General features: G+C 35.6%; 18 protein-coding genes, 2 long non-coding RNA genes and 4 other non-coding genes across 24 annotated transcripts in view; 15 read left to right on the top strand and 9 right to left on the bottom strand.

Annotated features, from left to right (window-relative positions):
- Nucleotides 1-16: 16 nt before the first annotated feature.
- On the bottom strand, nt 17-9,041 carry LOC136817477 (regulation of nuclear pre-mRNA domain-containing protein 1A-like). The gene is made up of 9 exons (XM_067073806.1): nt 8,840-9,041; nt 6,556-6,682; nt 5,842-5,951; nt 5,166-5,293; nt 4,602-4,728; nt 3,848-4,023; nt 3,225-3,390; nt 2,462-2,656; nt 17-2,072 (listed from the first exon to the last, which is right to left on the bottom strand). Exons 1-9 carry the CDS (start codon nt 8,985-8,987, stop codon nt 1,972-1,974), a joined length of 1,278 nt encoding a protein of 425 aa, XP_066929907.1. The 5' UTR covers nt 8,988-9,041; the 3' UTR covers nt 17-1,971.
- Nucleotides 273-1,288, bottom strand: LOC136817492 (uncharacterized; the record flags this gene model as incomplete). Its single annotated transcript, XM_067073816.1, has 1 exon — nt 273-1,288. A coding segment is annotated over exon 1 (1,016 nt), but the record flags the coding sequence as incomplete, so codon positions are not given.
- On the bottom strand, nt 1,290-1,868 carry LOC136817469 (serine/arginine-rich splicing factor 11-like). The gene has a single exon (XM_067073798.1). It carries the CDS (start codon nt 1,866-1,868, stop codon nt 1,290-1,292), a length of 579 nt encoding a protein of 192 aa, XP_066929899.1.
- A 5,355-nt stretch (nt 9,042-14,396) lies between the features above and the next one.
- Nucleotides 14,397-19,453, top strand: LOC136817471 (chitinase-3-like protein 1). Its single transcript, XM_067073799.1, has 8 exons — nt 14,397-14,405; nt 14,936-15,113; nt 15,531-15,662; nt 16,675-16,885; nt 17,296-17,474; nt 17,909-18,112; nt 18,507-18,659; nt 19,057-19,453. The coding sequence occupies exons 1-8, from the start codon at nt 14,397-14,399 to the stop codon at nt 19,395-19,397; spliced, it is 1,407 nt and encodes a 468-aa protein (XP_066929900.1). The 3' UTR covers nt 19,398-19,453.
- A 7,295-nt stretch (nt 19,454-26,748) lies between these two features.
- On the top strand, nt 26,749-32,363 carry LOC136817478 (RNA demethylase ALKBH5-like). The gene is made up of 3 exons (XM_067073807.1): nt 26,749-27,870; nt 30,857-30,937; nt 31,677-32,363. Exons 1-3 carry the CDS (start codon nt 26,810-26,812, stop codon nt 31,864-31,866), a joined length of 1,332 nt encoding a protein of 443 aa, XP_066929908.1. The 5' UTR covers nt 26,749-26,809; the 3' UTR covers nt 31,867-32,363.
- Nucleotides 32,364-35,585: 3,222 nt separating this feature from the next.
- Nucleotides 35,586-37,051, top strand: LOC136817472 (otolith matrix protein OMM-64-like). Its single transcript, XM_067073800.1, has 2 exons — nt 35,586-35,589; nt 35,841-37,051. The coding sequence occupies exons 1-2, from the start codon at nt 35,586-35,588 to the stop codon at nt 37,049-37,051; spliced, it is 1,215 nt and encodes a 404-aa protein (XP_066929901.1).
- Nucleotides 37,052-37,691: 640 nt separating this feature from the next.
- Nucleotides 37,692-97,278, top strand: LOC136817487 (uncharacterized). The gene is made up of 3 exons (XR_010848102.1): nt 37,692-38,301; nt 72,120-72,203; nt 97,245-97,278. It is a non-coding gene; the product is annotated as an uncharacterized lncRNA (long non-coding RNA).
- On the top strand, nt 41,721-48,533 carry LOC136817480 (uncharacterized). Its single transcript, XM_067073808.1, has 7 exons — nt 41,721-41,779; nt 42,558-42,587; nt 43,674-43,783; nt 44,379-44,584; nt 45,271-45,389; nt 46,094-46,170; nt 47,988-48,533. The coding sequence occupies exons 2-7, from the start codon at nt 42,585-42,587 to the stop codon at nt 48,169-48,171; spliced, it is 699 nt and encodes a 232-aa protein (XP_066929909.1). The 5' UTR covers nt 41,721-41,779; nt 42,558-42,584; the 3' UTR covers nt 48,172-48,533.
- Nucleotides 50,729-65,748, top strand: LOC136817481 (uncharacterized). Its single transcript, XM_067073809.1, has 7 exons — nt 50,729-50,826; nt 51,472-51,507; nt 59,671-59,780; nt 61,324-61,535; nt 61,846-61,935; nt 64,775-64,803; nt 65,390-65,748. Exons 2-7 carry the CDS (start codon nt 51,505-51,507, stop codon nt 65,663-65,665), a joined length of 720 nt encoding a protein of 239 aa, XP_066929910.1. The 5' UTR covers nt 50,729-50,826; nt 51,472-51,504; the 3' UTR covers nt 65,666-65,748.
- On the bottom strand, nt 67,664-70,329 carry LOC136817483 (fibropellin-1-like). Its single transcript, XM_067073811.1, has 3 exons — nt 70,249-70,329; nt 69,692-69,758; nt 67,664-69,015 (listed from the first exon to the last, which is right to left on the bottom strand). Exons 2-3 carry the CDS (start codon nt 69,744-69,746, stop codon nt 67,835-67,837), a joined length of 1,236 nt encoding a protein of 411 aa, XP_066929912.1. The 5' UTR covers nt 69,747-69,758; nt 70,249-70,329; the 3' UTR covers nt 67,664-67,834.
- On the top strand, nt 76,096-80,488 carry LOC136817485 (neurogenic locus notch homolog protein 1-like). The gene is given in 5 exon segments (XM_067073812.1): nt 76,096-76,175; nt 76,828-76,894; nt 77,344-79,019; nt 79,022-79,613; nt 79,616-80,488. Coding segments are annotated over 4 exon segments (3,054 nt in total). The 5' UTR covers nt 76,096-76,175; nt 76,828-76,839; the 3' UTR covers nt 80,347-80,488.
- LOC136817482 (fibropellin-1-like) lies at nt 84,620-91,005 on the bottom strand. The gene is made up of 5 exons (XM_067073810.1): nt 90,784-91,005; nt 90,030-90,164; nt 86,569-88,383; nt 85,679-85,798; nt 84,620-84,988 (listed from the first exon to the last, which is right to left on the bottom strand). The coding sequence occupies exons 1-5, from the start codon at nt 90,836-90,838 to the stop codon at nt 84,840-84,842; spliced, it is 2,274 nt and encodes a 757-aa protein (XP_066929911.1). The 5' UTR covers nt 90,839-91,005; the 3' UTR covers nt 84,620-84,839.
- Nucleotides 96,620-99,419, bottom strand: LOC136817486 (uncharacterized). The gene is made up of 3 exons (XR_010848101.1): nt 99,375-99,419; nt 97,789-98,024; nt 96,620-96,764 (listed from the first exon to the last, which is right to left on the bottom strand). It is a non-coding gene; the product is annotated as an uncharacterized lncRNA (long non-coding RNA).
- An 11,926-nt stretch (nt 99,420-111,345) lies between these two features.
- On the top strand, nt 111,346-114,451 carry LOC136817476 (uncharacterized). Its single transcript, XM_067073805.1, has 4 exons — nt 111,346-111,516; nt 112,422-112,546; nt 113,148-113,276; nt 114,267-114,451. The coding sequence occupies exons 1-4, from the start codon at nt 111,429-111,431 to the stop codon at nt 114,426-114,428; spliced, it is 504 nt and encodes a 167-aa protein (XP_066929906.1). The 5' UTR covers nt 111,346-111,428; the 3' UTR covers nt 114,429-114,451.
- Nucleotides 114,452-124,992: 10,541 nt separating this feature from the next.
- Nucleotides 124,993-137,825, top strand: LOC136817488 (uncharacterized). The gene is made up of 16 exons (XM_067073813.1): nt 124,993-125,163; nt 125,528-125,619; nt 126,196-126,446; nt 127,425-127,617; nt 128,314-128,340; nt 130,522-130,686; nt 130,937-131,125; nt 132,356-132,522; nt 133,171-133,255; nt 133,435-133,569; nt 134,207-134,359; nt 134,837-134,986; nt 135,359-135,547; nt 136,424-136,597; nt 136,754-137,032; nt 137,292-137,825. Exons 2-16 carry the CDS (start codon nt 125,529-125,531, stop codon nt 137,333-137,335), a joined length of 2,292 nt encoding a protein of 763 aa, XP_066929914.1. The 5' UTR covers nt 124,993-125,163; nt 125,528; the 3' UTR covers nt 137,336-137,825.
- Nucleotides 137,826-142,974: 5,149 nt separating this feature from the next.
- LOC136817490 (mucin-2-like) lies at nt 142,975-154,795 on the top strand. The gene is made up of 6 exons (XM_067073814.1): nt 142,975-143,679; nt 148,483-148,676; nt 150,943-151,054; nt 151,416-152,631; nt 153,498-153,687; nt 154,023-154,795. Exons 1-6 carry the CDS (start codon nt 143,370-143,372, stop codon nt 154,398-154,400), a joined length of 2,400 nt encoding a protein of 799 aa, XP_066929915.1. The 5' UTR covers nt 142,975-143,369; the 3' UTR covers nt 154,401-154,795.
- A 2,188-nt stretch (nt 154,796-156,983) lies between these two features.
- On the bottom strand, nt 156,984-173,639 carry LOC136817491 (uncharacterized). The gene is made up of 11 exons (XM_067073815.1): nt 173,472-173,639; nt 172,368-172,573; nt 171,434-171,623; nt 171,190-171,246; nt 167,155-167,366; nt 165,324-165,480; nt 161,941-162,379; nt 161,296-161,383; nt 160,455-160,593; nt 158,769-158,911; nt 156,984-157,699 (listed from the first exon to the last, which is right to left on the bottom strand). The coding sequence occupies exons 1-11, from the start codon at nt 173,515-173,517 to the stop codon at nt 157,442-157,444; spliced, it is 1,935 nt and encodes a 644-aa protein (XP_066929916.1). The 5' UTR covers nt 173,518-173,639; the 3' UTR covers nt 156,984-157,441.
- LOC136817493 (U8 small nucleolar RNA) lies at nt 162,583-162,729 on the bottom strand. Its single transcript, XR_010848104.1, has one exon. It is a non-coding gene; the product is annotated as a U8 small nucleolar RNA (small nucleolar RNA).
- LOC136817494 (U8 small nucleolar RNA) lies at nt 164,167-164,314 on the top strand. The gene has a single exon (XR_010848105.1). It is a non-coding gene; the product is annotated as a U8 small nucleolar RNA (small nucleolar RNA).
- A 3,867-nt stretch (nt 173,640-177,506) lies between the features above and the next one.
- LOC136817473 (transmembrane protease serine 9-like) lies at nt 177,507-189,931 on the top strand. The gene is made up of 11 exons (XM_067073801.1): nt 177,507-177,597; nt 178,923-179,026; nt 179,573-179,708; nt 180,269-180,528; nt 181,370-181,656; nt 182,127-182,131; nt 185,908-186,033; nt 186,271-186,368; nt 186,760-186,895; nt 187,568-187,836; nt 189,201-189,931. Exons 1-11 carry the CDS (start codon nt 177,543-177,545, stop codon nt 189,489-189,491), a joined length of 1,767 nt encoding a protein of 588 aa, XP_066929902.1. The 5' UTR covers nt 177,507-177,542; the 3' UTR covers nt 189,492-189,931.
- Nucleotides 189,932-192,457: 2,526 nt separating this feature from the next.
- On the bottom strand, nt 192,458-195,961 carry LOC136817474 (chymotrypsin-like protease CTRL-1). Its single transcript, XM_067073803.1, has 5 exons — nt 195,850-195,961; nt 195,342-195,463; nt 194,878-195,001; nt 193,810-194,075; nt 192,458-192,769 (listed from the first exon to the last, which is right to left on the bottom strand). The coding sequence occupies exons 1-5, from the start codon at nt 195,911-195,913 to the stop codon at nt 192,458-192,460; spliced, it is 888 nt and encodes a 295-aa protein (XP_066929904.1). The 5' UTR covers nt 195,914-195,961.
- Nucleotides 195,962-199,265: 3,304 nt separating this feature from the next.
- Nucleotides 199,266-199,337, top strand: Trnaa-cgc (transfer RNA alanine (anticodon CGC)). Its single transcript has one exon. It is a non-coding gene; the product is annotated as a tRNA-Ala (tRNA).
- Nucleotides 199,338-199,591: 254 nt separating this feature from the next.
- On the top strand, nt 199,592-199,663 carry Trnaa-ugc (transfer RNA alanine (anticodon UGC)). The gene has a single exon. It is a non-coding gene; the product is annotated as a tRNA-Ala (tRNA).
- A 2,398-nt stretch (nt 199,664-202,061) lies between these two features.
- The window catches only part of LOC136817475 (chymotrypsinogen A-like), a 13,278-nt gene continuing 2,666 nt past the window's right edge, over nt 202,062-212,673 (top strand). Inside the window, exons 1-4 of the mRNA XM_067073804.1 lie at nt 202,062-202,095; nt 202,446-202,693; nt 203,178-203,420; nt 203,680-203,705. Of these exons, the coding sequence (XP_066929905.1) occupies nt 202,062-202,095; nt 202,446-202,693; nt 203,178-203,420; nt 203,680-203,705 (551 nt within the window). The remainder of the gene's footprint in view (nt 202,096-202,445; nt 202,694-203,177; nt 203,421-203,679; nt 203,706-212,673) is intronic.

Below are 212,673 nucleotides of genomic sequence, written 5' to 3' on the forward strand. Positions count from 1 at the left end.
TTCGAAACAAAAGTAATACATTAGAAGATATCTACTAAATATTTCTACCAATTAAAAATTTTACATGACTATAATTACTAGATGTAACATCTTTAAGACCAAAAAATATAATACATTAAACATCTAATACTATGACGTGATAAAAATTTTCTCTAAAAAGCGTTTATTATTATAATACAGGTCTTGGATGTCTTGGACGAAAGTGTCTAGGTCCGTTATTAAAATTTCCGCCGCGTGGGCGAAAGTTTCTCCTCGGAGAGTTATTTTGAAACCTCGGTCTAAACGGAGGTCTGTTATCGTTAAATGGAGGTCTATTTTGATTTTGGTTAAATTGCTGAGGAGGCGCAAAATCATTTTCTGGCATGTTATCAAAGTTTTGCGGAGGTCTAAAGTTCATTCCATTGCCGGGTCCGTCCGGGCGAATAGGTGGAAAACTTTCCGGATTCATCCCGGGTGGCGGTGGCCGGAATTCCGGCCTCTGTGGAAAGCCACGAGGATTAAAATCTTGTGGCTGTTGCATAAACTGTGGCGGTACGGGCGGCGGGCCTGGAAATGAGGGCGCTTGATGGTCCTCTTGCATGTTATTTGGAGGATTAAAAATGTTTTGTTGAGGATTGAAAGGAAGGTTGTTTTGTTCATTCGTAGGTAAGTTCATATCTGGTTGCATGGGCGGGACTGGTAACTGCTGTGGCGGCGCAAAGAAGGGTGGTGGAACAAAGGGTGGTGGTTGTGGCATGTTTTCTGTATCCTGCTGGAGAAGTTGTAATGGGTTTTGGACACGCACCAGGTTCATTGCCGCCTGTTGCATTGGCGTTGGCGGGAAATTCATTGGCGGTGGTTGCATAGGATTGAGTGTTGGAACCATATTTTCGAATGGATTAGGGAAGGGAAAGGGTTGAGTTGGTGCAAGTTGTATGGTTGGTGTTGGAGTTTGAGAATCGTCGTCCGATTGTTCCATGTTGTCGTCTGTTGATTGTTGTTGTTGGTTTGTAGCGTGAAATGTTGGCGCAACAGGAGTGTTGTTGGAAGGAACTAAGTTCTGCTGAGGAGGTTCTTCAACTTGTTGTAAGCGTTGTTGAATGGAAGGCGCTGGTTGTTGAGCAACATTTGGATCAACAGGTTGAAAAGACGAAATCATCATGGGCTTGGCGTTCGGTTGTGACTGTGGCTGATCATTCGGTATAGGCTGTTGTGGGGTCTGGTTTTGGTTTTGTTGTAGAAACTGTGGCGAAGTTGTTGCTGCAACAGGGTTGTTTGTTGCACTTGTCGTGTTAGATGTTGCATCCATTTCAGGGGTTGGCGAACGACGATTGTTTATTATAGTAAGGTTTCTCTCGTTCCTCGGCTGACGAGTGTTTTCGTTTCTCGCCACGTTCACGACTTGAAGAACGACGACGACTTCCCTTACTACTTCGACGACGAGGGCTCGGGCTTCGCCGCGACGAGCGCCGTCTATCACCACGGTCCCTGTCCTTATCGCGCCTGTCGTCTCTTGAAGAGCGATGAGAAGAGCGACGCTGTGGGCTACGACTTGACGAACGACGGTGTCTGTTATCGTCACTGCGGTGCGAACGATGTCGATGTCGGCCGCTGGACGTCGATTTGCGATCGTCACGTTTACGTTCGACGTCCTCTTCATGTTTTTCCTTTTTCTCCATTTTCTCTTCGTCCACACTTTGCGCCCTCGATAAAGGCTGACAATTCGCGTCGAGTTCAGTAACACCTGCTGCAATATTTATCAATTCCGTTTGATGGTCCGATAACCCGTTCGGATTAGTGAGAGAAACCGGGGAAATGGCTTTACTAGGGTCGGCCATCGCTTCGTCTTGCTGTACCATATTGACGACATCGCCCAATGCGAAGGCCATGGCAGCGTTCACTGACGACGGTTTTTCATCGCCGACGTTTGTCTTTTCTTTGATGGTTTGCAAGCTTTTACTAAGTACAGGGAAAAGCGAGTCGATGAGTGTCTTAACTGCTGTGTTTTGTTGATCTTCGGAATCTTTGTTGTTGTTGTTGTTGGAAAACATCAGGTTGGACAGCTTGTTGTTGGGTAGCAATCGCAGCAATATCTGCGAATGAAAAGGCAACATCGTAAAGAACATGACGATTAAGATACAGTCACTGTACAACGCAACAACGAAATCAAACCAATATAGGCTAATTTCTGAGCTATTTGGAACAAAGTTATCAAATTAACAAAACAAAAGACCTGACATATCAAATGATTGGTGACATTGTGTGTTTTCGCTTTAAAATGGATCACAAAAAGATTATTTTCACTAGGCAATTCCCTCGTTACAAATAAGCGAGGATTGCGTCATTTTCATGATATACGCTACTGCAATCGCTTCAAGCGATTATGATTTCTCTAGTCCTTAACTAAACATTTGTTGTAAATGTCATGCAATATAAACTGATATAAAAAGAAATTGACGTGAAAATAATCACCAATCCTTACCTGTTGACATCATCATGGGTTGTTGCTGGAGAAGAAGTTGCGCAGATGCGGACGAATCGAGAAAGCTGGTCATACCACCGTTAGTAGGGAGAAATGAAGGTGTGCTTCCTTGCTGTGCGAGGTCTTCGTGACTAGGAGCTGTTGAAGGGTTGTATGCTTGTGATGAAGGTACATCCTCCTCCTCAGATTCACTGTCTAAAAAAGATGGATAGAAAAACAGAACTTTATAAGGTAATTTCTATAGTAAGCGTTCTACCGTTGCTTCACAACTCCTCTAATTCACTGTTTGAAAAGTGGAAATAATGCACAGTGATGGTCAAAGCAAAAATTCACGCTTCAGAGGGGGAATAGACTTTCTACAACAAGCACTAAGTCTAGGTCCGAAAAGAATTTTGATTTGAGAATGACGTCAAAATATTTAAAGCAACCCCTAACATGATAGCTAAACACCGTCTAATTGGAAGCCAACATCATTTAATTAGAAGCCGGCCTAGTAAAAAGAGGTTTGCGAGGAGTACAAAGAAGTAATTGAATAGTTAACTAAGATTCTTTCTGGTCAATTTACAAGTTAAAGCTCAATGAATATCGACTCAATGTAAAAAGGCCATTTCACGGTTGAAAAGAACTATGGGGAAAGGGACCACCGCGCTCTGATAACGACTTTCTAATGGTCTAAAATGTTGGTTTATTTCTGCTATGGGGACACAATCAGTCCTGATTACCAATGATTTGTTCCGACTGTGAAATGGCTTAAGTAACTTACCTAAGTCCATATCCTGAATACTTCCGCCGCTTGAAGATCTCATTTTGTGACCACGAGAATCCGTCTGTTCTTCAGGTGTTCGACTGGCGTCATCTTCTAGCTTTGAGATTTTGACATCAAGTTTTCTTTTCATCGAATTTAAACGATTGCCAAATGTTTTGTAAGCCTGAATAGAGAAATGGAGACATGAAATAACCGTGAATTGAACTCTCAAAGAATAGCGGGATCACTCACCCAACCTCAACCTGAAAAAGGTCACCACACACACACAAAGGGTTATCCCATCTTGAACTTATGTGTCAAAGAAAATACAAGGGATCTTGATCGAGCAATGCCAATACTATCCGTCTAGCTGAAATCAACTGGATGATTTGGTTGCAAATGAAACCAGCACTTTTGAAAGATCATCACTTCAAAAATACAACTACACCACTATCAGGAAAACAAAGGAATGGTTCTAATGCTGACGAAAATGAAAGCAATCATGTGAATGGTAAAGACAATAGAGCTTTTTCATAATCTTTGATAAACAAGGGCAAGGGTTGGCTAGTTAAAGAGATCGGGATGATATGAAAACTTTTCCGTCTTGAATAAAAAATCTCAGACAATCAGTAGAATCTTACATTGACGATGACTTTGGCTTCATCTTGAGCTAGAGCATAAAATGCTTCACTGCTGTTCAGCAAAGGTAAGATCTTTTGTTTCTCTTGGACATTGTGACGTAATGTGTTGATGTAATCTTCAAGCATGATCTTCGAATCATCAAACTCTTTATGGAAATGCCCGACACTTGAACGATCTAAACACCAAATTAAAGTTAAAGCCAGATTGACATTATGTTTTCCGAGGTCTGAATCGCTGCTTCAAAAACGCTGAGCTTCATAGAGATTGCAGTTATTCAACCAATCATCAAAACAAAAGATAGCGCGTGACGTAACTTAATTGTTCGATTCAACACTGCAATGTCTTCACTTTAATATAACATTTTAATAACCAGAGAGTTTACAATGTTTTGACTGCAAAGTGTCAAATAAGAATTGGAATGAATTGTCTGCGTTTTTAATGGAGCTGTGGAATATTTTTGCAGAATAAGCAAAAGACTCATGAATAGATACTAGCTTTAATTGAAAACAATGATCTCCTCTCTCATGCAAGACCAAGAAAGTTGTTTCGAAAATTTATTGCCTCATATCAAAGGAGAAGTGCATTCATCAAATCGAGGTCAAAAACTGGCAAAATGGGACTGAAGATATTCGAACAGGTTTAAGCTGCTTTATGGATACCATTTCTATTTAATTTTTTGTTGTTGTGAATTTTATATTAAATGAGAGGGACTTGAGATCAAAGCTATTACAGTTTTTTTCCAGTTTGGCTCACCTTTAACATTCTTAATGGAATCTACACTGGTGGCGTCTATTCTCATCCCTTCCAATTTCTTGGACTTTCTTTCTGCATCACTGTCAAGACTGACCGACTTCTTTATGGACATCAGTAGAGTTGATACCTAAAACAAACAAATTGTTCCAAAAATTAAGACCATGATCAAATGCTACGGTTCCCTTTCAAAAGAAGCCATTCAATTGGTAAAATTCACTTACGTCCCTTATAACAATATAGGCTTCATTTAGTTTCGGAGAGAATAGGAACATGAGCACGGAACATACGAGCATTGACATCAAAAGGCTAGTTTGAAAGTGTTTGCAATCGAACAAGAATATATTTGAAAAAAGCAGATCTATTGAGATAGATTTGAGATTCGTTGATGTTTGCTAAATTTTGAAACGGAATTGTAACTGAGCTTAGAGAGAAAAAAATATTGAAGGATTACAGAGGAACATATTTTTCTTAAATTTCGCTTTTGAATAAATTTATTCTTTGGATAAAGCTTTAACTAAAATCACAAAATCATACAAGATCACACAAAATAAAATTGTCAGTTACCTTGAAATTAGGAGGAACACCTTTCTTTGTGCTACTTTGCACTACATTTGAATTAGATGAGACAGAACTTCTCTTTTGTTGCACTTTCAATGGAGATGTTTTGACAGGTGAGGTAGGTTGTGGTGCCACTATCAAAATAAAAAATAGTAAGTCAAATTCAAGTGGTATGTCGATTTCAGTAATTCCAATATCAATTGATAATACAGTAGTTGTTAAATACAATAGCTGTTTAGAAGAACAAAGGAAATTTTCGTTTTTTGCTCACTTTGGGCATGATGAGTGACGCCATCAAAAAGATTTTTTGTCAAAAGTTACCTTACATATTAGGGAACTTGTGTGTCAAATTTCATCCAAAAAGACCAACTAGATCAAAAGTTAAGGAAGGGTTGGTACAGGGAAAGCCCCCATCCCCTAGTTCTGAACCACCCCTAAAACCATAATAAGAATAAGGTTAAACACTGAAAATAACGTCGTTGTAACTCTAAGGGTACACTGATTGGGTATTTTTGAAGTGTAGCCACCTTCAAAAAAAGCCTGCAATTCCCAAACCAAAATGCTTCATGATGAACAAATTCCAATCAGAAATTGCAAGCGCTTTCGACCCTTAATCAGTTTGAACGTAAACTTAATTTGCAATTATCTTATTGCATTACATGTCATGTTATTTAAATTTTACCTCCATTGTTGAGTAGTTCTTTGAGCTTGTTCACGTAACCAGCTTCGTACACATTACGCTCAACCCAGATGCTAAGCACTCTTTCAACTTGACTCTTGTTTTTACTTTCCCTATAGAAACAATGAAGAACAATGAAAAATAGTAAAACAGTTGAGTCAGATTGATCAGATTGTAGGTTTTACATTTCAATTTAATTTTATAGCAAGTAAAAGCACTCTTATGATGTTTGTGAACTGAACATGGGATCACAGAAAGATGGGGGGAATCAACTTTTTCTCTGGAGGGGAAAGTGAATATTTTCACCTTGATGGGAGGACTAATCCAAATGGGGGATATTCACAAATTTTATGGGAAGTGGGGGTAGAAAGTGCAAAGATTAGGTATAATATTTCAAATAGATAATTAAATGTGTCTATGTTTCCAGCATTTGAGCTTTCACTGCAGAAAATCGTTATTTTGTTAAGTTATTATGCAAAATATAGCGAATCGGTTGGTCACAAAATTATTCTTTCGATTGAAACCTTGGACAAAGGGTTGGTGGGGGGGGAGACCAAATGGGGGTTTTAGCCTACAGATGGGGGTCCTGAAAACCTGGAGGACACCATGCTGAACAATCATGAAGTGGCAGGGATACTAGCCAGGAAGAAGGGGTTTCTGATCCAAGATAATGAACTACCCTGGCAAGGTATGTAAATCATAAATTTGAAAACAAACCTGTAAAGATGTATGACATCCAGAAAAGCTTTACCAAATGCAGTGACCAAATCTTTTGCTTTCTTGCGTCCATTTTGAATAACGTCATTTGCCAAATAGAACAAACTGATCCGCTTTTCAACCTTAGCTGGAAAAAAGAAATATAGTGCAAATACTTAACTCTCTACATCATCATAATATTTTAGAATTAACCTACTTCAGACAGATTTTGACAAAAGTAATACCTATGTAAAAAACAGTAAAAAGAGTATTTTGGTATATCAAAGCTATGTCAATCGATGGTTTTAAAGATTGTCGACAATTGAACTTTAAGACTTTTTAAGACTACTTCTACTGCCTTCATAATTTCTGATCAAAGTGTTTCAGATGGAAGATGTTTCTATGTATGCTAAAGCGTTCCGGTTTTTACTAAATGAAAGCCTGTGATCTTAGCTTTCCAGCGATATATAACACTGTGGACATGGGCTAGACGGTAAATTGGTAAAATGCCGAACGTTTTGCAACATTTTGAAAATTGTTTGCCGACGGGAGAAAAAAAAATTGCAACTATCAATGAACAAATGTGTCTGGAAACGGAGGAAAATGTATTTGAAGGCTGAAACTTTGTATGTTTATCAGAAAAAGGGTGAGGAATTCAAAAATCACATTCGCTAATTTTAGTTCGTTCATTTTCATGTAGTTTTTTCACTTTTTTGCTTCTTTTGCATGGGAATGTCCCAAAAAAATGTTTTTATTTCTGCCGAAATGGATTTTCTTTTCATTTGGGGTTTCTACTTTCAGAAAAACTTATTCTTTACTCATAAGTTTTTGTTCCTCCATTTCCATTTTTCAAAAAAATAAATATCTTTCGTTATTTTGATAAATATACTAAATATTTTACAAATATTTTTATATAATAATATTCTAACACCATCAAAGAATTCTCCCTCCAAATTTCAGGTCTCTAGCTACACTAGAAAAAGAGATATGCAAAATTGAAGAAGCATGACTGGAAGATTTCTTTTTTTTCTTTTTTGACACATTTTTGGAATTTTTGACACTAGCAGTTAGTCACACTAGGAAATCTAGCTTTCAGAAAAAACAGTCATCTACAGGATACATTTCAACAACAAGGATGAGAGTTACCTGAATCAAGTTCGCAAGACAATATTAATTAAAACTTGAAAGTTGGAAACAAAATAAAACGCGCAGCAGCCAAAATCAACCAACCAAAATTTGTCATTCAATTCCCGAGACAGCGCTTCGATTTTTAAGGCCTTGTTTATACGCTAAAGTAAAAACAATTACGCACATGTAAATGGGTCATTGTTTGAGATCCGGCAAAATTTCCGGGAGATAGCCTATCCGGCAGTGCGCGGATCTAGGTGGGTTCCGCCTCCTCCGTAGATCTTTTTCTTGGTAAGTTGATCTTCAAATTAGTTTTCAAGGTTGGCTTGGCTAAAAATTTTTCATCTATGGCTCAAATTTTAGGCAATTTCTCAAAGTTTTTGAAAATGTTAATTTCATTAAAAAGCGCCGGGTTATTTTTTCATGAATCCCTTTAGAAGTTTTGCGGTGCATTTTTTGCTTGAGAGTCAAGTAAACGATATAGCGCTTTCGCAGCATTAATCTTTGATACGCATTTTTGCGGGACGCTAGTGTGGCTAAACTGACTAGCATTTGAATATCCTTACAACCACTTATCCTCTGGAGGCCTATGACCCCTCATTTTCTTTCTTTTTCAAAGCTCTACAAGATAGGATAGGTTTTGAAAAATCTTCTGGAGTTGCTAGCAGTGGTTGGATTTAGTTGGAAAGTAAGCAAAACATATGCAAGTTTACACAAAGATTAAAAAGACAACAAAGCATCTCATAAATAAATATTAAAATCATTAGAATAATAAAAGATGGAATTTTTTAATCCAAAAAGAAATATTTATAGAATAACAAAAGCCTTTTAGAAATCAGTTCTTAAAGACATAGCACATTTGTTTTCATGATAAAATACAATCTAATCTAATCTAATCTAATCTAAAATACCCAATCTCACGGTACGTCGCGGACGACGCGGTGGGTAGAAAAACAATCACAATCTGATTTCAGGTTAATCTCATGTAAAACATGATAATTTGACTTTTGAATTAAAAATAGTATAGGTAGTTTGTAGTTAAACTGATTTACCTATATCAACCTCAGGAATTTTAGAGTTTTGTGATCCAAAATTATATATCAGATGACAGATGATAGATTGAATACCAATAGTGCGCTAAGCTTCTTGATCATTTAAAACAAGAATAAAGATATACCTTTTTTAACACGATCTACCCAAGCATTAGTTATTATCCCACTGTGATGTCTATGATGAATAATCCACAACGACAGCGTCTGAATTCCTGTCTGGCTTGGCTCCAAACTTTTGAGCTTTGTCTCCAGCGATTCTGCAAACGTCGCCATTTTGAATTTTAGCTTCCATCTGCACGTGCTGCGCAGGCGCAAAGATTTTGATTTACCCGGTTGTGTTTTTCTTTGTCGGTCACGTAAAAATTACCAATCCTCTGACCGATTCAAGATGGCTGACGCAAGGGGAGCTTTTTTCTGAACTCGGGAAGCAAACCTTTCACTTTGTAAGTATCGGGATGCGTGTAATCTGTAAGACAGCAAGATTGTACGTCGAGTAAACGTTTTTGTTAATTTGTTAGAATATCTTGAATCGTACCTTAAGGCTTTTTATTTAAGAAAAAGTTGATATTTATTTTAAAAAGGGAGGCTGGGGAATAGCCAGACGGTGTCAATCGAGCAACTTCGAACAAAAATTGCAATCGAACCAATCGAACCATCGAACGTAATCAAACGCGATCGAATAATTGCGATTCGATTGTCGAACGTAATCGAATCTCAATCGAACGGCCGATTCCTGGGTAATATTCGATTGTGTTCGATTGCGTTTGAGTAAGGTTTAGATTGGTTCGATTGATAGTTGAACTATATTCGATTGTTGAATAATCTTCGATTTCGTCGATTAGGTTATGTTTGATGAGTTTGATTAAATTAAATTGGATCACTCCGTTAGGCTTTTAGGAGAAATTTGGCGAGAATTTATTTTGGCGAATGACCTATAAATTTTAATTTCTTTTCGCCAAAATTTATTCCCTTAAGGTATTTGGGGTTAGGAGTTCTTCTCTTAAGGTAATCAGCCTCTCAAAATTATTATCTACTGTCGCATCCAAGGATCTCTTTTGAAGAGTGGCTTCTTTTACCAATTTCAACGTTTCTTTTCATTTTCAAGTGTTATTCTTTTGTGTGGCTTGCATCGTTTTCCCTTTTGGATTTTACATTGAAGAGATCGGTGGACAAGCTTACAAGCTACCTGCGTATACACAAGTTGGATATTCTTATTATTTATTCTGTGGAGCTGTTTCATTGCTCACCGCTGCTGTAACACTATGTAACTTGGATGTCATTAGAGAAAACTTTAATCACAGAATGAACCGTTAATTCTGGAACATTCTTGTTGTTGGGTGTGAATCTGGTTATGAATTGTTAGAGGTTTGCTTCATGTCACTGATTTTTATGTATTTATTTTAAATATTGTATAGTTGTTATGGACATGTTTTTTTTTGACTGTACCAAAATGCCGATTTTCAATCAACCCGGTTCAAATCGGCACTAACAGAGACAGCTGAACCCTTTCTTATCGTTATTCAAAAATAAGAAAATAGATTAGTAGCTCTGTCCGATACTTTTTGTCCGATCTTAATAGCTTTTATGGAACTTAAGATATCGCTTGTTGAATCCGGAGTATTTCAGGATGAAAAAAATCATAGTCTATTTGGGATTTATAAAGTCGGCTCTATATTTGGCCTTTGTCGTGTCCAATTTATATATGAAACTTATATCAGGGTGTAGCTAAAGGATTGAATCTTCACATCGACCTCTTTTTTTTGGAAAAAACCGGAGGAAAATGGGATCAAATTGATCATTTTTGAAATCTAGGTGCTAATTCTAATCGTATATATTTTCCTGACAAGTCTATCTATCGGGGAAGTGATTTGAGATTTTTGTTTAGTTGAAAGAAAGGAACGAAATAAAGAAAACGGGAATTGTTAAAATGAGTGAAAAATGATTAAAAAAGTCGTGATGATTGTTTTGATCATAACTCACTCCGGCCTTTAAAAAAATTACTCCTCTGGCTATTTTATGATTTTAGGCTACCTCAGGAATGCATAGAAACCTCCTCAGGACCGAATAATGAGTCATGGAGTGAGATATGATCCAAAACACTCCATGATTAATTAATCCTGAAATACTCAGAATTTTGAAATTTCAAATAGCTCATTTTAAAGCCCTTCCCAAATTTCTATACATATCAAAATTTTGGGAAAATTCATCATGCGAATGACGAAATAATTAAAATAAAGTGATTTTCACGATTTTCGAAAACCTGATTTTGGTACAGTAAAAAAAAAACATGTCCTTATGTAATCGGGATCGAACCATCAATGGCACCGTTAATATGCCATGGAAGATTCCAAGCAAAAGTCAATATCTCTTAATCTATATGCATTGAGGTCATTGAGGAAATGTTCTGTCATTGAATCTGGATGTCATCTGAGAAAATATTTTCCATTGAAGGAGATGTTGACCCCTGATCTAAAAGCCCGTTTCCGACCAAATTTATTAATTTAAACTTTTGCTGAGGTATGTGAATTTATGGTAGAAGTTCTAACATTGGGGAAAAAATGAGATAATCTTATAAATTATGGTGACGATTTATCAAAGTCTGCAGACTAAATCCTAATGGGTATTGATCGTAAAAAATGAATTTACTAAACTTTCTTGAAATATGCTATAGAAAATGTATATGCTAGTATACTGGAGTCAGTAGCAAAAATGTGGTACTGACCACTTATGAGCTCAATGTTTATTCACGATAAGTGTTCACTCTTTTTAAATTTCATGTGGAAACCATGTCACGTGTAACTGCCTTGAGGGTGGTTTTCACATTGTATTGGGCTTTTCCAGAAAAAATTTTTACCCCCACTGTTGAGCATATTGATTTTTCAAACTATCGAACCCCCTGGATATCGTATTTTTTACTTGAAAAGACACGTTACCCCCTGGGTATCCGCTCCCTTGTAGATATTTAAACCCCGGATATCCGCTTTTGAACAAAAGTCGTTAACCCCCTGGATATCCGATATCCTCAACAGGGGGGGGGGCACCGACTATTTCTGGAAAAGCCCATTAAGAAAGAATAAAAACTTATCATGGACAAACTTAAAAAGAATTAATTGATTATTAAAGATAATTTCCGGTTAACTGTTAAAAGACCTCATCAAATTTCTGTTCTTAAATTTATTGTTGTACATAATAGAACGTTTCTCCCAAGGATCAAATTTTAGACGAGGTCTCGTGCTCTTATAAAACTGTTCTTATAATAAAAAAAAACGTTTAGACGATTTCATTCATAGTAGTCAAGATGAGCTAAATTTCCAATTCTTTTAGGTCTTTTTTGGGGAAATCTAGTTTCGACATTACCGTCGTGAATGAAAAAGTCACCACCACGACAATTTTTGTGGTTTTTACTCAAATTATTTTTAAACGCATTAATTATATGTTTTTGTGCTTTATTTGAAACTATTTACAAAATTTTTATGTATAAAGTTTTTTTGATTCAAGTTTTTTATATTTTTTGTTGAATTCTTTCTTTTGTAAAAAAACTTTTGGTTAAGATCGAGGGTTTGAAACTATGAAAGCAATTACAACAGTGGAAGACCGTAAGGACTTGAAATTTATCAAATTCATAAATTACGATTTGAAAAAGGCTGGTCAAAAGTATTTTCAAACTTTGTTCGTTTTCCTTTATATTTCTTCTTTGTTTTTCAATTTCGTTGGATATTTTTTATTCCTTTAGGAGATTATACTTTAGTTCCTAGACAATAACCACACGATTTTTAATAGCACTGTAAAAAAATGATTTGAATTTTTTAAATACGGTATGTGTATTTTTAACGCACAAAATTATTAAAAAAAGATTTTTTATGATGAATGTATTTATTATGTATAATTTTAATGGTTTGACAAATCGTATATGAATTGTGAAATTTATTCTTAAACTTGAAATCAAAATTAGCTTGACCTACAATACGCCCTAAACTGGGAAATACTTACTGTGACCCACATTCAGATACACGTTTTTTTATAAGAGCAAACTATAAAAGAACATAAGGCTGCGATGGCTAAAAGGATAAGAACAAGTTGAGAACATTTTAAGGCTTTGCGGACTCGAAAACACCCGATTCTTTGGAAAATGGGTAAAAATGGCCACAAAATGGAGAAAAAACACATTAAGAACATTTTTAGGCTTAAAACCCAAAAAGTTAAGAACACTCAAAGGCTTCAAAAACGTTGGATTTTCTTTAAAAAATGTTTAAACGTCATTTTAGTGGGTACTTTAATTAATGTTCCTTTTTTACGAGCAAAAATGTTAATATTTGTAGTTGGAATTTAATTTTATTGCAAAAAATCTTTGAAAAGTAAACATTAGAGGGTACAGGTTTTACAAATAAAACGCACTCAAAATCAATAACATTCATAGAAAATTCACGAGACAAAGTTTTCTGTTTCAAAATATTTGTTACCATTAAGTAAATCAGGATTTTTGGGCAATTCTCATTGTAGATTTGTCCCTCAAAACCAATATAATTTAGACGGTAATTTGATAATTGAACTCACACCTAAGCACACACAACATTCGCGTAATTAAATCTTAATTTAATTAAATCTAATTTCGTTTCGTTCGAGCCAGGGGGTACAGTAGCGTAGCCAAGAGGGACGCAAAATTTGTGTAGGAGAGCAGATTTTCATGCCATTGTAATGATCTTTTAATACTATGATAGATAATTACAGTGTCATAAAAATCTACTCTCATACACAAATTTTGCGTCCCTCTTGGCTACGCTACTGGGGGTAAAAAAATAATAATGACTATTATTCCAAAGTCTGAAGTCTTTTTTCCGGCTAGCTCTGTCAATTTGAAAAGTTACATTTATCAATAAAATTCGTTAAAGTAGCATTTGAATATTATTTTAATTTTGTCAAAATTTCGGCAATAAATTCCCACAAAATCGTTCTGTGAAAGATTACACATGTGTTTCAAATAATAACAATTAAATTCCCACGGGTAAAAGCAAACTGTAGTCCCAAAGGTCTAATTCATTTAATTTAAATTCATTTAATTTTCTTGAACCTGTATTAGAACTTCTCATAAAACATAACTTCAAAAACTTTTCGCTTGCTCCTCGCAATCTAAGTGCAATTGCAATATTTCCACAAAAATTATCTATAATTAGATTTATTGTCAAAATTACTTTCAGATTTCAAATAAACGCCCCCCCCCTGCTTGTTAATTTTTCGAAAATTTTCAAACCTCCCGGACCTTATTAGGACCCCCCCCCCCCGTTTATTAATTTTTAAGAATATTTTAAGCTGTCAAAGAGAAGGCCCCCTATTTTGCTCTAAATAGCCTGATTTTAGCCTATATTTACCTTATTTTTGGGTTTTCAGAAGTACAATTTCCAACCCCCCCGGTAATTAGGCCCCCCTGTTTATTAAAATCTCGAAAATTTTCCAAACCACCCCCCCCCCTTTATTTGGAACCTAACAGTACGTTGAAAAATATCATATCACAGAAATAATTTACCCCCGGCTTCAAAATTCAAATACGAAATTCCCATTGTCAAATATAATGAAAAACAAGGGACCATAAAATTCGTATAAAAGCAATGAAGTTGTTTCAAATCGAATCAATTAATTTAAAATCTTCTTCTTCTTTCTTGTGGAAAGAGAAGAATAATTTACAGAATGAGTAAGGTATGGTATTTTATGATGTAAAATTTTCTAATTTTTGTAGATTTTGATTGCTTTTGTAATAGTTCCATTAGTAACATTAAGTGGATTAAATGTCGCGTAGATTAATTTTCGCGAATTTTGTGAATTATTTGGCGAAAATACTCGCGAAAAATTTTGAATCCAGATTTTGGTGAATACCCGTAGGAAAATGAAAGAAATTTTTTAAAAAAGAGGCTGATTTGCATTTATTTGTCTACGCGAAAATTTTCCTCAGATTTTCAGTTCGTGAAAAAAAGTCCACCGCGAAAATTAATCCACTTAACTATTGCTAAATTCATTTTTACAATTTTATTTTCAAGTACCTGATTTTTCAATTAAATGATTTTTTGGTAATTTCTCACCAGACCTTTGCTAAGAAAGCTAAATTTGAAAACTTTTGTTGAAAGCAGTTTTTATTTGGACAAAGACTATTATTCAATATATCTTGTTTTTTTCACTATGTAACTGCAAGACATTCGCTCCAGTTTATCGTTTATTTTTTCACATTTAAGGTCTCGTTGCTTATTTTGGCTGCTGTTGTTGCCGTAGCAACCGCAAACAATTATGTTCGTGTGTGCTATTACACAAATTGGGCGCAATACCGCCCAGCACCCATGAAGTTTTTCCCTGAAGATATCGACCCTAACCTATGTACACATGTCATCTATGCTTTCGCTAAACTCGGACGAAGTAAGTTTTTACAATTTCATTCACTCTCTCATATAATTTTATTCTTTATTTGATGTTTTGATATATACCCAATGAAATTCAAAATGACCACCTTTTTTCATTGAGTCTCTGACACGTTTCCTATGTTACACGTTTTTCTTATAAGAACATCCAAAGTTCTTAAAGTCTTCGGATGTTCTTAACATTTTGAGTTTTGAGCCCAAATATCTTATTTTCACCTAAACACCCTAAAGCCTAAAAATATTCTTAACATGTTCCTATTTTTACCACTTTCTGAGTATTTTTCGTTCAACTTCCAAAGAAGTTTTAGAGTCCGAAAAGCCTTAAAATGCTCTTAACTTGTTCTTAATATTTTGGCTATCGAAGCCTTGTGTTCTTATATAGTTTGTTCTTATAAAAAAACGTAAATTATTTCAGACAGTGAATTGGCCATGTATGAATGGAATGACGACAAGATGTACCCACGTGTCATGGCTTTGAAAAAGAAAAATCCCGCCCTTAAAGTCCTTTTGGCGGTGGGCGGATGGAACCACGAAAACGGAGGAACAAGTATGTATTTTTTGAAGAAACACTTTGTTGTATATGAACTATAAATTGTTTGCTGGGTTTCAGTTTGTGGTTAAAGCTAAAATGCTCTTGCAATGCTCCTAGCATGTCTACTTCATTAACGCACTCATAAACCAACATCGTCACATGTCTACTTTTTTCACTAAGGTTTCTCTCGTTCCTCTTAACTGGAGCGTTTAAAGGACTACTTACACTACACAATAAATTGTCAGAATGCTGTATATTGCTGAGTGCCAGGAATATATTAAAAATGTGTCCGCAATATATTTGCCAATAATACAGGAGGATTATTTACAGCAAGAAAAATACTTTTTTATGATAGAGTACCTGTGGTTTACTTCGTACATTACGGTCCGTAAACCATATGTTCGTCAATATATTTTGTAGTCTAATTAGCTCTTTACATAAAGCAACAAGCATCATTCAATAATAATTTCTAGATTTTCCGTTTTTCTATTAACAAATTTAGGAAAATAAACAAGATATTTAATTTCAAAGGAATTGTAGTCGATGTTCTCTGTTGCGATTTTTAAGGGGAATTGGGTTTTCATCGTAAAAGGGAGATTGATAGAGTCGTTTATGAGAGCCGTTTCTTGTTGACGGCGACTTTCAATACTTTCAAATAAAACGGAGCGTGTGAAATTGTAGAACGTGGAATTAGAGAGCGTTGATACATTAGATGAGAGATGAACCATCCCATCAGGGGAACTGAAATAAACTAAAAATATTAGAATATTGTAGGAAATCACTACGCTAGAAATGATGCTAAAATAAAATAGTAGCTAAGAATTTTAATTTCAAATATTAAACACATCAGGCACCAATTACACCATTTAGCACACCATTCCAGACAATTCTATCCAGTGCCATATCATACCAATCAACAATATTAACATTAACTTTCCTTAAAGCTTTATAAAATGTCTTGGCCATATGTAAATTGCGGGGCTCCTTTTGTACCCATATTTTCTACGCCCTTATTTTCTCTCTTCAGGCAAATTCTCCGTTATGGTGAACAGTGATGCCAAACGAAGACACTTCATTGAATCCTCCATCAAATTGTTACGTGAATGGGGTTTCGATGGTCTTGATCTTGATTGGGAATATCCAGGAGGTCGAGGAAATTCACCACCAGGTGACAAAAGAAAATTCACACAATTATGTGAAGAACTCATGGCTGCTTTCAACAGAGATGCTGCACAAAGGTAGGAAATCCTTCACACTGACAATGCTGACAGTTTTGTGGTTTTCTTGTTGTATTAATTAAAGGTTAAAGGTTTTCGTTTTACATAAGTGTTCCTGTTTCATATCAGACACATATTTCATATCAGGACAGTGTCTACCTATTGTTATATTATGCTGATATAAGCACAAGAAATGTTTTTCTTTCCCTCTTTCTGACCAATCTTGCTCCACATCCGTGTCAACAAAATGTTAAAAAGCCTGTGAATTGAAATTAATGAGTAAGCAAACGATACCACTCTCATTTGAAAAGAAAACCTTCGCCAGTTGTGTGTTTCTCTTAATTCTTTTATTTATTAATTTCTTACTCCGAAGTGAAAATTTGTTCGGCTAATAGAGAGTCCTGAAAACTTTAAATCTTTAAATTTATTAGACAAGGACCAAGATTAATGTTAACTGCTGCCGTCGCTGCCGGTTTCAAGACTATCGACGCTGGTTACGAAATTGCAAAGATCGGAAAAATTTTGGATATCCTCAACTTGATGGCTTATGATTTACACGGAAAATGGGAGAAAGTCACTGGTCATCATGCTGCTATGGCTGACGATGGAGGTAAGTGTTTCCCTCTGAGGTGGAGGGCTTTTTCACTTTGTTTAATTTCATTTTAACATCTTTTGAACTCCTCCATCGAATGAAAACGGGGGAAAGTTACTGGTCACCATGCTGTTATCCAGCCGGCACACAACGTCAAAACAACGTCAAATCAACGTCAAATCAACGTCCATAACGTCCATATAACGTTGTATGAACGTTAAAATGACGTTGTGTGCCAGCTGGGTATAGCTGAAGATGGAGGTAAGAGATATACAAGAGGATATAATTAGCTTCTATTGTTGACGGACTTTTCCCTCGGAGAAAGTATGGTTCTGAGTACTGGCTGATGAAAATCTAAGAGTGAAAAATGTGTCTTTTGACGATCAACGCCGAAATATTTTTCAAAGATATTAACGATTTTATGTTTATGATGTTTATGTTTCAAATGACAGGCAACACTGACAACCGTGAAAAATTGACTGTTCCATACGCTGTTGATTACTGGATCAAGGGAGGATTCCCCGCCAACAAGATCGCTCTTGGTATGGGTACCTACGGTCGTGCTTTCCACCTTGCGGACCCAAAGAATAATGGATTGGCTGCAGCAACACCACAATGGGCCACAAGTGCACCTAAAGGACGATACACTCGTGAAGGTTCGTGAAAATTAAAATCAAAAATTGAGACGAATCTTCCCGCTACAGTAGAGTCTCCATAATACAAACCTCAATACATCGAATGTCTCCTTAACTCAACAAGTTTTCAAGTCCCTTCAATTAACAATGAGGGCAAAATGCCCTACCCTACCGACTTGAATAAGTTCTCCGTGCGTAATTCTAATGCTAATACGTTGGAAAATCTTTTGCTCCACTTGAAATTTTAATTCCATTATGAGGGTTCTTATTCCCCATGAATAAAGGTTTTTTAATTTCCTCTACTGGCAATTTTTGGATTAGGTCAGTTTTTTCGAGATTCTGGATAGGAATTTTGAGTAAGGTGCTGACTGGTTATATGATTATAATTTTGAGTTGACATGGCTTTCCTTTTTAGCTGGATTCTTGGCTTACTATGAAATCTGTACCTGGGGTTTCAACATCGTTCGTGATAACACCTGCAAAGCTCCATATGGATACAAAGGAAAAGATTGGGTTGGTTTCGATGATCCTCAATCTCTTGTTTACAAAGTTCAATCTCAAGTTAAAGGTATGATCTTACTGTTTATTTTTTCATCAACAGTTACAGCCCTCCGAAATTAATTCAATTTTGCTCATTTTTGGTTATTTTAACCTATTTTGGGGGAGTAAGCTTTTTGATCAGAGAATCAATATAAAAAATCTGTAAACGTATTTGAATTCAGGAAAGTCTTGGAAAAAGTGTAAAAGTATAAATTTATTTTCCAGTTTTCATGTTTGTTTTTCATCTTAATTTTTGAGATTTCTGAAAGGTTTTATCCGCCGCTGAAACATGGTCTTTTCACTGAGGTATTACTTGTAATTTTCAAGAGGAATGTCAATTTATCAAAATGTGCGGACTGCCAATGTTTTTGGAACAGACTCTAGTTGTACTTTGATAATGATTTGACTTTTTATCATCATTTCAGCCAAGGGATTGATGGGAGCCATGTTTTGGTGTTTGGATCTCGATGATTTCAACGGTCGCCATTGTAACCAAGGAAAATATCCACTCATCACAGCTGTTGCTAAGGCTTTAGGTGGTTACGTTCCACCAAAACCAAATACACCTGGACCAGTTCCTCCAACTACAAAACCACCACGCACTGAACGCCCACGCCCTGAAACTCCCCGCCCAACAAATGGCGGTGGTAATGGTGGTAAATGCAGAGCTATTGGTCGATGGGCTACTAGACCAAATATGCATAAATGGTGTGAGAGTAACTGCCGTATGGGAAATTGTCCATCGCTTGTTTGTAAATGTGATTAAATCTTTATTCAATTGTTGAGAAAATAAAATTAAATGAACAAATAAAAAAACTGAAATTCATCCTCAAACTCATACCTAGACCCATGTCAGCTCGCTTTTTTATGATTCTAATAGCGCTCGCACGTCCATTCAGCAAAATCAAAAAGTTATTGCAATTTTTGGCAATTAAGTAACTCATATAACTGCTTCTCCATTCGATTGTAAAATCAGATTTAAACATTTTTTTTTATCTATTTTCTATCTATTTTTCCCAAGGCTATCTGATGACGTATTCAGTAAATGTTTAAGACTTTAAACCTTCAAAAATTATGCCAAAGTTAAGCCTTTGCTTTTTAAAATGGCACTTTTGTGAAAGTTTAGATCCTTACTGGGCTCCCCAGTTAATTGGCAATTTACAGTTAAAAAAGTTTTTAAAGTAGTTTTGTTTTCACATAATGGTGATATTTTTAGCGCATTCATAATTTTTTGGTCAATTTCATCATTGATATTCTTATACTATATGAAGTACATTCTTTTGTATAGCATTATTATGGCCGGGTGTTTCGAAATAAAATGCACAAGTTCGAATTGAGTTTGAATCTGAAATTTTAACCATAGGATAGGGGAAAGTCCAACTCAAATTTTAAGTTATGTCTTTAATTTGGTTCAGCCGTTGTTAAAACACCTGGGAGAATACTCTGAGTATTAGAGGCTGAGTTTTCAAAGAACATATCAACCTCTGACGACAAAGTAAAGAAATTTTATTTTATGTGCCGATCTAATCACTGTAGATAGAATCAAAGATGAATAGCAAATATTACCATATTAATGTCTAGTAGACTGTTCCCATATTCATCTTTACTATCCCAGAAACCTGCAAGTGTAATTGAAGTGAGTTTCTTTAAAAAAAATCTTCTACGTGATTCCCAAATGTATAACAGTAATTACTAAACTATTAATTATGGTAATGTTACTTCAATGGAATCGAAATAATAGAAAAATCTTATACCATGATTCTCTATCGCTGACTCTTTTTTTAAGGACTGTCTTTACTCTTGATGTACCCTGTTTTTGGCGAAAAGTCGTAATTAAATTTATAGTATAGTATTTGTTTACAGGGTGTCCGGAAAAAAAGTATCGAGTTCGAACATGATTCTGAGTACTCTTAGGTGCCAAATAAACGGGGGGGTTCGAATAAACGGGGGGGTTGGAAAAATTTTGAAATTTCGATAAACGGGGGGGACCTAATTGCCGGGGGGGTTGGAAATTGTACTTATGAAAACCAAAAAATAAGGTAAATATAGGCTAAAATCAGGCTTTTTGGAGCAAAATAAGGGGACTTCTTTTAGCCAAGTGAAAATATTCTTTAAAATTAATAAACGGGGGGGTCCTAATAAGGTCCGGGGGGGTTGGAAAATTTTCGAAAAATTAACAAGCGGGGGGGACCGTTTATTTGGCACCTAAGAGTAGTAGGTTGTTGCGTGTGTTTAACAAAATGTAAGAAAATATATACCAACAAAATAATTGTTTTTACAACAGTCATTATGATGAAAAAGAATTAACTTTCTTTACAATTTTCATGACGTTAAAGTTATTGAGAATTGTTTTTTGTAAAAGTTATTAATAAAAGATGTCTCATGACAATTAATATGACACAGAGAGAATCTTTGATAAACATTGCAAATTTAGTGAAACACACACAAGAAATTTCTTTCTATAGAAGTGGTACGACCCGATACTTTTTTTCCGTACACCCTGTATTTCAGTATAACTTTTTTTGCCGGGACTTTTTCTACAAGTTAATTATAATTTGAACAATCATGCTCAAAGTGATAAAAATATACTAGGTCTTGAAAAAAATGTCAACTCGAGGAAATCAATGAGGTGAATTTTGCGAGTCTGTAGTTTTTTCCGTGTTTAAGTCTAAACAGAGCTTTACGCCGAAAATACATTCGAATTTTCAAATGTAAACAGCGCTTTGAAAATCGAATGTTTTTGAGTGTTCACACGAGCGCGCAAATGTTTTCGAATGTTTTGAAACAATTTATTTTAGTAAGTACGTTCAATCTGGACAGTCTGGAAAATGTTGTTTGTCACTCGATCTTTCGAAATCATTGAAATTTTTTTATCTGAGATGAAGGAAGGACTCTGATATTTTCTTTTTCTAAATGTTGCATACCGGTATTATTTTCATTTAACAGAGTCAAAATGTATTTTCTTTCAAAGAATTATGATTTATAATCAGGAAACACTGCTTAGTAATTTTAACTGTATTTTGGATGCACAAGTTTATTGGAAGGGCATTATTTTTGCCCAGAGTTTATAGCTTCAGTTTTCATTTTTATTCACTTCTTTGTTGTTTACAATTCTTTATTTTATTCTCCAAAAAGCTTTAGATTTTTTTTGGTGTTGTCAATGATGATGATGTTAGTGCAATTTAAGAACGAAGAAGATGGGAAGAAGAAAAAACCGAGCTTTCTTCAGTTTTGAGATGTTTTTGAATTTGAAATGCGTGCTGGAGTTCAACTGCAATAAAACAAAGGTTAGTTAACTTTTATTAATTGTTGATTCTTGATATTATTCAAGTCGCAGATGACAAGAGCAAGATAATTCTCTCACTGTCAACTGAAGAAGGAGTTGTGGTACCACCTCAAAATTGGTCTAAATTCATGGAGAATCCAGCCTGACTCAGCTCATTATTATTTGCTGGCAAATGCTAAACCCCCTTCACTCTCCTCACTTTAGATATTTAATTTCCCTACATAAGAGCTAAGGCTCTTTCATTTTCTAATATCCCTGTTCTGGCAGAATGTAGATTAAAATGCTATGTTATGCTATTATGGTCTTTATAAGGAGAATGGAAGTAAAAGATGGGTATTTTATGCTAACCATCCTTGTCTCACTGAAAGTTTTATCCCCGGGGGGGGGTACTACCCTTGTCGACCGACGGGGGTGCTCCGCTGAGGTTCGAAAAATGGACCCTACGTGGGACTCGAAATTTGCGAAAAAAGTGACCCTGAATGGGACTGAAATTCCAAAATTTACTACTTTTTCCCCAAATTTCCCAAAAAAGGCACCCTACGAGGGACTGATTTTTCTATTTTGGTGTTTTTGCGACCCTACCTGGGACTCGTGGAGGTTAGAAAAGGTACCCTGACCAGCGGAGCATCCCCGTAACCCATCTTACCCTAGTACCCCCCCCGGGGTTTTATCTCTAAGGTTATGGATTGATGACACAAATCTTGATTTATATTAGATTTATTTATATTCTTTCTTTTTCTTCAGGATGTAGAAAAAATGGATTTCAGATGGTTTTGGAGTCATTTTTTTCTGAATTTTTTATGTCTGAGCTACAGAAAGTTTAAAATATATTGTGCATTGTGTATCAAAAAGTCACCTTGTCTCGTTCTTCTAAATCTGATGTCTAGTCCTTCTAGTTTAGATACATCCCCGTCCTATGGATGAGCTATAAAATATTTCACAAGAAGAATACAATTCATTTCTTTCCTTTCAATTTTTGCAAGTTTCTTGATTTTTGAAGTTCATTTTGAGACATTTCGCCTCTTTTTCTTCCCCGCCTCCTTCTTAAAAAAAATTCACTTTTTTCTACGCCAATCAGATCTCACGTCTTTTTCCCGATCAGCCAATCACAATGGCTTGTAGAGGGCATTGCGTAATTTTTTGTCTGGTCTGTAATTTTGATGTTTTCTCGAATCCAATGAATTTTCTTTAGCAGAGTAATGGGGCCCACTAAACCTGCAAATGCAGCGATTGTATTGGCTATCAAAAAGCCATTTTAGATTTTCTTGAAAGCCAGATAAATTGCGGACCGAACCGTGGGTCGGGGCTATTTTTTCATGGTCCCTATCTCGAATAACAGGAGATCAAAGTCTGGACTTCGAAGATTCCTTTGACAAAATAACTTCCTGAAGAAAATATTTAAGCCATAAAATTAGCCCCGACCCTAGATCAGGTGCCCCTATGTGCAGGCCACCCTAAACAGTTGTTTTTGACCCTTAACTCTCGGCCGAGTCGTTGCTTTTTTTGATAAACAGCAATTTTGGGACCTTACTTCAGTGGTCGTTTACTCGCGGTTTTTGACAGTTTTAACAAAAGAGTTTGCCCTAAACTTCAGTTAAAAGGTTATATTTTCACAATAAATCAATTACACAATATTCTGAACTTGTTTATACGTTTAAATTTGAGCTCAATACTCTTCATTATAAAAATCGCAAAATTTGATAAATTTTACAGACCAGAAAATTCACCTCATTGACACACTCGAGAAGTGTCGACTTAAAAAAAACAATTTTTTGTCATCTTGCTTAGCAAAGATGGTTTTAAAAAGTTTGCCTCGTTTTTTATAATTAGGTCCTATACATGTATTTTTTTAAAAGCAAGTGTCTGCCCCTACATCAGGCTCGCATTATGCTTAGCATTCTATTGTTCTCAAACAATAGAGCTATTGTTTAGGTACCCAAAACTGAGCCTGCATATGCTTATAAACGTTATGCTTATAAAAGAAAAAACATGTAAATGATATAAATCCCACCTATGTAAATTTATCATTGTGATGTGCTCACTTTCATCTTCCAGTGTCCATAAAAAAATAAACAGGACCTGAATAAAAAAAATGAGGCGAAACCTTTCGTACATCAATTAAAAAAACCGCACCAAATTTGGTCAAACACAGCGGTACTGGGATATCTGGGATAATAAAGAGAAGATATAAAGCTACCTGAAAATGACGTCGGGAAAGACATTAAGGCCAGAAAAATGACAGGAGTTGATTTTGTTTGTTGTTACAATATTGAAAACTTGAGGCAAAGAGAAAATCATGGGAACGGAAATAATGATAAGAATGATGGGTTTAAAGCTTTTTGTATATAAATTTTATTAAAACCATTTTACGAAATCACTATTCTTACTTGATCTATCTATCTATACAGTGTGTTCCGCAAAAAAGTATACTGAAAAAGTATGGTGATTCTGTGAAACAATGACTAAGCCAACAACTTTAATTTTTAATAAAGCTTAAAGCTCTCTGTGCTTAAAAATTTACTTGAGAAAGTTTTTTAGTTCCAGAGACATCAAGTCTTAAGTTAACAAGGGTGAAACCTTTCAACATTGAAGATGAAGTTAGTTATTTCAACTCATAACTAACGTTAATTTGCAAAAGGTAGAAATGTCCAAGAAAGTTAATTTTATATGCAGCAGAAAGTTCCTCTTCTTTCCATTGCTGAATGATTTATCTTCAGCCAGCTTTTCATTAACGAGAAATTCGATTTGGAAGTTGCATAGGTTTGACTATGAAAGTGGAAAATTTTATCAAAATGACATAAAAAGAGAGCTGTCAATCAAAAGTCAATTAGCTTTTTTGCTTTGAAAATTTTCAATCTCGACTTTTTTTAATCTCCAACTTGGGGGCTTGGCGTGCTTGAAACTTCATATTTCTAAAACAAAGACTTTTTTCGCAATGAAATTTTCACCGTAGAACGTTGAAAAAATGCGCCTTTAGCTGATCTAAAATTTAAGTTGGTTAAGCTTAAAGTTTTTTCATGTAATTCGATTTTACTTTTTCGAGTATACTTCTTTGCGGAACACACTGTATATGTATATAAGTAGCATTAAATTAAATCAATTTATTTAATTAGTTTTCTTTGTTCATTTCTGAACTATAAGTATAAGTAGCATTAAACATGAAAGTTCATTATCACTGCATATAAAAAGCATTTACTGTACAAATAAAAATAAAGATTAAAAAATAGTGCAAATGTTTATGTTTATTCGAATATATATAATAAAAATCTTTGTAGAATAAAAAATACCTTCGTCAACAGAGAAATCTGCAAAATAATAAGTCACTGGATGTATTAGTTAGCCAGAAAAATCTGAAGTGACTCAGAAATTGGGACAAGAAACTCAGACTCAAGGACTACACAGAAAATTTAAATATTGTACCGAACATAACTAGAAATAAAATTTGATTACTTTAAATGTTTTCATGTCTCAATTAACAAAAGAGCTTTTGATTTTGAATGATGTTTTGTATATAAAAAATTTATTACACGTAAAATACATAATTTTGTTCAACATGACATTGTTTCTTGGCATGTATGCTGGATTAAAATTTTTTTCAATATCTTTCAAAGTTTTTGAGCCACATATGTAAAATCGACTGGGCATTGATCTGAGTAGGTAAGCCATTTATAAATGCATTCATAATGAAATTCATGATCACATTGCAGTTTAACCCATTGTCGTTCATAGGGTCCAAGCTTACATGAGCAAATGAAGCACGTTGGATAACCTCTTGCTGAGCTGCATTGATAGTAACAATAATCAGGATCGAAATCTGATGTTCCATGATAACATTCATCTACATGGCTTATTTTTGGATGCCAGCTTTTACGGCGCTGGTGATTCAATTTCTTGAGTACATAATCTGGCGTGGATCGTAACTCAACTTTACAGTCCAATGTCACAAAATAATGTTCATCCTCACAAAAATCAATCGGTTGGAATTTCTCAGCATGAATCATTTCTTCCCATAGTGTGTGTGGTTTTCGTGTAAACTCCCAATCTGGTGTGTGATCAACATTAGAATTGGATAACCGTTTTGTTTTTGTTTTCAACAACTTCTTCTCAATGTTGTTCTTACATTTAACATTTTGGTTTTCAACCATCAAAGATCGATTGATTTCCTTTTTCAATTGATGTGATCCTACATCACTGAATCCAGGATGTTTGGAAAACTCTTTCGTCAAATCTTGCACTGTATCATCATTTGATTTCTTGACTTCAGTTTTGATAGCCTGCTTTTGCTTTTCTGCTACATCCCGATTTTTGTTTTTGTGACGTTTTCCTGTTTTCTGTTTAACAGAAAAGTCACCTGATATTGTCTCTTGTTCATAATACTCCCATTCATTATCATACCAATATTCTTCTGAATCCACTGTTTGGTTGGTGTGAGAGCTGGTCATAAAAATTAATGATAAAAAACTTTCTTTTATAACACGCTCTTGCTGCTCTACTTTTTTGTTGTGAAGGTTTTTTTCAAGATTTAATGCATATTCCTTTTTCTCTTTTTCCATTTGATGATTGAGCTAGTTCTTTTTCTGCTTTATATACCCATATAATTGTGTAAACCAAGGACTTTATTGCATTAATATTGCAGGGTTTGATTTGCACCACCACACATCAGAATTTTTTTTTTGAAAGCGAAAGTAATCATGTCAAAGTAAACAAACGACCTGAAAAAAGTGGTCCTTAAGATTACATCATAGAAAGTTGCCCTACCAGCGCACGTCCTGCACCTGCACTCGCTGCGCTGATAGTCTGAATGAGCGAGTTAATTTCGCAACTTTGGTTCCAAAATTTGGAAAATCGAGACAGTCAAAAAAAATTTCCAGCAGAGTGTGTTCCAAAAAGAAATGGTTGAAGAAGTTTTTGAAGTTGAAGAAGTACAAACAAAAATGACAGAAAGAGTTTTAGAAATCCTTGAATCTGACGAGGAACGTAAAGAGCAACCTTTCAAGCAGAAGACCATTCACACAAGGGATGAAAAACAGGTTATTTGTATTGATTCATCTCCTGAAAAGGAGACAGGTGGTGAAGTAGAGGAAATCATAACTTTTCGAAAAATCAATGTTGTTGATAGTGAAAGTCCTAATAAGAGGAAGAATAGAGTTTATCGCCAGAGTACAACAAAAAATGAGTCAGACTCTGATTCTGAATCTGAAAAGAAAAAGAAGGACAAACGTAAAAAATCTAGCCGGTTGTCACGAAAGAAGGAATCTCCTGATGATGAGGAGAGACGTCTAATAGAGCCTCCATCTCCTGAGGAAAAGCTCAGGAGTAGGCAAAAAAGTGAGATCAGTAGAGATTCAGTTCGAAAAAGAAGATCATCTATTGAATATGGGAAAGAAAATGGCCAAGAGCAAGAAGATGAAGAGGAAAGTGAGCTTCAAAAGATTCACAAAGGAATCAAACAAATTCGTAATTTCTTTGATGATTCTATGTGTCATAAGATTGAAAAGAAAATTGATCAAATTGCTGAAAAAGCTTTATGTGGACTTTATAAACAAAAAACTTATGATCGAGCACCTTTAAGAAATAAATATTTCTTTGGTGAGGGTTATACATATGGAAAACAAATGGAGCATAAAGGTCCAGGTCAAGAACGCCTCCACGTTAAAGGAGATGTTGATGAAATTCCCAAATGGATACAAAAGCATATCGTACAAAAAGTCTATGAAGAGAAGCTGGTTCCTGATGGATGGATCAACAGTGCAGTTGTCAATGAGTATTTCCCTGGAGGTTGTATTGTTTCCCATATTGATCCAATTCACATTTTTGATCGTCCAATCATATCCATCAGTTTCAACAGCAAGTCTTATCTATCATTTGGTGTCAAATTTTCATTCAATCCAATCCGTACTTCAGAACCAACACTGGCACTCCCTTTGGATAGAGGAACACTAACAATGATCAGGTACTGAATCCTACCCAGGTTTTTTAGTCCTTTTTATCATTTTGACTCAATTAGTTAGGGGCAAGAAAACATACATGATCACATTCAGTCAGGGCCTCTTTGGTCTTTTATAACATTAGTTCGGATAGAATAAAAACATACCTGATCAACACAACCAAACCTTCTGTCTTGCGTTTACTCTTTCCTTCCCAACAACTTACGTGTTTGCTTATGTAGGTTTTAAGATCCACAAGTAATGAACCTCATAGCTTTATTTGAATAAATCTGTTTAAAAACCTTCTTTCAGGTTTCATTCCGTACGTTTTTTTATCCACGTGGTGAACCAGTTTCCCCGATTTCTCGATAATTAAAAATTGGAACTTTCCCGTGGGCGCGATTGGGCGCACCGCCATCGCAAAATATTTTTCGTGAAAATTTACCGTATTCTAACGCTTATATAATCTAGATAGGAAACAAATATTAGATTTGACTCTTTTTTGCTCGTATTTCTAAATTTTACGATAAAAAGAACTATTTACAAATTATTTTCTTTAACAGGCGTTGAATCGATATTGACATATTTTATGATGTCATAATCAATGCCGTGCATATTTTGTCAGCGCCGTGCATATTATGTCAACATCCTTTTCATTGGATAAATACCACTAAAATATACAAGAAAAGTAAACATAAATTTATCGCCCGCGAGCACGGCTTAGCTAAGCGCACCTCTCTTATTCATTATCTAAGAATTGGAGCGGGCAAAGATTACTGCGCGGGCTGATAGCGGGCAAAGGTTATTTGAAGATATTTTCAGTTATAATCCAAGGTAGAACAAACTAAACATAGAAAGAGGGTATTTTTTAGTGCTCTATACAATGATCGGTATTTTTTTTGAATTCTATGTTTAGATTTTTCTACCCAGCCCCGTTGCTATGTACGCACGCCCTGTTGCTAAGACCTTTGCTTGAAATCGAAAGTGAAACCAAAATAATTTAGCGCAAACTGCCGTTTGCGTAATATCGATAAAGTGAAATGAGGTCCTGACTGATCACATTGGTACGACCTGCTCAAGTGTAAAAATTGTGTACAAAAACAAAAACACATGAAAATTTGCATGTGTACCGTCAACTGCTCTAACTTGTATGAACCTCCTTGATTTGAGTTAATGAATGGGGTATTAAAAAATACACGATTTCTCTTTCACACTGAGTAGGCTTTTAAATCGAAATATGAAAAAAATCCGTAGTGGAACACACATAAATGTCTGGAACGAAGAGGACCAAATTAGTGGCAAAACGATGGAGCGTTTGACGTCACTCGTACAGCAAGTTACACACTCGTCATTTGTTTATCCCATTGGGCGATAGGCGGTTAGGCGGCGGGTGTTCTCTAATTCTCCAATCGGCGGCCGGTCATTTTGAATGAAAACAAAAATGTTAAAAAAGGGCGTGCTATCAGAAGTGAAAGTTATCGTGACATAAAATGACAGAAAGTATGATTGATAAACTTGGTGGAGTTATCAAAACAAATTTCTTGTCAAAGGCATTTAACATTAAGTGAAAATACAGGCCAGATATCAACAGTCCCATGTTTTGTCCATACGTCCCAAGTTAGAGCAGTTTATGGTAGTCTAGACGTCACAATTCATATTCAATTTAAATCTCAACAAAAACATTCACACATTTCAAATAGACCAGAAAAGATTTTTAGACTAAAATGAAAATTTCTTTCTCCAAAATTTTTAAATTTTACAAATTATTAGTATGCATTTTTGGTTGCCATTGAGAAAAACATCACGCCAAACCAATAAATGTTGTAATGGGAGGTTTTATTATGAAAAATGATGCAATAGAGGAAATGTCATTTTGCATACTGTAATTAGAAACTACTCCAGCATCAAAGCAATAATAAGAAAAAAATAAGTGTTTTTTTTATATTTTATCTCTCTTGTTTACCGCCTGGTCTTCCTAAAGCAATTTGCATTCTCAAATCAGAATTTAGTCCGCTTGCTTGCCCTCACTTCGCTGCTAAAGCTGTAAGACCTGATCAACATGAGACGGCTAGCTATTCTGTAACAAAAATAGGTTAATTTCCCCCTTGTTAGTGACCACCATTTCCTACTGAACATACAGCTTTCTGTTAAATGAAAACATGAAAAAGAAGAAATAGAGGCGAGTTCATTTTCTAAGAAAACATGGTTGGTCATACATGATTGGTGTTACATGCAAACTTGTTTATGGACTTTGGTGTAATCTTTGGATGTTTTATTTTAAATGGGTTTAGATCTTGTGATGCTGCTTTTCATTAATTTTCGTTTGGCTGCCCTGGGTTGGGTAGGAAAGTTTTGGAAACATTGGTTTGCACTTTCATTATATTTTTAGAAGTTTGTATATTGAGGAATTTTTGTTTTTTCTAAAATGTTGAGCTTGGATATCCGGGTGGTAATAATAACTATGCATTAAATACGTGTCAATGTATATGCTGGAGTTTTTCATTATCCAACATGACATTGTGTCTAGTGAAAGGTCTATTTCTGATGTCAGTAAAAAATTGAAAATTGTTTTTGTAAAAATATAATAGAGGACAGGCACTGAATATAAGGAATGGGAGCTAAAAATCCTTTTTGAAATTGATCCACAAGGTTATCATGCCACCTATTTATAGGATTATATACTGTAATTACACAATATGTTAGCCCCTAATTACCAGAGTTAAAACTATGGTCAAGTTTCCAAGAATTTTATAATTTCATGTCTGAGGCAAATTTTACACTTAGGAATCATACGCTAAGTAATTTACATGAAACACTTAAAGATCTAATTTTTTTGATCCCCTTTGATGATAGTGTTATATTTCTTGTGATAAATGATTTTCAAAAATCTTCATTCTAAAGCACAGCAGATATAGTAAAGAGATATATAATTCTTTGCTGTATTAATTTATCATCTAATAATCTTGAAAACATTCGACTCAAAAGTATGAATTTTTTATTTTTATTTTTTAGTGGTTACGCAGCAGACAATGTTACACACTGTATTAGACCTCAAGATGTTGTTGAAAGAAGATGTGTCATTATATTGAGAAGGTAGGTTTTTTTTTTTTGAGAATATATATTCTGTTATGGATAAACAGGTTTCTAAGAATACTTCACCCTCAGCCAAAAAAAAAACACCATTCTTATAAAAAGCCTTAAAAACCTATATTATCCATAGTGTCAGTCCCACAGAAATCTGAAGGATACCTAGACCAGGTTAGGGCCTTGGGGCTAATATTTTGCAATTCTTTGGGGTTACCTATTCATTTGGGGTACCTAGCTGTTTTGATGGATGCGTATATTTTCCTAATTGAATACTTATAATAACAAACCATCTCAAAAATCATTAAGATTTTAGGAATGACAAAAGAACAAAAAGTGTCAACTCAGAAAAATTATCGGCTAAATTGGGGTGCCTAACCTAGCAATTTCTCAAGGCGATCTAACTCGTTGGGTGCACCATGCTTCAATGTTGGCACCTGAAAAGTGGGTTGAAACCATGTTATCAGATATCGTCCCTCACATGACTAAAGGTTCAATCTCAAAATAAGTGTCTTGGAAAATTGGAAATCTTGCAATCCTGTTCTGCCTTTGAGATTGGCCTTTTTGTCATATGAAAACATCGACTATTCCTCTACATGAAAAAAGGGCAATCTCAATCTCAAAGATGACCACCACAGTAAAACTCTAAATTTCATAAGGTATTAATTTTGAGATTAAACATGACTTAAATGCGAGGGACGATATTATAACTCTGTACTCACATTAATTTGTACATTCTATTGTCCAGAGTGTTCCCTGATGCTCCGAGAGTTGGTGATCCTGAACCAGAGTATCCTTTGCGAATGATGCATCGAAGTCGAGCATTAACTTCTGGTGGTGATTTTTCATCAAGAAAACGACAATATGGTGGAAACAATAGAGACTATTATCAAAATAATAATAATAACAAGAGAAGGAAAACACGACATAGCTACTGATTGATAAGAAGTCGATTGTTGATATTGGTGAAGTCAACTGTGGAGGATTTTTTAGCAAGGGTAGTTGTGTGCATATTTTAGTATGTTGGTAACAAGGTATGGAATACCTTTACAATAGTGATAAGCTGTCACGTCACATGCTCAAAGTATAATTGACATTTTATTAAAACTGAAAATTTTATACACCATTTCTTGGCACATTACCACTGTATCAGAATTTTTAGCAATCATTGAAAACTTTATCAAACTTTTTTGGTCAAACTTATGGATTTAAGAAACTACATTGAATCTTGGTTCGTTGATTGGTTGGTTTCGTTTCAATAATTGAGGAAGAAAATGATTGGATGAATCACTTTTTTTGTAATAAAGATTGTTCTTTCTGTTTTTAACTTCTGAAAGTTTAAAGAAAGCTTTTATATTTGTATGAGTTTATAATAGTTTTATTGATTTCTCTTATGTGTAAAAAGTGAAAGCTGTGTTATTTGGGTTTTATTCAATTCATCAATTTTCTTGTTGATTGCTGCTGTCTTAAAGAAAATAGCTTTTATAATATCTTACTGCTCAAAGAAAGATTTACCCTGTTCTAAATGATATATATTGTATTAGGTTTAAAGTATGGTGGATCTTAAGTCAGTGCTTTTGGGAACTCTTAGTATTTTCATCACAAGGAACTTTCAACTTTGCTATCTTTGGACAACAAGTTTTTCCTAGTCCATGGTGTTACATCCCTGTTTTGGTTTTGCAAACCTTTTCTTAACCAATGCCTTGGTTTTGATAAAAATGCGCTTCCAAATAAGTGGGTCAGTACGTCAGTACCAAAATCTTAGAGAGGAGAATTATCTGATCGATATAAAATTTTAGTAGAATCGAATATAAAAAATAAAGATGAAATTATTAAGATGGTTAAAAAATCATGACATAACACTTTTTAGAATATTTGAATCTCATTAATTTTAATTAATTATTCATCTCATTAATTTTAAATTTCTGTTCTGATTTTCCGTATCCTCCTTAGATAAAAAGTTACAGTCCTGTGAATTAGGGCTAAAACACCCAAAGTTAACCAAGAATAGCCAACATATTCTTTATTTAGATTCTGAACCTGGAGTATCTTGGTTTCGACAAAGCTATCAAATATTTTGACCATTCGTGTCAGCCAAAAATAGACGCATGGATTAAAACAATATTACAAACAATATTCACTTATTCTATTTTTCTTCTAGAAAACTAATGAAAATCTAAAGATTCAGAAATTCATTTAAAAATCTAATGAAATGATTATTAGGAATGGAAGTGAATTGACTTTGTTCGAATGGAAAAAAGCCTTGACTTGATGTTTTGTATCTTGTGCTTGATTGTTTGGATACAAGCTTACAGATTCAGTCACCAATCATTTCACTGGCTTAGTGATTGTTGCAAGTCAATTTGAGACGTAGAATATGCAGATTAACAGGTTAACATTAAATTTTAACTTTTTGATAATTTTTGTTTCATCACATCAATCATCATTTGTCCGATCATCATCACATTTTCAAGCCATATTCGGTTGTGTTCAGATAGTAAAATAGTTCATCTAAAGTCTGTCTCAAAATAATTTGCAGCTGAGACAAAAATGGCTGTAACTTTTGATAGAATTTGAATGAAGTTGCAATTTTGTGCTCGCTGAGAAGATATTTGTGAGTGGAATATTATCAAGCAAAAAAAAATTGAAAAATAAAGAAAAATGAGAATGAAAAATGAAGAAGAAAAAAATCAACTTCTTGTAGAAATTTTCAAAAATATTCATTCAATCAAAAGATACCAAACAAAGTTTGTTATTGGTTGATTGACAAAAGGCTGTTTTTTGTCGTTTTTACTACTTTATAGAGTCAACCAGCAATAATTTTTGTTTTGCTTGATAATATTCCACTCACAAATATCTTTTCAGCGAGCACAAAATTGCAACTTCATTCAAATTCTATCAAAAGTTATAGCCATTTTTGTCTCAGCTGCAAATTATTTTGAGACAGACTTTAGATGAACTATTTTACTATCTGAACACAACCGAATACGGCTTGAAAATGTGATGATGATCCGACAAATGATGATTGATGTGATGAAAAAAAAAATATTTTGAGACAGACTTTACACGCTGAATAGTTGAGTGTTGACTTTCTACGTTTTATGGGCCAAAAAGTGAGAGAAATCTTAAAGGACGCGTTTAGTTTTTCCCTTGTCGAAAATCTATCAGCGACATTTTATAGACTGTCAGCACTAGCCTTTTCATTTACATTAATCTTGTTAAAGATCTTAACTCTCATATTTTAGTTTTCCGGGTACTAGATAGATGAAACCAAGTATTAAAAATTGAATGTCTAATCAAATATCTAACATAATGCGTTCATATCAACCCAGCCACGAAAATCACAAAATCATATACAAAGGATTGCTTTTAAGTTTTACAGGATCAATTCTTTCCATTTTAGTCTAGCAAGACCCATTCAATTCTTAACTCGTATCTTTACTACCCTGTTTAAATAGCTCCTATCTGCTCATGGCATTCACCAGCGGGAGTCTTCTGCGATTCTCGGAACTTCCCGTCTCAAACTCCATTTTTCCCTATTGTTTAGATGACAGATTGGATAGAATGTTTTGAGAATTGTGGGAGCAGACCGACACCATTTCGGATGACATCTCTAAGTGGTGGTAAGTAAAGATTTCGATTTTTCACCAAAATATTTCTTTTGAGCACATAAATGACAGAAAACCTTTGCTATGAGATTAAAAGATTAAAAGAATTGTAAGGGAAATGTTTTAATATGTAGGAAATGTAACAGTCATGCATTCCAAGTATTTTTTGATATACAAAACGGATGGAAAGTCTTTAAAAAAGATAAGGCTAATACTAAAAAGCATGCCTTTGTTTAGAAAATTCAAATGCTACAAACTGTAATCGAAAACTATCACGGAAGTCTAACTTTATGATTGAAGGTTTTAGACTTATATATAACAATCGATAAGGGATAGTTTATTTTACTTTCTAGTCGATTCTGGTAAGGGTTGGACAATTTCATAGAAAATTACGTTGGGTTAAAAGGCAATAAAGTGGATTTTCAAGCTTGATAATTTTCAGGAGATTTCTTGCAAACTTCAGTCAATATGCGACACCTCGTGTTTTATATGGCCCTTTTTTGCATGATGCTGCAATCGACGTCTGGAAAAGCGATCCCCGGACATTCAAAAGAGGATTTTTCGATTTCTGACAAACAAGGTATTTCATTCTTTGTATTTCCAAAGCACTTGACCAAGCAAAATATTTTTTTAATCTGCAATTTTGGGATATAACCTGTTAAGTGTCATAGTCTTCTTTAGTCTTCTCTAGTTGACATGATGTTTTAGTTGTTTTGTTTGGGGGACGAAGTAAAATTAAACCCCATAACTTTCTTACAATCTTCTGTGTGATTTATATTATTAATCGGTATTGATGTATATTAAAAAGCTTTTCAGGGTGGATACTAATTGACAATTACTTTCAAACCTTTTTCTTAGAATTCCCAGTACCGTCAATTACGAAAGAACAGATGGATCTGAAAAATGATTTCCTCGCTGATAAAACTGGTATGATGGAATCTTTTTTATCGAACACATCATTATATTGTCCTAGAACAAATCAGCTATATACTATTACCGGAGCCAGTCCCGGCACGGGTCTTTTGCGTAACAAAAGTTAATTATCTTTAATGAGTGAAATAAAAATATTTCTCAAATAACACACCTCTCAACCTCACTCATAGAATCTTCAAGTCTTTGGCAATCTCATAATATTTTCCTTCTCTGCCCACAGAAAAAGCTCCCAGATAAACCTTAATGTCCAAGTTAAAATTTCAATACAAATGTCGAGGCAAAAATGCTAAAAAATTAAACGTAAACTGATGTAGTCAAGTTTAACGACAGTATCGTTGGTATAATTTTTGTTTTCTCTATTTTATTCATAGGATCACCTGGTAAAAGGGAGCCTGAATTACCGAAAACATTCGGGAGTGATAATGACAACGGAAAACCTTTACAAATGAGAATCAAAAGAAAAACGAAACTGAATCATTTGGTAGTCCTGGTCAACAAAGTCTTGGCTGACACTCAAAAATTCCTCAATCGGAAGCGTCAAACAGTCAATAATGGCAATCCAACGGAAAAAGCTGAACCTGAGATGGAGCCTATCGTTGATAACCCAATACCAAGATATGGTATCGATAGTGCTGGAGAATTGAACGTTCCTGATGCTGAAAGTTCTGATGGTTTCAGTAACTACCAGGGCAATGACAACGATCCAACAGTAAACGAGCCTATCGTTGATGATCCTGTATCGAACTACGACATCGACACTACTGGAGAAATTAACGATCCTTATCCTGAAGATTACGGCCTTCCCGATGGCCAGGAGAATTCTGATGAGGGTGATACATCTGTTGACGCTACTATGAACGCTATAAGAGAAGATGACCTTAAGACCATTGACAAAAATAATCCTGGTGCTATCAACAACGTAGAGACTGAGCAAGATTCATCCATTGGTAATGATACCGCTGATGAAGAGGAAGAGGAAAGCGATCAAATTAACGAAGAAGAATCAAATGAAGTTGAAGAAGATGTGATTGAAAATGATAATTATTCTAATGATGAAGACAGCTCTGCGAATCAAGATACCGGGGAAGGTGATTATAACGATCAAATTAACGAACAAGAAACCAAAGAAGACAACGAAGACTCAGAACAAGATAAAAGAGATACTTACATCAGTGATGGAGATGAAATTGAGCAAACAGCTCAAGATATCGCCCAAGAAGGAGGAGAAGGGAATATGAATGTAATGGAAAACTCAGATCAAGAAGAAAGTGATGCTTACGCCAGTGATGAAGATGAAATCGCTCAAGCAGCTCAAGATATCGTCCAAGGAGGAGGAGTAGACGGTTTAAATGTTGTTGAAATGAAGAATGACAAATTAACGGTTGAAGATGATGCCATTGGAACCTCGGCTGCTATTGTGGGTGAATCTGATGGAATGACACAAAAATCTCAAGACATCGCCCAAGAAGGAGAAGGAGTAGACGGTTTGAGTGCTGTTGAAAAGATCAACGACAAAACGGTTGAAGATGATGTCATTGGTGACTCTGATGCTGTTGAAAAAGAGTCTAATGAAGTTGAATAAAAAGCTCAGGCTCTTTCTAAAGTAACACTACAAATTGGCTTAAGAAATATTTTGAACGAGAAAAAGTCAAATCTTAATTGTGATACAAAGTGTCAAATAAGATTTGTCTACCTGGAACTTTTTCCTGGAATTTATTTTTTATAAAAACCTAGATTTTTGTTAGTTGCTTTTTCTTAGCTTTTCAAATTCACAGTATTATTAAAAGTCAGTTTTTTTAAAATGTTGTACCAGTAATAGTTTCATTTTGTTTATGATGAAATTTTTTAGATGTTTAAAATTGGATAGAAAATGTAATTCCAGGTCTTTGAAAATTAACTGAAACAATTTTTAGATTCAGTCTCAATTTTTTTCTACACTTAACAGGAGAAATAAAATCAGCTCTCAGATTATTTGTTCTCAGACTTTTTCTCAGAATTTCATTGGTATACTTTACAAAAGTAGATGCTTCACGCCCGGGGGGGGGGGTACGTATGTGTGGACGGTAAGGGTCTTTTTTTTTCACCTTTCAAAGTCTCTCTAATTGTCGGCAAAATCAGAAAGTTTTAAATTTGGCTCTCTAAGGGTCGGAAAATTCCAAATTTCTGGGAAATTTTTTTGATTTCGAGAAAAAAAATTGTCAAAAAGGCTCTCTAAAGGTAGGACTTTTTTCAAAAGTGGAAGAAAGTTTTCCTAGAAAGTCTCTCTAAAGGTTACCTTTTCAGCAATAATCAGTCTCTCTAAGGGTTGATTTTCGGAGGTCCCGTCCGCACATACCCCTCATCTGCCATTTCTAGTCGCCCGGAGGCTTCACGCTTGTTGTGATCCTAAAGTGTACCGAGTGTAGTACTACTCAAATTTTGGAAAAAGAGCTTTGTGCCCAAAAGCTTGTAATGTTTGTATCATCTATGACTCAAAGCACATTGTTAGTTTCAATAAAATTTTTTTTCCGCCCGGCTGCATGAGAGCTTTTTTCCTTCGCCCGCATTCCGGAAACACAATATTTTTTTATTTTCGCCTAAAGTACAATTTTTCCATTTTTGCCTATCGTTGTATTTAAACTTGCGTTGTGTCAGTTAAATACTTTTCAACATGTAGACATTTGCTAGGGGTCACCTATATTCCCAGGGTTCACCTGAATTCTTAGGTATCGCCTAAAAACCTGCGCCCAAACTATTTTGCTTGTTCTTAATGTCGCACCCCGCTTATTTCAGACATGGCAAGAATGAAGCTAAGAACAAAGTAGATGGCTTATCCAATCAATCGAATTTAAGGTTAGTTTCTTCATCTATTTCTCTATATCATTGATCAATGGTCTATTCCAGAAATAGTCTGGTGACGTCCAGGGTGGTCTGGAAAATAAAAAATCCAGGGGGGGTCTGGTTTTTCGAGTGTGAAAAAAACGAAGTGGAAAGTTTAGGATGGTCCAAAAAATGAGGAAATATTTTGACGTGATGCGTGATGTGTACAGTCAACTCTCTCTAATTCGAACCTTTATTATTCGACTTAAATATTAATCCCTCAGCTGGAAAGTGGTTTAAATTACTCTCTGTATTTCGAATCTTTCTCTAATTCGAAGGCAATTTTTTTTGTCCCTTGAAGATCGAATTAGAGAGAGTCAACTGTATACATGGCTGGAACCCCCCCCCTGGCCGTAGGGGGGGGGCTAAAAGCTCGAGCAGCAATTGGTACCTGATTTTTTACTGTGGCTAGGGGGGACTAACCATGTTAGGGGTCACCTAATTTTTCAGATGGACCTGGGGGCTAGATTCTATATTTGGTGATTGAATTATAAGCAGCCTACCAGACCATAGGTTGGCACTTTCTCATCTTATATTTTAATCTAAGCAATGCTCAAAAACTGACAATTTGGTATCTAATATATTATCTGCAGTGCCATAGCAACTGGGGGGGGGGGGGCTATGCCCCCAATAATATAAAAAAAAAATGGTTATTTTGCAAAATGCAAAGTTTTTCTTTTTTAATTTGTGATAATTGTCTTATAAGTGCATGTTTTGAGTGCATTTTCAAGCAATCTAGAGCTCAAATTTTCAAAATTTCCCCCCTCGGGCCAAACCATGGTTGGCCCTCGCGGTGTCACCAATCTTCAGCCCCCCTAATATGAAAATGCTTCTTACGGCACTGATCTGTAAAAATTCTTTAATCCTGTTGCATTTACTTAGATAAAAAATCTATCTGGCTAGGGATCTGCACCCTGACTTACAAAACCTTGATAATGTAGCATGAACCTTCAGTAGTTAGCTTATCTCTTATTTCTTAGGGCATTTATTCTATTTAGCAATAAGCTAAACTAACTGTTGTATTTGTTTGATTGTTTGAAAAGGATTTTCGAAAAAATTTGACGTGTCATTGGCTTAGGGGTCACCTAAAATATTTGGCAACCAGGGGTTACCTAAATCTTAGGGGTCACCTGAATTCTTAGGGGGCACCTCAAACCTGCTGCCAAGCCATGGTATATTAATGTGTGATGCGAGATTTGCGCTGTTTTTTTTCGTTTACAAATTTGCAAATCTTGTCAAACCTCGAAGTATATGAAATTTTTCAAATTCAATATCTTTCGCTATGCGTGTTAAAAATTAGCTTAAAATTAGCAAATACGGATATTTTGAGATATCAAATATTTGCCAGTATTTTTGTTCATTGAGAAACTATTTTCAGGGGCCATGCGTTCTCTAGGCCATGCGTTCTCTAGGCAATTTTCTAATTTGATTTTAAAGCGATTGAAAATTTTTCCTAGTACAAGATGCAGTGAAAAGTCATTGTGTTATGACTTGTTTTCCTGAACACGCGCTTTTTTATATTAGAAAAATACAGAAAAGGATAGGAATAATTTTAGACTCAAAGGTCGTGTTCAGACCTGAAAGTTTAAGTTTAAGGTTTAAGTAGTATTTTGTTGATATGGGAATTCAATTATAATCACTTTTCTTTTGTTATCATCGATTGGCGATCTCGAGGAATCTCCTTTCCTAACTTGAAATCATGTCATCTTCTCTCTTGAGATACTTTGAAACAAAAAAGATTTCAGGGAATCACTCTGCAAAACACTAATTCGTGTTCGTTGAAGCCATTACTGCTAGAGATGCTCCGAGCGTCTCTAAGTCATAAATTTCACGTTCTTTATTCTTTATTTACAAAAGGAGCATGCTTTTCACTTGCGAATTCTGATTTCGTCTATTCAGAAAACTGTAACGAAATCGTAAAAACTTTTTTTTTAAACCAGAGGGTGATTTCTTTTTAAACTTTGGTTTAACTAATGAGAAGCGTGCCGTTAAATACAAAAGGAATATAAAAGAAACATGTAGACCTAATTGCTTTAAACCTTGGTCTGAACACGACCAAAGTGACAAGAAAATAAGAACAACCGTGCCATAACAAAAACTTATAAAAAAGGAATGTAGAATACAAACCAAAGGTGGCTTAAAAAACGAGTGCAATTTTCGAATTACACGAGTTTATCATCTTATTTTACGAGCTGATCGAACAATGGGGTTCGCTACCTTTTTTCCCGTTGTGAAAGTAAATTACACTGAAAGTACTGTCTTTTTCTTTTATGGTTGTTCAACAAAACGAAAGAAAAAACATTAAACTATATACACCTTTTCAACCGTAGTCGCGCGGTCAGGCGCGTGCCGTTTTATTATTTAATTTACCACCCTAAACTCGATCCAATCCTTTTTTACACTGTTTTCTATTGTCTTTCTTGGCGCGAAAAAAAGACTGGGACTGTTTTAGGGTGGTAAAAATGCCCGCGCGGCAATTGGCGGATACGGTCAAAAAAGTGAATTTTGTAAACATTGGCGTGACATTGAAGAGAGTGATTAATGATAATTAATTGCTCTCTTTCAAGGTGTGCCAAATGAGAAAAAATAACCCGCCATCCGATTATCTTTGTAACGTATACGTTATTTGTTAAAGTTGAAGTATTCTTTGAAAATAAGTTAGCAAAAGAAAGATTTGTGTACATCATAAGCGAATGGGCTACAGTACATTTAAATATTTTCAAATATTTTCCGATTTTGCTATCATATTAAGTCAATGATTTCTCGTGTTAAAGGTTTTATTTTTTCGTAAGTTTTCCCGTTTCATATTAGACATATATTTCATATCAGGACAGTGTCTTGCTATTGTTATATTGTGCTGATATAAGCAAAATGTTGTTTTTTCCTATTTCTGACCAATCTTGCTCCACATCCGTGTCAATTCAATATAAAAAAGGCTTGTACATTAAAATTGATGAGTAAGCAAACACTTTTATCACTCTTATTATAAAAACAAAACCTTTAACTGATATTAGGGAAAGGGGAAATAGATATCATTCAAAATATTTTCAAAAATTTTCCTGTTTCGTTTGCAGAAAGATTTATCAAGTTGCCTGGAACTAAGATTAATAATGAAGTTCTCAAGTCAAATTATTTTTTATTCCTAGCAACAATTTTGTTCCTTTTTTCATCTCCTGGATGAAGTGTTATTTATTTTGACCTACAATCTTAATATGGTGAACTTTGTTACTCGAGCGTAGAGGTTTTTATGATGATACTTCTTGTACTTTGGCCGAGAGGTACGGACAAAATGCAGCAATTTGTAAGCTGTGATGGAGAGCAGAATAGTTTATGGTGATTTTGGAACTCCACCGTTGAGTATCTTAAATATTGAGATAAAGAGAACGAAGAGCGAACGGATTTCATTCGTTAAAGACATCTGCAGTAGGTGCATCGTAATAAAATTTTGACGGTAAGTTGTCGATTTCATTTTATATACAGTTGACGCTCTCTAATTCGATTTTCAAGGGGAATTGGATTTTCATCGAATAAGGGAGCCTATCGAATAGTAGAACGTCAAATTAGAGAGTGTCAACTAGATTTCGCCTGGACTTTTTTCCCGCCTACCAAAAATCTAAAATTTTGGATAAAATAGACAAAATTTCGTAAATCTATTTTTCTTTTATTCTATTAGGGGTTTTGGCAACATCTCGATTTTAAGTTTTTTGCAAACACTCTCATACCCACGAAAATCGCAAAATTCACTAAAATTGCGGAAATTAAGCCATGCGAAACTTCATTTTAGACCAGCAGAAAGTCGTTATCAAACCGTGGTGGTCCTGATCACCAATGATTTCTTTCGACCATGAAATTACGAATATTCATGATATTCATGATGTAATCTTTTATACGGAAGCACACAAAATAATCCGGAACTAGTGGCAAAATTTGCCACTAGTCTTTTGTTATTTTGCCACTAGTTCCGGGTTATCTCGGGTGCTTCCGTATAAAAGATTACGTCATGAATATCATGAATCCCAATTTCTAGATTTTCCTTAAATCAGTAACAAAATCAAAAATCAGTCTATATATTTTTTACATAAGTATTTCCAAACCCGAAAGAAATCCTCCTTTTTTCTTTGGCTTAATGAAATTTTTATGGTATAACCAACCATTTGCTTTATCAAAGAATTCTTCAAAGTAAATTCATGAAAATTTTCTGACAGTTTTCTTTTCGTTTCTTTTTCTAGGTGGAAAACTTCTATAGTAGCTTCATTATGGTAAGTTTACTTCTCTACATACTGTTACATACATGCTTGAGCTTTCTAGTAATAAAATCCGGGGGGGGCACTCGATTCAAAAACGACCATACCAGCAGCCCTAAATTAGGCATTGGAAATCGGACCCTTACAGTGCAAAGAAGATTTTGCAAAATTTGAGCAAACTTTAGCTTTAACTTTAAATCGACCCTTGCGGTGCATTTTCTTGAAAATATCTGACAATTTTCTGGCAAAATATGGTCAGATTTTCAAAATTAGATTGCGATTTTTTTCATCTTTGCTTATTTCGACCCTTACAGTACACTTTGGGAAGATATATGGGAAGAAATATACTCTTAAGGGCTGCACGTATGATAGGTCATTTACCTTGAGTGCCCCCACCCCCCCTTGAAAATGAAGCAATTTATTTCCCATCCAAAACGTGTCACCCACGTGGTTTTTGCACAAACGCTAGATTGAAAGTAAAACCTATCTTCAGATTTCAGTTTTCACTCTTTCTTGCTTGAGAAAGGTCGAAGATTCCTCTCTAGCCCTGTGGGGCTTTAAATTCAATGGTTCGCCCGTCCAGACACGGAAAATTTCACATTCACTCATTAAGTGCCTACCAAATATATTCATCTCGACTAAATAAACATAAATATTTAAACAAACAATGAAAAGAACAAAATCCTTAATTAGGCATTTTGTTGATTTTTGACAACGTGGTGTTACATCCATCTTTAAAGATACCAAAAAATTTTCATTGACAGATTTTCTTACAAACCATCGATGTACAAACCTACTGAGAAATGTTGCTTATTAGCAAAAGTATTACTCCTGAAACAGGAAAAGTGAAATTTTCATCATCCGTCTGCTAATTAGGCGTTTTGTATACAATGAGTACCGAAACTTCAATTCATCAATTCCATACAAAAAATAATTCAGCCTTATTTCCTATATTTCAAAACAAAGAAAATTTCAAATTTTTATTTTTGAAAAAATAATTTGAGTGCCATCATGAAAAAAAATTGATAAAAGAAAAAATGACAGAAAATCAAATTGACAATTTAGAAAATAATCAAGATTAATTTTTCTAATTCATTATAGCATTGGCAAATTTTGGCTACCATTTTGTTTGTGGTCACTATTAGTAACCATGTTTATGGGAAAGCCGCAATGGATGATGGTCCTGTTTTCTCCGAAGCAGAAGATGAAATGTGAGTCATTGTTTTTCAATACGAGGGGATTATTTTCGCTAGCCTTTATGAACCCTGGGTTGAAACGTTTTCTAACCGAAAATTTCATTGAATTAAATATTGACCCATATAGAATAGTTGCACCGTTAGGCTAACATTTTTTTTAAACTTCAGTCAATGATGACGGACTTAAAATCTAACTTAAATCCATGGATTAAAAAGATTAGTTATTTTCTTCGAGTCTTACTGGATACCGGTCGGTTGATATCAAAAGCAATGGCCGTGAGAGTGCCTCTGTTCATGGACATGTTTTAAGCATACTGACAAATCAAATAAAGTTAAAGTGTCATTCTAAGAGTGGTCATTTTTACGAAAGTCTGTTTTCAATCTACATACATTATTCGCCTAACAATTGTTTAGCAACCTTGCACTCGGTGCAATTTTCACCACATTTTGAAAACTGTTCCTTGTACCACTTTTCCGGGAACTTTATTCCGAAATGCCAAAGCTTTCGCTATAGCTAGCTCAGAATTCTGAACACTACAAGAATTATATAAATAGGAATTAAGGGACCAGGCCACAAATTATACCTTTTGTTTTATTCACTTTATGACAGGGTCATTAAACTGTTGGACGAATTCCGTGCACCTTCACAATCAGCTGATGAATTAAACGATGAACCCAGTGGACCTTCTTTCGACGAATCTTTTCGACGCTCATTTTCGAGTCACAAAGATTTTTTACGAGCATTAAAAGATGATATCCAGAGACATGAGCGTAAACGTGGTGTTCTTAGTTGTGCGAAAGTTGACCAACCTTCAAGTATGTCCATGTTCTGTTCTCAGAGGTCTTAGTGCACCGAAAATGATTATGATAGGTTGAAGTGCTCTTCTTTCAGATGTCTTTTTAAAGGGTCTAAAGGCCGCTACCCACTCAGCATTTTATGGTCGGCGAACAAGGCGCACGGCTCGGGCGCTTTGGTCGCTGAACACTTTTCTCATTCCACTGATCCAAAATAAAGGGGAGATGTGCTTCACATTTTTCTTTTTTTCTATTGTTGATATCTTTTGCACACGGTACAAGAGAGTTAAATGTCTCTTCTGATTGGCTATTTAAAAAAGAACAATAGGGAAGCCGCACAGCCTAGCGAAAAAGTTGAAAATTTTCAACTCTTGTTGCGCTCAAGGCGACAGCCTTTGAAGGCTTGATTTATGTAATTTGTGTAATAATTAAGCCGCCCGCCTTGTTCGACGACCATAAAATACTGAGTGGGTAGCGACCTTAACAAGTTGTATAGCTGTCTCTATTGCGTTGAAAGGATATTCAGAGTAGCTATAATACACATTTATTTTGTAAGAATATACTCTATGAAAATTCATGATGAAATTGGCCGAAGAAATAAAAATTAAAAAAGAGTATCACCATGGATTTGGCAACTGACCCTATGAGAATGTAATCGAAAAATCAATCGACCTGAGCATCCCGATTTCTACTTTTTCATTTTCCAGATTGTCCGGGAAGAAAAGAAGTCAACGGCTGTGGAACAGACATGTTTTCGAAAATTCCTTTCCCCTTCCGAGATACGATGACTGCTTCATGCAATAAACACGATATTTGTTATGGATGTGTAAGTTTACCTCCCATTTGCACTTTTTAGTATTAACCTGTTTCTTTTAGTCAATTTCATATTATTCGTGCATTTGAATATTTGCTACTACCACCAAGATCTTCACTAGGGGCCGTTTCACCTAGGCTCGCGCCGAAGGCTGCGTCACGGCCCCCCACGTCCTCCTACTCGTTTGGGCTTCGTCGTTTGCTCAAACGGCCTGGTATAGGCACGACGCTTTAGCGCCATCCATTTTCGGGGCTAGTTATCTGTTATATGGAGATTACCCTTCAAGAAAAAAGTTGAAAAAATTGATTTTCGTCATCATTCAATGGACTTTGGGATTCAAGAATTATTTCCAATTGTTGTTAGCTTTGTAAAACGTACTAAAAGAGGATACACGTTTTTTTTTTAAAAAACATCCAAAATTGTTGAAGCCTTCGGATGTTCTTAACTTTTTGGGTTTCAAGGCTAAAAATATTCTTAAACATGTTCTTATTTTCACCATTTTTGAGTATTTTTGTGCAATTTCCTAAGAAATTGGGTGTTTTAAAGTCTGCAAAGCCTTATGATGTTCTTAACTTGTTCTTAACATTCTGGCCATCGAGGCTTTATGTTCTTATATAGTTTGTTCTTATTAAAAACGTGTATATGAATCTTAGAAAAAATAGTACGCTTAGATTCTACTTTTGTCTCACACATGTTTTGCTCCTGACTATATTCAGGGTTATTCACGAAAATGGACACAATCAGATTGCGATAGCCAGTTTAAAGATGACATGTACAAAAAATGTGATTGCAAGTGAGTTCATTTCATTTCTTCTCCTAAAAATTTACCACAAAATTGTAAAGTTTCTTCCATCCCAGACTGATTTCCGTCACAAAGTTTAAGAAAAATCTGTGACACTTGAAGAGACTTTGAAAATGGCTATTTTCCCTAAATATGTTTCCTTTTTTTTCCTTTTGCAGCCGAGTGTCTTTTCCGTCCTTCTAATAATCCTACTTCTCATATCCTAAATATTTGATCAACATAAGTATATTACTAAGAAGCTTGTAGAGGGTTTTTATCTTCTCCTCATAGAGTGCTTGATAAGTTAATTGAGCGTTACTATAATAAAGAGTTGACACAATATCTATGTTTCAAACTCAGAGTTTCACCAAGCATCAGTGAATTGAAACATAGATATTGTGTCAACTCTTTATTATATTATACTAGCCGGTGCCCGGCGTCGCACGCCGGTTTAGCTGTTTGCTGAACGCATTTAAAGTCCTTTGGATGTTGGGAAGGTGGCTTAAACACGATGAAATCAAAATTAAAGGGAAGAATTCTCTTCAAAGTTTGACTCTTTGATGTTTAGGAAAACTTTGATGTCAAGATAAGCGGAGTGAAATAATAGACACGAGATTCGTCGAAAAAGGCAGCCCGGGTGGGGTACTTAGGCAAGAGAAGGGTATGGGTATGTGCCTGCCTTAAGGGTGCCTTTTTTTAAACATGGCAGTTTGAAAAATCGGAAAATCAAACTTCAGTCCCACTAAGAATCGGAAAAATAGGAAAATTTCAACTTTTTGTCCCCAGAAAGATAGAGATTTGGTCAAATTAGTCCCAGAAAGTGAATTAAAATTCACACAATTTCCCTTGTTTCTTCTCTTTATTCTGCTAAGGGTCCGAAGGGTAGGGCCGAAAGTCAGCTCGCAACCATAGTCCCCCCGGAAGGCAGCTAGGACACGCAGACAAAAAAGTGTGATAGCGCAATTTTATGTTACTTTTATAAAATAACTTCGTCATAACTTTTCAAATTCAACAAAAACGTAGATTTACAACAAAATAATTATCGACATAGATGTTTATAGGTCCCTTTTTACGAAGAAAGAACTCTAGTTTTTACTGCCTTTTGAATATATTTTTAATGTTGCTGTTGTTCTAACAAACTTGTCTTGTGATTCTTATGTTTTATTTTATATTTGTTCTTTTCTTTAACATATTCTGTTTAAAAGATTTTTTTTTGTTTTGAAAAGAATTCGAATGTCTCAAATCAAATAAGGTCGTTAATTACATTCGAAAACATAAAAAAAAACAAAAGAAAGAAAAAGAAGTCTATCAATATCAATTAAAACAAACTTATCGAACAGCTCAAAGTATTTATAAAACGGCACGAATCTGATTTAACACATTTGTGGAGCAAAAAGCAAAAGTTATCTTTTAAAAGAACAAAACATTGCTTGCGAAAACGAAAGTGACACACAAAAAACAAACACACATACAGATTACAGCTATTAATATATAGATTACTAAGAAGCATCCCTTTCCTCTGTCAATAGAATTGGGCTTTTCCAGAAAAAAATTGAATATGGGATGGATGGAGGATATAACATATTTTGGAAATTTACCTCCGGATATTGTGAATTTTGACCCCCCCCCCAGACAACGGATCTCACCTCCCGGACAAGCATCAGTTGACCCTACGGTCATATTCAAAATCACCCCTAATCAGAAATCAAATTTTCCAGTTTCTTCACCACCCCCACCCCCCGGACATTTTTAATGGACTATACGATTTTAAGAAAAAACAACGTCTTTAATGGACTAATCATAACTCACTATCTTCATTGTTGCCATAGATACAAGGATGATTGGTGGTGGACAAGAACACCATCAGTTTTAGCCTGTAAGACTACTGCTTTCACCATGTATCAGGCTGTTACCTGGTTTGGTTCAGGAGCTATCTCCAAACAAGATGAACATTACTGCCACGATAGCTGTATCTTACCTTATGGTAGCCCAACTATCGCCCTTTATCCTTAGATTAATCACTATCTAATTTTGATTTTTAATGGTAATTCATGATATGCAACACTGGAGAGTCTTCTGAGAATTTTCAAAAAGTTCCACCCAATACGTCACTTTTTCTATTGTTTAAATGACGTATTGGGTTGAACTTTTTGAAAATTCTTGGAAGACTCTCCAGTGTTGCATATCATGAATACACCTTTAAAACGTTAGGGAGACTGGGTTTGAAACTACCCTGAAAGAATGACGTCAGAATGTATGAAGTCGTTGCAGCTTTGACTTTCTCATAGACAATGCATTTTGACGTCATTTTCTTGTTAATTCATCACTAGTCTCTCAAAAGCCGTTTTAAAAGTTAAAAAGTGCATTTAAGCAAATTTTACTTGTATGTAGTATTTATTTATGGAATGCAACTATATGCTTAAAATAGAATACTATAAAATACTTCACTTAATTAAAATGATATCTTTTATCCTCCACCCCCATTACAAAAATTCTCTGGAAGAGTTCAATACAAAGTCTATTTTGTGGAATCAGTCCGGATCAATTTTTCAGCGCATTGGTTTTGAGTTGTTGGGATGATGTTTGTTCGTAACGCATGCTCCTTTTTCCTTTACAGCGCGCGCGTTACAAAATGCCAGTAAATGGTCATATACTCTCGGGTACCTAATAGCCATCCCCCCCGCTAATTAATTTTTCGAAAATTTTCCACCCAGGACATTCTTATTCCAACCCCCCCCCCCGCTTATTGATTTATGGGAAAATGTTTCTGAAAGTTCCCTCTTTTGTCCTAATTCTGCTGTATTAGCCTCCTACCCAGTACCCTACAAAGTTTTCTACCCAGGACATTTTTATTCCAACCCCCCCCCCCGCTTATTAAGTTTTGAAATTTTTTCTGGCCCCCCCCCCCGCTTATTCCAAACCCCCCGGCTATTAGGTACCCGAGAGTACACCCCTATGTCACAGACCCACTTGGATCCCATAGCCCTACTTGGAAGATTTGGCAAAGAATTCGTCCCCGGTAGGAAAATGCCTGGGAATTTCTGCCCCACTGGGAAATTGACTTTAATTTCATCCATATTCGAAAATCAATGTTTAAAAACTGGACTCCAAAACCATCCCCTTTCGATTTTTTAATCTTGGAACAATAGAATTTATATCCCCATTTGAATTTCGATAGGACTTTTTATCCCCACTTTAGAAAAAAAAGTTCCACTGGGCTTTGCTTATTGCAGTCGTATCAATTCAACATTTAGAGCTCGATTGAATAGAGTCGAAAGACATTAATTAGATCGATCGAATCAATAATCCAAGTCGCATTTTTGTCTTGCTTGATAATTTTGAATTAAAGCAATCCTCTGGTGCAATTAATTCTCTTTAAACATTTTAAAACATTTCCTTGAAGTATTTTTCCACTATTTGGCGACTTCCCTTTGCCCTCTTCCTTGTTTCTTTTCATTACACAAAAAAACTTTTGTTATCTAACTTTTAGGTTGGTCACTTGATTGTGACGTCTAGATTCTCTTAGGGCCTCTGTTGTTCAAACCCCCTGTCTTGCCTTTTATACAGAGCCTCTAGTATACGCCCTCTGTCTAAGAGTATACTCTCAGGTACCTAATAGCGGGGGGGGGGGGGTGCTAATTAATTTTTTGAACATTTCCCACCCAGGACATTTTTATTCCAACCCCCCCCCCGCGCTTATCAAATTTTGAGATTTTTTCCAACCCTCCTGCTTATTCCAAACTCCCCGGCTATTAGATACCCGAGAGTACTACGCCATGCACTTAGTTCCTCTAAGAGTGACCCCAATATTTTCGCCGCCACACTTGTATATAACACTTATAGAATACTACAAAATTTATTTCATCAGAGTCAAACGACTCAACTTTGCGTCCATTTTCTTTTCTCCCAGTCATAATCCAGATACTTAACCATGCGCCTTAAACTTAAATGTCGTGTTTCTCCTTGAAACCTTTAAGACACTGGAATACTTTTCCCTTTTCCTTAAAGAAGTTGGTTCTCAACCTCGCCCCCTACCGTGCTTAATCTCTTTCTTGATTGATGAAATAAAATGTCGATGATGTCATTAGCCCCTAGGCTTGAGGGTAAAGTGGGTTTACTCAAATACTGTCTGTTAGAACTCCATCATATATTCTATCTGCACCGCTATGCTTTTCTATTAGGTGATACGGTGAATATGATGATCCAATTTGCTAGATTTTACCATATGCTTTTTTTCATTTAAATTTTTAGATTAATATTCGAATTGAGTTCTATGCCAAGTTAAGTGAAAATCCATTTTCCATAATTTTTCAAACGTTCAAATGTTCTAAATTTGGATTTTAATTTTTTTCCTCTTTACAAATTTTGTCCAGATAAAGATTGAGTTTATTTTAAAAGCGTGGCAGCGCGTGGCCAAATTATTTTGGGTTCTTTGGAGTAGCGCCATTTTGTCAAGACGGGAGAATGATATCGTTGGTCAAATCGAAGACACTGGAAATCAGCTTGAACACCGCAACGGAGGAGAGTTCTATTTGGACGAATCCAACGCTCCATTGTAATAATTTGTCAGTTAAAAAGCTAAACGAAGGAGAGTTATGTCTTGATAAAGTTGGAGAAGAATTGAGAAGACCCAAAAACATTTTTTAAACACTAGGCTGACTATTCAAGGTAAGAACTTTCTTATATTCAAATTGAAAAAAAAAATATTTCTAAGTTGAATGTCGAAGAGGACCTTAACTTTCACCACTTTCAAATGATATTGTTCCGTTTTGTTTCAAAACGAAAAGAAGCAATTCTATTGGTTAATTTGAATTCTCTTCTCACTCTAAACCAATAGAATAACTGCGAACATGGTCTTTAACTTTTATTCAAGCCAATATTTTTTTCAATATTTTAGTGCCTCTTACTTATTTTCTGGTTAAATAGAATATTGTCCTGGTGAAATAAATAAAATTCGATACTGACTAGTTCCTAATTATCATAGCTTTATTTAACCACTGTGATTCTACTAGATTTCTGTTTAAAAACAGACACGAGAGTGACTTCATTCAATGAGTACTATTTTAGTAATAAAGCTAAAGGATAAATATTACACACTCCTAAGCAATGATGGTAATTACATAAGGTGTGAAGTAGCTGATATGAATACCCTAAGGGAGATCACCTCAGCTCTAAAATGGTAAACAAAGTAATTAGCATGAATAATTCATATTTCTAGCAATTTCTTAGTAGCCAATTGACTTAGCTTTCAAGGGCTGATTTTTTGGCTTCCGCTAGGAAAGGTTTGAGACCGATTTTTATATTATTTTTTAGATTGATTTCATTCGTTTAAGATTGCAACACACAATGGTGAGTTTGTTTCTCTTTCTCACGCAATTTATGAGAAGTTTGGACTCCCAGGGTCACCCAGGGCCACCCAGGGCCGCCTACAGGGATCCTTTATCGAATCATTTTGCTTATAATTAAAAAGATAATAAATAGGACTCTACACGCTCAGGAGATTTTCACGTTTTATCGAAATTTTCCAAACAAAAGAACTTCAAAAATAAGAACACCCAAAAGCTTTTTGATGTACCCTGAGTATCAGAGGTTGAGTTTTCAAAGAATTTTGAGGTAAAATTTGAGAAATTTCAAAAAAATTCGCCCTGAAAAGGGCAAAAAATTTCGAAAACTTGCACTATAAGGGTCGATTTTCAGCCAAATTTTTCCTGCACTGTAAGGGTCCGATCTTAGAGACCTGATTTTTGGCCGAACGTAAGGTCTTTTTCAAAATCGAGTGCCCCCCCCCGGGGTTTTAGGACCTATAAAAAGCCTTAAAATGTTCTTAACATGTTCTTAATATTTTGACTATCGAAGCCTTATAATAAAAATTACGTGTAGTTTTAAAACAGTCATTTTCCAAAAAAGCTGGAAAAAAATTCTCTAAAAAAAGATCGAGGTTTTGTCGTGATATTAAAAACTCGAATTTTACTAAAATGAAGATAGACCACATACACGTGGGCTAGTTCAAATAATATCATTTGTCGTCTAGGCTGAACACAAGGAAATCTTTACATTTTTGTTTAGTCTTCAAAAAATGTGGAATTTTAAGTCGCCCTGGAAACATTTCATCCACATGTATTAACTAACTTCAGTGCAGAATTTATTAGGCGTACAAACTTTCGCGAGCAGAAACTTTCACGATTTTCGCGAATTTTGGCCCTTTTCGCGAAAGTAAATGTATTTAAAAATTCTTAATAGGGCAATTCGCGAAAGTTTATGCTCGCGAAAAATTCTCAAAAAAAGTGGAAATCTATAAAACCTCGAAATCGTAATAAATATCGAATTTTCGGCATATTTTTATCCTTTATGCCTTTTTAAAGTCGAAGAGCAGCCGCCTTTATCAGATTTAAGGAATATTTTTCACTTTTAAGGCAATTTTCATTCGAAAATTCTCATTTTTATCCAACGATTCGCGAAAGTTTATGCTCGCGAAAAACATTTTTTCATCAAATTCGCGAAAGTAAATGTCGTGCATTTTGCGATTTTTCGTCCTCGCGAAAGTTTCTGCTCGCGAAAGTTTGTACGCCTAAGTAAAATAACTCCTTTACACGTCTTTTTATAAGAACATTTTTTTTAAAAGCTTTGGGATGTTCTCAACGTTTTGAGTTTTAAGCCTGAAAATGTTTTTAAAATTTTCTTGTTCTCCCCCTTGGGTGAGTTTTTTTGTGAAATTTCCCTAATGAAATTGGATGTTTCAGAGTCTGCAAACCCTTAAAATGTTCTTAACCTGTTCTTAATATTTTGGTCTTAAAAACGTTTAATTTTAATTGCCCTTTACCGTCCTTTTTGGTAATTGGGATCAGGTAAGGTTTCCGTGGGCGCTGGTTGAATTCTTTATCAGTTTTCGAGCCAGATAAAGAATTCGCCCAACGATGATTTTACTGACCAGATTTATTGAAAAAAGGCACTTAAAACTGTTAAAGAATTCTCCCAAGACTGTTTAACAATTGACCCAAGACTGTTAAAGAATCTGCCTTTCTGATAAAGCATCTGCCCCAAACCTGATAAAGAATGTACTCCCCTCCAGATAAAGAATCTGCCCACCTGTTTAACGATCTGCCCTCCACCAGATTAAGAATTGACCCAAGACTGTTTAACAATTGACCCAAGACTGTTTAACAATTGACCCGACACTGTTCAACAATTGACCCAAGACTGTTTAACAATTGACCCAAGACTGTTAAACAATTGACCCAAGACTGTTTAACAATTGACCCAAGATTGTTTAACAATTGACCCGAAACTGTTCAACAATTGACCCAAGACTGTTTAACAATTGACCCAAGACTGTTTAACAATTGACCCAAGACTGTTTAACAATTCACCCGAAACTGTTCAACAATTGACCCAAGACTGTTTAACAATTGACCCAAAACTGTTTAACAATTCACCCAAAACTGTTCAACAATTCACCCAAGACTGTTTAACAATTGACCCGAAACTGTTTAACAATTCACCCAAGACTGTTTAACGATTCACCCGAAACTGTTTAACAATTGACCCAAGACTGTTTAACAATTCACCCGAAACTGTTCAACAATTGACCCAAGACTGTTTAACAATTGACCCAAGACTGTTTAACAATTGACCCAAGACTGTTTAACAATTGATCCAAGACTGTTTAACAATTCACCCGAAACTGTTCAACAATTGACCCAAGACTGTTTAACAATTGACCCAAGACTGTTTAACAATTCACCCAAGACTGTTTAACAATTCACCCGAAACTGTTCAACAATTGACCCAAGACTGTTTAACAATTGACCCAAGACTGTTTAACAATTCACCCAAGACTGTTTAACAATTCACCCAAAACTGTTTAACAATTCACCCAAAACTGTTCAACAATTCACCCAAGACTGTTTAACAATTGACCCAAGACTGTTTAACGATTCACCCGAAACTGTTCAACAATTGACCCAAGACTGTTCAACGATTCACCCAAGACTGTTTAACGATTCACCCAAGACTGTCTAACAATTGACCCGAAACTGTTTAACAATTCACCCAAGACTGTTTAACGATTCACCCGAAACTGTTTAACAATTGACCCAAGACTGTTTAACGATTCACCCGAAACTGTTAAACGATTCACCCGAAACTTTTTACCAATTGACCCAAGACTGTTTAACAATTGACCCAAGACTGTTTAACGATTCATCCGAAACTGTTTAACAATTGACGCAAGGTTACGATTGTTTAAAATGTTCGTTCAGACTCCTATCCAAGAAAATATTGATCCCAAATTCAATAAAGTTTTGCGAATAAGTAAAATTTCCACTGACAAAAAAGTTTTCCGATCTCTTCTAAATAAATTTTTGCTAAAGTTTCTCAAAAGCGTTATTCTTTGGAAAATTTTTGATTTTGTCAAGATTCTTGTTACCATACTGTATATGGTCCTATATGGAATAATTCTTCGAAACGGTATTTGAAGTTTGTGTTGTCTTTTCTCTTTGTTTTACAAAATGAAAAGAAAATAGTAAAATCAATCTGAAACGATATGCCATATACAAAACAATAAGCAGCAATGTACAAAACAATAAAAGAAGCTACGTTTTTTATACGAACAAACTCTGTAGGAACATTCAAAAACTTTTTAAAAACATGGGAAACAAGCGATTTTTTTTAAAACTGGTAAAAATGTTGAAAATACGAACATTTTAAGGCTTAAAACTGAAAAAGGTTAAGAACATCCGAAGGCGAAGGCTTCTTTTAAACCACGGGTATATACAAAACAATAAGAAGTTTAGTATTTATTAGTCGACTAATAAATACTAAACTGACGTTCAATCTTATAATTATCTCCCAATTATCTGTAGATTATATACTTCTTTTAAACGACGGGTATATACAAAACAACAAGAAGTTTAGTATTTATTAGTCGACTAATAAATACTAAACTGACGTTCAATCTTATAATTATCTCCCAATTATCTGTAGATTATATACTGTAGAAACAATTTTATCTGAACACTGTCAAAATACTACAATTACATAACAAGATAATTGCTGTGAAATAATGTCGGTCCTTCGCATTTTCAAAAAGCTCCAGAAGTGTGAAACTTGAATTTAGAAAGAAAGATAGAAAATTATGGAATATAATTGGTTGGAATTAGAGACACTTAGTCACCTGCCTGTCAAAGAAAAAGTTAAGCGGTTATTAATATGCTATGTAATGTGGGGGCGTACAAGGATCTGTGTCACCGAAATACCGACGATTTTTTTTGAATTCGCCGAAAAACCAACAATTATTTAGCCAAACACCGACACACCGACATAACTTTTTTCGAAACAAATGAATTCTTTTGCCGTTTTCGTGTTGTATTTTACCACCTTCTTCAACTTTCATTTGAATATTTGGCCAAAGTATTTTTTACTATATCTCTCTTCTACAGGTCTCATGACGGATATTTTCCTTTAAGTATGTATTACATCAGGCCATGCATGGGGTGATCATACGAACATGCTGACGCATGCAACTCATTAGCAAGTGCGAAAATATCCCCGGTGGTTATTTATAAAAACCCACCCTTAAAAACGTCACAACCCGTAAGTTGGATTATATGAAAATCTAATGTTTTGCAAGAGTCTTTCAAAATATCAACTGCAGTGGGAGAATTTTTCGATTAGTTCGATTGTATGTATGTGACGTTTGAGCACCCAGGCGTAATGCCAATTTTAATGAATGTCTGTACTCTCTGGTCTCTAATAGACGTCTCCCCCTGCTAATTAAATTTTCGAAAATTTTTTACCCAGGACATTCACATTCCAACCCCCCCGCTTATTATTTTTTGGGAAAATGTTTTTGAAAGTTCCTTCTTTTGCCCTAATTCTTCTGTATGTAAGTTTTACATTTTTTTCCAACCCCCCCCCCAGCAATTACAACTAATACTTTTTTTCCATTGAGTAAATTAATCTTTTTGTGATGTTTTGATGTGATTATTTTAAATTTTTATCCTGAGGTAAAATTTTCCTGGATCTTTAGAAAACATCGGTAACATAGGCAAACGGCGGCCACCCAAGGGTAATCGCGGCCACTTTTAGAGGCTAAATTTCACACGTTTTTAAGTGGAAAAAAGGAAAGATTTTTTATAGCTTTGGAAAGCTCAGGATTTCTAATTTCCAAAATTACTATACCTACATACAAAAAGTCTGAGACAAAACTCAATTATTCTCAGCCCAAAATCTTTTTAAACTTTTCAAAAAGTGAAATGCAAGGGCATCTTTCTATTTTTTCCAAGGGTGGCCGCGATTTTCCTACGAATTTTGCAACCATACATGTTGCCGTTCAATGACTTTTAAAACTTATAAATTGCTTGGTTTTTAAAAACAATTGAACTACCATTCGATTACTGATGTATTTTACTATACTCAGCCGAATTTTCTAACGAAATAAACAAAGAGTCTTGGAGAAATCCTGAAGTTTGTACAAAATCCAATGGAGGCAGTTATTTCACTTTTTTTCAAGACTCATAATGGATACATCATTGAATGTGTTTGGTTCCTTGCTTCAAACTTTATTCAAAGTCTATAGTCCATCACTTTGAAAAGTTTTTTTGCGAAGCGAATTTAAGAGCGAAGCAGTTTTGCTATATTGTGCACGTACCTTTAACTTCTATCCCAAGCGAAAATTTGCTATAAAATTTGCTATATAAATCACATCTTCAAACCGATGATTTTATCAAAATCACCTTGAATGGTTTGGCTTGAAGCCACGAAAACTTTCTCGGTTTGGTAGCTAGGACTGCGAAAAATGCCGTTTTAAAATGGTGTACCCTAGCAGTGAACAGCAACAAACTTACCGGAAGCCGAAACACGGACTTAGAATCTGAAGTTGATCAAATTGCCGCGCGGGCGGCACGCATCTAAGCAATCTAAGCAGTGGTTCTTCGGTTTTTAATGTTTATTTTGCTGTTAAATGGAAAAAAAATAGTTTGAACGGTGACAGAAAGGATCTTCATCATCCCTTGACTTTTAACAGCAAGTATCAAGTATCAAATAAGGTCAATCAATGAGAGGTTTTTGCAAGTCGCGCGGGCGGGAAGAGTGCTCTTTTAGTGAACGGAACTTACCTTGCAAAACCAAGTGGATATTCTATGATAAAGAAGTACGGAGGTAATCAAATTTGTCGAATTTGTCAAGAAATAAATCAAAACTGCTGAAGAACCAACAAGCCATCTTTGTACATTTTTGTTGTTGTTTTATTTTTATGTTTTGTGATGATTTCGACAGACGATTCGTGATTCGAATAAAAATGTTCGATCGTTCAACGAGTATCGTTCGATTTTATTAAGGCACCGTTTACACTAGAATAACTAGAAGGAAAACAAAAGAGCGATGCGCAGGGCAGCGGCGGGTGTTGTGCCGCCGTGGATTATGTAATGTGTTTGGGGCATTAAGGCTCTTACGACCCTGTCTCTATTATATAGCGGCTTTATCAGAAGGAGGAATCTTTAGAGAGTCTCTTATTTTGCTAGCAACTTGCGAATTGAGGTGGAGTCTGGATCGCTTTGCAACCCTTATACAATACGGCTAGTTCGATGTACAAGTTTTACTGTTCGAAAACATCAGTTCGCAGAATCAAATTGTTGCTTTCACTCAAAATATAGGCTTCCAAAGCTTTCCCAGATGTGAGAAATGAAATGAAACATTCAATAATATCATAATTCAGTCCAAAACAATACATAAGCTCAGTTTCCATGTCAAAAACACAGCTGACTGCCTCCAAAATGTGAATGTTTTTGAAAATACCACTTCTTCGGTTACCATCTTTAATTACATCATATTAAGAAATTCCGGGGAAAAAAGGCGGTATTGACTTAGACGCCCAAAAAGGGCGTAAAAAGAGCTTTCATTTGGTATGTCATGATGCTATGTTTAGAGCAGTCATACGGAAATGACGCCCTAGCAACAGATGCGATTTCCCGTTGCTAAGGAGAAAATTGTATATCAGGGCTCATAAGAAACCCAATATATCGGCAGATATTTATGCTACGGCCCTGAAATTTTCAGGGTATGTTCAGGAAGGATAAAGGATCCTAAAAAGCCCTAAATCCCGAAATTGATAAATTATTTTCACCAATTTTCAAAATCTCATATGACTACCCCCTTAACATTGGACATTGGGGGACATTGTTAAACTGAGTCAAGGGGGCATTGTTAAACCGAGTTAAGGGGACATTGTTAAACTGATTTAGGGGAGATTCTTGAACTCAGAGTTAGTTTCTATTGTTTAAATCCGCTAATTTCGCCATTTTTTATCCGTTGGCATGAGATTTTCAGTAACGAGATACTCTACAGTCTTGGGTCAATCGTTAAACAGTCTTGGGTGAATCGTTGAACAGTCTTGGGTCAATTGTTGAACAGTTTCGGGTGAATCGTTAAACAGTCTTGGGTCAATTGTTAAACAGTCTTGGGTAAATTGTTGAACAGTTTCGGGTGAATTGTTAAACAGTTTTGGGTGAATTGTTAAACAGTCTTGGGTGAATTGTTAAACAGTCTTGGGTCAATTGTTAAACAGTCTTGGGTCAATTGTTGAACAGTTTCGGGTGAATTGTTAAACAGTCTTGGGTCAATTGTTAAACAGTCTTGGGTCAATTGTTAAACAGTCTTGGGTCAATTGTTGAACAGTTTCGGGTGAATTGTTAAACAGTCTTGGGTCAATTGTTAAACAGTCTTGGGTCAATTGTTAAACAGTCTTGGGTCAATTGTTGAACAGTTTCGGGTGAATTGTTAAACAGTCTTGGGTGAATTGTTAAACAGTCTTGGGTCAATTGTTAAACAGTCTTGGGTCAATTGTTGAACAGTTTCGGGTGAATTGTTAAACAGTCTTGGGTCAATTGTTAAACAGTCTTGGGTCAATTGTTAAACAGTCTTGGGTCAATTGTTGAACAGTTTCGGGTGAATTGTTAAACAGTCTTGGGTCAATTGTTAAACAGTCTTGGGTCAATTGTTAAACAGTCTTGGGTCAATTGTTGAACAGTTTCGGGTGAATTGTTAAACAGTCTTGGGTCAATTGTTAAACAGTCTTGGGTCAATTGTTGAACAGTTTCGGGTGAATTGTTAAACAGTCTTGGGTCAATTGTTAAACAGTCTTGGGTCAATTCTTAATCTGGTGGAGGGCAGATCGTTAAACAGGTGGGCAGATTCTTTATCTGGAGGGGAGTACATTCTTTATCAGGTTTGGGGCAGATGCTTTATCAGAAAGGCAGATTCTTTAACAGTCTTGGGTCAATTGTTAAACAGTCTTGGGAGAATTCTTTAACAGTTTTAAGTGCCTTTTTTCAATAATCTGGTCAGTAAAATCATCGTTGGGCGAATTCTTTATCTGGCTCGAAAACTGATAAAGAATTCAACCAGCGCCCACGGAAACCTTACCTGATCCGGGGTAATTGTTTTATTTCCCGTTTAGGGTTTTTCAAATCCAAACCCCCTAATATAGGCCCCAAAAGTTTTTATTTCTTATTTCAGCATTGGCAACTTTTGGCTACCATTTTGTTTGTGGTTACTATTAGTAACCATGTTTATGGGAAAGCTGCAATGCATGATGGTCCTGTTTTCTCCGAAGCAGAAGATGAAATGTGAGTAATTGTTGTTTTTCTGACTCTCGCTTATTCGAACTTTTATCTTTCAAAACTTTCGATAATTGGAACTTGTTTCTAGTCCCCTTCAAGAAGAAACCCTACTTAAGTACTTTCTACAATTCGAATCTTCTTATTATAATTCGAACAAATAAGATTCCCTGTTCGAGTTCGAATTAACGAGAGTCCACTGAATGTTTCGTATTTTTTTTTAAAGTCAATATTTTTATCAGTTTAATGAAGCTTCGATCGTTAGATTTGAATTTCCCTTTCCTCCTGACGTTTTTGAAGAAACAGAAATATTAAAGGTTATATTTTTAAACAAGTGTTCCCGTTTCATATTGGACACATATTTCATATCAGGACAGTGTCTACCTATTGTTATATTGTGCTGATATAGGCGAAAAAATGTTTTTCTCTTCCTCTTTCTGAACAATCTTGCTCCACATCTGTGTCAATCCAATATGAAAAAGCTTGCAAATTAAAATTGATAAGTAAGCAAAGGATATCACTCTTATTTAAAACAAAACAAAATCTTTAATGACCTGCTGATAATTTTAGTATTGTATGATGTTTGTTATCCTACCCACTACTCTCGGGTACCTAATAGCCGTCCCCCCGCTAATTAATTTTTCGAAAATTTTCCACCCAGGACATTCTTATTCCAACCCCCCCCCCGCTTATTAATTTTTGGGAAAATGTTTTTGAAAGTTCCCTCTTTTGTCCTAATTCTGCTGTATAAGCCTCCTTTTCAAAAATTTCCCACCCAGGACATTTTTATTCCAATCCCCCCGCTTATTAAGTTTTGAGATTTTTTCCAACCCCCCCCCCGCTTATTCCAAACTCCCTGGCTATGAGGTACCCGAGAGTAGTCACATAGTAACGCTCAGCGTTAAATATTCCTACCAGGATCGGTAGGGATTTTTCTCCATACCTTTAAGTGAGGGTGGACGAACTAAAATCCATCTGTTACCCCCGGAAGATTTAGAATAACTTTTAACCCCTGGAAAATGAAAATTTTTCCTTAGAACCACCACCGGAAAATCATTCTCGGGTTACCCCATGGAAATGTTCGTCCACCCCCTGTATGGATATATAATAGAATGACCCTTTTATCTATCGTATTTCCATGCGAAGGGTTGAATTCTCACTCTACTATAAAAACAAAACCATTACATTTTTGATCCGGGGGGTGGGGGATACTAGGGCAAAATGGTTACGGGGATGCGCCGCTGGTCAGGGTACCTTTTTTTTACCTCTACGAGTCCCAGGTAGGGTTGCAAAAACACCAAAATAGAAAAATCAGTCCCTCGTAGGGTGCCTTTTTTGGAAAATTTGGGGAAAAAGTTGAAAATTTGAGAAAATTTTGGAATTTCAGTTCCATTCAGGGTCACTTTATTTTCGCAAATTTTGAGTCCCACGTAGGGTCCATTTTTCGAACCTCAGTGTAGCACCCCCGTCGGTCGGCAAGGATAGTACCCCCCGGGTTTTGATCCGAGCTTTCACTAATATGTTATTAAAAACATGTATCTTGATTTCATAGGCTGATAAAACTTATCGATGAATTGCGAGGACCAATCCAATCACAGGATGAATATACAGGCGAAACTCCATCCAGTGAACCGTCTTTCGATGAAGCTCTTCGACGTTCGTTCTCAAGCCACAGAGATTTCTTACGCGCTTTCAAAGAAGATTTGGAAGAACATGAACGGAAACGAGGAGCGACTAAATGTCCGTTAGTTGGACGTGAAGGAAGTATGTCCGATATTTAACACGGGTTTAGAAGGATGTGACAATTTCATTTTGAAAATATTTCACACAAGTGAATTTTCCAAAACGAAAAACCAAAAATTCCTCAGTGATTAATTTGCTAAGTGAGATTGATTTCATTAGATGTGCAGATTTTGAGGTTTCGATGATAAGTCGTGCAATCCAAGGGGTAGGAGTGGCGCCCTCAGCTATCGAACGAGGAGCCTTCGGGTCGCCTCAACTGCAGGGTGGTAGACCTGCTTATTTAAACTAGACATTAGAAAGTAAATGCTTTATGTTTTTTCTTTTCTTCCAGATTGTCCAGGTCGAAAAGATGTCAATGGTTGTGGAACAGAAATGTTCAAGAAAATTCCTTTCCCCTTCCGAGACACGATGACTCCTTCATGTAATAAACTAGACTATGTTATAGTCTAAGACGAATCACTATCTAAGAAAAAAGCCCAAAGCCGAAGAAAATTCGCAAACGGGTTTTTTTGCCGAAAAGAGTTAACAGTCGGAGAGTTGCCAGTCTTAGACTATACGATTTTGGTACAAAATACAAAAACAGCCCAAATCGCACGAATTCGAGTTTCCGTATGCGAGGCCAACTGTACTCGGTATTCGAAAAAATCAAAACAAAAAAAAAGAGGCGGGAGAGAAACTGAGATAAAAAAAGAGGGATTCCAAGAAATATTATAGTTCTCTTTGGAGACCCTCTTCCTTTTATTCCCTTTATATTTTCTTGGAACTACACTTTCTTTTCTTAGAAAACAATTTTTATAAACAGTAATTTTTTAAATAAGTTTGTAATTTCTTTGCAACAAGGATATCTATCTAAACTTTCACCTTATAAATTTCTTAAAAAACATCAAATCATGTAAGTTTGTTTGTATGTTGTTTTTTTGCCTGAGGATTATATCCTTATATTTACCCCTTTCATATATTAAAGTCCATGTAAATAAAAAGCTATAGTACATTCTCCCCACCACCATTTGCCCAAAGACAAAGGATATGTATACAAATCATTGACAGTTTTATAAATACTTGCAATTTCGAATTTGTGACTTTTCTGTTTTGTTTGATAAAAAAATTTACAGTAGTGGATGAAAAATCTTATGATAATTTGCAGGGAAAAAGTAAAAAAGCTCCAGCTTGCAAAGCTTTGCAGTATGTTGATCTTGCTTTGATTTGAGCTTGAATTTCTTTCTACCCAAAAAGAGACGTTAAAAATGAGGATGGAATAGGAGAAAAGTTAAGAAATCCCCAGAAATTAGCTTAAAATGGAAAAGTACCAATTAGTAATAAACCTTGAGGCAGATTTAAATGACATTAAATTTCTTATTTACAAAAACTGATAAATAGGTAATTCAATCATGATAAACAAATGATTCTAAACTGTCTTCCGACAATACTGTACACGTTTTTTATTTTATAAGGAACACGTTTATAAGGAACTCGAGGCTGAAAATGGTTCAAAAAATAAGGAATTGTGTTAAGGAACTGCTCAGCCTGAGAATAAGTGGATTTGAAAATAATGTACCTTATTGGGACCAATTTGACCAAATTTTGATCTTTCAAGGGGCAAAAAGTTCAAAATTTCCTATGTAGTAAGGAACTCGATAAGGAACTTTGAGACTGAAATTCTCTGTAAAAATAAGGAACTCCAGGCTCAGAGCAAAGTTAAGGTTCCTTATAAAAAAAAACAACGTGTATTACAGTCTCGACTAACTCCAGAAGGCTGATGTAAATTTTTCCAAGTCATAATCTCAAATTATATCAGGACGTCAAGTGAAATAAACGTTGGTGAAATATTCCAAGTCATAATCTCAAATTGTACCAGGACGTCAAGTGAAATATTCCAAGTTATAATCCCAAATTAAACCGTGACGTGAAGTGAAATATTCCAATAAATAATCTCAAATTGTACCAGGACGTCAAGTGAAATATTCCAAGTCATAATCTCAAATTGTACCAGAACGTCAAGTGAAATATTCCAAGTTATAATCTCAAATTGTACCAGAACGTCAAGTGAAATATTCCAAGTTATAATCCCAAATTAAAACGCGACGTGAAGTGAAATATTCCAAAAATAATCTCAAATTGTACCAGAACATCAAGTGAAATATTCCAAGTTATAATCCCAAACTAAACCACGACGTGAAGTGAAATATTCCAAGTTATAATTTCAAATTGTACCAGGACGTCAAGTGAAATATTCCAAGTCATAATCTCAAATTGCACCAGAACGTCAAGTGAAATATTCCAAGTTATAATCCCAAATTAAACCAGGACGTGAAGTGAAATATTGCAATTTATAATCTCAAATTATACCAGGACGTTGTGAAATATTGCAAGTCTTAATCTCAATAATAAACCAGGATGCTGTGCCAAATATTTCATTTCTGTATTGTGCTCTCTGCAAATTACTGCCATATTTTCCCATCATGCATCCAATTTCTGAATTTCTGATTCTTACCTAGAAAATTTAGAATAATAATCTGATAATTTTTACAGGTACGACTAGGTAACTGAATTTCTCGACAATTCAAATCAAAATGAGAAAATGTGAAAGTTTTCGAACAAGAAGTATGTTAAAAGCAGTCTTTTAAAGTCCACAATTGACAATAAGTACTTTGTTTGACATTTTTCAAAGTTGTCAAAGAACTGCTAACACAAGATGAAAATAACCTTTTAAGAGTGGAGATATGAGGGTATTCACATATCTAATGAAACACTGCCTGTGATTCATAGGATTCATAAGAAATATACAAACTGACTTACCTACTTAGTTTCTCTGTGTCTTTTTGCTGTATGTAGACTTGTTGAAAAATCATTTTAAAACAGCTTCTACAGAAGCATACTTGAGGAATAAGTACTCCCTAAAACTAAGTTATCTTGTAGTCTCAATAAAACAAATGAACCAAGAAGAAAAAATCCATAATGAGCTGGATTTTCACAGAAAAACCATAGATCCATCTTGTCCTTGTGTCTCTTCCCAGTGACCAGCGTGTTTTTGATCGTTTGAACCAAGCTCGGCCTTTAAACTTAGGCGGTTTTCACCACGGATCGACTAACCAGTCTCACTGGTTAGTCCAAGCAAAACCGCAAAATCTTTTTTATGCCAAAGAGTTATCGTCCGTTTCTTCGAAACTCTCCCGCCGATTTTTTTCCGTATACCGCCATAACGCCATACCGCCATTTTTTCCCGCCTCTACTATCACTGTAACGGACGATAACATCGTCTAGTAATAAACATGATATCTGTTATGGATGCGTAAGTTTATCATTATTTTCGATTAAACCTCTTTAATTCATTTGAAGATATTTTACTATGTCACTGCAGTGATCAGCTTTTTGTGGTGGCTAAAACACTTTTTTCTCGAATTGAGATTATAAGTTTTATAAAAGAAAAACAATGAAAAAGAGCCCTTGAATTTCCAAGTCAATGGAATGATGATAAAAAAAATCAAATTATTTCATTTTTTACCCTTTTCACCCTGAATAGAAAATAGCATGTAACAGATGCATGAATCCTATGAAATAGGCTAAATATACCAGATGATTCTTGAGGTGGACACTTCTCTATATGGTAGCACTATGGTACTTCGTTATAGTTGGCTAGTACAATCTTGGGCCCAATGTATGATCGTTTTAACGTTTCAACCTTTTTTTTGATTTGTTGACGAAGGTAAAATCTCATATACAATGAAGTCAAAATATTTCTAACCAAATATTGGGACACTTGCCTTATTAGCGTCCAAATACAGTATCTGGAACTTAGAATATTGCGAACAGGCAAAATATTTGTAAAATCCATTCATGAAAATGCTTAATCTTTCTCGATCCTTCCAAATGTTTAGGGCTACACAAGACATTGGACACAAAAATCTTGTGATAAGCAATTTAAGAATGACATGTACAAAAAATGTGACTGCAAATACCTTGACTCGTGGTGGCTGGTGAGAAAGGCTGCAACATTGGCCTGCAAAGGAACTGCATTCACCATGTACCACTTAGTTCGATTGTTCGGTGCCGGAGCTATATCCAAGACTGACAGACATTTCTGTCACGACAGATGTATTTTACCTTATGGTAGCCCAGTTATTGCTCTTTATCCTAAGATTATTAAAGGATGAGAGTATTGTTTAAGTATGTAGTAATGTTCTTAAATATATTGTAAAATTTATTGATTACAGCAAAAGGAGAAATATATACAGTACACGTTTTTTTTTTTCAAGAAACACACTTTTAAGAAACATGAGGCTCAGAATGCCTAAAAACTAAGAAACATCTAAGAAACATGCTGAGGCTGAGAATGAGAAAATAACATTTTTTAATTCGGTTTTTATAAGAACCTTCCAATCCAGCCTTTCATAAGGCTGATTATGTCAAAAAGTTTAGAAACATGTAAGAAACATTTAAGGCTCAAAAGGCCGATTTCTTAAGAAACATTGAGGCTGCTTGGTAAAACTAGTTTCTTAAAAAAAAAAAAACGTGTACGTCTATTTACATTTTCGCCGTGAACCTCGATTTTGCCGAAGTTTAGAGATTCATGATATTCATGACTTAATGTTTTCTACGGAAATACCCCGGTTTTAGCCAGTAGTGTCAAATTTAAACTAGACAAAAGTTGTATAAAAATTGCCACTACTGGCAAAAACTGAGGTCTTTCTTTAGAAAACATTACGTCATGAATATCATGAATTAAACCCTTCATGTACGATTCTATTTTAATCAAAAGTTAAAGAACCCTCCTTAGGCAATTGAAAAATAATTTTGAAGATTAAACTTCTGAAATCAGTGAATCATACTAGTTCATCCGCTTTAAGTGTGCACTCATTTTTGGAGGTTCTATAAATTAATGTCCGTCCGTCTGTTACCAGCTTTTCTCAGGATTGGCTCATTAATTTTTTCTGATTTTTTGTTCAAAATGATGTAAAATGGCAATATTCAAAATTTTATGGAGCCCAAAAACTGCCTAAAAGTAGATTTTTTCGGACGTGTGCAAAATTGCTTCTTGATTTTTTGCAGATTTTTATTACATTAGTCTTTAGGTAGTTCCATTCAGCATGTAGCTTGTTGTTTTTTAAAAGTTTTTCTTGGCAACGAATGCTTCTATTCTGATATATTATATACCGTTGGAAAGATAATTCAGAGCAATATAATTTTTGAGAAAATAATACAAAAGATTTGTTGAAAAAATGTTTTGTAATGATTATTTCATCCAAGGTGCATGCATAAGAAAGCTTGGAATAATTTCATCCGGAAAGAAATTCTATATCTGAAATCAGAAAGCTTCAAGGTACCTCTGTACCAAAAAGGGAGTTTATAGCACTAAATCACTAAAGGATAGAAGTTTCATTTTTTGCTTCTTTTTTTTTCATCTTCATTTAAAAAGAATTCTATAATAATTTTTTTCAAAGCTTATAGTGCTCTGAATTATCTTTTCAACGGTGTATAATTTGTTAGATTTAAAGCATTTGTTGAAAAATGGCAATCAAAACAATCTTTAGAGCACAAATAATAGTGGAGTCAATTAAAAAAAACAATTTTGCAATTCGTTAACAGAATCGTGAAATTTTGCACTGGGGCTCAGATTGGTCTATATACTGTATGAAGAATTTCAATGGAGACAAACTTCAAATCTCACCTGCCATACCTAACTGACTCCAATGTAAGGCTAATTGACTTTAAAACGATTTCAAATTCTTTGGTATTTAGGATACCAGAACCCTTGTAAACCACCCTATATATCTATCGGCGACTGTAGCTTGAAAGTAGAGCACCCAGCTAACTCTGGAGTTCGACCCCCAGCTGGGCCATACACAAGATTCCTAAAATGGTACTTGATGCCTCTCAGCTAGATGCTCTGCAACTATAGAGACGGATCAAGGGTAAGCGGAGAAATCCAGGAAAAGGATTGGCGTTCTCCCCTACCTTTGGGTAGACAGCTAGAGAAAAGGGAGCCTTCAGGTCACCCCCGACTACGTTCGCAAACTTACTTTATATCAATATGACTGCTGACAGAGAAAATCTGATTGTCATAAAGTGTGTGTCTGTTCATAAGACGGATGGGAAAAGCTAGAATCGTGGAGTAAATGAACCACTACAGGTGAACGACTTTAAATGCTCTGTTATATATTCATCAAAACAATAAAAAAAATTCTAAAAAATTCTAAAAATTGATTAGACTCATACAAAATTATCACATAAAATTAATCAGCAAAATAAAACAATAAAGGTTTTTAGGTTTGTTCGATAATTTCCGTGTTCAAAGGCAGCTCGAAAAAGTATCCAGTAATGTTTTACCATTCATAAGCGGGTTTATAACTCCTTCTTTGACAGAATTTTCCAGTGAATCCATTTTTGCATTGACATTTGAAACCATTGACAAGATCTTTGCATTTTCCTCCGTTCTTGCAGCTATTTCTCTTGCAATCGTTGATGTTGGTTTGACAGAATTTTCCTGTGAATCCTTTCTTGCATTGACATTTGAAACCATTGACAAGATCTTTGCATTTTCCTCCGTTCTTGCAGCTATTTCTCTTGCAATCGTTGATGTTGGTTTGACAGAATTTTCCAGTGAATCCTTTCTTGCATTGACATTTGAAACCATTGACAAGATCTTTGCATTTTCCTCCGTTCTTGCAGCTATTTCTCTTGCAATCGTTGATGTTGGTTTGACAGAACTTTCCTGTGAATCCTTTCTTGCATTGACATTTGAAACCATTGACAAGATCTTTGCATTTTCCTCCGTTCTTGCAGCTATTTTTCTTGCAATCGTTGATGTTGGTTTGGCAGAATTTTCCAGTGAATCCTTTCTTGCATTGACATTTGAAACCATTGACAAGATCTTTGCATTTTCCTCCGTCCTTGCAGCTATTTCTCTTGCAATCATTGATGTTGGTTTGACAGAATTTTCCAGTGAATCCTTTCTTGCATTGACATTTGAAACCATTGACGAGATCTTTGCATTTTCCTCCGTTCTTGCAGCTATTTCTCTTGCAATCATTGATGTTGGTTTGACAGAATTTTCCAGTGAATCCTTTCTTGCATTGGCATTTGAAACCATTGATAAGGTCTTTGCATTTTCCTCCGTTCTTGCAGCTATTTCTCTTGCAATCATTGATGTTGGTTTGACAGAATTTTCCTGTGAATCCTTTCTTGCATTGACATTTGAAACCATTGACAAGATCTTTGCATTTTCCTCCGTTCTTGCAGCTATTTCTCTTGCAATCATTGATGTTGGTTTGACAGAATTTTCCAGTGAATCCTTTCTTGCATTGACATTTGAAACCATTGACAAGATCTTTGCATTTTCCTCCGTTCTTGCAGCTATTTCTCTTGCAATCATTGATGTTGGTTTGACAGAATTTTCCAGTGAATCCTTTCTTGCATTCACATTTAAATGAGGTATAAAGGCTTTTACATTTGCCTTTGTTCTTGCAGGTCACACCTTTACAAAAGTTTGGGCGTGGATAGTAGCCTGAAAATTAAAAAGAAAACTTGTACAAGTCTAAGATCATCAAGTCTAAATCAGCCGCCAAATATAACAAAATCATATTTAGGATAGAAATTCTACCAAGAATCAGCATTTTTAAGTATAATAGTAAAAAATATTAAAATACAAAGTAATTTTTTACAACCGCTTAAAATTTCCCTATCTGCCTTATTAAATACCTGCCAAAAATCCCATTTTCGCCAACCGGCAAATTAAGTACATGCTAAAATCGATAAAATCAAAGTACCTCACCCCGGGTCAATAAAAGTCAATAACCAATTTTGTAATTCTATTATTCAAAAGTCAAACGACCCTTTTAATGTTTACAAATACGCCCCTGTGTCACAGGGAAATTAGGCAGAAATTTCGTCCCCGGTGGGAAAATACCCTGAAATTTCAGCCCTATATCCCAGATATTGATTTTGATTTTATCCCAAATAGAAATTCAAAGTTTCAAGATTGCACTCCAAAACCCTCACCACTGGATTTTTTAACCTTGGAACAATGGAATTTCTATCCCCATTGGGATTTTGATAAGAGTTTTTATCCCCACTGAGGAAAAAGTTCCACCGGGGCTGTGAGACAGGGGTGTACAAATGAAACATCTGTATTTGTTAAAAAAATGATGCCCATCATAATTGATTGTAAAATATTCACAAACCTGCATAAGTTAAGCCAATGATGGCACTGACCAAAAGTAATGTTAAACTTCTCATGGTTGATTAGCTCTAAACAAAACGAGACAATTTTGAAATTAATTTTCCAGATATAGTTTAACTACAGCCCCTTCTCACAGACCCGGTGGGATTTTTCAGCTTGTGGAGATAAAAACAACGGACCAAAACTCGATGGGGATTGTTCTTTTCATCTTATTTACGGCTGGGGATTTTAATTCCATTGTTTTCAAATCAGTAAATTCAGTGTGGATGAAAAAAGAAGCACAATATTTTACAGTGAGGATTCGCTGATCTGATTATTTTCAGTGGGGACAAAAACTAAAGTATAATTTTCCACTGGGGAAGATATTTTGGCCAATTTTTTCAGTAGAAAGGGTTCCGAGTGGGTCTGTGAGAAGGGGATGCTTAACTGTAACGTAATAACTGAAATGGAAATATGACGTATAGGTAAAATAAATTTGAAGATACGAAACATCAAAAATGTGTTTCAAACTGGTAGAAATTTAGGTCTAGAATTCAAAAGATATGTTTTTGTTCTTACCTCTAATTCAAACAAATTCTTTAGTGTTCACTTTGGTCTCGATTTATCCTCGTCCTCTTATTTGGGAGTAGGATAAAGAAGTAAAAAGTTGTGAATGATTTCTCCATTCAAACCCATCTTCTTTTATACTGAATTTCCAAGTCGCTAGAACCCAGGCTCTTCCTTGATAATGAATTATCATCAATTATCATTACTCTCAGGAAATACTTAGAAGAAGGCGTAAAAATTGAATAAGGAAGAATTTAGAAGTTTAAATTAGAAAATAATTATTTTTGAAAAATGTAAAAATGTAATTATATTTTATCAGTCACCAGACCAACTTCCTTGTTCTTCCTAATTCTCGTTCTATCATTATAACACTTTAAAGAACTTGTTATATTTTATCTGACTCAGCAAATGTTTTTTATTTAATTACAACTTGTCGTCACATTGGTCGTCACATTAGTCTTATCTTGAAAGATTTTGTAGGACTCTCTCAACAGAGATTTTCCAGGTCGAATTTTTCAAATGGAGTAGTTGTGCGTTATGCATTGTATCGAGAAGATTTAGCAAATTTTAGCAAAATTGAAGGTTGGAAAAACGACCGTTACCCTGAGTGAATTTTTAAAACATTTTTCTGGCCTTTTGTATTGATATATATGGACAAAAAATAATCTTTTCAATAACTCTAATGAAAAAGTTTCTTTTTCAAGCCTTACAGTGCGCTTTTTCCTGTCACTAAACCTTGATCTCCACGGGCGCTATGGTGTTAACACTGTTCCTTGTGTAATGCCGTCATACCATGCCTAATTCCGTCATAGCAACTATCTGGCCTTTTAATGTTTTTTACTATGAAAATAAATTAAACTTTATGAGAAGGCTGTTTAAAAAAATTACTCCAACAACCTTGCAGACCAGATAATCTCTATGACGGAAAGAGACAATATATGTCGGTATTACACAAAGTTACGGCAGTATTTTTATATTATTGGTTGGTTATCATTTTTCTGGAAAAACGTGTGGACGACTATATACCACAGATCTGTAAAGCCCGAAGGGCTAGATTTGCGGCTTTTATCGAAAAGTGAAGCCTAGGTTTGGAAGGATTTCCTACCAAAGTCACGCGACTAAAATATGTAATTTCACCGGTTTGAGAGATGTGAAATAGCGTTTGCCGCCTACTTTTTTTGATCTCGCGCTCCGAAAACAATTAAAATGCTAGATCCTATCCATCGGCACGAAATTTAAAAAGTCAAATTTTTGCTTCACTTTTTTTTGCTGGAGAAAGCTTAAAGCTGCCTATCTAGCCCTTCGGGCTTTACAGATATCTGTGCTATATACTCTTATTTTCCATAAGAACAATTTCGTAAGAACAATAAAATATGCTGAGCCTGGAATTATGCAAAATCTCAGGCACATTAGTAGGTCAAAGTATTAGAAATAGGGTCTAAACCCTAAGATACCTCAAAACTGCCCTAAAAAAATGATCAGAATAGTTTGAGGTTAGAAAACAGTCGAGTCTGAACATTACTGGAAGCGACAAACTCTCAAATCCTACCACACAAGGAATTGTAGACTGTCCGCACTAAATTACACGTTTTTCTATTAGACTACTATTCTACTATATAAGAACATAGGCTTCGATGGCCAAAATGTTAAGGACAAGTTAAGAACATTTTAAGGCCTTGGCGGCTCTAAAACACCTGATTTCTTAGAAAAACGCATAAAAGATACCCACAAAATGGCGAAAATAAGAACATGTTAAGAACATTTTTGAGGCTTGAATCTGAAAAAGTTAAGAAAATCCAAAGGCTTCAAAAATTTTGGATGCACTTATAAAAAAAAACGTGAAGTGGAAATCCGAGTACCTTAAGTTTTTATTTTTCTTATAGAGACACCACAAGAATATTTCAATTTCTTGGATGCACATTATCGAACTGTACACAACATACTAATCATGATGATCAATGCGTAAGGTAATTATATTTGACTGTTTTTGGTGACAATTGATTTCAGCGAATTTACAGTTTAGAGGGTACTGTGATGATTTTATTGCAAATTTCAGAAAATTTCTTGTTTTTTTACGAGTGACCTGAGAAATTTTGGAACATTTCCACCACACCTTAAGATGCGAATTTCTGACGCATTTCTGACGACGGATTTAATGTAGCGCTTTCGCAAAAAGCGTTATTCGTTTGACGAAATCTGGTGCTTTTGAGAAAACTACGGGATTTAGAAACTTCTCCAATGTTTTCTTATCTTCATAAGAATCAAAGATAAGAATACATCACAGTTCACAGTTCTTCGGCTCATAGTTCTTAACCTTATTATTACCAGGATAGTGGAAAATCGTGATAAAAATAGGGTTAAGATATCATAATAGCGCTTCGTCGTGCAAACGTCACGATTATTACTTCTCTTATTTGACTGAAATTCAATCCCACAATCCTTTTTTGTTTTAATTCAAAAGTCGTGAAAGTTATTACTTTTTCTTTGTAATTGAGTGTAATTTGCGTGCAAGCATAATTAACACAAAGGTTGATGGGATTGAATTTCGGTCAAACAGAAAAATCAATGTCTATTTTTAGATTCGCTATGGCATGCTATTAGTATAGGAAGTATTAATTTCTGAAAATTGGGATGTGATAATTGGGAAATTAAGTTTCTCATTTTCGCCCACTTCTTTATATATATAATGGCTATAATAGAGTTTTCATTGCTCTAATTAGTAAGCAGCAAATCTTTATAAATATCTTTCATTTATACACGATTTTATATTATAAGAACAAATTGTTAAGCTGGGAATTTTTAAGATTTTGCTATTCGTTCCTTAAAAAAAAGATCAATGAGACTTTTTTAAATAGTTAAATCACAATTGCTCCTGAAAGTTTGTAACCTGTCTCAAAATTCAAAAAGTTATATTTTCGAGATACACGCTTTTTTTTATAAGAATAGTGTAAATCCATTTCATCATGGATATTCTTAACCACCCAACCTTTGACCCTCGGACCCTTACCGGGACTAAAAAGGAGAAAACAAAGGACAATTTTGTGAATTTTACGACCCTTACCGGAACAAATTTGACCAACTTTGACCAAATTTTGATCTCTCTGGGGGTAAAAAGCTGAAATTTTCCTATTCCTCCTACCCTTAGTGGGACTGAAATTTGATTTTATGATTTTTCCGACCCTTAGCGGGACTAAAAAAGATACCCTTAAGGGCGGCACATACCATACCCTCCATTTGCCAGTACCCCCCCGGGCCTAATTCAGACTAGATTTAACATTTAGTACATACGTCTCAAGTATAAAATGGCATTTTTGTGAAGGAGTGATCCTTACTTGGGGGTAATTGGCAGTCTATAATTGAAAATTATCTAAAAATGGCATTCTTAGCTTGAGTAGCCAAATTCCATGATGGTGATATTCTTAGCATTATTCTTACTTAATGTTTTGGCCATTTTCATCATGGACATTCTTATAAAGTGTATTCTTATAAAAAAAGCGTGTAAGCCTTTTTTAAATACCCTCCACTATATAGGTCATCCCAATGAAGGTCTAAATAACCTTTGTTATAAGGTATGGTAACCTTTGATATAAAGGCGACACCAGTTACATGTTGAACATCACCTACACGTTTTTTTTTAAGAACATCCAAAATTTTGGAAGCCTTCGGATGTTCTTAACTTTTTGAGTTTCAAGCCTAAAAGTGTTCTTAAAATGTTCTTATTTTCACCATTTTGAGGGTATTCTCGTCTATTTTCTTAAGAAAGTGGGTCTTTTAGGGTCCTCAAAGCCATAAAACGTTCTTAACTTGTTCTTAACATTTTGGCCATCGAAGCCTTATGTTCTTATATAGTTTGTTCCTATATAAAAAAATGTGTACACCGTATGCTTGTAGCTAATAAGGAAAAGTCGTATGAAATATGAATGAAGTACTTCCGTGCATGATAATCGATACGTTTTCAGCAGTTTTTCCTCCTGTACAAGCTTTCTTTTTATAAGAACAAACTGTAAAAGAACAGAAGGGTTTGAGGGCAAAATATTAAGAACAAGTTAAGAACATTTTACAGGCTTTGCAAATTCTAAAACACCAATTTCTTTGCACAAAAATATCACAAAACGGTGAAAATAAGAATACTTTAAGAACATTTTAAGACTTAAGACTCTAAAGGCTTAGAGAACATCCAAAGATTTAAAACATTTTGCATGTTCTGATAAAAAAACGTATATATTAGCGCTTATAATTTTGCGGTTAATCAATTTCACTGATTTCCTTTTCAGTAAAAAATCTATCTAGATATCATTTTATCCTACATCTAATCTCTATTATTTTGATTAATAATTGATAGTGAGTGGGTGCGTACAATAGGCTAATTAATTTTAACGAGCATAATTAGCAAGAGTAATGCTTACGTATAAATTAACGTTTTTGACTCATCCATCATTTAAAGGACTCGATTAAAATCTATTCACGATAAGTGTACACTCTTTTTTCTTTTACCAATAACTTTTGAAGGAATTTTTCAATCTTTATAAATCTGGTATCATTTGAAAGATATTAGTGAGTGGAACAATTTGAAACAAAAAAGATCTTCAAAAAAATCTTAAAGAGAATGCAAATCGCTCTAGGGAGACCAGGCTGTAAACCAGAACATGAAATATCAAAAACTAGACTGTGAAATAGTTTACAGCCTGGATATCCAGGCTAATGTTTAGTATGCCCTAGTATTAGTTACCCGGTCAAATCCGCCCAAGTAGATAACCCGGTAAAAGAAAATACCAAAAATAGCCTTATTTTAAGCCCCAGTAGAATTATTAGTGTACTCGGTCAAAAATAATCAAAATTTTCCACCCTGGGTAGACTTTGGAAATTTATGGTCATACCCTGGCTATCAGTTACGTCATCTAGGTCAACCTGACCAGAAATTCCAGTTTTTTTGCGGGGACCAGCCACGTAAAGTAAAAGTCTCTCTTAATTTTTTATCCACCTATTCTCAACATAATCCATTCTAAAGTTATCAAAAATTATGTTCCCTTGCGTCGTTTATAACAAATTTTTTTTTCAATTGGACATTACATTGTCCTTTGCTCCAGTGAAAACAGATTGAGATTGCATTGATGTCGAATAAGGGTAATGCATTGACTTTAGACATCTAACCTTCTGCTCAGTCACTTTAATAAAAAAATAGAACAGACAGGGTAAAAATAGACCATCTAAACCAGAGCTGAGGGATCTTTGCGTATCGTCAGAACACTTATAAGGTAAAAATTACCCTTTCAACTTTAGTATCCCTTTTCTCTAAAAATTTTGGGGGTACCAAAATGATTGGGGGTACCTAAATCTTTTGGGGATACCTGAACCCTGGAGGACCCTATGGTTATTCACTTTAGTAGGGGTCCTCCAGGGTTCAGGTATCCCCAAAATCATTTTGGTACCCCCAAAGTTTTTAGAATTCTTGATACAAAAACAACATCAAGAATTCTAAAATGAAAATGCAGGTACCCCCTAAATTCAAGAATACTTCCAGGTACCTGGCTTTTTTAATACTTTTTTTTAGGTACCCCCAAATTTCTAGGGGAGGGGATGGACCCTATGATAACTATGATGTAATTTTATTATTCAAGCTCGAAAGGGAAGGTCATATTCAAATATAATATTTTAAGGAAGTTCCGGCATGGCTAAAAAGAAAAAACGATAAAAGATAATTACCACTTTCTAATTTGATTTCTTCCTTATTCGCTAATAACACCTTTCTCTAAATATTTCCTATATTTAACGACGATTAATTAGCAAGGAAGAGCCTAGGTTCTAGCGTCTTAGAAATTCAGTATAAAAGAGGTTGGGTTTGAATGGAGAAATCATTCACAACTTTTTACTTCTTTATCCTACTCCCAAATAAGAGGACGAGGATAAATCGAGACCAAAGTGATTTGCTGGAATTAGAGGTAAGTTTTTTCGATACTTTTATCAATGAAGCGTATTACTCTTGGCTACCCAATAGCCGGGAGGTTTGGAATAAGTGGGTGGTTGGAAAAAATCTCAAAACTTGGAATAAGAATGTCCTGGGTGGAAAATTTTCGAAAAATTAATTAGCGGGTCCCCCGGCTATTAGATACCCGAAAGTAGTCCATTTCCAAAAACATTACTTATCAAGTTGCAGACCTCTAAGAAGCCATACAATCACCTCGCAATTCAGCTTCTGTCATATTTGCTATACTGGAGTCGTTCATAATCCATGTTATACAGTGTTATATTAGTGTTAAGTAATATTACAATAATGCAATACAATAATATTACAAATCTCACGGTCTGTTAGCACAAAAATACTTCAGATGGTGATAAAAGCATGACATTTGGCACAGATGATCCTTAGAAGGTCTAAAACTAAATTTTAAACAGCAGCACCAAATTTTGCAACCTGGCCACCTGCGGGATAATATCAGTTTGTATCTAGACTGGACACCTCCAGTGACTAGGCGACTATAATATGTCCAGTCATTAGTTTTTGCTTTTATTGCTTACCATGTCTGAATTAGTCATCTAGCATTCTAGCCATGTCCCTGTCATTTGATAAAATTTTATTTTGTTATGTTTTAGAGCTAACCAACCATGAGAAGTTTAACATTACTTTTGGTCAGTGCCATCATTGGCTTAACTTACGCAGGTACGTTCGTTTTTATGTGAAACATTCTTTAGAGAGGGAACCCTCTGAATTTGAAACGTTTCTTTTCTTTTAATCTCTGGGTTTTCAAATATATAGTTAAGATTTAGTCTTCTATTCATATATTCTGGGCAGGAGGTACTAGAGCTGCACGCTGGTAGATATGTGTCGCCCGACTTTCAACCTTCGGATCCAGCGGGACTAGAACGACGAAAATGTTGTGAATTTTACGTATATTTCCATCTATCAAGGTGTAATTTTTTCTATTCTTCCTACCCTTACAAAGACTTACAAGTTCGAAAAAGTCACCTTTCAGGGCAGCACATACCTGTAATCTTCACTTACCTAGGTTCTCCCTCACGGATCGTATATGGGTGCATTCACCTATGCAACTTTGTATAGTGTGCATTATTCAATGTTAACAAAATGTTATTTTTCCTTTTAATTTTTAGGCTACTATCCACGCCCGAACTTTTGTAAAGGTGTGAACTGCAAAAATGGTGGAAACTGCAGAAGCCTTTATACCTCTTTCAAATGTGAATGCAAGAAAGGATTCACTGGAAAGTTCTGTCAAACCAACATCAATGATTGCAAGAGAAATATCTGCAAGAACGGAGGAAAATGCAAAGATCTTGTCAATGGTTTCAATTGTGAATGCAAGAAAGGATTCACAGGAAAATTCTGTCAAACCAACATCAACGATTGCAAGAGAAATAGCTGTAAGAACGGAGGAAAATGCAAAGATCTTGTCAATGGTTTCAAATGTGAATGCAAAAAAGGATTTACTGGCAAATTCTGTCAAACCAACATCAACGATTGCAAGAGAAATAGCTGCAAGAACGGAGGAAAATGCAAAGATCTTGTCAATGGTTTCAAATGTCAATGCAAGAAAGGATTCACTGGAAAGTTCTGTCAAACTAACGTCAATGATTGCAAGAGAAATAGCTGCAAGAACGGAGGAAAATGCAAAGATCTTGTCAATGGTTTCAAATGTGAATGCAAGAAAGGATTCACTGGAAAATTCTGTCAAACCAACATCAACGATTGCAAGAGAAATAGCTGCAAGAACGGAGGAAGATGCAAAGATCTTGTCAATGGTTTCAAATGTGAATGCAAGAAAGGATTCACAGGAAAATTCTGTCAAACCAACATCAACGATTGCAAGAGAAATAGCTGCAAGAACGGAGGAAAATGCAAAGATCTCGTCAATAGTTTCAAATGTGAATGCAAGAAAGGATTCACTGGGAAATTCTGTCAAACCAACATCAACGATTGCAAGAGAAATAGCTGCAAGAACGGAGGAAAATGCAAAGATCTCATCAATGGTTTCAAATGTGAATGCAAGAAAGGATTCACTGGAAAATTCTGTCAAACCAACATCAACGATTGCAAGAGAAATAGCTGCAAGAACGGAGGAAAATGCAAAGATCTTGTCAATGGTTTCAAATGTGAATGCAAGAAAGGATTCACAGGAAAATTCTGTCAAACCAACATCAACGATTGCAAGAGAAATAGCTGCAAGAACGGAGGAAAATGCAAAGATCTCGTCAATAGTTTCAAATGTGAATGCAAGAAAGGATTCACTGGAAAATTCTGTCAAACCAACATCAACGATTGCAAGAGAAATAGCTGCAAGAACGGGGGAAAATGCAAAGACCTCGTCAATGGTTTCAAATGTGAATGCAAGAAAGGATTCACTGGAAAATTCTGTCAAACCAACATCAACGATTGCAAGAGAAATAGCTGCAAGAACGGAGGAAAATGCAAAGATCTTGTCAATGGTTTCAAATGTGAATGCAAGAAAGGATTCACTGGAAAATTCTGTCAAACCAACATCAATGATTGCAAGAAAAATAGCTGCAAGAACGGAGGAAAATGCAAAGATCTCGTCAATGGTTTCAAATGTGAATGCAAGAAAGGATTCACAGGAAAATTCTGTCAAACCAACATCAACGATTGCAAGAGAAATAGCTGCAAGAACGGAGGAAAATGCAAAGATCTCGTCAATAGTTTCAAATGTGAATGCAAGAAAGGATTCACTGGGAAATTCTGTCAAACCAACATCAACGATTGCAAGAGAAATAGCTGCAAGAACGGAGGAAAATGCAAAGATCTCATCAATGGTTTCAATGTGAATGCAAGAAAGGATTCACTGGAAAATTCTGTCAAACCAACATCAACGATTGCAAGAGAAATAGCTGCAAGAACGGAGGAAAATGCAAAGATCTTGTCAATGGTTTCAAATGTGAATGCAAGAAAGGATTCACAGGAAAATTCTGTCAAACCAACATCAACGATTGCAAGAGAAATAGCTGCAAGAACGGAGGAAAATGCAAAGATCTCGTCAATAGTTTCAAATGTGAATGCAAGAAAGGATTCACTGGAAAATTCTGTCAAACCAACATCAACGATTGCAAGAGAAATAGCTGCAAGAACGGGGGAAAATGCAAAGACCTCGTCAATGGTTTCAAATGTGAATGCAAGAAAGGATTCACTGGAAAATTCTGTCAAACCAACATCAACGATTGCAAGAGAAATAGCTGCAAGAACGGAGGAAAATGCAAAGATCTTGTCAATGGTTTCAAATGTGAATGCAAGAAAGGATTCACTGGAAAATTCTGTCAAACCAACATCAACGATTGCAAGAGAAATAGCTGCAAGAACGGAGGAAAATGCAAAGATCTTGTCAATAGTTTCAAATGTGAATGCAAGAAAGGATTCACTGGAAATTCTGTCAAACCAACATCAACGATTGCAAGAGAAATAGCTGCAAGAACGGAGGAAAATGCAAAGATCTCATCAATGGTTTCAAATGTGAATGCAAGAAAGGATTCACTGGAAAATTCTGTCAAACCAACATCAACGATTGCAAGAGAAATAGCTGCAAGAACGGAGGAAAATGCAAAGATCTTGTCAATGGTTTCAAATGTGAATGCAAGAAAGGATTCACAGGAAAATTCTGTCAAACCAACATCAACGATTGCAAGAGAAATAGCTGCAAGAACGGAGGAAAATGCAAAGATCTCGTCAATAGTTTCAAATGTGAATGCAAGAAAGGATTCACTGGAAAATTCTGTCAAACCAACATCAACGATTGCAAGAGAAATAGCTGCAAGAACGGGGGAAAATGCAAAGACCTCGTCAATGGTTTCAAATGTGAATGCAAGAAAGGATTCACTGGAAAATTCTGTCAAACCAACATCAACGATTGCAAGAGAAATAGCTGCAAGAACGGAGGAAAATGCAAAGATCTTGTCAATGGTTTCAAATGTGAATGCAAGAAAGGATTCACTGGAAAATTCTGTCAAACCAACATCAACGATTGCAAGAGAAATAGCTGCAAGAACGGAGGAAAATGCAAAGATCTTGTCAACGGTTTCAAATGTGAATGCAAGAAAGGATTCACTGGAAAATTCTGTCAAAGAAGGAGTTATAAACCTGCCTATCAATGGTAAACGATTACTGGAAGCTTTGATTATGAGTTAGATGAAGGGTTATCATTGAATCATCGAAACAACTACCCATAAAGATGATTTTTAACTGTTAATTATTTTGAATTTGTATTAAGTTTTTACATGAAATAAAGATTGAAATAAAATAAAAAATCTAGTTGTTTATTTTCACTGGCTTTTCGCTGTAACTTTGTAATTTTGCTGCTTTTGTTTCAATATACAACGTGTCTCGAAAAAAGTACTTTCTCAGAAAAAGATCTTATTTATAATGTAATAAAGTCTCTAACTTACATAAATCATCAACAAAATTTATTCTATTTTATCTACATAAAATGACCGTATACCTGTTGAGGAGGTCCATTTCCGTTCAAAGGGGGTAAGGTTTGAAATGTGGCGGAATTCCATAGGGAGAAAAAAAAAATCTGTCAAAAATAACTAGAATTCCATGGTGGTAGCCTTTTAAATCCTACTAAAATTCAGAATTCCAGAGGGGTCTAAACCTGAAATTGCCTGGAATTCCAGGGGGTTACAACATTTCCAGCCAACGGTTTTTTTCTGGAAAAGCCCAATTAGTCAGTACAGTTTTTTTTCTCTTTATCTAATAGTTCCGAATCGTGATTGAATTACGGGAAGACATTTGACTTTTACAAAGAGGAGGATTTATAAAAGGTGTTTAGCAAATTTTTTGTGATCATTACTAAAATCTTTAGTATTAGAGACATCCCTGTCTTAACCCACCGGTAGTGTTTTTAAACCAACTGCAATCATGGTCGTAATATTTGAGAAAAAAGAGAAATTCACCGGGAAGTTTTGAAACCACAATCGATTTGTAAGTGCTCTAAAGTAGGTTAGAAGGGTAGAGTTTTTTAACTCTGAGTTTTAACATGAGACATAAGACTTAGTACCTTAGGATCTGAGGATCCAAAAGTTAAAAAAATGGTCCAATAAGGCTCATAATATAGCCTGGAATCTTATAAACCCGAGCCAAATTGAAATATCCGATTAAAATTAAGAGATGGCCCAAAATTAACTTCCTCGCCCGAACTCCAAATTTCGAAAAACCAGGAAATAAGCTTAATTCTCAATAGATTTCGACCATGATTGTGGTGTGACCATAGAAATAGTAAATTTGCACTGAGTCTGATTTTAGCTCTCATCTTGAAATTTTGTCTGGGTTTACCTACATAATGTATCTGAGGACCAAGGTATGACCATAAATTTTCGAATTCTGTTTTGGGTGGAATATTTCGACCAATCTTGACCATACTCACTCATTATCCAAATGGGGCTTAGAATCAGGCCGACTTTTTTTAGGCCTGTTATTTTTCCACCAGGTTAACCATCGTGGTTGATCTGACCTTCTGACCGATCTTTCATTAATACAGGGGGCGTAGAGGGGGATTTCATGGTTGGCGGAGGAGTGGAATCGGCCCTTTTTCGGACTGAGTGGTGGAATTTGACGACAATGTGTCCCTCTGACAGAGACGGAAATTGGGAATTTCGGAATTGGCAAAATTATTCGAGATTCGCGAAATTTTTGACAAAAATCTTGAATTTTAAAGAAATTTTCGGTGAAGTAATTTCGGTCCTTTTTTAAACTGTTTGACAGAAATTGAGGAAATAATTGACGGAACTGTGGATTCGGGTACCCCTGAAACATACCCCCTAGATTGTTATTTCTTTCATTCAATTTCACTCTAATACTCATGAAGAATCAGCCAATTAGGCGTATTTAGAAGAAACGTTGGAAAAAATTGAAAGATTTTATTTCATTGTTTAGTAATATGATGAATTTTTTACAAATATTGAAAACCAAAAAAAACAAAACATTGAAAATAGGTATTTTAGAGTCATTACTTTACGATCTTCTTAATTAAAGTTTATAAACTAAGCGTCATTTTTTGATTGGATTCGAGCATCTTTGGGGGTGAAGGGATTGCAAAGAGCCTCCTTCCCAAAAAATATCGAAAGTATTTGATAACTTTTGATTTTGAAGTATTTATTCAATCGAATTAAAATTTTGCAAATGTGCACCAAATATGAATTGGCATCTTTGGTGAAAATTTTGACACCATTAGTGATGCCATTCCCACTTGATGATGTTATCATTTATAGGACCTTTTTTTAAACTTTAAGTCATTTGCTCAAATTTATGAGGGAACTCCACGTGACATGTTTTTCAGGGCACACGATCAAATTTTTAACACCCTGCTGGTATCGTGTAGCATATTAGATAGCCATTTTACAATCATGGTGAAAATATATCGAGAATATAGCTTATTTCCTCGTTTTTAGAAATTTGGAGTTCGGGCGAGAAAGTTACCTGGGTTAATTGATAAATTTATTCGAGTATTTCAATTCGGGAGGGGTTTATAGACTTCCAGGCTATATTCTTAGCCCTATTGGACTATTTTTGAACTTTTGAACTTTTGGATCCTCAATCTCGAAATCTTAAGTCTAGGGTTAAAACTCAGAGTTAAAACTCCTTCCAAATCCTTCATGGTTTATAAGATTTCGTAGAAATTTCCCTTTTTTCTCAAATATTATGACCATGATTTTAGGTAAAAAAAGTACCGGTCTTTAAAGTACCCACTATGCACGTGACCAAACTAAATTTTCACACTGTCTCAGATGGTCAATAACCACAAGTAGAAATTTCAAGTCAAAAGCTACAGTAGTTCCAAGAGGTGTATACATTGTAGTCTCATTTGGATTATATTTCGTCAAAATTTAATTAAATTCTTAAAGGGATAATCAGATGGTTTGAGATATTTTGCAAGTTCTATTTCCAAGAACAAAACCTCAAAATATTTTCGCCTAACTATCTTCCTAAGAGATATATTAAAGTCTATTCACGATAAGTGTGCACTCTTTTTTCATTTACCTATAACTTTTGAAGGAATTCTTCAATCTTTATAAATTTGGTATCATTGGAAAGATATTAGTGAGTGGAACAATTTGAAATAAAAAAATATTTAAAAAAATTCTAAAAATTAAGATGAAAATGAAGAAGAAAAAAATGAAGATCTTGTAGAAAAATGCTATAACTATCATTTTCACTGAAGTGAATCCTTCATCATCGAACGTCATCACTGTGAAAAAAATTCTCTAAAATAATCATTCAGTCAAAAGATATCAAACAAAGTTATAAGCTGATTGAAGTCTAAAAACGCTGTTTTCTGCAGTTTTTTGCTGTTTTTTGGGGTCAATCACTTATGAACTTTGTATCATAACTTTATATTGAATAAATATTTTAATAAAATTTTTTCACAGTGATTATCTCCTAAAATCAAAGAATCTCTCCAGTGAAAATGAAAGTTATGGCACTCTTCTACAAGATCTTCATTTTTTTCTTCTTCATTTTCATCTTCATTTTTAGAATTTTTTAAAAAATTTTTTTATTTCAAATTGTTCCACTCACTAATATCTTTCCAATGATACCAAATTTATAAAGATTGAAGAATTCCTTCAAAAGTTATAGGTAAATGAAAAAAGAGTGCACACTTATCGTGAATAGACTTTAGTTACAAGTTTTTTTACTTTTAGTAAGAATTACCATGAAAGAACCGTGTAACCATTTTCGGTAATTTTGAATTGTGATATCTCGACTTTTGAAAATATTTAGACCAAAATACTTGGAGGTTTTACTTTAATGGGATAAATTTTCGCGGGGATTAATTTTCGCGGATTTCGCGGATTTGGGTGTCATCCGCGAAAATAAGTCCCATTGGAAATTTGAAAAAGGCCCATCCGCGAAAGATAGTTTCCGCGAAAAATTTGAATTTTTTTTGCAATCCGCGAAATTTCTATTTTTATCGTTGTTTATTTTTTTTTCTACATGAGGGCACGCAACCCTCGAAAGAGGTCAAATCCACGATATGCTTTTTAGCAAAAAATCGTTTTCCTCAAAATTTTCTTCACAAATTTACAAACTTGGAAGAGGTATTGTTTAAAAGCTTTTCAATGCAAGAGGGTAATCCAACTGGCTTGAAATTAAATTGACACGAGAAACTAAAACTAATTAATTTTCAATTTAATTTTCTTATCCCGAATTTCTCTTCCGCTTTTTTCCCAAATAGGCTGTGAAAAATTAGCTCCGCACCATGGAAGTTCAAATTCAACTTTGGATAGTTGTAATACATATCTCCTCGCCCTATTCCAAAACACTCTCTTATTACTTGAAAAAAAAATTCTTAATTTTCCTGGAAAAATTTTATTTCAATGTTTTGACCCTTTTCAAAAAATTTAATTTGTACCCCAATCTGCGAAATTAAATCCCCGCGAAAAATCAGGAAATCCCTCATCCGCGAAAATTAATCCCCGTGAAATCTTAAAATTTCGCGGATGAGCTCAACCGCGAAATTTAATCCCCGCAAAAATTTATCCCATTAAATTACTCAGGACCGTAGAAGGTTACTACAGGCCAAAATCTTAAACCATCTGATTATCTCTTTAAGTCTGAAAAATTCTTGCTATCTTTGCTTGCATTTACTGGCTCAATAAAAGCCACAGATTTTCTTCCTGATTCTTAGTGAATTGTTTCTGCATTGCGCACGCTCGAATTGACAATGGTTGCTATAGATACGGCCGTCGGTTGCCATGATACGGCAATATCCACGCCAGCTGCTACAGTGGTAGTTGCATTCTGATAAAATGAAAAAATAGTATAGTCGTTAAGCACCTTTAATCTTCAAATCTTATACATTATTGGCCAAAACTTAGTCGGCCCTAAGTGACTAAATATTGGCTTGGTGACTAAAATTAGGGCGGACTAAAAGATTGGGCCAAATTAAAAGTTAATAATTAAGCTTTCCTTATTTTCCAGTATTTTAAGCTTTCTCCTATTTTCCATCTGCTTGTAAATTTAGAAATGGCCCAAATTTTTAGTCCGGTCTTAATTATTAGTCGGCTCTTAGTTGACTGAATGAGGTGACGAGGTGATAAAATTAGGGCCTACTAATAATTAAGGCCGACTAGAATTAAGGACAACTAAGTTTTGGCCGATAAGGTATATAAAATAGAAGTAGAGAAACCGTATTCCACCTGTTTTGGATGTTTGGACTCTGATACCTATTATTCTGGACCACACGTTCCTTTTCAAAAGAACACGAAGATTCGATGATAGAAACATCATTAACAAATTTAAAACATTTTAAGGTTTCGCAGACTCTATAACACCGAATTTTTAGGAAACAAAAATTCAAAAAAGTAAAATTAGAAACATTTTCTAGACTGAAAACTCCAAGAGTTAAGAACTTCTAAAGGTTTCGAAAATTTTGGGCGTTCTTATAAAAAAGCGTGAATTATGTTCTTTTTGTGTTAAAAAACGACCTACTTTTAACATTGATTTCACATAATTTTCCTTCATATCCTTGATTACACCAACAACTGAAAGCTCCACCATGCTCCATACATTTCGCATTATTTTGACATGGATTCGGAGAACATGAAGAAACTAAAACAAAAAGAATGTAAATTTGATGCACAATACACAATACCTACTTATTGAGATATGGAGGTTTTTTCATGTTTTATTTTGTTTTATTTTGTTTTAACTTTCGCCATTATGGAAGCAAACGTTCGATTTACGTAAGGGATCACCTCTACAGATTCGAACGTTTGCTTCCATAATGGCGAAAATTACGTAATTTAATAAAACATGAAAAACCTCTATGGGATTAACTTGTAAAGTTGAGTCACACCACACATTTATCAATTGGGGAGGGGCTTCCAACGTTTCAAAATACAGGGATACCGCCATTTTTTTATGAAATACCAGCGACGGCCAAAAATTAGGCCAAAATTTCCCAAATACCAGCTTAAAAAAGTTTCAACGAGTACCCAAATTCCAGAAATTCGGCCTCCCAACCCTCTCAATATCAGAATATCTTCAATACTGGATTCTTGGAAGCCCCTCGTATCAAGATATCAAAGTCTTAATTTGCACCAATTTCCACAATCATTAGGGCGAGTCTATAACTAAATTGAAACGTTTATATGGCTGTTGTTACATAAAACCGATTCCTCCGGTCCAAAACTGACAGAATGCAAATGAAAAAATGACCCTCAAAAGTCGAGTCCCCCCTTCTATAGAGAGCTTAAACTTTCACTATAGCCTGTGATGACTCTATCGTTTCAAGAAGAAACACAATCATGGGAAGTGAAAAGTAACCCTAGTTAAAGGTTTATGGATCAGTAAATTCAGTATGAAATATAATGACTTACTTTCGCAGAACTTTCCAGAGAATCCAGGCTTGCATTGACAAGTGAAAGAAGCGATTCCATCTTTGCAGGTTCCTCCATTTTGGCAATTAACACCTCGGCAATCATCAATGTTATTTTGACAGAATTTTCCATTGAATCCATTCTTGCATTTGCAAGTGAAGGAAGCAATTCCATCTTCGCAAGTTCCTCCATTTTGGCAAGTAACACCTCGGCAATCATCAATGTTATTTTGGCAGAATTTTCTGTTGAATCCGTTTTTGCATTGACAAATGAAAGAAGCAATTCCGTCTTCGCAGGTTCCTCCATTCTGGCAAGTAACACCTTGACAATCATCAATGTTGTTTTGACAGAACTTTCCATTGAATCCACGTTTGCATTGACATGTGAAAGTATCAATTCCGTCTGTGCAGGTTCCTCCATTTTGACAAGTTACGCCATCACAAAAATTCCTTTTAAATTGACAAAATCTCCCGAAAAAATCATTTTTACATTCACAAGTGAAAGAAGCAGTTCCATCTTTGCAAGTTCCCCCGTTTTGACAAGTGACACTTTGACAATCATCGATGTTTGTCTGGCAAAACCTTCCTGTAAAACCTTTGCTGCAAATGCATTTAAAAGAGTCGACAGTGTCGGTACAGGTTGCTCCATTTAAACAACGGTTATCTTTGCAAACATCCTTCCGAGTTTGACAGAATTTTCCAGAGAAACCATATTTACATTGGCAAGTGAATGTGTTGATGCCATCTTTGCAGATTCCTCCATTTTGGCATCTGACTCCTTCACACTCGTCAATATTTGTTTGGCAAAATTTTCCTGTAAATCCAGATTTACATTTACAGTTGAAAGAGGCGATTCCATCTTCGCAGGTTCCTCCATTTTGACAAGTAATAACTCGGCAATCATCAATGTTGTTTTCACAGACTCTTCCATTGAACCCGGTTTTACATTCACAGAAAAAGGAGGTCAACCCATTCCTGCATGTACCTCCGTTTCGACAGGTGACACCTCTGCAGAAATCTCTATTTTGACAGAGTCGCCCATAGAAACCAGATCTACATTGACAAGTGAATGCGTTGATTCCATCTTTGCAGGTTCCTCCATTGTGACATCTGACACCTTGGCAATCATCAATGTTGTTTTCGCAGAATTTTCCATTGTATCCGTTTTTGCATTGACAAGTGAAAGAAGCGACTCCCTCTTTGCAGGTTCCTCCATTTTGACATCTGACACCTCTGCAGAAATCTTTATTTTCACAAAATCGTCCATAGAATCCAGATCTACATTGACAAGTGAATGCGTTGATTCCATCTTTGCAGGCTCCACCGTTTCGGCAAGTAACACCTTGACAATCATCAATGTTGAATTGACATAATTTTCCATTGAATCCTCGTTTACATTGGCAGGTGAAAGAGGCGATTCCATCTTTGCAGATTCCTCCGTTTTGGCATCTAATTCCTTTGCAATCATCAATATTTGTTCGGCAAAATTTTCCTGTGAATCCAGTTTTGCATTTACAGCTAAAAGAAGCAATGCCATCTTTGCAGGTTCCTCCATTGAGGCATTTGACACCTTGGCAATCATCAATGTTGTTTTGGCAGAATTCTCCATTGAATCCGTTTCTGCATTGACAAGTGAAAGAGGCGATTCCATCTTTGCAGGTTCCTCCGTTTTGACAGCGAACTCCTTTGCAATCATCAATGTTGTTTTGGCAGAATTCACCAGTAAAGCCTTTCTTACACTGGCAAATGTATTTTTCAGTTCCAGCATTACAGTTGGTTCCACTTGGACATTTGATGTTTTTGCAGTTGCCAGATTCTGATAAATAAAAAAAACGTTCGAACTTAGCGATCTATTAACAAAACCATAAGAGTAGTAAAAACTGTGGAACGTATTCCCACAAAACAAGAAACAGGATATTTTTGTTCAGTTAGCCAAAGTTCAGTCCAAAGTTGAAGATTATAATAGGGAGAAATAAAATAAAGAAGAAGACCTAGAAGTTGAGGACGAAACCGAAGGCAAGGATAAATAGACGGAGAGAAAAATATCTCATGAAATATAAACTCTACAATTAGAAAGCAGTATTCCATAAACCAATTGAAACATAAGAAAAAAAGCGACAATAGGGAAATGGGCTTTTCCAGAAATAGTCCGTGTCTCCCCTGTTGAGGATATCGGATATCCAGGGGTTAACGACTTTCGTTCAAAAGTGGATAACCAGGGGGTTAAATATCTACAAGGGAGCGGATATCCAGGGGGTAAAGTGTCTTTTCAAGTAAAAAAATACGATATCCAGGGGTAAGCATCTTTATAAGAGAGGATATCCAGGGGTTAAGCATATCTTTAAGAGTGGATATCCAGGGGGTCTTTACTAATTAAGTAGGATATCCATGGGGTTCGATACTTCGAAAAATCAATATCCTCAACAGTGGGGTTAATAAAAAATTTTCTGGAAAAGCCCAATAACACCTGGAAATAACATAACCTTCAGTGATTAAGACGCCAAAAGAAAAATAAAGAAAATGTTTAGAATAGTTGACTTTCGCTAGCTCGATTTTCAAGGGACCAAGAATTGTTTTCGAATAAGAGAAAGATTCGAATATTCAAAAATATTCTATACTATTTTCAGCTGAGGGAACCAATATTGGACCATTCCATTTTATATACATAAAATAGAGTGGGGGGGGGGGGTGGACGAAAATTTCCAGGGGGTCTAAAGGAGTGGTTTTTCATTTTTCCAGGGTGTAAGAACTTGTCTTAAAACTTCCAGGGGGTTTCAGACTGATTTACTTCGTCCACCCTCACTTCAAAGGAGTTTTTCAGAAAATTTTGCCATTTTCCAGGGGTATTCACACATTTCAAAGATTTTATTTTTGACGTGAAAAGGTTAGTCCACTCCCCTTTATGGATTTTTAATGAAACAGCCCATTTTAGTTCGAAATATTGTAAGAAATGGATAGTAGAGGTTCGAATTAGAGAGAGTTGACAGGTTTGGAAGAAGACATGGGAAAGATCGAGTATGAATGATGAAAGTAACTATGGAGAAGTATGCAAAAAAATCAAAATCGACTTAAAAAACTATATAAATGCAGAGAAAAACAAGTGATGTCGAGCAAATATAAAGATGTCAGCTGAAATTTGCCCCTTGACGCTTTTTTATAATAGTGCTCACGATCTATCAGGGTAAAATTAAAAAGTGGTGGGAGTGACCCTGGGTACGAGATTGAGGTCAGCTTACATAAAATAGGAAGACGAGAACGAAAGCAAAAAAAAGAAAGAGTTATTAAAAGGAAAAAAGGTACTATGGAGAAAATGACGACGAATGAAAAAGGAATGAGATCAAGTACTTTTTACGAATAAGAAAATTGACGTAGAAGAAAATAAAAAATTTGAAAACAGACGACGAGATAGGAAAGACGAATAGGAAAATAAAAAAATTGTCCACTCTTTCGAAGTGCACTTACCTGTTTCACATCTTACACCATAGAAACCAGGCTTGCAGACACATTCGTATCTCCAGAATGGCTGCTTTTCACATCTGATTGTGTTTGGCGTGATACATGGTTGCTTGTACTTGCAAATGTCTTCTAAACATCGTTCTAAAACGAAAATTCAAATTTAATTCCAAATGATCGAGCTAACAAGCCTGTCTTTCAGAAACTTTGAAGCATACCTGGTTGACTTTGCCAGTAGTCATATGCTGTCTCAAAGATTAAGCCATACATGTGTAAGCATAGGCAGAAGTACTGTGCAACTGCGAATGGCTCTTATCCCAAGTTTCCCTGGCTTCCTCTGGGATTTCCATTATATTTACAGGCTACAGTGAGACAGAAGAACGACGCAATTTCTTGAATGACGCTAAGAGCAGCAAAGATCGAGTCCACGTTTTCGGGGATTGTCGGGTCCAACGAAAATATTTTCAGGCCTACGTGCAAGGGTCATCGAGTCCGATTGTAGATGCTGCACATCAAAGGCTGACTATCATTACTTTCCGATAGGAAATTTGCCTGTTCCCTTAGAGCTTTAGCGTGGGCGTGCGCCATGACATTCTAAATCTGCAGGCCTTGCAAGCGTGCAGCGAATTTGACTTCGAATTTGCGGGGGCTCAATTTTCTGAAAATATTTGAAGGCGATACATTGCACGCTTGCTAGGCCTGTAGATTTAGAACGCCATGGTGTGCGCCAATCATCCATCGAAATATCAGATAAACAACATACCTGCGCAAATTTGACCAATGACGGTGGTAACCAAAAGGAACGCCAAACTTCTCATGATCGAAATGTCACTTGCGAGCTAGTAAATATTACTCGTGAGCTAGCAAATGTTACTCGTAAGCTAGCAAATGTTACTCGTAAGCTAGTAAATGTTATTCGTGAGCTAGTAAATGTCGCTCGGTTTTGTGTTTTGTCACCTCATACAATGTAGGAATCATACAAAAATTCAAATTACATCCTTTTAAATGGTCCTTTCAGATACTAGAACCCAGTCCCTTAGAGGCATTTCCTTGTCAGTATTTTGTAAGACAGGATATGAGTTAGAAGTGATAATGACAATATCCTTGTTGCCTCATAAATTTGTTACAAATATTCAGTTTTTTGTTTCAATTGTGTTAATAGCTAATCATCTACACGTTTTTATAAAAACATCCAAAAGTTTTGAAGCCTTAGGATGTTCTTAACTTTTTGAGTTTTAAGCCTAATAGTGTTCTTAACATGTTCTTATTTTCACCATTTTGTGAGCATTTTTGTCCATTTTCTTTAGAAATCTGGTGTTTTCGAGTCCCCAAAGCCTTAAAATGTTTTTAACTTGTTCTTAACATTTTGGCCATCAGGAGCTTTATGTATGTATAATGTAGAATAGTTTTTTCTTATATAAAAAAAACGTGTAATTAAGATTCTCTCAAATATGTATTGTGACTTCCCTGTTGAATATATTAAGATTTCTACTAGATAAATTAATATCGTATTGCCTCTTTTTTTATATAATCTGTTTACAAGACTTTATTATTGATCATTTAAGCAAATTAAATGAGTTTATGCTCCCAAGAAACACCGAAAGATAAGATTAATACTAACAAGGAATTATTATAGACACTGGAAAAACAACTAGCTGATTTTTGCCAATTTCTCATGTACAAGCCTTGTCCGCAGTAATGACATTATTGTTCACCCTCCTTCCATCAATGCAAAAACATGCTATGTATAAGAAATTGAACATTAACACCAGAAGTTTTCAAACTTCAACCTTAAAAAAAAACCACCGTGCCACCACGTGCCACCAAAAGATTTTCATACCACAGTGGAGCTATTAGACTCACGTCTAACATATGTCAATCAGCTCTTCTCGGAGAAATATTGGAAAGATATTCTCAATTCAAAATTTCGTCTTATTATAAGCATTTTGTTTGATTTTACTCGTCTAATGATGTTTTTCTCACACCAGATTTCATAAATGTATTCGCTTAGTATTCTAGTATTTATTTTCAAACTTTTGGCCAGCAAAAGTACGCATAGAAAAAGTTGGAGAAATTTTTAGAAATAAGAGTATTAATCATTTTTCAAAATCAGAGTCCTTCGGCCGCCATGACAGTTGTCCTTTGCGGACAAAGCCTGTACATCGATTGTTTTCTGAAACAATGGAAATACAATACTTCGCTCTCCATTGTTTCAGTCGATGTTTATTCAGAGTCTCTATAATAAATCCATGATACTAAATATTGAATAAAATTCTGTTAAAAAAGCTTAAAAAACATCTCTTGGATCTGTAAGTAGGTGTGGCGCACCACCTCAGTAATCGATCTTCCATGTCTAGCGCAAATAAGACAAAGGAATAGACTCCCTCATTCTCGGCTCCTCTGACAGCCACCAGACAAATATACTTATGTACTTTTCTTAAAAACCTCACGTGTGTTGAAAATAAGAACAATATAAGATTATCTTCAGGCTAAAAGTTCCTAAAAAGTTCAAAACAGTGAAGCGGTAACACAAATTAAAAGTTATTATGAAAAAGGAGTATATCCGAGGGATGCAAGGGGCTGGCAGATGGTCGGATATATGCAAAAGGGACCTCCCAAAACCTATTCTGTACCAGAGTGTCTCTCACGTTTATCGCTTTGTAGTACACTTTGTGCGCATTGACTGTTTAATAAAAAAAATTCACGTACGGAGACCTCTGCGATGAAGTCTGATTTATAAATAGCAACACTTCTCTCGTCGCCCCCCTCTCTCATCAGCACTCTATAGCAGCGGTCGGTTTGCTGAAAAATCTCAAGATGAGAAAAGACAATGACAACAGACCCTCTACGGCAATGAAGTTTGAGATTAGCCGTAGATACTGGATCTGTGTACAGACAAACCGAAACCGACCAATAGAGAGAACAAGAAAGGATTTTTGAAAATTTTATTTCCTTTTTCGAAATATTTCTGAGCCTTACTTAAAATGTTCTTATTTTTTGGAACCATTAGAGAGACTCCACATACTCAGCACCTATTTTTTGCCTAAGTACTCTCCTCCTCTGGACAGTATATTTCCAAATTTAACGACAAAAAATAACAAGTTATTGGATGGTGATTTTCTTCCATTAAAAGACATCAAAATGTCGATCGGATATTTCTAATATAGAAATTTCGAAACTGATATATTTTTTAAGGAACTTGGTATTTTTTAATTTCTCTTAAATTTCCGTGATATTTGTATAAAACTTTTGACATATCTATTTATTGAAAACAAAGCTCTAGAAATTACTAAAAAACCACTTAAAGACAGTCGGGTTTAACTGTATCATAATAAGACCACGGAGCATACTACACTTCTTAATATACTAAGGTATTTGACTCGTATTAGGTCGTAGTATACTAAGAGATCGTAGTATGCTAACAGACACAGGAAAATTTTTTGATTCCCTAGGCTATGGAAATGCATATTTCCAGATCTGGACATCTGGATTTTTCCCTAACCAATCCCTAGCTAGGAAAGATACAACAGCTTCCTAGTTATGGAAATGAAATTTCCCGATCTTATGACTACCTATGGATGTTAAATTTTCCTATTATTGAAAGTGCTTTTCTCGAGCGAACCCTAATAAAACCCCATAGGGTTACTCATATTCACGAATTAAATCCTGATTTATAGAAAGCTGGTAAAATAATTAAATGTATTCGATCCCACCAATTTGCATGAAATTGGCGAAATTTGCATGAAATTGGCGAATTTTCAAAAAGTTTTTGATTCCCTAGGCTATGGAAATGCATATTTCCAGATCTGGAAATCTGGATTTTTCCCTACCCAATCCCTAGCTAGGGAAGATGCAACAGCTCCCTAGTTATGGAAATGAAATTTCCCGATCTTATGACTACCTATGGATGTTAAATTTCCCTATTATCAAAAATGCTTTTCTCGAGCGAACCCTAATAAAACCCCATAGGGTTACTCATATTCACGAATTAAATCCTGATTTATAGAAAGTTGGTAAAATAATTAAATGTATTCGATCATTCTGTGAGCATTGGTTCGATAGCTCTCATTCGTTCTGACATGTACTTGCGCTACTTTGAGAATCCCGGCACTTTTGTCACAACAGTGGAGCTGCACTAGAGAGCCAACTTAATGACCTCAAACCCGTCTCACCGATCCACTGAGCCCTTGCGACGCAAGTCCATCGTGAACGAATGAGGCCGCCCTGGCGGGACGCCTCACCTTTAGCGTTGTGTTACACACTGATCGAATACACCAATATAATGGTTTGCTTTACATACGACTCGAACACTTTTGAGTGAAAAATCGCTTGTGGTTTTTTCTCACGCATGCGTAATACAAGGTAGGGAAATCAATTTTCCCTAACCTGAAAATAATTTTCCCGAACTTAGGCTCTAATTTGTGACAGTTTAAAATTTTTAATTGAATTGTCTTAATTGAGGGTTTGAAGAATACAAAAGGATACACTCAAATTAAGGAGTTCGGGAAATCGAATTTCCCAATCTGGGAAATTTTATTTCCCTTATTCGAGAAATCACATTTCCTGATCCAGAGAAAAAATAGAATAAAGCAAGCAAGGTCACAATTCGTGATATTTCCTTTCCCTAGCTTGTAGAAAGTAAGCATTTTAAAAACTCGCGATCTCTCTTTTCCCGACTCATCCATAATCAGTTTAGAAAAACTTGGGATTTTTAATTTCCTGATGCAATTCTGAATGGGCAACTAGAAAGTTAAAAATATTAGTTTACCATATGTGGAAATCCGTTTTCACTAACACACTTCCAGCATGGCAAAATAGGTTTCCCTAGTTTCCTTATTTTCCCGAACTTAAAATTCTAGACTAATGTGATCGAATAAAAAACCAAATCTGAAAATGAACAATCCCTAGGCTAGGGAATCAATATTATTTTCCTGTGTGACCGATGTATGCTACTTAGTATGCTAAAAGCGCGACGATTTTCTTAGCGACGATGAATTTGTGGGAGTTAATTAAAAAGTCTTTTATTTAGAATTACCTCTAATCAATGGTATAAGTCCTTTTCGCAAAATATTTTACTGCAGTCTAAAATATTGGGATAGAAAGATTTTAATCAGCGGGTAGGCCAAGAACAGAGAATAGTTTGTTCCGGTAGACCCGTTCTTTACGCTGTGATCCCTACACAATGGTCCCATTCCAGCGTCTTTTAATGAGTAGCGCCTAATTAATTGGTCATTAAGAAACAAGGCAACGGTAAATTTCTGGATTTGTGACTACTTTTATCCTTAAACCTTTAAGTGCCACGGTCATTTTTTCTAAGTTAAAAATAAAAAGCTAGTTCAAACTTTAAGGCTTATATCTCCGGATCTAGAAGGAGTTAGAAATTGTTCATAGATTGTTGGATAGCTTAGAGACTCCTCACAGGCTGCGCGGACCTGCCTGGATGATAGAAAAGTGTCCAGCAGTAAAACTCCAAACTAATTCGCTGGAATACAGAATGAAGTAAAGCAGGGCCAGATTTGGAGGTTCTTGGATCACTCGTTGACCAAAAATGGTCAAAAAACGGTCAAAATCTTAAAGAAGTGGATTTTTGTCAAATTTTTGCATTTTTTTGACTTTTTGGCTTAAAATTTCGCTAGACACACTCACTTTTGATTTGTTTGTGCTTGACCATGAAGCACAATCCAATTCCGATGAATTAGACCAAAAATGATGATTTCTAACTCAAACTGGGCATTACAGCATTACAGCATTACAGCCCATGTCTGATATATACGACATTGGCATTTAAGGGTTAAAAAAGGTGAATTAAAATTTTGAAAATGTTATTGTTTGGTGTTTTTCAGCCTTTTTGAGTGATTTTAAGCCAAAAAATGAGTATTTTAGAAAAAAATAATTTTTGTAATTTTTCTTTAAAAGAATTAGAATTTGTTGAGGGGCATTTTCCATTCTTGAGGATTCTCTGGAAAGTTTTGTGCGTGAATTGAATATTAAAAAGATGTAATAATGGTGTTATGTTTTAGTATACTAAGATTACGGCAAGGTCTTAAAATAAAACTGAAAGGTTCCCGACTTGGAATAACCAGCAGTTCCGACCAGCAAAATCGACATCGAGCTCGGCCGACATCGGCAGTTAAAGGGTTATTAAGAACATTTTTACGCTGAAAACTTAAATTGAAAAAAAAATTAAGAAACTTCCGAGGCTTTAAAGTTTTTGGATGTTCTTATAAAAAACGTGTACATAACCTGCAAATATTAACATCGGGCACCCAACCACGACTGTCTACTGTCCCATAAACTCCAATAGGGGAGAGAGGGATGAAGGTTAGGTTTAAATCCACGATTGTGAAACTACACTCAACTGAACCTCTCCTATTAGTTGAAGTCTCTCTTAATTCGAATCTTTCTCTATGTACTTCAATGAAAACGAGGGAGAACCAAATGTAAACCAACATTAAGTTTTATACCCTATAATGTTAGATGGGAACACGATTAGAAAATTTTAAAGAGAAGTCGAGCCGAATTGGTAGAACACTCTGAGTATTATTAATTTGTCAAATTTTGATTTAATTTTATTGTTGAAAACTTTTTTCAAGTTTGAAGATACATTATGACAAAAGAACAAGTGAATAAAATCTTTAAAATACGAAATAGCTTGTGTTCGCGTAAATTGATAGAGTTGTTGATACTTCTCAGAATTCGTGGGTCAGGCGTTCGATTGCAGAAGTTCCCTGTACAACAACCAATCTAAAGAAATTGAATAAAACATGACTAGTACATTTTTACAAGAACAAACTATATAAGAACATAAGGCTTCGATGGCCAAAATGTTAAGAACAAGTTTCAAACATTCGTGGACTGAGTTTTTTCCTAAGAAATCGGGTGTTCTAGAGTCTGCAAATCCTTAAAATGTTCTGAATGTTTTTGTCATCAGAGCTTATATTCTTATATAGTTTGTTCTTATAAAAAACGTGTGGCATGCGTCGTAGAGGTTCTTCTCAGGGAATAACCTTAAGAAAAGAAACTTACTAAATAGATCAATTCGCCAATTTCATGCAAATTGGTGGGATTTATTTTGGTTCATTGAGGAAATTTTTAACTTTGGATAGAGTTAATTCTAAAAAATAATTATTTTGAGGGAAATCCGTAAAAATTTGTCTCTTTAATCCCAAAATATCTCTTCATTAACTTAATCTGCTAAGAATCTATCATTTTGTTTTGTTTTAGGGTACTTTACACGGCATACACTTCGGATATGATAAACATGTCAAATTGATATAAGAATGGTAATTTTGGTCGTCGTAAGTTATAATTTCGATTTTCTTTACTTCGTATTTATGAGCACATCACGAATCAGTGATGTGTACCTTTACCTCTAAGCATGGATTAGGCCTAGGCCTATCAATCGAGAATGTATACCATATGCCTTAGGAAAGTGATAATGTAATTAATAAGCTATTCCAGAAAGAATTTGCACCCCCTATGTTGAGGAGATCTTTTTTTTTAAAGTTGACCCCCTTCTGGATTTTTTTCCAATTTTTCAGGAGCCCTTTGGATATTTTTCTGCCATTTCTTTGGACCACCCTGGATTTTCGACCTCGTTATACTGACCACCCTGGATTTTCGACCTCGTTGTACTTGACCACCCTGCATTTTCAATTCGATTTGACTGACCACCCTGGATTTTATCATTCAACAAACCCTGGATGTCATACCTTCTCAACATAGGGGGTACAGACTATTTCTGGAATAGCCCAATCACAGGTCTTACCTGACAATTATGGCCCGGCTGCACATTGCACATATTTTCACAACCATATTTACTCAAAGCACACCTCTTGGTAACTTCACTTATCGTTTCTCGGATGCCATTTTGTTTTCTGATTGTGTATGATGTTGTCATGGTAATACAGATATCCATTGGGTAAATACACGTCATGTTTTGAATATGTCTATCGCAATTCCTTATGCTGGTCGAGGTGCATTTTTGACAAATCAAACCCAACACTACAAAGCAAGAAAATCATAGTATAGAAATTTTAAGAACAGCCAAGTTTGATAATTTCCTATTGTATTACTCACCAGATTCTACTAAGGTGCTTTTGAAGGAGGAGGAGAACGTCATTTTTTGGTTTCCTTTGAGGTAGAGGAACTGGACTAAGAGAAAAAAGCGCTGTCTTTTCGCCAATCAACGACCAAAATAGACTAGCAGCATTTAGCGAGTTTGTCATTTTGAAAAAGAAAATGTTTAAAATCCAAGTAACTAAAAAGCTACTTGAAGTTGAAGAATATAATTAAGAATGAGAAACAAACATCAATAACAGATTTAGAATCCCTTATTTTCAAATAAAAACATTGCTTCATTCTTTTTTTACCTGGAAAAAACAACGAAAATCTGGCGGACTGTTTTACATTCCGCCCAAGCAAAAGCATATTACCATATACTACTGGGCCACTTAATAGCGCCATCCAATCTATAATAAAGCTTTTTAGTGGACCCCGGGCTACGACCAAAATAAAACTTTTCACTGTCTCTTCAAAACGTAGAAAACAGGGCTGCTGGAAATGAAAATATTATTGAAATTAGATTGAATACTTGCTTAAAGGTTTTGTTTTTAAATAAGAGTGATATCGTTTTCTGATTCATCAACTTTAATTTACAAGCTTTTCACATTAGATTGACACTGTTGTGGAACAAAGTTGCTCAGAAAGAGGAAAAGAAAAACATTTTTTTTGCTTATATCAGCATAATATAACAATAGGCAGACACTGTCCTGATATGAAATATGTGTACACTTACAGTCTGTGCCACTAACTCAATCGGGAAGATTCTTCCGAAATGGGAAGAACCTTCCCGAACGGGAAGAACTAACTCTATTTTTTTCTGCCCGTTTTGGAAGATTCTTCCTCTTTGGGAAGTTGAAAATTGACTGAATCTCGGCGAAGCAGTACGATGACCGGCGAAAGTTTAAACTTTTTGGAGGTGAAGAAGCATCAAGTTTTAAGGTTTTTCACCGAAAGAAAAGTAGACTTTACCGTAGAAATCTTGTTAAATTGTGAAAAAACTGCGTAAACTTCCCAAACGGGAAGTTCCAACCCGATCGAGTTTTCCTTAGTTTCTCGCTTCTTCCCGATCTGGAAGTCCGTTAACCCGTTTGGGTGTTAGGTTAATTTCCCGTTCGGGAGGATTCTTCCAATTTCGGAAGAATCTTCCAATTTTGGAAGAATCTTCCCGATCGAGTTAGTGGCACAGACTGACTTATGTAAAAATAAAACCTTTAAAGACAACCCTGTTTCTAAGTTTTGAAAAAATAAAATTGCTCTTAAAACTCAAGAAATCAGTAAAAAAACTTATACCTGTGTCCACCAATAGACAAAGGAATGATATGGATTCTAATTTCACCATGCTTTAAAAAAGTCTAAAAAATACTTTCTTGGTTTTGTTTGATTTCGTTTCTTTCTCTGGACCTTACCAGAACTAAAATGTCAAATTTGGAATTTTAATCCCAAAATTCGGGTAGATTTTGCCGCCCAATAGTATACCCTTCTATATTTCAGAAAATTATATCTATATGTTACTCAAAATAATTTTATACAACACAGTATCAAAGTTTGAGTCATTTTTTTCAATTTTATTTTATTTCAAAATCTAGAAGCTTCTTTAGACGCTTTAGTACGGAAGCCGAGAAGGGACATCCAAACTTTCTTTTTTGTCGACTTTTTTTCTTTTTTTGCCGACTTTTTTTCTTTTTTGTCGACTTTTTTTCTTTTTTTGCTGACTTTTTTTCTTTTTTTTGGTAACTTTTTTTCTTTTTTTGCTAACTTTTTTTCTTTTTTTGATTTTAAAACTTTTTTTTTCTTTTTTGCCGACTTTTTTTCTTTTTTGTCGACTTTTTTTCTTTTTTGGTCGACTTTTTTTCTTTTTTTGCTGACTTTTTTTCTTTTTTGGTCGACTTTTTTTCTTTTTTGGTCGACTTTTTTTCTTTTTTTGGTGACTTTTTTTCTTTTTTGGTCGACTTTTTTTCTTTTTTTGCTGACTTTTTTTCTTTTTTTGCTGACTTTTTTTCTTTTTTGGTCGACTTTTTTTCTTTTTTTGGTGACTTTTTTTCTTTTTTGGTCGACTATATCAATAATATTTTTCTCGCTTTTACACGTGCATTCGCTACTCAAATATGGTGTTCTGTACTCATTGTGGTCACTTAATTGACAATGATGGTTTTTTTTGCTCAATATGTGGTGCTAGAAGACCTTCTAGGACAAAAGACAACGTCTTTGAAATGACTGATGAGAAAGAAATCATTGAACATTATTTTTACAAATATTATAAGTATGACGATATCGTTAAGCTTATGGAGATACACCATCAGATCACGATGAGCAATAGAACTCTTAAAAGGAAGTTAAAATCGTACGGATTGCAAAAACGACGCAACAATGTGACGGATGAAGTATTAAGACTATTAATTGAACGAGAGATTCAAGGACCTGGATCCCTCAGGGGCTATCGTAGTTTATGGCATCATTTGAAAATGGCATACGAAATCAACATTAAAAGAGACGATGTTATGCGGCTGCTAAAGGAAATCGACCCTGAAGGAAACGATGAGCGAAGAAGGAATCGTCTTAATAGGCGGGTTTACGTGTCCTCTGGTCCAAATCAATGTTGGCACATTGATGGCTACGACAAATTAAAGCCTTATGGACTGCCAGTACATGGCTGCATCGATGGATTCTCCCGTAGAATTATATGGCTCAAGGTGACAAGAACGAATAATAATCCCATAATACCAGCTTCATTTTATGTCAAATCAGTGCAAGAACTTGGATTTTGTCCTAAGAAGCTACGCACCGACTTAGGGACAGAAAATGGCATTATGGCAGATATGCATTGCTATCTTGTTAAGGATGCGAATGCTCATAATTATGGAACGTCGGTGGCAAATCAAAGAATCGAAAACTGGTGGTCAAGCTTGAAGAGAAGTTATACTGCTTGGGTGATTCAATTTTTCAAAGACCTTATTGAAGAAAATATCCTTGTCCTTGGTCACCATGTCCATATGGAATGCGTGTGGTTTGTATTTTCAGATTTTTTACAAAACCGTCTTGATGAAGTGCGATATGAATGGAACACTCACTACATCCGTAAGTCAAGGAACGATAGTATCGCGGGAATTCCGGACATAAATTATTTTTCGCCACCTGAAGGATACGAAAATGAACAGATCGAAATACAAAACGACGATATCGAACAATTACTTAATGAAAGGAACATTTTAGATGAGGCAGGAGCTTTGGAAATTCAGGAAGAGGGTGCAAATTTGAGTGAATATTTTAGATACGTGGTCGATTCAGAATCTTTGCCGTATCCTCCAAAGAATTGGCAACAAGCAAAAATGGTTTTCAGAACAATTATAGAAAAATGTTTTGATCAATAGGTACTTAGGCAAAAAAGATATGGGAGTGTGCTGCTAGCCGGGGTGTCTTTTTTCACCTTGAGTCTCATTAATTTTAGATTTTAAATTTAAAAGTCACATCATTCAGGGTCTCAAACAACTAACTAAGCTCGAGTCTCTTTTGAAGAAAAAATAGAAAATTTTGACAATTCAGTCCCATTACTTAAGCATCTTTTTCCATATAAATTTTGAGTCCCACATACAGTGAGAAGAGTCGTCCACTTTTCGAATATCAGCGCGGGCACATTCTTGTCTGTCGGTATAATGACAGTATATCTCTCCCCCTAGATTCTAGGTTCTAGGGACTTTAGCTTAAGCAACTAGGACGGCAACTTGAGAAAGAACGTGAAGAAGATCTTAAAATCTAAAGACAAATTTTATACGATCGAGGTTTAGTATCACATGGATAAAGGTAAAAATATGCCAAGTTTTCGTGAAAAATAGATTTATAGCTTCCTTGTGATATAAATCAATCGTTATTAATGTATTCTTTTATTGACGTCTTCTTTTCAAGGGAACGTTAAAACATGCACTTTGAAGTCGTCTTGTGATTTTGAAACGTCAAGTCGCCATCCTAGTTGCTTAATAAGGTCCCTTCAATCACGAGCATATAATGTTTTTGAATAATATAAAATGTATATATCTAATTTAAACTGTTTTATGAAGCTAAAATAATAATTAGTTATATAGAAAACAAGCTAGATGCTGAATGGACCTACCTGATAATGAAAAAAATCAGTCAGAAAATAAAGCGTTTATAGCGTTTTTGTGTGAAAAACATGGAAATATTAAGGAAAAAATCCGCAATGAAAATCTGCAAAAAACAGCGATTTCCGGCATTTTCAACCGGAAAAATGTTTTTCTCAAAAATCGAACTTGGCCATGTTTTGAGCATTGCGAATACGCATCTTTCTGCAAAAAATCAGAAAAAACTAAAGGATGAAAATTTGATTTTTCCGGCATATAATCGGGCTCCGTCACATTTTAGGTATTGTCATTTTACATTAGTGTGCAAAATTTCATAAAAAATATAAAGTACATACAGCTCATCGAGAAATTCAAGAAATACTGTCTTTCCGGCGAAAATAGATTGTTCCGGCGATTTAAAAAAAAAACCCGGCATATTTTTTTTTGAAATCGTGCTCCGTCACTTTTTAGGAATCATCATTTTGCATCATTGTGCAAAAAACAGAAAAAAGTAATGAGCCAATCCCGAGAAAAGCTGGTAACAGACGAACAAACGAACGAACATGGGTTAATTTAAAGGACCTCCACGGTCGGGTACCCGGAGGTAGGTCCAAAAATTAGTATTGACTTAAATATTAAGTTTAGATATGAATTTTTCACTAATTAACCCATTTTTCCAAATTCTAATCACTCAAAAAGTCAGTCGAGTCAAAATTTGTCGAGTATATGTTGTTTTTTTATAAGCAAGTGTATGCCCCTTGGTCAGGCTCGTGTATGCTTATTATATGCTTAAGAATTATGCTTATGATTCACCCCGAGCCAAGTTTTTTAATGATTTTGGGAGCAGTGGAATGTAGCTAGCCGTGGAATGTCTTTTTTTTACTTGACCTCTACCAAACCAGATAAAAATGAAACAAAAACAGATAAAAATGACCACTTGAAAAATATTTTAGGCTGACATATATGCTACGCTTAGGAATTCTGCAAATCTTCATATGCTTATAAGCGTTATGCGTATAAAAAAAAACATGTATTTTAATTTCAAAATCTTTCATATCGGGATACATTTTCAAAAGATGGTGAAAGGTGAATTTAGGAAAGATTAGGGAAATTTAGGGAATAAATTAATGCGAGAATAGATTAACACTGAATTTATTATTGCGATCAACCCCCAAAATTTATATGCTTTGAGGAATAAATTAATGCGAATAGGCTAATTTTAGGAATTTTACGGAATTAATTAATGCGAATTACCCAGGGGGAGTAATTAGGCAAATGGAGGGTACGGTATGTGCCGCCCTTAAGGGTACCTTTTTTGGATTTCCAAAGTCCCGATAGATGTAGTGACAAACGTGGTCAAGAAAAGGGTCACTAGTGTCAGGTTTCAGCAAAGCAATTTTGAGAATTCTTTTTCATTTCACTTGGAAATTCTTTGAGAATGTTGAATGTGTGAATTTAGAGAGGACAAGCAAGAGAAATGTGGATCTTCTTTCTAAATTGGAAGATTTTTTGTTTCAAAGTCGTGTGAAGTAAAGTAAGTAAAATAAAAAAATGAGTATAATCATAGTCTCCCTCTTATTACCCTGGAGTTTAAAAACAATTTTTCATCCAAATATTTGAATTTCTGGGAATTTTTCAAATTCGAGGATTAGGATAAAAAAAGGGGGAGGGCAATTTTATTTTTACCATGAAAACAAAAATAATGAAATAACAGGCAAAATAATGTGAAATGAAGTAAATATGACAGGTCGTAAATATCAAAAGATAGAAGTCTATAATCAAATATAAGTAGAACAAAGTAGTAAATATCAAAAGAAAGAAGTTTTTAATCAAATATATATAAACCTAAAAGCTTGAATTTTTCAAAAGAATTTAAAATCATTCAAAAGATAATCTGTAGAGGAAAAAAAACATTCGATAGAAAAAACCAACATGCGGACAAAGGTTTATTCGTGGAATTCCTCAAGGTAGCTAAAATTTAAACTCGTGGTAAAATTGCTCTATATCTATTACCATTTCTGAGGAGTGATTCTTTGATCTTAGAGTATCATCATTGTTCAAAAAAGCGATGTTTTCAAAAATTTATTTAGTCAAAAGATATCAAACAAAATTTATTGCTAGTTTATTGTAAAAATTGTTTTTGTTGTTTAAGAGTTATTCAGCAATCAACTTTATTCGATATATTTTGACTGAGTTCACGTTGACTGAACAAAATAATGATCTAATTCAAATTCTATCACTAGTTACATCCTATTGTTTTCCACACTGCAGATAATTTGGAGAAATACTTTAGCATAGTAATTTCACCAACAAGCTTGTCGAAAATAAAATAGAAATCTTAAAAATATAAACTGAGAACAAAATCTCAAGTAAGGAAGCTTTAAAAAGCTATCAATAGACATAAAAAAGGTAAAATAATATGCTTAAAAAAAACTAAAAAATCAAAAAGTGTATCATCATCATAAACATACTCAAAGGACCAACTTACTAAATAAAAAGCAAAATCTTAAAAATACCTATAAGCTTTGTTTGTACAAAAAATTTTACATAATAGAAATATACTCAAACAATATTTTAAGTAATGAACAAAAGAATACGAACATTCTCTCAAGGGAGTTCTGTAATTGTGGTCCAAAGTAGTGTAAAAGTTCTGACTAAAGTCTCAGAAATTAATAATTACTTAACGATACTTTTCTGGCTTGCATTTTTGAGTAACTTTGAAAAATTCTAAAGAAATGCTTAGGAAGAAAAAAGTTTAAAAATAGTAGTAATAGATCATGGTTTCTGTCAAGGTCTTTATACAAAACAAGAAAGTCGAAACAAAAAAACTAACTTCAAAGAAAAAATCCCCTAACAAAATGTACATATATAAACTAAGCTTTTCCAAATCCAGGGGATTCAACAATGTCAGTGCAGAAATTTTTGATAAATTCTGCAGATGAAGAAGAATATCTTTCTGTCAGAGGAAATTTTAATATGAAAAGGCATGTGCCACTTTCTGCTCTTGTTCCATGAGATTCTTCATCAGTTTTGGGAAACTCAATAGTACCTTGACTTTTCATGCTTTCTAAAACAAAATACGACCCAGTGCAGAAGCGTGTTAACTCTTTGAGGTTCACTGTGACTTCTCGTTTTTCTTCTTTGCCAGGAATCAAGGATTCCAATGAAAATGTATAATCTTTAGTATCCAAAGAAGCTAAAAAACTAGTAAAGTTGTAGAAAATATCCATTTCTTGAATTTTTGTTGCTTCGGTGTATTTGAGGTTTGTAAACACCTCAAGAAGCTTGTTAGATTTTTGCTTTGACGGGAGTAAAAATTCTTCCAAAATGTCATCAAAATGGTCAGAAAGTACAGATTTCATACCAAATATGTCATCAATCCCATTGCTCACTTGTTTAATTTCTTCAGTGCAATTGGATATGCAGTAATGATACAGTATGTCTTTGACAAAATCTTCTCTTTCCTCAAAGTCAATTTTATGTTTAACAACACCTGATGTAAACCTTTCACTAAAACTTTCAATGTTTTTTCCAAAATCTTCTGCGGTTGATGAATTAATTTCATTTAATTTCAACATGATATCTAAGTCAGGGATATCATTGATGGCCAAATTGGATTCTTCTTCTACATCAAAGATTTTACATACCACTTCTCTTAATAAACATCTTGGACCAGCACTATCAGAAAGCAGTGCCATTGCAATTAAGTTCCCATAAATATAAAACTCCTTATTTCTGATTTGATCAAAGGAATGTAAGAATGAGAATTTTCCAGACTGTCCGGTTACCAAAATATGTTTTTGGGCGTCTTCAAAGAAAAGCGAAAAAAATTCACGTAAAATTCCATCTCCTTCAGACACTTCATCCCCAATGAATTTAACGGTGAAAGGACGAATTTCGTCAGCCCAGTGCATCTTTAATTTTTCCATTGTATCAATGTATATACATCTCCGTCTGACTAACAATTCAATTTTAGGTAGCTCTTTAAAAATAACCTTAAGTTGAGTCATCTTATCTTTAAGAGTTTCAGGATCAGCAAATTGAGATGGAGGATCAACAGGTGGTCTTGTTGAGGAAGGAGGCGGTGGTGGAGGGGTGGCTGAGGGTTGTGGTGGTGGTGGTGTCGGTGGAAGTGGAAGTGTGGCTGAGGACGGTGGTGGTGTGTAAGAGCGTGGTGGTGGAGGTGGAGGTGCGTGAGAAGAACATTGTGGTGGGAGTACTAAATTGGGATCAACAGCTTGGAAGAGATCATCGTCATCATCAAAATGATTATCATGTTTACCACAATCATCATTATCAATTTCGTCAATTGCTATGACTGGTTTTTGCTTTGTTTTAGTTGGTAATGATGAGCTTTCTATTTCATCGAAATCACACTTTTGGCACAAAAAGAAGCATATTTTAGCATAACTTTTGCCAAAATCTTTTTTGTACTCATTCAATTTAAAAGTTTTATGGGTTCCTGGATTGAAAACAACCTCACTCAAATCCTGATAAAGCAAAACATAGTCATCACTGGCACAGAAGTTTTGATTAAATCTTGCATATTTTTCGATTGCTGCATCTAACAAATCATGTCTATCAATGGTTTCCAAAACTCTGAGGCTCATACGCCCTTGTCGTTTCTTCAAAATAGAAGATTTTTCATCAATACTAGCAATACCAATATTAATTTCAACATTCTTTGCTGCTGCTTTACTAGCTGTTGTTGTTGTTGAGGAGGATGAAGTGGCTTTTTTGGTATTACCATGTTTGTTTGATTGATTGAGTTTCCGTTTTCTTGCATCTGCAAATTCACTTAAGTTCATTGTTCTCTGTTTTTCTGTTTTTGTACGTGGAGAACCACATTTTTTGCAATAAATATCTTCTTTTAGAAACTTGAAGGTACAACCAGCACATCGATCCTCCGCCATGTTTGTTTCTGTTTTGCCGTGTAAATTTACAGACTCATAAAACACAGCAAAAAAAAGGAAAAAACAAAGGAAAAAAGTTGGCAAAAAAAGAAAAAAAGTTTTCAAATCAAAAAAAGAAAAAAAGTCGGCAAAAAAAGAAAAAAAGTTGGCAAAAAAAGAAAAAAAGTTTTCAAATCAAAAAAAGAAAAAAAGTCAGCAAAAAAAGAAAAAAAGTCAGCAAAAAAAAGAAAAAAAGTCGGCAAAAAAAGAAAAAAAAGTCGACAAAAAAAGAAAGTTTGGATGTCCCCTCTCGGCTTCCGTACTTTAGTACTGTGAGGCTATTTTTTTCATATTGTTTATAAAAAGTCAACCGCAAGATTTAATGAAAAATCATGAATATTTTTGTTCGTTGTACCTTTAATTTTAATATGATTATAATATAAGATGATTTTTCGAAAGGCTTTAGATATTTCTTCCATTTGAAAAAAAGCAACAATTTGAATAATTTATCGCTACACTTTTCAGTGCGTTGTTACCTATGAGTTTAAAGCCCCGAAAGGGCTAAAGAGGAATTTTAACTCTTCTCAAGCAAGAAAAAAGTGTAGCTTAAGGATTTGCGCCGCATTTAGAATGATGGATTGGATTTAGCCCTTTCTTTGTTTTAAGAGGTATATTTTCAAAATCTGGCGATAAGTTTTACTTTCAATCTGGCATTTTATGAAGACAAGGCGAGTTTTGGATGGCACATTAAGTAGCTTCATTTCCCATCCAAGATTTTCAAATCTAGCCGCTCTGGGACTTTGAAATAAATAGTTGCTACCACGGTCGAATTTATTGTCATCTATTAACCCTTAGGAAAACTAAGTTTACGAGGGCTGAGCCAAAAAAAAAGAAAGTTTCGAATGATGTTTTGACATTTTTGGGGCCCTCTGAGTGATTTATTCACTCCAAAATTTAAGTCGATTTTCAACAAATTTTTCTTCCTGTCTGAAAACTATTTTTGAAGGGTCTTCGAAACAACTAAATTAGCTTCTTTACCTCAGAACTAGGGAAAAAGCCAGTATAAGGTAGTTAGCCACATTGAGTTTCAAGCCTAAAGGGCTAGAGGCGAAACTTTAACCCTTTCTCAGGCAAGAGATATTGAAGCCACTTATTTCCCCTCCAAAACGCGCATAGAACGTGCCGTAATCATGACGACGGATCGTATCTAGCGGTCCATATGTTTTGGAAGACTACATTTAAAAAAATCTAGCGATAGATTTTAGTTTCAGTCCGGCTTTTGTGTAAAAACTACGCACAGGCGTTCTGGATGGGAAATAGTTGGTTTTATTTCCCCTCTAGGAGTCTGGCCTCTAGCTCTTCGGGCTTGGAACTCAATCGTTAGCCAGTACATTATGCTCGATAGCCCGAAATCGGACTTGATTATTCTGATAATATCAATTAAAGGTGGGCGAGACAAGATCCCTAATAAAAATTCTCAACAAATCACCATTTCTTTTCAACCTGAGCCCGATCAATCTTCTATTTCTTTTATCTGTTGATGAAGAATAAAACTCGTTTTATCTTAATCCAAAATTGAATTTCTTTTGTAAGATTTCTTCCCGATGGTTGACCGTAAATCCTAAGGCTCTTATTGCTTAGATGAAGACAAAATAAAAAGAAAACTTAAATAACTTTCAAATTTCTGGAATATTTTTCAAAAGAGCGTTCGATAATCGGTTTCTAATTAGCGGTTAAGAGTATATGCCTAACCCTCCACCTTGATTAACCTATATTTTAAGGAAAATACAATAGGGCCATTACAGGAAATTGTCAACCACGATTGGAACCACCTCTATGGGTGCTATCAAATGGTGCATGTGGGTGACGGCGCTCCTAGGTCCCAATTGGCGGTATCTAGTCAAAAATGAGCGTGACGTAATATACCCCTTATTCTGGAATGGTCGATTAGAGTATTTTTATTAGAGTTTTGGAATTCTTTTTGTGGATTTCTTTCATGACGTTTTTGAAAAATCTGCAAAACCTACATGGGGTTCTTTTTGTTGATATTTAGTCGATTCGAAGGTTTTATACCAACGTACAATCAACTCTTTGCTATTGATGACATAAAAGTATAAGAAAGCCGATATATCCCCCCGCGGGAGCGGGGGGCACTCAATTCTAAAACGACCGTACGTGAAGCCTAAAATTAGGCCTTTGAAATAGGACTGTTACAGTGCAAAGAGAATTTAGCCAAATTTGAGTGAATTTTGGCGAAGGATCGACCCTTACAGTCCATTTTCTTGAAAAATTTTGACCATTTCAAAGAAAAATATGGTCAGATTTTCCAAGTTTTTCACCCTTAGAGTGCAGTTTTTCTCATCTTTGATCAGTTCGACCATTACAGTGCACTTTTGGAAGCTTTGAAAAAGGACCTTTTAGGTACCCTGAGTATCAGAGGTTAAGTTTTCAAAGAATATATTAACCTCTGAAGACCAATAATGGAAATTTTATCGCGCATGTGTCAATCTAATCACTGTAAAAGAATCAAAGATGAAGAGCAAATATTACCTTATTAATGTCTAGCAGACTGTATCAGTATGCAGTTTACTATTTACGAATTCCTCCAAGTGTAATCGAAGTGAGTTTTTTTCGAAAGAAATCTTTTACATGATCCCCAAATGTATAACAGTAATTACTAAACTATTAATTATGGAAATGTCACTTTTAAATGAATCGAAATAATAGACAGACTTTATGTTATGATTCTCTATCACTGACTCTTTTTAAAAAGCATCGATGATAATTTTTTAGTTGTGTTTTCATCAACGACGGGAATAAAAATATCAACTTTGAGCTTCATCCAAGATCTTGGATGGTCATCATGGTTACTTTTGTCTTCGTTGATTGCGCGATGAATAGAATCTCGATTCGTCGGCACATCGTCAATATATGATTTTGACCTGTGTTTTTCACGGTACCCTTTAGGGTCGCTAAAACGGTAGGTCGTTTACCTTGAGTGCACCCCCTCCCCGGGCATGACCCTAAGGAGATCATTTCAATCCGATTGGGTGTCTTAGAAGAAGGCCGTGAAGAAATAGTTATAAATTTAAGTTTTTGTTCTCTTTCATAAAATCGCACACAGTGATGTTTTGGTCGATTTTTATATTCCCTTCATAAGCCCACTGTTAATTCTTAGATTTTTGTGGATATCAATTTTTTTGATATTTTTCTTCTCTCAAAATATTATTATTGATATATTTTAGTGGTAGTGGTTTTTGTCCCATGACAAGTTCCTTTGATCAAATTTTTTTATAAGAACATTAACATGTTTATGATAAAATTGATAACGCCTCATTAGGTCAACACAGAATATTTTCAAAAATACACCTGGCTATAATTTATTCGCTTAAATTTGACATTTTTTGTTAATTTATCAATGGCTTGATTCTTAGCTTAGGTAGTAGCAAATATTTAGAATTAGGATTCTTATAAAATTTTACTTTCAAGTGGTTTTAGAAAGGCCTTTGAAATGACAAGAACTTTTTGAAGGCTCTAAAATCTAATTTGATTTATATTGTAGTTTTGTAGTGTCTACACATTAACAGTATAAAAAAATTTTGGTCAAAACAATTTTTTGCTTTTCTTTTTTTTTGTTTTGTGTACAAGCGACAAGGAAATTTCTAGGATAAAGAAATTTTTCAAGGACAATTTACTTGGAGAACTAAGAATCTAAAGGTGTCTATTAGTATTATTACATACCAGAAAAAATGTCCAAGGATTTTGTGGATTCTCGAAGAAAATAAATCCACCTTGACAATCTTGACCAAATAAGTCTTATCTTAAATGGCGATACTCATCTATGGAGCGAAGAACTGAGTAAGAAATAATATTTTACAATTGCTACACTGTGTTTCATGTATTGTGTAATGTACTGCATTGACTGAAGATTACACCAGCATGAAACACAGCCTAGCTGGCACACAACGTTGTTTCAGTGTTCATATATGGACGTTTTGAACGTTAAAAAAACGTTTAAACAACGTTGTGTGCCAGCTGGGAAGCGATTGTAAGCTACTTCTTTATTTCTCAATTCTTCGCTCGATTTTTTCCGAATTTTCTTGAGAACTTTGTGATTCGTTTAGTTCACTTTATCGTGAAGAATAAATAATTTTACAACTTCGTTCCCTGCGTATTATTAGCTTTTTATGCTTACTGGTAGCGCTAGATAATTATCTGGTGTCAATAAGTAACGTAATTAAAGCTTGGGATACACAGACACGAGATTGATAATTTTACGGTTCACAACACAGATCAAAAGACAATCAAGCAAAAATAGATTCTTGATAACCTTTTTGAATAAAAGGGAGCACGGACTCAAGAAAGAAGTTACAACGAAGATGGATTTCACTTTGGCCACTACCAAGTGGAGATTTGAAACTTTAATTTTTTGGATTTGTTTCCTTCTACGTTACGTTCATGCTCGAGGTATGTGTTCAAATTCCCTTTTCCTGTTTTCTTATCACTACACGATCTTTCTATAAGAACAAACTATATAAGAACATGAGTCATTGATGGCCAAAATATTCAGAACAAATTAGGAACATTCTAAAACGCCCGATTTTTAGGAAAATGGAAAAAATACTCACAAAATAGCAAATAAAACGTGTAAGCTTTGATACCACATGGTCGCCCATTCCAGATCCGAAAAATTGAATATGTGAGCTGCTGTGTTTGTACTACAGAAAATGGCAAAACTTTCTCATTCCCAGCTAACCTTTCCTTTTGCGAGACTCTAGGTAAATGAAAAAGTAACTTAAATTATATGTTAGACAGTTAGTTCTCAAAGCCGTAAAGTACTGTCACTAGCCGTACGTAACAGAAGAAAGAAGAAGGCAACATCGGAAATATCCCACAGAAATACACCAGGAATGCTTCGCCGGGAATTACCTTAAGTGGATAAATTTTGGCGTGGATTTAATTTGGCGATCGGCCATAATACAATTTTTGGCGGGGATTTAATTTGGCGATCGATCAATTTCGTAAAATTTGGCCAGGATTTAATTTGGCGAATTGGAAATTTTTGTCACACTGAAATGGGTGAAAATTACTCAAAAATATACTAAAAAGTTGCGATTTTCTCTTTTTGTTAAAGTTGGCGGGGATTTAATTTGGCGAATTGCCGAATTTGGGAATTTTGGCGGGGATTTAATTTGGCGAATTTTGCCAAAATTCGCCAAATTCGCCAAATGTAATCCCCGCCAAAATTTATCCACTTAAGGTAGAAACTTTAGCTATCATGCGGTAGTCTTGTGGCCCCAGTCCTTTTCAAACACCTGAATGAACTAAGTCAAAATTTAACCCATGTGTTCTTTGTTACCACACAACAACAGGTGCCAGTTTGAAGTGTTATTCGTGTGTAGCGGACACCATTGAAGATTGCAATCGGACACAGTTTCTGGAATACTGTCCATACACTATTCTTTACCCATCATGCTTCACGGTCACTTACGAAAAGGTTTGTGTTTTTTACCCAGTTGACACACAATGTTGTTTCAACGTTCATCTGACGTTAAATGGACGTTGTGAACATTAAATTGACGTTGAAACAACGTTGTGTGTCAGCTGGATAACAATGTCAAAAATAGTTCACTGAATTAATTCACCTAAAAATTCCAACAGCAATCAGGGAGCCTAAGCTTATCTATTTGAAAGTTAAATTTAAGCCTAAAAATATTCCAGGCAGGCTCCTGATTAAAATTATTTTATCAACAAGTTTAGTTTAAGGATAGAAATACCCTTTTTCTAAAACTCTCTTTTCGACCGTAGTCGCGTGCCACTTTATTATTTGATTTACCACCCTAAACTCGATCCAATCCTTTTTTTACACTTTTTCTATTGTCTTTAGGTGCGAAAAAAAGACAGGGATAGTTTTAGGGTGGTAAAACGGACAAAAAAATACCCGCGCAGTAATTGGCAGCTACGGTGGTCTATGATGCATAGACCTTATTGTAGCCTGCAACAAAACTTTTGAAGAATTTTGATGATGCGTTGTAGAGTTTATAATGCAGGTTTGTTTTCATGACCTTAATATTTTTTCAATTTTCTCTTACAATCAGGTGATTCAAGCAGATGTGGAGGGAGAACAAAGTATACGAAAAGTTGTTCAAAAGAAATGCGGATCACAGTTGAATGGATGCCATTATGAATGTGGTCTTCACAAAATGTTAGGTGCAAGAAAGTGTTATGTAAGTGTCAGGAATCTTTATACACCCCTTTGTCACGGACCCGATGGGAACTCTTTCACACTATGAAGATTAAATTTTTATCAAAATACCAATGGGGATAGAAATTCTACTGTTCTCAGATACTTAAAAAAACAAGCAGGGTTGATTTTGCAGAACAATTTGTTCCATTGAATTTCAGATGGGGAAGAAAATCGTAAATATTTTCCGTTGGGACTGGAATTGTAGGGTTCTTTTCTCACCGAAAATGAAACTTTGGCTAAATTTTCCAGTGGAGTGAGGGTTCAAGCGGTCCTTTAACGCAGGGGTGTCTTTATGAATCCTAATTACCACTGTTTATATTATATTGACCAAAATGAAACCTGAAACCAAGTCAAATTAAATTTAAGGCACTTTGAAGTGCTTATCTATCAAGGATGATATTGGCTGGAATTAGCATAGCGGAGTTTTCTTTAGAAAGGACGGGACATCCCTGGGGGAGTACTAGGGTTGTGAGCTGACGGGGGGGGGTGCCGCCCGACTTTCGACCCTTACCAGGACTAAAAAGGAGAAAACAAACGAAAATGTTGTGAATTTTACGACCCTTATCGGGACAAATTTGACCAATTTTGACCAAATTCCGATCTTTCCGGGGGTAAAAAGTTGAAATTTTCTCCGAACTTTAGTGGGACTGAAATTTGATTTTCTGATTTTTCCGACCCTTAGTGGGACTTTGGAGATCCAAAAAAGGTACTCTTAAACCCCCCCCCCCGAGTTTAAAGCCCTCAAGTGCTAAGGATGATATGTTTGGATGCTTAATGAAGCCGTTTTTCACCTGAAGTGTACGAACAGCGCGTTTTTCACACAAAAGTCAGATTGAAAGTAAAATCTATCGCCAGGATTTTGAAAAATATGCAGCGAAAAAACCAAGAAGGCGTCGGATTCAATCTGTCATTCCTATCATTTGACCTCTGATTATTCTGAAATTTTATCTTTCCCATCTTTCTCACATAGGCGACTTGTTGCCATAAGAACGAATGCAATATCAATACAGGGCGCCAGATTCGTATTTATAACAACCAATGGAATCATTCCAGAGTATCACGCGCCGATTTGCCAATAATTCTTGTTGTTGCAGCTTGTAGTATATTTCTTAATAATTATTTATTTATATAATAGTTTCAAAAATCTTTGTTTTATATATTTGTACTTTTCCTTCAAAATTTGGGTACTTAATTTTGGTCCAAAATAAAACAGTTCCACATACAATTTTACCTTGCTAGCATGGAAATTTTTGTTTAGTCTTAGAAACACGTCGAAACTTTCTTTTTAACTTAAAAAATATAATCAGATGGTCCGAGATATTTTGTAGGGTCCATCTATGGTCATAAGTAAAGCCTTAAAATCTTTTTGCTTAAAGGTTTTGTTTAAAAAAAAAGAGTGATATTGTTTGCTTAGTCATCAATTTTAATTCACAAGCTTTTTCACATTGAATTGACATGGGTGTGAAGCAAGATTGAGAGGAAAAGAAAATTATTTTTTTGTTTATATCAGCACAATATAACAATAGGGAGACACTGTCTTGATATTAAATATGTGTCTGACATGAAATGGGAGCATTTATGTAAAAATAAAACCTTCAGTTATTTTCAGAATTCGACATATCTAAGTTACATGTCTTTGACCACATTATCTAAGCAATTCTCCAAATCTGCGGTAGGCTGCTGGCATCCACTAACGAATTCGTGCTCCCTATACCTACACTACCTGTGGTTTTGTAGAGGTCTGTGATTCAGACTAAATCTGCGGCTGCGATTGTTCTTATAAAAAAGATCTTAAACTCTTACCGACAGTAAAAACAGAAACTGTACGGCAATGATTTTAAAATTTCTGTATATATATCAAACGCGGTATAGAAAGAAACAGTAACAAAAATATATAATGAAAAGATACACGTTTTTTTATAAGAACATCCAAAATTTTTGAAGCCTTCGGATGTACTTAACTTTTTTAGTTTTAAGCCTAAAATGTTCTTATTTACACCATTTTGTGACCATTTTCACCCATTTTCCTAAGAAATCGGATGTTTTAGAGTCTGCAAAGCCTTAAAATGTTCTTAACATTTTTGCCATCGAAGCCTTATGTTCTTATATAGTTTGTTTTTATAAAAAGAACGTGAAGCTCTTATAGTTTTTCGTCACTCCAATGGCTTCTTTCTAGAATCGACTTATCAATTTTGTGGTCTGTTCTGTACTAATGAAAATCAACCTTGAGTAGTAATCAGTCATTAAGAATACTTTTTAATTAGTCTAATTATAAGATTATCATTCCCTACCTACTGAATAGAGCGACTTCGTATACGGATTTCTCTTCATCTGTGTCCTATGCTTTGCTGTGCAAGTTTCCATTATTCAGCACGAACCAAAACGCAATGGGGATTGATATTCCCATGGATTTGAATTTCATTGTTTTCGAGTCAGAAAATTCAATGGGGATGAACAATATTTTGCAGTGAGGATTTGCTTGTCTGATTATTTTCAGCAGTGACAAAAATCAAAGTATAATTTTCACTGGGGACGATATTTTGGCCAATTTTTCGGGTGGGAAAGGGTCCCAGTGGATCTGTGAGAAGGGGGGGGGGTGCTTCAGTCATGAAATCTTAGTAATTTGTGTTAGTAATTAGATAATTTGTGCTTCAGTCATGAAATCTTAGTAGATAATTTGAGTCTGATTGCTTTAATACACCTCACTTACTCCTGTCTATCAGCCATCGCCCAGTGTCGTTGAAGGCTCTCGAAAGTATTAGAATCCTCTGAAGCTAGCTGACGATCTATAAACGACAATGAACTAATTTCTTCTTGATCCAGAGCTGAAAAGGGTACACGATCATCTTTAAGACTGAATCTATGAAACATGCCTTAAGGAATGATATTTTCCAAAACAGGAAGAAAAATTTAGGAGCCATGCCCCCTGAATAGGCCATTTCACAGTCACAAAGTAATCAGGACTACTGTGCGCTAATGACGATTTACTATTGGCCCAAAGTTTTGAAAAATTTTGAAGATTTTTGCGTCCTAGCCAACGGGAAACCGTTATGGAGGCGCAATCAGTCCTGATTGCCCATGATATTTATTTCGACTGTGAAATGGCCTATTATAAGAAATAGGAAATATCACTCGCTTCGATAAAATCCTGTCTGAATGGGCCGTGCATATAATAGTCTCATTCTCTTACTGAACCATGGTATTTAGAGTTTATACGTGTCAGTATGAAGTAATCAGAATCTACTCGGAGATTATGCATACTAGTACTTTTACCCAAGGTCAAGCGAGCAAAGTGAAAAAAATTTGCCAAGGTCAGGCATTCTATTTTTTGTAAAATGAAAAATTCTAAAATTTAAAGCATGACGATTATATATGGTGCAATTTTGTGTTGTTGCGACGAGAGGAAAACTTAATGACGTCTGCATGTAAAAATAAGAGGCTTTTTAAAGGTATAATAACTAACTGAACTTTTCCGCTTGTGAAATTCCGCAATGTCATTAGAAATATAATCTTTAGTCATTCTTACCGTGGTACGTTTGATGTAAACTTTATCCTAACCTATTACTCTTAGGTTCCAAATAAACGGCCCCCGCTTGTTATTAAAATTTCGAAAACTTTCCAAACCCCCCGGACCTTATTAGGACCCCTCCCTCCCCCGTTTATCGTTTATCAATTTTTAAGAATATTTTCAGCTGTCAAAGAGAAGGGCCTTTTATTTTGCTCTTAATAGCCTATATATATTTACCTTATTTTTAGGTTTTCAGAAGTGCAACTTCCAACCCCCCGGCAATTAGGTCCCAAAAATTTTCCAACCATTATCCCCCCCCCGTTTATTCGGAACCTAAGAGTACGAGGATGCTTGTATCCTAAGCAAAAATTTAGGGAAATACCGAAAATTCGTAAGATCTCAGCTAAAAACAGCCAAAATCAGGAAAAGTGCAATGCTTGTAAAAGAAACATGTAGACACCCCCTTCTCACAGACCCCTTCCCACTGAAAAAATTGGTCAAAATATCTTCCCCGGTGGAAAATTATCCTCCAATTTTTGTCCCCACTGAAAATAATCAAATAAACCAATCTTCACTGATATATTATGCTGTTTTTCTCATTCCCATTGAATTTTTCTGACTTGAAAGCAATGGAATTTAAATCCCCAGCCATAAAAAAGTATGGGAATATCAATCCCCATCGAGTTTCAGTCCGTTATTTTTACCCCAACTGGTCGAAAAAATCCTACCGGGTTTGTGAGAAGGGGGTCTGTGTATTATACAAACAGAGTGATAAAAAGATCGCATGCTAGGTATAGGGAACTTTCTACTCCACCGTCTAATCAGCTGATGATGAATTATTTTTAAGTATTCCAATTTTGAAATAACTCTCTCAGCATGAGTCAAGCCTGTATTTTATAAATTCGTATTTTTTAAGAAGGTTCTTTTCGAGGTCAAGATGCATGGTTGCTTTGGATGCTTGGATACGATACTAATACACCCAAACAGAGGATTTCGACCGGACGTTATCAAAAGCTAAATCCGGGGGGGGGGGTTAACCGGGTTGCGAGTTGACGGTTATGTGCCGCCCGACTTTTGACCCTCGGACCCTTAGCGGGACTAAAAACCAGAAAAAATAGAAAAATTTTGCAACCCTTATTAGGACAAATTTGACCAAATTTTGATCCTTCAAGGAACAAAAAGTAGAAATTTTCCTTTTTTCTGACCCTCAGTGGGACTGGAATTTAATTGTCTGGTTTTTCCGACACTTACAGGGACTTTAAGGTTCCAAAAAGGTACCCTTAAGGGCGGCACATACCCGTACCCTTCACTTACTTAAGTAAGTACCCCTCCCCCACGGGCTGAATCCCACTGACATAATTTGACGTTAAAACGCAATTGGTTGATTGAAATTTCTTTGTTCGCTTTTATGCATTCTTATAGCGCTCACGATTGTATAACGTCAGTAAAATTAAACAAAATGGTGAAAATGGCTCTTGGAACAAGGTTGGATTGTCGAGTTGAAAGTCTATATGTTAATTCAAACCCTTTTGACAGAGAATGTTGAAAATTCGTTGAGTATCGACTCCGTACTATTGATAACGTTTGGTTAAATCTTACATCAATGTGGATTGCAATCTCGTGATTAAAGTAGCAATTATCTAACCCATATGAATTTATCCGAATTTAATCTATCTTGTAACTGATATACGTGAGCGCTATCAGAATTATCAAAAGGGAACTAAAGGACTGACTTTTTCTATCCGATTTGATTCGAAAATGTCCAGTGGTTAGTTTATAAGGAATAGGTTACAATCAAAGTCATAATGATTTTAGAAAACAGGGAAATTTCCACGAACTCTTACAACCACAAACGATTTGGAAGCGCTCTAAATTAGGTTGGACGGGAAGAGTTTTAACTCTGAGTTTTAACGCTAGACTTAAGACTTAGTAAAAGTCCAAGAATGGTCAATCAGGGCTCAGATTATAGCCTGGAAGTCTTATAAACCCCTACCGAATGAGTCTGTTAAATTGCGCGGTCAAAGTCTCAAAAAAGTGAGTTTCTGGAGAACTTTGGCATTTTTTTACTTCAATGGCCGAAATCTCTCCAAAAAGACCAAATTTGCAGCTTTTTTGTGTTGATTTTGAAAGTACATTTCATATCCATCAACCTAGGCTAAAAATGAAGATTTCAAATCAAAAATAGGGCTGGCAGGAAGGCTTTGCCCTCCTGCTCCTGCATACCCAACCATTATTGTAATTTCGTTTAAATTTTAAAATGAAAATTTAGCACATCATTTCCAATAATTCGGAGAAAAGTCTAAAACTCGGAAAGTATATCCAGTATAACCAATAAAAAAGCATTGTGACTGGTTCTTTGCATTTGCAACGGGTTTGCAACAAATTATACAGGCATTTAGAAACTTTTCAAGACACTTGTTAAATAAGAAACACGTAAAAGATTATAACGCGTGAAAATTTTGGGCGTGCCAAAAATTAGAAGGCGCGCAAAAATTAGAAGGCGCGCAAAAAAAAGATTAAGGCGCACAAGGAGCGAAGGCGCGCTGGGAGCGCAAGGCGCGTGGGCGCGTAAGGAGCACCACTTATTAGCCTCCGTCTCGGGAGGGGACTGGGCCCGAATTTGCGGACGTTTTCACAGTTTCACTTTCGTTTTCGGCTATACGACAGCGTTTTCAAGCAGAAAGCAGAGGAAATCTGTGAAATTATGGCAGGGAATGCTAACCTATTTTTCCAGTGTTTCTCAAGATTGGAGCAAGATTATTGTTCTAGAAAGTTCATTAAGGCCTAATAGTTTCAGATTAGTATGATTTCATCAGAAAAAACAGTTACATCAAAGCTCCTTATTGATATGTGAAGGCTACCAAAAATAGCAAACTCCTCCATCAGAACAACTTTAACATAAGGGACAAGGACAGCCAAGAAGTCTACTTTGTTGACAAATTGCACAAAATACTTAGAGAAAATGGTACTATACATACTATGGAAGCCCATTCTATACTCCTAAATGATAGTTGAAAGATCAGCAGTTGAAAGGGTTGATTAAAATAGAACTCAAAGCACACAATAAAGTATATTTGTCCAGAAAGAACTGGCATGTTGTTTGCTTTGTTTTGGTGTTTAAAAATATGTACTTATCAGTCCTAAAAAAATACAAATTCGAATATAATGAGGCCAATGAGTCTGGTTAAATGTTACTATATTTACAAGAAAGGATTACTGAAAAAATACTACTGTATGTACTACTGATGAACTAAACTCAAAAACTAAAACTTTACAAATAAATTTACATTACGACAATTTAAAAATCTATCTTTAATAGCAACAAAGAAAAAAACATGGCTCAAAGTTTTAAAACAGAGCTAGTCAGAGCTTCAATTCAGTAGGCATAGAGCTTTCAAAATTTGAAAACAGACACTGAATTGGTTACTACAAGACATACTATCCACACGGTTTTCTCGATTCATGAAAAAAATAAAGTATTTATCAAAAAAAGGTTCTCTTTTTTTTTGGTAATCAATTCCAACAAACAGCAATCAATATAACTGTTTTTTGAAAACCATCCCACAGTGTAAACATTATCAACCAACTAAACCCACACCGCCAAAATTGTAAAAATAAGTCAATATTATTTCTATCAACGATTTCTCGTACAATGTTTTTTTTCCAACATTCTGATACCAATCATGGCTGGAGGCATCATGTGTAGAGTGACTGTGTGGCATTTCATTGTATTTAATGATCATGATACCAAACATCAACCAAACAAAACTGGCGCCAAGCTAAATCTGGCGATCAAAAATTTCCATGCAAATTATAATTGAAACTTATCTGGTAAAATGCTTTTTTCAACATTCTGGAGGTGTTCAAAGTTAGAGGTATCATATGTAGAGCCAAGCAATACATGAAAAGTCGTTTGCTATCCCATTTGCCATAAGATATATGAGTCAACAAATGAAACAAAAACCAACAAATCATGTCTCTTCACTTTCATGTCACATCGTGTTTATATGGGGTATCAGAAAGCCAATCCACAAGAAGAGCCATCTTCCTTTATTATGGAGTGTTCCAAAACTATTGGTAGGTTGTTTGGAAGTAAAGAAACCCACACAGTTTGTTTTATTTTGAAGATTTAACTTGAAAACAAACTGCATCTTTCCAGCAGAAACTCATGTTTCAACCTGCTACATAACATTGGTCAGTCGGTTCCGCTACTAACATGTAATAGTTTTATTATAGCCGAGCTTGAGAATCCGTAGGCAGAACTTGTAACATGTATTATGTGTACAATTATGTCAGTCGACTTGAATCATGATACATTACTCTCAATTTCACTGGATGCATTTTCGCTGTGAAATTATCCGCAAAATTTTCTGACCGCGTTCTGAGACGGAGGCTAATTAGAAGGCGCGCAGGCGCGCAGGGCGCGCAATTTAACAGACTCCTCCCGAATTGAAATATTCGAATAAATTTATCAATTTGCCTAAAAGCGATTTTTTCGCGCGAACTTTTAATTGCTGAAAACGAGGAATTAACCAAAATTCCCAATCTATTTCGACCAAGATTGTAGTCAGATTTATTTTCCCTTAATCTCGTGCCCAAAGCCACTTGCACTACTTTTTATTTTGACTGATGGACGTAATACAATCATATGTAAGTTGATATACAGATAATCATATAAAATGAACTAGGTGACTAGGTTCGAGTTTTTGTGAGCTATATTTCATAAATCAAAATACATGATTGCGTCCCTAAATTAACACCTAACTCTGTTACAATCTAATGCTGTTTGATTGATTGTTATATGATAGAGAAATATCACACTAAATATTCACTGGAAAGTCGCCCCTTTCGAATCAATAGACGATATCGGCTTTCCGAATTCTCCCCGAATGATTACCCATGATGCATTGCGCAAAATAATTCACGGACGATACTGACTTTCCGTGATTTCTTCGGAAATTACTCCCGTAATAGCGAAATTAAGAACATCTTGAGAACATTTTTAGGCTTGAAATTAAAAAAGTTAAGAACATATTAAGGCTTTATAGACTCTAAAACACCCGATTTCTTCGGAAATTACTCCCGTAATAGCGAAATTAAGAACATCTTGAGAACATTATTAGGCTTGAAACTAAAAAAGTTAAGAGCATCCAATGACGTTAAAAATTGTGGATGCTTTTATAAAAATAACATGTTAAGAATGCCTTAACCCTACCTACTGAGAGGGGGGGGCACAAAGTGCCCCCCCTGTTAGAAAATTGGCTGGCATTTTTTAACTAGTGAGGCTATGAAGCTGAAATTTTATGACTTTTCATCAAATTTTATGGGGAATGTTTTTGTTAAAAAATGTTCTTCATTGGTCAATTATTTTAGTCCCAATGACAGGTTTGTCGGTGACCACTACCATCCCACAACTGCAGCGCAGGCTATTTTGCTCTTTTTTATGTGCTTACTTCAAGATACTATAACATGTTACCAGGTATACTTTAATGGTCCATTTCATTTGTACTGCTTCTATTACATCTTAAAGTAGAATTAGCAGCACAGCAAAAAATAAATATAAATATGACAAAAGAAAGTATCACCGACTTGAAAAAATTGAAATGTTCTGATTTTAAACGGTTTTGAAAGTTTAAAACATTTTCTTCGGTTTTGGCGCGCTATAGTAGAACGTCACGACAAAATTGCTGATTTAGATTTTAATTTCCATTTAGTACATTGTAAAAGCTTTCAAATAAAAGCAAAATGAAGGAGAATGTGTTTCTCCATCTGTTTCAATAGCAATTTTAAGAAACATAATTTTTTTTTAGTTTTTTGGGTGATTTTTGCCAATTTTTGATACAATTGATGACGTCATCAAAAATTGCATTCAATTTTCAAAAAAAAATTTTCATAAATTTGTTTGTTATAGGTTTAAGCATTGCTGTACCAAATTTCATGACCAAATAATGTTCCTATCCTAAGTTATCCACGGGGGGGCACTATGTGCCCCCCCCTTTCAGTTCTAAGGGACCAAAATAGCTCTCAGTAGGTAGGGTTAATATTTAGTTGTAAGACAATTTAAAAGATTTAAAACTCAAGCTTTAGTGCAATATTGTTTTGTTTTAAAAACAAAGGAAATAAAACTAAAATTTTGGTGTACACCATTATTGTCAGCATATCGAGAAAAGATGAGAAATGGATTTAATTATGTGCCTCCTATAATTGATCCTATAATTGATAATTCATGTTTTTAATTATCAAGCCCTTAAGAAAACATCTTTGGGTCACGACGCCCTACGTTTTTATAAGAATAAACTAAAACAACATTAGCATTGATGACCAGAATATGGAAAACAAATTAAGAACATCTAACGCGTTGTGGACGTTTGAACACCAAATTTCTTATGAAAATAAGAACATTATAAGAACATTTTTAGACTCCAAACAAAAAAATTAAGAACATCCAAAGGTTTAATTTTTTTTGGATGCTCTTATAAAAAATAAACGTAAAGAGGAAAGAGGAAAAAGGAAAAAAGGGCTTAGTTGTATCAATAACTAATAAAAAGCACGTCAATAGCTAACAAATATAGGTACAAATCATGCCGAGATAGCGGGGGAAAATTATGCACTCACCAAGGAGATGTTGTTAATGGCTGCTATGGGCAGACCTACGCTTCGATACTTCGATGCTGAATTATCGAGTTGCTATGGTAACTGAACAGTTTCTGATAATGACCTAAAGGGTCAAAGGAACTATAAGACAAAATTGATCAAATATGGGAAGGTTTTTATATGCTATTGAATGCACTTTCGAATATAAATAAATATTACAAAGGGATTGGGTTCCAGTTAGATATGATCAAAAGGACGACAAACGCCTGTATCTGCAAAAAGCTTTTCAGCAATGACTTCAAATTTTGGCGACATCCGACGCTGGTAATTAGCAATAATCCTAATTTTCCGGACTTTTTGAGATCTACATGATTAAAGTTAGAATTTTCAGTGCAATGTAGTTTTGTTTAAAAATATACCCTGTATCTGTAAATATCGGCATGTACACATCGGCCATTTTTAATGACTCTGGCTTGAATATTCACCAATTTAAAAACACTGGCTTTAAAGCTGTTTTTTTATAGAGAAACCAGTCCGTTTGAATCAAAAGCATGACTACCTACATTCTTAACCAGCAAATCATCAAAGAAAAATCCCATTTCTATGCCCACATAAGATGAATGTCTTAAAGATGTTAATTAGACTTATCAACGGTAATATGCCAATTATAAGAATGGATAATTTTTATTGCAAATCCATTCAAAATTTACCCTAATTTACATACTTTTTTGGTTGGGATGGATGCACGAAAAATGCACTATTTCTTGTTAGGGGCAGTTTCTACATCTGCGAATTTAAGTAAACTACCCTTTTGAGGACGGTGGTACGAAAAATTCGAACAACCTGCAGTTTTGTCCGGCAAAGTTAAGGTGATTCACATTCGTCCTTAAGTCAGTCAGGTTCTAGACAAATTAAACTAACTAAAGTCAGCTCTCTCTAATTCGAACGTCTATAATTCGAATCTTTTTGAAATTCTTGTAATTCGAGCTAAAACATTAGTCCCTATATTTCGAATCTTTCTTTTGAACGAAGAAAAGTTATATTCCCTTGAAAATCGAAATAGAGAAAGGTAATCTCCGCCATAGAAAAAATCTTTTCTACCTATCATTTCTTAAAAAAAACGACTAGTCAAATTTAATTCATTCGAACATTTTAAAGACGTCATTTAAACTGCTCATTACAAAGAATGGACGAGTTAATTATCTTGCTATTGATTTATAAAAAGTATTAAAAAAGAACAAAACAATTAGTACATAAAAAAGATAAGGATAAAATTCTGAGGTAATTAGTCATTCTCTACATTATGGCTTGGGATATTCTATTGTTCTATTGTACCCCCTATAAAGCCTCTGCTTTTAATAGGAGAGTTTAATTAAGGCTGTTTTGAAAGAGGATGGTATTATGATGTACTAGCAGGTATTAATCAGGTCAATTATGACAAAAACATACGAAGGGGTTTATAAAAAAATAAAATAATGCTTTCACGAATGAATACCTTTTTTGATTGTCTTTTTAATTAATTTTTTTTTTGTTTTTAATGATTTTTTTAACTTAGCCAAGGGAAAAAAGTGAGTCATCCTTCATTGGGAGATACGATGAAAATTTTCTTTCTCGAAGATACATTTTTGAAGAGAGTGCTTTCGGATTGAGTGTTAAAAAAGAGAGGGTCATTTTTACTGGACTAAAACCAAAGGTGGTTGGGTTTTCACGGAGATAGAATTCGTTTTTTTAGAATTTATTTTACATTACAATTAACGATTTCGAAGTAAGTTCGTTTGTTTTATCTTGAGTTTTTTTTCTGGAGAGACTTTATTTTTGTTTACTTTAAAAGGCTTCTCGTTTAACTTTTTTCAGATAGAATTTGTTTCAATAAAATATTCACTGATTTGGTCTCGAAAAATTTGTTTTTTGCTTTGACCGGTGACTTTAGCTTATTCAAGATTCTATTATTCTAATCTTTCTATAATTCGAAATTGTTTCCAATTCCAGTCAAGGAGAGACGCTCTTAGTATACTTTTATAATTCAAATCTCTCTGTAATTCGAACAAATAAGATTCCCCATTCGAGTTGGAATTAGCGAGAGTCAATAGTGATTTACTCTGACCAGTTTGTTATCATTTACTTCTCAGGATGTTAATCACTTTGGTGTTTGTTGCCAGTTTACTGGTCAGCCAATCTTTGGCAGGTGGCCCTGCCTTGTTTGCGGCAAACAATGCTGGCAGTAAGTCTTAAAGCTTTCTTACTTATACTTCCCAGCTGGCACACAACGTTGTTTCAACGTTTATCTAACGTTATATGGACGTTGTGAACGTTAAATAAACGTTGAAACAACGTTGTGTGCCAGCTGGGTTTTTAATGGAGTGGATGTTTTTAAGGGCTTAAAGAACAATTTTATGGCATTGTTTCATTTCAATTGATTTAGTGGCTTTAAAATCTGGTGAGCTCTGAATGAAGGCGATTCGGATGCGATCACAACATATTTTGCTAAAACCCATTTTTTAAAGCTCTGATTTTCAGATCAACCCAAGGATTGCTAAGCATTCTAGCTAATTTTCTGACAAAAATCACTTCGACCACCCTTGGTATTATACCATACTTATTGGTTCAAGGACTATCGTTTGATATCACTTTTTACTTTACGAGATAGTGAAAAAATCGGCTAATCCTTGAGTCTTATTGTATATCGTAAAACTGTGTAATACTAGAAGATAACAGCTTGCTGAACTATTGATCGCTTTCCGAAAGGCATCATGTATCACGATTAAACAAGTTCATCATATTTTTCTTTTGTTCATAGTTTTAACATTCGAAGTTGGAACTCCGGCACAGGCCTATGGACCATGGGAGTATTGTCCTTACGATTCTGTTGTCGAAGCTTTTGGAGTTTATTATGTCCAAGACCAAGGAGCTACCGGTGTTCGTTTGGTTTGCAAAGATTCCAAATTAAGAGCAGCTAGTACTTTTACTAAAGTTAGTGCTAGATCACAAAACAGTGACGTCTGCGCAGGTGATGGTATCACTGGCTTCCGAGCCATGGAAAGTTCTGATGTAAGTTATACTTCAAGACCATCTTGGTTTTTTACAATTCTAAATCCTTCCAAAACCAGATGAAGTCATATCTAGAATCGATGACCGATCGGACTAAGGCTTCAGTGCCACAAACCGAGGGTTCAAATCCCCCACTTTCCCCCTTGTTTTAGACCAAAGTTCGGTACCGGAAATTCGTTCAATCAGAACAAACTAGTAGGTAGCGCAAATCAAGGAGGCGAGAGAATGACCCTGATCGAACAAATAACCGGCACCGAGCTTTGGTCTACTGATGACGATTTTGGGTGCATTACCTTGCTTCTTCTAGGGACGAAAGTATTCCATCTAGTGTTTTTATATAAGATATCTGTGATCATCACTTAAAAATATCAGGTTCGCCCATTGAGTTTAAAGCCCAAAGTAACCCTCAACCTTTCTTAAGCATAAGAAAAGAAGCCTTAGAAGACACACGAGATATCTATGAAAAACTATTTGATTTTTACTGAAATTTATGAATACAAGCAGAAATCGAAAATATCTTTAAACGATATAAGAGCTAAAGCTTCATGCCAAGCGACCGTAGTACAGTGGTAGAGCATCCGGCTACGGTTCGCAAGGTTGTGGGTTCAACCCCCAGCCGGGTCATACCAAAGATTCCCAAAATGGTACTTGATGCCTCTCTGCTTGATGCTCAGCAACTAAGAGAAGGATCAAGGGTAAGTGGAGAAATCCAGGGAGAAAGAGTGGCGCCCTCCCCTACCTTCGGGTAGATAGCTATCGAAAGAGGAGCCTTCGGGTCGCCTCCGACTGCGGTCGCAGACTTACTTTACTTTACTTCATGCCATATTTCCCCAGTCTAGACTTTAACTCCTATATCAGGATTAGAAACTAGGCTAGTCTTACCTCTTTTATTTTTCCATTTGTAACAACACAGTTACAAAATGTCAAATCTTATCAAAACAATGAGCAAAATTTTCTCTAATTCATATACTATTTCAGACTGGTATTTTACAGATGCAAGCTTTTTGTAATGGTAATGAAACAAAAATATACGAGGTCCCCCTTCCTGGTGGATTTCTTTCTTCCACAACCTTCTCAGCAAATCAATCATGCCCAGTTGGACATCGTATCTGTGGGCTTAGCACAAGTGTCGATGCAGCCAAAGGCCTTGAAGGAGTCAAATTTTCATGCTGTAAGCTTTTTTCTTTCTTCAGCCGTCATAATTTTTGCTTACATTCAGTATAGCTTTAAATCGTATCATTTTACATATCTCTTATCATCTGCTTACACAGCATTTTTAAACAAAAGAAAGACACCACTTTATCCCCTTTTGGTGCCACCCGAGCACACATTTTTAGAAATTCCTTTTTTTTTATTCCACGGTAAGTCGACTGATAGGGGGGGGGGTGCCGCCCGACTTTCGACCCTTGTGGACACTTACCGGGACTAAAAAGGAGAAAACAAAGGAAAATTTTGTGAATTTTACGACCCCTATTTGAACAAATTTGATCGATTTGGACCAAATTTCGATCTTTTTGGGGGTGAAAAGTGGGACTGAAATTAGATTTTCTGATTTTTCCAACCCTTAGCGGGACTTTGAAATCCAAAAAAGGGCGGTAAATACTGTACCCTCCATTTGCCTAAGTACCCACCCCCCCGGCCGGGCTTGAAGACCAAAAGTAGAAGTAGTTTATACATGTCACTAAGCACTAGTTTAGACGGCCCACATTTCACCCTAACTATTCTAATTTAATTGTGAATTATTGTGGGCATAAAGTGGGCTGTCTGCTTACTCTAACAATTAGAATAGGCAGGGCAGGAAGACGGCCGTCTAAACTAGAGCTAACATGCCACGGTACCTAACAGATTATTTCATTCTTTTTTGTAGGTGCTATTGCATCAGACACTGCTGGAGGTATAATTTGACAATAACATTTCAGTTTCTGTAAACGACGACTTAATACAAACCTCCTATATGGCTCTCTCCGATTCGAACCTCCACTATTCGAATTTTTCTATAATTCGAACTAAAATTTTGATATTCTCAATTGGAAAGTTGTATAAAATAATTTCCGTAATACTTTTAAAACAATTTTTAAATTCGACAAAAAGCAACACTTAAGCCCTTGAAGATCGAAATAGAGAGAGCTAACTGTAATTCAACCGACTACAGCTGACTCCCTCTAATTCGATCTTCATAGGAACAAAAACTTTCTTCGAATTACAAAAAGTAATTTAAACCCTCTCCAGCTGAGAGAATCGAGTATTACAGGAAGATTGGAATAATAAATATTCGAATTAAAGTGAGCGGAAACTGTTTTGACCAATTTCTCTGAGTCTAATTCTTTATTGTCTTTAATTATACAGGGTGTCCCGAAAAGCCATACCACGTCTATATATAGAAAGAAAGTTCTTGTGTGTGTTTCACTAAATTTGCAATGTTTATCAAAGTTTCTCTTTGTGTCATATTAATTGTCATGATTGTCATGAGACATCTGTTATGAATAACTTTTATGAGGAACAATTCTCAATACCTTCAATGTCATGAAAATTGTAAAGAAAGTTAAATTTTTTAAATCAGAATGACTGTTGTAAAAACAATTATTGTGTTGGTATATATTTTCTTACATTTTGTTAAACACACGCAACAACCTTCTACTCAGAATCATGTTCGAATTCGATACTTTTTTTCGGGACACCCTGTAGTTCGTATATAATCTCTGGTCTGGAAGTTTATGGTTTCAACTTTTTGTTAGTTTTATCCTTTGTTAATAAGTTACGTTACCAACAGTAGTGACCTGGCTTAATTTTCTTTGTGGTGCAAGCTATGAAATTGGCGCTCCTGGTATTTTTGTCCTTATTTTACGCCCGCCATCATTAAGTGAAAATATTAAACTGTAAGAGCAGTGACTGGTTGAAAGTAACGCCCGGAATCTTTAAGTTAAAAAAACTTTTATTTATACAAAGGTGGTGGTAATGATAACTTGATATCTATTTCCTTGTTATAATTTGAAATGTCATAGTTTTCAAAACAAATAAATTTTTTCAATTTTCAACTTTTAAAATGTCTAGAAATACCCCAATTTATACCGATTCAGCACCAAAAATAAAGCTCCTCAAATAAAAAACATGAGCTGTTGATACTTGAAATGGAAATTTTATACCTAGAAAGTCAATTTGGTCTATACTTTTGTTTTCTAAAACGTTATCAGAAATACTTGATAATCTTTTGCGCCGTTGGTCTTACTTTACGCTCCTTGAAAGATCAATGGCTGAAAGAGGCTCCAAAATTGGCAGGAATAAGGGTTCTTTGTAATTTTGGCGCCGCAGGCAAAAAATTTTGGTGTAAGAAAGGTCAAACAGCTTAAAAGATCTTCTAAAAGGAGAAAGTTATTCATCATAAGACCACAAAAACAACAGCGAGCATCATCAAGTTTCGATCTTTTTGGCAATCTCTCATTTTGGGGGTGAGCATCCTCTCTAACCCCTGGTAGATACACAACACTTCTCTTGCTTTGGCTTTGCGCGATTCAATGTTGATAGTAGTTTTATGAAAAAATTCAAGAGGAAGAATACGAGAGCGTAAAATAAAAGGAAACGCTGCAGGCAAAAAAAATTAACATTGCATTTATAGAAGGCGCGCTATAAACGTGTCTAAGGGCGCCAAATCGCTCAATCATAAACATCAACAAAATTTTGGCGCCCACTTGAAAAGCTTTTTTGGCGCCCCTCTTAGATCTTTCTGGGTGGTGCACTGCACACCCTGCACCCCCTGCCAGGTCGCCACTGGTTACCAAGTATTCCTCTTGGGATCGGTTTAAGATTTAATCACATGATCAAAAGGTGAGCAAAACAAAATATTTTCTCAAACACAAGTTCAAGTAAGAAACAATGGAAATAAACAAAAGGCTTCCAGACCGGGGTTTTTTTTATACGGACTAAGCTTTAATTCTCTGCAAACTTTGTCCTTATTCTCGTAAGGGACCAGTAGCTTTACGATTGCTAGTCCGTAATCTTTTTATCATAAATTTTGGTTGAATAAGTTCATCTAACACCAAATTGAAAAATAATATCTTGAGTTCATTTTTTTTTGTAGAAACCAGTGAGACATGTGATTTCACACCCGCAGAAGAATATTGCACTTGGCAAACCGATTCTTTCAATGCCCAATTTGGTCCATCTAGTTTTAAAAAGATCAATTTCTTTGAAAATGTAACAACATACCTCCGTAAGGATTATGGAACAAAGAACGGCGCGCAAGGTTTGATTCTTTTAATTTAATGGTTTTAGTTTTTTTTTTAAAGAGTTCAAGTTTAAATTAAAATTTCTTCGTTTTACATGCAGACAAATGGCTTATCAAGCCGGATATTTTGTTATATTGTGTTTGATTTCGTGCTGAATAAACAAAAAACTGTTTCTTTTCCTCTTTCTAACCAATCTTGCTCCACATCCGTGTCAATTCAATGTAAAAAAACTTGAATTTCATTGAATATCATCATCATTTATTTCAGGAACACCCGGTGAATTTGTATACTTTTTCTCTGATTCACAAAGCACGGCTTTTGCCTCAAGCTCTAACCCAGTATATGACCCGATTGCCGCGAAATATTTCAACGGATCTAGTTATGGAAACGGGGCCACACGTGACCCAAAGTTTACGTTCAGTTTCTGGGCTGGAGATTCCGATCACACTCAATTATGTAAGTTAACAAAATGGCACACAACGTTCTTTCAACGTTCTTTCAACGTTCTTTCAACGTTCATTTAACGTTATATGGACGTTAGAGACGTTAGTTGGACGTCAAAACAACGTCGTGCACCAGTTGGATAGATTTTTTTATAACACCCTTTCCTCACAGACCCACTGGAAAAATTGGCCAAAATATCATCCTCAGTGGAAAATTATGCTCTGATTTTTGTCCCCGTTGAAAATAATCGGATAAGCAAACACGGAAATTTCAAGATTTCTTAGTTGGAAAATAGATAAAACAATACAATAGAACTTGGGACACTCTCCAAGGATGGAAATTTCATTTTTCATGGCTTGGAATTTTCAAAAATCCAGGTTGAAAAAAGCCAAAATCCAAAATGTGATGACAGAGATGTGGAAAAAGAGATCTTAAACAAGGTTTTTGTTTTTGTGAACAGTCACTCGCTAGGCTCGATGGCTCCCGGTCAATCTCTCGTTATTGTTAGCACAGATACTTGATTGATCTTAGATCACTCACACAGCTCAGCAGGGCACCATTTGAAACTATGACACAAGTACCCTATGTGCTGCACTGTGCGAACTCACTGCGATTGACCGAGGCCGCTCCGAAGGGACGCCTCACCTGACGGAAACTTACAGCTTGACTGCTCACATTGTAGCCTAATATCTAGGTTAGCTATACATCACGACAGTTCTGCGCGAAAATCGCTTGTGGTTTTCTCAAAGGACATGCGCAGAAAATGGTACAAAAACGTAATTTCCAAAATCAATTTTTGACGCTTTTTTCAATTCCCAAACTGTTTGGAAAAATAGCAATAAAAGCAATAAAAAACATGGGGATTATTAATCCGAGTTTTAACCGTTGTTTTTACCTCCACTGGCTGATAAAATCTCACCGGGTTTGTGAGAAGGGGGTGTTAACAACGTCAAAAATCAGATTTTTTTAACTTCTTGGGTTTTAAGCCTAAAAATGTACTAGAAATGTGTTTTTATTTTCAGCAATTTGTGGGCATTTTGTTCTTAATATCCTAAGAAATTGATTGTTTAAGAGCTAGAAAAGCCTTAAAGGGACATAAAAGTACTGAGGAAATTTGTAAAAAAACCGTATGCAGCGGTATACAAAATCAAAACATGTCACATGTCAAAATCTAAATTCAAAACAAATATGGCTAATTTTGATTTTTAATTTTTTGCAATTGAAATCTTTTCTCAATCTTAGGTTTTCAAGTATATGACGTAGCAACAAATAATGTTATCCAAGAACAAATCCTGTTCAACAACCTTGCTAACGATCAAAATTACTACAATGCATACCACGAGGAAAGCCCATTAGACAAAAGTTGGCATACCGTAACTTTCCCTATTCATGCTAAAGACAGTTTCAAGGTTTGTCAACTTGCTTACATTAAGGGGACTTATTTTCGCGGGAACTAATTTTCTAGATCGAAAAAATTACATTTTGCGGGAATTAATTTTCGCAGTTTTTGCTCTATTTTTGATAAATTTTTTCATTTTCCTAGGAATTTTTCGAATTTTTAATGAAAATGTTAACATGCCGAATTTGTAATTCACGAGCTCTAATTTTTGCGATTTTGCCGAAAAACCGTGAAAAAAGCGAAAATTACTCTCTGCAAAAATTAGTTCCCTTTATATCTTGTAATGGTTTAAAAATTCTCATTTACAGTAAAGAATATCGAAACTTTTTGCCGATGAATTTTCTACCGATTACTCTTGTCTCCCGAATAGACGGGGGGCGTCCGAATAAGCAGGGGGGTAGGACAATTTTCTAAATTCTGATAAGTGGGGGGGGGATGGAATAAGAACCAATACTAACAAAAAGGAAAATTTTTAACAAGTTTAAGGTCTATCTACACTGCAATAAAAAATTGAATTATTCGAATTTAATTAGCAGGGGGGTCTTAATAAGAGTGGGGGGGGGTGGATTTACTCTTAATCGTCGACTAAACCTTTGTCAACCAATGTTTTCCGTATTTTTAAAGTTAATGTTTTTTTACTTGCTGTTTTTACTTTCAGTTCAAATTTGAAGTCAGTTTGCTCAAAACTACAGGTTTCGGTATCAACAATTTTGGTCTTGATGCCTTCAACTACGTCCAAAAGTGTAAGTAGAGCACTCAAAAATTGAATCCAGGCTTTATTTAACTTCTTAAAGTTCTCCTCAAACTCTCTATATCTCGAACTTTCTTTAACTCGAACTGTTCATCACACCTCAAACTTTGACTCCTAAATAAAAATAGTTTTATCATCGAGTCTGTTATATTTTCTTTCTTGCATAAACAGCGGCTGGAGATTGTGTAAGCCCCGGTTGCCATGACAACGCCACCTGCACCAACACCACTGATATCGTCGGCTTCTCTTGCGAGTGTTTGCCAGGATTTAATGGAACCGGTGCCAATGTAACTGATGGCTGTGTTGGTAAGTTCCAACGTTCTAATATCATTATCCTTATCCTTGAAATAATATATGCTTTATAAATATTTATTCCTTATTCATGATGGGTAGCTTAGTTGATAGAGCGTTCGCCTTACAATCTAATGGTGGTGGGTTCGATCCCCGTTCACTCTTACTCAGCCAACAACTATTAGTAGCTTAGATTTGGTAATATGATTTAAAGTAGAGAGTAGATTTGGCGTTCCACCTAGTATTCGACCTCCCAAGTCTAGCGCAAATAGAAAAAGGGGATAGATTCCTTTAATCCCGGCTCTGCCAACAGTCGCCAGATGAATACCTTATCGGGAAAAACTTTGTCGGGGAAAAGTGACGAAATTTTGGCCAAGTGACGAATATTTTTCCCCGACGAAAATTTTCCCCGACGAAGTTTTCCCCGGTTTTCCCCGATAAGGTATACAGTGTGGTGTCTTTAACTCGAAAGTCTCTTAAACTGGAACAAGTTTTATGGTCCGTTCAGTTAACAATGTATTATAAACCTTACTCCATAACTCGAAATTTGCTTAACTTGAACAAGTTTGTACCCCCTACTGGTTCGAGTTATGGAGATTCTATTGTGCTTACTTACTTTTAATTACTCTAATGCATCATGTTTCTTTTTCAGAAATCATGCCCTGTGACGATCAATCATTGTGTGCAGTCAATGTCAGCGGCGTGTTGACAAACAATGTTTGCAACCATGCTGGCCCTGGAAACTACACTTGTGACTGTGCCAGTGCCTTCTGGACCCTTAGCGCCGATAATAGCACTTGTGTCGGTAAGAATATTCACAACCTCGTTCTGTTTAACCAAAATAAAAGTTCATTTTAACCTTTTTGTAAGATTTTAGTTCAATGACATCAAATCAAGCTTTTTTAAAGTAACAATAACTCAATAACGATCTAATTGCATCGAGAATGCTAGATCTACTTTTGCCTGAATACTTGTGATGCTGTAGCGCCGTTTGACGTTAAATTGTAACACTGCAATGGCTTCTTTCCGGGTACCACTAAAAAAAAACTTTCATTATCCATGCCGGAAAAAGCTTTTTCCAGGGTTCATAAAGGTCATTGGTACTATTCATGATATGCACCACTGCAATGACTTCACGAAATTATGCAACTTTTCTGCTTTTGTTCCACCCAATACGTCACTTTTTCTATTGTTTAAGTGACGTATTGGGTGGAAAATTTTAAAAGTTCTCAGAAGACTCTCCAGTGTTGCATATCATGAATTTCTATCAATTCACATTTAGATATTGATGAATGTGCATTGAACTCCACATTTTGTGGCTCAAACACCACCACAAATTGTACCAACATGGTCGGTAATTATTCCTGCGCTTGTCTTCCCGATCACACACGTGTCTCACCATGGGATCAACTCTACGATTTGAATTGCGCAGGTATGTAATTTCCACATAACGTTTTAGATAACTAACAATTTTAATATATGTTTTCATTTGTTTAAAGATTTAAAAACACACTACTGCCTGTTTCACGCTTAATGCGATCATCAGGTAAACTAACAATTTTATCAATCTTTTCAGGCTGTTTTAAGACCATATCGGGTTTTTTTCTAAACTCTCATTGCTCAGTTGTTTTTAGAACAAATTAAAATTGTTTGCTGACCAAGTAGTGAAGTTCTTCTCGATTTATTCTTATTTTTTTTTAGGATAGAATTGAGATATTTACAAATTTATCAATCTTTTTCATGTCTTTCGTGATCAAAGTTTTATTTTTATTTTTCAATCTCTGTCTCACTCTTCCTTCTTCAGTCAATGGAGGATGGACCGAATGGACCGCACCCGGTGTTCAATATGAATGTTCCGCTACTTGTGGTGATGCTGGTGTATACAATGCAACCCGGAACTGTACCAACCCGACCCCTGATACTGATGGAGCTCCCTGTGTTGGAGTTGCATACAACGAAACATATCCTTGTAATCGATTCACTTGTCCCCAATGTAAGATCAAAGTTTATATATTGTCGATACTTTGCTGATCGCCGGCAATGTATTGAAAAGGTGTACGCAATATATTGTCAGCTTGATTGGGAATTTTCCAACAATATAGGGGAAATGTTTACAAAAAGAAAATTCCTTTTTTATAATAAGGCACCTGTCATTTACTTCGTACATTACGGTCCGAAAACGACATTTCCAAATATTGTTTGTCGATATATTGTGTAGTCTAAGTAGCCCTTTAAAGATTTTAGAGCATGAATTCTTGCCCAAACGTTAGAGTTCTTATGCAATCGCAGATAATTACCCAGCTGGCACACAACGTTGTTTCAACGTTTATCTAACGTTCACAACGTCCATATAACGTTAGATGTGTGTCAGCTGGGTATACCTAGAGTATGGTAGCCATCCGAAAGGTGACTTTCGCTAGTTGATTTGCGTTGGGCTCGAATCTGTTATATAAAAGAGTCATACAGGTCACTCGAATGAGTTTTCAGACAAAAATAATGGTTTTGATATCAAACACATTTACGAACCTCTTACAACCTTTAGTAATTTATGATTTCAAATAACTGAGAAAAAACCTTCGTTTTCTGATGTTATCGAGTTTTTATATTCGAGATAAATCGAGGGGGACGGTATAAAGCAAAGTTGACATATCTCCATAATCACCGTCCACTTTGCTCGACGACGGTAAAACACCAAAATACCGTCGTCTGTTTAGGTGAACAAAGGCGATATACGACTCTGTTTTGTATCATTTCACTTACCAACGCCCTCGATATCTTCCGATACATAAACTCGGTATTAATTAAGTCTCGCCATCAATATGTTTTTTAACTGCTCCGTGTATCTAATAGTATCAACTTTCCTTTACAGCGTGTCCCGTCTGGAAGAACTGCACATCATGCAACGGCACTCAAATCTTCCAAGAAGGAGGTGCATTGAATATGACTTTAACCTATTTCGATGGACTATCAGCTAATGATTTGTCTTGGGCTATGGAACAATTATCAAGATGGAATCAATCAGTTATCGAGACCATTTGTTACAGTAAGTGCCTCTGTCAACCAAATTTTTTTCATTGAAAATTCTAAATGTTTATTTTTCATCAGTACTAAAGAGCTCTCATATGCCTTAGTAATTCAGATTCCTTTTGAAACTTTAACATCAACTAAAAGTCTAACTAAAAACTAAATCCATTTTCAGCCGCGTACTGTAATGTGACGTCACTGAATTCCTCGATTGCCTTGATTGATGTTGACGTCACCAAAGTTCAAATGCTTTCGGACAAAACAAGTGAAGCACAAGTTGCAATGCGGAACATTTTGGATTGTAATCCGGACACAGACGGGGGTCACAATGAATGGTTATGGGAGATTTTCGACAAATTGTGCGAATATAAAGCCTTCTTACCATCCATCCATGAAGACATGAATATTAAGATGGGAATGTTGTCTGCTGAGCGTGATCGCTGCATGGGTAGATGTAAGTTTTACTAATACTAATACTGAAGTCTCTTTATTTCAAACTTCTATAAATCGAAAAAAAAAATTGTGTCCCCCTTACGGCCCTTACGGGTTCGAGTTATGAAGAGAATTTGGTGTCTGCAAAACCTCAAAATGTCTTCTAAAAAAAGGCGTCTAAGTATTTAATAAATCTTTCTTCTTAGTCGTTAATTTTAACCCCTCCCCAAATCCGACACCACTTTACAATTATCTGATTTTTCATTTTTGTTTATTTTCAGCCACTTTGAGATCATTGATCGAAGTCATGTATAGGAAATGGTAAAATCACATCCTACATTCCGTGACAAATAAAAAATTGACGTTAGAACAATCAAAAAAACTTATTGTTTAAATTGGGCATATTATAACACAGCTTTAAAACAGAGATTTGGTGCAAATTTAAAAGAAATAGTTAATTTAGATTTTCTTTGGGACCTTTAAAGTTGTCTCTAAACTAAATTCCGCCTTTTCTCCACCCATTTCTTTAACTTATTCTTTTACAATATTCTCATGACAATATAATCCGATTTAAAGCTCACACAAACACCCATCATATCTCTGTTTTAGTAAAGTTGATTTTTGCTGGTCCAAATTTTTATATTTAATGAGATATTTTACTCGTGTTAAAAAAATTTCTTTTTGCAGATGCTTTTCACTAAACCTTTTATTCAAAGTTTATCTTTGTTATAATAATTTTCATTTTTCCTTGACAATTGTATGATTTAAATATTATTTAAAATCTATCTAAAATTAGAATCTTATTTTTCTTTTAACTATAAAGTCCAATATTAATTCAAGGTCCCTCTAGTTCTCTGCCGAGTTTCACTTTGAAAAATAAAATCCCTACCTTGCTCATAACGATATTTCTCAAACATATCTTTAAAAGAATCCATATTCACTTTAAGTGTGTACTGACTGTTGTCTTGGTTTCCGGTTTTCAACGAATGCTTCAGATCTAATATATTATATAGGAGCACCCCCAGTCATACCATAGCCGTAGCCGGATGCTCTACCACTGTATTACGGTCACTAGGGTCTTTTTCTTCTTTTTCAACTTTTCGAATCAAAATATTTGTAAACGAGTAGCCCAGAAAGGCCTTCCTAAAGTGGTAATATCTTTTAATATATCCAATCCATTTCAACGTTTATCATTGCGTCATTTTGAAGATGACGTCACGCCAAAACACTTCAAGCTTTATCCTGTGCATAAAATTTATGACTTGTGATCTTTCATAATTAATATCGAAACCTGTGGAAATCCTTTGATATTGATAGGAAAAGCCATAAAAGATAATTTCACGAGATTAGCCAAGAAGTCTTGTCTTTATCTCTACTTTGAAAATATGATGAAATTTCTTATTAAAGCCTGGAATGCTGATTTAATCGCCATAGATAATATTTGCAGAAATAATTTAAACAGAGCCACGACCTTCATAGCCTGGGTATCCAGACTCAAAATTTTAGAAAAAAACACTCTAACCTCAACATACAAAGTTTCTAAAATTATAGAGTCTGGTGCAACTAAAAAAGTCTGATACAGTTTTGAATGACACAGTCTGTGAGTAAACCCTTGTTGACAGAATCTCAAAATGTGGAAACCCAGGCAGACACACATAATTACTTACCATAAAACCTCTTTTACAAACTCAATAAACTTTCAAAACTACTTTAAACTATATCCAAACGTCAGCCACATTCATAAAGGCTCCTTTCCATCAGCCATTTTGTTTAGAAATGAACCTGCGTTTTCATTTTCATTTGTTTATCTTTTTTTGCAAGGTCAGCTTTTTCCATAAATTATGCGCGCGCATCGAAAAATATCAAAAACCCCGCGAAAATTCTGCTCAGTGACTGGGCGCGTACTAACCAATTAGAGACACTCGCATATGCAGTGACAGATATCCCTGCAGACGAGTTACTTGAACCAGACCGTAAACCTGAGACAAGATTATAAAAAACTAGACGGTGAAAAAGTTTACGGTCTGGATATCCAGGCTACGACCTTCATAGACGATGCTATCGTCCGTTTTAGAGGGTCAGTAACCACGGGAAAATATATAAGCACATAGTCAGGGTGTCAGGGCGGTTTACGGGAAAAAAGTGGTGGTAGAATTTGGAACACTATAAACAGACTATTCCGCCACTGCTCACTCCGCCCGAATTTATCACGCTTCCACTATTCCCTTTTTAGTGATCTTGTGTAGACGATAGGATCGTCTACGGCCTTCAGAGATGTACCTTGCGTTTAAGAAATTAGGATCTGTTCATAAGCTACCCCTGTCTCAATAAACCGAAAGGAACTTTCTTACCCACTGGAATGAAATCTTACATCAAAATTCAAAATGGAAATAAACCCAATTGTTTTCAGTTAAAAAGAAAATAATGCGATGGTTGTAGATGGCAAGTTTTCCAATTTCAATTTCAATGGGGATGAGATTTCAGTGTATTTTATCAAAAAGTGTCAATTTTTCCAAACTTTTTAGTTGCGAGTAGGTGAAACAAGAATTGCATACCTTATTGGGGAAAACTTCGTCGGGGAAAAGTGACGAAATTTTAGACAAATGACGAATATTTTCCCCGACGAAAATTTTCCCCGGCCTTAATGCGTTTACCAACTACAGGCAAGTGACGAATTTTTCCCCGACGAAAATTTTCACCGACAAAAATCTTCCCCGACGAAGTTTTCCCCGATACAAGGTAGTAAATCTAAGAAAAAAGCAAAGTCTTGCCCAAGATTTTCCTATATTTGATAAAAATGAGACATTCGTTTGTTTACCCCCCCTTAATTGAATCTAGCCATGATCGGAAGCAAGTTACGAGAATAATATCTCAATAATCGCATTCCTACGTATCTTTTTTAAAAACGGAATTGAAATAATTTGAGGAGTCCGTAATTAGCGAATGATATTTTATCTTTTATGTCATAAGATAATCTATGTGATATTTCTACAGGAAAAGTTAAATCTTTCATATCGAGGGGGCTGAAGTTTAGTGACACCGCGAGGGCCAACCATGGTTTGGCCCGAGGGGGGAAATTTTGAAAATTTGAGCTCTAGATTGCTTGAAAATGCACTCAATTGTGACAAGAATTGATTGTGACAATTATGACAAATTAAAAAAGAAAAACTTTGCATTTTGCAAAATAACCTTTTTTGAAAAAATTATTGGGGGGGGGCATAGCCCCCCTTGCCCCCTCAGTTGCTACGGCACTGCGAGAATGATTAAGTGAGAAAATGGGGAGTCTTGTAAACACCCCTGTCTCACAGCCCCGGTGGAATATTTTCTAACACAGAGGGGATAAAAATCTTTTATGGAAATCCCAATGTTGATAGAAATTATATCAAAGCTAAAAATCCAGGGGATGGTTTTAAAGTGCAATGTTTTCCATTAAATAAGGATAAAATCAGAGTCAATTTCCGAGCGGGGCTTAATTTGTAGGCTATTTTTCCCTCTAGAGACAAATTTTCGGCCAAATTTTCAATGGTGTTAGGGTCCCAGAGTGCCTGTGACACTCAGTGTTGTTAATGTAGGATGCTAGCCTCCAAACCTAAAAACCTTATGCCCGTTACAAAAACAATTGTTACAACTTCCGAGACAGGATCAGTAATGTTCGCTTTGACAATTATTAGCGATTATATCAAAATGAACTCTTCTTACTTGAATTTGAAATCCGAGGGGGAGGCACTCAAGGTACAACTTACCGTACGTGCGGCCCTTAACCCTATTAGCCCCAGGGGGGGGGTAGAATCTACCACGCTGGAGTTCTTTTGTTTATATCTCGGAGAAAAGTTTTTTAAACGACTTGAAACTTTCTGACTTTTAATAAAATCTTATTAAGAATACTTGTGCAAAATTTTAGGGTCATAGATTGTCCAGATCAGGTTTTATGACTTTATTGTGAAACATGACATAAAACCCAGCTAAAATCGCGTAAAACTCAAAATTTTAAAGTGCTGATAACTTCTAAACTATTTATCCAATCATTTTCAAATTTTGACGCGTGATAGGCATTGATAATACAAATTTAAATAATCAAAAGAAAATTTTTGAAAGTGATGACGTCATCATTTATGACGTCATCAAACTTAGAAAATTTTACTCATCTTCAGCATAGATTTTAAGAAAAACTCTTCATGGAAATTGCAAAACCGGCAATTATGTTAAAGAACAGTCTTTTACCTTTCAGAATCTTCAAACAGATTTGAAATATCTTTATTGGTTTGACTGTAATAGACATTTTTGTGAATCATATCTTTGGGCTTTTTTCCGACAGGTGGAAATTTTGTGATGACGTCATCAGTTTTTGAATGACGTCATCAAATTTTTTTTTCTTCCTGGAAAATTGTATTGTGATGGAGAACATCTGTACCAAATTTCATGGCCGTAGCTCTTCTAGATCGAAAATAACCGAGGGTGGTAGATTCTACCCCCCCCTGGGGATACAAAAGTCAAAAAAGCTTGGGGCTAATAGGGTTAAGGTTACTTTTTCCAAGCTTTCTAGATTGTGCACGTAGGAGGGTCAAAATGAGCAAAGATGAGAAAAATTGCAATTAGTGTAAAATTTAGAAAATTTGACCATATTTTGCCTTATAATGGTCAAAAGTTTTCAAGAAAATACATCAAAATGGCCGATTTCTCGCCAAAATTTATTCAAATTCGGCTAAATTTTCTCTGCTCTGTAAGAGTCTGATTTCAAAGACATAATTATGGGCCGCACATATGGTCGTTTTTGAATCAAGTGCCCTCCCCTCCGGGTTTAAATTTCTTGAGGGTGTGGGATAATTGAAAAGAACCAGTTTTTTAGCTTTGTTTTGTCCATTTTCCTATAAAATTGGGTGTTTTAGAGTCTGCAAAGCCTTAAAATGTTTTTAACATTTTGGCCATGGAAGGCTTATGTTCTTATATAGTTTTTTCTTATAAAAAAACATATATGCACATAAAAAAGATTTGTTTTTCATTCAGGGAGAACGCCAATCCAGACAAAATTTATAGAATGAATCCATCAGGTTTATAGAATGTCAGTGGCAAACTTTTCCATAAGACGACCACGATTCTCCTTGCTTAAGTTTTGCACCTCAAATACCACGTTATCAGACTTTAAGTTTATAGAGTCAAAATTAGAACAACTGTCTGAAATTCAGGAAATTTCTTACGATGCAATATTTTACCCCAAAATTATTAAATGATTGTAAACAAATAAACAAAATTCGAACAAAATAAACAAAAGAAAATAGATTAATTTCTTCCTTTTTGTGCTTTTGTTGTTCTTTCAGTTGTCTATAAGAACAATATATTTTCTTATGAGATCAAATCAAACTTTTTAACGATTTTTACTACTACAATAATAACTTTAGAGCTTGTTATAAGTTTGAAAGGTTTCAGTTTCAGGAAAATAAGAAGATTTTATAATGATCTTCATTGACAGATAGAAATTGAACCTAAATCGGTCAAATGTTCGTTAGTTATACCTTAAGTATCTTTGAGATTAACTAGTGAAGGATTTTAGAGATTATTTTCAGAAAAGTTTCATACTCATTAAAAATATTCTTCAACTTTTTATAAAATGAACAATGAAGAAATATTCGAGAAGGAGGCAGGAACAGATCAAAGCAATTAAATTATGTCTCGATAACTACAAATATGTAGTTATTTATATCTAAGGTAATCGAGACATGAATAGCTCTTACAAAACAAGAATAATGAACTCAGGAACTTGAGTGTGGTTGATGAAGCTTTTTTTCTCTAATTATCTTCATCTTTCTTTGAACATTTTTCTCTTCAGAAACGAAAAATCAAGAAAATTTTATGATCTGCTGTAACTGGGCACAAAAAAAAGCGAGATAATTGGAAATATTGTACACATTGAGTATAGTTATTGATTATTTTTGAATTTTAGTGGAATTTTTATTTCATTGCTTTTAGAGGAGACATTATTATTTGAATATCTACACTGAAAATGAGATGACTGTAGCCAAAATGATTGATACAGGACAATAACAATCGTTTTCTATCGTTCAAATAAAAATCGATATTCATCGTTTAAAAAGCATTGAATCGAAAAATAACACAAGACCCGAAGGAAAGTTATTTTCTACCGTTATATCAATTTGTTACCATAACACTTTACCAGAAGAATTTTTGTTCAATTAATTAGCTGCTTCTAATTGTATGTGGTTACGCTCAAATTAATTAACGGGGTTCATTAATTAAGACAGTAATTTGTTATTTTTTGGTTATATTTTGGTATTTGATACATTCAATCATCAATTAGGTTGAGAATTATTTTGAATTCTTGAGGATTCAAAGGTGATATTAAAATGACAATACACTCACTTGACGCTCGAAAAGAATGTTCGCTACGCTTTATAACTCATACGAATCTTCTTATAATACTGATATTACATATTATGATTACAAGTGTAACATGTAATACATGGGTTATTGAAAGACGTTATACAGGAGATATAATACGTAATATACCAGCGAATTTTAAGTGTGGTGAGAGTGTACAAGACTGGTATATTAACAAGACTACAGGATTATGTGAATGCATGAGAAACACACCGACATTTGTCGTTTATGGTGATGGAAGCTTTGGTTGTGTTAGAAGCCAATCTGCTTGCCAAGGTTTGTCATTTTTTTCATATGTATATTTGGGTATGTAGATAATATTGCTAGGAATTTGACCATCCTTTAACCCCTTCAGTACTGCCCAGATAAATTTTCTTCATTTATAAAGGAAAAAACTTTAATTGAGAAGTTTTGAAAGAAACTTTCAACTTCAATTTCCAGACTTAAGGGGTTGACTATAAATCTGACTCCTGACCATAAATAAGATTTAAAAGGGCATTTTTAAACGCTGCTTTGTAAAAGAGTATGAAACTACCTTTGGTACCAAAACCATTGTCTAACTCAAGTCAAGTTCAGTAGCGTGGTGGGTCGATTAAACCTAGGGAGGTAATTTTAGAAGATTTAGATTTTGGCGCCCCTATGAAAAGTAAATATTATTAAAAAAAAAAACGCGAGCGAAGCTAGCACGAAAACTGTTGGGTATTTTCTCTCTTTTTGGCCAAAAACTGCCATAACTAAAGTGTAAAAGAGAAAAGGGGCGCCGAAATTAGTAATTAGAGGTGTCTTTTTGCAACCTTTGTATTTCAGCGCCCCTTTGAAAAACCTCCACTAGGGGAGGGGGCATTTGCCACCTACCCCCCTCCCTGCCACCATGCTACTGGTCAAGTTACAAGCTTTTATGCCAATTTGACGTTTTGGCTTTCAAATTTTTTCTCACATTTTTTAAAAAATGCTGCGCGCTGGAAAGGCTAAAGATTAATATTTTTTCAAGATGGATAAAGAATAAAAAGAAACGGTCACACATGATTACTTACTTTTGAATAGTTATGTTACAAAATCTAAACGTAATTATGTTTAATTAGTATCGCATCATCATCATGCCGATTTTTAATCTGAACGGGTTGTTTGAGATTAACATTTTCTGAAATCTTTCTTTTTCTCAATAATCGACTCTAAATATACCATAACACTGTGATTAAAGTGAATTTCAGAGACTGTTGATGGTGCAATATTTCTATTGAAGGCTATTTCTATTGCTTTCTTTCACGTACAATAAAATATTACTTAGACAATTAAATTTAAAGTACTATACAATATTAGTCAAGAAATATAGTCCTAAGTAAGAGTCTTGAAATCCTACATAGAAATGTTTGAGGCCAAATATTGACCTGTGAGGACAAATCGAGATTGTATTCACCATTTCTTTCAGTATTTTTGTGCAATAGACGATATCGGCTTTCCGAATTCTCCCTGAATGATTACCAATGATGCAGAAATGCACGGAAAGTCAATATCGTCCGTGAATTTTTTTGCGCAATGCATCATGGGTAATCATTCGGGGAGAATTCGGAAAGCCGATATCGTCTATTTGTTTAAAAATTTGGGTTCTTTAGAGTTTTCAAAGCCTTGAAATGTTCTTAACTTGTTTTTGATATTTTGGACATTGAAGCTTTGTGTTCTTATAAAAAATACGTGTAGATTTGAAGGGATGGGAAATTACAGGTTTCGTTAGGTTTGGCTAGGTTTGTTGCAACAAAACTAATGAAAAAATTAAACTGTAAAGGCTTGGGGACACGAGAAGTTTTTTCCCGTTGGTACAATACAAAATGCTTTATCCCACCAATACTCTCGGGTACTTAATAGCCGTCCCCCCCGCTAATTAATTTTTCGAAAATTTTCCACCCAGGACATTCTTATTCCAACCCCCCCGCTTATTAATTTTTGGGAAAATGTTTTTGAAAGTTCCCTTTTTTGTCCTAATTCAGCTGTATTAGCCTCCTTTTCAAAAATTTTCCACCCAGGACATTTTTATTCCAACCCCCCCGCTTATTAAGTGTTGAGATTTTTTCCAACCCCCCCGCTTATTCCAACCCCCCCGGCTATTAGGTACCCGAGTACAAGAAAAAAAGTGCGTGTCTCATGGTTTTTTTTTTTGTTTCACGAGACAAAAAGTGAGGGAAATACCCGAAAAGAAACGCTGATTTTGTCCCTGGGACAATAAAATTTTGTCAATTGGACAATCCATTGTCCCAGGGACAGAAGTGAGATTTCACTTTTATTGGTAAAAAGAAAAATGGGGCAGAGACACGAGAGCATCGCACCAACGCGAAAAAAACTTCTCGCGTGTCCCCAAGCCTTAACTATTTCAATTTCTATGACAATTTTAAACTTTCTCGGCTTTAGAAAAGCAACTTAGGTCAAGTTGGTTCACGGGAGAGCTCATTTCATCGTATCAGACCTTTTTAATTAGGTGAGATCATGAGATTTGTCTGGGTGGTATATGTAAAGATTTAAAATTACTTTGAATTGAAAGCAAAACGTTTCGTAATTCTGCAAACCTTAACACAAAAAACTCCCAACATATTCGAAACAAAAGAATTGTATTGAAGGAAATCAGATTTGTTTGTTTACAATCCGTTAAACGGAGCTAGACAATTTTATCTGGCACCTCGGCAATACTAACGTGTAATTAGCGGACCCATGGTAACATATAATGAAGTCAGCAACTATTGTTATATAAGAATAATCGTAAGTCTACACTTCCCAACTTTTTTAAGCTGAAAATACATTCGATATAAGCAAGTGAAGCTTGATTTCATAAAACTTGTTCGTTCTTTAAAGAATGACTCTTATCGTAGAACAAATAAACAAAAGTCTCGAATGACTCCGTAACTAGAACAACTCTTAGGTCCCCTCAGTGAACAATGTCTTTATAAACCTTACTCCATAACTCGAAATTTCCTTAACTCGAACATATTTGCGTTCCCCTGACCGCCATTTTACAACGTGAAAGGACTGACACTGGGTACAGAGATTGATTAGTAAGGTAGTACACGTTTTTTTATAAGAACAAACTATATAAGAACATAACGCTTCGATGGCTAAAATGTTAAGAACAAGTTAGGAACATTTTAAGGCTTCGCGGACTCGAAAACAGCTAATTTCTTAGGAAAATGGACAAAAATACATAGAAAGTGGGGAAAATAAGAAATTTTTTAGGCTTGAAACTCAAAAAGTTAAGAACATCTGTAGGCTTCAAAAATTTTAAATGTTCTTATAAAATAAACGTGTAAGTTTCAAAGCCAATAGGTAGTTTCTCTAGACGTATCTTTTGAACCAAAGACAATGGCGATGGTATTTCCCTTTTCCTTCTCGGGAAAAAAATATTTTATACATGCAAAGACTTTTAGGAAGATTAAGAACTATATCCCTCATCTTTCTCGGAAACGAAAGATTTCAGACATTCCAAGGCTTTTAGAAAGATGAAGAGCTAATGAAAAATATATCAACTAAGCGATAAGCTTCTTATGTCTTATGATTTTTTTACAGCATTATTTAAACTTTTCGTTTAACGGAATATTGGCCTCATTTTCAAATAGCTTTTAATCATGTGATACGTGTCTGACGAATGGAAAATCTGATAACTAATGACTTCCTGAAAAAAGCTTTTCACCTCAACGAAAACGAGCATTGAAACTTTTTTGAACACGATGAGGAAGAAGAATTTCTCTTTGTTTATTGCATATTGCAACACGTGCTTCCTCCGTCGCAAATCGCGAACAAACCCAGGTTTAGAAAACTCTAAACCTAACTCTAACACCAAAATCAAACTATTCTCACACCTCTGTCTCACAGCCCCGGTGGAACTTTTTTCCTCAGTGGGGATAAAGATTCCTATTGAAATCTCAATGGGGATAGAAATTCTATTGTTCCAAGGATGGTTTTGGAGTGCAGTTTTTAAGCATGGAATTTCGCATGGGGATGAAATCAAAGTCAATTTCCCAGTTGTGCTGAAAATCAAGGGTATTTTCCCAGCGGGGACGAAATTTTTGCCTAATTCTCCAGGGGGCTGGGGTCCCAATGGGTCTGTGACACAAAAAAAAACATCTAAAGAGTCTCATTCTCATAATTTTAAAGTTCAGTATGTATGTAATAGTTTATTTCAAGTTGACGAACAGTGAATAAACTTCGAAAAATACCGTGTCAGCCTGCAATACCGGATCAGCTATTTCATTACGTCAAAAAAATTATCTTTAGTCAATCAAGTGCCACGTATTCTGAAATAAAAAATTACGTCATTGTGCAAAAAAAAGACCCAGTCACGCAGTTTGGGGGCCTTTTACATGTTAGGCTGGTGAGTTTAACAGAGAACACCCATTTTAAAGTCTCGGTGGGGGGGGGGGTACTTAGGCAGAATGGGTGCCAGGTATGTGCGAGCCATAAGGGTCTCATTTCTACACCCTCGAAAGTCTCTCAAAGAGGCACAAATACCATTAAAAAAGAACTTTGAGAAAAGTCTCTCTAAGGGTGTCAAATACGCTAACTCTTCCTCTCTCTAAGGAATGGTTTTCGATTTTTGGTTCGTCTTTGGTCAAAGCCATTTTTACAAAGCAAAAGTCATGCACGTGGGTTTTCCCATTTTCCATTTTCCGAATGCCAAATGTAAGAGGATACCAGCATTTAACACGTAGTTCAAAACATACACCAAACGAGCTACAGTCTCTATTTTGATGTTTTATGATTTCCTTTTTCGTGTTTGACCTCATCCAAAACATTCGAAAACATAAAACAATTTAGATATCCATAAGGATATATTTCATTTTCCGATTCCTTTCTGGCGAATTGCCAAATGTAATGATTTGATACATAATTGCAAGATAATAGGGGTTTTCTCTATTTTCGTTTGCTCTCATGCTACTAGCCTTGCCAAAAAAAACTTTTTAAAGAAAGAAAAAATACACGAATTGTAGCATCAATGAGTTGGAGGAACCGACGCCTAAACAAAACCATTCATTGCTAATATCTTGTGCAACATAGAAATAACAGCAATCATAATTTATAATCACATTTTATCTTCAGATTGCACTCAAGTCATGAATAAAAACTACCCTGTCCAAGAATTTACTGGAGAAATTAAAGTCGACAAAACACCTGCCAACTGTTTCAGTGGAGAAAACGTTTTAACAGAACCAATCACTTTCATGTATTTTCGACAATTCGAATGGATCGCCGAAAAAACGTTTATCACCAAGATCGAAGATTACCATGCACTGGTAAGTAAAGATCCCATCTGGCACACAACGTTGTTTTAACGTTCAAATAACGTTATTTAGACGTTATGAATGTCACATGGACGTTGATACGACGTAGAGTGTTGTCTGGGTTATAAAACAAGGTTTATTATTGACTTATCGGTTGATAAGAAAAACTAAATTTAGTACCTTATCGGCCATATTTACGCCGTCTCTAATTTATCGCCAACCCCTTTTACGCCTACCCCCTATTACAAAAAAGCTCAATCTTTTCCAATTGTTGCCCTGCCCTAATTTAATTCCGATCCCTTACGGCGGCCCTTCTTACGCCAGTGACGAAAAGATAACGCCAATAAGGGCCAGCGTAAAAAGGCCGATGAGATATTCATTATTCAGCTAAATTTTCACAAAAAGTTTTTGTGGGTTTTGTTTTATTTACAATCTCGGTCAAAATAAATTGAGAATTTTGGCTAATTCCTCGTTTTCAGCAATTTAAAGTTCGGGAGAAAAAGTCGCTTTTGGGGAAATTGATAAATTTATTCAAATATTTCAATTCGGGAGGGGTTTATAGACTTCAAGGCTATATTCTGAGCCCTATCGGACGATTCTTGGACTTTTAGTCTAAGTCCTAAGTCTTAAGTCTAGCGTTAAAACTCAGAGTTAAAACTCTAGCCGTCCAACTTAATTTAGAGCGCTTCCAAATGGTTTTTGGTTGTAAGATTTCGTGGGAATTTCCCTTTTTTCTCAAATATTATGACTTTGATTGTTACCGTGAAACGCACAGGTCAAAATCACATATTGACGCTGTGCCGACGAATCGAGATTCTATTCATTGCGCAATCAACGAAGACAAAAGTAACCATGACGACCATCCAAGATCTTGGATGAGGTTCAAAGTTGATATTTTTATTCCCATCGTTGAAAACACAACAACAAAAGCGACAAAATAAAAAATCAAACTTTGAAAGCAAAATTTGAAAAAAAATTCTACCGTGGTATAATAGCCATGGTATATCAGGAATTATTCAATGGCTGTTTTTGACTACAGGTATATAATAATAAACGAAAACCTATTGAATATATGTTTTATTATATACCTAGAGGCAAAAACAAAACATTAATTATGTCGATAGTTAAATGTTTCACTTAAAACACTCCCATAATCGAACGTTCGAACGTTTTTCTTTTTTAATGATTTTCTTAATTACTTTGAGTCATTAAATTTGTTCATGAGATTGACAATAGATTTATTTTAATGAATTTCTTTGATAACAACAAAAGCGACAAAATAAAAAATCAAACTTTGAAAGCAAAATTTGAAAAAAAATTCTACCGTGGTATAATAGCCATGGTATATCAGGAATTATTCAATGGCTGTTTTTGACTACAGGTATATAATAATTACTGTTATACATTTGGGGATCATGTAAAAGATTTCTTTCGAAAGAAACTCACTTCGATTACACATGGAGGTTTCTGGGGAATTCGTAAATAGTAAACTGCATACTGCCCGGGGGGGTTACTTAGGCAAAATGGGTGCCGGGTATGTGCGAGCCAAAAGGGTACCTTTTCTCATTCCTCAAAAGTCTCTCAAAGGGGTACAAATTCAAAAGTTAGTCTCTGAAAGGGTCCCAAAATCACAAAAATTAAAAATTTCTCTCTCAAAGGGTCACGATTTCCAAGAATTTTGACCAAAATTTGGTGAAAATCAAACCAAAATTTGGAAAAAATGGACCAAAATTTAGGAAAAAGTCTCTCAAAGGGTCCCAAAATCACCAAAATTTTGTCTCTCAAAGGGTCGATTTTCGATTTTCGGCTCGGACATACCCGTCACCTCGCAAACCTAGTACCCCCCCCCGGGGCATACTGATACAGTCTGCTAGACATTAATGAGGTAATATTTGCTCTTCATCTTTGATTCTTTCTACAGTGATTAGATTGACACATGCGCGATAAAATTTCTATTATTGGTCTTCAGAGGTTAATATATTCTTTGAAAACTTAACCTCTGATACTCAGGGTATTTGATTAGATTTGAATTTCTTATAGTACTTGACATAGATTTTCGCCAAAAGAATATACCTATATATATCTTTAGATAATCTTCATTCTCGTTTTTTATGCAAGACCCTTTAATTTCTTTCAAGAATCTTGCCAAGATGTTACATCTTGATCATTTTTAGATATTTGAAGTACTTTCAAGATTTTATCAAGAATTTTTATTTCTTGCTATAAATTAAAACTCGAAATAACATATATAATTCATCGATTTTTCATTAAATTTTAGATCAAACTACCACTCAGTACCCCCGCTGGTCACCTCAAAGGACATTTTATCAAACTGGAGATAGAATGCGAGGGGAAAATTGAACGTTTGTTTACCAAGCTAGAAGGCGTCAGTAAGTCATAAACCTTGAAGTTTATTTTTGAATATAAAGACATTTCTGAGTTACTGTATGTCTTTTTGACTTACTAGAAATGTAGATTCGAATATTGTCCATGGAAGGCTGAAAGATAAATCAAATTTTATTAGAAAATATATTCAAGTCCTGTTGCAAACGGCAAACTTAAAAATATATGAATTCCATTTCCCATGGTTTTTTAGCTTCTTCTCAAAAGGCCTAACAAAGAGCCTTCAGCAAAAATTTCCATCACCCTCTGGATCTTACGAAGTACATATGTTCTGGACATGTCAATTTTTCTTGTTTAGTGGGCCATTTAATTGTCCCTTTTCTAAGTCTCAAAATTTTCTTTTTTCAGTGACCATCACAGATCCTCTAGCAGTCAACTCAAAGATCACACCGAAACCTCCGATCACCAACGGGACCTCAACAACAACCACTACAACTAAATCACCGACCACCCTTCAACCTAATATAAACAACACTGTAACCATAACCAACGGAAATGCAAAGACCAATGATTCAAAAACTCAATCACCAGTGTATACTCTTCAACCTCCGAGAAATGAAACAATAAACACACAAATAATAACTACAGAATCGGTGATCAAAGAAACCCCACATACAACACATTCAACAACAATCAAACCAAACAATTCACCAAGACTTCCAACAACCAAAAACACGACAACTGTTATTACTCCAAAAAATCCTTACGCTAAAGCAACTCCAATACCGAACATTCTACCTTCCGAAGCAAACGCAACAGAATCACCGAAAACAACAAGAAGAAGAGCTAGAACAACCCCTCCCCGACCAAATAAACCAACAACTCCCACAACTCCAAACTGGCTTATAAAAACAAAAACAAACGCGACAAAGTCCACTCTTCGCAACACAAAAACAAAAGAGCCTATTAAACCAGCAACGAAATCTCCAAATATTGAGAGAACAAAGACATTACATGATAACCAAACTAAACCAATTATAAAAACAGACAAAAATAATGACATTCTAAATACAACAAAATCAACAGTAACTAAAACACCTACAACGACAACAACATTAAAACCGTTTACAACGACTCAACAAAAATATTCAACCAAGCAAACTGTTGACAAAACGATTGAAAATACACCACCACCACCACATACAACATCCACAATACAAAAGACTTCTCTAACAACAAACAAAAAACTAATTACAACAACTACAACAACTGCATCACAAAAGACTAGACCATCAACAGACTCAAAAACAAACCCAAAGACACAGAAAACAACTCCAAAAACACATAAAACATCAACAAAAACAACATCAAAAACCTCAACATCTCTCCCCAAAAGTTCAACAAAAACTAAAACAAACTCAAACACATCAAACCATACCAATCACACAACGATTACAACTACTTTTACAACCACTACAACACCCATTCAAACCATAGAGACAACAGTACGTGAAACATCTCTTGCCAACGCTGGCGCAAGTAACGATGAACTTGTGTTGCAAGTTGCAGTACCGTTAGCCATTATGTTGTGTGTCACTCTTGGTGTTATCGTCTTATTACTAAAGTATGTTTCTTTTCAGTTTAACGTTAACAAAACATTTCATTTTAAAACTTTAAAGCAACCGTTATTATAACAATAGCGTTCAGTGTGAGGTCGTTGTTGTTATTTTCTGCCTGCGTAGTTTGATTATTCGCCCGATAGTGTCATTTGGGAAAATGGCACTAGAGGGCTAATAATCAAACTGCAAGGGCAGAATTAATGACAACAACGAACGGGTATGACAATTTGAGTCACAAAACCTTTCAATACTGCCCGCCGATTGAACCTTTAATGGCTTACTTAATGACCGCTGGATGGATAATATTTAGCAATAACTACAACGTAAATTTAACGTTAAAATAACATTTTTGTGCCAGCTAGGTGAAGAGTCTTTCCATTTATAAAACTATGCTAAACTACGATTATTTCAATCGTTCAAAGGCTTATAAAGTGATATTTTGCTATGAGGTTTTTCCATTTCTTCTTTAAAAGAGTAATTTTCCTATAGGACCTACAATCATCCACTAAATATTTGAGACAAAGGGGAGCTCCCGGTGTAATTTTGAACACCACAATTGATTTTTAAGCGCCTTAAACTACAGTTGGAAAGTAGAGTTTTAACCCTGAGTTTTAACATGAAACTTAAGACTTACGACCTTAGGCTTGGAATATAGCCTAGAAGCCACCAAACCCCTCTAAAATCGAAATATTCAATGGAAGAAAATGGAAGTGCTAAAATAGCAATTGTCGCCCGAACTTTAAATTCTGAAAAACGTTAAAATACACTAAAATCTCAATATATTTTGAGGGTGATTGCAGATTTTCCAGGTGGGTCTACATATAATGAGATGTAGATTAATCGTTTTAAACGTCTCTTTTCCTTCTTTCAGATGGCGAAATAATGAGAAAAAGTATATCCCACCTTCAAGTACATCAAAAACAGAAACTGGGAGTACGGTGGGAGGAAACTTTTACGAATATGCATCAACTAAAGAACTTCAACCTTCATCAAATTATCACTCGAACGGTCATAGCGAGCTGAAGCACGTGGCGAGTGATAAAAAACCTGTTTTGCCAGAGGTAAAGTATTCGTTATGCTTTTGATGAGCACATCATAGTATCGATATATAATAATCAAGGACATTTAGGCATTCTTTCAATTGTTTTCACGAGGCCTCTGACCAACCAGCTCGGATATATATTACCCAGCTGACACACAACGTTGTTTCAACGTTCATCTAACATTATATGGACGTTGTGAGCATTAGAAAAACGTCAAAACAACGTTGTGTGCCAGCTGAGTTAAGATTTCGGTTCATGTATGATATCTTCCCAAATTGAGTAAATTCTTCAAAAATAAATTTAATTTTTTTTTGAGTTGATTTTTATGGAAAATTTATATTTTCTCTTTTTAGCGGAACTCGCCAACCCAGGACACATACACCAGTCTTGAGCTGTCAGCAACTCCAATAAACCTCTACCACCCTCTCTCATTGGAGTCTCCATCCGAGGAGAAAGCACCCTCTAACCAGCCACCACCGGCAATCAGGGACCCTCTCTATTTCGAAACAGAACCTATATATTCAGAGACACTTACACCTCAAATTAAAAGAAGGCAGGAACCTCTTTATCATGAGACTGTACCCGACCCTCCACCAGGAGGGAACTTGACACCGCCCCTCCAGAATGAGACACCACCTCCAATACCTACTAGTAGGCGACCATCAGCTATCTTCTATCCACCTGGTACTGTATTTATCAACGAAGGTATGAAAGCTGATTCGAATGTTTGAAGAATGATGGAAATGAATAATTTGAAAATGAATAGAGAAGATTTTGGAGCTACTCATTGCACGAGCATGTCACATCGAGAATTTCTTCAATAAAAACTATGCATTTCACTCGAAGAACTAATTAACTTTGTATGGTCTGACGAAGTTTTAACTTATTTCAACCTCTCAGCACCTAAAAAGCATCATATCGAAAAACTCGATGTATCCGATAGCCGACAGCAACTGCTACTTATGGAACATATTCCGAATGTCTTCGAGGTCAAACGTCATAAAGATACTTATGCTTCCTTTGAGAAAATCACAAAGTTTGAAGTAGTGCTCAATGTTATTTTGAAGCAATTCAAGTTCGTAAATTTTTACAACATTCGCTGCGCTAGTCCCTACCCCCAATCACAAATCGCAATAATCGCATTTCCTTATCACAAATCAGATAAGTTATAGAACTAAGTTAAATTAATGATTACAATGATGAAATATATCCATTAAATAAAATTGAAGTAAGTAAGATAGAAAATAGACTTTAATATTACTGGAAATTTTTTACCGTAGACGGGACCTAAATATTCAAAGTAGCCCTGCCGATATTTTAGTCTTTTCTTTAACCATCTCGGGAAGTATAACCTGATAACAGCTATTAATAATTTTCTTACACGCACGGTAATCCTCTGAAGGCGCTTGAAATTTAACCATCTGAGGAAAATAGTCCTCCCGGGAAATTCTACAACAAGTATATTGTTGTTCACCAGAAAGTCAAAAACTAAAATTTTCCTGATATAGCGCCTTATTTTCAAACGCAATCACGTAACTTTGTTGTCATTCCCAGTCCTTTGAAATATCAATTCTGGTCATTGGGTCTATTCTGAGCTTGACGACATGACGAAATTGACGAGCGCGGTCTTTCCGAAATCGAGGTTGCATATTCGTCAGATTGTTTTGTTTTCACCCATACCTTTAGAGCTTCAGCGTGGTGGGCAGAAAATAATCACAATATGATCTCAGGTTAAGGAAGTACAACACGTGAAGGGTAGTTTATCAAACACTATTTATTATGGAAAATAGTAGTTTATCGTATTATAGGATTCACTACAGTTGATACGCTCTCTAATTCGACGTTCTAGTTTTCGATATATGCTCCGAAAGTTATTATCAACAAGAAACTCTCATAAACGACCCTTAATCGATGAAAATTTAATTTCACTTGAAAACCGAATTAGAGAACTAATTGTATTTACATGCTTAGAAAAATAATAGCCTAGTATAGCTAAAACAGTCATATTCTAATTTTTGAAAATTTATTCTCATGAAAATCAATTCTTAAAGAATCACAAAATTTTTGTAATATATAATTTGGTTAAATATTTTTTATTGCTTGCTATAACTACTATTTTATTTCTTACATTATAAATATTATTTATACAATTTTCATTTTCTAAAACAACGTTTGTATTTTAAGTAAAGAATCACACATAAACAAAATTTTCTAATCATACTTAGAGGCCCCCCAGCGGTAACTCTGATCACGATATCACGCAATTTTTTGTCTTCAATCACGACCACGCAAATCAGCAGAAAAAAATAGACAATCAAGCATCCCTTTGAAAAAAGTTCAAATCACGTATCACGGCTCAAAATATTTTTAAATCAAGATCACGTTTTGAGCAATCACGAAGAAAAAATTTTCAGATCACGTAATCACGCTGCAAAAAAGTCCCTATCACACGTCATAACGAAAAGCGCTTAGAGGCCTCTACCTAGCGGATGTTTTGTAAGGGTAGAGTGTGGCGCCGTAGGTTGGGTGGCACCATGGCATACGAAAAAGTAACCAACATATAACGATACACGTTTTATAAGAACATGCAAAAATTTTGAAGCCTTCGGGTGTTGTTAACCTTTTGAATTTTAAAAATATTCTTATTTTCACCATTTTATGTGTATTTTCCAAAGAAATGTTTTTATAACCTACAAAGCCTTAAAATGTTCTTAACTTGTTCTTAATTTTTTGGTCGTTGAAGTTTTATGTTCTTAGATAGTTTGTTCTTATAAAAAAACGTGTATATTAAAACCTCATAGTATATCATACTTTACGTCTAACTCTCGATTTTGGGGCGTTTGCTTGTTGAGCGACTTTTGTATAGAAAGGTCTGATGAGATGGAGTTTTTATAAGGTACTTTAATAATTGGTCATTTGAAGTAATAAAAATGACGCGTTCTTTAGAAAAAGTAACAAAACCGTTTTATCACTGGTTAACGACCAACCAAATCAAATAAGAGGTTGTAAAAACTGCATCTCGTCCCAGAAAGTTAGGTTACCAGTTCTTTTTACGCACCATTTAGCAGTATACATTTTTTCGACCGTAGTCGCGCGGTCAGGCGCGTGTCACTTGATTATTTAATTATCCCCCTAAACTCGATCCAATCCTTTTTTGACACATTTTTTTATTGCGAAAAAAGGACTGGGACGGTTTTAGTGGGATTAAAGCAGACAAGAAAATGCCTGCGCGGCAATTGGCGGCTACGGTTGAAAACGTGTATTAGGGTTTGTATCAAAAACAAAAAATAACTAATAACTAATAATAACTGATATTCATCTCATAATCTTTTTTCATAAAAAGATTGCATTTTCAGTTCTCGCACTATTCATACTACAGTTGAGTCTCAATAGCTCGAGTACGCACGGGAAACACAAATTCAATACACAGGTTGCAAAATTAAAGTCTGAAGGCAAATCACACTTTTACTTGAAATTTTTATATGCTATGTTACATGACATTTTTTTCTGATTGGTTTGAATTATTTACACTAATAAAGATATCAGCTTGAAGCTGTAAAGCAAGTAACATGGGAATAAAATCACGTGAACTTTTTCGAGTAATCACATGTTTTGACTGCAATGGTATAATTTTGTAGCCCGTGTATCATTGAGTAAGGTTTAATAAGGCATTGTTAACTGAAGGGGAGAGAAAACTTGTTCCAGATAAGGAGGAGTCGAGTTATAGAGGATCGAGTTAAAGAGACTCTACTGTATGTAGATAATCGGAATTTTAATCCATGAAATCGTTTAAGCTGATTTTTTGTCCTCTCTTCAAGACCCATTTAATAAGTTGTGTTTTGGTTCGCATCTGGATGTCCAAAAACCATTCATTTTCCACATCATCCACCATCTTCTTTTCTGTTGCTATGGTGATAAGTTTCAATGTGGGTACATCGTCACAACATTGAGGACATGAAGTTTTGTACACCTTCTTGTGGAGCACTCCAATGCTTTCGAGTTTTTTGTTCAAAGAATCGAAATCACTCATCTGAAAAGAAAATGCAAGTTAGAATAGATCTTTCCATAAATTACGTCACAAACATCACTTGCCTCATATTCAAACAATTACCATGGTGGTTATGTCTCTTGAGACCTTGAGACTCCTACTTGATTAATTCCGCTTGGAGTTAATCACCATGGTAATAATTTCAAAACGAGGCAAGTGATGTTCGTAACGTAATTTATGAAAAGGTCTATCGATAAGAATGCTCAAATACATTACCAGCAGATAAGTAATAGGAGTTTTCCCTCTAGATAATTTTCCCTGAAAACAGTCCTTAACTCTCTTATCACTGATAGGCTATCACCTGGGACCGTACGTAAAATCGAGCAACCTACTGTTAAAGACTGTGAGAAAGCATTGTAGTTCTATCTAGCCTCTTGCCCATAACCAGACTGATCGATGCTAAATCATTGATTTCATAAAAACTCCAAGGGGCTAAATCCGAAACTCCTGGATAGGAAATGAAACCACTTATTTCCCATACAAAACACGTGACCGGCGTGATTTTAAAACAAAATTTCTAGCTGCGGGGCAATCTTAAGACTTCACTTCTTTTTTTTTTGCTTGTATTGAGAAAGGTTGAATATTCATCTCTAACCCCTTCGGGGCTTTAAACTCAATCTTCTAAATCAAAATTAAAGAATCGGTCGATGTTCAAATCCGTACATAAAAACTATATACAGTAGACCTTTTCATAAATTATGTCACGGGAAACGGTTATCTTGCTTTCAAAATATTGCTTTAGTAATTCACCTTTTCGACAGTAGTGGTGTGGTCAGACGTGTACCAATTTATTATTTAATTTACCACCCTAAACTTGATTCAATCCTTTTTTTACACTTTTTTCTATTGTCTTTAGGCGCGAAAGAAAGACTGGGACGGTTTTAGAGTGGTAAAACGGAGAAAATAATGTCTGTGTGGCAATTGGCAGCTACGGTCGAAATATCACAATTGGAGACTTAAGGGACCTTGATAAATGAAAGAATCTTTGTAATGGTTTTAAAACGAGGCAGTCATTGCACTTGAGATAATTTATGAAAAGGCCTATCCTTACCTTCTTTTGTTCACACAAGCCGTTGCGAGGTAGAAATTCGATGTAATAATTAAGATGTTCACCATTTTTAAACTCACGTGCGTAGAAATGCACGTGACCTTTGTCCATCCATAATGGCTTCCTAGGATGTTCCTCGATTTTCGCTATGGTAAAAAAAGAAAGACAGTGAAAAGTCAATATAGTCAAATAGTGAGGTCTATAGTATAGGCTTACGTAGCGCTGAGAATTACAAACTCATTTGGAGGATTAAGCATCTAGAGTATCTTCAATTCTTTTCGAGAAATCAATTTACATTCAGTTTAATCAAACATCTGACCGACACCGTCAAAATTGCATGTGCAAAACGTTCAATCATGCAATGCGGCTTTTGAGATATCTTTTTATCCCTTAAAAGTATCGTGACAACGAAATTTCTCTGAAATTCAAACTGAGGAGATGGACTAAAAGAAATTTATCGCGCAAGTCTCAACCATTACTATTCAATGATTCTGGATGATTGCCATAGTAACTTTTGTTCTCGCTGAGTTAATTGAAATTGATGTTTGTCGTCACAATAATAATCATACGCTGTGATACTCACGGTAACTTCTCAGCTAGCACACAACTTTGTTTCAACGTTTTTCTAACGTTCACAACATCCTTATAAACACCCCTGCCTCTGTGACCCAGTGGGATCCACCCCACTGGCCACCCCAGTGAAATTTTTTTCCAAAAATGGCTCATTTTTCAGCCCCACTGGACAAATCACTCACCCCACTGGAATGTTGTAGTAAAAAAACACCCCATTGAAAATGATAAAAAGTTTACACATACCCCACTCGAAATGCCCTTATTTTAACGTACCCCAGTAGAACTTTTCTTTAAAAAAATCACCCCACCAGAATTTTCTCCTTCGACTTCTTTAAAAGTAAAAGATCCGAAAAAGCCAAAAAAATCTGCTCGCTTCGCTCGCTCGCCATCAAATGTTCCACTTCAATACATTAACTGTGTTTAACCCGACTTCTATGGTCATTGTCATGGTCATTTTAAAACGTAGAAAATCCCAAACGAGAGGGGTTGAAAATCAAAAAGTTCTCTGTCAGCGCAAACCACAGTTGTACTTGTACCTTTCTTTCTTTAAAGCTACGTTATAGCCTGAATAATTTTGGAGAGGCTTTCTCACTTGCGTAGATACTGAAAGAAAGACCTCTACTTAAATCATGTTGACTAAACATTACTAGCTTCCAGAGTTCATAAAATTTGATATAACGTACTGCTCCTCTATAGACCCCTTCCCTCAGACCTCATTACATTTCCTGTTACAGTGTAAGAGTAGATACACCTGATCAAGATGATATTTCTAGTAATATTTAGTAGCATGTAAGAAGCAGATTTTTACTAGCACTAAACCAAAAGTTAGCCAACACCTTCTATCGTTAAAACACGATAAAATTAAGCGGTCTACAGTCTAACACACAGGCTAACCAAAATTTAGCTCATGCAAAAAATTCTTTCTCACCCCAGTGAATGTCAAGGAAATTTTCGCCACCCCACTCAATATTTGAAAGAATATTTTTCACCCAGTGAATTTCAGGTTTTTTGATTCTCACCCCACTGGGTAATCAACACCCACTGGGGCACAGAGACAGGGTTGTTTATAACGTTAGATGAACGTTGTAACAACGCTGTGTGCCAAAGCAAACTCACCGTAAACTTGAATGTAGGATTCATCAGACAACCGACCACCATAAATGTTAAAAGGGAGAAAATTACTTCGCTTCACCAACAAATGGAACTTAGAGAACTGTTCTGGAATAATTGTGCCGTGAACACCAACAAACTCCGCCTAAACATAATAAGAATATATAGTCGAGCACGATTATGTGACTAAAATTATGATTTTTGATTGGTTCTTCCCTTATTCAGTTATAATCAAAAGGAGAACAAGCTCGGTAGAACAACCGTAAAAGTGGGGAGGCTGAAGGCTCAAAATGAGATAAAATTCGCTAGGAATTTGAGAAAAAAATCTAATTTGCTCAAAAGTGGGAGGCTAAAGTCTACCCAGTCTCCCCGCTTCCACCGGACCTGGAGAAGGGACTGCTGATATCAATTCTTCACATGTTACAACAAAGAAAGGCTTGGAAAGGTGAAATCAGTGAACACAATTGCAAGTGAACCGTAGCGCAAAAGCAGAGTATTCAGCCACACAGTGTGCAAGGTTGTGGATTCGATCTGGCCATAGCGAAGACTTTGGAGTTGATAAAAATGGTACCTGGTATCTCTCTACTTGATGCTCAGCAATTAAGAGAAGAATCGAGTGTAAGTGGAGCCATAGTCTATGAAGAAAGAGTGGTGCCCACCCCCTACCTTTGGGTAAACAGCTATCAAAAGAGGAGGCTTCAGGTACACAACCCGACTGTGGTCGCAAACTTACCACTAACCAGTTGAAACTCTTGTATCCTCTTCCTATAGATTATCAACTCAAATTCTTGGCAAGGAGACATGGGTGTAGTCGATTTACAAGAAAAGAATATGGGAAAGAGCTTACTGAACCATCTATTGAGATGAAGGAGGATAAATCTTCAAACGAAAATAATTTGTTTAGTTTCTCTGATACTTTTGGATGGATGAAGAACCTGAAAAAATAAAAAGAGGGTAGACTTTTTTCTATCCAGGAGCGATGGACGAGTTGTAAAAGCGTCAGCGCCTGATACGATTGTTTGCTCTTTTCAAGGCTCTGTTCAGTTCATAGATAGCCAGCTGGCCGTGAACCCCGTGAAAACAATTTGTAAGAACGTCTAGAAGTCATACATTAGATTACTGGGCAAACTACTGCAATTGCTGTTATAATTTAAACAGAACTCAGACGGTAAAGAAGATTTTACGGCAAAGAATGAGCGATGGTTGAATGGTCAAGGCGTCAGAGCCTAAACTTAGGGGTTCGAGATTTGAATCCCCACTTTCTTCTAGTGTTCCGTTCAGTCTAGCCGTAGACTCCATGAAAAGAAGTCGTAGGATTGTCTTAAAGTTCTAGATTAATTGGTTACCCAGCTGGCACACAACGTTGTTTCTAAACGTTCATCTAACGTTATATGGATGCTGTAAACGTTAGATAAACGTCGAAAAACGTTGCGCCAAATGAGTATCAACATAAAATATCTTTCCTATTTATCTCCGTAAGAAGGTAACTTACTTTACAAAATTTTGGAAATCCAATTCAAAAGACAATGAGTGGTAATTTAAAGTTCCTTTTTTGTTTGTGATAGCCTCAAAGTTCATCAACTTCAACTTCTTATCGATAACAGTAGAATTACCAAAAGCTGGGAAATGTAGTTTTGTTGTAGCTCCTGGCCTTGATTTAAAGAATGACCAAGAATCGTCGACATCTGCGTCCCAGAAATTATACCATTGCATTTTCTTGAATTCTAAATCCGTCGAGATCTTCAAATTTTCGTAAATCTGTTTCCATAGTGATAAGCTATTTGTATCGTTTAAAATGGGATATAAAGTTAGGATTGAGGTCCATGATATTGGCTCCACACTATGGCTCCGTAGAGCCGTAATGGAGTCGTCTTGTTGGTATAGATGATATTTGAATTTCCCTTCATTACAAAATCGAAAGTAACCAAATCCTATAAAAAAGAATTCAATTAACAATGAATCCTTTAAAAATTAAGTTTTTATTCAAGATCGGCGAATTTGCCCATAAAATCTGGGCAAATCTCTATCCGAGATGATAAGCTAATTTGAAGTTGTCCCTGACTGATCGACTGAATTTTAATTGTAATGTATTCATATCCTTCGATCATTGTTAACAAATCACCAGTGGTGTAAGGTCAGTCATGGGAACACAAGGCGAGTTGCAGCGCCATGGTCCGAAGCTTTTAACTCATACAAGTCATTCAGCTCCATGATCATCATCCACCTTTCTATAAACGATTTTTCAATCATTTACAGGTAAGGATTACACCGAAACTGATGATAATGGTGTGGATCGTTTCGTGACACTTTTTTCATAACTGAATAACTGCTTGTGGTGCTTTTCGAGCAGAACATTTTTGCTGATAAAACAGATATGATAGAAATGCCAAACTTCCGAACGAATTTAGAGTCCTATTGCACCTTTCAATTTATACTACAACTATCCATTAGAGTAGAATTGGTTTGATAGATATTTCCGAAGTCAATATGATAAGGCTTTGCTGACAAATATGTTTTGAATGTTTTTTCTTTTTTTGGCATCATTTTATCAGTGGTGCAAGGTCAGTCATGGGAATGCAAGGCGAGTTGCAGCGCCAAGGTTCTGAAGCTTTTAACTCATACAAGTCATTTAGCTCCATGATCATCGTTTGCCTTTCTATAAACAATTTTTCAATCATTTACAGGTAAGGATTACACCAAAACTGATTATGGATAAAGAAATGCGTTTGTTTAACCCTGCTTTAATGGCTTAATAACTTCTTGTGGTGTTCATAGACATTTGTTGTGTGGCAATTTTAATTTGAAATAGCAGCTAATATTGCATTCCAAAATGACTTTACTTCGAATCTTCATCAAGATATTCAAGGGTAGAGTTTTCTTAATAGATTCTTCGCAATCATTTGGGAATTGTTTATTTTGAAGATGTACGATAAAGAGACATTACTGGCCAAACATCTTTTTATTGATTTATTATATGGTGTATTTTCACTTCCTAGATCATTTTACCAGTGGTGCAAGGTCAGTCATGGGAACACAAGGCGAGTTGCAGCGCCAAGGTCCGAAGCTTTTAACTCATACAAGTCATTTAGCTCCATGATCATCATCCACCTTTCTATAAACGATTTTACAATCATTTACAGGCAAGGATCACACCATAACTGATGATGAGGCTGCTTGATGTCTTTTCTTGATCATTTTTCAAAGCTGAATAACTGCTTGTGGTGACCATTTGTTACACGTTTTTCTTATAAGAACATCCAAAATTTTTGAAGCCTTCGGATGTTCTTAGCTTTTTAAGTTGTTTTGAGAGTCGTTCTTAATTTCACCATTTTGTGAGTATTTTTGTGCAATTTTCTAAGAAATTGGGTAATTTAGAGCCCACGAAGCCTTAAAGTGATCTTAACTTGTTCTAAACATTTTGTTATGGAAGCCTTATGTTCTTATATAGTTTTTTCTTATAAAAAATGTGTATGTGAATACTGACCTTTTATTGTAATAAATTTGTATTGTATTAGCGTTAATTACAATTACGCGTTTAATTCGTACTTCTTCAATATCAAAATTGAAATAATTTAAATTTCAAGACACTTGGGAATCATTTATTGGGGCGATAAAATAGCATTACACCATTATTGGGGACAAAAGAGATAACAGATGAACACCACAAGCAGTTATTCAGCTTTGAAAAATGGTCAAGAAAAGACACCAAGCAGCCTCATCATCAGTTTCGGTGTAATCCTTGCCTGTAAATGATTGAAAAATCGTTTACAGAAAGGTGGATGATGATCATGGGGCTAAATGACTTGTATGAGTTAAAAGCTTCGGACCATGGCGCTGCAACTCGCCTTGTGTTCCCAATGACTGACCTTGCACCACTGATGATTTTTAAACAAGAATTTCAATCACTTGAAAACCATTTTAAGGTTTTTAGTAGAATTTACAATTTTTAAATTTAGTATCTTAACTCAATCAATTGCATAGAGGTGTTTCTTTGCATCAGATTCGTAACATGCTCGGGTAACTTAATGCATGTCCCAATTTCTTCAAAAACTACTTTTCCTTTTCGTCCCCAACTCCAGCTCTTAAACAATAACAAATTATACATTTTTGGAAGAATATTTGGATGTAGAATATTGTATATAATTTTTTTCTCAGTAGAATTGGTTCCTGAGAACAGACGACCATCATTTTCTTACGCACACTATAAACCTCAGGAAACGCTTGAAAATTAAGTATCTGAGGAAACTAGTCATTCCTATAACAATTTTCTTTTTTGCGCCAAAATATAATAATATCTGATATTTAAAGTGGCTGGTCATGGAATAACTACTAGGCTTTTACACATCCTAGTCAGTGTCTCCCCCAGGGGCTACTGTAAGAAATATTAAAATAACAGGAACAAGATATTCTAACTAAAAGTATGACGTTTCAGAGCTGATTTGAAATTAAGGAGTGATGGATGTAGTTAAGTTTACGAACGTGCGCTTTGCACAATCATTTTTAGCAAGAGAAACAACGATGCAAGAAAACGTGTCTTTAGTTAACCCTGTTGCATAGGTAACTTGGATATTATCAAATATTATTCATCCCTTGAATATCCTATAATGAATTCTTATCTTCTGGCACGGGTGTCGTATTTCAACACAATCACGCTTCTTTTTTTGTTATTTTTTATTGTTTTGCAGTCCTTACGAAGTCGTCCTTTTCTCAAATTGTTTCTTTCCAACCGTCCGTTGTAGAGCCTTAGAGCGTGATGGAAAGAAATAATTTTGATCTGAATTCAGGTTATGTGTTGGCAAAGGAAATGCACAAAGAAACGAAAAAAAGCTGTCTATCGTTTTAGCAATGTGAAAGAACTAAGAAATATATTTTTACCTTCAATCGAGCCGTTCTGATGGTCTCGATTCCATCTCAGTAGAACGTTAACATTATCGAATGCCAGCAGACCATCAGCTTTGTATCGGTTGATCATACCCATATGGTAGACTACACTCGTTTTGTTCACATCTTCGCACGAGCCGTGTGTTTTTACCTATTAAGTAAAAGAGACACAGTTTTGAATCTCTGTCTACACCCCTGTTCCAGTTACCAGGGATTTTGCTTTGTTTTTGGTAGGCTGGCGAATGAAAAATTAACTCTGGTGATTTCTAGATTCTATGCCGGCGATTTCTTAGCGAGCACAGTGTTTTGATTAGCGTAGATATGTTAGGCGGCGAACCGAACTTTTCGAATGACGAATTGTAATTTTCTACGGGCCTTGAACTAGAAAGATTGACCGTTCTCTGGGCCTAAATAAGACCCTTGGGATAACCAAATGAGAATATTTTAGGGATGGAAAAAAAGAGCTGAAAGCAACAAGGAATGCTGAGTATAGTTTCTCAATGGAAACGACATTTAAAGGTACTATTGTTTTCTAATGCTGATCTTTTTTATCGGCGGTCCCTTTGTCTTCTACTATGGACTTCTTAATATTTGATAAAAGGGGAATTTCCTGCAAAAGTTTAAACATCACAAATGATTTTTAAAGGGATAATCAGATGGTCTGAGATTCTAAGGGTACCTGTTCTTATACATGAGAAAACGTGATTCCCCAATTAGTTTTGTCAACTGACAAGTCAATGTCAGGATATTCCACTTTAAAATTTCGAAAGGTCCGCGAAAGGTCCCACTGTTTTTTTTTTTGAAGTTCCTGAGAAGTCCTTCTGACTTGTCGAAGGTGACATATATTTCATGGGGTCTTGTAGAATTTTCTCAAAAAGAATCGACAATGTATATTGGACATTTTTGACTCAAAGTAGGAATCTTCATGGTTTTATGTTAACATGATAAAAGGGAAGTAAAATAAAGTATAAAAGTGTTACCCAATAAAAGAAATAATTTACAAAATGCTTTGCAGGGCTTTACACTCTAAACCCCCTGACAAAAAGGTTTTCTTCGGAACCGTTTGAACGGCGATAATACTAAAAATTTGCTCCTCAACGGTCCGCATAAACAAATAAACGAAAGTGAAAGCAAATGTCTCTCGGAGTTTTGTGAGTTTGTAGTTTGTAAGCCAACTCGGTTTACAATAGCAGACTGGAAAGCGCGATGCGAGGATCCATAAAAAAACATGGCGACTGCTTTTTGAGATCTTTTAAAAACCAAGAATTTGAGTTGGACATTAAGAAACACCATTAAAGTTTTGGGTAAGGAAAAATACAGTCTGTTTTTCCCTGTAGGTTTAGTAGTGAAATATGTCAATCTTGGCAACCATCTGATTATCCCTTTAATTGTTCTAATTCACTTCTAGAACATAGAGTTTCAGCATTAGACGTAAAGGCTGGAATGAGAATTCAAAAGCTCAAAATTGTTCCAATAAGTTTGAAAATATAGCCTAGAAATTACTAACCTTTATATATCCCTGGACCAAGTTATAAGTTTTTTTTTTGAATTGGTACCCGTAAAGAAGCCATTGCAGTGTTAAAAATTAACGTCTAACGGCGCTACCTCGTCAAAGGTTTTCGAGGGAAAGTAGATCGAGCGCTCTCGATGCATTTACACCGCTATTTATTATTCCCAGGATTAGAGTACCACTTTTCAAAAACTCTGATCAAAGATTTTGTTTGGCCAGGATTGAGAAATTTAATCCAGGGTATATAAAAGTCAGTGCTAGAAATCAATAATGGAAAAGGCTGTCGGTATTTTGACGTCATGTCTAGGTACTCACATTATCAAGTGATTGAAGTCGAAGATTCTTCAAAACTCTTAGTTTAGATTGGTCCAAAGATTCAAGATGTTCCTTAAGCTCAGCAACAGGATGATTCTTGCACTCGACGTGCTTCTTACGACGTCGCCCGTATGATTCTTTGAGACGTCTCAAATCTTCTAATAAAATACTTTCTGATACGTCGATTGCGTAGACGGAAGGCTCCTCATTTTCTAAAATGCAACATTAAAATCAAAGTCAGACCTTTCCAGCTGTCTGGAAGTCTTACATAGCAGGAAACCCAGCTGGCACACAACATTTTTTCGACGTTTATCTAACATTCACAACGACCATACAGCCCAAAATCTCTGATACTATGGTTGTTCATTTGTAGCAAAACTCTATTTTTTTTGATTTAGTGAAATATTCTTTCATTTAGTGAAATATTTTTTTCATTTAGTGAAATATTTTTTTATTTAGTGAAATATTTTTTCATTTAGTGAATTTTTTTTGCATTTAGTGAAATTTTTTTGCATTTACTGAAATTTTTTTGCATTTAGTGAAATATTTTTTTGCATTTAGTGAATTTTTTTTTTGCATTTAGTGAAATATTTTTCATTTAGTGAATTTTTTTTCATTTAGTGCAATAATTTTTTTGTTTAGTGAACTTTTGGCTATTTAGTGAACTTTTTTTTATTTAGTGAAATTTTTTTCTTGTTTATTGGTTTTATGGGACGCCGTTCTCGAAAAGATATGGCACGAGGTCATTCAGTAGTTTATAGCGAGGTTAAGCTCGGGTTTATTTTGACCGTAAAGTGCGATACCGTAGGGCTGTACATAACTTGCCAAAGCAAATCATGTAAGTAAAATCTTATGTACAGGCCTACGATGAACCCGATGGTCAGCGAGCATTCTTTGACGTAAGGGTTTTTAACCTTTTTGTTCAGCAACATACACATCAATTCCAAAGTTGAGAACTGCTTGAAGACGAACGAAAACGAAAAAAGCGTATGTACGGAGAACGCGTTCGACAATCTGAAAATGGAACGTTCAGACCAATCGTTTTCGCGGCTAACGGTGCGATGGGCGTGGAATGTATTCGTTTCTATCAACGATTATCTGAGTTGTTGGCCGACAAGCGAAAGGTTCCTCAGTCAATCGTGACGAATAAATTGAGAACACTGATTTGCTTTTCACTTTTACGTTCTACCGTAAGGTGTTTACGTGGATCACGGGGGAAAATATTCACCCCAGAAAACATTTTATAGCTTATGGTTTTACTTTTATCTTTCGAGTCTTTTCAGTTTCTGTTTTTTGTGTGTGTGGCACACTTTTCAGGGTCTTTTTTTTTGTCTTAGCTGGCCAGTGTCTCTTTAGTGCATCTTTTTGGGTTCCATTTTCATTTTTGATATAGTGCAATATATATAAAAAGTATAAATAGAAAAAAACAGTACGGGTAACGAAACAGGAAAATTTAATGGTATATTTATCTTTTGTGTTTACTTAAAATAATTATCATAATATAGAATTCAATGATTTCAGCCCCGTTCAGGGTCACTTTTTCGCAAATTTTGATGAATTTTACGAGTCCACGTAGGGTTTATTTTTCGAACCTCAGCGGAACACCCCATAGGTCGGCTAGCCAAGGGGTTACGTAAGCTTGCTGGCATGTCGAGAGTTAGGTTGATTGATTTTGACCAAGGATGTAGATACAGTAGGTGACTAACGTAGTGTATAGTAATAGAGCAAGAGAAGAGAAGTGAACCCTCCGAATCACCCGGAATGGGCCCTATCCCTGGATATATACTTACCATTTTTTGATTGGACAAAATACTGACTAGAAAAATATAAACTATAGACTGACCTCGTGCCATATTTTTTCCCGGAACGGCGTCGCAAATTTTTTTTCCGTAGACGGGCGGAAATATCTTTAATGGTCAGAAATATCATAGCGCAATGGTCGGAAATATCATTTGATGGTCAGAAATATATTTTGATGGTCGGAAATATCCCAAACTCTGAAAATTTGAAAATTTAATGGTCGGAAATATCATAGCGTAATGGTCGGAAATATCATTTGATGGTTGGAAATATCTTTTGATGGTCGGAAATATCTTTTGATGGTCGGAAATATCATTTGATGGTCGGAAATATCCCGCGCTTTTAAAAATGCTTTATCAGCAAAAAAAAATTAAACAAAAATGGTAGCAAAGGTGGTGTGGTGTGGCCAACTTGTTGTGTGTGCCAGACAAGAGTAGTTTTTTGTTTTAAGTTTTTGGGACACTATCTGAGAACTGTTCTGTTTCGTAGTTCTTTACACAGTATTTTACACAAGACGTAGACAGCTTTTTAGGGAGAGAAAGTGGTATTGACCTTTTTACTCAAACACGACTCTTGTTTATTTCTTGTATTTTTTATATCCTTTCCTCCTCTAGCCCCCACTGCTCTCAAATCACCCTAAAGCTAGTCCTAACCCTACCCGGACCCTCCCATTCTAGACCTTTCCCCTGGGGGGGGGGCACTCGATCTGAAAACGACTGTTCGGCGGAAAATTTGGCTTCCAAAATCGAACCTTTACAGTGCATCCAGCTGGCAGTGCATGCAGAGAAAATTTGGCCAAAAAATGACCCTTACAGTGGGGGCCAGAGGAGGAAATGATATAAAAAAGACAAGAAAGAACGAAGAGTCGTGTTAGAATAAAAAGGTCAATACCACTTTCTCTCTCTAAAAAGCTTGTCTGGCACACACAACATGTTGGCCACACAACAAGTTGGCCACATAACACCACCTTTGCTACCATTTTTGTTTACATTTTTTTTGCTGATAAAGCATTTTTAAAAGCGCGGGATATTTCCGATCATTAAATTTTCAAATGTTTAGAGTTTTAGATATTTCCGACCATCAAATGATATTTCCGACCATTGCGCTATGATATTTCCGACCATTAAAGATATTTCCGCCCGTCTACGGAAAAAAAATTTGCAACAGCGTCCCATAAAACAAAAAAATATCCACTGAATAAAAAAAAATTTCACTAATTAAAAAATTTCACTAAACAAAAAAAAATTTCACTAAATAAAAAAAAATTTCACTGAATAAAAAAAAATTTCACTAAATAAAAAAAAATTTCACTAAATGATCACTACATGAAAAAAAATTTCACTAAATGCAAAAAATATTTCACTAAAAGAAAAAATATTTCACTAAATGAAAAAAAATTCACTAAATGCAAAAAATATTTCACTAAATAAAAGAAAAATATTTCACTAAATGAAAAAAATATTTCACTAAATGAAAAAATATTTCACTAAACGAAAAATATAGAGTTTTGCTACAAATGAACAACCATATGATACAACGTTAAATGAACGTTGAAACAAGTAGAGTTAGATTCCAGAACATTCGTTCAGTACCGATTTTACCCTGCTGGCACACAACGTTGTTTTGACGTTTATCTAACGTTTACAACGTCCATATAACGTTAGCTGAACGTTAAAACAACGTTGCGAGCCAGCTGGGTGTGAATGTGTTTTTTTTCTACGTTGGATACGGAACTGACCGAAACTTTGTCTCTGGTATCAAAAAGACGGTCACCGTTAACTTCTGAGATTTTACTAGATCCTGAATGACCGGGGACGACGGTAAATCAGCACTTTTATCATCCTTGAATTTGTAAGTAAAAAATGTGGGTTGTTTTAATCGTTTCAGTCACTCTGCCGTCCTCAAAAATGCATATAAAATCCCTAATATATTACAGAGTGTGTTAAAACCCCTATAAATGTAGTGTTTCCGGAAGCCGACCGGGTGAAAAAAAAATTCAGCCCGGCCGCAGACTTCGTTAGTAGTTATACATTAGTATTCAGGGCTTACTTCATACTGTTTGTACATCAAAGTTATCTATAAAGTTATATTTCAATGATCTTAAGTTATCAGAAATAGCAACAAAAAAATTTTTTTTTCCGGTCGGCCGCATGAGAGCTTCTTTCCTTCACCCGCATTCCGGAAACACTACACTTTTTTATTTTCGCCTAACATCCAATGAAAATAAACACTCACGATCCTTGAGTTTTTGGTAGTTCTTCTTGCAAGACGCAAGTTGTAGTTGTCTGTCAGCTATAATGAAATCACATTGTATTGCATCTTACCTATTAATTATTTGGAGATTACTCTCATGATTGGTATGATCTGACTGGCTATGGTCTAGACACGGACTGGGTATGGTATAGACACGGACTGGATATGGTCTGGACACGGACTGGTTATGGTCTAGACACGGACTGGGCATGGTCTGGATACTTACTTGGTATGGTCATATTCCAGCAGTCATCAACATTGACCTTTTCCTCGCAATCCAAGCTATCAAACCATTCTCTGAATTGCGAGTTACCAAATGTGATATCTTGAAAACAAATTGAATTCTTCTGTTTGACACAAGATTTGGGACAGATTCTTTTGGGTTTGGTACCTCTAGCATTGCATGGTGGAAGCACCTGAGGTAAAAACAAAAAAGATTTTATTAGGCATCTAAGATCAAACCAGGGCTTACCCAGCTGGCACACAACGTTTTTTCAACGTTTATCTAACGTTCACAACTTCCATATAACGTTAGATGAACGTTGAAACAACGTTGTGTGCCAGCTGGGTAGAAAAAAGGAGTATAGTTAACTCTTGCTTATTTGAGCTTGAGAAGAAAGTACTTTAGGCGGGGTTTCTCATTGGCGAGAGCTGCGAGAATTAGTTCAAACTATATTAAGATTTAGCAAGATTCAAATTTTTGAAATCCTAGACAAAATCGATATAAAATATCGAACTTATCCTTTTTAAACGTTTTACAAAGATAGTTTCCAAAATGTTATTGAAACAAGCTGGTTCCAGGGATACAGCACGCAAAGACAGGAGGGAAAACTTGCAACCCAATATAGGACGAGTTTCCACATAAATCTCTCATCCGTTCCTACTGGTAAAATTGACCGAAATATCGTCCCCAGTGGAAATTCTTTTCCCCGCTGAAAATAATCAAATACGAATCCTCGCTGCAAAATATTGTGCTTTTCACCATCCACATAGAATTTTCTCTTACTTTCTGACTTGAATTTAAATCCCCAGCCGTAAAAAATATTGGAATATCAATCCCCATCGAGTTTCAGTCTGTTATTTATACCCCATTGGCTGAAAAAGTCCTACCGGGTCTGTGAGAATGGGTGTATAATTTCAAACAATGATTGAATGGTTACCTGTGAACAGATAGTATCTTTAATGAAACCATTGCATTCGGTCAAGTCACCGATGAAATAATTACTGTTGAAATCTGTCTCCAATTCATAGATCTGACTCAGTTTGGACATCTGATTCTCACCAGTTTCAGTCCATACATATTTGCCAACCAAATCAGGACAAAGATCCTCAGGACCAATATAGAAATCACAACCTGCTTGACACCCTATTGAGAACAAAGAAAATTGACGACGTACAGCGACCTCGCTCCCTGTGCATTATCAGCTTTTTTTTAAGGTTACTGATAGCGCTAGATGATATTCTTTGGCGTCAATCAGTAACGTAAATAAAGCCTGGAATACACGGGGACGAGGCTGGACGTACAGTTGACGCTCTCTTATTCGACTTTCCACTATTCGATACCCTTTATTATTCAATTATATTGAAAGCCACAGAAACTCTCAAAAACGACACTCAACTTTTGAAATGTATTCAAGAAATACGTTCAATATACAGTTAAACGTTCTCTAATTCGACTTTCCACTATTTGATATATTCCTTTATTCGATAATATTGAAAGTCACCGTCAAAAAAAAACTCTTAAAAACGACGCTCAACTTTTAAAATGTATTCCGCAAATACGTTAGATTTACTGTTCAACGCTCTCGACGTTCTACTATTCGATACGCTTCATTATTCAATAATATTGAAAGCCACACAGTCAACATGAAATCCTCCGACACTTTAATATTCGATACGTTCCCTTTATATGATAGAAATCTAATTCCCCTGTAAATCACCGCTTTAGCAAACCAGAAATGATTTTGCTAGATTATGCTATAGTCTAAGACGAGTTTCATCTAAGAGGAACAAACGTGAAGACGGGAATTTTTTCGGGAGCAGCTGTTGTCTTAAACACAGACTCTATCCACTACTTTTTATAATATACAAACTATGTTATAATATAATAATATGTTATACGGACGATAGCATCGTCTATGATTTTGCATAGTAACGGTATTTTCTCAATCGATCTTGTTTTTATTCACGTTGATTGAAATATTACACTCAATTAATCTACGAAATATATACACCTAAACATACAGAAATATCCTCATTCTTACCCTTAAAACCAGTCAAAAATAAGGTAAGATAAACCAGAAACTTCATCTTTTCAGCGCAAAATCGTTCAAACCTAGCTACGTAAAATCAGCATAGGAATTTAACGACATGAAATATTTTTGCTTAAAAGATTTTCTTTCTATGGGATGGGCTATTTCAGCTAGCTCAAAAATTTCATTATATAAAAAAAAATAGATATATTTAAGTCGCTATTTTTGATCCCTAGAGTCAAACCTTAATAAGTTCTTAAAACGATAAGATGGCTTAGTAAAAGCTCTACGGGGGAGATAAAAAAATGCTATGTTCGGAGATTAGAGTGTTTTTAATAAGAAAAATTTAATGATTATATTTTCAGTTTCCGTAAACTTGCTGGCTATTACCTGCTGTTTAAGCGGAAACTTTTCTTATAAAAAGCTCTTTCCGCGGGAAGTATCTCCGTCAATTTTAATCATTTTTTTGTTTAATAATAATGTCTTTTTACTCTTGTCATAGTTTCATCACAATCTGCTTAATGTCCATCATATAACTCATTGCTTTCTATTTGTCCTATTTAGAACCTTTTTAAGATCTCTACGATGAAACACAGTTTCTTGTTGTTCAAGTAAGTCTGTAACCACAGTGAAGGGTTACCCAAAGGCTCCCCTTTCTTTATCTGTCGACCCGAAGAAGGTAGGGGAGGACGCCACTTCTTTCCTTGGATTTCTCCACCTACCCTTGATTCTTCCCTTAATTGCTGAGCATGAAGTAGAAAATTTTCAAGTACCAATTTTGTACCAAGTAACATAGACGGTTTTAGACTATGTCGAACTTATCAGGGGAAGATATTTGTAATTGTAATTTCATTGTCTTTAAACGAGTGTTGCACTCCTTCGCATGTTTCCGACGTACTTTCTCTATTGTTTTAAATCCACCAGTGAAGTACGAAGTAGTCTTTAGTGTCACCCGGCCAAGGATTGAACCCAGAACCTTGCGTACCGTAGTCAGATACTCTACTTTTATGCTAGAGCCGTCTTGTTTTGATTTGTTTAATACGTACAATACCAGCTGGCACACAACGTTGTTTCAACGTTGTTTCAACGTTTAAAAAACGAACACAACGTCCATATAACGTTAAATGAACGTTGAAAAAACGTTGTGTACCAGCTGGGATGCTGTTGTCTGTTAAAAGCGTAGTAAACACAGCAAACTAAATTTAAATGTTGTTTGACAGCAGAAAGAGACGTAAGTAGGCTAAAAGTGACAGTAATGAAAAAAGATTGGCCTATACCAATTTTTTACTCGAAAATTTACTCTACTTTCTAAGGTTATTAAATCGTTTCTACAGATTTTAACCGATTCCAAAACATTAAGAAACTGTTACAATTTCTGTCACCTTCATCCTAGAGAATGAAACGGCTTTAACTTTTCGAAGCATTGTCTCGTTACATAAGGAACATCAAAGCCTGAAAAATATCATGTCATTTCTTGACACGTGAAACCAAAATAATTTTCATACATCTATCAATATAACTTTAAAATATTTTTCTGAAATCAGGAAATTATAAAACTTTTTAGTTGATGACATTGCAAAGGACAGAAAAATCTCAAATTCCAAAGAAATTCCATTTTGTCCAGATAAACGGGATGTGCGAAAAAGTAAACCATAGGTCTTTCGGTTTATGTACTGAATCGATTTTCTTGGATAGAAGTTTATCTTTCCCAGTGTCGTCATTAAGTTAAAAATGACTTACAGTTTTACCCCAGGCCAGGGCTTAGATAAGCTAAACTTGCCAAAGGCCCAAAACAGGCCTTGTGTATCTCTCAAATTTTCTAACAGACTTGTGAATAAAGCAAAATCAAACATTCTTTGTGTAATAAGTTTTCTCAGATTTTACATTTTAGCTGGTTATAAATATATTTGTGAGTGGAACTACTGTCGGGTTGAGAAAACTCAAAAAGAAGATTAAAATTGAAGACGAAGTGAATTTTACGAATTTCGAAGTCTTCCAAAACGAAAAACTTAACGTTGATGATTTCTACGAGCCGATAGGATTAAATCTTTGTCTCACTAGGTTATTTGTAACAAACAGTAATCTTACTGTTTTAAACCCGTTGGTATTGTCGCTTCGAGACAAAACGTTTCGTAAGTAAAATTCGATTCCGGTCGCCGCTTTATGTTGAATTACAAAAATTCATTTACAGAGCCCTTTGTTTACATCCTGGTTGCCAGGACTGATGGACACACCCTAATCTCTTGATCATCTACGCTTCTGCCTTGAAGGTGTGCTCTTTCAGCCAAGACATTCATGCATTGTATTATTTCGGCTTAGGAAAGAAAGTGAAGTCAACTGGATTCTCATGTTATTGAAGTATTGAAATATTTGGTGCGAATGTTTTACTTCAGCTAATCGCCACGCTAAAAAAAGCTCATCTAAAGTCATCCATAACCTGGATAAGAATTTTAAAAACATTAAAGAGCCTTCATAGTTTCCCGCCCTTACGTAATCTTTAGAGTGGATTAATAATCATATGATGTGATACTCACGGTACCTTAAAGAGACTTGGAAAAGTCAAAAAAATGAACCCTTACCGTCCACACATACGAATCTCTTACCCAGCTGGCACACAACGTTGTTTTAACGTTCAAATAACGTTAATTGGACGTTGTGAATGTCACATGGACGTTGTTTTGACGTTGCGTGCCGTCTGCGTATTTTTAGACTAAAGTACCCTCCCCCTGGATGTTTATCATTGAGTCACACTTACTAACTGGAAGTAAATAGCTATTCCATTAGAACTTCGAATAACCGTTAATCTGATTTTTTCATGCAATCAGATAGTTTTGAGTTTTTTTTTCATGTAGATTTCTTTCATAGTCTTGAGGAAAGCCTCCAAAACCTTTTCCCCTATCTACAATCATGGACAAAATAGGATTTAAAAGCTTAAATTTCCTCCAATAAGGTTTGGAATATAGCTTAGAAGCCACCGAACCCTTCCAAAATTGAAGCATTAAATGAAAGAAAGTAGCAATTTTCGCCCGAACTTTAGATTCTGCAAAACGTTGAAATACACTAAAATATCATTATATTTCGACCATGATTGTAGCTAGACTTTCAACGTAAGAACTTGCTTCTGATTACATTTTAAGTTCATTGATACTAGTATGCTAAACGACTAATTTAGACATAGTATAAAATAGGCAAGCACGCAATAAATGGAGAGTACAAATAATTGTAGTCAATTTGCGCTCAGAAGGCCAGAAAAGGGAACTTGAGTCACCGCATTTGGCTTGGTAGGCTAAACGTGGCGAAGGCATATGACTGAGTGATTGGGAAGTGTTCTAAGGCCTTCAATAGGGTCCAGAAGGCCAGAAAAGAGAATTTGAGTCACTGCATTTGGCTTGGTAAACGTGGTGAAAGCATATCAAAACTGAGTGATTGGGAAGTGTTCTAAGGCCTTCAATAGGGTCCAGAAGGCCAGAAAAGAGAATTTGAGTCACTGCATTTGGCTTGGTAGGCTAAACGTGGTGAAAGCATATCAAAACTGAGTGATTGGGAAGTGTTCTAAGGCCTTCAATAGGGTCCAGAAGAACAGAAAAGGGAACTTGAGTCACCACGTTTGGCTTAGTAGGCTAAACGCGGTGATTTTATAGGAAAAATGAGTGATTTGGAAATTATTCTAAGGCCTTCAATAGGGTCCAGAAGACCTTACTTCCTAATCCTTATCCATTGTAAGCTTAACTAAATTACCCATAATTATTTCAATAATAAGTTCTTTATTTTCAGAAATTTAAAATGAGTTCAAACTTAATAATATCCGTTATATTTAATACTTAAAAGACTGAGAAGGAAATGTCATTTCTAGAATGTAAACACCATCATAACATTTGTTAAAAATCTTGTTCCATTAATCTCAGTAAGTAGGTAACCAAGGCTTTGTAACTGTTTCCGTAGTTTAAAGATATTACTGTAACTTTTAATCTGGGTGTTCACTCAAAAAATGTATAAAAGGCGGAACATCGGAATAAGAAATCGAACAACAGATTCAGAAGGATCAACACACACAAAGAATAGAAGAGCCAGTAGTATTTCAACATGAGGATTATGTTAGCCGTCGTTTTTGCCATCGCAACTTTATCAACAGTTTTCAGTAAGTCATCTATCCATCTAGTCCTGATAAATAAAACAAGTTTAAATAAAACAAAGTTTTAAGACCAAGTACTCATACTCTTAGGTTCCAAATAAACGGGGAGGGGTTGGAATAAACGGGATCTTACTTAGGAAAACCCAAAAATAAGGTAAATATAGGCTAAAATAAGAGGGGAGGTTGAAAGATTTTCGAAAAATGAACAAGCAGGAGGGGGCATTTATTTAGAACCTAAGAGTAAGCTGTACAGCGCATGTGCCCTGGGCGAAGCACTCAAGATAAGAAACGAATCTACCGCCCTGAATGGCACGCTTTTTAGTGAAAAAGTTAGGAAAACGAACTTTTTTGGGTAAAGATTTGGCAAATATGATGACCATTTTTTCCAGAAAAATGGACAAAAACTTTCACTTTAAAACACGGCGATCTTTGATTGGATTAATCGGATTCAAATTTCCTTGTTTTAGCGTAATTTCAAAAAATTAACTGAGAAAAAATGCTTTCTTTTACTTTTATCTTTTAGAGGACAAATATAAGTACATTCTTCTAGCACTTTCCTATCCGGAATTATCTCGATTCCGATTTAGAGGAATCTCAACCGGGATGAGGACGGGATAGAGGGATCTCTCGAAAACGAAAGTGCCCAATAACTGGTGAACAGTTTGATGTATCAAAAGACTTTTTTTCCTACTTTTACATTGCTATAAAGAGACTATATACCAAATTTCATCTCCTTTTGAGCACTACTTAAGGAGATACAAGGGATATTAGCCAAAATAATCCCGATTTTACAAAAGTTCCAATGAAAGATCACTGTGAAAGAATTTCAACATATTTTCTCAAATTTTTATAAAGCTCCTCTGCAATGTTAGGGTCCAACCTTGAGACCATAGTAGTTTTCAAAGCAAAGTGTCCGGGTGCAGGTGTTTCTGTAGAGACACCCCTGCCTCTATACCCTAGTGGGTGTTAAGCACCCAGTGGAGTGGGAATAGAAAATATAAAATTCACTGGGGTGCAAAATATTCTTTCAAATATTGAGTGGGGTGGTAGAAATCTTTTGATTTTCACTGGGGTGAGAAAAGTTTTGACAGCTTTTTACATGACTTTTGGTTTAAAAGCTAGTCAGAGTCTGATTCCCAGTTGGCACACAAGGGCCACACAACGTTGTTTCAACGTTGATCTAATGTTCATAACGTCCATATAACGTTAGATGAACGTTGAAACAACGTTGTGTGCCAGCTGGGTTTATATATATGGTACTAAAGTAGAAGTTTCATTTTGATTCGATGGATCCATGACAATATATGACAATACTGATCACTTGTTTGCAGGTTTCGAATGTGGTTTAACAAAGAAGCAAACAGATGCAATGAACAATATCAACTCAAGAATCATAGGTGGTGTGGAAACTGAACTCGGTCAATGGCCTTGGATAGTTAGTATTAATATACGATATCGGCGTTCCGAATTCTCCCCGAATGATTACCAATGATGCATTGCGCGGAAAGTCAATATCGTCCGTGAATTTATTTGCGCAATGCATCATGGGTAATCATTCGGGGTGAATTCGGAAAGCCGATTTCGTCTATTGAAAAACTTTTAGTTTATCATCCATATTTTACTCGATTACTCAATTACTTGTTATATGATACAGCCCAGCTGGCACATAACGTTGTTTCAATTTGTCTCTATTCTTGACTGATATATCGCTCTACCGATGGTAAAGAGCCCTTTCTTGAATCGCAAGTCAGATTTGCAAATAACTTTGTTTCAACGTTCATCTAACGTTATATGGATGTTGTGAACATTAGATGGACGTCGATTCAATGTTGTGTTCCAGCTGGGAGTCAACCATAACTGAAACTCAAACATCTAAAATATAGAGTGTTTATAAAAGTATATGACTTGAAAGTTAGAGAGTCGAAATAATATTAAATTTTAGAGAGCGTCAACTATATATTTCTAAACTTAATATTCTTAGGCTGGTCTTACAAAGATCAATCAAACTATAAATGGACGTCCCTTCTGCTCAGGGTCATTGATTCATCCAAAATGGATCCTAACCGCTGCTCATTGTTTCCGCTTCCCAGAATTTCGTGAAGTCAGAGTAACTTTAGGTAAGAAGATATTTTTAATTTTAGTATTTTTGAGTAAAGAGTTATTTCAAGACATTAAATCATGTTAATTTTAGTATCTATGTACGAACCTCTTTGACGTATTAGGGTTGGGTTCCAGTTTAATAAGATGACGTAAAATCTCGATATCTAAGTAACTGTCAATGCAATAATATCCAAACCCTGACTCTTTCATGCATGTAGATCAAGGAAAGAGTTGTGAATGTCTTTGACCTTTGAATCTTTCTTAGCAGATTCTTCTCTAGCTTTTGACCATATCTTATCGTTTGTCTCTTAAAACCAAAAACCATCGCAATCTTTTGACTTGATGAATACACCTTTTCGACAGTAACCGCCAATTGCCGTGCGGGCATTTTTTTGTCCGTTTATCCCACTAAAACCGTCCCAGTCCTTTTTTCGCACTTATAGACAATAGAAAAATGTGTCAAAAAAGAATTGGATCGAGTTTAGAGGGATAATTGGCATAATTAAATGATTAAGTGGCACGCGCTTGACCACGCGGCTACGGTCGAAAAGGTGTATTGTTCCATCTTAAATTTTAGGAGATCGAAACTACACAAAAGAGGAAGGAACCGAACAGCGTCGAAAAGTTATTCGTATCGTGGAGCATCCAAAATTCAGCCTTGAGACAGCCGATAACGACTATGCATTGGTAGAACTGGAGAGTCCTGTCGAGATCAATGATTTTGTGCGACCTATCTGTTTACCACGAAGACCACGAGGAAGATATGCTGGTCGTAATTGTAAAATTATTGGTTGGGGAATTTCGTTTGTCGGTGATTTTTCTGTTACAAGACCAGAGGTGAAATAATATTTTTTTAACCCCCTGGATATCGGATATCCAGGGGGTTAAAGATTTTTGTTCAAAAGTGGATATCCAGGGGGTTAAATATCTACAAGGTAGCGGATATCCAGGGGGTAAAGTGTCTTTTCAATTAAAAAAATACAATATCAAGGGGTAAGCATCTTTATACGAGAGGATATCCAGGGGGTTGAGCATTTTTTTAAGCGTGGATATCCAGGGGGTCTTTACTAATAAAGTGGATATCCAGGGGGTTCGATACTTCGAAAAATCAATATCCTCAACAGTGGGGGTAAAATCTTTTTCTGGAAAAGCCCAATCGACCCATATTTCTCTAACAAAGCTTTTAATAAATCTTTCCTCTAATCTCGAATTTTCCTTCATCTAACAAGCCAATTCAACGTGTGTGTTCAAGTTATGGACCAAGCTGGCACACAACGTTGTTTCAACGTTTATCTGACGTTCACAACGTCCATATAACGTTAGATGAACGTTAAAACAACGTTGTGCCTCCACTGTACAAGGTGTGGTAGTGAAATCTCTATAAGAGCTGGTAAAACTGTTAAGGCTTCTTTTACATATTTTTCAGCACTTCAAACCTGAATCTTTATCTTTGTCTTATCTTTAATAAAGCAAATTGAACTATTTTGGGGTTTTTAAGGCTTTTTTGATACTTTTTTTACAAACACGAAAGATGAGCCTTCGGGTCGCTTCCGACTGCGGTCGCAGACTTACTTACTTATTTTACAAACACGCTCAGTTTATTTTGGCATTTTCGAGCCAACTCTGTTTTTCTAAAATCATTTAAAGTCTTTTTATAACAAAGAATCTTTTTGTTTAGGTCTTATTGGAAGGAGACGTCCGAATCTTCAATGCGTCCAAATGTTCGAATCTTTGGAAAAGTCGAGTCAACATTACACGAAATATGGTCTGTGCCTCCGGACCCAATCAGATTCCAGCACATTGTTTCGGTGATTCAGGAGGTCCAATTCAATGTCAGAATGAACGAACAGGGAAATGGTTTGTAGTTGGGAGTTCATCTTTTAGTACAGATTTCTGTGACGTCATACCACCTGTTTCATCGTATGTACCAACAAAGTTAAGATGGATTCGAAAGTTCATCGGATGGTAATCATTGAGTTTAAAGCCCCGCTAGAGAGGAAACTCCTGGATGGGAAAGGAAGCTTTTATATTTCCCATCCAAAACGCGTGGCCTGCGTCGTTTTCACACTAACACCGGATTGAAAATAAAGTCGATTGATAGATCTAAAAAAAACCTATACTGCGGTAAAACAAAGAAAGCGCTAAATTTAATCTGTCGTCCCAAAACTGCCAAAATCTTAAGGCTTCACTTTTTATTGCTGAACGGCTGAAGATTTCTCTCTAGCCCTTCCGGCTCTACACTCAATGGTTGGTGATGCATTTTTGTGCCCTTCAATATGTTTTTTTTTTAATCTAAAATCTATATGATTCGATTTGAATGTATACATCCCTAGAGACTGAAAAAAGGAAATTGAAAGTTTTGCTTCGAAAGATTTAGTCAATTTGAATATTTTTTAATCGGTTGGATATCTTTGAATATTTTTAATTTCGCCTAGCGAAAGTATTACTATAGCCTTTCGCGGCGGCGGTGGCGGCGGCGGTGTAATAAAAAAATTAGAAAACGAAAGTACCCGATATGGTGGACAAACTCACTAAATTCAATTTACAAATTACACGCTCGTATAACCACGGACGATTTTTGCGGGTTTTCTTTGGATTACGTCATATATCTTTGTGTCTTCAGCTTCAAAGTTTGGATTTTTTCTTTATTTTCTTATAAGCATATACTTTATAAGAATCAAATCAATAACTCTTGATAAACGGTGATATACCCTTCGGTAATTAGTTCTTACAATGTAAACAAGGGATGGTGCACAATATGAGCATATTTATATTTCTTATAAGCATATACTTTATAAGAATCAAATCGATAACTCTTGATAAACGGTGATATACCCTTCGGTAATTAGTTCTTACAAAGTAAACAAGAGATGGCAGGCAATATGAGCAACTTATTTTTCTTATAAGCATATACTTTATAAGAATCCGACGAAAATTTACTCTGGCCTTAATGCGTTTACCAACTACCAGCAAGTGACGAATATTTTTCCCCGACGAAGTTTTCCCCAATAAGGTAATTATGTTCATGCAGTTTAAACTTTAGGCGAAATTTACGACTTCAAGTCGTCTTGTTTAATCTTTTAATGTTTTTTTGCTATTTTTATTATTATATTTTTAATCATATTTTTAAGGATTTTAAAATCTTATTTTTATTGAAGAAAACAAAAATAACCCAGGACGACCTGATGTATGTTAAAAAAACATTGCATTGTGTATTTATCTTTTAGAACAAGTTAAAATTTTACTTTATTTTTTATATATTTTTCCCCTGAAACAAATTTCACACGTCACAAGGAATATAATCTGCAAACAGATTCCGATTACCTTAAAGGAAGTAATATTCGCGGGAGCTAGTTTTCGTGGAACTTTCGCGGTATGAGGGTACGAAGATTGGTGCATTTTGCGTAACTAATTTTCGTGGTTGACACTAAAAAGCACGAAAATTAGTCCCCGTAAAAATTAGTTCACTTAAGGTGTACGCTTCTTTATTTATACTCGGGTGAAACAAGGCATGTCCCAAATATATTTTGCGTGACGCGCACCGCTTCCAATGATTCCTTAACGTTCATATATAGCTCAAAAGAATCATATCAACGAGCGGATTTCGAAAAGTGCTGGGTCAAAAATTATCTAAAGATATCGGTCAAAAATTGATTTTGACGTTATAAAATACATCGAAAAAACACATAAAGTCATAAAGTAAGATTCAAATGACGTCATTATTAAAAAACAGCGATTTTGGCAACTGAACCTAAAAATGCGTTTTTTTACCATTAAATTGACAATTATTGCCCAGCAATGCAAAAAAGTTCCACAAAAATACCAAATTTTAGTTTGAGGTAGGTATGTATTACATGCTAGATTTTGGCTCCAATACTGGACAAAAGGTTTGTAGACTTCTGCAATATTTACAAAATACTTCAATATCGACCAAAAACAAGTTCCCAAGCAGTCTAACCGCAAGGGCAAACCACAAGGGCTTGATTAACTGGCTTACACCAGTATCAAAACGCTGATTTTTTGCTTGTGGTTCCCTCAAAAGCAATTCAAAAGCAATGCAACGACTTTAAAAGTGTTTTTCTTAACTTCCATCCCCTTTCAAACACATTGAAGAGTCATTTTGCTCTATTTCTTATCATTTTTCACTGAAATTTCATTTGTCTACTACCTTTTGTCCAGCGTTGTCGGTTAGGATCCAAACCTAAAAATACCTAAAAATACTGTAAGTATATTTCAGAATGATTTCCGCTCATAAGGGAGCGGTCATAAAGTTGGAAGACTTGTCTAGGGGGGAGGGGATGCGAAATTCTTTTACGATTTTTGGAAAAATCCTCCACCCCCTCTAGATACTTTATGACCACTCCCTAAGTAAGTACGGATTCTCCTTCATTTAAACCCGACGACCAGCGGTCACTGAGACACAGGGGTGTCTATTTAAGGTATCCAATTATCAGAACAGCTTTCAAATCAAAGGATAACGCACTATGATGAGTTAGTTCAATCGCGTGTCATTCAAATATACAAAACAACGTTTAAATTTAATTGGTAATTATTACTTTATTGAAACACTAGGTTAAATCTTAATATAGGTTATCCCCGGATATCAGGGTTTAGAAAATTTAATTAACCTTTATAAAATATATCACTAATCACACTTTTAACCATCTTTATTATAAGACGCTTAAATCGGAACTCCCCCTTTCTTGCATGAAGCTTTATTTCGCAAGCAATTTTAAAAATATGGCAATTTCAATTAGATTTAGATGAGATGGAGTTTTTATAGGATACTTTAATAATTGGTCATTTGAAGTAATGATGCATTCTTTAAAAAAAGTAACAAAATTGTTTTATTACTTGCTAACAACCAAATCAAATAAGAGCTTGTAAAAACTCCATATCGTCCCACTCGATTTGCTTTCAGAATAACCTCAACCATTTCCAACTTTTTTTTTAGACAAAAAGCGATCATTTTTGAGAAATACCATAGGAAATTTTAGCTTTAGATAATTTTCTTGAAACGTTTTAAAATTGTCTTGTGGAATTTTTTCCTTCGAAAATACAAGAATAATTGTATCGGTCGATTTTCCTTGAAAAATACAAGAATTTGCTTTAGGTTGTTTCCTTTGCAAAATAGTTTTGTTCAATTTTTCTTGGAAAGTTTAATAAATTGTTTGCAGTAATTTTCCTCGAAAAATACAGGGAAATGTTTTAATGACGGTTCGATTCAATACACAAGAAAATGTTATTGTTAATTTTCCTTCGAAAATACAAGAAATCGTTTACATAATTCTCATTAAAGTAAAAATTAAAGACCAGAGATGAATCTTCAACCCTCTCAAGCAAAAGAAGTGAGGCTTTAACATTCGCACCACTTTTTGGGACGACGGATTGAATCCTAGGATTTTCTTTGTTTAAATACATTTTTCGAAACCCGGTAAAAGATTTTATTTTCAATTCGGCGATGGTGTGATATTTTAGATGGAAAATAAGTACATTCAGGGGTCTCCTACCTTGAGTTAATTTTTTATTCAGAAATTTCTTAAGCTTCTTGTTCAATCTATTATCAGCCAAGATTCAATAAGTTTAAGTCTTTTATGGTAGTAAATGATCAGTTCATGATTAGATTTTATCAGACAAACAGTTTTTTAAGTACGACTGTTTCCGCTTGTTAGGTCGGATCAGTAAAATAAGGCATTAAAATGCAAGTTATATAACAAATTTTCAATACCAACTTAAGTCTCTTGTCAAAATTCTCATTACCTAAAATTACGAAAGTGTAGTGAATTTTACCGCTTCTTCCGGCTGTTTGTGTGCACGTTTTTTTTTTATAAGAACGAACTATATAAGAACACATAAGTCTTCGATGGCCAAAATATTAAGAACAGGTTAAGAACATTTTAAAGCTTCGCAGACTCTAAAATATCCAATTTCTTAGGAAAATGGACAAAAATACTCAAGAGGAAATGGAGAAAATAAGAACATGTTAAGAACATTTTTAGGCTTAAAACTCAAAAAGTTAAAAACATCCGAAAGCTTCAAAAATTTTGGATGTTCTTATAAAAAAAACGTGTAGATTAGTTACACTCTATAACAATTTTGATTGGCAGTGAGATTAGTTACACTCTATAACAATTTTGATTGGCAGTGGATTATCTAATTAAATTGGAAACAAAGTATAAATAGGGCCTTATAAGCATCAATTTCTTCGACCGAAAGATCTACCGAGAGATCGAAAACAAACAAGAAAGAAAATCAAGAATACTAGCAAGTTAGTGAAAATGAGTACGAGAAATCTTCTATTGCTTGTTTTGGTTGGTACCATTCTATGCGTGAACACTTCAGGTAAGACGTCTAAATACACCCCTGTCTCAAAGACTAAAAATTGTTTGGCCAGTGTGATGATGATTGTAAGGGGAAGAAAGCTACAGGATGGCAAATCTATTACTTAGATGGTCCATCCGTCTACGAACTTTCTTTCGACCTAGAGCCTGACAGAACCTAGCCTGAAACTTGATACCAACTCTGTCTCTATCACTATCATCATAAACTTTCAAATCCTTCCTTTCTCTTCAAAATTAGCTCAAGAATGTGGCTTTCCAAAGAAACAAACGATGGACCGAATCAGCGCCCGAATTATCGGTGGGGAAGAAAGCAGACAGGGCGCCTGGCCTTGGATGGTAAGCACACGAATTTTTTTTAATAACTTAAACAGGAAAAACATTTAAGAATCAAGGCGTTAGAGTGTTCAGACTAGTTTTTTCTGATCACTTCAGTTGAAAATGCCTCATAAACCTTACCCCCTAACTCGAAATTTCCCTCACTCGAACAAATTTGTGTTTACCGTGCTACAGGTACAGTACAGGTTTAATTCTCCCTAGAATTTTCGATTCTGAAAAAATATTAAAATATCAAAAATGTTAAAATATCCAGAATTCTCAATATATTTTAAATTCGATTGCATGTTTGCATAGTTCTAAGTAGAAAGCGCACTCAAAATAAGTTTATAGACGTTTTTTCAAAAGTTAACTTAACTGCAGTGTGATTTTTTTGAATTTTTTAATATTTCAGGCTGGCATCACAGAAATTAAACGGTCAATTAATGCTCGACCCATTTGTGGAGGATTATTACTCAATGAGAAATGGGTTCTCAGTACCGCAAGCTGCTTTTTGGTAGAAGAGCTTGGAAATGAAAGAGTTACGTTAGGTAAGGTTACAAGAATGAAAGAGTTACTTTAGGTAAGGTTACAAGAATGAAAGAGTTACTTTAGGTAAGGTTACAAGAATGAAAGAGTTACTTTAGGTAAGGTTACAAGAATGAAAGAGTTACTTTAGGTAAGGTTACCAAGAATGAAAGAGTTACTTTTAGGTAAGGTTACAAGAATGAAAGAGTTTACAAGAATGAAAGAGTTACTTTAGGTAAGGTTACAAGAATGAAAGAGTTACTTTAGGTAAGGTTACAAGAATGAAAGAGTTACTTTAGGTAATGTTAACTTACTTTTATACCACTAAAGTTATGAAGATTTAGGGTTCAGTGAGTGCAGTTTTGACTAGTTGTCATCTTAAAATTAGAATTATTTTCATATTTTTTTAGTAAGCTGAGTTTTTGGGTTATCTCATTCGTACGAAGTTTCGAATTAGAGAGTACATCAACTGTAGATTTCACTTACAGCTAACTCTCTCTACTTCGATCTTCATGGGACCAACGATTTTTCTTAGACTAAGAGAAAGATTCGAATTTCAGAGGGGAACAATATTTTAGTTCGAATTTTAGAAAAGTTCAAATGATAAAGGTTCGAATTAGAGAGAGTTCATTGTATTAAAAGTTAAAAGAATGTTATGCTTTTATGTAATCAGAGTCAATTTGTTTTTTCTTTAGGTGATAAAAATTATAGGATTGAAGAAGGTACTGAACAACGAAGAACAATCGCCCGTATTGTATACCACCCGAAGTTTAACATCAACACAGCAGACTTTGATTACGCAATGCTAGAGCTTGACAGTCCCGTAGAAATTAATGATTACGTAAGACCGATCTGTTTACCACCTAGTTTGATGCCGGAAAGTCGTTTCGCCGGAAAACAATGTAAAATCATTGGATGGGGAATCTCTGAGATCATTGATGATACGAGTGCCATATTTCCACGGGTGAGTCAAAAATGTCATTATTCTGACGCATGGCGTTCTAAATGTAATTCTTCATATGCTTAAGTCATTTTTCTAGCGGAAACACCAGAGAGAAAAATGAAAAAAAAGTTAAAAAATATGACGCCATCTTGACTTACACATATCAAGAATAAAAATCTTTTAAAAAGTTTTTTTTTTTTACTTTGAACTAATGTCTGATGAATTTTTGAATATTTTTTAACGTAAGTTGTAGTCAGATGAGATGGAGTTTTTATAAGATTCTTTAATAATTGGTCATTTGAAGTAATAAAAATGACGCGTTCTTTAGAAAAAGTAACAAAATTGTTTTATCACTGGTTAACGACCAACCAAATCAAGTAAGCTTGTAAAAACTCAATCTCGTCCAATAAGTTGTCATTCTCTACTCATTTTACACTTTTAGCACATGCTGTAATGTTTTTTATTTCATTGAATTTCGTAAAAAAAATTAACATAGGTGTTTCTTATTACATCCTTATAAAAAGGATGCCAAATTACATCGATACAATTTCCTTTCTTTGATAGCTCCTGTTTGTCGCAAACCCAGCTAAAGGCCAGTCTCCACTTGCACGCGCTTCGATAGCACTTTTGCGAACAAAGCTTCCACGCTATTGGTCAAAAGAAAAATGAACCAACTCCATTGGCGCGATTTGACATAACGGTTGAAAAAGTTGAAAGGTGTTCAACTTTTTTTTCAAGCGTGCGCTACAATTTTATGACGTAATCTTTTTTTCAAGCAAAAAGGATTGAAGCCAAAAGGTGCGATCGCAGCGCGCGCAAGTAAAAACACAAACAGAATTCTACTTTTCCCTCTCTTTTCTTTACGCAACAATGCAGCGACTTCAAAAATAGGCCCCTCGGATTTTGACGTCAATTCGTGTTTGCTAGGCCTTAGGCTTAGAACGGTATGTTCTAATATCAACAAGAGACAGCATCCGGCATGGGAAGGGGGTACTTAGGCAAAAGTGGATGCTTGGTATGTGCAGACAGTAAGGGTTGTTTTTTTTCATCTTTCAAAGTCCCTCTAAGGGTCGCAAAAATCAGAAAGTTTTAAATTAGTGCCTCTAAGGATCGGAAAATTCACGATTTCTTGGAAATTTATTTGATTTAGAGTGAAAAAATTGTAAAAAAGTCACTTTAAGTGAAAAAAAATCGAAGAAAATTAAAAAAAAGTCTCTCTAAGAGTAACCTTTCAGCAAAAATCAGTCTCTCTAAGGGTCGAATTTTGGAGGTCATAACCGCACATACCCCTCATCCGTCAACCCTAGTACAGGGGGGCATCAGGTTAACTTTAAAAAAACCACGCGAAAGTGGAGACCTTTAGATTTTCTTTTATTTCTTTTCAGAATTTGCAAGAAGGAAACGTCCGAGTTTTCAATCGTACCGAATGTGAGAAAGCGTGGAACCAATTTAACACCATTACTCCTAACATGGTATGTGCTTCTGGGCGTAATTTCGTCCCTGAGACTTGTTTCGGTGACTCCGGAGGTCCACTTCAATGTCAGAATGAACGCACGGGACGATGGTTTGTTTGGGGTATTACGTCATTCTCGACTGGTACTTGCGATGGTCTCCCAACCGTCTACGCTTTCGTTCCCGCGCAACTAAAGTGGATCAGAGAGGTTCTAAGCTGGTAGTTTTCAACTGATATAAAGTGGCACGGAAATATACCACACGGAAAAAGTGAGCGTAGGAGTTAGGAAAGAAAGTTTTTCAGTGGTAGGGGCTGAAGCACCTTCTCACCAACTTTTCCTCGTTCTCCTACGCAGCACCTATATTTTAGCAAACGCCCGTCCTTATTTATGTCCCTCACCCTCTGACGCCACTTATTCAAGAGACTAGTTTGCTGACGTCTACAACTAATACAAAATGTTATTCCAACGACTATTTGATGTCTATCACCACGTCCATATCGGCATATATGTTGTGTCGGGCGTTGCTTTATCGTTTCATAACCGCCCGCTCAGAATCTTTTTTTATCCATTTTTAGTAATTTTTTTCGTCTTTATTTTAATCGTCTGAGTAAACTGCAAGCAAAAATTCCAAGGAAAATGAACGAAAACATTTTCTTGTACATATTGAATGGGGCTATAATTCAAACATTTTTCTATATTTTCTAAGGAAATCACCATAAACAATTTCTTGTATTTCCAAGGAAAATTATGTAAACAGATTTCTTGTATTTTCCAAGGAAATTATTAAACACATTTTCTTGTATTTTCCAAGGAAAATTATGTAAACACATTTCTTGTATTTTCACATTTCCAAGGAAAATTATGTAAACACATTTCTTTGTATTTTCCAAGGAAAATTATGTAAACACATTTCTTGTATTTTCCAAGGAAAATTATGTAAACACATTTCTTGTATTTTCCAAGGAAAATTATGTAAACACATTTCTTGTATTTTCCCAAGGAAAATTATGTAAACAACATTTCTTGTATTTTTTTTGCTACTCTCATCAGGTCATTTTTTAAGAAAAATCTATTTCTACTGGCAAGGAAAGAAGATTTTGCGTTGCTTAAATCTACTCCAATCGAGAGTATCTTATAAAACTATTCTTATATACTTAGAGTAGTTTGGCCATCGCAGTTTGCAATCGTGGTTAGACATTCAAGGGTAACTTTGAAGGACTTTGAATAAAATAAAAATAGAAAGAGTATGTTCAATTTCCTGAATTTCAAAATATTCTTGAAAATGTTCAAAAAAATGATTAGATATAGAAAGAAAAGCTTAATGCGAGAATGAGCTCCAATTTTAAGTCTTCCCAGCCGACACACAAGGTTGTTTCAACGTTCATCTAACGTTATATGGACGTTGTGAACGTTAGGTAAACGTTGAAACAACGTTCTGTGCCAGCTGGGTTTGCATAAACTTTCAAATCGTACCCCAGTCCATTCCCATAGTTTACTTTTTCATGATTCTGATATCAAATAAGTTGAAAATGATTGTCAATAACAACAAAGTGCTCTGCCAGAAGGAGCTTTTTTCAAAACTTCATTTTTTGTAGTACTTCAAGTCTCAGCTGGCACACAACGTTGTTTTAACGTTTATCTAACGTTCACAACTTTCACAACGTCCATATAACGTTAGGTGAACGTTAAAACAACGTTGTGTGCCGGCTGGGATTTCTTGCGTACACTCATCATGATTCTGATATTGTAGCGCACGGGCTCACGATACGATTGTATTGCATTCATAACACCAAAATCTAAAACTGGCTCTTTGTACGAAGATTGGTAAACTTTAGGACACCCCTGTCTCACACCCCCGGTGGAATTTTTTTCTTGAGTGGGGACAAAATCCCCAATGGGAATTGTTGCAAGCTTAAAAATTCCAGTGGGGATGGTTTTGGAGTGCAATTTTTAGACATTGATTTTTGAGTGGTGTAGAAATCAAAGTCAATTTTCCAGTAGGGCTGAAATTCCAGGGTATTTTCCCACCGGGGACCATATTTTTTGCCAAATTTTCCAGTGGGTCTCAGTGCTGGGTCTGTGACACGGGTGTTTTTAGGAGATGTATAAGTGTAGTGTGTAACGTGGTATGTTTTAAAGGGACATGAAAGTACTGACGAAATTTGTAAACAAACCGTATGTAGCGGGATACAAAATCAAAACAAATGTCACATGTCAAAATGAAAAATCAAAACAAATACGGCTGATTTTGAATGTTTCAATTGTTTTACAATTTTGTTTTGGACACGTGATTTTAATTGTTCTCTTTAATGACACGTGGTTCACGCAATGTTTACATTTTACCATAGTACTTATAAAAAACCCTGGTCTGGAAGCTTATTGTTTTAAATTTTTGTTAGCTTTTTCCTTTGTTATTATCAAAATGTAAAAATCGATTTGCTCAGTTTTTGATCACGTTACGAAGTATTCCTCTTTGGATGGGTTTAAGATTTAATCACATGATCAATAAGTGAGCAGAACAAACTAATTTCTCAACGCAAGTTCAAGTAAGAAACAATGGAAAGAAACTAAAGGCTATCAGACCGGGGTGTTTTATACGGACTATCATTTTACTACTTTTATGTCCTTTTAAAGTTGAAACCTTTGCGAAGCAACACGACATTGATTTTAAAGATAAGAATTAACTTGAAAATTTAGCCAAGGTATTATCTCATTTTTGCAAAGTTAACATTTTTTATAAAAACAAAAGTTATTGAATATACCATAGAGTAGTTAAAAATTTTGAATAGAGAATAAAAACCATAAATGAAAATAAACAAAATTTTAAAGCTAAAAACAAAAACAATTGCTCAATATTGTTGATGGCTTCAGAGATGAGTCTTGGACGGTTTTCTGTGTTCGTATTTTGACTAATTAAAAATCACGAGAAAGTAAATATTCTACGCGTAACGACTTTTGGAATTTTCTTTATCACGTCAAAAGACAAAGAATGTTTTAGAGATGAAAATTTAAGCATTTTTTAATCAGGTCACTTCATAACATCATAAGATTTAAGAAAGAGTCTTTGGGTGGCAGCATGTAAAATCTTGCTCTTATTTGCCAACAATATCACATAAATAAGTCAGAGCATAAAAGAGTCAAAAGAAAACATGAAAGTTCAAAAATTTTACAATGATTTAAAATGTTATTCAAAAATACAGGTTCACCAGAATCACCACCCACGTCACAACGCGTCGAATCCATCTAAGATATTGGGGAACAAAAGTGAAAACCGGGGGTCTTCCTTGACAATCGTTTGGACCGAAACTGGTAAGACCCCATAGATACCAATGTCCTTTGGATTTACATTTCAATGGACCACCAGAGTCACCAAAGCAGGCTCTTGTAGTTTCACCAACAGCGCAGACCATATTTCTGGTAATTTCTCTGAAAAACCAAGCTTTCTTGCACGTTTTCTTCGTTTCTTCGTCAGAACTTTGACTTTTTGCTTCTTGAAGAATCTGAAAATTGAAAAAATTGATTGAAGTTACTGTGCAGTCTGATTATGAGTTATGGAAATTTTGAGTTAGGAAATAATAAGTACTTGCTATCGCATGACTTCGAGTGAAATACGAGAAAAATTTTACGAGTTCCGAGATTTTTCCATAATTCCATAAAAAATATTGGTAAAATCTCTGAACGAGTAAAATATTGAGTATTGCACGAGATAAAACAAAGAAAAAATTTGGTTTGCAGGAAGGCACTTACTATGACCTTGTTGGCCTTTTTATAAATTTTCCTCCCGCCACTTACCCAGTTCCCCAAATATCAACGCGGTCATATTTTCATACTAGAGAAATATAAATACAAATATTTGGACCAACCAAAATGCTTATATTTTTGGGTCGGCAATAATATATAATAAATAGCCTCATTCTTTTTCAGTCTGAGGAGCCTGAAAATCGATTTTCACGTTCTATGCACGCGAAGGGCTCATTTTGCTCACATAAGTAAGCAAGTCTATCAACCTGAAGGCTCGTCTTTCGATAGCTATCTACCCGAAGGTATGGGAGGACGCCACTCTTTTCCCCTAGATTTATCCATTCACCTTTGTCCCTTCTCTTAGTGCTGAGCATTAATTATATAGGCATTGAATACCATTTTTGTACTAAGTATGAATTCTATGGTGTGACCCGGCCACGTATTGAACTCACCACCTTGCGCATCGTAGCCGAATGCTCTACCATTGCACTATGTACGTAAAAGTTTTGCACAAACATCAAAGTACTTAAGTACCTTTTTAGGTGGGAAACCAGGCAGTGCCGTAGGAAGCATTTTCATATCGGGGGGGGGGGTGCTGAAGTTTAGTGACACCGCGAGGGCCAATTGAAAATTTGAGCTTAGATTGCTTGAAAATGCCCGAGGAAAATAAAATTTTTTTGAAAAATTTTAAAAATTGGGGGGGAGGAGCCCCCCTCGCCCCCCCCCCCTCAGTTGCTACGGCACTGGATAAAGATGTAAAGGAATCTAAAATAACAGAATATGTTTCAGGATTTCTTACCGTAGGATTAGTGAATCCTTGAGGGATGATTCCGTTAACTCCCCATCCCGTAATAACACATTCATCACCATCAAAACGGTTTTTTTTGAATTTTCTCGGAGGTAAACAAATTGGTCGAACATTTTTTGTGATTCGAGCAGGGTGTTTCAATTTCAACAACATAATGTCATTGTTTGATGAAGGTTCGTCATACTTTGGATGGGTAATGGATCGAATGACTCGGATTTGTTGTTCTTTGCCCTCTTTTACAGAAAAATCATTCTCCCCTGAAAATTGAAAAATTAAAAGCAATATACAAGATAAGGCTGGGGTAGAAAAGGTATAAGTGACAACGATTAAAAAGGTAAGTGAATACGAAATGCTTTAAAGCAAAATGAAGCTATAGAGTTAATTAATGGCCTTTAATTAACCCTTTCAGTGCCAATGTCGTACCCAGACATGGGCTATGTAGGTAATGCCCAGTTTGAGTTAGAAATCGTCATTTTTGGTATAACTCGTAGGAATTGAATTGTGCTTTATGGTCAAGCAAAGAAAAATCAAAAGTGAGTCTTTCTAGCGAGATTTTAAGCCAAAAAGTCAAAAGAATGCAAAAGTTTGACTTTTTTAAGATTTTGATCATTTTCTGACCATTTTTGGTCAACGAGTGATATAAGAACCTCCAAATTTGGCCCTGCTTTACTTGATTCTGTCTTCCAGTGAATTAGTTTGAAGTTTTACCACTGGGCACTTTTCTATTATTCTATTATTCAGGCAGGCCCACAAGACAGGTCCACGAAGACTCTAAGCTGTCCAGTGAGCTATGAACAAGCTTCTAACTCCTTCTAGATCCGGAGATATAAGCCTTTAAAGTTTGAACTAGCGACTTTCTTTAAAAAGTTTGGAAAAAAATGACCGTGGCACTTTAAAGGGTTAAAAGACGGAAGTAATATTAAAATGATTTGAATAGCTAGAGATTAATACAATCATTGATTTTTTTGCACCTTTCTAAGAAAAGTGAAACAGGCTACCCCAAATTTGGGAGAGAAATCGAAATCGAAAGAAATTTGTTGGGATAGAAAAAATAGTTACCTAGTACTACACTTTCAATTGGAGCCCTTAACATACAATGAGCGGCAGTGAGCACCCACTTCGGATGAATAAGGACTCCACCACAAACGTGATTGCCAGGTTGGCCGACTGGTCTTAAAGATACCTGAAAAATACGTGATCATTTATGCATGATAAGAAAACCCTATGGTCATTTTCTGATGGATGTGAAAAACCAACCGTAAAACCGCGGATCCCAGATCTTAATGTTATCGATTGATGACAATACGAGACTCACATTGAAGATTTAAAACTGGGCTTGCCAGTGAGAGACAATAACTCAAAAAAAAAGATATTATAACTAGAGTGGTTTGAGACGAGGAGTGGGCTTTTCCAGAAAAAAACCGTACACCCACTTTTCCCCGCACGAAGTTTTTTTTTCCCCGATAAAAGGCGCCTTTTTGAGACCGCGCAACAACGATCGAAAAGGTGTATTACATACATACCATCCAAGGCCAAGATCCAAGTTGTGCATTTTCACCGCCAATGATTCTCGCTTGTGGAATGTTTGGAGTGCTATTTTCTGAAGGTCCTTCCCGTCCGTTGTTTACACCGCATACATAGTGTGCTGTAAGAAAGTGTAATTTACAGAACATTTCAACTTCGTGGATACGCCTTGGAAAAAGTAACTATTAGCATTTTGTCCATATTGCCTTTCGAGTAGATAGAGGGTAGTGAACATCAAAATACCAATCACAAGATAACACAGATAATACATTTTGATTTTAAGGATAAACTTTTGAAAAACAAGTTACGAATTGAAAGAACATCTTTTTACCTTTGATCCAAGGATATTCATTGTCTATACAGTTAAAGAACCCTAAGGACTATTATTGGAAAATTTTGGGTTCGATTCCATCAAAAATCGACCATCACTATGCTTCGAGGTAAACATGTTGCACGGATAACTGCAAAGTGAAGTAGTGGAATCGCTTAATATGAAAATAAACCTACCAAGTGTTTTTGATGACAACGTGAAAACGACAAAAGCAATCGAAAGAAAACGAGAAAACCGCATTTTTCCAGTTATTTATAAAAGGTCTTGCGTTTTTGTCTTTCGTTTTGAATGTAGTGATATTCTACTTTCTACCAAAGAGCTGGTCTATTTATTGACACTCAGTGGCATAAACAAATTACAGTAACGGAACATTGGAGGATATTAAAATCTTGGATGGCAATTTATCCGTCTTTGAATGAAGTTCCTTTAGAACACAAAAACTCAGGTAACTGGGATCATCCATAGATCCTTTGGTTGTAAAGATACACAGGTAATACGGATTCAAACAATTTTCTTCTGTAAAGACTTTTAAACCTTTTTCCTTTTCAATGGAAGGATGGAAAAGAGACAAAAGATGTTTACATACTCCGGAATCAATTATACACCAGTGGAATCACTCGAATGATTACTTCGAGATGGAGAGATTGGGTTGTTCCATTAAATTATCATACGTGGACGAACCTTCTCAAGTCAAAATTAAATTACCATACGTGGACGAACCTTTTCATAGCAAAATTAAACCTTTTCAAGTCAAAATTAAATTATTGAAAATGGGTGGATACCCTCTGGAAAATGGCAAAATTTGCAAAAATACCCTTTGAAAAATTCTTTTCGTACTTTAAAGTGTTGGAGGACGAACAAAAATCAGTCTTTACCCCGCCCCTGGAAATTTTGAAATAAATTTTTACCCTCTTTGAGAAATGACAAAAACATCCCCTGGAAGTTTTTCTCGGGCTACCCCCTGGAATTGTTCGTCCACTTCTCTGAATGGAAATAAAATGGAATGACCCTCAATTGCTTATCGCTTCTTCATTTTGTTGGATGAATTACCACAGATATCTGTAAAGCCCGAAGGGCTAGATTTGCGGCTTTTATCGAAAAGTGAAGCTCATCTTTGGAAGGATTTCCTACCAGAGTCACGTGACTAAAATATGCAATTTCACCGGTTTGAGAGATGTGAAATAGCGTTTGCCGCCTACTTTTTTTTATCTCGCGCTCTGAAAACAATTAAAGTGCTAGATCCTATCCATCGGCACGAAATTTAAAAAGTCAAATTTTTGCTTCACTTTTTTTTGCTGGAGAAAGCTTAAAGTTGCCTATCTAGCCCTTCGGGCTTAGATATCTGTGTGAATTACCCTCATTCACAGTGTTTTTTTTTTCTATCTTTTGGTGATACCTGTAAGCTCTGTGTCATATTTCAAACAAAGAATGTATTTTTGTAACAAAACAGAAAAAACAGAATTTAAGCTGCCGGATATTAAGTTTATGATTCAGGACATCTCTTAGAAAAACATTCCGAACAGTTTGGATTTAATAGACCTTTAATTGATTTAAATGGCATGTCATATATACGTAATTAGATTCAGGGTGCGATAAAAACAGTAGAATATTTTCGAAATTCCAAAAATCTCTATTGGTCAATTTGGTCCAAAACATAAGTATTTTCAAAACGTCAAAAGAATTCTATTTTGTAGCAGTATATACATACTACTGTAATCCTTTTTAAAAGCATAAAACGCTTTTCGAAATTATAAAAAAATGCCTATTGTATTTTCTTGGGGGGGGGGGGGGCACTGATCTTGCTGGTTGACGGGGATGTGCCGCTGGGGGTTGAAAAGTATATCATGTCAGACATGAATGTTTTGGGGATACTTACGTACTACCCCTTCTTCCCACAGACCCGGTAGGATTTTTTCAGCCAGTGGGGATAAAAATAACGGACTGAAACTCGCTGGAGATTGATGATCATTGATGGTATTCCCATATTTTTTATGGCTGGGGATTTCAATTCTTTTGTTTTCAAGTCAGAAAATTCAGTGGGAATGGGAAAAGTAGTAAATATATTTTGCAGTGAGGATTGGATAATTTGATTATCTTCAACGAAGACAAAAAATTGAGGATAATTTTCCACGCGCACAGGGGACGGGTTGGTCTGTGAGAAGAGGGTGTTTTATGTAACTGGAGGGTACTGGGTATGTGCCGCCCAAGGTGCCTTTTTGGACCTTCAAAGTCTCTCTAATTTTAAGGGTCGCAAAATTGACATCTAATTTCAGTCCTCTTATAGCTAAGAAGGGTTTACAAAAAAACGAAAACTCCAATATTTATCCGTATTTATTTATCACTGCAAAGGCTAAATTTCAGAACAAAAGTTCCAGTAAGGCTCTCAAAATGTCGGTCCTTTTTCGATACTAGACTTAGTCGAGACTACATTATTTTAACTTACCTTACCTGGTCGGTCGTAGCCGGCCAATAAGTGTTCCTCGCCAAACGGATCTATCCGACATCAGTGTGGGGGGGGGGTACTAGGGTTGGCGAATGAGGGGTATGTGCGGACGGGACCTCCGAAAACCGACCCTTAGAGAGACTGATTTTTGCTGAAAAGGTGACCCTTGGAGAGACATTTTGAATTTTTTTTTTCGATTTTTGAAAAAAGTCATACCCTTAGAGAGACTTTATTACAATTTTTTCTCTGGAAATCAAGAAATTTCCTGAAAATCTTGAATTTTCCGACCCTTAGAGAGACTAATTTAAAACTTTCTGATTTTTCCGACCCTTAGAGAGACTTTGAAAAGTGAAAAAACCGACCCTTACCGTCCGCACATACCCGTCATCCATTTTTGCCTAAGTACCCCCCGCCCCGGGCATCAGTGTTGCCAATTCAGTTGAGTTGTATGTCCCTGTATCTCTTCTTAGGGTATCGATCAACGTTTGTTTTGGTCTTCCTTGTTTGCGATGACCATGTTTCGGTTCCCAAAGAATAAGATGATGGTAATGGTCTCAGGATGACGAAAACAATGACCAGCTAATTGGAGTCGTCTTGATGCCATTTTTATCGCTTAAAGATGGAAGTTTCCCGTACAATTCTGTGCTAGGTATTCGATCACTCCAGTGCACATTTTTAACAACCCTAACTAAAAGTCTCGATTTTCAAAAAATTGGGTGGTACTCCCTTTATTTCGCAAACAAAAGCTTAATATGTAGCCCTCGAACTAGCCCTTCGGGCTTTATAAATCTGTGGTCGAGCCCCGCCCCCCGAAAAGCCCTCCATCACGCCATCACGCCAACCGCTGGGGGGGGGCTTGTAAGATTGTAAAGGGCCCTGTCAGACATCTTGAAAGGCTAAAAAAGGGACGCTGACCAGCGCCACGTCGCCACATCCCCGTATAGTATCCAAGTTACCTAAGTCTAAGTGTGCCGGAATGGAATCAGTTGACAACTTTTCCAGAATTGACACTTCTAGACTTTTTGGCTTATGCAAAATTTGCAAACTTCCAGACACTTTCAGCAGACGTAGCAATTCTGGCATTAAACGAGACCGTAAGAATGTCGGGAATTTAGAAAACATCAAAATCAAGACCTATTAAGTTAAACAGGGGGTGTAGCTCAGTGGTAGAGCGCTCGCTTCGCATGCGAGAGGCCCGGAGTTCGATCCCCCGCACCTCCAGATTTATTTTTCAAAAAACGATGACTCAAGAAAATCTCTTCTTTTCAATTTGTAGATAATGGTTTGGTTCGCATTCTGAAGGATATTAAGGAATTTAATATCAAAAGGTTATGAGGATGGAAAAACCGATTATTATCTGATTTGAAAATCTTTTTTGATTGACAAGTACCCATATAACTGTTATATGAGTACTTGTCAATCAAAAATCTCAAATACTCACAAACATTAAATCTGAGCCTGCACGTTCAGTTACCGGGGGTGTAGCTCAGTGGTAGAGCGCTCGCTTTGCATGCGAGAGGCCCGGGGTTCGATCCCCCGCACCTCCACACCATTTTCGGGTTTTCGTGTATGAAGAGAAAATTGCTTATCAAGGTTTAATTAAAGTTAATTTAGTTAATTAAAGGCTTTTGGTTAGTTATTGTTTACTGTAGTGCCGTGAGGGGCCTGGAATTCCCGAGCTATTTTTTCCCGAGATATTTTTTTTCGAGTTATTTTTCCGAGTTATTTTACATATGACGTCATAATTTCAGTTTTGTGACGTCATTGTGACGTCATCGAAAAAATAATAACTCGAGTTTTTTTTTAGCTTTTAAATTTTCGAGTTATTTGCTGTTTTTTAACTCGGTTTTTTTCGTGCCTTCTTAACTTTTGGGATGAGCTGGAGTTTTTATAAGATACTACACCAATTGGTCATTTGAAGTAATAGAGATGACGCGTTCTTTAGAAAAAGTAACAAAATTGTTTAACTACATGTTAAATATATATCAACAAATAACGCAAATAACTCGAAAAGTTAAAGGCACGAAAAAAACCCGAGTTTAGCAATACCAAATAACTCGAAAAGCTAAAGGCATGAAAAAACCCGAGTTAAAAAATACCAAATGATCCGAAAAAAACTGAAATTATGACGTCATATGTAAAATAACTCGGAAAAATAACTCGAGAAAAACAACTCGGGAAAAAATGACTCGGGAATTCCAGTCCCCGTGCCGTGAGACTTCAAATGTCTTCGTGTCTTGGAGGATGTTCTTAAGCTTTTGAGTTTTTGAGGTTTAAGCCTGAAAATGTTTCCTAAGAAGTCGGGTGTTAGACAGGTTAGAGGGAATCTTTAATCTTTCTCAGGCAAGAAAAAGTGAAGCCACTTATTTCCCATCCAGAACGTGCCTAGGCTGGAACGCGCCGAAATCATGACGACGGATTGTATCTAGCGCTTCCTTTGTTTTTGAGGACTGCATTTTTTGAAATCCAGTGATAGATTTTACTTTCAGACTTTTCCTGTACCACCCCTTAACTTTTGATCTAAAGTCTATTTCTCAACCAATGCTTCAATCTTAAAAAGTTTGGTATCGTTGCGAAGGTAGGAAGGAGCTTATTAATTTACTGTTAGTTTTTTCCGTGAAATTTGAAAAGAACATGAGAAAAATCAGGAAGAAAAAAATTCAAATTTTTATAGATAGGAAAAAATAAACGTCTTGTTGTCCTGGATTTTTTGCTGACGTCAGCAGTTACGTCATTAACCCTAAACTACAATGTGCAAAAAGTCTCATGCTTGTTTGCCTTTGTGCACAATGTTAATGACTTTTGACACATTTAGACTGCACATTTGTGAATACGAAAAACGGCAGTAGATGTTTATGCTTTCAATACATGAAACAATAAATGACTATTTAATTAACTTTTCTTCTGCACAAATTTAACGATACCTCCTTTCCGGTTAAAATAAATTTCTAAATTTTGTCGCATTAACAAAAACAACACAGCATCAGACAATAGTTAAGAGGTTTTTTCAAAGTCCTAATGAAGCAATTATAATTATTAAGTTATCAGAATTGAATTATTTGAGGCTTAACCCGTCAAATCTTAATCCTTCGCGATTATTTAACACGATAACCACGTCTCAAACAGAAGAAGGAAAGCCAGAAAGCACATTTTTTTCCATATATGGATCTAATGCCTTCCTCTGTCGCTGGAAACATCTTTCAACAAATCAAAAAAAATATCACATTCTCTGCAGTTATGGAACTGTATAAAAAGGGGTCAACAGTGAAAGCTAAGTCGTACATCAACTTAAAAACAAATAAAGAACGCACTGATTACGTCAATGCAGTAATCAACTTTTTATAGTTGAACCAACGATGTAAAAATAATAGATAACCAACGTGCCTTGATTCTCAAAAAACATCCGTGTTACGGTTGTAAAAATATTAATGACATTTTGCATCGTAAAAAGTGCAATTAAATAAAAACTTGCTTCATTTGCAACCTTCTATTGGACAGAATCGATCACGTGATGTATATTTTTCCAAAATTTGGGTTAGAAAAAGTGTATTTTCCTGTAGGCAGCCTCACAGAGGGAATTTTTTAATTAGATATTATTGTTCTATAAACATCCATCTGTTTATTTTGTATCAGGCAACCTTCATGCACTTTTCATTCGTGAGATATCGCACTTCAAATCACACATATAATTTTCAGATAACAGCATTTTATGAGCGTTTATTTATCCAGATGAAGATTAAGTGGTATCAGGCCGATCCGTAGTCAATTTGTCTAAAGATTGGTACCTTTATCTTTTGAAAACAATTCCAAAATTTGCAGTAAATAACAATTCAAATTTTCTATCAATTCAGTGGATGTCAAAAAGTGTGTCAAAATCTAGCTAAAAGCATAACACGCACTGCACACAGAGCTTTTTAAAGGAGTGCTCATTTCAATAGGAAAACAATGGTTGTTCTCTTGGGAGAAGTGCCTTCTAGAGGTAGTTGGTTATCTATTATTTTTACATCGTTGGTTGAACACTTTTTTTCGAATTGAGATTATAAGTTTTATAAAAGCAAAAACATTGGAAATAAGAGTTCTTGAATTTCCAAATCAATTGAATGATGACAAAAAAAAAATATTCAACTTCATTCTTAAAGGGAAATCTACACAGATTTTTACATTTTTTCTCTTTAAATTGCACAGATTAGGCTAATTCATCATCATCATCCTTCGATCTAGGTCCGAGAGGACCAATGTTGGAAAAAAACAATGACCCTCTCTCCACAGTTCACGATCAGCCATTGATGTTCCGAGCTCTAACGTTTCCAGGCCTGATTTCCGCTTTAGAGTGTCGAGAAACGAAACGAATCATCCAACACCCACAATACAACGTGGATACTGAGAATAATGATTACGCTTTATTAGAGCTTGAATCACCAGTCCGCATCACGAGATGGGTTCGAACGATCAGATTACCACCAAGGTTTTTCAGGGAAAGTACTTTTGCAGGAAGATTGTGTTGGGTTACAGGATGGGGAGCGACTTCAGTTGAAGTTGATGAAGATACTGATGAAACCACTGAGACTTTCCCTACCGTAAGTTGATATTTACAACCCCACCCCACCCATTCTCCATTGGGATTTCTATAGAAACTTTTATCCCCACACTGTGAGAAAAGTTTCCAACGGGGCTGTGAGACAATGATGTTTTTCCGCTCGTGGCGATGGCTTGTGATGTTTATGGCATAATTCTTTTTGTAGAGAGTCTGCCAAAAACATACAAGCCGTTTGCTTACCTCCACATTCGTATAATTGGTTGACAACAGCTCTATACTCTATACACCCTGTAAAGTAGAATACAGGGCCAGGTAGACAAAAAATGTTATCAATATTACGAAAACACTAACTTGCGAACTCTATATACATGTGATACATTTTCGAAACTGCGCTAAAACAAGATACAAAAAGCTGGGAAAATGAGAACATCTCAAGAATATTTTTAAGTTTAATTCTAAAGATTCATAAGAACACAAAATAATTTGGGGCAAAGCAGAATTAAAGTTTCTCCTTCACTTTATAGATTCTTCAACAAGCTGCCGTGAACGTTTTCAGACGTAGACAATGTGTGAACGCTTATGCGGGTGGTGACCGCCCTATAACACGAAACATGGTGTGCACCAAACGAGGGCACCAAGACACATGCTCCGGTGATTCGGGTGGTCCGTTAGCATGTAGACCTGGTCGTAATTGGTATGTTTGGGGTATTACGTCATGGGGACCATTCGATTGTTCAGGAAATCCTGGAGTTTATGCTTTCGTTCGTGTAAGATTGAGATGGATCAAAAGCACATGTAATTGTTAGTTCCTAGACTGATGGAACACTTTATATCATACAGTAGACTTTCTTGATTTGAATATTCGAACCACAGTGAGGAATCTCTTCAACTCGAAACTCTTTAACTCGAAAGTTTCCTTAACTCGAGCAATTTTTATGGTCCCTTCAGTTAATTAACATCTTTATAAAGATGTCATATAAAACTTACTCCCTAACTCTAACTTGAACAAATTTGCGTTCCCCATAGTTCAAAGCTCCTATCGAGGAAAAACTGTAAGAAAACATGAAATATGAAAAGTCCACTTGCTTCAAGTGTGCACCTTTTTGTGGAAACCAGTCTCAAGGGAATTATTCTTGAACATGCTGATATGGTTTCCACATGGAAAATCGAATTCAATGAGATTAGATATTATGTTCGAATTGAAATAAGTAAGAGTCAGCCATTAATTTTTCATTTCAAAAATAGTCAACACTTTCGAAAGTCACTTTGGAACAATCAGACCCAAGTTTTGTGAAGAGTCTGATAGGTTTTAGAACGTAAATACAGTTGAACCCCCTCATGTAATTCGAAATCTCAAGGGACCGAGAATTTTGTTCGAATTACATGAGTTTCGAACTAGATGAGTTTACGTATTTTTGACCTAATTCGATGAAAAAAGCCTTTCCCAGGTTTACTTTTGAACATTTTTTTGTATTTGTACTTGATGGATGCGTCTTTATTAGACATACCATCCTCCAAGTCACAGAGTGCTCCATATTGCGTTTTTAAAGTGACTTCTTTATATTTTCTTTTTCCAATCTTGTTATGATAAGAAATGGAAGGCAAAAGCAGTAGGGATGAGCTCGCCAATCGAATGTAAAAAAGAAAACATTCGATTGGCAAACAACGTCAAAAACGTTCGATTGACTAAATATCAAGTTTGTCAGCTTCATAAACTCAAAAAATTCGAAAATTCGAATAACATGATTAAAATTTCTTGATGGGACCGTAAAATCTGTTCGATTTACATGATTTTTCGAATTACATGGGTTCGAATTATAGGAGTTTTCTTAGGTTTTCAAGGTAAATTCTGAGGGGACCACAGAATCTGTTCGAATTAGGTGAGTTTTCGAATTATAGGAGTTCGAATTGCATGAGTTTAACTGTATATGTAAAATGTTGGGCGTCACTGGGTCAAAGAATGTTTTTAAAGTACTTTAAAGTATTCATGAGCGAAATATTTCATTATTGAATTTCGAATATAGTGTGTCCCGAAAAAAAGTGGTCAAAGTAAAATCCACCAATGATTTATGCCAAATTTGATAATCTTGAGAATTAAATATTCATTACAAAAAGAATTGTAATCAGTCTTACTTTGATTATTCTAAGCCCAGTTTAGATAATAATTTTTAAGGAATTTATATCATATATTATAAGATTTGTCCGCTTTTTTTTTTGGACACACTGTATATTATGTTCAATTTTTAACGAATTTTAACAAGTTACGTAAAATTACTGTATGATTTTTGTTTTGTTTTTAATTGCATTGTTAAAATATTCTAATGGTTCAAAAATTTTCTAATTCAACGAGTACTTTGTTTTTTTTTGAAAATCGGAATTAATTCAAAATAAATAATTTTCTTCTAATGGTATGGAGCGTTCAATTCCGGGGGAGTCTTAGGAACAAATACCCGGGGAGGGGTACATAGGTAAGTAAAGGCACCTTTTTTGGGACCTTAAAGTCCCTGTGAGAGTTGGAAAAGCCAGTAAATTACATTTCATTTCACTAAGGGTCGGAAAAATAGGAAAATGCCTACTTTTTACTCCTTGAAAGATCAAAATTTGGTCAAACTAGTCCGAATAAGGGTCGTAAAAATCGCAAAATTTTCATATTTTTTCTCCTTTTTAGTCCCACTAAGCAACCCTAGTACCCCCCGGAAATACCCAGACCTTAATTTCTAAAAGGCCTCTTCCTCTCCTCCTGTACTGTCCTGTTACTGCAAACGTAACCTTCATATAACCAAAAAATATTCTCAAGAGTAATAGCATGAAAGAACTTTTCATCCTCAATTAAAGAAAGTACTTTTATTTTACAGAGCCACCACCAGAATGTGAAATGCATATAAAGAAAAAAATGGAAATCCCCAACCATTATCAAAAGTCAAAAGATGGCTATGACTGAGACAGGGGTGGTTTTCGAATTTCTATATAACAGATTTAAAAGTTCTATAAAAATGAACAGACAGTATCTTAAATTTCTGAACTTAAGGAGGTCACCGTTTTTTGTTTGTTGGGTCTGTTGACCTACATACCCGAAACTAAAAATATACAAAGGGGAGGTCGGAGCGTTTAAAAGGGAAGTCTTTGGCAGTAGATTTTATCAAAATTTTAAATACTTCTTAATCGTAGCATCAATAAGATAAAACAAATTTTAGGCATACAATCATTGATATAAAACCTTAAGTTAAATACATCATTTCCCTACCTATTAAAAACAAAAGAAAAATAATTTCCTCTTTAAAATTGCTGTCTTGATCGGGTCTTGATCAAGTTGTTATGCAATTTTTATTGTATTTAATAACCTGTGGTTCAGCGCATTATTCCAAGTACGTTGGGAGCTTTACAAGACCTTATCTGATACTCCAGTTGTATTGGCGGCCTTCCAAACTAAAGAATATCATCGCATAAACCTTATAAATCTCAGTTGGATCTGACATTCCCGTAACCAACCCTACATTACCAGACACTCCCGACGCAGACCTCTAGCGTTTTGGAATAAAGTTTTTACATCAGAGGTGCTGAAAAAGTTCTTTGCCAGAGCATTACGGTTTATTTCACTTACTAAGCTAAATCGTGTGTGTACAGTAGACAAAGTTTTAGTGAATTTGACCGTAGTTTGTGTTTCCCCTTCGAGATTGTGGACCCGGGGGGAGTACTTGGGCAAAATGGGTTACGGGGATGCGCCTCTGGTCAGGGTGCTTTTTTTAACCTTCACAAGTCCCAGGTAGGGTCGCAGAAACACCAAAATGGAAAAATCAGTCCCTCGTAGGGTACCTCGGAATATCAGTCCCATTCAGGGTCACTTTTTCGCAAATTTCGGCATAACCCACGTAGGGTCCATTTTTTTAACCTCAGCGGAGAACCCCCGTCCGTCGGCAAGGATGTACCCCCCCCCCTTCGGGATTGTTGAATCTTGGTTAGGTTTGGGGACAAGAGATTTTTTTTCACGTTGGTGCAATGCAACATGCTCCATCCGACCAACCTGTAACGCTTTTTCGTGTCTCCACCCCATTTTTCTTTTTACCAATAAAAGTGAAATCGACAACATTTTTAATGACATTTGTGTGTTTCTCACTTTGCCCCGAGGGACAAAATCTGTTGAGTATAGGGTATCCCTCACTTTTTGTCCCATGAAACAAAAAAGAGCATGTTGCATTGCACCAACGCGAAAAAACTTTTCGTGTCCCTAAGCCTTAAGCCTTAAAAGCGCCAGATAACATTCTGTGGCGAATTGGGTTGTTCCAAACAGTTTGGAACGTTCAGACTTTGAAACTTGATGAAAAAGATTGTTGGTAGCAACCAGAAACAACAAACAATGTTGGTAGCAACCAGAAACAACAAACACATCTTCAAAGATTTTTCAAAATCTGACTTAATTAGGACCAATCAAGATCTTAATTATGATCACACATGAAGTTGAGTATATAAAGACACATAGATTGGAAGATGACAGTTCAAAGGTGTCGAAATATCAGGAAGTTCCAAACTGAAGACAAACAAAAATAGGAGAAAAAGGGGTAATACTAAAATACGCAACCAGCCACAACCAGCCACAACCAGCCACAATCAGCCACAACCAGCCACAATCAGCCACAACCAGCCACAACCAGCCACAACAGCCACAAACCAGCCACAACCAGCCAAAAACCAGCCACAATCCAGCCACAACCAGCCACAAGCCAGCCACAACCCCAAAGCCCCACAACCACCCAGAAAAAGTACAACCCAGCCCAAAAAAAAGGTACAAACCAGCCACAACCAACACAGCAAACCAATCACAACACAACCACCCCAGAAAAAGGTACAACAAGGACCCAGGAAAAAAGGTACAACCAGCCACAACCACCAGAAAAAGGTACAACCAGAAAAAAGGTTACAACCACCCCAGGTAGGAAAGGTAAAACCAGAACAACACAAACCAAAAAGGAAAAAGAGGCCAGGAAAAAAGGTACAACCAGCCAAACCACCCAGAAAAGGTAAAAGCCAGAAAAAAAGGTACAACCAGCCACAACCACCCAGAAAAAGGTACAACCACCCAGAAAAAAAGTTACAACCAGCCACAACCACCCAGAAAAAGGTACAATCAGCCAGAAAAAAGGTACAATCAGCCACAACCACCCAGAAAAAGGTACAACCACCCAGGAAAAAAGGTACAACCAGCCACAACCACCCAGAAAAAAGGTAAACAACAGAGAAAAAGTTTACAAAAGCCCACAACCACCCACAACCACCAGAAAGATACAACCATCAAGGAAAAAGGAAAAAAGGTCCAAAGCCACCCAGAAAAAGTACAACCATCCAGGAAAAAAGGTACAACCAGCCACACAACCATCCAACAGAAACAGGTAACACCACCACCAGAAAAGGTACAACCCACCCAGCCAAAAAAGGAAAGGTACACCAGCCACAAAAGGAAAAAAAAGGTACAACCACCCAACCCACCCAGAAAAGGGTAAAACCACCAGGAAAAAAAGTAACCAGCCCAGAAAAAAGGTAAACCACACACCACAAGGAAAAAAAAAAAAGTTACAACCAGCCACAACCACCCAGAAAAAGGTACAACCAGCCAGGAAAAGGTACAACCAGCCAGGAAAAAAGGTACAACCAGCCACAACCAGCCAGAAAAAGGTACACCAGAAAACAACCAGAAAAAAGGTACAACAGCCCAAACCACCCAGGAAAAAAGGTACAACAGCCACAACAACCACCAGAAAAAGGTACAATCACCCAGAAAAAAGTACAAAAAGGTACCACCACCCCAGAAAAAAAAGGTTACTACAAACACCAGCAACAACCACCAAAAAGGTACACACACACCAGCCAAACCACCAAAAACCACGGAAAACAACCCACAAACCCCAGGAAAACCAGGTACAACCACCACAGGAAAGGTACAATCAGCCAGGAAACCAAAGGTACAAAGCCAGACAATCAGCCACAACCACCCAGAAAAAGGTACAACCACCCAGAAAAAAAGTTACAACCAGCCACAACCACCCAGAAAAAGGTACAATCAGCCAGGAAAAAAAGGTACAATACATTTACAATCAGCCCAACCACCCACAACCACCCAGAAAAAGGTACAACCACCCAGGAAAAAGGTACAACCAGCCACAACCACCCAGAAAAAGGTACAACCACCCAGAAAAAAGGTACAACCACCCAGGAAAAGGTACAATCAGCCAGGAAAAAAAAAAAGGTAGAACAAAAGTACACCAGCAACACAACACCCAGAAAAAAGGTACAACCACCCAGAAAAAAAGTAAACCAACAACCACCCAGAAAAACAAAAAAGGTACAATCAGCCACAACCACCCACAACCACCAGAGAAAAAGGTACAACCAGCCAGGAAAAGGTACAACCAGCTAGGAAAAAAGGTACAACAGCCCACCAGCCAGAAAAAGGTACAACCAGCCAGAAAAAAGGTACAACCCACAACAGCAGCCCAGCCAGAAAAAGGTACAATACACCAGGAACAAAAAAAGGTACAACCAGCCACAACCACCCAGAAAAAGGTACAATCAGCCAGAAAAAAGGTACAATCAGCAACAACCACCCACAACCACCCAGAAAAAGGTACAACCACCCAGGAAAAAAGGTACAACCAGCAACAACCACCAAGAAAAAGGTACAACCAGCCACAACCAGCCACAACCACCCAGAAAAAGGTACAACCACCCAGAAAAAGGTACAACCACCCAGGAAAAGGTACAATCAGCCAGGAAAAAAGGTACAACCAGCCATAACCACCCAGAAAAAGGTACAATCAGCCAGAAAAAAGGTACAATCAGCCACAACCACCCAGAAAAAGGTACAACCACCCAGGAAAAGGTACAACCACCCAGGAAAAAAGGTACAACCAGCCCACCACCCAGGAAAAAACAAGAAAAAAAGTACAATCAGCCACAACACCCAGAAAAAGTACAACCCCAGGAAAAGGTCACACCCCCAGGAAAAAGGTACAACCACCCACAACCCAAATTTAAAGACAATTTTAACATTTTTCAAATCAACCCTTTGCCTTGATCTTTGATTTCAAAGGTTTAGAAAGTTCCATATTCAGCCCTCATAGACCTCATATTTTTATTATATCAAAAGGTTCTGTAATGAATACAATATCTATTTGCCAAAAAAGGTAATTTTTTCTTTTCTGTATGAAAATGTAAAGATGCAATTGCTAGCATATCACATAAAAATTTACACAAATAGAAATAAAAAAGTGAGGATAACACTAGTACTGAAATAAAAACATTACTCTAAATGATAATCGATACTATTTTCTAAAGTCATTAAAAAATGATTTCCACAAAAATTACTTCCCTTAATATTTGAACTAAAGTCTATTCGAAAAATTGACAGTTTGCAAACTTCAATACATTTTTCTTGAAGGGAAAAAATACAACTAGAAGTAATACCTCGTTGAGAAGAACTGAGCTCGTTCAAAAGTGTTTTCTTTTCAGGTTTTTCATATCCTTCAGTGAGCAAAAATGGCTTCTGGATTCTGGATTCTTCAAAAAATGGCTTCTGATCCCAGAAAGGTATAAACAATCTGAAAACATATTTGAAATCAGCGCAGTACAAAGTTTCAGAAGGTACAGTTTCTGATCAAGTAGGAAAAATCTTAAATTTTTTTTCATGTTCATTTTCTACCTTCTTTTTTGAATTTAAAAAATGATGAAATTGTTAAAAACTTGAATTAACTTTGACATAACCTTGATTGTTAAATAAAGGCTTAACAAAAAACAATAGGTTAACAGAAGAAAGAAAGCAAAAGGATAACAAATATATATTTTTCTTTTTGAAAAATGATCAAAATGATAACATGATAAAATGATGAAAACTGGGAGATAAGGGTTTGTAACAAAATATGCAGGACAACAAAACCTAAAGCGAGAGAAACTTACTTCCACTATTAATAAGGAAAGACAGAAGGTCAACTCCAGCCAAGCGGGGAAGTCTCCTGGACGAAATTTCTGATCTGGAGTTGATCAAAAACAAAGTCAAACAAAAGCAACAACTTCTCACAATCAACACCAAGTCTACTAACAACCTTTAGGGCAAAGGGGTATGCACAAATTATTTAGAATGAGCCAGTCATATATGCCTGTGTTCTTAACAAAACAGTAAAGAAATTCAAGATGAAATCTGTGAGGGCTGAATATGGAACTTTCTCCACCTTTGAAATCAAAAATATAAAGGAAAAGGGTTTGATTTGAAAAATGTTGTGGTTAAGTCTTTAAATTTGGGTTGTGGGTGTGGGGTGTTTGTAAATTTTCCTGGGTGGTTTACAAATTGGTTACTGGGTGGTTGTAACTTTTTCTGGATTTTTGGGTGGTTGTACAATTTCGGGGGGTTTTGGGTGGTTGTGGTGGTTGGGTGGTTGTAAATTTTTTTTGGGGGTTGTACCTTTTTCTGGGTGGTTGTGGCTGATTGTACCTTTTTTCTGGCTGGTTTTACCTTTTTATGGGTGGTTGTGGCTGGTTGTACTTTTTTCTGGCTATTGTACCTTTTCCTTGGTGTGGTGCTTTTTGGCTGGTTGTGGTTGTTACATCTTTTTCCTGGCTGGTTGTACCTTGTTCCTTTTTTTTTTCTGGGTGGTTGTACCTTTTTGGTTGTACCTTTCTCTGGGTGGTTGTTGTGGCTGGTTGTACCTTTTTTCCTGGGTGGTTGTACCTTTCTGGGTGGTTATACCTTTTTTGGTGGTTGTGGCTGGTTGTAACTTTTTTTCTGGGTGGTTGTACCTTTTTCTGAGTGGTTGTTGCTGGTTGTACTTTTTTTCTGGCTGATTGTACTTTTCCTGGGTGGTTGGGTGTGGTTGTGTTGTACCTCTTTTCCTGGCGGTGGTTGTACCTTTTCCTGGTTTTTTTCGGGTGGTTGTACCTTTTTCTGGGTGGTTGGGTGGTTGTGGTGGTTGTACCTTTTTTCCTGGATGGTTGTACCTTTTTCTGGGTGGTTGTGGGTGGTTGTGGCTGATTAAACCTTTTTTCGGCTGATTGTACTTTTTTTGGTGGTTGTGCCTTGGTGGTGTACTTTTTCTGGGTGGTTTTACCTTTTTCTGGGTGGGGGTGGCTGGTTGTACCTTTTTCCTGGGGTGGTTGTACCTTTTCCTGGCTGGTTGTACCTTTTTCTGGGTGGTTGTACCTTTTTCTGGGTGGTTGTGGCTGGTTTACCTTTTTTCTGGCTGGGTGGTTACCTTTTTCTGGGTGGTTGTTTGGTGGTTGTACCTTTTTTGGTGGTGGTGTACCTTTTCCTGGGTGGTGTACCTTTTTCTGGGTGGTTGTACCTTTTTCTGGGTGGTTGTGGCTGGTTGTACCTTTTTCGGCTGATTTACCTTTTTCTGGGGGTTGTTGGTGTACCTTTTTTCTGGGGTTGTATTTTTTCTGGGTGGTTTGTGGGTGGTTGGGCGATGTACCTTTTTTCTGGCTGATTGTACCTTTTTCTGGGTGGTTGTGTGGCTGGTTGTACCTTTTTTCATGGTGGTTGTACTTTTTCTGGGTGGTTGTGGGTGGTTTGTGGCTGATTGTACTTTTTTTCTGGCTGTTGTACTTTTACCTTTTCTGGGTGGTTGTGGCTGGTTGTACCTTTTTTCCTGGCTGGTTGTACTTTTTCCTGGGTGGTAGTACCTTTTTCTGGGTGGTTGTACCTTTTTCTGGGTGATTGTGGCTGGTTGTAACTTTTTCCTGGGTGGGGGTGGTTGTACCTTTTTCTGGGTGGTTGTGGGTGGTTGTGGCTGGTTGTACCTTTTTTCCGGGCTGGTTGTACCTTTTCCTGGCTGGTTGTACCCTTTTTCCTGGGTGGTTGTACCTTTTTCTGGGTGGTTGTGGCCGATTGTACCTTTTTTCTGGGTGGTTGTGGCTGGTTGTACCTTTTTTCCTGGCTGGTTGTACCTTTTCCTGGGTGGTTGTACCTTTTTCTGGCTGGTTGTGGCTGATTGTGGCTGGTTGTGGCTGATTGTGGCTGGTTGTGGCTGGTTGTGGCTG

Source organism: Clytia hemisphaerica, unplaced genomic scaffold (genome assembly GCF_902728285.1).
Source record: "Clytia hemisphaerica strain Z4C2 unplaced genomic scaffold, Clytia hemisphaerica genome assembly, whole genome shotgun sequence".
Taxonomy (NCBI): Eukaryota; Metazoa; Cnidaria; class Hydrozoa; order Leptothecata; family Clytiidae; genus Clytia; species Clytia hemisphaerica.

Excerpts from the sequence above, each read along its gene's own strand:
- LOC136817480 (XM_067073808.1), top strand. Across the intron at positions 44,585-45,270 it reads GAAAGTTGACCAACCTTCAA|ATTGTCCGGGAAGAAAAGAA; the intron begins GTATGTCCATGT and ends TTCATTTTCCAG. Across the intron at positions 45,390-46,093 it reads ACGATATTTGTTATGGATGT|GGTTATTCACGAAAATGGAC; the intron begins GTAAGTTTACCT and ends GACTATATTCAG.
- LOC136817488 (XM_067073813.1), top strand. The coding sequence starts at position 125,529 with ATGTTAATCACTTTGGTGTTTGTTGCCAGTTTACTGGTCAGCCAATCT. Across the intron at positions 125,620-126,195 it reads TGCGGCAAACAATGCTGGCA|TTTTAACATTCGAAGTTGGA; the intron begins GTAAGTCTTAAA and ends TTTTGTTCATAG. Across the intron at positions 126,447-127,424 it reads GAGCCATGGAAAGTTCTGAT|ACTGGTATTTTACAGATGCA; the intron begins GTAAGTTATACT and ends ATACTATTTCAG.
- LOC136817483 (XM_067073811.1), bottom strand. The coding sequence starts at position 69,746 with ATGAGAAGTTTAACATTACTTTTGGTCAGTGCCATCATTGGCTTAACT. Across the intron at positions 69,016-69,691 it reads CATTGGCTTAACTTATGCAG|GCTACTATCCACGCCCAAAC; the intron begins GTTTGTGAATAT and ends TTTAATTTTCAG.
- LOC136817471 (XM_067073799.1), top strand. Across the intron at positions 15,114-15,530 it reads TTTCGCTAAACTCGGACGAA|ACAGTGAATTGGCCATGTAT; the intron begins GTAAGTTTTTAC and ends AAATTATTTCAG. Across the intron at positions 16,886-17,295 it reads AACAGAGATGCTGCACAAAG|ACAAGGACCAAGATTAATGT; the intron begins GTAGGAAATCCT and ends TAAATTTATTAG.
- LOC136817478 (XM_067073807.1), top strand. The coding sequence starts at position 26,810 with ATGGTTGAAGAAGTTTTTGAAGTTGAAGAAGTACAAACAAAAATGACA. Across the intron at positions 27,871-30,856 it reads GGAACACTAACAATGATCAG|TGGTTACGCAGCAGACAATG; the intron begins GTACTGAATCCT and ends TTTATTTTTTAG. Across the intron at positions 30,938-31,676 it reads TGTGTCATTATATTGAGAAG|AGTGTTCCCTGATGCTCCGA; the intron begins GTAGGTTTTTTT and ends TCTATTGTCCAG.
- LOC136817481 (XM_067073809.1), top strand. Across the intron at positions 61,936-64,774 it reads AGACACGATGACTCCTTCAT|GTAATAAACATGATATCTGT; the intron begins GTAATAAACTAG and ends TAACATCGTCTA. Across the intron at positions 64,804-65,389 it reads ATGATATCTGTTATGGATGC|GGCTACACAAGACATTGGAC; the intron begins GTAAGTTTATCA and ends CCAAATGTTTAG.
- LOC136817482 (XM_067073810.1), bottom strand. The coding sequence starts at position 90,838 with ATGAGAAGTTTGGCGTTCCTTTTGGTTACCACCGTCATTGGTCAAATT. Across the intron at positions 90,165-90,783 it reads CATTGGTCAAATTTGCGCAG|AACGATGTTTAGAAGACATT; the intron begins GTATGTTGTTTA and ends TTTTCGTTTTAG. Across the intron at positions 88,384-90,029 it reads TGGTGTAAGATGTGAAACAG|AATCTGGCAACTGCAAAAAC; the intron begins GTAAGTGCACTT and ends TTTATTTATCAG.
- LOC136817473 (XM_067073801.1), top strand. The coding sequence starts at position 177,543 with ATGAGGATTATGTTAGCCGTCGTTTTTGCCATCGCAACTTTATCAACA. Across the intron at positions 177,598-178,922 it reads AACTTTATCAACAGTTTTCA|GTTTCGAATGTGGTTTAACA; the intron begins GTAAGTCATCTA and ends ACTTGTTTGCAG. Across the intron at positions 186,034-186,270 it reads TCTATGCGTGAACACTTCAG|CTCAAGAATGTGGCTTTCCA; the intron begins GTAAGACGTCTA and ends CTTCAAAATTAG.
- LOC136817491 (XM_067073815.1), bottom strand. The coding sequence starts at position 173,517 with ATGAAGTTTCTGGTTTATCTTACCTTATTTTTGACTGGTTTTAAGG. Across the intron at positions 161,384-161,940 it reads GATTTCCAAAATTTTGTAAA|GTTCTTCATCCATCCAAAAG; the intron begins GTAAGTTACCTT and ends TTATTTTTTCAG. Across the intron at positions 157,700-158,768 it reads GCTTGTGTGAACAAAAGAAG|ATGAGTGATTTCGATTCTTT; the intron begins GTAAGGATAGGC and ends TTTTCTTTTCAG.
- LOC136817477 (XM_067073806.1), bottom strand. The coding sequence starts at position 8,987 with ATGGCGACGTTTGCAGAATCGCTGGAGACAAAGCTCAAAAGTTTGGAG. Across the intron at positions 4,729-5,165 it reads GTGTTCCTCCTAATTTCAAG|GTATCAACTCTACTGATGTC; the intron begins GTAACTGACAAT and ends TGTTTGTTTTAG. Across the intron at positions 3,391-3,847 it reads AAGCCAAAGTCATCGTCAAT|GCTTACAAAACATTTGGCAA; the intron begins GTAAGATTCTAC and ends TTCTCTATTCAG.
- LOC136817490 (XM_067073814.1), top strand. The coding sequence starts at position 143,370 with ATGACAATACACTCACTTGACGCTCGAAAAGAATGTTCGCTACGCTTT. Across the intron at positions 148,677-150,942 it reads TCGAAGATTACCATGCACTG|ATCAAACTACCACTCAGTAC; the intron begins GTAAGTAAAGAT and ends ATTAAATTTTAG. Across the intron at positions 152,632-153,497 it reads GTTATCGTCTTATTACTAAA|ATGGCGAAATAATGAGAAAA; the intron begins GTATGTTTCTTT and ends TCCTTCTTTCAG.
- LOC136817469 (XM_067073798.1), bottom strand. The coding sequence starts at position 1,868 with ATGGCCTTCGCATTGGGCGATGTCGTCAATATGGTACAGCAAGACGAA.
- LOC136817474 (XM_067073803.1), bottom strand. The coding sequence starts at position 195,913 with ATGCGGTTTTCTCGTTTTCTTTCGATTGCTTTTGTCGTTTTCACGTTG. Across the intron at positions 194,076-194,877 it reads AATTGAAAGTGTAGTACTAG|GGGAGAATGATTTTTCTGTA; the intron begins GTAACTATTTTT and ends TTCAATTTTCAG. Across the intron at positions 192,770-193,809 it reads AAGGATTCACTAATCCTACG|ATTCTTCAAGAAGCAAAAAG; the intron begins GTAAGAAATCCT and ends TTCAATTTTCAG.
- LOC136817476 (XM_067073805.1), top strand. The coding sequence starts at position 111,429 with ATGGATTTCACTTTGGCCACTACCAAGTGGAGATTTGAAACTTTAATT. Across the intron at positions 112,547-113,147 it reads TCACGGTCACTTACGAAAAG|GTGATTCAAGCAGATGTGGA; the intron begins GTTTGTGTTTTT and ends TCTTACAATCAG. Across the intron at positions 113,277-114,266 it reads TAGGTGCAAGAAAGTGTTAT|GCGACTTGTTGCCATAAGAA; the intron begins GTAAGTGTCAGG and ends TTTCTCACATAG.